The 288,358-nt window shown below is 37.9% G+C and overlaps 6 protein-coding genes and 2 long non-coding RNA genes across 14 annotated transcripts in view; 5 read left to right on the forward strand and 3 right to left on the reverse strand.

The window, feature by feature from the left end:
- Window positions 1-1,972: 1,972 nt before the first annotated feature.
- Window positions 1,973-32,971, reverse strand: LOC106073311 (uncharacterized). Of its 3 annotated transcripts, none has more exons than XM_056013437.1 (14): window positions 32,794-32,971; window positions 29,103-29,207; window positions 26,336-26,452; window positions 25,080-25,235; window positions 23,177-23,374; window positions 19,087-19,308; window positions 16,681-16,917; window positions 15,430-15,561; window positions 12,890-12,937; window positions 10,943-11,035; window positions 7,077-7,175; window positions 5,523-5,621; window positions 3,145-3,243; window positions 1,973-2,292 (listed from the first exon to the last, which is right to left on the reverse strand). In XM_056013437.1, exons 2-14 carry the CDS (start codon window positions 29,182-29,184, stop codon window positions 2,141-2,143), a joined length of 1,734 nt encoding a protein of 577 aa, XP_055869412.1. In that variant the 5' UTR covers window positions 29,185-29,207; window positions 32,794-32,971; the 3' UTR covers window positions 1,973-2,140. The 3 variants fall into 3 exon arrangements, with proteins under 3 accessions (XP_055869412.1, XP_055869413.1, XP_055869415.1); XM_056013438.1 differs by having other exon boundaries at window positions 32,895-32,964; XM_056013440.1 differs by lacking the exon at window positions 10,943-11,035.
- Window positions 32,972-35,156: 2,185 nt separating this feature from the next.
- Window positions 35,157-37,439, forward strand: LOC106057908 (sialidase-like). The gene is made up of 2 exons (XM_056013579.1): window positions 35,157-35,190; window positions 35,494-37,439. The coding sequence occupies exons 1-2, from the start codon at window positions 35,157-35,159 to the stop codon at window positions 37,437-37,439; spliced, it is 1,980 nt and encodes a 659-aa protein (XP_055869554.1).
- Window positions 37,440-42,319: 4,880 nt separating this feature from the next.
- Window positions 42,320-47,523, forward strand: LOC129923470 (uncharacterized). Its single transcript, XR_008775438.1, has 3 exons — window positions 42,320-45,515; window positions 45,993-46,102; window positions 46,945-47,523. It is a non-coding gene; the product is annotated as an uncharacterized LOC129923470 (long non-coding RNA).
- Window positions 47,524-47,663: 140 nt separating this feature from the next.
- Window positions 47,664-49,503, reverse strand: LOC129923471 (uncharacterized). The gene is made up of 3 exons (XR_008775439.1): window positions 49,453-49,503; window positions 48,096-48,163; window positions 47,664-47,807 (listed from the first exon to the last, which is right to left on the reverse strand). It is a non-coding gene; the product is annotated as an uncharacterized LOC129923471 (long non-coding RNA).
- Window positions 49,504-70,033: 20,530 nt separating this feature from the next.
- On the forward strand, window positions 70,034-160,958 carry LOC106080306 (atrial natriuretic peptide receptor 1-like). The gene is made up of 19 exons (XM_056013580.1): window positions 70,034-70,524; window positions 74,946-75,143; window positions 77,831-77,903; window positions 81,702-81,799; window positions 82,989-83,158; window positions 86,560-86,694; window positions 120,734-120,869; window positions 124,129-124,220; window positions 125,801-125,939; window positions 130,844-130,928; window positions 131,928-132,039; window positions 133,858-133,929; window positions 134,991-135,068; window positions 138,152-138,256; window positions 139,936-140,007; window positions 150,894-151,056; window positions 158,387-158,536; window positions 160,002-160,170; window positions 160,822-160,958. The coding sequence occupies exons 1-18, from the start codon at window positions 70,149-70,151 to the stop codon at window positions 160,103-160,105; spliced, it is 2,358 nt and encodes a 785-aa protein (XP_055869555.1). The 5' UTR covers window positions 70,034-70,148; the 3' UTR covers window positions 160,106-160,170; window positions 160,822-160,958.
- Window positions 90,011-115,319, reverse strand: LOC106072393 (innexin unc-9-like). 3 transcript variants are annotated; one of them, XM_056014382.1, is made up of 5 exons: window positions 110,474-111,420; window positions 106,384-106,576; window positions 100,192-100,336; window positions 92,059-92,150; window positions 90,011-91,744 (listed from the first exon to the last, which is right to left on the reverse strand). In XM_056014382.1, exons 1-5 carry the CDS (start codon window positions 110,494-110,496, stop codon window positions 90,698-90,700), a joined length of 1,500 nt encoding a protein of 499 aa, XP_055870357.1. In that variant the 5' UTR covers window positions 110,497-111,420; the 3' UTR covers window positions 90,011-90,697. The 3 variants fall into 3 exon arrangements, with proteins under 3 accessions (XP_055870357.1, XP_055870358.1, XP_055870359.1); XM_056014383.1 differs by lacking the exon at window positions 110,474-111,420 and adding an exon at window positions 115,163-115,319 and having other exon boundaries at window positions 90,012-91,744; XM_056014384.1 differs by having other exon boundaries at window positions 90,014-91,744; window positions 106,441-106,576; window positions 110,474-111,397.
- Window positions 160,842-191,927, forward strand: LOC106078276 (atrial natriuretic peptide receptor 1-like). Its single transcript, XM_013239122.2, has 7 exons — window positions 160,842-160,974; window positions 172,541-172,664; window positions 177,005-177,073; window positions 178,967-179,141; window positions 183,195-183,293; window positions 183,801-183,892; window positions 191,190-191,927. The coding sequence occupies exons 1-7, from the start codon at window positions 160,859-160,861 to the stop codon at window positions 191,253-191,255; spliced, it is 741 nt and encodes a 246-aa protein (XP_013094576.2). The 5' UTR covers window positions 160,842-160,858; the 3' UTR covers window positions 191,256-191,927.
- Window positions 191,928-213,902: 21,975 nt separating this feature from the next.
- The window catches only part of LOC106079144 (collagen alpha-1(I) chain-like), a 154,843-nt gene continuing 80,387 nt past the window's right edge, over window positions 213,903-288,358 (forward strand). For all 3 annotated transcript variants that reach the window (XM_056014457.1, XM_056014458.1, XM_056014459.1), the window contains exons 1-2: window positions 213,903-214,297; window positions 268,818-268,915. In XM_056014457.1, coding sequence (XP_055870432.1) covers window positions 214,287-214,297; window positions 268,818-268,915 — 109 coding nt within the window. In that variant the 5' untranslated portion in view covers window positions 213,903-214,286. The remainder of the gene's footprint in view (window positions 214,298-268,817; window positions 268,916-288,358) is intronic.

The following is a 288,358-nucleotide window of genomic DNA, read 5'->3' on the forward strand; positions in this document are numbered from 1 at the left end:
ATGGATTGTTTTTGTCCATTCTTCTATTGCTGTGTGTGTATGCGGAGAGTGGGGGGGGGGGTTGTAAAAAGGGGTCGCCGAGCCTAAAAGGTTGAGAAACGAACCGCTGATCTATGCTCTCCTAGCACAGAGAAGACTAAGTTGGCTCGGTCATGTCACTCGCATGCCAGAGAGAAGAATCCCTAAGGACATACTATACGCTGAGCTTGCATAGGGATTAGGGAGTCAGACACAAGGGCCGCCCAAGACTAACCCACAGAGATGTCTGAAAGCTAGACATGAAAACCACGGGCATCGACCAAAGTATGTGGCAGGAGATAGCCCAAGACCGGACAGCATGGAGACAGACTGTACGTGCTGGTAAGAACATCGCCGAATGCAAAGAAACGAAGCTGCGTCAGCCAAGAGAAAGAAAAAGAAATCTGCCCTGCTAGCTAGTCCTAACACAGATGCATACACATGCACGAACTGTGGCAAACTCTGCCGCTCAAGAATCGGCTTGATCAGTCACTCCAGATTCTGCCCCATCTCAAGACGTAACCAAAGCCAGTGACTCATCTGGGCGCATCCATTGTCTTCTGAGCCAGAAGGAGCCACATATATATAACAGAGCATAATAATAATGCTTTTAATATGTTTATACATTAACATTTGTTATGGCACGATTAATAGTTAGTTGTTTGTTTCGGGAACAGGGGAAGTTTTTACTTAGCGACGATGACGTAGGATTTTTAAAAAAGAAAAAAAAAACGAAATGGAAGTCGACAAAAGAAGACGCTCTTCATCATTGTAGAAATATGAAGCGTTTACGAACATAGCTGACATTCGATGGTTCCCTTCATTGGGATTAAAGGTATTTGTTGATCTACATCAGCGTCGGCTACCTATATTGATTGTTTCGGCCTTTCGCCGGTGTTACTGTATGAGTTTGAGGGCTACCTCCTGTTTATTGCATTGTTTTGTATCCGACACCGCGGAAGAGCCTTACACATTACAATTGAAAAAGTAAAGGTCATTCTTATGCAACAACTTTAAAATCACAAGTTCGGGATAGAACCACTTCAATGTTTCCCATTTTTTTTTTTTTTTTTTTATAGGAAACCTCAGCTTTTTAGCTTTTGACTTCAGTTGTCTAGCTTAGTACATCCTAGGAATCCTTGGGCTTTTGCCTCTTTTCTTTGCCTCTTTTTGGGGCGTTGCCTCTTTTTTGGGCTATAGGCCTCTTTATTGGGCTTTTTTTTTTTTTTTTTTTTTTAAAACACAAAAACATCATTCTAAATTAATAATTAACACAAGGAAAATTTCATTTAAAAAAAAAATAAATAAATAAATAAATAAAAAAAAAAGACATTTTTATCAAAGTCATATTCCAGGATTTTGAGTATGATCGCGGAGTAGGCTGCAGCAAAGATTCATAAAATGGTCACAGGAATGGATCCAGAAAATGATGACAGCAGAGTTCCAATTAAATGATGACAGCAAAGGTCCAGAAAAAGGTGACAGCAACGGTCCATAAAATGTTGACAGCAAATGTCCAGAAATTGGTGAAAAAAAAAAAACATTCACAAAAATTTTGAAGGTGTTCCTTAAAATGAGCATTGCCAAACTATATTTTTTTTTTTTTTTAAAGACTTATGAGTTATTAGCATTCATTTTAATTTATATTTATATTTATTTTTGCAACAATTTTTCCCTTAAGAATCTAAGACAAAGGACCTCCATCCTATATCCTTAGACATTCTCTTGGGTCTGCTAGAGTTACAAAAATGTACATATAATGAAGCAAATTGGTTTCTATTTAAGTACAGATCACAAAGTAAGTGTGTGTGTGAAGAGCTTAAAAAATTATTTCATTATGGCATATAACTCATTTTAAGATTAGATTTATTATTATTATTATTTATTGTAATAGTGTTTTTTTTTCCATTTCTGTTTTATTTTTCAACAATTTAGTAGTCCATTTGGTCCCATTTAAATACAACATTTTGATAATGAAACAACAGTCTGTAAATAAACAAAATTGCTTACATTCAATAATAAATATATCAATAGATATGTTTCAAAAGCGCTGTGGAATCGGTTGCATATTAATTTTTTCTCGGGAAGTTTCTATCGTTAAAAGTAAGTCTCTAAATCTCTATTAATCTCCTAAGTTTAAAACGCTGGCGATGGCCTGGATATTGGTCAGCAAGGTGTACAAAACAAGAATGACCACACTTAGAGTGACCATTGCAATGTAGACAAAGCTGTCGTCCATTTCAACGTCCTCAATGACAGCAGACGGGCTGAGTTCTGGAAATGAGAACAAACAAAAGTGAAAGTGTTATCTAATGATAATATTGAAATCACGTGACAAGGTTGATCCAATGAAATAGAAGCTAACATGGGCTTTAGTATTTGTACACACATGAGTGCAATGGTTTCACTGTGGATTCTTTCACGATCACTTTCTCACATACACAGACACTCACACATTGATTCTTTCACTGACACAGACATCTAATTATTAGCTGACACACACATCTAATTGTTAGCTGACACACATCTAATTGTTAGCTGACACACACGCACATCTAATTGTTAGCTGACACACATACACATCTAATTGTTAGCTGACACGCATATCTAATTGTTAGCGACACACGCATCTAATTATTAGCTGACACACGTATATAGTCGTTAGCTGACATACACACACACATCTAATTGTTAGCTGACACACACATCTAATTGTTAGCTGACACACACATCTAATCGTTAGCTGACATACACTTCTAATTGTTAGCTGACACACACATCTAATCGTTAGCTGACATACACATCTAATTGTTAGCTGACACACACATCTAATTGTTAACTGACACACACATCTAATTGTTAGCTAACACACATCTAATTGTTAGCTAACACATATCTAATTGTTAGCTGACACACACATCTAATTGTTAGCTGACACACACATCTAATCGTTAGCTGACACACACATCTAATTGTTAGCTGACACACACATCTAATTGTTAGCTGACACACACATCTAATCGTTAGCTGACACACACATCTAATTGTTAGCTGACACACACATCTAATCGTTAGCTGACACCCACACACATTCCCGCTCGCTATCTCTGAACTGACGACACTTACGTAAGTTACATCGAGTTCCTTCAAAAACTGATAGACAGCCCTCAGCACATTTCTGAGTGAATTGGTGACACCCACCTTTACCAGCACACCCACCACACGCTGTAAAGAAAGTCACACACGCAGATAAGTAAACACGATCTAATTAACCAGGCGGTTCGCCACCAGACTAGAAGCGATTTCTATCTACATCGAAATGACAGAGAATTTTCGTAAACAATTTTAATAGCTCTGTTCATGATTAGCCTTCACCTTCACCTATCCCTTAGTCTGTTGAACCGCTGGGGCACCACACAAGATCTGTCGACTGTCTTTCTCCATTCCTCTGTGTTCTTGGCCTTGGATACAATTTCATTCTTTGAAGTTGACTTCCCATCGCTTTCTATGTCTGCCTCTTCTTCTTTTTCCTGGTACTGTTCCCTGAAGGAAGGTCTTCGCTTGCCACGAGAAAGTTGTGAAGTGACCATACAGTTTTAGTCTACGTTTAATTGGACAGTGGTCTGTAGGTCATCGTAGGGTCCGGTTGCTGTACTAATCATGTTTCTAATCTCTTCCTTCGGAATGTGGTCGTTTTAAGTAGCCCCTGGGATCTTTCTGTATCTGTATCTTTCTGTATCTGTATCTTTCTGTATCTGTATCTTTCTGTATCTGTATCTTTCTGTATCTGTTTCTGTATCTGTTTCTGTATCTGTTCTGTATCAGTTTCTGTATCTGTTTCTGTATCTGTTTCTGTTTCTGTTTCTGTTTCTGTATCTGTTTCTGTTTCTGTATCTGTATCTGTATCTGTATCTTTCTGTATCTGTATCTGTATCTGTTTCTGTATCTGTTTCTGTATCTGTATCTTTCTGTATCAATTTCTGTATCAGTTTCTGTATCTGTTTCTGTATCTGTTTCTGTATCTGTTTCTGTATCTGTTTCTGTATCTGTTTCTGTATCTGTATCTTTCTGTATCTGTTTCTGTATCTGTTTCTGTTTCTGTATCTGTTTCTGTATCTGTATCTGTTTCTGTATCTGTATCTTTCTGTAGCTTCATCTTTCTGTATCTGTATCTTTCTGTAGCTGTATCTTTCTGTATCTGTATCTTTCTGTATCTGTATCTTTCTGTATCTGTATCTTTCTGTATCTGTATCTTTCTGTAGCTGTATCTTTCTGTATCTGTATCTTTCTGTAGTTGTATCTTTTAGTAGCTGTATCTTTCTGTATCTTAGTTTAATTACTAGGATACTAATGTCGAGATCTGCAGTCAGCGTCCAAGATTCGCATGCATATCTGGCTAGTAGTTCAGAGTTGGTTCCTTCATCTGAGACAATAGCTCCAAGGTGTATGAAACTATTGAGACTTTGACACTTGTCAACTTTTCGCGACCAATACTGATGTCCCTTTTAAAGTCCTGCTGACTATTGGTCATAATTTGTGTATTTTTGGCATTGATTTGCATACCATAAGATGCCGGTCATAATAGACCTATGTAATTGACTACAAGTGTTTTTAATTCTGTAACTGTCAGGTTTTCGAATCACTTTCCAACTTAGAATAATTTTCATTATGTATCAATTTATTTTCTGTTTGTTTTGTAAACGAGCTATGTAGAAAGATAAATTTGGGATAATTTATTAACTAATGGATTATGACCAGGTCTAAGTTTTAAATGTGATATTCTGTTGACTATATCTGTTACATTCAGCGGTTCTCAACCTTTTAAGCTAGGCGACCCCTTTTTAAAATCCCCCACTCGGCCGCGACCCCCCACCTCCCCCAAACACATCAAAAGAAGAACAGACAAAAACAATCCATATTTTCGATGGTCTTAGGCGCCCCCAGGCAAATCGTCAATCGACCCCCAAAGGGATCGCGACCCACAGGCTGAGAATCCCTGTATTACATTATTATAATATAAACTATACAGTGACAATAAGATGTGGGATTAACTTTAGTCGTTTTGCTGCTATAAAGAGGGAGAGAGAGGGAGAAAAAAGAGTGAAAAAGAGAGTGGGAAAAAAGAGAGAAAAAGAGAGTGAGAAATAAAAAAGAGAGAAAAAGAGAAAGAGAACAAAAAAGAGAGAAAGAGATAGAAAGAGAAAACGAAAGAGAAAGAAAAAGAGTGAGAGCGAAAAAAAGGGAGAGAAAGATGTTTTCATTTTACATATTTATGTTTAACCTTATTGGCCCACAAAGCATCATGGGATTTAACAAATGAATGGAAACATTCTTCCGTTGAAATGCCGTAGAAGACCAAACTTTATTTCTATAATTCCATGTTTAGAAGATTACATGGACAGCCGAAACTGAGCAAGTGAACAAAGTTGAGAGTGTATGTTCTGTGTGTGTGTAGGTGTGTCTGTGTGTGTGTGTGTGTGTCTGTGTTCGTGTGTGTAACTTACTTTCATTGCAGTACAACCCTGTGAAAGGGGCGATACACCCTTGAGGGCAAGGCTCAAGTCGCATTGAACAGTTTGGGGCTTCTTTACAGTTGCCACAATCTGTTAGCGAGGGAAAAAAAACAACTCTACAGCATGACCATGGTGTGTAACTTTGTATAAATAGGACCCTGCCATCCTGTGGTACTCTCTTCCTAGCGGCGCCACAGCCTATGAAACGCCCTCACCTGCTTTAACACAATCTTCTTCCACACACTAAACTCCCAAACCTTGCATTTGTTTCCCAGACGTCTGAGTACAAAATTAAAAGTGAAGCTCTCCTTTCAGACCTTGCGATCTGTAGGGCTAATGATTTAAAGGCCCTCTGTCTCTGTGGCCAACGGTTAACGAGGATGTCAAGCGGCCAGCACATCGACCAAAAGCTTTACTTTTCCCAATTAATTTCAGGTACCTGTTAGAGTTAGGTGGACTCAGGAGCGCCATTAAAATCCCGAAATTCAAAATCCCAGTCTTCAATAAGATTCGAACCCAGGACCACAGGTTGGGAATCCAAACGCTTAACCTCTCTGCCACCTTGTCCCCATTATTTGGTTGTAGACACTGTAAAGACACTTTGAAAAAAAAAAACATACCAGTGTAAGGATTCACTAAAGACACTTTCTCTCAGACTTGACTAGGATTCGAACCCGGGATCTCTCGGTTCGGAAGCCAAGCCAGCCTGTCCACATCAGGACAACTCCTCCATATTCTTTCAATATACCGTTCTGGTTTCCTCCGGGGAAAAAAAAGGTCCTTGAGGACCGACGTGTTTGTCGTGCAAGGGCTGTTGGGACTCTCTTTCAATCCCGTCAAGTGCAATGAACAAAGCTTTTTGGCACCCAAACGGCATTCTTGTTTGCTACCCTATTAGCCTAGTCGCCGCCTTTTATCGACCGTTTCCATCCGTTTCCTCATTCCGATGAGGTTTGGTAGCCTTGCCCGGGAGTAAGTATCCTCCTTTTTCCGGACTTTTAGTATACCTAGCTTTACATCTTTATGCCCTAACCCCACTCTGTTACAAATCTTCTTCTTCATTGTCAAACATCTTATGCTTGTAATTTCTTAATTGTACTTTTCCTTGGCTGGTTTAGACTGGTTGATGAATTATTGTTGGATGTACAGAAAACACACAATCCTAGCCAGGCAGGGGCATCATTTGGGGCCCCGGGTGGGGATGACCTCTTTGGAGACCCATCCATTTTGTCTAATATTTAATGTAAAAAAACACTCATTTGGGGGCCCTGGGGATTTTCATATTTCCCCCTTCTTTCCTTCACCCTAGCTACGCTACTGTTAAACCAGGGTTTTCATTAGAATGAATGTTTGCCTGGTCGTGCGGAATGCGCTTTGGACTGTCGTTCATATGGTCTCGATGGTCATCGATTTATACCCTTCCAGCTTCCATCCCACGTCATCCAGTGGGAGGTTTGGGTTAGGATGAAATTATCTTCAAATCTAAAGAAACATCCAAAATATGTAAAACATTTGACAAAAAATTTGCAGAATTTGGAAACCTACATTTTTCACAAGTTTCTCCGTAATATCTCTCCAGACAGCCAAATGTACATTTTCTGGTCATAGCGCTACACGAGCCGTCCCTGGCACAATTTCCACAGTCTGAGAAATGTTTAAAAAATATTAAATTACCTATTAAAGTGGGTTGTGGTGGCTGAGTGTTAAACCGCTTGGTTTCCTATCTCAGGGGTCTTGTGTTCTAATTCTGGTGAAGACTAGGATTTTTATATATTGGAATTTTTCGGGACTCACTGAGTCAAGTCAACTCTAAAGTTACATGACTTAAGGGAAAGTAATGTCGCTTGATCTCTAGTCTGGCAACATGAATTCCTCTTTAATCATCAGCAGAAGACACAGGTGACCTTTACATCATCTGCCATATAGATAACATGGTCTGGAAGGGGTGCTTTATGTATTTTTTAAGTATGTATTACACAATCTCCAAAAAAAAATAAAGCTGTAGTAACTAGTAATGGGCAAAAGTTAACTAAAAAGTTATAAACTTTTAGTTTAACAAAAAAAAAATTAGTTAAGGCCATTGTTTAACTATATAAAAAAAAGTTTAGTTAAAATCGTAGTTTAATTAATTTTTTTTAGTTACTAACTAAAAAGTTTAATTAAAATTTGTAAAACTTTTTAACATGTGGCAGGGTTGAAACGCACTCCCTGTTTTCTGGTCATGTGATATCAATAACTTTAATTATCAGAAAAATGATGCAGTTAACAATTATTTAGACAGTTTGACCATAAAGTAAATAGACTTGTGTCCAACTGATTTTAACAACCTGGTCAGCTAGACATACACATGACCACTTGTAGGCCTAGTGTACTGTACGTGTGTAGTTGATAATACTATAAGACTACCCTGCATTAAGCGTTATGCAATAGTGTTTGCTTCATGTGGAGAGGTCAGACAAGAAAATAACACTGGCGTGGCTAGTCAAGCATGTTCGTAGATATATCTTACACTAAAATAGTTACACACCCTACCAAAAAGTAAATAGACAGTGTGTCCGACTGATTTTAACAACCTGGCCAGATAGACGTACACGTGTAGGCCTATATAGTGTACTGAGTGTGCAGTCCATAATGACAAGATCACCCTGTTGTTTTTTTCCCTTGCGCGTTTAACGGTTTAATGCAATAGTGTTAGTTGTATTTTTAGTGGTCAGACAAGAAAATAGCACATCGGCATTGTTAGTCAAGCATGTATTTTACACTAAAAAATAGTTATACAGGTCAAATGTTTCTTAAAACTCCAACGATTTCGTTTCTATTTCTTTGGATACTAGATCTAATTTGAAATTCTAAATCTATGTTATTTAGTGAGATTTTAAACTTTACCAGTATTAGTAAGATTTTCCATTATATAATAAGTTAATATAATTTTTTTAAAAAAAGAGTACCATTATTTTCTAAAGGCAAAAATACAAGCACACATATTTATTTAGACATTTTATTTTTATTGTGCATTAACGTTTATGTAAGAAACATATTCCTTAATACTGATTTTATTATAGATAAATATTACTAGAATGTTGAAAGAATAAGATCGAACCGTAGGCAGGGCCGGTCTTAAGCCACTGCAACCTATGCGGTCGCAGTGGGCCCCGCGCTTTCATAGGCCCCGCGCTAATTTTATGTGTAATTATTAATTGCAAAATATATACGAAAAATTCCTGGAAATAACCTGCACTTATTAAAATTTCCTGAAAACTCATAAAAATCTCATGAAAAATAGACAAAATTACCATTTGTTTGTGTCATTCATTATGGGAAAGGCCATTCCTACGCGTGATAAAAAAAAAGACATTGTCAGCTTTCATGTAATAAAATGTAATAATCGGATGAATTTCCCTCTAACCGGAAGTTAAAATACTTTATTTACTTTTATTGTCACTGTCATATAAATATGCCCTAGGTTGCAAGATTGGTAAAGTAAAATTAACCTGATTGCAATTTTGTACTTAGAAAAGAATGAATAAAATGCAAAGCCGAATTTATTTTCTAATACAAAATCTTAATTTTCACTTATTATTCCTTATTCCCACTCAGACTAGGCCCCCGCGCAATTAGTTTCGCATAGGGCCCCGCAATCGCTAGGACCGGCCCTGACCGTATATCTATATAGGTCTAGCTCAAGCAGCTGATGTATCCAAAGGAACGGCTAGAGCCGAAACAGTTTGAGGTCAGCGGCGTCGCAGGCTCTTCCAGGCAAACTGCCCAAGGGTCGCCGGCTCCAGATATTTCCTCAGGGATGACTCATGAAGCTTTTCCAATGTTTGGGTATATCTGAAGGGCAGCAGAGGTTTGAATTCAGAGTTTTCCGTGTCCTAGGTGGGTAGTCAGCCAAGTAGCTGATGTGTCGTAAGGAGCGGCAAGTGACAATACGGATTGGGATCAGGGGCGTCACGGGGGTGACCCGTCAACTAAATACGTATCTTATCTTATCTTATAAAATACAGACGTTACTTCAAAAAAGATGATTACGTCCTACCCGTCATGCGTCTAGTCAAGCATGTTAACCAATGACTTAAATTCTGCCAAGTCACTGGTTTTCCTGGCTAGCTCATGCTACCCATTCCATGCTCTAATAGTACAAGGGAAGAAGGAGTATTTGTACAAATTTGTCCTGGCATATGGGACGAGGAATGTGCCTTTATCTTTGTGTCTTTCAGAGTATTTTATTAGATTTTGTTTTTTGTATTTGAAGATTATGGTTTAGTGTTTTATGAATAATTGCTGCTTTACTTTTGAGTCTTCTATCCTGAAGGCTTTCTAAATTTAGTGATGAAACCATTTCATCCATATGTTAACAAATGCTAAAGCCCATGTTAGCTTCTGTTTGATTGGATCAATCTTGTCACGTGATTTGAATCTCACATTACACAATACTTTCACATTTTTTTCCCCCAGAACTTAGCCCTTCTGCTGTCATTGAGGATGTTGAAATGGACGATAGCTTTGTCTACATCGCAATGGTCACTCTAAGTGTGGTCATTCTTGTTTTGTGCACCTTGCTGACCAATATCCAGGCCATCACCAGCGTTTTAAACTTAGGAGATTAGAGATTTAGAGACTTACTTTTAACGCTAGAAACTTCCCGAGAAAAATTAAAATGCAATCAAATTCACAGCGCTTTTAAAACGTATCAATTGTTATATTTAATATGAAAAATTAAAACTTTCTTTAATATCATTAACGGAATCTTTTTGGTAGCGTACATATTTTGCTGTAAACAGCAGACTAGCTTCCATCACATTTTTTCAATTGTAATGTTATCTTTTCTTATCTTATCTTATATAATACAGACTTTACTTTAAAAAAAAAAAGAAAATGATTACTTCCTACGCGTCATGCATTCAGTCATGCATATTAACCAATGACCTAAATTCTGCTAAGTCACTGGTTTTCCTGGCTAGCTCAGGCAACCCATTCCATGCTCTAATAGCACTAGGGAAGAAGGAGTATTTGTACAAATTTGTCCTAGCATATGGAAAGGGGAATGTGTCGTTAAATTTGTGTCTTTCTGGGTATTTTATTAAATTTTGTTTTTGTATTTGAAGATTATGGTTCAGTGTTTTATGCATAATTGCTACTTTACTTTTGAGCCTTCTGTCCTGAAGGCTTTCTAAATTTAGTGTATTTACTAAAGGTGTTACTCTAGTCAAGGGTGAATATTCGCTTGTTATGAATCTCACTGCTCTATTTTGTGCCTGCTCCAGTGTCTTAATGTTTTCTTGAGTTGAGGGGTCCCAAACAGAGGAATCATATTCTACTTTTGGCCTAACACCAAGGTCACTTACAGTTACACCAAGGTCACTTACAGTTACACCAAGGTCACTTACACTTACACCAAGGTCACTTACACGCATGACAATGACTTCCTGAGTAACCAGGTCGACACCCCTGCTCGCAGATACCTCGTATGTCGCATACACCATTAAGACATTGTCTACAGACTGGAAAAATACAAAACACAATTAATGAAAAAATTCAACACAGCACCTACCCCAATAATTCGTGTACATTTTTTTCCCTTAGATGCTCTAACGCTATTTGAAAAAAAATAGCACAATTGTAAAGACTGACACCAACGTCCATTGAATTGAAGGGTCCATTTTCTTAAGACTTAATGGTCAGAATATTCATAAACAGATCTTACAACTTATTTAAAAAAATCCACTTTCAATTATATTGTAACTAGCGCACCAGAGATTATCATTGTTCAGACGATTTGAATTACCTGCCCTTTGTTTTCATTGCCCTGTGCAGACGATCCTTCAGGACCTCGTGAATTCGTGCGGACGAAAACACGTGACATTTCAAGTACTTCTGTGTAGGTGAAGCAAAGGTTTGGGTTTTGGAAGAATATAGTGTAGAGTTTGTGTTACTTCATGGGATTGTTGTTTATTTCATTGGAATATTGTTTATTTCATTGTATTATTGGTTATTTCATTGGATTATTGGATATTTCATTGGATTATTTGTTATTTCATTGGATTATTTGTTTATTTCATTGGATTATTTGTTATTTCATTGGATTATTGGTTATTTTATTGGATCATTGTTTATTTCATTGGATTGTTTGTTATTTCATTAGATTATTGATTATTTCATTGGATTATTGGTTATTTCATTGGATTATTGGATATTTCATTGGATTATTGGATATTTCATCTAATTGTTGTTGTTTTTTCCATTGGATTATTGGATATATCATCTGATTATTGGTTAGTTCATCTGATTACTGGTTAGTTCATCTGATTACTGGTTAGTTCATCTGATTATTGGTTAGTTCATTGGATTATCATTTCCTCTGCTTGGACGTGCGTGGACAGTAAAGATGGCTCCACCATTGGCAGCGACCTGGACATGGGTGAGTCAGTACGAACAATACATTCTTAACGTTATACAAATGTTTAACTCTTTCTCTCCGTAATTTTTTTTTTTCCACGTTCCGACGGAATGATTCATTTTGCTCTTTAGTATTTCACTCCCCTGTTATTATTAAGCTTCAACAACAATGTTTTCGTTGGTTAACAGAAAATGTTTTAGTTGGTATATGGTTAAAGGGAATGCATGCATATATATATATATACATATATATACATATAATATTTATATATATATATATATATATATATATATATATATATATATATATATATATATATATATATATATATATATATATATATAACAACGTAAAGTTTATAAAATGAAACATGAATTCAATTTATTGAGGTCAAGTCAACGAGGGTATCGCTAATTAGGAGAAAAGGAGTTAACGTTTGACGCAAGGCTGGATTTAAAGGAGGGCGGATGACTCAAAGGGAACACCCCCCCCCCACACACACACACCACAAATGAGAGAAAAACCATATTTCGATTGGTAACTACAATTTTTTTTTTTTTTTTTTTTTTGTAGCATTTTTCTCTCGCATTTCTACCAACACTACTTTTAAATTTTACAGTTGACAGCACATCGTGGTTAATTAAAAGGTGTCCGATTATAGTGCGCTCGTATCTTTTCAAACCAAGGAGTATTAAATAAAATGTACAAGTACTCTCTTTCCGTTATAAGAAGTCATGCTTTTAGATATTAGTATTTTTTTGTATTAATATGTGGATTTTTTTATTAACCCTTTCGAAAGAGTGAAAGAGCCTCCGCAAAAAAAAAGGTCTACCCCTGGGCCTCCACGAGCTTCAATCCGGCCCTGTTATGACGAATACATCTCATAATAAATACCTACAGTTACAGAATTAAGGATTAATTAAAGATAAATCTCAAGGGCTAAGTTTAAATCACGAACCTTTCTGACAACGGTCCCCGTATTTGAATTTACCGCACAATGGAACACCTGGGGGAACAGAATTGAATCACAAGGTTTAGAAACTCATTCCTCAGTAGATAAACATAAATGTGACGTAAGTTGCAAGTGATGAAAGATATAATTCAATCAAAGGATTTAAATAGTTCTACTTTCTTATACTAAGAATGATTGTTACAAATCGAGTAGATGAGAAGAGCATTAAATGGAAGACAATTGAAAGCACAGACGCTGAAACTGCTTTCTTCCTAGCAGCTTGCAAGCTTGACATGGGCTTAAGAAAGAAAATAACAACTGTACGGGTACTTTATACACGGCTATAACAATAACAACTGTGTAGGGTACTTCATAAACGGCTATAATGATAACAACTGTACGGGTACTTCATAAACGGCTATAACCATAACAGCTGTACGGGTACTTTATAAACGGCTATAATGATAACAACTGTGCGGGCACTTTATAAACGGCTATAATGATAACAACTGTGCGGGTACTTTATAAACGGCTATAACCATAACAGCTGTACGGGTACTTTATAAACGGCTATAACGATTTGCCTTGGCTGCACAGTGTTTGACCGTTATATTTTTGAAAAATATAATTATACAAATAAATGTCACTTTCTTTCTTTTGTTTACACGGTCTCAGTGGGAGTTAAGGCCCTCGATTTTTTAGGTTTCTTTGTGCTCAGAGGTTTATTCCCTAGTGCTGTTAATGGGTTGTTAGTGTTGGAATGGGTTGCGTGAATCAGCCAAGAAAAACCAAACGAATTGGCAGGGTTAAAGTCATTGCTTAACATGCATGTCTAGAGTGACGCCTTCGATATAGAGATCACGGTGGCCACGCCTAGGCACACGCGTAGAACGTAATCATCTTTTATTTTAAAAGAAACGTCAATACTTTATAAGATAAGATAAGAGTTGAAAGATTACTTGCAATGCTTCGACCTCATTTACTAATGGTAAACACGTGCTTCCCTTTGTCATATCCAACGTATGACCTAAACAATGGTTATCACGTGACCATTCATTTTGGTGTATAGGTCAATTAATAATATAAATTCAAAAAACAGAAATGGAAAAGTGGTTTGAGTTCTGGGACAATTCCAAAAAAGCCCGTGGAGTCTGGGAGCGCATGAGGCGCCCTGACCGCACTTCCCCGTGGTGGAGGCTGTCCAGGCCTGAACAAGCTTTTATAGCACAGTGCAGGACAGGCCATTGTCCTGTTGGCTCATATTTCTCACGGCTATGGCCAAATTTCGATTCACGGTGCCCTCGCTGCGGGGAGAAAGAGGGAACCGTGCCTCATATTCTGTTTGACTGCCCCAGACTTGCTGATCTCCGTCTCGACAGGTCTGGGAAACCCAAAATTCTCGACCTGTATGGTGACATGTATGCACTACGCGAGACAGCAGGGTTTCTGTCCAGGGCTTTTGCAAGAGAGGATTTGAGCCTCTCAAGCCATCACTCAAATGGAGTTTGATGATGATGATGATGATAAATAAATAGAATGAGAAAGCATGTACCATATTCTTCATGATTTTTTTTTGCATATTTTTCATGATTTCTTTTTTCATAATTACACCAAGGGGGCGCGAAATTCCCCCCAGGAGTAGCCTACTTATGAGTAATTTATTTCTACGTTTGTGTTGTTATTATCTCTCTGGACGTGGCAAAATATGTAGGTTACAGATGGGGCTGCGTAGCCACTGGAAATACTGCATTCATTATTAATCTTCGGACTCGAAGACAAGTCTTATTATTATTATTATTATTATTATTTTCTAGCAATGCAACACACAGACACACACACACGCGCGCACAGACTTGGTTTCTTACATCGAAGCAACACAGCGCTTCACCTGGCTGAGGTTTAACCCTTTCAAACCCGATCCGCAAAACAAAAAATACAAACCCGAACGTTTAAATGAAGATAAGTCAACAATACAATGGGGGCATGGGGGCAGAGTAGTTAAAGCGCTTAGCTTCCGAAACTGGGGTTCTGGGTGAAAGTGGTGAAGACTGGAATTAGGAATTTCGGAATTTTTAAGGCACCCTTAAGTCCACCTAACTGATACCCGACTTTATTTGGGGAAAGTAAAAGCAGTTGGTTGTTGTGCTGGCCACACGACACCATGCTTGCGACCGTTGGCCTAAGAAACATCTTCCCTAAAGATCTGGAAGGGTTACTTTACTTTACAATATAGCATATATTAGTTTGAGAAATAAGTGATTCGTGCTACTGATATAATCTTTATGCATAAAATTCAAAGAAATGAGTGATTCATTAAACTAAAAGAGTGATTCATAATACAGTTATGTGCATTAAAGGTCTTTCTTATAAAGTGATTCATCATATAAATCCATTACATATGATTCAAACCATTGACTGGCTCATGATAGAAATCTAAATTCATACAAGTGAGTGAGTTAAAAATTTCAATACGTACACTTTAAAGAAGAGTGATTCATGACATCTATCTAATACATACGATTCAAAGAAGTGAGTGATTCACTTACGTGTTTCACACTGGGCACCAAAAAATCCTTTCACACACCTCTGGCAATTATGTTTGATCACACTGCACTGTCTTTGGCAGTTACGGGGGCAGTTTTCCTTACACAGCAACCCTGCCTTGCCTATAGGGCAATCTAATAATAATAATAAAAAAACTTATACAGTGGCGTAGCCAGGGTGGGGGGAGGAGAGGGGGAGAAAGTGAAAATCCCCCCAGGTCCCCACTTCATGGGGGGCAATAAATGAGTGTTTTTTTTACATTAAAAAATAAATATTACGCAAAATTCAGGGCCCCCAAAGAGGTCAAGCACCCCGGGCTCCCAAAACGATGGAAAATTCCTAGCTACGCCCCTGAAATTATAATCTTTTAGTAATTTTTTTTTATTGAGTTTCATGTTTGTAAAAAGATCTACAAATAAACTCTAGCAGACGGCTAGACATTAAACTTGTAATATCGGAGATTCCCATCCGGAAAACTAGAAATGTGTAGCTTTTTTTCTAATGAATCTATCATGAGACATGCAAATTAAACCGACACCATCCGCAATAGAAGACCTCAACACATTCCTTCACTTTTACCTCTCCCTTAGTCTGTTGGACCGTTGGGGCACCACGCAGGATTTGTCGACCGTCTTTCTCCATTCCTCTCTGTCTTTTTCCCTGGATAGAACCTCTTTTAATGGCAGGATCGTCCATTCTCTTAAGCTGTCCTCCCATCGCTTTCTCTGTCTGCCTCTTCTTCTTTTCCCGGTACTGTTCCCTGTAGTAAGGTCTTTGCGAGCCCCAAAGACCCAATATGGCTATAAAGCTTTAGTTTTTTTTGTTTTTTTTTTTTACTACAGCAAGCAGGTCATCGTGGGGTCCAATCGCTATAGTGGCCGTGTTTCTTTATCTATTCGTTTGTGATGTGGTCTTTAAATGTGGTCCTCCTGTAGCATCTAAACTCTCTCTTTAGCTCTGTTTACATCCACACACAATTTCGTGGCGGCTGTGATATACATCTGTAGTTAAAAGGATGGCTGCCTGGTCGTGCGGTTTGCGCGCTGGACTGTCGTTCGGATTTATCGACGGTCGAGGGTTCAAACCCTGCCCGCTCCCATCCCCCGTCGTCCTGCTGGAAGTTTGGACTAGGAAGTAAAATATCTTCAACTCTGAAGGAACATCCGAAACATGTAAAACATTTTATTTTTACAAAAGAGCTGGATAAAACTTATTTCTGTTAACTAAAACCCAGCAAGTCCAACACTGCTCACCTCCAAATATCTCCACCTCACATAAAATGAAACCGGAGCCATTTCCGTTAGGAGGCTGGTCAAGCTCAATGACCACGGAGCTCACGCTGACCAGAGCAGGGATGTAGACGTCCTGGGGCTCGCAGGTAAGCTGAACCCCCTGCACCACAGCTACTTCCTCTTCGTCTGCGTCGAAGGCGGAGATCATCAGCATCAGTGGCTCTGGCGGTGGGGTAACCTCAGAGACATTTACGTTGACTGAGGAAAAAAAAAGAGTAAATTTTCCCTTTTCAGACCTTGTGATCTATGGCGCAGATCATGTAATCTGGTTCTGTGGCCCACTGTTAACGAGGGTGTCACATGGCCAGCACAACGACCAACCGCCTTTACGTTTCCCTAGTAAAAAAAAATGTTCCCCTTTCAAAACCTTGTGGTCTATAGGGCAGATGATGTAAAGGTCATCTGTTTCTGTAGCCCACGTTTTACGAGGGTGTCATGTGGTCAGCACAACAGGTATATGATCTTTGCACTTTTAGCTCTGCAGAAATAAATTTTCGAGGATCTTTCGTTTTTTAGCACAAAATAATTTCAACAGGAGGAAAGCGTTAGACTTTCAATCTGGCTAAAACATTTAAAAACAAGAAAGGAGATTTGATACGCATATAATCTACCACGCATTGTAAAGTAAAGTTAAAATTTCTCATTTCTGACCTTGCGATCTATAAGGAAGATGATGTTAAGGTCAGCTGGGTTTTTTTTTTTTTTTTTTTTTTTGGGGGGGGGGGGGAGGGGGCCAACTGTTAACGATCTGAGTGGTATGTGGCCAGCACAACGACCAAACGTCTGTACTTTCCAAAACTAAGGTCTTTTACCCATTAGAGTTTGTTGAACTCATGGGCGCCTTAAAAATCGCGAAATTCAAAATTCAATTCTTCGCCGAGATTCGAACCCAGGACCCCCCAGGTTTGGAAGCCAATCGCTTAACCACTCAGCCACTGCTTCCAACCACGCATTGAGATTTTGTTAAAAATTGCAACGCATTTCTTTTTCATTGCTATTCAGTTGGCAAGAGGGACGTTCGTTCAGCTGAGCGTCCTTGACCAACAATGTTACATAATATTCGAATGTTCTACTTGTTTCGCCCCATACAGCATCGCCTCCAACATCCGTACTCTGCGCATGCGCCAATCCTTCTCAAAGCTGCATCAGCCAATAGGCGCGCGCGGGCACAGACATAGAATACACCCCTAGTTCTGAGTGTGATTGGAGACTTTGTTGGTTTTTTTTTTTTTTTTACGATACACCAACCAAACCAACAAAGTCTCCAATCACTCTCAGAACTAGGGGTGTATTCTATGTCTGTGCCAGCGCGCGCCTATTGGCTGATGCAGCTTTGAGAAGGATTGGCGCATGCGCAGAGTACGGATGTTGGAGGCGATGCTGTATGGGGCGAAACAAGTAGAACATTCGAATATTATGTAACAGTTAAGGGGGGGGGGGAAGGGTATAAAAATGTGTTACGATGTGTATCAATGGTGATTTAAAAAAAGGGGGGGGGGTCTGATGCAGGGTGAACTAGATGCTAAAACCGGCCCGAACATTTCTATACAACCCAGCCCACAAAATGTATATCATATGATGGACATGCCATTCTGGGTCTATCTGTCCTCAAAATTATTATATTTTTGAGTTTGATAATGTATCGATGACTGAACGCATGCATAAAGCGAACACTGTATCATTATAAGAAATATTGGCCTTATGTTGCTTTTTAATCACAAAGTATGTAGGCCCTAAAGGGATGGAGCCTGCTAGTAGCAACTGTCTGCGAATGTTGTTTCAGAAAATGTGTTAAGATTAAATAAGAATTTTAGTGTAGACTGTAGAGTCTGTAAAAGATTAAATAAAAACACTCTCAGAGGGCTTCTTTTACAAGGCACGGTTAGCCTGGTATAGAAAAGGGAAAATGGCAGGAGTCCCTGTGCACGCGGTCTCTGGCCGCGAGTCTGACACCCCGCCAGACAGAACAGTGTACACTGTTCTCATTCAGGCCGGTGAAAGGGAGCTCTTGTTCACTTTTGCTGGCCTGGAGTTCCAAGAGCCGAAGGCTCAATTCTAACTGACAGTTTCAAGAAGAAGAAGACCAAGAAATTATTTTTAAAAAATGTAACAATTTAATATATTCTATATGAGGCCCTTTTGCCCAAATGCCCATATAGCCAGTCTGCCCCTGGTCTGATGATTGTTATGTAACAAAATAAAAATAAAAGTTCCAATGACAATAACAAGTGCCCGTGGTGGTCCCTTTCGCGGCTCCAACCTATCTCTGAAACTTAACCCTTAAATTGCTGAGCTGAAATTACTATGTTCATGTCTAGAGGCTAAACTACCACACGCATCTTAAGGGTTAATTTCAGTTTTTTTTACCTTTGTCTCCGAAGGGAAGTACCGTGTCCTCACACGAACTGTGGAGACGCACCGTTCCAATAACCTTAGGTGCTGAGAACAAGATGGCTAGCATCGGCTCGGGATCGATCGCGGCTGTTTTGTAGCAGGAGCCCAGATCGCCGTCCACGCCCTTGGTTGAAGTCGTCTGCCTCGACCGGAAAGAGCTCCCGTGGACCTGCTCACCGATGGCGACATTTCTTCCTGGCGCAAACAGTAATGACAACGAGGCTAATAGGGCACACATTGTCGTTCAGCTTGGTGGGGAGGGTATAGGATAAAAATAAAGTTATAGAAAGATAAAGATAAAGAAAGATAAATAAGGATAAAGAAAGATAAAGATAAAGAAAGATAAAGATAAAGAAAGATAAAGAAAGACAAACGAGGATAAAGAAAGATAAAGATAAAGAAAGATAAAGATAATAAAGATAAAGAAAGACAAATGAGGATAAAGAAAGATAAAGATAAAGAAAGATAAAGATAAAGAAAGATAAAGATAAAGAAAGATAAAGATAAAGAAAGATAAAGATAAAGAAAGATAAAGATAAAGAAAGATAAAGAAAGACAAATGACGATAAAGAAAGATAAAGATAAAGAAAGATAAAGATAAAGAAAGATAAAGAAAGACAAATGAGGATAAAGAAAGATAAAGATAAAGAAAGATAAAGATAAAGAAAGATAAAGATAAAGAAAGATAAAGATAAAGAAATATAAAGATAAAGAAAGATAAAGATAAAGAAAGATAAAGATAAAGAAAGATAAAGAAAGACAAATGAGGATAAGGAAAGATAAAGATAAAGAAAGATAAAGATAAAGAAAGATAAAGATAAAGAAAGATAAAGATAAAGAAAGATAAAGATAAAGAAAGATAAAGATAAAGAAAGATAAAGATAAAGAAAGATAAAGATAAAGAAAGATAAAGATAAAGAAAGATAAAGATAAAGAAAGATAAAGATAAAGAAAGATAAAGAAAGATAAAGATAAAGAAAGATAAAGAAAGATAAAGATAAAGAAAGATAAAGATAAAGAAAGATAAAGATAAAGAAAGATAAAGATAAAGAAAGATAAAGATAAAGAAAGATAAAGATAAAGAAAGATAAAGAAAGACAAATGAGGATAAAGAAAGATAAAGATAAAGAAAGATAAAGATAAAGAAAGATAAAGAAAGATAAAGATAAAGAAAGATAAAGATAAAGAAAGATAAAGATAAAGAAAGATAAAGAAAGATAAAGATAAAGAAAGATAAAGATAAAGAAAGATAAAGATAAATTAATATTAAAGGCGTAGCTATGATGGGGGAGGGAGAGGGGAGAATTTCAAAATCCCCCTGGGCCCCAATTTAAGGGGGTTTCAAATGAGAGTCATTTTACTTTAAATATTACGCAAAATGCAGGGGCCTCCAAAAAGGTCAAGCCCCCCCGGGCCCCCAAATGATGGCAGATTCTTAGTAAAGCCACTGATTAAGATTAAGATAAGGATAAGAGAAAGTACGATAAGATTAAGATAAGATAAGATAATTTTTATTGGTCCAATCAAATGGAAATTCAGCTTGACTACAACTGACAACCACAGACTAACTACTGTAACAATAACAATACAGATGCAAATACCAAAAACATTCACACACGAAACATATATACACTGACAACCAGCGCTTTATGAATTAGACTTCTATGTACTTCTCGGTAATACTCTGACCGAAGTCGGATAAAGGAGTTTTTAAATCTTTCTGTTTTAATCCTAAAGGAAGGATCGTCTCCTTATTTTAGTCAATAGAGTCTGAAAGCTATAAACTCAAGAAAAAAATAATTCAGCTCTGAGTTGCTTTCATGTGTCTCAGCAGTGTGTTGAATAGATGTTTAGGCATCTCCGAATCCACATTACACTTCTCTCCAAATAACTTCATGACCTATATGTTTAAGTCCAAGATGGCCACCTTACTCCTCGGCAAGCGCTTCGGCCTGTCTTTGCTGTCCCGAATCCAGACAATGTCAGCCTTCATACCCTGCCATCCCCTAGACCAGAGGTTCTCAAACCTTTATAACCCGGTGACCCCTTTATATAGTTAAGATTTGGCCTGGAGCCCCTTAGTTTTAAAAAAAAAAGCAACAGAAATGAATATCATATAAATTACAAATGTATAAAAAAATTATTTTGTTTACTAAAGTATAACTTTTATTTAAAATAAAATCTAACAAAAAAAAAAATGACTTCGATAAGGTTGATGTGATTTTAGGAATGTATTGTTACGATTCTCTCTCTCCTAATTCAAGCGTTCTGTAACCACTGCTAAACACAACACAGCACATCAACACACCAACAACTAACAATGCTACATTGTATATCATCGTACAAAACTCTACTGTCTCTATCTCTTCCTGGACTCACACATAACACTTGAGGACTCCACCAGACCGACTTCATGGCAGACTAACAGTCACGGTCTACTCGCTGTCCTGTCTTGAACTGCACTGCCTTACATACACTGTGTCTCTGGTCCAAGCAGGCTTAGGATCAGATGACCATAACACGGCTCATATTTGCGTGTAATAGCAGTACTGTCCCTTGCTCATCGACAGGCGTTGACCTGAGTGATTTGCCTGAGTTGACGTGTGTCAGCTGAACCTACAGTTAACCCTATCGCGCCGACACTAGGGTTATAACAGTATTTATGTCTAGGTCTATGTCTGTAAGTAGCAACAGCAAATCCAAACGAGCTCAAATTTCTAGTCAGTTTCTTCATGTGCTGAGTTTCGTAATAACACTGAATCCCAATTTTTTAAAAAATGTTTAGCCTTGTTAGAAGTTAACAATTTTTTTTGAAATGTGTAGCCTGGTTAGAAGTTAACAATTTTTTTTAATGTGTAGCCTGGTTAGAAGTTAACAATTTTTCATAATGTGTAGCCTGGTTAGAAGTTAACATTTTTTTTAAAAATGTGTAGCCTGGTTAGAGGTTAACAATTTTTTTAAAATGTGTAGCCAGGTTAGAAGTTAACATTTTTTTCCCTACTCCAGAAAGTAGGATATGAAATTGGTGTCTATAATTTTGTGACCAGCCTTTTTGCTCAATCTTGTCCGAGCATTGGTTTCTGTTCTTCATTTATCAATGTCTACAAGCTGCTCTTGTATTGCCATGGATTCAACTGTTGTTTTAAAATCTGACATTTTTAACACACAAAGAGTTCAACAGCCAATCAGGAATATTGCACTGAAGAATGCCCCAATCAGGAATATCGAAATAAAGAATGTCGACATCAGGAATATCGAAGTGAAGAATGTCCCAGTCAGGAATATCGAAGTGAAGAATGTCCCAATCAGGAATATCGAAGTGAAGAATGTCCCATGTCCCAACCAGGAATATCGAAGTGAAGAATGTCACAATCAGCAATATCGAAGTGAAGAATGTCCCAATCAGGAATATCGAAGTGAAGAATGTCCCAATCAGGAATATCGAAGTGAAGAATGTCCCAATCAGGAATATCGAAGTTAAGAATGTCCCAATCAGGAATATCGAAGTGAAGAATGTCCCAATCATGAATATCGAAGTGAAGAATGTCCCATGTCCCAATCAGGAATATCGAAGTGAAGAATGTCCCATGTCCCACTCAGAAATATCGAAGTGAAGAATGTCCCAATCAGAAATATCGAAGTGAAGAATGCCCCAATCAGGAATATCGAAGTGAAGAATGTCCCAATCAGGAATATCGAAGTGAAGAATGTCCCAATCAGGAATATCGAAGTGAAGAATACCTTTGGGTTAGGTCGTCACAGAATAGTACGAAGTATAATTGACATATTTAAAGTAGTGAGTGGAGAGTTGATTATTGTTAAAACTACCCAATCTATTAAACTGGCTTTTAGCGAAGAAGTTATGATAATTGTGTGTACTTTTTTCTTCTTTCTGCGGACCCCTGCGATCGTCTCGTGAACACCTGCGTGTCTGCGGACCACAGTTTGAAAACCACTGTCCTAGATGATCGGACTAGGACCTAATTATCTGTAGGTCCAACTGAAAAACATATAACACGTTGAACAGTAAACCTTGGTTTACCATTCTGTTTGAGCTACTTACCAAGACTTATGTACACCTCGCAGACCTCCAAGAGATGCCACTGCAGGGTGACGCCGTCGAACTTCGTCACGTCCGGGCAGAAGAGGTCCACCTCCCTTGTGGACTGTGTCCAGAGCCTCAGCAATGAGCACTCCTCTTTGCCCCCCTCTTTCTCCTCAAACACTAGAGCCACTTTCGAGAAGGGATCTTGGATGTGGTCTGGTGGATTGTTGGATGGAATAGTTAGACAGTCATTTCACTGTAGATTAGTGTTTCCCAAACTGTGTGTCCGTGGGACCCTTGTGTTCCGTTAGGCCCTGACTAGGTGTTCCACGAACTACTGGAATAATTAACTATTATGGCACCCCGAGAATCGTCTCTAAGTAAATGACCTACTTAGACTTAGGTCCTCCCTCGCCGTTCGGTGGATTGGGCGGCAAGCTGTCTCCATAAAGATCTGTCATTGGCAATGTCTGAAAGTTTTATACTGTAATTTATAATATGGCTTATTTTTTTTATAGCTTAAACAAATAGCAAAAAAAATCCTAACCTAAAACATAAGCAAAGTTTCCTGTTTAATAGTCAGAATGTGCGAATTTTCCCGTTAAATTCTCAGAATGTGCGAAGTGTTTCGTTAAATTCTCAGAAAGTGCGAAGTGTTCCGTTAAATTCTCAGAATGTGCGAAGTGTTCCGTTAATGACGAGGTTGGGAAACACTGCAGTAGATTGGTATACAGTACTTAGACCTGGGATGGGGCGGGGCAGGGTCAGTCTTAGACATAGGCAAACTAGGCAGCCGCCTAGGGCCTCGTATTGGTGGGGGCCTCGTCAAGGACTCATAATTTTAGAGGACCTATTTGAAAGTAAGGAGGGCTAATAGTTACCAGATCTAAGTAACTAGACCAGTAACTCTTAGACGGTGGGAGGGGACGGTGACCAAGGTTCCAACAGTGGCGTAGCTAGGGTGGGGGGGGGGATGGGAGAATTTGAAAATCCCCCCGGGCCCCCACTTGAGAGGGGCCTTAAATTAATGTTTTAACATTAAAATTAAATATTACGCAAAATGCAGGGGCCCCTAAGAGGTCAATCTCCACGGGCCCACAAACGATGAAAAATTCTTAGCTACGCCCCTGGGTTCAAACTCGGGACTCGACAACCCAGAGCGCTTATGATCGCAATAATCCATAGTTACGATGACAACTTTACGAGAGGAAAATTACGGATGCAAAGTTACGAAAACAAAAATTAGCTGTGATTAGTTACGAGAGTATCCCAGCGGTAAGGAAAATTTGAAGTTTATTTAGCTTACAAGAACAGATACCGTTTTACTGAAAACTTTATTTTATCGGATCCATAATTTTCTAATTTAAAACTTGTTCTTATAAACATCTGTCCTGTTTACAAATGATTCTGTTTACCAGATGACCTTTGAACTATTTTCTTAATACTCACCACATGACCTTTGACAACTTTGTTGTATTTACATGCCCTGTTGAGGATTTGATCTTTTGACCGACTGTGCGGTGACCTATTTGTTCTATGCGCCACAATGTCCTTTGACCTATTCGCTCTATTCGCCTAATGACCTATGACCTATTCGCTCTATTCTCCTAATGACCTATGACCTATTCGCTCTATTCGCCTTATGACCTATGACCTATTCGTTCTATTTGCCTAATGATCTATTCACTTTATTCGCTTATGTCCTATGACCTATTCGTTCTGTTCGCCTAATGACCTATGACCTATTCGCTTTATTCGCCTAATGACCTAGGACCTATTCGCCTATTGACATATGACCTATTCGTTTTATCCGCCTAGTGACCTATGACCTATTCGCTCTATCCGCCTAATGACCTATGACCTATTCGCTCTATTCGCCTAATGACCTATGACCTAGCTGCTCTACTTCTCACCCACTTACTTGTCCCTTTCACTGCAAGTCTCATGAAGGTAAACGTCATAGGTCGGGCCATCCTGAAATGAGCGAAACTTTTTTTCTCCATGAAGGGAGAGCAGGTCTCAACATTCGAGTCGACCAGGTAGCTGGCGTTTGTCGTCGAGATCTTGGCTACATTCTCTGTAGATAAAACCAGAAACAGACAATTATGTCGAAACTGTTTCACTGTGCCAAAGGACTGAATACTACAGTTCTTAGATCTACAAACTAAAGCTATTCAGATTTTGTTTCGTGCATACAGATGCAATGAAATAATTTGACTTTTTAATTAACCCAGTTTTTTTTGGGGGGGAGGGGGGGGGGAGGGCGGAGTGTCTGTGAAAAAGATTGCAATGACGTCATCAAAACGTGATTCCACGTCAAAAATTTCAATGAATGAGAAAGAGTTACATGAAAAGGACTGGATATTTCTGTCGTACAGTAAGGAGCTTGACTGCGAATTTTAACACTTTGAGTTCAAAATCTTCAATAAAGAATGTTACCGTATTGGAGACATCAATTGAGGGGGGAGGGGGGAGGTAATGGTCTCCTACTTTTTCTGCGTTCTCATTTTTATGTCGAATTGTTCAGAAGTCTGGACTAATATCTGAAATCCGCAGCTGTTTTCAGATCAGGCAGCTCTCCGTGTAGTTTTTGTTCTACAGGGTTGTTCTGGGACCATTGCGAGGACATTCGTTACACAAGGCCTCAACCCTGACCTGCAACGTCACAACCTGTGGGCAGTGGAGACCAATAGATCGTTGCTACGTCGTACAGACCCCCCACCCCCTCTCTCTCTCTCTCTCCTCAAGCGAAAGGAATGTTGGCAGACAAAGCCAATAACAAATTAAAACCGAAATCTGTATTTTTAGCAAACGCGTAAACCTCACAGCATTTTAAAACATTCATTGGCACTAGAACAGCGGTTCTCAACCTTTCAAGCTCGTCGACCCCTTTTTACAATCCCCCCACTCTGCCGCGACTCCCCCCCCCCAACCGCACACACACACACAGCAATAGAGGAATAGACAAAAACAATAAACTTTTTCGATGGTCTTTGGCGACCCCTGGCAAATCGTCAATCGACCCCCCCCCCCGAAGGGGGTCGCGACCCACAGGTTGAGAACCCCTGCACTAGAACGTTGTGTGGTCAGGTCATGGTAAGCATTCCTCTTCATCTCCCAAGACATCTTGGACTAAGATCTAAATGTAGTCACACTGACCAGTCAGATGCTACTCACCGTACAGACAGTTCTCTCCGAAGTAGCCGTCATCACACGTCACATTAGGGAGGCAAGCGCCGGTGGGGTAGCACTGGTTATTTTTACAATGACACAAAAGGTTCGAATCCCTGTAAGCTATGCAAAGACAACTCCGTAGTAAGAGACATGCAATTAATAAGAACGTGGGTTGTATTTTTATTCAATATAGTCTATGTCTAAAACAGATAAGTTATATTAACGGCCATACTGAAGCTGATGCTTATTCTTAGACTGATTTATAGCAAAGGTTGTTACATTATATAGAAAATGTGTATTAGGTCACATTAAAGGTTGAGTCTCGGGGCTTATGTTTTTTGGTATATAGTTTCCTGTAACTATAGCGATTTATATCTAAGGGATGCATGTGTATGTTGTGCCCATCTAGAGTTGCTTCTTCTGTGATGTTTCTCTTTCGTGCACCATAATGGTTTGTGCGCTCTAGTTCCAAAGGACGCGCTTTGCTGATGTCATTTGCTGCTTTGCCTCTGTTGTGTTTGTGCTGATGGCGGATCTTCTGTTGGAGTTTTCTTTTGTATTTACTTCCCCAGTGTTGCGGACGCAGGCTTAGGACTCTGTTGGAGTCAAGTTTGATTGTATGGCTTGGTTCTTGCCTCCATGGCTTTAGGTTGTTGGCTGAATTGCGACACTGAGATTAAGGTGTGCTATACTATTTTGAATAAGCTGCTTGTTTGTACTTGACCTTGTAAAATACTATTTACCAAACCCGTATCCGTCATGTCATGTCACATTATTTATTCATTAAATTGTTGCAGTTACACTCTTGTTATTAACTGATATTCACGTATAGTCAGTATTTGTGTTGCATAATTATCTACGTATTAACTAATAAGCTGTCCGGGGTGTCCGGGCAAACGAGCCACGGCCAGCCAAGTTACAACCCCAGGCAGGAAGTTAATAAACACTGTTCAGGTGGGGAGCCGGGAAAGTACATCATGCCCTAATAGATAAACCCGAAAAAAAAAACCACCTGACAGTGTATATGGTCTTTTTTTTTGTGTGTTCCTATAGGTAATGGAAGTCTAGGAACTAGAAATTGTAACGGTTTCCTATACGTAACGTATAGTTGGGCTTTGGATAGAGTGCTAGTTAGATGCCCATGGTGCTTATTTTGGCCTTTCCTGCGTGATGGAATGGAAAGCTTAAACTATGCGCTATGCTCTTGTTGCCAAAGGGAGCAAAGCCATGAAAAAACATAATATAATTTAAAAACATGATTACTGCCCTTTGTCAGACTCTTCTTCCCAAATTTAGTTTGTTTGTTGTTGTTGTTTAATATTATTATACTTGTTTGTTTTTTTTCTTCTTTACCCTCTCTTTCCTCTTTCACTCTCTTGGGTATAGAGATATTATAAAATCTCTGTGGTGAAGCGTGTGGCTTCCGAAACTAGGGGTATCGGGTTCGAATCTCGATTGAATATTGGAATTTTGAATTTCGGGATTTATAGGACGTCCCGGAGTCCATCCCAACTTTGATATGTCCCTGACTTTATTTGGGGAAAGTAATGGCGGTTGGTCGTCTTGCTGGCCACATGACACCCTCGTTAACCGTTGGCCATAGAAACAGATAACCTTAAGATAACAATGTCTGAATGGGTACTTAACTAAAACGTATTTATTCTGGATGACTCGATTAGTTTTTGTCACACTCGACCTAAGAGTTTCTCAAGGGATAAGAGGTCACCTCATATACTTGAAGTGTACCAAGTTAGGCGACTGGAAATGCTTATGTATATCTTATCTTATCTTATAAAATACAGACGTTACTTCCGAAAGAGAGGATGATTACGTACTACTCGTGTACCTTTAATAACACGTAGATTTTATATTATAAACGTAACAACTATAATAAGCGATATATCCAAACGTTAGATTATAAATAATATATGCAGTAACTATAATGAGCGATATATCAAAACACCATTTAAAAAATATATTGAAACTATTGATGGTTTACATTAAATGAATGAAAGAAACATATTGTTTAATTATCTTCATATTTTACTATCTTTATTAGTATCGCCGTGTCTGATTACATCGCGTGTACCTTTAATAACACGTAGATTTTAAATCACAAACACAGCAACTGTAATAAGCGATATATCCAAATATCATTTTTAAAAATGTATGGAAACTATTGATGGTTTACATTAAATGAATAAAAGAAACATATTGTTTAATTATCTTCATATTTTACTATTTTAATTAGTAGCGCGGTGTCTGATTACATTGCTAAGTAAGCCAAATCGATTTGTTGACGCTGTCAGTATGACAAAAAAAACAAAACAACAGTTTTTAAAGTTGGTTCCTAAAGTTCAAAGCAGGATGTTTCATTGTCTTTATTCCAATTCCATTCTCATTTTTATGTCTTCCTCTGATTCCACCTGGACTGATTCGTATTCGATTCCTTTCCGTCTGATTCAATTTTCATTCCTTTATGGCTGTATCTGATTTATCCATATTCGAATCCTCACTGAAGGATTCGAATTCGTTTTTTTGTATCATTGTTGTTTTTCTTGTTTTTTTCTGATATCTTTTATTCTCGTCTGCTGGTTAAAATGAATGTGACCTCCCTATAGTTACTTCCTCCTTCTTCGTCGTCTTGGTTTGAGATCGGGGGGGGGGTGGGGGGGTAGGGGGGTTGTTTAGGGATCAGATTCAAAATAATTTAAATTTGGTCTCAGGAATTACTCTGCCGTTTTCATTTCTAACGATAAACAAAGCTTACCAAGGGAAGTAAGCAAGCAGCATAACAACAATACAAGCACTGAGTGACTTTCTTTGCTTATCCTGTTCTTGCTCTCTTTCATTTGAATGGTTTATTCATCATAACCTAGACCAAATCAAGAACTATTTATCAGTAATTGATATGCAGGTAAATTTAATACAAATAATATGCCACGAAACTAAATTCAAAATTAAAATTTAAACATTAACATGTGTAAGTCTATTACGCTTAACTGACTAGGCCATACTGTCGATACCACTACAATGCCTATTCCACTAAACCAAATAGCTGATACCACTACAAAGTCTATTCCACTAAACCAAACAGCTGATGTCACTACAAAGTCTATTCCACTAAACCAAACAGCTGATGTCACTACAAAGTCTATTCTACTAAACCAAACAGCTGATACCACTACAAAGTCTATTCCACTAAACCAAACAGCTGATACCACTACAAAGTCTATTCCACTAAACCAAACAGCTGATACCACTACAAAGTCTATTCCACTAAACCAAACAGCTGATACCACTACAAAGTCTATTCCACTAAACCAAACAGCTGACACCACTACAATATTCCACTTCGTCCATCATGATTTTCCTGCTTATTTAGGAATGAGAAACAGATTGAACTATAAATGAAACAAATGTTCTTTTATATATATATATATATATATATAACATATAAATATATATTTCTTCAGTTCTTGATAAATGTATAGGTCAGATAAAACTATGGCTTGGATCCCTCACCTATTTTGGGGCTCCAAAAATGTGTCTGTTTATCGCTTTCTATTGGAGCTCCTACCCATCCCCTGCTTTTGCCCCCTTAAACCATAATACAAAGAAGAATAAATACGATTATCTGCATGGCGTTGATCAATAAACAGAAGCTTTAGATGAACCATTGAGAGGTTTACGTTAGGCCAGTGATTCTCAAACTAGTGACGGCATCGAAAATTTACGCTCGCACCGCCACTCTAATAGCAATCAAGAGAGTCTGTGCAAGCGCTATTAACTCCTCCTGGCAGGCTGGAGCCCCGATACCAATGGTTTTATTGTATTTTGAGCTTAAGAGATCTATTATTCTATCATCTTCAAAAGTATTATTATTCCAAGTGAGACCAGATTTGATTTGATTTGATTTTGATTTTAGGCACATCGGCACAATTTAAGCCATGTCGTGCCTGCAGTCCCTTAAGGACTACTCTCTCTCTCTCTCTACATAACAAGGGCTAAATTCTATACAGTTAAATTATAGCGAAGGTCTAATAATAGTTAAATTAATAAAGAATGGGGCGGGCCGATAGTGGAGTGTGAGATACATTCAAGACAGTAGAGTAGGGACGCATGTAATCGGCCTGATCAGATTATCCTCGTGTTCGGCATGACGTCAAATAGCGGGCCTGTTTTTTTCACGCAAATGACGTCAACAGAAAATTACGTCAAAGTGGAGAAATTAGACCATTTATGACTAGCATTGGTGAAGACACTAAAAATGGATTTATAACCAATTTTGTCCTAGGATATTTTTTTTAAGTCTTCGAGCTCCCTTGTTCGTTTATTCCTGACGTATAGTTTAAATTTACACAGGTGACTCACTAGTCACTTTGCGGATATTTGTGACTACTGTAAGCTGCAGAGTTCGGAATGGGATTATTCTATAAGGGGTCAAGTTAAAGAAACAGGAAAACCAGTGACTTGGCAGAATTTAAGTCATTGGTTAATATGCATGACTAAATGCATGACGCGTAGGACGTAATCATCTTCTTTTTTGAAGTAACGTCTGTATTATATAAGATAAGATAAAATAAGTAGATCTCTCTCCTGTTTTTTGTTTGTTTGACATGTTTCAGATGTTAATTCAGAGTTGAAGATAATTACTTCCTAGTCCAAACCTCCCGCAGGACGACGGGGGATGGGAGCGGGCAGGATTTGAACCCCGGGACCATCGATAAATCGGAACAACAGTCCAGCGCACAAACCGCACGACCAGGCAGCCAGCCTGTTCCTTGACCATTGTCGTAAGAACTCTGGGACAGTTCGAGTATCCCAATACGTTCACTCTGTCTGGTTCTTACTCTTATCAGAACACCCAGGGCCGGTCTTAGGCCACTGCAGCCTATGCGGTCGCAGTGGGCCCCGCGCTTTCATAGGCCCCGCGCTAATTCAAGGTGTAATTATTAAAATGCAAAATATATACGAAAAACTCCTGGAAATCTCCTGAATTTATTAAAATCTCCTGAAAACTCTTTAAAATCTCCAGAAAAATAGACAAAATTGTCATTTGTGGGTGTCATTAATTGCGGAAAACGCGGAAAATGCGTGATAAAAGGAAAAAAGGCATTGTCAGCTTTCATTTAATAATCGGGCGAATTTATACCTTAATCGGAAGTTCCAATACTTTATTTACTTTTATAGTCACTAGCATATAAATATGCCATTGGTTACAAGGTTCGTAAAGTACAGATCGCAATTTTTAACCTAGTGAAGTCGATTTTTTTTTCTTATACAAAATCTTAATTTTCACTTATTATCCTTATTCCCACACAGACTAGGCCCCGCGCAATCAGTTTCGCATAGGGCCCCGCAATTGCTAGGACCGGCCCTGAGAACACCTATGGACCGTTGGACGACCCTAGATCTGGAATTAATTGATAAACATTGAAGTGAAATCAACCGAGGCGAGAGACAGATAAGTCGACCAAAATGTATATCATGATAGAAGAATAAATGTCACCAAGTGAAAGGCCGGTCCAGGCCATGTTTTCTATGGACGACCTTAGATCTAAAATCACTTGTTAAACATTCAAGTGAAACCAACTTTAACCAACCGAGGCGGGAGAAAGATAAGTCGTCCTGTTGTGACACGGTTACTATGTGTGGTCAACCGTGACACACGGTCAAGTGTTGGGTGTCGGAGAGTTAGGGGACTTGCGGGAAGTGACGAGTAGATTGAAAACAAGAAGGAAGCCATCTAGTGGAGTTGATTATCTGTAGATAATGTTAGCCTTGTAAATATGTTATGTTTGAATGCTTCACAATAAAAGGCAGTTTATACTTAAAAGAACTTGTTTCTTCACACGTCCAAAATGTAGACTAATTTACATAAACCGGAGGCTAATATCAAAAGCTCGAGGAGCCTTCCATCAGCTGAAGAACACCTGGGGATCTAAGGAAATAAGCACAACCACCAAAATCAGGCTCTTTAACACCATTGTTAAACCACTACTACTTTATGGAGCAAAGACCTGGAGAACCACCATTACCACCATGGAAAAAATCCAAGTATTCATCAATACCTGCCTGAGGAGGATACTTATGATCCGCTGGCCAGACAAGATCTCGAATGAGGAACTGTTGCAAAGAACAAAACAGCAGCCTATTGAAGTAGATATCTTTCAAAGACGCTGGAGATGGATAGGTCACACCCTTCGCAAGCCTGCATACAACAGAACAAGGCAAGCCCTAATCTGGAACCCCCAAGGAAAGAGAAAGAGGGGACGGCACAAAAATACATGGCGCCGTGATTTGGAAGCAGATGCCAAGCAGATGGGCAAGACGTGGGAACAGTTGGAGAGATTTGCCCAGAACCGAGATGCCTGGAGGAAGCTGGTTGGTGGCCTATGCCTCCAGAAGGGACCTCAGGCAGAGATATCAAAACGAAACATCTAACTGACCTAACTCACCTGTACACAGACGGAAAGGATGACTCAGACGATATGTAGTTCTCATCAGGGGCGACCATCATACTGTACAACATATGAACATAAGAAGCCAACATACCTACCTGGTAACAAATACAGATTTAAATCTACAACAATTGTAAAATGAAAGAGACTCTAGTGTAATAAAATAAATTGTTGCGAAATCTTGCACGGATGTTGCGACATCGTTCAGTGCACACACAAAAATGTTTTGTTCTGTATAAGTGCGCAATCTCACTAGCACAGACATGTATAAGAAATCAAATCTTGTTAATTAACTCTTTGTCTCCTAACTGACGATACCAACGTTGATTCCATCAGAATGTGGTAAATAATTACGGAGAGAAAGAGTTAAGGGTGAATTTTTCTAGTGAAATAGTTTCCTACTCCGACTATGCGGTCTATACGGCAGATAATGTAAAGGTCATCTGTTTCTGTGGTCCACGATTAACGAGGGCGTCACCTGGCCAGCCAGACTGACAGAGAAGATAAAAAAAAAAAAAGCTTTAACTTTCTGACCAACGACCAACCGCCTTTTCCCCTACGAATGTCAGGTACCCATTACAGCTGGGTGCCCTAAAGACCCAGCAATTGAAATCCCAGTCTTCACCAGGATTCGAACCCGGGACTTCCGGTTCGGAAGCCAAGCGCTATACCACTCAAAGATTTCTAATTCGGGATTTTAAGGAGTCGGCTAGCTGTAATGAGTATGCCTCACTAATAGGCAAAAAAACAACAACAAAAAGATGGATTGTTCCACTGTTTATCTGATAACATCGTGACCTTTTTGTTATATAATTGGTTGGGCATCTGAACCACTGCTGCGTAGACCACTGGTCAAAAAGGTTAACTTGACCTTTTTTTAACGCATTTTTAAAGTGATATTTGATAGAATCAGTGCCAAGATCAACGCCACGTCTATATTTTGTCTTAACGGCAAGATGGCTGCCTATCGTACGAATGCGCACTGAAGTGTCGTTTGGTGTTGTCTCAATGGCCCCGGGTTCAAACCCTTCCTGCTCCCATCCCACGTCGTCCTGCGGGAGGCTTGGACAAGGAAGTAGATTATCTTTAACTCTGAAGGAATGTCCTGTAAAACATTTTACAAACAGCAGCGATACGTCTTAGACAAGGGCTACAAAAAAATCATACAAAGCATTAGGATTTATTAAAAGAAATTTCTATAAATCAAATAAGAACATAAAACTAAAATGTTATTTAACCTTGGTTAGGCCAATAATAGAATATGATTCCTCTGTTTGGGACCCCTCAACTCAAGAAAACATTAAGAAACTGGAACAGACACAAAATAGAGCAGTGAGATTCATAACAAACGAATATTCACATTTGACTAGAGTAACACCTTTAGTAAAATCATTAAATTTAGAAAGCCTTCAGGACAGAAGACTCAAAAGTAAAGTAGCAATTATACATAAAACACTGAACCATAATCTTCAAATACAAAAACAAAATTTAATAAAATACTCAGAAAGACACAAAGATAAAGGCACATTCCTCGTCCCATATGCTAGGACAAATTTGTACAAATACTCCTTCTTCCCTAGTGCTATTAGAGCATGGAATGGGTTGCCTGAGCTGGCCAGGAAAACCAGTGACTTGTGACTTGTAAAATGCATGACGCGTAGGACGTAATCATCTTTTTTTTTGAAGTAACGTCTGTATTTTATAAGATAAGATAAGATAAGATGTTTTTTTTCCCAAAGCCATGCCCCCCCCCTAGTCCATGTTTTGACCTATGACCCCAGCGCTTCGTTGAATTGCGGGCAGTTTTATTGAATGACTTTTAAATGAAACTTGCCGTCTTGCTGCTCCTACCTGTGACGATTACTATTTTGTGTGCCTAGTTTGTGACGATTTTATATTTATGATTGAATTTACAATACAACGCGTATTTTTTCCTTTGTGTACATAGAATGGCAGAACGGCATGCCGGGGACATATAAAATGACCAAAATATACTGAACCTTCTAAACTTCTTTTTTTCTTTCTTGAAATAAACCCCTTCAAAACATTAATTCAATAATTCATAATACGGTATTAGTTGATATATAGAGTTTCCCACACCTACTGAAATAATAACTCCACAACGTAACAGACTAAGACTATGAAATAATAACTCCACAACGTAACAGACTAAGACTAAGTCTAAGACTGCTTTATTGATCCTTATGAAAATTGGTTGTGATTACAAGGACTCTTTTCTCATATAACGACAACACAGCACTTAAATATACTGAAACTACGGAACAACTTGATCTGTTCTGTCTTCTAGAACTTAAACTTTACTTCCACTAATAATTAACTTGAGAGATATAAAGTACGCAATGACTTATGACGACTTGAGGATCCACAACTACTGTAGGACCTGCAACTGTACAATCATAAACATAAAATCGTCACATATAGGTCACATGCCTCGTTACAACGTCGAGCGATTAAACCTTCTCCTCTAGTTATAAACGTTAAATTTAATGAATTGAAAACCTGCTTCCCTTTATTTAGGGTTCTTAAAATGTAAAAAGGGGGCGTGGACAAAGAGCATGGATACAGTCAGCATATGATGAAGGGAAAAAGTTCGGATCTCAGTTATAAAGAAGAAGGAAATATTTTATGTAAATATCAATAACACCTGTAATACCAACAACACCTGCAACAATTTAGACACATGCAACACCAATTACACCTGCAACACCTATAACAACTATAACACCTGCATCATCATAAAAACACAAAACACCCGCAACACATTTAACACCAAAAAAACATACAATACCTATACACATTTAGCACCTGCAATACATGTAACTCCGACAAATCTTACAATACCTGCAACACAAATAGCACCCGCAACACCTATAGCACATGCAACACCTATAGCACCTGCAACACATATAGCACCTGCAACACCTATAGCACATGCAACACCTATAGCACCTGCAACACCTATAGCACCTGCAACACCTATAGCACCTGCAACACCTATAGCACCTGCAACACCTATAGCACCTGCAACAACTATAGCACCTGCTACACGTATAGCACCTGCAACACATATAGCACCTGCAACACGTATAGCACCTACAACACATATAGCACCTAAAACACTTATAGCACCTGCAACACATATAGCACATGCAACACATAAAGCACCTGCAACACCTATAGCACCTACAACACCTATAGCACCTGCAACACATATAGCACCTGCAACACCCATAGCACCTGCAACACATATAGCACCTGCAACACCTATAGCACCTACAACACCTATAGCACCTGCAACACCCATAGCACCTGCAACACCTATAGAACCTGCAACACATATAGCACCTGCAGCACCTATAGCACCTGCAACACATATAGCAACTGCAACACCTATAGCACCTGCAACACATAAAGCACCTGCAACACCTATATCACCTGCAACACCTATAGCACCTGCAACACATATAGCACCTGCAACACATATAGCACCTGCAACACATATAGCACCTGCAACACATATAGCACTTGCAACACATATAGCACCTGCAACACATAAAGCACCTGCAACACCTATAGCACCTGCAACACGTATAGCACCTGCAACACATATAGCACCTGCAACACCTATGGCACCTGCAACACATATGGCACCTGCAACACATATAGCACCTGCAACACATATAGCACCTGCAACACATATAGCACCTGCAACACATATAGCACCTGCAACACGTATAGAACCTGCAACACATATAGCACCTGCAACACATATAGCACCTGCAACACATATAGCACCTGTAACACATATAGCACCTGCAACACATATAACACCTACAACACATATAGCATCTGCAACACATATAGCACCTACAAAACATATAGCACCTGCAACACATATAGCACCTACAAAACATACAACACCTACAAAACCTACAAAACATACAACACCTACAACACCTACAAAACATACAACACCTGTAATACCTACAAAACATACAACACCTACAACACCTACAAAACATACAACACCTACAACACCTCCAAAACATACAACACCTACAACACCTACAAAACATACAACACCTACAACACCTACAAAACATACAACACCTACAACACCTACAAAACATACAACACCTATAACACCTACAAAACATACAACACCTGTAATACCTACAAAACATACAACACCTACAACACCTCCAAAACATACAACACCTACAACACCTACAAAACATACAACACCTACAACACCTACAAAACATACAACACCTACAACACCTACAAAACATACAACACCTATAACACCTACAAAACATACAACACCTGTAATACCTACAAAACATACAACACCTACAACACCTCCAAAACATACAACACCTACAACACCTCCAAAACATACAACACCTACAACACCTACAAAACATACAACACCTACAACACCTACAAAACATACAACACCTACAACACCTACAAAACATACAACACCTACAACACCTACAAAACATACAACACCTACAAAACATACAACACCTACAACACCTACAAAACATACAACACCTACAACACCTACAAAACATACAACACCTGCAACACCTACAAAACAGAGATGTGGGAACTGAACCAACCTCCTAGTAACAGTGTGAAGAGGAGAGGAATGACAGCGAGCTTAGAGAGAGAGAGATACAGAAAGAGTGACAGAGTGGTGAGAGCCACAGAGAGATGAGAGCGAGAGACAGAGAGAGAAAAAACAGAGAGGTTAAGATAAGCTTGAACGCTGTGCGCTGCGAGTCCATCTCGACTGACCAGTGGAGACCGCGTTTGAAATAGAATCGAGTCTCGTCTTGTCATAGTTTCAGTGAACTTAACCCATGCAAAGAGTTTCAAAGGACTAGACTGTGGATTTAGTAGACTATGCTGTTACCCATTAATTCAGTGAATGTAATAAAGATTCTAGTAGTCTTAATGCACTAGATTGTCAATAGTTTCAGTAGACTTGGATTTTAGTTTATAGTTTTAACGTACTATGCTTGATCTATAACTTTGGTAAACTATAAAGTGTCCTATAAATTAAGTGTACTATGCTGTGACCTATAAACTTAAGTGTACTATGCTGCGACCTATAACTTTAGTGAATTAAGCTGTAACCTATAACTTTGGTAGATTATGCTGTGACCTATAACTTAAGTTGACTATGGTTGTGAAATATATCTTCAGTGTACTAAGCTTTGACCTATTATATCAATGAAACCTGAAAAAAAATATTTTAAATCTACCTTAGGGTGGTTAGATTGGAATGTACTATGTACTCACATTTAATGGATTATACTGAAGCCTTCAGCGGATTTTACTGAGACCTTAACAAACAGTGGACTATACTTAGTCTTCAAAAAAACTGTGGACTATACTAAGGCCTCAAGATACAGTGAACTATACTAAGGCCTCAAGATACAGTGAACTAAACAGAGGCCTCAGGGTTCTCAGGATGTCTACTATCCAGGTAATGTATTATGAAGATATGTAATAAAGTAAACAATTATGGCTGCATGGTCATGTGATATGTGCTGAGCACTATCGTTCTTTAAGATAAGATAAGATAAGATAAGATAATTTTTATTGGCCTAATTAAATGGAAATTCCGTTTGACTACAATTGACAAATTCAAACTACTGTAACAATAACATCTGTTGATGGTCTATTTTGTTGATGAGTATATATATGTTAATGGTGCATGCGAGTCCATATGACACAACAACAGAATGAATCAAGAATATACTTAATAACGCAGGCTGATAACTTCAACAATTTAATAAACAATAAAAAGGGCACAGTCCTCTGTCGTCGCTAGCCTAGCGTCGTCCTCTTAGGCGTCTTGTCCGTTATTCTTCTTGTTCCTAATCCTACTCTGTTCTTACTCGTCACATTACTTAGGAAAAACCCGATTCACATCAACTTCTACGCATCTTGTGTCATTACACAATATAGATGCAAATACGAACAACATTCACACACGAAACACATACACACTCACAACAAGCGCTTTGTGAATTTGACTTTTACATACTTCTTGAAGACGAGTCTAGATAGTCCCGAATCTAAGCCGCCATCGTTCAGTGGGAGATTTGGTCAAGAATGTAATAATGATCAAAACTTAAGGGACATACCAAATATATAAAACAAGCGAAGCGATATTTTATTATAGTAAAGATTATTATTGTTATAGATACTGCTTCTAATATATTCTAAACCTAACAGAACACTTAAACAATTTAGAATTTATCCGAGACTTTTGTTTACACATATCAAACTTTTTTTTTTTTTATTTCACAAGAACTTGTTTCCAATACATTAACAACATTCTAAAAACGTACATTTCACTTGATACTTTTATCATATAAGAATATTTCTTTTTTTATTCAAAGAGATAAAACCATTTTTTTATCACTAATTTTTGCAAAGTCGAAACATTTCCATAGTCGGTCATAATTGCTACGAAACAAACATTCCCAAAGTGGTCTATAAAGACAACCAGGAATCTACGAAGACTCCCTAGAGGTCTACGAAAGAAAAAAAATAAATTGGTGGTCTATAAAAATGTTTACTGGGGTCTATGATAATGGATTTCATTTAAGCAGGTTGTGACTTTAATTTTTACATACAATTAATGTAATTAATTCCTACACCTTTTACCCTTTTCTAATGCTTTAAATATTTATCCTGCTATTCAAATGAAAAATTTTATTTAATTTCACAACTTATTTAAATAGCTTAATTTAGTCTACAGGTAACTAATGTTTAACATAAAGAAATGAAGACTGTACAGCAATGAGTATTTAAAATTAGGATTCATTCCTTCCCATAGACATAAATAAATATAGACTGGCCGAAGGAAGTAACTTCATGTAACTTGAAAACATGTAAATCTATTGTATTCGGATTTCCGAATCATGAAAAATTGCATGATCTTCATTCTTAGAGATTAAACAAAACTACACTGCCTCCTTATTTACAATATAAATAGGTGTGTGGCTGAAATATATATATGAATACGTAACTTTTATACTGCTCATAAATGCTGTATAATAAAGTACACAAAATTGCAAGTCACAAATTTTCGTTTCATAAAACTCTTTAATCGGCTAGTCTATATTTATTTATGTCTATGTTCCTTCCTAAAAAGCTATGTTAAAAAAACGAACTCATATTTCATATTTTCAACTCAATCCAGCACCATCTTGTTTAAAGTAGGTTTCTTGTTATATGTGGTCTTTATACGCATTTTTTGTTTTTGTTTTATAAGATGCATGTCAATTAGAGGTCCGATGAGAAAGTTAGAGAAGCTTATAAGAAGATTTTTTTTTGTCTGCATCTAGTTGCAATTGGAGAATTACGCACCGTAACAATCATGCATCACAGTTCTGATGACTAGTATAAAATAAATCAACAATTTTACCACGCACATGTCCACCAAGTTTAAAACACAATTACCTAATTTATATTGCATTTTGTTCGAAATCTTTTAATTAATGCTTGGTTGTCTTTATCAAAATATATTATTATCTTCAAGTCGGTCGCGTTCCAATCGCGTCATACTTCCTTTATTGTTTATTTCCTGTTCCTTTTGTTATTGTTGTGCATTCATTCAAAGAATGTCTTATCCGACGTTTTTGATTGAAAAAAAGGACTTAGAGGGTGGTCTTGTCCACCCGAAGGGTACTCTCCTGTTGTAACTATCTGGCAATAACGCCATGAAATCTTCTATTGGGAGCCTTTTAGAGGCTCTCAAGTTGTCAGCTGCTGAAGTAACAGCATTATATAGGTTCGAAAACCCTTATACATGGTTTTTGGTACCAACAACTGTGAAAGTAAGAGACAGACTTGTTGGTAAGTCTTTCGGTAGTGAGACTTCCTTCAAGGTTGAGATCTTCCCAATAGAGGAAGAAAGGCTGAAAATTACCCTACATTGGGTATCGCCTTCAATTGCAAAAACCAAGATCGTTGAAATCATAGAAACATTTGCAGAGCAAGGATCCAAGGTGGAGGTGACGAAAATAGGTGCTTCGGACAAGTGGGTTTCCTTCATCAAAGCAAAAAAAGATGCACCCATCCCACACTACATCCAGCTACGGTATGAAGGGGACCCAAAAATTTATAAAGTTCTAGTCACCATACCAGGTCGTAGGCAACAATGCTTACATTGTGGACTGGACCAGCATTGGTCAAATCAGTGCCCCACCCGAAAGGCCGGCCCGGCTCGAACTGTGCCTCCCAAGGAGAAACCAGGCCCTCTGAGCTATTCACAGGCGGTCAAAGAAGGTAATCCCAAGGAGAAGGAAATCGAAAAATGGTTGCAGAAGGATGGCTTCACGATAGTAGAGAAGGGAAAAAAAGGAGTCTTCAAAGTGTCGCCAAAGAAGATATCTAAAGTGTCGGATGTCGCGGCTTCATCTATGATGGCGGATGCAGCTACTTCATCGGTTGTTGCCAGTACACCAGAGATAGCTGTTGATGCGGAGGTTGAAACCCCCCAGAGTGGCGAAGACTTCAAACTAAAAAAGCGGTTCCGCTCTAAAGAGCATGTTAGGTCCGCTCCTGTGTCTCCGACAAAATTGAAAAGGAAGAGATGCTTATCTGTCTCCTCGTGTGAGGATCTTTTCGCGAGCCCGCGTATTATAAGAGAAGTTGTAAGCCCTCCTAACAAGAGTCTTGATGTTAGTGCATTGGACATTCCTGAGACTCCACCCACATTGGTTATAGATGAGGGGGGAACACCCATAATTAACCACTAGAACTGGTTAAATTTACTTTTACACCCAGTCATGACAGACATTACAATCTTATCATTAAATATACGTAGTCTTAGAAACAAGCAAAAATACATTGTTCACCTATCCAGAAAATACAGGCCAGACTTCATTTTCATTCAAGAAACAAATATAGACACACATTATAAATCACGCAAATACACATCCGACATAGGGCTGAAAGAGGGCTGGTTTAGCCTAGGTAACGAGTGTAGAGGGGTAGCTATTTTTCTAGTCTCAGATAGGTTTAAAGTAGTGCATGCATTTAATGACACCAGGGGAAGAATAGTAATCATTAGAGTAGAATCAGGAAATCAAACATTTACACTTGCAAACATCTACGCACCAGCAAAGAGCGCGGAAAAACAGGATTTTTATGAAAATTTAATCGATATACTAAACAATAATTATAGAGAGGATACGCTTATCATAGGGGGGGATTTCAATTACATAACTTCTGCATTAGATAAACAGACTACTTTGGCAGTGGGCCCTCCCTCTCGTAAAACCTTTCCGAATCTTAATTTCTTAGAGGAGATAGAGAGGAATTTTAATTTAGTTGATGCTTACAGGACACTAGAACCTATGGGTCGTGACACCACCATGGTGCATAGGTCATACCCCGTCTCGACGCGCTTAGATCATAGACTATATATTACATGGACTGCCAACACTAAGGAAACTAAGCAAAAGTTCCATTCACCGAGGCGTCCTTGGTTGCGTGGTAAATTGACTTCCGGTAGAATTTGTTACTATATAAAGAAACTATTCCCGAAGATTTTTACCATCAAATCATAAATGGAAACTTAATTGTCATATACGATGTTACAGAGGTAAGTGTGCACAAATCAATTTGTGACTTAGATCTATGACTATAAAGCTTTGTAACTGATTTTCTTAGCCAATATAGATAATTAGCCAAGCCTGTATTTCGTGTATTCTTGTTTACGACATTAATTGTCTGCTAATTGGTGCTGCCAGTTTGGATTATTTGTTTTTCTTTTTTTTTTCATCACATTTGATAATTATTATCATTATTTTTACAATGTATATTTTAAATGTGATAAGCGATTTACTGAAAGAGTCAATACATTTCTGAGAGTGTCATTGATTAATTTTTTATATAATGGGTGATATAGGCCTAAGTTAAGTCTGTGAATGAGTCAGTCTAAATAAAATAACAACATAGTGAGTCAATAAGCCTACAATCTTACATCTTTACCAACTTTTGTTCAGATCTACAAATATTTTTTTTATTCAATTTGATTTTAATTTCAAGATAATGTGCATTTTTATCTATAGTAATGGAAAATCAACCATAAAAAAAAATCAACGATGTATGTATGACTAACTGAAAAATCTGCATAAAAATTTCGGCCTTCAAGTTTTTAGTGTTTTTTTTTTTAACTAACTAGAATCCCAAATAACATCCAATTCTTCTAAAAGCTATAAAAAGATCTGATATTGTTTCGAATATATTCGCCCAATAAAATTTTAGAATCATTAGGCTCTACTTCACTAGAAAGTGATTGTACACATAAACATGTAGACTTTCACCCAGATGTAGTGACCTATGGCTATAAACTTTATCTACAAATACGAACTTACACACAACACACTACTACACTACTATATATATATATATATATATATATATATATATATATATATATATATATATATATAATAGAACACTAAACACTATTTATGTAAATGCCCATTTTTAAGTTTGTAAAATAATAATTTGTTTTTATAAAAAATCTGGCTATGCCTATAGTACTCTTAACAAAATTATGACTAAAAATATTATGAACGTCGAGTCTCTAGATTCATCATCTTTGTGTGTCTGATAAACCCAGAGAATGAAGATATAGAATCTATATAGGCCCCCTATTATATAGAATCTAGCTCTAGTTGACTCTAGACTAGATCTAGGATAATTTCAAGTCTAGATGTTCAGCTTCATCTTACCTTGATCATGATGCAGATGATTAATTTTAATCTGACTTCCTGACTTGTTAACTTAAACTTCGTCTTACTTAGCCCTTAGGCGCCTTAGCCTTAGCTTCTTCATATAATCTATATGTGAATCATGAATGGAAGTGCTTGGCTCACAGTGTCACAGATCGTTCTTTAAACTATTTGAAGATCTACTTTATCTTTACTAACGACTCTAATCTATATCTAGTTTATATCTATATTTTATATGATAATAATAGACCTGCCTAGACTCTTATACTTATAATAAAGACAAAGTTATAAGATCTAGAATCTGTATCTAGATCTATTCCCTTTTGTGATTTATACACTGATTATACACTACAGATTTAATGTTTCTGATGAGCAATACTACTATCTACAGCCATGCCCATTAACATAGGCCCTACTCATGTACTAGATCTAGCTCTTTTGATCACAACTCATATCTTGCCTAGATATAAACAACTGTACTAGATTGGACTAGACATTCTAATCGGTTCTATTTTCGTTTTTCATTATTCTCACATATTCTAGTAGGCAATAGGTACCAAATTGTGCTATTTATTCACTGTAGATCTAAATCTTAACTTTTCTCTTAACTACCAAAGAAGTACACAAAGGATGTTGAATGGTACCCAAAGGGCTCTAATTGCTACCATTATCTTATCTTCTTATCTTATATAATACAGACGTTACTTCAAAAAAGAAGATGATTACGTCCTACGCGTCATGCATTTAGTCATGCATATTAACCAATGACTTAAATTCTGCCAAGTCACTGGTTTTCCTGGCTAGCTCAGGCAACCCATTCCATGCTCTAATAGCACTAGGGAAGAAGGAACATTTGTACAAATTTGTCCTAGCATATGGGACGAGGAATGTGCCTTTATCTTTGTGTCTTTCAGAGTATTTTATTAAATTTTGTTTTTGTATTTGAAGATTATGGTTCAGTGTTTTATGTATGATTGCTACTTTACTTTTGAGCCTTCTGTCCTGAAGGCTTTCTAAATTTAGTGATTTTACTAAAGGTGTTACTCTAGTCAAGTGTGAATATTCGTTTGTTATGAATCGCACTGCTCTATTTTGTGTCTGTTCTAGTTTCTTAATGTTTTCTTGAGTTGAGGGGTCCCAAACAGAGGATGCATATTCTATTATTGGCCTAACCAAGGTTAAATAACATTTTAGTTTTATGTTCTTATTTGATTTATAGAAATTTCTTTTAATAAATCCTAATGCTTTGTTTGATTTTTTTGTAGTTTCATCAATATGTGGATTCCATGACAGTTTTTCATTTATTATAACACCTAGGTATTTTGCGTTTTTAGTCTGTGTTACTGGTTTGCCATGAATAAGATAAGTGGAATTAATTTGTTTTAGTTTTTTTGTTACTCTTAACAACTGACATTTTTCTGGGTGGAAAGACATGCTCCAATTTGATTCCCATTTCTGTAATTCATCTAATTCTCTTTGTAAAATATCTGTGTCTTGTGTTGTTTTTATTGTTCTATATATTATGCAATCGTCTGCAAATAATCTGACTTTTGTTCCTGAAGTAATGCAATTTGGTAAATCATTTATGTAAATTAAAAATAGTAGTGGACCCAAGACTGTTCCTTGAGGTACACCTGAGTTTACTGTTATCGGTGTTGATTTAGAGCCATTTATTATTACAGTTTGTTCTCTCCCTATCAGAAAGTCTTTAATCCACTGATGCAGTGGACCATTAATGCCGAAATATTTTAATTTTTTAAGCAAACTATGATGGTGAACTTTGTCAAAAGCCTTAGAAAAATCTAGTAAGATAGCATTCAATGTGTGGAATCAAGTATTTACCCAGATACTGCCACAATATGCTCTTATTGTTTTCAAAGGAGTTTTCACACAGTGCCAGAAGCTGTATAAATACATTTAACAGTAAGTTTTTAAGTAATTAATCATTTATTTTTAAACGTTATGTAAGTCTATTTTAATTGTAAGAATCCATGTGCTATTTTATTTAAAGCTAACTTATAGGTGAATATTTACACAATATTGTTGTTATGTTGTAAATAAAACATATTATATTCCCTCCAGCCTGTGCAGGGTATTTCTAAAGTGATAATTTTCTCATGCAGGCCAATACCACTCTTTTGTTATCTAAGGTGTTTTCCTTCAAATTATACTTTCTTGCATAAGAATTAAATATATTATGCAACAATTCTCAATTAGAAGTACAGATTAACCAGTTATCTTGGTGGAAAAGGATGTCAGATGAGTTGAGAAAATGCTTAAAGAAAGTCTTTACATAATTCTTTGAACTAAGTCACTATAAATATTTTGGAGATTTTTAAAATTTAATTAGAATTTTATTATTGCTCACATTAAAAGCAATTGTTCTTTTCTTTTCCGCAGATGTATATTTCAAGAAGAAATGATGCTTTTTTATTTCTAAGAGTTTATCAATAGGATGAATGCCACAAAACTCACTTGTTATGCCAGAAACTCTTCCTACGAAACTTCCAGTAAGTAAAAAAAAAAGTAAAGTTTCCCTTTCAGACCTTGTGATCGATAGGGCAGATGATGTAAAGATCATCTGTTTCTGACCATTCTGTTGCCTACTGTTAACGAGGGTGTCATGTGGCCAGCACAGTGACCAACCGCCATTACTTTCCCCAACTAATGTCAGGTACCCATTAGAGCTGAGTGGACTCAGACTCAAATTAAAAATTCCAGTCTTCACCAGGATTTGAACCCCGGTCCCCGGTTCGGAAGCCAAGCGCTTTACCGCTAAGCCACCAGGCCTCCTTCCAGTAAGTAGGGCAGCTTAAAATTTAATACTTTTATCTTAGTGCAAAAAGAATAAAAGCTGTCTTCAAATTCTCCCTTTAAATTTGCAAAGATATGTTTATAATTTAATGTCAAAAAATTATGTTTCAAACACTCAGTACAATATTCAATGACTCTCTTTATTTGGGTTACCTCAGCATGCTTGTGCAGAAAATTTCCTGAATTTTTTAAAAAATCTGTTCCCTTCACTTTCAAGTGCATTTAATCATTCATTAAATTTTCATAATATTACTGAATATAATGTCAAAGATTAAATATTGTTATTATTATACTATTCCTTTTTTTTGTAATATTTTAGTTTCATAATATGTTCCCATAGCATTTTTTGTGTAAAACCTCTAATATACTTTACTATACTCCTAATATACTTTTTAAGGAACTGTTTTGTTAGATGTTTTCAGAATTGATTTTATCCGTAAAGGACTTGAACATATGGAAGTTTGGTACTATATGAAACTAAGATTGAATTGGTGACTTGTTATGAATTTAATGTATGTTGTTTCTATTCCATCAACAGTACTAGAATTTGTCCAGTGCCTGTGTTGAAGTAGAATGTGCTCCATAATACCTACTAGGAGCTTGCTGATAGCTGGAAGTTCATGAATACTATGTTGTCCTTGATTTGATGATTCTGAAAACTACCATTTCTGAAGACTTGAGCATTATTTCTATAAGAAAGTGAAGATAATATTGTTCTTACTAATATTATTGACTTATTAAAATAGAAAGCACATCATTACCAATATTCACTTGTCAATAAATGTTAGCATTATTCAATTTTTAGTTACATGTTCAAACTATTAAATTTTATTATTTAAATTATAGCAACTTTCTCTTTCAGTCCAGCTTAAGATACATTCCTGTAAAAAGTCTATAATAATAAGTTAATGTCAATGTAGTATTGTTCAGACACAAGTTTAATCATCTATACTTCACAAAAAAAAAGTGTTTGAATGGTTTTCATTTGTTTGTACATCAAATATGTATTAATATAATTATCATTTTTAGATGAAACATTAAATACTGAAGATGACCATTTCAATTTCTGATGTAGGCCTATTCTCATTTCATGAAATAAACAGAATATTATCTGAAATTTCATCCCTTCATGGTAACTGTAACTGGCTTCATAAAAAAATGGAGTGATGACTGGGTTGACTAAACATTTTTGTATAAATAATGCATCAATGAATGTAGCTAATTATACTGTTCTTTTCCTCATCTTGAAATGTGTGGACTGATAATTAGCTGTTGCATGATACTCTAAATGACAAATATCTTCTACTCATTACAATAGCATATTTCCATGCTGTTTGGCTAAGTGGAAGCAGATAAAATTTGTTCCTCTATTAGCTGTAAAATCTCGAAATTCATGAGCAGCTGAGAAAAAAAGAAAAGAAATTCAAACTAGTTTAGACATGTTATAAATATATATATTTGCTAATTAAAAAATGTAAGACTACTTTATGTTACAACAATGGACAGCATCTTTAAAGTTGATTTCAATGCAATCACAAGAAATAATTTTTTCTCTACAATTAGGCCTGCTTTAATGATTACATGTACTTAAGGAGATTTTTTACCTATTATTTCACAATTACAAGTAATTTAAAGTGATACATGTATTGATAACACAATGTTATTGGAGAAAGTAAAAAAAAATCTTACTTGTAGTAGATCCCTTCCAATTTGAAAGTTAGTGACAATCAAATTAGGTTTGTGGAAGTAGTATGCTCCTTAAGTAAAAAAAAAAACAACAACGAAAAATGCATTATAAAAAGTTTTCGCTTTAAATAAAATTTCTCTTGGGTGACTTGAGTAGAAAGTAATAGAAATATGAACTTCATTTAGCAATATGCTCACACTAAGCAGAAGTGGTTTTCACTAGTGAAAATTGTCTGTCCAAATAAGCTATTGAAACTACTGTTAGCTTCACATGATATGAACTGTAAAGTTTGACAGTTCTTCCTCTAAGACTTTTAGGTACCGGTATTATCTATCAAGAGCAGGGTAAAACAAGGATGGGTTTTGGCCATCAACACTATTCGGAATTGTTTCGTCTGTACTCTCATAGCGCCTTGGAAGATGGAGTAGGCCCTATATATCCACAGTAGATCGGATGGAAGGTTTCTTAAACTGGCTTGACCAAAACGAGGAAACTACATAACCTGATTAGGGAACTGATGTTTGACGACGATGCTGCTCTCACTACCTTTCGCAGTAATTATTACAAAGGCTAGTCAATACTTCGACAGCTGCAGGTCAATAGTTCAGTCTTACAATAACTCTCACCAAGACAGAAAAAAGGGCATAAAAAGTCAACATCATCAAACTCCATTTGAGTGAGGGCTTGAGAGGCTCAAATCTTCTCTTGCAAAAGCCCTGGACAGAAACCCTGCTGTATTGCGTAGTGCATACATGTCACCATACAGATCGAGAATTTTTTGTTCTGACCTGTTGAGACGGAGATCAGCAAGTCTGGGGCAGTCAAACAGAAAATGAGGCACGGGGGCACCAGGATTCGAAATTTGGCCATAGCCGTGAGAAACATGAGGCAACAGGACAGTGGCCTGTCCTGCACTGTTTTATAATAACTTGCCATAAAACATCACAGAATGTACTTTTTCTATTTTATCAACGACAGCATCTAAATGCCAAACATACTTTTCTTACATTTTTCAACTCGGAGAAAACTTTACATCTAGACTTATTACTTTTACTTTAGGCCTACACATAATATAGGACTTTTTTACAACTTATAAACGAAAGGTCATTTTAGCCTATTATAGTAAGAGCATATAGATCTAAATTTACCGGGTTATCCTTCTGAATAAGTCTTACTATTTGGTTTATATATATATATATATAGGCTATGCTCTCACAAGAACCTCAATTCAATAAATGTCGTAAACAAGAAAATACACGAAATACAGGCTTTGCTAATTAGTCTATATTGGCTAAGAAAATCAGCTATAAAGCTTTACAGTTATAGATCTAAGTCAGAAATTGATTTGTGCACACTTACCTCTGTAACATCTTCTTTAACAATTCAGTTTCCATTCATGATTTGCTGTAAAGTGGTGGTAAAAATCTTCGAGAATGGTTTCTTTATACGTAAAAAAAAAATCTACCGGAAGTCAATTTACCACGCAACCAAGGACGCCTCCGTGAACGGGACTTGTTTATTGAAAAATATAGGCTTAGTGCGTAGAGTTGGCAGTCCATGTAATATATAGTCTATGGCTTAGATAGAGTGTATGCTCCTAATCATTTCTATATAAGTCGGGTGTCACATCTGGAAGAAACACTAGAATACACAGACCACAAAGCGGTGTTAGTTACTTTGGACATTAAAAACAAAGAAATTAAAAGAAAGTCATCCCACTGGAAATTTAACAATTCTCTGTTGGAAATTCCCCTTTTCGTGGAGTTAGTTTCTACTAATCTAAATTCTTACTTACAAGATATACAAGATCCACATTTCGATTTAACACAGACATGGCCTCTCCTAAAAAGTTCTATCAAGCAGCAAAGCCAGTTAATATCTACATTAGCTCAGGGACGTAGGAGGCAAGAATATGAACAACTCAAATACACATTATTACACACGGATGATGAAATCGTTAAAACAGAAACTCTTTTAAAACTAGAGGAATTAAACAAGTATACTTATAGGGGTGCTGAGATTAGGTGTAAAAATTACTTAAGTAATGAAGGTCCTAGTAAACTATTCCTATCGTTTGAACAGAATGTACAATCAAGTAAAATAATAAGCAACATCATAGATAGTGAGGGGAATAAAGTAGATGATTATGAAGATATTAAGAATATTTTTACAAAACACTTCACTACTATATACAGTGAAGAGCCAGTATATACTGATGCTCAAGATAATTTTCTAAAATTTTGCAACTAGCTGGACAAGACAGATGAAGATCTTTTAGGGAGTGCATTTACGCTAGACGAACTCAGGACTGCCCTGGACTCGACTAAGAACAATAAATCACCCGGTCCAGATGGCTTAACATTTGAACTCTATAAAACCTTCTTCCCCCTGCTTGGTCCTCTCTTACTGCGACTATATAGCGACGCCATTAAACTGGGACATTTTCCTCCAAATTTTAATGAAGCATACATCACACTTTTACCTAAGAAATCTGAAAATAACACTTCACCTAGCGACTATAGGCCCATTTCACTTCTCAACACGGACTATAAACTTCTCACAAAAATGATTTTCCTAAGAATGAAACCACTCATAAACCAACTTATCGGACATGACCAGTACTGTTGTATCCCGGACAGAAACATTGACGGCATGACGCATTTTTTACGGGATTTTATCATGTACAGTAAGGATAAAAACCTCAATGTGTCTCTTTTATCTGTAGATCAAGAAAAAGCCTTTGACCGAGTAAGCCATAGCTTCCTGTTCAAGGTGCTTGAGAAATGTAAAATAAGTTCCCTGTTAATCAGATATATAAAGCTTGTCTATACCAATGCAACAAGTAGATTGATAATTAATCATTCTCTCAGTAGGAGTATCCTCATACAAAGGTCTGTCAGACAGGGCTGTCCCTTATCCCCCTTCTTGTATATCCTTTGCTTGGAACCCTTCTTGGAATCTGTAAGATCTGACCCATCCATTATTGGGATAAATATACCGGGTCGTTCCTTCTCAACCATCAAAGTCAAAGCCTATGCGGATGATACAACCTTTTTTCCATCTTCAGAGCAAGATATTGAGAATATACTAAAGAAATTTACACTTTTCGGAGAAGCTAGTGGTTCAAAAATAAATATAAATAAATCCTCTGTAATGGGACTAGGGAAATGGAAATTCAAAGACAATTGCGCTTTCAGAATTGTTGATAAAATCAAGATTTGTGGTATTGTCTATACCTGTAATCCTTTGTTCTATTGTAAAGACCAGTGGGAGAATATTTTTGTCAAAGCCTCAAACTTAATTAAACTTTATCAGCACACAGGTTCTACAATATTTGGTAGAGCTGTATTGATAAATAGTTTGGTCATTCCAAAGATTGTCTATTTAGCTAACATTACAGAGCCACCTCCTAAATTCATAAACAAGCTGAACAAGTTAATTAGAAGCTTTATATTTAAAAACACTATTAGGAGCATTAAGCACACTACACTCATTCAAAACAAAGAGGATGGGGGGATAAACTTGCAAGATGTTAAAACAAAAATACAGTCGCTAAGGCTAAAATTTGTAGGTCAAGTAGTTAGAAACCCAACAAACTTTCCCTTGACAATTTACTATTATGGTTTAAGATTAAGTAGTCTTCTTCCAATACACAATGATACTCCTCACTATTTTGGTACAGTCACTCATCCATTTTACAGATCTATTTCAAGAGTTTTACCTGGTAATGAACATTTAATACACAACAAAACCAAAGAATCATACACAACACTTAAAAAGCTGTTACAGGAAAGCCTAGTGAATAGGATTAAGTGGGGGAGAGTTCTTGGGGTGACAGAATTCAAGGACACATTCATAAACCTACACAGTAAACATATCCCACCAAAAGCTAGAGAGATTAGTTATAGACTTATCTTTGGGATGACCCCTATGGCTAGAAGACGGGCAAATAACCGTGAATGTATATTATGCCACCTTGAAAATGCTGATAACGAAAAACACATGTATTTGGAATGTCCATTATTCCTTCAAGTTAGAAGTACTGTAATGGACCTATTGGAAGCAAACTGTGGCAATTATGTAAATGTTAACTTGTCTATTATTTTAAACAAGCTGCCAAAACTAAAAAATAAAATGATACATAACTTTAACTTGATTATTGTTTCCGAATACAGGAATCTTGTTTGGGCTACCTGGCTCAAATGTCTACATAATAATAAGGTGTTTGATCCTAATCACTTGGAATTAACATTTAGAAAAATAATGGACTTTAGGGTAGAGAATTATCTAGTTTGATTTTCATATACCTGTATAATGCTCATGTAGTTTTTCAGAAATAGGGTGTTGGGGGTCAGGGATATCTGATATTGTGTTTATTGTTCTGGAGTAAAGTATACTTGTATCATTTTTCTGTCTTTAGGGGGTTCATTGGTTAGGTAGTATGTCTTTGATATTAAATAATATTTCTATGACTGTTATTATATTTTTAGGTTAATCACTTTTCAATTGTTTATGATTTAATACTTGTGAACTATGATAACTTACAAATAAAAACATATTAAAAAAAAAAAAAAAAAAAAAAAAAAAGCCCACAAAAGAGGCAAGATGGCCCATAAAAGAGGCATATAAAGCCCAAAAAAGAGGCAAAGAAAAGAGGCCTAAGGCCCAAGGATTCCTATGATGATAAAGCTAAAACTGAATAGCGCAAATTCTGAGGTTTCCTTTCAAAAAAAAAAAAAGGGAAGTAGGTGTATTTGGAAATGTAATGTTTACTGTTTAATATTTAAACAAAATGTTCCGCATATACAAAAACTATTGAATAGACATATAATTATATATAATGGTGTGACATATTTTATGAAGCAAAGTCGTGTCTAGGAAATCATCAATTTAATAAAGTAAACTAAACCATCACTGACTAGTAGAGCTATTGGAACTGCAATCTTGCTTAATTTTAAGATTGTTCTTCTCTATGCTAGTGTAATATGAGTCTCTGTGTATGTGTAGAACAGTTTTGAACATGCAAAATGCTATGTATAACAGCTGTGAAAAGTTTGAATACAATTAGGGATTTGAAAGATACTTAAATCGCGAGGTGAGTTCTAGAGGAAAAGGTCTCAGAAGACTTTGGAAACTTACAAAAATGGCACATGATTTTCTAGAAGAGAAAGTTGTGCTGCCAGCGGAAAAATAGGTCTTCTGTGTGAAGAGAAATGGATTTTTTAATTAAACACTTTCAGTTGATGGTACTAGACATCTCAACACATTGATTTTTAGTTTAGCAAATGATATCACTGATTCAAAATGAGGTTTACACTGTTTATCTTTCATTTAAAAAATTTGAAGAGGCGCATCTTAATTAGAAGGCAAAAGGTTGGTCACCCCTCCTATAACATGTAAAAAGGATATATTACATTTGCAAACCTAAAGATAATTTGAAACAGAAACATTACACTAAAAGAGGATCCAACAATCGCATTACCTCATTAAAATAAGACAATGCAGAGTAGGACCAAGGGGAAATTATTGTTGTTTTGTTTTTTTAAAAGTTGTTTTTTTTTATTAATCAGTAGATTACATTGCCAAAAACACACAAAACCTAACCGTAAGTTCCATGTTTTCACAACGATGGAGGTTAGCATTGTTCAGATATTGTTCAAAATTAATGATCATCAGGTTGTCTATAGGTCCAGGGGCGTAGCTAGGAATTTTTCATCGTTTGTGGGCCCCGGGGGCTTGACCTCCCTGGGGGCCCCTGCATTTCACATAATATTTAATTCTTAATGTAAAAAACACTCATTTGGGGGCCCCTCTCAAGTAGGTCCCTGGGGGGGGGGGAGATTTCCAGGTTCTCCACCCTCTTCCCCCCACCCCAGCTACGCCACTGTATGGGTCTCCTTTGAAGACACATGTTCGTACGCATCATATGCATCATACATATGCTCGCAGCCCAAAACGAAGGACGTCCTTGAACTTTGCATTCTTTTGAAAGTAAATTTCTTTAGCTTCTACGGAAGCCTAAAAACAGCGAGAAACAGAATGCCAAATGTCTTTTTGTTGGCACTTTTATTAGCTGAACAGATCAGCAAGAATTTCAGTAGTAAAATGTTTTCAGGTCCAACAATGTCTACTTCAAACTGGGCTCATCAGCGCAATGTTCCAGGCCATCACTCAGTCGTCATCACGTTGTGGATAGGCCTTGTGTTCTGCGCCATTGTATACAGGCTGAAAAGTCCAACAAAAAAAAAAAACTTTATTACTATGACCTCTTTTTCCAAATCAATAGTAGAGGAACCTCTACAAGTTGACAGACCGGCACCGGTTTCCAGGTGTTAACTTGTCATCGAACTAAGATTGAGGCCAAACAGCAATGCAGGGAGCTCATGAGGAATGTAGTGGACTAGATATAAGTAGATTATAAATACAAGCATGTCTGGTCTGGCGATATATTTTCCCCCCGGGACAACTAATCTTCACCAGTTGACACCGAGAGGTCCTGGAGTTCTGTTAGAATCACCACCGACTGAAAAGATGAAATATAGTATCTGTGAGTAATCAATTATTTCCCTTTTATTATCAGATTTATCTGCATGGGGTCAATGTAAAGTAAAGTAAAATTCCCCTTTCAGACCTTGTGGTCTATAGGGCAGATGATGTAATGGTCATCTGTAGCCTGCGGTTAACGAGTGTGTCATGCGGCCAGCGCAACGACCAACCGCTTTTACTTTTCCCCAAACTAATGTCAGACACTCAGAAGAGCCCAAAATATCCCAAAATTAAAAAATCCCTGTCTACACCAGGATTCGAACCCGGGAAAGCCAAGCGCTTTACATACGCTCAGCCACCGCGCCTCCCCCCCCCCCCCCTTTGGGAGTCAATGAGTTAACACTAAGCCCATACAAATACAAAATAAACCTGTGTGTGCAGAACTGTAGCAACCAAAATGATCAGCATTCACTATGTTTCTCTACAAGCTTATTGTAAACATTTAGGACGTCATAATAAACAGTTATTGATTCTTCTCTGCGTTGTGAAAAACTTAATATAAACTTGAGTACAAGGAAATAGTTTTAATTTGAAAATAGTACTAACAAAGTCTTCACTGATTTGAAGAAATCTTGAGGCAATCAGACGCACTGGCCAAACATGGAAGAACAAACAAAGAAATGAAAACCCTCTCTACCCAGAAGAAATGATGAAGATAATAATAAATGAGAATTTGACCTGGGCTTGCATCCCTATTACAAGATAAAGGACGCCTATTATAAGTATATCTCGACTTGACCAACGCATAGTTTTTTCGACTCAGAACCGGACACAACAGAATGAGACAACATATGTTCCGGAAGTTCAAAGTCGGGACGAGCGAAACCTGCCCTTGTGGAGCATGTCAAGGTCTTCTTCCACTATACATATGTATGTGTCATGCTAAATGTACCCAAGTCCTGGATAATACCATAATGACACGTACAATGACAAAATAAGATTCAGAATGCCACTTTACTGACATATAACATGTTTAATTACATTATTTTCACTATAATACAGAAAAATAGTTAGAGTCTACACTTAGACTATATATATCCAAAAAGTCCAACTGTCCTGGACTAGGAACAAAAACACACTGCCTTATCATGAGTTACATTGTTCAACAAAACATCTCACCAAATAAAAACAACCCAAAACAATAATAGTTTTGAAATCAACCACCTGAATTGCCCCCCTTCTCCTCTACAGTAAACAAGAGACACAGGCTGACCAGAACTCAGTCCTGACATTTCTCCCCCCTTTAATTTTTGTCTGTTTCTGGGTTCATCTAAAACAGACAAACTTCCAATAAAGAGATTTTCCAAATGTACATATATCAACATGCAAACAAAAGTAATCTTGGTACTAAAACATAGCCTACAGTTTGTAAAAAAAAAAACAATGTATCCACATGAAATGTCAATACTATACACAACCTGCTAGGCAATCATAATTATATGTATATATATATATACATATATATCAACATGTAAACAAAAAATAGTGTGCATATCCCCAATCCTAGCAAACAAATAACTTTGAAATGAATAACTATTAAATGTCAGTTATCTGTAATCAATGTCATGTTGGTCTATTCTGTTAGTCTAGATAGAAAGTCAGCAATTACATTTAGTTTGCCCTTTAGATGTTCTACATTAAAGTTAAATGATTGTAATAATAGAGCCCAACGACAAATTCTATTATTCCCATATGTTGCGCTCTTCAAAAAGGCCAGTGGTCTATGGTCACACTGAATTGTGAATTTAGCGCCATATAAATATCTGGACAAGCGTTGCACCCCCCAAACAATGGCAAGGCATTCTCTCTCTATTACAGAATACCGTTGTTCTCTGGGCAACAGTTTTCTGCTCAAGAACTTAACAGGATGGAATATTCCTTTTACTTCCTGCAAAAGGCAACATGATATGGCTATGTCCGACGCGTCTGTTTGCACAATAAATGGTCTATTAACGTCTGGTAATTTCAGTATAGGATCTCGTGTCATGCACATTTGAATTTTTCTTAATGCCCGGTCACATTCTGGAGTCCAATTGACCCTCGTCGGTGTCCCTTTTTTTAACAATCCAGTAATTGGAAATACTATTTCCGCGAACGCTGGAATAAATCTGCTATAAAAATTAGCAATACCTAGCAAACATCGAACCTCTTTTTTCGTTTTTGGTGCTTTTATATTTAATACCTTGTCTCTGTTATTGGGTTCTGGGTATATGTTTCCTTCACCTACAATATTACCCAAGAAAGTTATTTTAGGATACGCGATTTCGAGTTTGCTTGGCTTGATAGTAAACCCATATTCTTTTAGCCTGGACAACACTTTCTCTAGTGCTATTAAGTGTGATGACCAGTCATGCCCGAATACACAAATGTCATCAAAATAAAACACAACATTTTCCAGTCCTTTAAGAATGGTCCTAACAGTCCGATTAAAAAAACTAGGAGAATTAAGCAGACCAAACGGTAGATATTTAAATTGAAAGTGACCACTTGGTACCCTGAATGCAGTGTACTTCCTACTATTCTCTTCTATTGGTATTTGCCAGAAGCCTTTTGTTAGATCTATCTTTGTAAAAAATTTGGCACTATTAAGTTGTAAGAAAAGATCTTCTTGGTCTGGAATAGCCTCCGCGTCAAATTTGGTAACCGCGTTTAATTTCCGAAAATCTATGCAAGTACGTACTGTTGAATCTTTTTTCTTAACCAAAACGACAGGAAAGGCATAGGGCGATTGAGACTCTTCAATAATGTCCATTTCAATCATGTTCTCTATCTCCTTGTCTAAGACATCTCTCATATGAATAGGAACTGCGTATGGCCTCAGTGTAATAGGCTTTTCTGTTGTGAGCTCAATGTTGAATGATTTAACCTTCGCTTTACCCGGTATATCAGTAATTATATCTTTATACTTCTCAACTAGCGTCTGAATCTGTTCTCTTTGGGATTCGTTTAATTCAGTATTGATACTAATATGTTCCCTAGAATTTGTACTCTCAAGAGTAGGTAACTCAGTAACTTCATCCTCTTGGTTATCATCTTCCTGGTCGGTTACAAGGGACGCTATGCACGCATGTAATAATTCTTCCCCTTGACCCCCATACAATACATGAGACGCACTTCCCGAGAGTTGTAGATCACTATTTTCCTTACCCGTACATTCCGTGTTGTTTTTTTCATGATATTTTACTAATCTGTTAACATGAAGAATTTTTACTCGATTGCCTTTCTTTATTTTTACATTAAACTTGTTAATTCTTTTTTCTACTTTATAAGGCCCCTCCCAGTGCAAGGCTAATTTATTCTGTCTCTGTGGTTTCAGTAAAAGGACAGAATCACCTGTTTGAATATCTTTTTCTTTGCTATTTCTATCATAATACCTTTTATAATTTTCCTTACGTTTTGAGCTATTATTCTGAGCTATTTGACAAGCCACAGCCAGCCTACTTTTTAGGTCTAATAAATAGTCGAACACATTCTTTATTTCTGGTTCTACCTGTTGATTAGTAAAAAGATCTTTTAGAATTGACATAGGCCCCCTGACTTTCCTTCCATACAACATTTCATAAGGGGAAATGTTAGTAGACTCATTTGGTACCTCTCTGTACGCAAACAGAAGTGCATTTATAACTCTATCCCAATTCTTAGGTTCTGCTTCGGCCGTCTTTCTCAGCATGCACTTCAAAGTCCCGTTAAAGCGTTCTACGCCCCCATTTGACATGGCGTGAAATGGTGTTGATTTAACAATCTTTATTTTAAAAAACTGACATATTTCTTTGTATAATTCGGATCTGAATTGAGATCCATTATCAGAGAGTATCTGTTCCGGGAATCCTATTCTAGTAAAAATAGCACTTAGAGCTTCTATTACTACTGGTGTTGTTGTATTAGGTAGTGGTACAGCTTCCGGCCATCTTGTCGCCAAATCAACCAACGTTAAAATGAATCTATTCTTCCGATCTGTCATTTGGAGTGGTCCTATGATATCAATAGCAACTTTAGCAAATGGAGTGGAAATAATATTCATGCGCCCTAGTTCTACCTTTCCAGCTTTTCCTGGGTGTCTACCTCTTTGACAAAGGTCACAACATTTAATGTATGTTTTTATATCTTTATCTACCCCAGGCCAAAAGAAATGCGAATATACCCGATACCTGGTTCTATTTATAGACATATGTCCAGCTAAAGGTGTAGAGTGTGCTATTTCTAATATTAGTTCACGTCTATTCGTAGGGATTACAAGTTGTCGTTCTATTACCCCAGGGGTATCTTTTCTCTCAAATTCTTTGTAAAGTAGACCTTCTTCCACTATAAATGATACCAATCCCTTTTTCTTATCTTCGACCGTTCCTGCTTTCGCCTTTTCCCATAATCTAACTAACGAACTATCATTTCTTTGATCCTCTCTAAAATCACTGTCCAATTCCATCCACTTAATTAAACCAATCCTGTCATTATCTTCCGATTTGACCCTATTGTCTTCTGCTTTCGCCATTGCCCTAGTAACAGCATTCCCATATAAAAATGCTTTAGCCTGATCAACATTTCCAATAATAATATCTGCTATTGGGTCCTTGAACATGGCCGCTACAAAGACTCCTTTTAAAAATGGAGTATCAATGTCTATCCAAGCAAGTGGATATTGAAAAGTTTGTCCATCTATTAATTTTAAAGTGAAAAACCCATCTATCTTCTGACTTTCTTCTATCAAACTTTCTCGGACCCCAATTATGCTCGCCCCCGTATCTCGTAGGACAGATACCCTTCGATCTCCTAAAAATCCCTCAACTATTTTCAATCCACCAACTGATTTATCTTTATAATCCAAAACATTAAATGTATCAGTGTGACATGCAAACAATCCCACTTGTTGCCCCCTTTCTGGTAATACTCTTAGTCATTGCTGTGTTGGACCTCTATTCTCATTTATCTTTACCCGACACCATCGAGCAATGTGTCCGCCCTTTCCACATCTATAGCATATCACTTGTGTACCCTCTGTGTTTATATTATTCGGGCGACGACTGTTAGATTGACCAGTGGCACCAAAAGCTACATATGGGATATCGTTGCTAGTTACTTTGTTACTTCCCTTTACAATATGTGTGGAGCCTTTCGTGGCATCTCTAAATTGATCAATACAGTCTAAGACCTCTTGGGCTGAAGTAGGCTTTCGTAGCAAAATATCTTTCAGGGCCTCAGAAGATAGCACACTGTAAAGTCTGTCTCTCATTATAAGGTCAATTATACCGTCTACTGTCATTGGGGTTTGTGATGTTTTAAGCCAGTTGTCAAATGTCCTTTTCAAATGGACATAAAAATCTTTCATGTCGTCCGTCTTTGGGGAAAGTTCATGCCACAGTGTTCGGCAGGCTTCTTCTGTGAGTTGGGCTTGTTTTAGGAGCTCCCCCTTAACAAAATCATAGTCAGTGTTATGTATCAGTTTTGTTTGTATCATAAACAATTTTAGTTTTTCATTTAACTTGTGAGTGAGGACAAGTGGCCATCTTGTCTTGGGTATGTCGTTAGCAGTAGCAGTCGTTTCAAACAGTTCTAAGTAGAATAACAAGTCCTCGTTGTCTGTCATGCATTTTAGGTTTTTGTCTAACTGTTTACTCTGTTGGGGGTTGTCGTTAACTGTCATGTCTTTCTTATCCATTTCATGTTGTCTTGCTAGTTGTTTGTCCTCCATCTCTCTTATATGTCTTCTCTCCTCCGCTTCCCTTGTCAGTCTATCTATGTCAATTTTCTGTTGGGCCTCTATAAATTTCTTTAATGTTTTGCCCTTAAACCCCAACATCTGAGCCTGGGCTACTATCTCCTCAAATGGACGAGGTATAAACTCTGACATTTTCCTACAGCAGTGTCCTTTATTACAATATTACCTCACAAAATGATATACATACAAAAACAATTAAAGCTAAATTAAAATAATACTAATACCTCTGCTCCTACTTATGTTGTTCAACTGGTACTCCAACAGGTTAAAGACAATAGTCCAAGGTTATCCAATAATGTGATTTCTCTTAGTCTATTTCAGGTAGATAATCCAACAGGTAATCCCAACATGGCTTTATACCTACGCGCGGTACCGGTACTTGGAATGTATCACATAAGTTAAATTCATATAAGTATTATATCCAGCAGTAGCTTCTTCAGTATAATCCTAATAGAATGTACCACAAAAGTTAAATTCATATAAGTAGATAATCCAACAGGTAATCCCAACATGGCTTTACACCTACGCGCGGTACCGGTACTTGGAATGTATCACAAAAGTTAAATTCATATAAGTATTATATCCAGCAGTAGCTTCTTCAGTATAATCCAAATAGAATGTACCACAAAAGTTAAATTCATACAAGTATGAGATCCAGCAGCAGCTTCTTCAGTATAATCCAAGGAATGAGCGTATTGGTAATCCAATTATTAGGAACGAAATTGGCCATGCATATACACTTATGTTTAGACGTACGAGGGGGTGCTACTATTACTTGCTAATAGTGAACACATTCGGCATGTTAAATCATTATTATTAGATAGTAACAGCCTAAAATACAGACGACGAGTTTCCGCTCCTTATGGACTTGAACTCTTTCATTAGTACACACTTGGAGATATGCGTTGTCTGGGTGCAGCAGATACTTCAGGTTACTGTACTCAGAGATATATGCTGTCTGGATACAGCAGATACTTCAGGTTACTGTACTCAGAGATATATGCTGTCTGGATACAGCAGATACTTCACTGGAGATTGATGCAGCCATCGCATGTAGTTGTTTTGGACAGGCCCCCAAAATGTCAAGGTCTTCTTCCACTATACATATGTATGTGTCATGCTAAATGTACCCAAGTCCTGGATAATACCATAATGACACGTACAATGACAAAATAAGATTCAGAATGCCACTTTACTGACATATAACATGTTTAATTACATTATTTTCACTATAATACAGAAAAATAGTTAGAGTCTACACTTAGACTATATATATCCAAAAAGTCCAACTGTCCTGGACTAGGAACAAAAACACACTGCCTTATCATGAGTTACATTGTTCAACAAAACATCTCACCAAATAAAAACAACCCAAAACAATAATAGTTTTGAAATCAACCACCTGAATTGCCCCCCTTCTCCTCTACAGTAAACAAGAGACACAGGCTGACCAGAACTCAGTCCTGACAGAGCATCACCAGAGAATGCTGACCATGCCCTTCAAAGCTGCATACTATATCAAGAGTCTCGAACAAGACTCTGGCCCTAAAGCCGTCCAGTAGACGAAAAACTATACGGAGATTTGCCTGATCTGGAAACCACTGCGCGGTTCATCAGAGAATGCTGACCATGTCCTTCAAAGCTGCATACTATATCAAGAGTCTCGAACAAGACTCTGGCCCCAAAGCCGTCCAATAGACGAAAAACTATACGGAGATATGCCTGATCTGGAAACCACTGCGCGGTTCATCTCAGATACAGAATTACTGAGATCTAAACCCTCTGACATGTAAAATGAGAACGAAGAAGAAGAGGAAATCTTGATAAACTAATAAAGTAAAGCTCTTATTTATTAGACACTTGTCCAGTTGATTGTGTTAGGATTCCAGGAGCTACAGGATTGGAGAACGAGATACTGAGTTGAGACTTACCACTTTTATGTTTGTAGGTGATTGAACTAGCTGGCAATCTTTTACAGAAATACTTTTGATCATCTCGAAGCCAATAAACGTGTATAGTGCAGTGTACTTGTAATAGTAATTCATGTATCTATACACGTAAAAATGTACAGTAATATAAATATAGAAATGGCAATTACTTTTTTAGACATATATATAATAGAGGAATAAAGGGCTTTAATTCTTTTTACCTATACAATTGTACAATTTATTGCAACTTTTATGTTTCATTTTCTTTATTTCAAATTTTAAAACTTTCCTATTGTTTGAAACTCGGACAATTTATAGGTTACCTACCTTTAATACACTTCCGGCTACTCAGGCTAGAGTGCAGGGGTTCTCAATCTGTGGGTCGCGACCCCTTTGGGGATCGTTTGACGATTTGCCAGGGGTCGCTAAAGACCATCGAAAAAATGGATTGTTTTTTGTCCATTTTTCTATTGCTGTGTGTGTATACGGAAGGGGGGGGGTCGCGGCAGAGTGGGGGGTTGTAAAAAGGGGTCGCCGAGCCTAAAAGGTTGAGATTCGCTGGGCTAGAGTAACAAGGCTCCCGACGGTTTGTTAATTTGTTGTTTTTTTAGTCACTCTTACTGACTGTCCGGTACAATTTTTTAAATACTTTTTTTCTCCCACTTCCCATTCTCGGATCAAGTTGAAACTTTACACAATTATTTTTAGTACCTAACAATACACGAATCAATTGTAAAAATGAACCGATTACTTCACGAATTAGTGGTAATTAAGTATTTTAGTGTGGAAAAGGGGGAAATAAATGCGAAAAAGTTCGTGCGTTCAAAGGATGAATTTTCAGGTCATTAATAATTTTCACGCTCTCGTCCAGATTTTTCTGTACATGAGCGGCCATCTTGCGTGTTGCTAAAGCCACTTTATATGTATGCAACGATATGCGGATATGACTTTTGGGGCAACATTTTGAATCCTTTGCAACGAGTTAATAATTAATTGCGACAATGCTCTGTTGTTTTTTTTTTGTTTTTTGTTGTTTTTTTTTTGCTTATTCTAACAAATCTATTCCAATGAGTTATGTTATTTTGAATTTAGTTCATTCATAACATCTCCTCTTGTTGTTTGTCATAATTAAAGTTGGCAACAAAAAAGTCGTCATGAATATCTTGAAGGCGCGGTCGCTATGTGTTGAAGCGCTTGGTTTCCAAAACCGAGGCTCCATGGTTCGAATCCTGATGATGTTTAGTGTAATTTTGGGATCTTTAGGGTGGCTATGAGTCCAGCCAGCTCTAATGGGTACCTGACATTAATAAAGGCAAAGTAAAGGCAGTTGGTCATTGAGCTGTCCACATGACAACCTCGTTAACCGTGGCCCAAGGACACCGATGACCTTTACATCATTTGCCCTGTAAACCGCATGGTCCGAAAGGGAAACTTTACTTTTACTTACCTTTGGTCAAATAGAAAATGCCTTGTCGTGTGGTTAGCGCCTTGGACTGTCGTATGATTATCTTTTGATCGAGCCTTGCTAGCTGCCTTTCTCTGCCGTCTAGCACAAGATTCGGGCTGGGACTTTATAATCTTCAATCATGAGGGAATGTAGGAAGCTTATCACACACAAAATAATCCTCAACCACATTATACTCCTCCCGCAGAACTGTTCCTCCCCCCCCCCCTCCGCCTCTTTTAGACCCTCTAATTATGTTCTCCTTTTTTTAAATCATTATTCGCCTCCCCCCCCCCCAACCCTGACTTTGGCTTAATGGAGTAAAAAGGAAATATACAAATTACGTAGTTTTATCTAATTATTTCATAAAGGAAGAGGGGGGTGTCGATCTGTTTCTAATTAATGTGTACTTTTGAATTCGTTGTTCAGGCCGAATTATCTTTCCTTTGATGTCTTTTCCCGAAACATATCATTCACATTCATTCCAGTGTCAACCCAGATCTCATGTTTTTTCTACCCAAGAAATAATTGCTGTCAACTCTCAAGCAGACGAGTCTCTCATTACCTTTGAATTGTGCACAATGACGCGATCAACATGGTTTTTCTTTGTGTCTAGCCAGCAGAGAGCAGGAAGACTTGCGATTAAACGGCAGAGAGCAGGAAGACTTGCGATTAAACGGCAGCCACCTATGGCGTAGTGCAGCGATGCCCAACCTAATTCGAGGTGCGGTCTATTTTAAGTTCCGACACTCTTGTCGCGGGCCACATGACAGACAAGTTACAAAAGCGAATTGAAATCGACCTGAAACTTTTTTTTTAGAAACCTGTGGATCTAGTAATTACATTAATGAATGAGATATCTGAAATTTATCTTTTAAAAAAAAATAATTTGGAAAATGGCTTTATTTCTCTACTTAAAATGTGAGCAACTTGGAACTAGCTTTACCAGCGACTTATTTTCTTGTCTCTTTTAGCTAAATATTCCCAACCATCCTCTAATGCAGCGGTTCTCAGCTTTTAAGCTCGGCGACCCCTTTTTACAATCCCTCACTTTGCCTCGACCCCCCCCCCTTTCCACCCTTACACACACACAGCAATAGAAGAATAGACAAAACAATCCATATTTTCGATGGTCTTAGGCGACCCCTGGCAAATCGTCTATCGACCCCCAAAGGGGTCGCGACCCACAGGTTGAGAACCCCTGCTCTAATGTCTAAGCCTAGTTTAACTATTCTTCTTATTCGCGGCTCAAACCAAGAATGACGTCATATTTGTTTTATCATGCCGTTTATTTCTTGTTGATTCTCTTTACACATGAAATATTTTGGTTAAACATGACTTATTTTCATGTTCCATAAAAAAAAGAAGTAAAGATCCGTTCACTTTTCCTGGTAGATTCTAAATCCACTTGTAGTTTCTTCGGCTCTTTCATTTCATAAACGTACCAGTCCATCAGCGAGAAGGTGAGTGCCCTAACGTAGGTAAGATAGATTTTAGAACCTTTTCTTTTTGACAAAAAAGGCGGGGGGAGGTTCTACACTTTGTGCCGACGTATCGGTGGGCCGGATAAAACCACGTCACAGGCCTAATCCGGTCCGCGGGCCGTACTTTGGGCATCACTGGTGTAGTGAATAGTGGCGTTTTCTTTTTTTTTTTTCATCACCATCATAATCATCATCTGTCGTAAAGGGTGCTGTGGCATTTCGCGGAACCATATCCCTCCGTGTTTTTTTCCCGCTCTGCAGCTGTTCCTAGCAGGAGATCATTTACGTTGACCAACCAGCCCTTTTCTTTGGATGACCCTTTCTTCGGGCTTCCTCCACTGTACCTTGAAGAACAAGTTCTGATAACGAGTCATGTCTTACAGTGTGACCGAACCAGCTCAGCTTTTGCTTTTGGGCAAAGGCACACTAGGCAACAGCTAATGCACTAATTCCCAATGATCATGGCTGCCTGGTCGTGCGGTTTGCGCGCTGGACTGTCGTTCAGATTCATCGATGGTCCCGGGTTCAAACCCTACCCGCTCCCATCCCCCGTCGTCCTGCGGGAGGTTTGGACTAGGAAGTAATTATCTTCAACTCTGAAGGAACATCCGAAACATGTAAAACATTTTACAAACATTTTCATCAATTTAAAAATGTACCAGTTAGTCCATTGTTTCCCAAACTTTGTTCCTTAACGGAACACTTCGCATATTTTGAGTATTTACCGGAACACTTTGCTTATCTTTTTGAGAATATAACTCACGTGGTAGCCTAGAAGTTAATTATTCCATTAGTTCGTGGAACACATATTTAGGCTTCGCGGAACACTAGGACTCCCCGAAACACAGTTTGAGAAACACTGAGTTATGTCAATGTTTGTTATTCGTTCGCTATAGCTGCGAAGCCGTGTTTACATACATTTTAATAGTTCCATTCGTGAGTCTCGTTAGAGAAGACTGAAAGGTCACGCATGCGCAGAGCGAAGGCTCCACGCACACGCAGAACGAAATCTATCCAAGCCAATATTTAACTCTAGATCTATATTTAGCTCTAGATCTAATAGAGATTTCTATTAATCAAATAAGAACATAAAACTAAAATGTTATTTAACCTTGATAAGGCCAAAAATAGAATATGCATCCTCAGGATGGCTGCCTGGTCGTGCGGTTTGCACGCTGGACTGTCGTTCAGATTCATCGAGGGTCCCGGGTTCAAACCCTGCCCGCTCCCATCCCCCGTCGTCCTGCAGGAGGTTTGGACTAGGAAGTAATTATCTTCAACTCTGTCGGAACATCCGAAACATATTGAAAAATACTGAGAAAAAAAATACTGTTTGGGACCCCTTAACTGAAGAAAACATTAAGAAACTTGAACTGACACAAAATAGAGCAGTGAGATTCATAACAAACGAATATTCACATTTGACTAGAGTAACACCTTTAGTAAAATCACTAAATTTAGAAAGTCTTCAGGATAGAAGACTCAAAAGTAAAGTAGCAATTATGGGACGAGGAATGTTATTTAATCTTTGTGTCTTTCAGAGTATTTTATTAAATTTTGTTTTTGTATTTGAAGATTATGGTTCAGTGTTTTATGAATAATTGCTATCTTAATCTCTAAAGGAACATCCGAAACATGTAAAACATTTTACAAATAAACATTTTGATTAAGCCATGTTTATGTCGAACTATTGTACCATTAAGAAGAGATTTTGGAGAGATATAGATGTCACTCAGACTATGACTAAACAGGGGCATAGCTAGGAATTCGCCATCATTTGGGAGCCCCGGGGAGGCTTGACCATTTTGGGAGCCCTTGCATTTTTCCGAGTATTTTATTAAAGTTTGTTTTTGTATTTAAAGATTATGGTTCAGTGTTTTATGTATAATGGCTATCTTAAACTCTAAAGGAACATCCGAAACATGTAAAACATTTTACAAATAAACATTTTGATTAAGTCATGTTTATGTCCAACTATTGTACCATTAAGAAGAGATTTTGGCGAGATATAGATGTCATTCTAACTATGACTAAACAGGGGCATAGCTAGGAATTCGCCATCATTTGGGAGCCCCGGGGAGGCTTGACCATTTTGGGAGCCCTTGCATTTTTCGTAATATTTAATATTTAATGTAAAAAAGAAAATTGGAACACTCATTTGGGGGCCCCCTCTCAAAGGGGGCCAGTGAAGATTTTCATATTTTCCCCTCCTTCCCCCACCATAGCTACGCCACTGTGACCACAACAGTGTTTTTTTTCATTGCTATGTACTTTTTCAAATTTAGTTTTCCCAATAATCCCACAAAGTTCTAAAAAATCAATGGTTTGCTTAGCATGTTTACGTCTGCCATCACGTGGGCTATTTGCATAAGCCTCGTTCTGAGCTTGTAGATCTAGATCTAACTAGTTCTGTCTTGTTGTCTTATCAATCCAGACTTAAAGACTATCTTAAAAACTTCTGCCCCAGTGTATGTGTGTCTCCTACAGTAAGTATCAATCGCTCTGACAAGAGACTAAACGATTTGGTCATTTGTTCTTCGTCGGGGATCAACAAAGGGAAGGAAGTGCGCACCGAGTTCGTGACAATTTCTTGAGTTGTCTTTCCTATTTTCTTTCTCACGCTACAACTGTGGTAATCAGGAACGATGGTAATACAAGAGATATTACCCGGTAGCTTTTAGGCAGAAGTGAACGCTAGATGTCGCTAAGGAAAAAAGGAGCTGTTAAAGTTTTCCGAATAAAAACTCAAAACTCTGGGATTTGTTGATGTAAGCCAGCGGTTCTCAACCTTTTAAGCTCGGCGACCCCTTTTTACAAACCCCCACTCTGCCGCGACCCCCCTCCCCACACACACATACAGCAGTAGAAGAATAGACATTAACAATCCATATTTTCGATGGTCTTAGGCGACCCCTGGCAAATCGTCATTCGACCCCCAAGAGGGTCGCGAGTCACAGGTTGAGAACCCCTGAATTTTGTAAGCAGTAACATAGAAAAGTTGATTTTCTAAAATCAATTCATCCTTTATAAAATGGATTGTAATAAAGTTCCCCTGCCATACCTTGCGATCTATAGAGCAGACGATGTCAAGGTCATCTGTTTCTCTGGCTAACGGTTAACGAGCAGGGAGTCATGTGGCCAGCACAACGACCAACACTTTTACTTTCCCAACTAAAGTCAGGTACCCATTAGAGTTGGGTGGACTCAGGGGCGCCCTAAAAAATCCCAAATCCCAGTCTCCTTTAAGATTCGAACCCAGGACACCAGGTTCAGAAGCCAAGCGCTAAATCATGAAGTCACCGTATTATGGAGTTTGTGTGTGTGTGTGTGTGTGTTTCTTTAGAATTGTTTCATATTTGGCAGGCCTTGATATATGTAGCAATCTAAGAGCTAATTAATTCCATTGTATTTATTACAATTGAAATATATAAATAAACTAAATAAAGCTTTAAGAAATCAATATTGTTTATTATAAATTTTAAATTTATCAGCAAATTCTTAAAGGAACCTGGGCACAGATCTCGAATCCGGCTATCATGATATTTGTAATAGTAAGTGTAAGTGTTTTGAGTGGCTGGTAGTGCAGTGTGTGTGCCTGTGTATGAAATGACCAGTGGACCTTGAGTGTACATGGTTGAGTGAACAGCAGTGTGTCAGGGACTGTGTGTAAAAGGAATTCAGAGTATAGAGAACTAGTGGCTGGAGTAAAGAACATAAATAGAGACGAATAAAATCATTGTGTTTATTGAAGCTCATGGTGTTTTAGTGGGTCTATTACAATATTCCTTAAAATTTGACAGTTTATGTATATCTTAGGATGACGCATTGCTAGCTATCTAGCCACACTTGGAATACTTTACTTTGACCGTTGTCATTTTGCACAGGATAATAATGGACCTCATTCACCAATCGTAAACAAACAACATTTAGCCACGTGGGGCTCTATCTCTTCTATATTATTTACGAACTTATGTTTAATTCATGATGGTTGTCACGTGACATTTTTTTCGTTGTTTTATCAATAAGATCACGTGACTAAATGTTGTTTGTTTACGTTTGGTGAATGAGGTCCATTATAGCTTTTATATGACGCTACTTTCATGCTGATAGCATGCTCACAGTACTATGGTCCAATCTCGTTAGTGGACCAGTAGGGGAGGGGCTATTTGGGTGAAGGTTTTTCAGTGCTGCCTTTAGGTGGTCAGTAAACAAAACATAGATAGCCAAGCCAAGCCTCTCGAACGCGTATAAAAAAGTATAATAGTATAAAGTATAAAGTACACAAGTACAAGACAATTTTCATCATGAAAAGACTATGTGTTCAGGTATGACCACATGTAGGCCCTATTCGTTAAAGTGTTTCATATATTAATAGATGTTTAGGAACTATTTGCGCACTGTACTCTTACAATGTTGTAAAATGTTTGACATGTTTCGGATGTTCCTTCAGAGTTGAAGTTGAAGTTTACTTCCTAGTCCAAACCTCCCGCAGGACGACGGGGGATGGGAGCGGGCAGGGTTTGAACCCTGGACCGTCGATAAATCCGAACGACAGTCCAGCGCGCAAACCGCACGACCAGGCAGCCATCCAAAGTATGAATCAATAAGCATATCATCACAATTTATTTTATTTTTTTTTACAAATCTATCATTCGTTAGTTTATTTAGAGCTAAATAATCCCTCTATAAGATATATAAGGGAGTAATAAAATTTTTAAAATTATTTTTATTTATTTATTTATCTTGTTTTTTTATTTACATGCAGGTGAGACTGCTACATCGACAGAATTTCTTTCATTTAGGCCTCCTTCTGTCGTAGAACGACTATGGTCCATCTCGAACACTTTTCATGTGACTGTGGGGGCCCTATTTTACTGCCAATTCAAAAAGGGCCGCTTGAAGAATTAGCATAAGACTAATCTAATCTGTCTACACGAAACATGGCCTCGAGAACCCGACTGTCAGTGGCAATGACAGGAAGTGAGATCATTGCTGCTTTGACGTCACACTTACTGCTGACGTCATTCGTGTGGCATCTGTGCGCGTCAGTGACGTCGCCCACGTCCTCCTACCCGCTCCGGCTCCCCGCTGACGTCACCATCGTCTCGCTGGAGCCTTCAGATCTGTCCTGGAACTTCGCCCGCCCCAAGGTGCTTCCGGCCATGGACCTGGCTGTGGAGAGGCTCAATCTGGAACACCAAGGCGCCATCCGGTTTAAGCTGGTCAGCAGGGAGGGGAGCTGTGAGAAAGGAGGGGTGGGTGTGGCGGCCGCCAAGATAAGCTGTCAGTACAACATCAGCGTCTTTGTTGGACCAGGTAAAGAAAGTTATTTCCTCTTCGTAACATAATAATAATAATAATAATAATAATAATAGTAATAATAATTCCTGTGTGGAAACTGATAAAGGGACTACGATGAATTTTGTTTGTAAAATATTTTACATAATTCGGATGTTCCTTCAGAGTTGAAGATAGTTTACTTCCTAGTCCAAACCTCCCGCAGGACGACGGGGGATGGGAGCGGGCAGGGTTTGAACCGTCGATAAATCCGAACGACAGTCTAGCGCGCAAACCGCACGACCAGGCAGCCATTTCCCTTTAACGAAACTTGACCCTGGCTTAGCCATAATAATAGTAATAATAATAATAATAATTAATAATAATAATAAATAAATAAAAACAATAACAGAAACAGTAGCAGTAACAGTAACAATAACAATAATAATGTTACGATCTTCTCTGTCAGGCCTTCTGTAAACACTGCTAAACACAACATCTAACACAAGAACTTGACAACAAGAGCTTCAATAAACAATGTGGCGGTTTAATTACAAATACATCAACAACAGCCAATAAACACAATTGGCTACACTAACTGCAAATGCTTTGCTACACAACAGAACTGCCTTACTAAACACTACAAGTCTCTCTTGCTCGCACAGCTACATTCTCGAGGACTCAAAGGTACCGCACAGTCCTTGCTGTTTTGCTGTCCTGGACTCAACTGTCCTTTCTTTACATATTGTCTCTCGACCGTGAAGACTCTTGATCACATGACCACAACGCAGGTCATACTTGCAGTTAATAGCAGTACTGTCCCTTGTCTATCGACAGCCGTTGACCCGTTGACCTGTGTGATTGGCCTGAGTCGCGTGTATCATAAGGCCGCACACATTAACCCTTTCAGTCCGCCACTGGAGTTACTACAATAATAATTATTATTATTAAATCTATAGAGCGCTGTTAACAAACATGATGTAGGCTCAAGACGCTGTGATAACATTACAAACATAATCACGAGAGTTATAAAAACTGATCTAAAAATATTTTAAACAAATAGGTCTTAATGTTCTTCTTGAATGTAGTGTAGCATGTTGTCTGCTGAGATCAATAGGGAGGAGTTCCAAACCTTTGGTCAGTGCACTGAGCTTTTGAGGGAGAAACCTGGCATCACTAAAAGCGTTGAGTCCATTGAGCGCATATATTACATGCAAGGTCAGATTTAAGCATGTTAAGACTCCGCGTCAGACTTTTTGTGCAAACCCCTACACTTTTTCAAAAGGTTTAAATAAGAATGCCCTTTTTAATAACTAATATCTAAAAGTATGCCATATTTTAGAAGAAATAAATAGAGTACTTGAAAATAATCTATTTTACTACTTTAAAAAAAATTTAATGCATTTTTTAGTTAAAAAAAAGAGTAAGTTTTGTACATTTTTGAGTTAGCTGAGGGTAAGGCCCTACGTTAACTAATTGTTGTAGATCCCAAACTTCATCACGTTTGTAGATTCCAAACTTAGTCATGTTTGTAGATCCCAAACTTAGTCACGTTTGCAGATACCAAACTTAGTCACGTTTGTAGATCCCAAATTTAGTTACGTTTGTAGATCCCAAACTTAGTCACGTTTGTAGATCCCAAACTTAGTCACGTTTGTAGATCCCAAACTTAGTCACGTTTGTAGATCCCACACTTAGTCACGTTTGTAGATCCCAAAATTAGTCACGTTTGTAGATCCCAAACTTAGTCACGTCTGTAGATACCAAACTTAGTCACGTTTGTAGATCCCAAACTTAGTCACGTTTGTAGATCCCAAATTTCATTTCTCTATAACGAGCACGCTACACTCGGACACTTCTTGACAATCGTAAGAATTAAATTAGTATCGCTAAAAAGTGCTAAAAATTAAATTTAAAAAAAAACATCATAAAAGTTGCTGTAGCTTGACAATTTTAAGACTATAAAAATCTCTTTTGTTTGAGGCACCTTTCTTGTGTAACCCTAGGGAGTAGCCCAGCCTGCCATGCCCTAAATCCGGCCCTGATTACATGCCAACTTTAAAATGATGTGTTGAAGAATTACTGTCATTTAATATATAAAGTAGAATGTAAGGTGCCTGTGCCTACGTATCTCATAAAAATTAACACCGTTTGACCAATCTGGATGAAACTCGGCATGAACGTACATTGAAACATCACAGAGAACGTAATATACGTTAAATGCCCCCCCTCCCTATAACAGGAGGACTGTCAAATTTATTTTAAAAATTGTATATATCTATAGAAGAAGGAAAATATGTTATAGTACAAATCGGGTAAATCCGTTTTTTGTATTCTACTTTCCTTTTCGTGGGTTAATTAAAAAGTGGTAAGGCCATCACTTTTTGATACAAGTCACATCTCGACACGTTGGACAGAAATCAAATGCTCTAGATCAGCGATGCCCGAACTAAGGCTGCGGGTCATATCCGGCTGGTTAAATAGAAATTTTGAAAAATAGCTGACAGAAACGGTTTAAAGTTTATTCCCATTTGACACACAAATGGAGATATTTTTTAGGCTCCTATTAATGAATCATTGTTTATTAGGAAGGGTAGACGCCAGATGGAAAGGGTTAAATGAACTCCACACAGTACAGACGAAACTTAATTTCACTGTCTGACGATGCTGATAAATTGTTAGGATCAGATAACATGGAGTGAAAGAAAGCTGTATTTCCTTAACAAAAGACCTCTTCTCCATGAGAATAATTAATTTTTATGTCTTATAGCCAAGACTAGTTAGAGTGTGATGATAAGAACTCAGGGCGGCAAGGGTTAAGAAAATGTTTCGCCCTACTTATTTAGATTGAGAATTTTTTTTATGTACTTTTACGTACTTTTATATGTACTTTATCTTTATTATCTGTTCAGATTTTCAGCATTTTTTTTTGTTTGTTTTGTAGGCTAAGTTTGTGAAACAGACAGCGAAAATGTTATCTAGCACCTCATTACAATCCAAGCCATCAACCTATCAACAGACAATATGAGAATAATGATGTTAACAATGTAATACAGATATATAATAAAAAATATACATTTCTACAGCAGGGTTGTGAACTTTGGCCCTTAGGGTTGCCTCGGTGAGCTTTTAGTTCTTGTTTTTTTTTCTCGCCGGGGCGGAGATGAAAGAGAGGCCGGAAGTACCAGTCCAACAATTCATCCGTGTCACATAGGGGCCGTAATTGACCTATTGGCTGAAGTGGCGGCCCTTACACAGTACTGTGGTGATTACATAATAAAAAAAAAAAAATTCCCCTCCAACAGTTTTTCTTACAGAATAATTTATTTTAATATGAAGAGGGGAGGTGGTTTATACGCAGTATTCTACAACCAGCTCTTTAAGGTACCTAACATAGGTTAGGAAAAAAAAAGCGGTTGGTCGTTGTTCTGGCCACATGACACCCTAGTTAACTGTAGGCCAGGGGTGGGCAAATTACGGACGGCGGGCCACATGCGGCCCGCCGAAGTGTTTTATGCGGCCCGCCGACGCCTAAAGAAATCAGGTGTTCCCACACAATACACATATAAAAATGTAAATATATTTAAATAAATAATTGTAAATATCTATAAATCTAGAAATTATTGAAACTTTTGATTCTTATCACTTATCATGAAGAGGCTAAAGAAACAATGTCTTTAAACGTCATTCTAAAAAGTTTAAAGTAAACGAAGATTATTCTTTATACCTCAATTGGGAGTAAAAAAAGTATCATGCGGCCCGCCAGACCCAATTTTTTTTAATGCGGCCCTCCGTAGAAAAAGGTTGCCCACCCCTGCTATAGGCCACTGAAACAGATGATTTTTACATCACCTGCCCCTATAGATGGCAAGGTCTGAAAGGAGAACTTCATTTTAATATGAAATTAACATACAACTAGTATTTATTACTAGTCGGAAAATGATGATAAAGATTATCACGGATTGGCATGTTTAGTCAGACAGGAAGGGAAAAATATTGTCTCTTGAGACTTTAACTCTTTCTCTCCTGATTGACGTTAACATCGTTGATTTGACCCCATTAAATTAACTAAATTTTTGGTTCATAAACTTTAACAGGTGTTCTATAAAAATGGCTTGCATCTATCTCTACCAATTATAACATTAAAGAAAAACGTTATTGAGGTTTAACCCTAACTGGCAAGTGAAATACAAATGGGGAAAATTAATAACTCCTTCTGAGCGCAGAAAATAATTACGGAGAGATAGAGTTAAAGACTAGATTTACACTTGGGAAGTAACAATTTCTTTTCTTTGAAAGAACGTCTGTAATTTATAAGATACAATGAAATAACATTTGGGAACACATTACTACTCCTGTCTGCGTTACTTATATTATATTATAATCAATAGTTAATCACATTTTTCTGTATGTTAGTTTGGTTATGAACGCCTTGAATTTTTCTCATATTGACTTTGTAGCATGCAGCAGAGCGGTGGAGATCCTTGCCTACATGGTCAACGACTGGAATGTGCCTCTCATCACCCCAGTGGGCAACACCGAGAACATTGGAGACAAGAGCCTCTTCCCTCGCCTCACACGCATCAACCCCCTGATGCAGTCCTCCATCGTGGACATGGTGTTCTGGATGCTGGACCAGTACCGGTGGGAAAGTGCAGGTACTTACTTGCATACAACATGTACATACACATAGTGGGAAAGTGCAGGTACTTACATGCAAACAACATGTACATACACATAGTGGGAAAATGCAGGTACTTACATGCAAAACAACATGTACATACACATAGTGGGAAAGTGCAGGTACTTACATGCAAAACAACATGCACATACACATAGTGGGAAAGTGCACGTACTTACATTCAAAACAACATGTACATACACAGTGGGAAAGTGCAGGTACTTACATGCAAACAACATGTACATACACATAGTGGGAAAGTGCAGGTTTTTACATGCAAAACAACATGTACATACACACAGTGGGAAAGTGCAGGTACTTACATGCAAAACAACATGTACATACACATAGTGGGAAAGTGCAGGTACTTACATGCAAAACAACATGTGCATACACATAGTGGGAAAGTGCAGGTACTTACATGCAAAACAATATGTACATACACATAGTGGGAAAGTGCAGGTACTTACATGCAAGAGAGGATTTGAGCCTCTCAAGCCCTCACTCAAATGGAGTTTGATGATGATGATGATGATCTTTGATACATAACTGCGGTCACTGGTCGGGCATATGTAATCACCAGGCGCCGTTGCATTTTCACCCTTCTTTCTTGCGAATCCAGTCAAATATAAATACACACAATCGCAGACGCAATAACACATACAATCATGCACACACATTCACTTTACGACACAGAATAACACACATACCTACACGGACATTAACTTAGGTCTAAACTGCTAATGTAAGACTATGTAAAGATTCCATTTATATTAAGTTCATAAAAACACCCCTTGGCGCCGGTTGTTATTACAATAGTTAGTTTCTACATTCCTGACAGTTGCCTGGCCACATGGTATGCCTGGCCGTATAGTATACGCCAAGGACTGTCGTTGCTAAGGTCCCGGATTCGAACGAGACCAGTCGTCAAAGAAGGCCAGAACACTGACCTGCAACTTCACCATCTGTGAGGATGTTTAGACCAATAGCGTGTTGACAAGTCACAGGGCATGTACGACGTGGCAACGAGCTATTGATCTTCACAGCCCACAGGTTGTGACGTCGCAAGTCAGAGGTCACTGAGTCCTTCTATAATGATTAGTCTCAGTTCTAACCCTGCCCGTTTCCAACCTCTGTCTTCCTGTGTAGAGGTTTGGGCTAGGATGTAATTATCTTCTAAATCAGAATATCCGAAACAAGTCCAACAAACAAAGTAAACCAAACAACCTCAATGTACATATATGTTAAAACACAATCAACAAGATCTCGAGCGGTTTAAAGTTTAATAAACAATGTTCTTCACGTCACTTGAATACCAACGTACGGAAGTTCCAACACTACACACGCAAATATGACTCTTACCTCTCTCTCTCTCTCTCTCTCTCTCTCTCTCTCTGCCTTTCATCTTCCGTACAGACATCTATTCTCATACACTTATACCATAACAAGGGGGAATTATTAATAAGAGAAATTGAAGAGGGTGGTTGTCTGCCCTTTCCTACTAGTAGCAAACAGTGAATGCTCTCTCAACAAGAATAGACTGTCCGACGAATTGTGACATTTCCTATTGCTGTAACAATGTTACTCAGATATCAACAGCCGTCACGTTGCTACATCTATTTATTGCCCCTGAGCCGATCTGTGACATTAGTTCTAGCTTTGTGTGTGTATGTGTGTGTGTGTGTGTGTGTGCGTGTGTTGTGTGTGTTGTGTGCGTGTGTGTGTGTGTGTGTGCGTGCGTGTGAGTGTGTGCGTTATGGGTGGGGGGAGTGAAACTTGTTTTAGTTAACTCCTTCTGGAAAGATAACTTTTAGTTTTGAGTCCTTACAGCCAGTGTCTATATCCCTTCTAGATCAAATCTGGCAATTTTTATTTCGACACTGAAAAATCAAGACGTTTTTAATTATGATTCTTGATAAGGGGACAAAATTCTTCGTCTTTCCAAAGTTGCATATTTGCGATAAAGGAATTTTTTTTTTTATTGTTATCTGATAAAATGATGCTCAAACATCGACCCACGGGCCAAATCCGGTCATATGCAAACCCCCCCCCCCCTCTCCCCGACAGAAAAAGTTTGTAAAATAGCTCAAGTAAAATATTGAATATATTGATGTGGGAAGCGTGGTCGAGAGGCCATTTAGAAGGGGGCTCGAGGCTCGACACCCGACTCGGGCAGCACGGAAAACCAACTCCTAGATACCCCCTCCCTCCCCCCCCCAACCGGTCCACAAATGAGATTGGACCAAAAGCATGCTATAAGCATGAAAGTAGCGCTATATAAAAGTTATAATATAACTAAACAATCTCAAGGACACTAAGCTTCACTCTTGCCAGCTAAAAAAAGAAGGATTGTGCTATGATGTGAAAATATCTCAACCCGTAGCGGTTAATCTTCGTATCCAATCTCTCTTTTATTACTTCTAATTAGTGTCCCACACCCATTGCTGACAGGGTACATTGGCGTATCGAGACACAAGATGACCAGCTACTTAACATTGGGCAATTAGATGCTACAATTTGATTCAGGTCCCTGATCTGTGCACCCTTTATGGCACATTGATCCATTTAAAAAAAAAATTCTTTATAGGTGTCTAGGACTTTTCGAACCTAATACATGCATTCATTTCTTTTTTTTTATTATTATTATTATTTATTTATTTTCAGTCTTCTTTTACGACATTGAAGATACCATGGGAGACCTATTTGGAGTAACATTCACTAAAGCTTTTCAACAAAGGTACAAAAAAAAAAAAAGAACCCTAGAGTGAGTATTTTGACTTAATAACTAATGAATGTTAAATTTAAAAAAGGGAACTTTTTTTTTTCATTTTTAACTCGGCCCCATTCCCAGTAACAAAAAAAATAAAAAATAAATAAAATGTCCCTTTCACACCGCGATATCCGCTGAGAAACAATTCCAGTTAATTAAGCGAATGTGTAAATCGACTAGAGTTCATAATATTTAGATCAATATCTAGAAGGCGGTGCGCAAATTGTTCCTGGACATAAATTTATTAAACTCTTTAACGAATAGGGCCTACATGAGAAGTACCGGAAGATAAAGATTTTCTAGTTCTCAAGCTAAATTTAATTTTTTTAAAATTCTATACTTTGAAAAATTATAATCGTCAAACCAAAGTTTTCCCAGTGTTGCCAACGAGGTAGTAATTCTTTTTTCCCAAAAATATAAATCAGCTGTCTAATTTCAAGGAGAATCGTTGGAGCCGTATTCAAGAACAGTGTCCTCCCATGTTTTGCATATCCCGAATATAAAGCTTGAACAAAAATTAATATTGCAAAAACGAATTGGTATTGCTAAGACTTTCTATCAGGCCGTCTGCAAATACTGAACAACACGGTATGACAAACTATGACGCAATCCTTTAATAGATAATAAATCAACTGCCAATACTGTACAACGGACAGTCTAAATGCTTCATTGCGTATAACACAGAGTTGATATAGGCTTTGTATTAAAGCTAGTCCGGATCCCATGGTCATATCACGTGGAGAGTTTGACCTGTACTTCCTGTTTGCCCCCACCTCCGTTACGTGGATACAAATAAAAATGGGACATGAAAACAGTGGACATTGATACTGACCACTTGGAAGACATAGCCCTAGACCGCACTAGATGGAGAGAGGCGGTGACCAAGAAAGCTATAGACAGTGAAAAACATGGGCCTCAGCTTTGGAAGAAAAGCGTGCCATACGGAAAATGGCCGGCTCCTCTACCACCAAAGCGTGAGCCATCTTAACCTGCGATATATGTGGACGGGAATGTCTCTCCAAAATAGGACTACAGTGAAGTAAAGTGTTCTTCGAGATGAACCATAAACGCTCTACGACTGAAGGAGGCCTAAATATACCTGCACTTCCTGTTGGTCCGTCTCTATCTCTTGACCCAGTTGACCCCTAGCAACACGCTGGCGTGTATCACTTGTCAGCTGATCACACACACCCACACTGCTACCTCCTCCCATCACACCACCACAGCTATAACAGTATGACACTTGTCAGTAATTCTGCTTCTGTAATTATCTCAAGATATTTTTCTGGCCAAATGTGAATGCAATTAAAAGCTCCTTTTGATAAAACCTGGCAACAGAGTCAAACTACTTGGCTACCAAGCTGATGAGAACGAGTTCAAATCTTGATAATGTTTTCATGTCGAGCCAGTGTCCACACGTAACGAGTGGTCAAACATGAATACCTTTGTCAGTTGTGATGGCTCCATAACGTCCTCGTAAATTGGCCACTATAACGAACAAATCGAACTTTATATTAAGTTTTTAAGAGTCACTGACACAGTAATTTCCCTTTTTAACTGTTTATTTATTATCTTCTTTGAGACTGAGGACATGTATGTAGTTATAATTTAATGGGAACTTGCAGCAACAATAATAATACTATCTTTATTATCCTGGAGGGAATATGTGTTTAAAAAACAAAAAACGAAAACACTTCCCCTTTCAGACCTTGCGATCTATCGGGTAGATGATATTCAGATCATCTGTTTCTGTGACCCACGCTTGACGAGCAGGGTGTCATGTGGCCAGCACAACGCCCAACCACTTTTACTAAAGTCCCATTAGAGTTGGGTGGACTTAGGGTCTCTACCTAAAAATCCCGAAATTCAAAATCCCAGTCTTCACCGAGATTTGAATCCAGGACCCCAGGTTCGGAAGCCGAGAGCTTTTCCACTCAGCCACCGCGATCCCTCTTCAGAAAAGTGCTTTACATAAAATCAAATATATTAAAACGATTAACGGACGATAAATAGGAAAAGTACAATCATACAGAAAGTACAATCATACTGAAAGTACAATCATACAGAAAGTGCAATCATACAAAAAAATGTAATCATACAAAAAGTACAATCATACAGAAAGTGCAATCATGCAAAAAGTACAATTATACAGAAAGTGCAATAATACAAAAGTACAATCATACAGAAAGTATAATCATACTGAAAGTACAATCATACAGAAAGTGCAATCATACAAAAAGTACAATTATACAGAAAGTGCAATAATACAAAAGTACAATCATACAGAAAGTATAATCATACTGAAAGTACAATCATACAGAAAGTGCAATCATACAGAAAGTGCAATCATACAGAAAGTACTGTCATACAAATAAGTACAATCATACAGAAAGTACAATTATACAAAATAGTACAATCATACAGAAAGTATATCATACAGAATGTACAATCATACAGAAAGTACAGTCATACAGAAAGTACAACCATACAGAAAGTATAATCATACAAAAAATACAATCATACAACAAGTACAAATCATACAACAAGTACAAATCATACAGAAAGTGCAATCATACAAAAAGTACAATCATACAAAAAGTACAATCATACAAGTACAATCATACAACAAGTACAAATCATACAGAAAGTGCAATCATACAAAAAGTACAATGATACAGAAGGTATAATCAAACAGAAAGTACAATCATACATAAATCCCAAACATTACGTGTTGAATTTATGGATTGCGCTTCTCATCATCCCTTGACTTTCGTTGTAAGTGCGCTGTGACAGGTCGCGAAACCAAATCCCTCCCTCCGATCAGCAGCTGATCATAGCAGGACATCAAGAAAGAGGCCAGTCCACTATGTCACGTATTGGCTTTTATGTAATCATTACATTTCCCGTGGAAGAATGCGCTATGTGTCTATGTTTCTATATAATCGGCGTCTTCGCCGACTTGTGTCCTCTCTGCGATGTTTAAAGGTTAAAATCGTGTCCAAATTTTTCATGTCCAAAATATTTATAAGTATGATCGCAATGGACTCAATTTAAATCATTTTCATCAGTATTTACACACTTATTGTGTATTAATTGAAATGTCATAATTAGACGTATGAAAGCGACAACAAATAAGCTTCATATTACCTCTCCCCAGGGGCGGATTTAAGGGCAGGACTTTTGAGTAGGCCCCAACAGTTTTTCGAAACGTTGAATAAAGATACACTTATGAATAAAAATAGTTGTATCTAAAAGTATGCTATATTTAAGAAAAAAAAAGAAAATTTGTTTGTTGTTTTTATTTTTGTAAATTTAATCTCAATTTCCTCTTTGAAAATATTTAATAGGCATGTTTTAGTTTTAAAAAAGTGTTTATTTTTTAGTTTGTGGAGGGTAAGTCCCTTGGTAGGCACAATGTCGTAAATTGCGAGCATGCTACAAGCTTACATTTCTTAATCACGACATTTTTGCCTGCCGTAAATATATGAAAAAATACTATAAACAAAAATTAAAGTTTCCGACAGAAATTCGGATATATTCTTTTTATCTCTTGAGGAGGCCCGTTTCTCGTGGAATCCCCAGGGCTGTAGCCCCGCCTGACCTGCCTTAAATCCGGCCCTGCCACCCACCACTGCGCTTTTCTTCATTTCTCTTTGATACTGTACTGTAATTGGCAAAACAAAGCTGATTTAGACAGCCTCGAGGAAAAAAAAAATTGAAAACAGAAAAGAATCAATCAACGAATTAGTTTAATTATCCCCACAGGTCGAGCTATACTTGGACGGGATATCTACTGGCGGGAAAGTCAACCACCAGATCGGTCATCAGAACCAAGTTGATGGATGCGGCCACACGATCCAGAGGTTAGTGAACCAGTGAAGACACGTGATGGATTGGGTTCGAGTGTCAGAGAGGTTCAAGTCAGCGTGATAAGAGTGAACGTCCGTACACTTTATCGATTTGTTTACATGTGAACTTGTGTTTATTACATTACATCCATTAAATTACATCTTACATGTGTAATTAACATCTATCTCAGTTTTCAGTATTCCATTTCTCTCAGTCTTTAGTATTCCATTTATCTCAGACCTCAGTATTCCATTTATCTCAGTCTCCGGTATTCCATTTATCGCAGTCTTCAGTATTCCATTTATATCAGACTGCGGTATTCCATTTATCTCAGTCTTTAGTATTCCATTTATCTCAGACCTCAGTATTCCATTTATTTCAGTCTCCAGTATTCCATTTATCTCAGTCTTCAGTATTCCATTTATATCAGACTGCGGTATTCCATTTATCTCAGTCTTCAGTATTCCATTTATCTTAGTCGTTAGTATTCCATTTATCTCAGACCTCGTTATTCCATTTATCCCAGTCTTCAGTATTTCATTTATCTTAGTCTTTAGTATTCCATTTATCTCAGACCTCGGTATTCCATTTATCTCAGTCTTCAGTATTTCATTTATCTTAGTCTTTAGTATTCCATTTATCTCAGACCTCGGTATTCCATTTATCTCAGTCTTCAGTATTCCATTTATATCAGACTGCGGTATTCCATTTATCTGTCTTCAGTATTCTTTTTATCTCAATCTTCAATATTCCATCTATCTCAGTCTTCAGTATTCCATTTATCTCAGTCTTCAGTACTCCTTCTATCTAGCTATCCAAGACTATCCAAATCTACACTACAACGCGTCACTATTACAAACTCCATTGGCTTCATTACTATACCAGACGTTGCTATTTCACTTCACTATTCCATTTCTAAATGTCCATTCTCACTATTCCAGTTTTTACTATCGATTTTCACTGCCCCATCTTTTCCTTCACTGTTGTGGTGTTCACTGTTCCTCTAACAGACTACAAAGGGAGAGAACTAAAGTGTGTGTGAGCGAGTGACGTCTTGTGTGAATGACGTCTTATATTGATGAGGCCGCCCCCCCCCCCGGGTCTTCATATCATATAACGCTAGTGCAAGAGGGAGATAATATAATTTACAGCAAGGAAGTGACCACTTGAACAATGCATCCATTGATCTATTTATCTCTACAGTGTTTCTGATGTGCCTGACCGGGTCAGTGCTTCGGGACTTCTTTCTGGAGGCCCACAGCCTCGGCTTCAGCAGGTCTGGAGAGTTTGTCTTTATCAGCATGATCAGCTTAGCGACGGTTGCTACGGACGATGTCACGTGGCAACTGGGGAATGGGACCGTGGAACAAAAGGTGAGAGGTCACTTAGTGGATGGTTTGGGAAATAAATGTACTGCAGAAACTGTCGGATGGGCTACAGTTTAGCTATTCAGGCTACAGTTTAACATTTCGGGCTACCGTTTAACTATTCGGGCTACAGTTTAACTATTCAGGCCTAAGTTTAACTATTCGGGCTACATTTTTAACTATTTAGGCTACAGTTGAACTATTCGGGCTACAGTTTAACTGTTCGGGCTACTGTTGAGCTATCCAATTTACTGTTGAACTATCCAGGCTACATTTTAATTATTCGGGCTACAGTTTGACTATTTGGTATACAGTTTAACTATTCAGGCTATAATTTAACTATTGGGGCTAAATTGTAACTATTCGGGCTACAGTTTAACTATTCTGGCTACAGTTGAACTATTCTGGCTACAGTTGAACTATTCTGGCTAAAGTTGACCTATTTTGGCTACATTTTAACTATTTAGGCTACAGTTGAACTATTCTGGCTACAGTTGAACTATTCTGGCTACAGTTGACCTATTGTAGCTACAGTTGAACTATTTTGGCTAAATTTTAACTATTTAGGCTACAGTTGAACTATTCTGGCTACAGTTGAACTATTCTGGCTACAGTTGAACTATTCTGGCTACAGTTGAACTATTCTAGTTACAGTTGAACTATTTAGGCTACAGATGAACTATTCATGCTACAGTTGAACTATTCATGCTACAGTAAAACTATTCGGGCTACAGTATAACTATTCGGGCTACAGTTGAACTATTTGGTACATCAAATAGATATTGTTATTACATTGCAATTAGAGCACATGCAGTTTGGGCAATGAAAACCTTTGGTCTATGAAAAAAATCTACTCACAAATTCCCCTAGATTTGGGACTTGTACTATGTAGGTTTTATACTATATGCTGTCATTGCTTTCCACGTAAAATTTGGTCATATTTTTTGTCTGTGTCACAAAATGTTAGTTTCATTTGTTATTCTTAAATATAAATATAATCGCTTAAAATGGTATCAATATGATCTACTTAAAATTACAGACAAGATATACATATTATTATCCCATCTTTATAGGTCTTCTTGATTAATGGCACTGCCAAATGTGCAGCCCCCCGAGGGCTTCACCCTCAAAGAGGTGCCTCCAAAAATTAACAAATATTTGTTTTTAAATATGCATACCCAATATAAAAAGATAGGAAAATAATATTAAATTAAAATTACTCGTATGTGTCACTGCCTTAGCAGAGTATTTTCATTTTAAGTCTTCAAAAGAGGGCAGAGATTCCACAAAAATCCTGTTCAAGTCTTCGTCTTACTTAAGCCCGGCACTACATCTTTTTTTTTTTTTAGAAAAAAAAATTGCGAAACAACATGGGATCATATCTGAAAGATAGCAGAACTCTATGGCTTCATCTTATATCTACTACCCTAGATCTAAGTAGGCCTACTATGATTCAAGGTTTATTTATCGACGTTTCGAACTAATTTTTAGTCTACAAATGTTAGAGGACCATTGTTTCTTCCTTTTGTTACAATGTCGAAACGTTATTTCTAGTTTTGTGATCATGAATATCGTCTGTGATTCCATGATTGTCTGAAACGCTATATGAATGTATAAACTTATTTGTTGATTTAGATATAGATACAGAACGGTTTATAATTCTTTGCATATTTTTTTGGTCTTCATTTTTTTTTCTTTGGCGCCACCCTACTCACTTCGCCTGTGGCCTACTTATTTGCTACGCCTAGGGCCTTCGATTGTCCATTCTTTGCTATTGTCTTCCCCGTCGCTTTCTCTGTCTGCCTCTTCTTCTTTTTCCTGGTACTGTTCCCTGGAGGAAGGTCTTTGCGAGCCCCGAGGACCTTGTCCTGCCTATGAAGTTAAAAGGTACAAGCTGAATGACGAAACAGCTATACAGTGTGCTAGACTTTGATCCTGCCGTTTAATCCCTCGGAAATTAAAACATTGGCCTGAAGTATTTATCTAGAATAAAAATTAATTTTCCGTACAAACAAGTTACATATGATTATAAAGTTATCTTAAATTGGTTTTAAGCAACGTGAATATAACTGACCTGTATTTAGGTCAGACATAAACTTCCAGTCCAGAACGAGGTCTAGATGTCGATGGACGATGTCCGGCTCATCTACTTCTGTTCATCGATGGTTTATGAAGATGTCCAGTCACTAAACTAAAGACCGTCGGTCATCAATATTATTATTAAAATCCTGAGCTAATTACCATTCCTTGTTAATGCTAGGATCGAGATCTTTAAAGAAAAACAACTTCATAGAAACATTGATTTTTTATTTTCTGAAAAAAAACTATTTTTAGAGCCGAAATTGTTTTATTTTCAGTACTCTTAGGGAGTTCTTTATTTGGTAAAACAATGGTTTAAAGTTTTTAAACAATCATAGAATGTCCGGAGGCGGCCCTTGAGGGAGGTCAGGTTTAGTTCGCCACTTCTTTATCCAGCTGAATGAGGGTATCGCGTGACTAGTAAAATGACGTCAGCTCAGTTCCCCTCTAGGGAGGATTCAAGTTAAAAACTTGAGACACTGGACATGTACTATTTGAAATTGACGTCACACTCGGAGATGACCTGACTGGTCACTTGGCTGAGTTAACAGTGTGATGGTCAATGAGACACATGATCGCTGATCGCCACACAGTTCGGGTCAGGGGCATCTTCATTAAAAAAGCGAAAAATATAAACTAATCTTATATAATGGAAAGAACTGTACATTTATAGCCATATATATATATATATATATATATTTACTGTAAGATTTATTTCCTTTAATATCATGCTAACTTAACTAATCACCACTAATCCACTATATAATTAATGTTTTAATTGTCGATGACAACACAGGAATCAATTTAAAAAACGAACACCTAGTTAATTAAATAGTGTCAATTAATTTTGTTTGATATCGAGAAGGGGAAATAAATCTTAAAATATTGATAAATATTACTGTAACAATGGAGTTCTTCCCCTTTGATATTTTACATTTAATAAGTATTTTTAATTGCTATATTTCTCTTTTTCTAATTGTAACTACCATATCTCCTTATCACCCACTGCCTTTAAGTCAACGGTTCTCAACCTTTTATGCTCGGCGACCCCTTTTTACAATCCCCCACTCTGCCGCGACCGCCCCCCCCCCCACACACACACATACAGCTATAGAAGAGTAGACAATTTTCGATGGTGTTAGGCGACCCCTGGCAAATCGTCATTCGACCCCCAAGGGGGTCTGACCCACTGGTTGAGAACCCCTGCTTTAAGTTATGAGAAGGCCTATACCTTCTGAGATTCTATACCTTCTGAGATTCTATACCTTCTGAGATTCTATACCTTCTGAGATTCTATACCTTCTGAGATTCTATACCTTCGTCTCCAGGTGTTGAAAGACTCTATGGCGCACGCTCTCTTCATGCACATTGACATCACCGAGTTGATTCTACCCAATAATTTCTCCAACGAAATGATACGACGCTCACTAGTGGACTACGGCTATAATTATTCTAACGACAAGGTAAGTGGTGCCTACACAGTCATGCAAACATTCTGACCCAAATGGAAAACCGATTTCCGAACAGATTAGAACATTTAAGGATTTCCGAAACTGGAGATCTTAGGTTGTCCGTCTGTCTGTCTCTCAAGTTTACATCTAAAAAACTAACAGCGATATTATATCAGAAATCTGATTTCAACATTGTCTAACTAATGCTTGATTTAGATCTCTTGCAATCGAATTGAACTTATTGTAAGAATTAAATATGCATATTTTATGTAAATTGATACAAACCATTTTTAGGACAATTACATGTCTTTGTGAATACGAAATTTCTGTATTTACGTAACATGCAAATAAAACATTATACAACATATTATAGCGATTGTATCGTTTTAATATTTCTTTAATATCATTCAATGAATTCAAGTGTTTTATTAACTTAACAGTCTAAATATGACATGAAACAAATACATTGACACTGAATTAATAATCAGTTGTAATTATCAAATCAAACAGACTATCGTGTCCTGTCATCTAAAACAAAATAAAAATATCATGGGCGTCCCAAATGTAACAAAATCTCCCCCAGGGCGCAGGATACTCAACAACGCTTCATTGATTTGCATTTATGAAGTGCAGGGGAAGCAGCGTGTTGATATTGATGTAACTTTGTGAGTAAACATGCATCAAGGGAAGTAACTGTTATCAGGGGGGAGTGGCTGTAGCTAGAAACATTTTTGTTGAATTAAACACTGAAATTTCTATTTCGAGAAGCTTCAATGTTATCCACCTTTTTAAAGTGTGTATTCCCGATACTTCGCTCAAGACGTTCAAAATGCTTCCTCTTGTTTTACGCTACCTAATGAGAAATCTTTGAATCAATCGTCTGTTCAATAAACACACTATCTAGCTTTCGACATGAATAGGACAAAGAATTTGTGTGTGTTTTATATAACGGGATTTTTATGGGCGCTTCTAAGTCCACCCCAACTCTAACAGGTACCTGACTTTAGATGGGGAAGCAAAGGCGGTTAACCGTTATGATAGTCTCAAGTCTTTACGACGTGGTAATGAGCTATTGGTTTAAACTGCCCACAGTTTGTGACGCTGCAGGTCAGTGTTCAGCACTACTATGACAATTGGTCTCGGTACAACACCGCCAAGCGGTCAGTAATATCAAGAAATTGTATATAGTTCATGGTCATTTAGATTGTTGATTGGTATTGTTATGGAGTGTGTGTGTGTGTGTGTGTGTGTGTGCATGTGTGTTTCTATGGTTATGGTAGGAAGAGGTTAGTTATTGGTTGTGAATCATGCAATTAATGTTACATTGTCGTCACCTGGTCTTAGTTAGGGGAGACGACACCAGAACGTGAGACTGAAATGTTGTGTTTTTGTAGTGAGTTAGATTTCGTTAAGAAATATTATTACAAAAGTCTACTACATTTATGTGATTTTATATTAACGTGAGTTTGTCTATGTTATAAATAAAGTTATAATTAGTATTGCTCACAAGGAAGTTATTCAAGTTATTTGAAGTTTAATTAGTTAAGATTTTTACGCTTACGGTTTAGTTGTCTACCAGCAGTTTGGTGCTACAAGGCAAGGACCGCTAACAACAGATATGTACCTGCTTCAGTTCATGAATTATTAAATAATTCGCAATTAAACGAATGACTGAGTTTTTACTGTTCAGCTCAAAGAACGAGGATCTCCGAGTAGCAATCTGAGCTCCACCAGTGTCATCTCACATCCCCCCACCCCCACCTGAGTATTTACAAAGTACTATAATAGCAATGGCAATGTCTTCAAAACCGAAGATTAAGGATGTGTGCAGTGTTTCACATGACTACGCAAACTCAGTTGCGACCTACATATTTTTCCGCATCTCGTGCAGACAAAGCCGTTGTCCGCCGGCTGTCTATTTGCGTTTTCTTTCCGAATCCTGCGTCTGTCTTCAATAATGTCTTTTCTTTAAGTCTCAAATGTTTGTCCCGCAGCCTTTGTGAGAGTTCTTTATCTCTTTCAGAGGCCATCTGCTGCCGGCTACTTTCCTCTATGCCAATGAGGGCGAAATGGCGCTTGAGTTGATCTTTGAAGGGCTTACCAGAAATCTAAGACAACCTTAGAAGATTTTCTTATACTTCAAAGTTAATCAGTAATTGTTCATTATTTCTGGTAATTTAGATTGTCAATTATTTCCAATTACAGTTTTAAACAAGTTTAACACATTCCTAAAAAAATCAACACAAAATCAGCAGTTATCTATCGTTAGACTCTACACGTCTGTAGTTGTGCTTAATATTACTTTATTATTCAGCAATATTGTAGTTCTTGGAACGCGGGGTGGTCTAGTGGTTAAGCGCTCAGCTTCTGAACCTGTGATCCTGGGTTTGAATCTCGGTGAAGACTGGCAACATAACACCCTACTCGTTAACCGTTTGCCGTAGAAACAGATGACCTTAACATCAAGTGAGGGCCCCGGGGGATTTTCCAATTCTCCCCCCTCCCTCCCCCCTGGATGCGCCACTAGGAGAACCGCTGATCATTAACTTTTAAGATAAACTGACGTATAAACGCGACAAGAAGCTTTTCAAAATCGACACTAACAGTTGGGAAAATAGTGGCATTGGATGGATCCACATGGAGAGTAAGCATAAAGAAGGATTCCTGGATTGTAGAAGGCTTACACACCAGAAGTAGAAATAAGGGTGAACGTTCAATAGCGCCTAGTGACTACACATGCTCAACCTTTGAACGCAGTTGTGTGTCAAGGATTGGCCACTTGAGTCACATGGGAGGTAGCAAAGGGAAAGGATCGTCTCACAGGAAGTAAAATGCCACAGAGAGAATATCGTAGTTACATTTATATCTTATACACCTGGTTGCATGCGGCCTCAGAACGAGACAGTCAGAAGGTAGTCACAAATGCAAAATTTTTACAGGAATAATGGCTGCGCTAGGTTTTTCCCATTAATGAAAGATTAAATAATTAAATTTTTTTGTTAAACATTCATTTTCTTTTAATTTTTTTTTTTTTCTTTTTTTAAAAAGGAAACCTCAGAATTTGCGCTATTCAGTTTTAGCTTTATCATCATAGGAATCCTTGGGCTTTATGCCTCTTTTAAAGAAATTTGTAAAAGCGTAATTTAAATTTTGACAAAGCAATAATAAATTGTTGAAATAAGTATTTAAAAATACACATTTCTTGTTTTAAAAAAGGTGTTTATATGTTTACATCAAACTGTATGTAATTATATTAAGATATTAAGATAAGAACAATACAATATATATAGATATATAACGCATTGTTTTCTAGTTTAAAACAAAAATCAAATTTCTTTAAAGTTTTGTTTTAACGTGGATTTTTTTTTTTTTTGTTCATGGGGGTAAAATAATCAGGTATTCATCAATACCTCAAAAACATTCTTATGGTCAGTTGGCTAGACAAAACAACAAACTATGTTGAAGAACAACACAGCAGCCCATTGAAGTAGATATCCTTCAGGGACGCTAGCGGTGGATAGGCCACTGCCTTCGCAAAACTGCGTCCAACATCACAAGACGAGCCCTCAATGAACCCCCCCCCCTCCCCCTTTACATGATGACGGGTCGACCAAGAAATACAGGGCATTGTGATTTGTAGGCAGACGCTAAGCGTACGGGACAAGAGCTAGTGGGACTCGCCTGACCCGAGACACCTGAAGGAATTTGGTTGGTGGAACACAGGCAGAAATGAGATGATCTGTTTTCAACATACAGCGATGAAAACACCTTGAGACTGACAGTTGAACGTCTTTTCTAGTCCACTGTGTATAAATCATAGTTACACATTCACATACGTAAACGCATGCGCACATAATTTAGCACCTTGTAACACATTCGGTAAAGGCTAAATATAGCCTGTGTCAGGGGCGATACTCTTTACAATAACCTCTATAATGAGGATAGCTAACTCTGCTCTGACTTAGAAATAGACTATCCTTTCATTTCATATACATTTTTTCAAAGGTACGATAATTTACAGCTCCACATTTTTGTCCTCAACATCTTTAGTTATCTCTTCATTACTACCATCAGTCACATCATCGTCCGTGGCATTCGTTTTGGTAATATCTAGCTCAACCGAGCTTCCGTACTTTGTCACCTCGGTATTCAGAGTCATGTTTGAACTTACGGCAGATTTCTGCATCACGTGGTATCTATTCCACAAAGTCCTTACGATATCTGCGACCAATGCCCGGTCTGAATTCAGCTCCAGGAATCGCAGAATAAACACGCCATCGCTTCGCAGATATTTTTCAATGAAATCGCGCTGCAAATTTTTCTGGGCGAACTGAGTCTTTGTACCGGCAATCATGGTGGCGATTCCGATATCCAGCATCGGATACGAATCTACTGTTTTAATGTAAGATTTGATGAAGAATATCGTGGAGCAGGGAGGTTTGATCTTCACCGACCAGAGGACCAGGTTGACAACGGTGATGAAGAGGAGGAAGACTAGCCAGAACCACTCTAGGACGAAGACCTTGACCAGAAGCTGGTTCAAGGTCATGCTGCATTGGATCTGGAAGACGACCGGGGAACCGCTGGCGGACTCCGAGCTGCCTTCCACAACAAAGTCACAAAGGAGGACCCTTGGGAAGTTAAAGGGATCCTGCCAGTCTCCGCTGTTTATAACGCTGTTCAGCACCACGAGCCCGTACTTCCAGTAATTTAGGTCCAGAAACACCGTCAGCAAAAAAATGTTTCCAAAGACATTGACAATGTTCATGATCTTGTAGCACAGGTAAAGAGAAGACAGGTAACTCCCAGACTTTTTACCCAGACAGAATAAAACAGTCAGCACCTTGCTGGTGTGTTTACCGATCAGTCTGAAGCGGTAAGACTTGTGACCGGTGATCCAGTCCTCGAAGTACGCCACCGTCTCGTCCAGTTTCAGCTTCCTGTCTGCTGGCGTTGTTGCATTTTGGGATTGCAAGACAAGGTCACGAATTTTCTTGATGTCCGCGCTGGAAGAGCCACTGAGGTTGGTCCAGATGAATTGTGGGATTTTAAAAAGACAAGCCTGTCGAGTGTGAGAGAGAAATCGTAGTTATTATGCAGCGTATAACAAACCAACTATATGTTGAAATCTAGTCTGTATAATATTAGAATAAGAAGAAAGCTGGTATCTTGCCCAAACTTATATTAGATTTCATTCTATACGTTCGATTAATATACAAACCATACAAGTAAAAAATTATTGATTAATAAAAATAATTATATCACATTCAAAGAAATGTAAAGGTCTTTGTAGTTAATGAAAGTTGTCTATTTTTCAAATAATTAAATTATTTATGATTGATTTACATAAGGATATATTGATTGGTTGATACTAACCTGTACTATGAAGACCAAAGTCACCCATCGGTAGAAGGTAGTACCGAAACCTAAAATGGGTTGAGGCTGGGTCAAATCCAGAAAACCATCACCTATAAAAATAAATTAAAAAATTAGGGAACCAATTAAATGTGAAATTTTATGTTTTTGGATTTTAAGTTTCCTTCGTTAAATTCATCTTTGCTTGCCAATAAATATAGAAATATCTTTTAAAAGTCAGCCTCTTTCAGTAAATGTGTATTTAAAACCTTGGTAAAAACTTGACGCTTTAATATCTATCTCTTTCATCAGTCACATGACATGATGTGGCTAACATGTGAACTGTGAAGTTCAACACACACACACATTTACACACACACTCTCTCTCTCTCTCTCTCTCTCTTTCTCTCTCTCACTCACATTCTCACTGTTCCACTGCAATCCTTAAGAGTCACATCCGGAGAGAGAGAGATGGGTAGAGAGGGAGAGAGAGTGTGGGGGTAAAAGAGATATAAAGAGAAGAGAGAATGAGAGAAGAAAGGAGAGTGTGTGTGTGTGGATGGTTGCCTTGTGTTATGGAGTGTGTGTGTGTGTGTGTTTTATGGTGACAGTGGGAAGAGTTTAGCGATTGGTTGTAATATGATGCAAAAAATAGCTGGCATTGTCGTCACTTGGTCTTAGTTATGGGAGACGACTCCAGAACGTGAGACTGAAAGGTTGTTGTTGTTTGTTTGTTTTACATGTTTCGGATGTTCCTTCAGAGTTGAAGATAGTTTACTTCCTAGTCCAAACCTCCAGCAGGACGACGGGGGATGGGAGCGGGCAGGGTTTGAACCCTCGACCGTCGATAAATCCGAACGACAGTCCAGCGCGCAAACCGCACGACCAGGCAGTAAGTTAGTTTTTGTTACTAAATATTATAACTAAAGTCTTTTGTCTATTACTGTTATTTTATTTAATATTAATTTGATTTTTTTTTTGTATTATAAATAAAGTTATCTATAGCATGGTTCACAAGGAAGTTATTTTATCTTGTATCCACTTGATTTTGTCTATATTATAAATAAAGTTCTATTTAGTTTAATTCACGTTTAAGTTATTTGACATTTTATTAGTAAAGATGTATTTGCGCCTACGACAATTTAGTGGTCTGCCAGCAGTTTCGTGCTACAAGTCAACGACCGGTAACAACATCTTGACAAGTGGTATTAAGGCCAGCCTTAGGCATAGACATTGTAGGCTTTAGCATTGAGCCTTCTTTTGATGGACGCTTGGCACAACACTGATAAAACAATTCTTTTTGTGAAAAGAAATGCGAAACTGGTTACTACAGTGATTGGACCTCATGATGACCTGCAAACTATCGTAAAAAAAATGCAAAATTAAACACTATAACTATATTACAAGGTCTTCGAGGCTCGCAAAGACCTTCTTTCATGGAACGGTACCAGAAAAAAAAGAAGAAGAGGCAGTAACCCTGTCTCTAATCTCTTGGTTTGTGATGCGGTCTTTGAATTTGATACCTAGGATCATTCTGTAGCATCTTTATTCCATTGCTAGGATCCTCCTCTCTAGCTCTGCAGTCAGCGTCCAAGACTCGCAAGCGTATAAAAATGTGGCCATGACCAGGGAGCGAATCAGTCTGATTTTGGTGCAGAGGGCTAAGCCTTTGACTTTCCATATTATTTTAAGTTTTGAAAGGGCTGCTGTGCAATTCGTGACAGTAGTTCTGGTTTCATGATCAAGTTAGAATGAAATAAATGTAGCAGACTTTAGTCATAATCTAAAATGGTATGTTTTTATCAAAATCTAACTCTTTTCACTCTTGCAATCTGGAGTCGTCTCCTTATCTAAGACGCTGACGACTATGCTCTTTATCTTTCGTCATTCACAACCAATCACTAACCTTTTCCAACCGTCACCGTAGAAACACATATACACTCCATGACACCCCTCAGTCACGTGTCTACTTTTTTTTTGTTTCATTATCCATAATGCTATTTAATAAAACTACGAAAACGCCAGTAGATTACTTCTTTTTCGTTTTATACAGCTTTTATCAACTCACTCTGTCTGTCTGGTATAAATCTTGATTCAATAAAAGCAAATTTACCTATGAGTTATTTTTTTTCAAAGTGAAATTTCCCTTTCAGACCTTGCGATATATAGAGGAGTTAATGTAAAGCTTATCTGATTCCAATCAGCTGTAATTTATTAATTGGGGTTCATTTATAAATGGCAATGCAAATGTGTCATATGACATTGATTGGATGATTCTTTATCGTATATAAACTTTGTTTCTAAAAAGGTGTTGGATGTTTTTCATACTTGTTTTCATTCAGCTTAACAAATTTGACAGTTCAGATAACTGATCACTAATCCTATATCTGAATTGGACTGCGCAGTGATTTCCAGATCAGGCAGTTCTAAGTACACTTTGTCTTGTAAAGGGGGAGCACTCTAGTGCCATTGTTTTAATCCGGGCTCTTGATAAACTATGCAGTTTTTTTTAGGACGAGGTCAGCATTTCTGGAGACATTAGGTCATGGCCGCTAGTTCCGGGATTACATCTTCATCCTTGTTAATGAATAATTTTTTAGGAGGCTTGAAAAAGCGACCAATTTTATTTTACACATTGTCTGCATTCTCTTATTCAAGAAGAGGGGTAATTATAAATACTGGAGATTAACGCGGCAGACGTACATAATTAGTTTGACCTACTTATGTAAAAGTACAAATTTTTTAAGTAGCGTAGTTCAAGAATATTTGTAAATAATTATGGGAACATACAAGTCTGCTTTAATGCCATTATTAATTCTGGAATTCTTGATCCACAAGTTAATGAAATGTAAATTTTTTTTAAGCATGAAAAATTAGGTAAGATCTCTAATTAACGTTTCGATATTACCTAAGGGCTAAAGGGGGTGGGGGAGAGGTGGAGATGTATACAAATTTGTTACGATTTGTTACAAAGGGTAGGGGGGGATCTGAAGATTTTTTACGTAACAAAACAATAAAATATTCAAATGAAGTAACAAAACTGTTTTTTTTAGATCATTTTGTCATTTCCTATCTTATCTTATATAATACAAACGTTATTTCAACAAAAAAAAAAAGAAGATGATTACGTCCTACGTGTCATGCATTCAGTCATGCATATTAACCAATGACTTAAATTCTGCTAAGTCACTTACGGGCACGACATGGCCAAAATTGTGCCGATGTGCCTAAATTCAAAACTCAACTCTGCTAAGTCACTGGTTTTCCTGGCTAACTCAGGCAACCCATTCCATGGTCTAATAGCACTAAGAAAGAAGGAGCATTTTGTACAAATTTGTCCTAGCATATGGGACGAGGAATGTGCCTGTATCCTTGTGTCTTTCTGAGTATTTTTATTAAATTTTGTTTTTGTATTTGAAGATTATGGTTCAGTGTTTTATGTATAATTGCTACTTTACTTTTGAGTCTTCTGTCCTGAAGGCTTTCTAAATTTAGGGATTTTACTAAAGGTGTTACCTTAATCAAATGTGAATATTTGTTTGTTATGAATCTCATTGCTCTATTTTGTGTCTGTTCCAGTTCCTTAATGTTTTCTTAATTTGAGGTATTCCCAAACGGAGGATGCATATTTAATTATTGGCCTAACCAAGGTTAAATAACATTTTAGTTTTATGTTCTTATTAGATTTATAGAAATTTTCTTTTAAATAAACTCTAATGCTTTGTTTGATTTTTTGATAGTTTCATCAATGTGGGGATTCCATGACAGTTTTTCATTTATTATAACACCTAGGTATTTTGCGTTTTTAAGTCTGTGTTACTGGTTTACCATGAACAAGTGGAATTCATTTGTTTTAGTTTTTTGTTACTCTTTTAAAAAACTGACATTTTTCTGGACATGCTCCAATTTGATTCCCATTTCTCGTGTATATGTTTTGTTACATAAGGACAGCGCCTAGAGCCTGCATCATGTTTGTGAGCAGATACAGTGGTCCCCCTTGAGTCCCGCCGCGGGTCCGGCTTTCACTGGCCACAGCGTCATGAAAGTGTGCGTGTGTTTGTCATGGAGTATTAGCGTCACCCTTAGCTTTCGCCTCGGCGGACCTGCCCAGTGGTTGAATGGGTCAGCCTAGCGGGGGGGGGGGGGGGGGATAACGTGAGGTCAGGACTGCAGAACGACAGCTGAACGACGGCTAAGTCTGTTGACGCCGGTTTTGAGATAGAAACTTAGTAGTCGATTACGCGCTGTAGATTGATACTAAGGGGAGCTTAACGAGTGTTTTACTTTGAGATAGAGACTTAGTAGTCGATTACGCGCTGTAGATCGATACTAAGGGTCTTACTTTAATTAGATGTTTGTTGTTCAACAGCAATTAGAAAGTCATCACTCGCGGCTTTCCAAAAAAATCATTAATCGAAAAATTACCCCGCGTTTTTTTCTTTTTAATAAATACCGCTTGTTTTGCGATGGGTTATTCGGCTGCCGCCCGGTGTCTATGTACAGTATTAGGGGAAAATGCCGAGACCAATCATGAAAGAAGGCCTATACACTGACCTGCAACGTCACGACCTTTGGGCAGTTGAGACCAATGGCTCGTTGCAACGTCACAGGTCTGTACAACTTGGCAACAAACTATATTGGTCTAAACTGCCCACAGATTGGGACGTTGCAGGTCAGGGTTTAGGCCTTCTATTACGAATATTCTCGGAAAAACTGAATACGTCATCGATACGCCGGTAGAAGTCGAGTTTTTACCCATCATGCATTTAGATACCAGGATGAAAAACGTCATTTTTTGGGAACCTGATAATTAATAAATAACCTCTCTCATACCAGTGTTTCCCCCATTCCGGCATTTTTAGAATGAATTGTGTCCTTTAGACGCCAGTTTAAAGTATTCGGTCTCCTGGGAATGTGGAAATACAACGCTCACCACAAAAATGAGGAAATTCGGAAAGGAATCAGAATGTCGATCGAGCCCGACGCGAAATTAAACTGTGGCAATATCACGAGGTCTTTAGAGCTTATGAAGACCATCCTCCAGGGAAAAAAAACAAAATAATACTGTGGCAATATCACGAGGTCTTTAGAGCTTATAAAGACCATCCTCCAGGGAAAAAAAACAAAATAATACTGTGGCAATATCACGAGGTCCTTAGAGCTTATAAAGACCATCCTCCATGGAAAAAAAACAAAATAATACTGTGACAATATCACGAGGTCCTTAGAGCTTATAAAGACCATCCTCCAGGGAAAAAAAACAAAATAATACTGTGGCAATATCACGAGGTCCTTAGAGCTTATAAAGACCATCCTCCAGGGAAAAAAAACAAAATAATACTGTGGCAATATCACGAGGTCCTTAGAGCTTATAAAGACCATCCTCCAGGGAAAAAAACAAAATAAAACTGTGGCAATATCACGAGGTCCTTAGAGCTTATAAAGACCATTCTACAGGGGAAAAAAAGCAAAATTAAACTGTGGCAATATCACGAGGTGTTTAGAGCTTATAAAGACCATCCTACAGGAAAAATTACCAGGGAAAAAAAGGGCGAGGCAGAGAAAGTGATAGCTAGACACCCGGGTAGACGTATATGTCATTGAATAAAACATCAATGCAAAAGACAGAGAGGAATAGAGATAGACTGTCGACAGATCATGTGTGGTACCCCAACAGACTACGGGATAAATGAAAGTAAAGATGCAGGTGATTTTTCAATGTACAAAAATTGTTTTTCTCAAGACACGCCTCTGTTTCATCCAGTTTTTTTTTTCTTTTAAATTGACGAATACTGATTCCCGTGTAGCTACTCTGCGTCACGCAGACGTGAAGTTCGTCTGCCGCGCATGCGTGCCAGGGTCCGCCTGCTATTGTTAATACCTCTAGCTAGCCTGAGCTAGCCAGGAAAACCAGTGACTTGGCGGAGTTAAGGTCATTGGCTATTATACGTGACTAAATGCATGACGCGTAGGACGTAATCATCTTCTTTTTTGAAGTAACGTCTGTATTATATAATATAAGATAAGATATTACAGTATACTTCATATTACATCGCTGCTTCCAATGAAAGGAAAACTTCAAACCAAAATTGAAAGTTGCCTACATATTGATTTTTAAACATTTTTATAATCAACCTAGATTTAGCTGGAAAGAACAAATGTCAAGAAACACGTTAAACTACACTGAAAGTACAATACAAGCAATAAACCTGATTAAATTCTGTCTATAAGTACTTGACCAAACATAACCCAATGTCGGTCAAAGTATACCCGCTGGGTAAGTTTTAAAAACCCATACGAGTAAACAAGTAGGGAGATCTAGAGATAATTTTCTTTTTTTTTTTTTAATGGTCAGTTACATTGATTTTTGTTTAAGGTTGTGAGGTATAGATTGTATGAGGCTTTAACGTTTTTAATCTTGATGACACAAACTCTCTTCTGCCAGCCTCTCTTTGAACACTGTGTGTGCTTGCACCACGTGACCCATAAGGAAACGATAACTGTGTACATGTCATCAGCAGACGTCATCTAATGGATAGGTTTGTTAGGGAAGAGTACATTTAACGAGATCTAGCGTAATGAAACGATAACTGTGAACATGTCATTAACAAATATAGCAGACGTCCACATGTGGGTTTGTTTGTTAAAGAAATAGTGCATTTAAAGATCTAACAGTTTTAGAAAATAAGCGAAATGATAAATATTCAAATTAGTCAAACCATTCTTAGATCCAGAGCTATGGCGGCGATCGCCCAAGCTTCTAAATCCTCACTCGTTCCTATATATAGCAATGTTACCTTAGGCAATTGACATTAATAGACAAAACTCACTCTATCTGTCTGGCTGTCTGTCTGTCTGGTACAATTTTCGTACACGTTATTTCTCCCACTTCCCATTCTTGGATCAAGTTGAAACTTTGCACACTTTTTTGTAATACCTATCAAAACATGAATCAGTCAAAACATTCACCCGTTAGTCAATCACTTATTGGTAATTTATTAATTTGTTTGGCATTGAAAAAGGGGAAACAAATGCTACTCATTGAGAGATGTGGCTGCATATGTGAAGTATTTTCCCTTATAATGTTTTGAACACGCGTTCTCTTTCATTTCTTGTTCTCGGATCAAGTTCAAATGTCGCATAATTATTCAGGGTCAATGACAACTTTGTAAAGGCGGTTGTTCGTTGTGCTGGCCACATGGCATCCTCGTTAACCGTAGGCCACAGAAACGGAGGACCTTTCATCTGCCCTATAGACCAAAGGTCTGAAAGGGTAACTTTACTTTTTTACTGTTAATGACAACGCAGGAAACAATTTAAAAAATTAACCTATTAGATAACAAATTAGGGGTATTTCATAAATTTCGTTTTATATACAAAAGGGAGCTTATTCCTGCAGTGTTGAAATATATTTGGCAGTAAACTTTGCGGTTCTTCCCCTTTGTTGTTGTTGTTTTTTTTGGTTTTTTTTTAAGATTTTAAAAAATATGTTGCTTGTTTGGAACAATGGCGCCCAAAGTTGTTTTTTTTTTTTGTTTTTTTTGTTTTGCCGGTGGAGGGGGTGGCATAAACATTTCCCACCCTAGAGTTAAGAATCACACCAACCCTTATAAAAATAATCGTTAAGCTGAACCAATCAACTGTGTCTTCAGTATAACCTTTGGGCAGAGTTTGGAGAGGCCGGAAAGTACTGCCTCACGGGTCCCTTAGACCCTATTCAACAAATACACTAAAACAAAAAAAAAAAAAAAAGATTCTACTATTCAACGAATGCGCCAAGACAAAAAGATTCTATTTCAATAAAAAGCAGAAACAAAAAAGAGATTCTACTATTCAAGAAATAATATAAGACTAAAGAAATTCTGCTATTCAGCTACTAAGCTAAGAAAAAGGAGATTCTACTATTCAATAAATAAGCCAAGGTTTAAGAGATTCTACTATTCAATAAATAAGCCAAGGTTTAAGAGATTCTACTATTCAATAAATAAGCCAAGGTTTAAGAGATTCTACTATTCAATAAATAAGCCAAGGTTTAAGAGATTCTACTATTCAATAAATAAGCCAAGGTTTAAGAGATTCTACTATTCCATAAATAAGCCAAGGTTTAAGAGATTTTACTATACAATGACTGTGGTATGACAGAAGAGATCTTACCTCGAGTTTGATTTACTGCAGTCTCTGTCTCATACTTCGGGTACCTCAGGCTGTGTGTCCAGCAGTAACTGTTGATGTGGTCATGGTATGAGTCATAGTGATAGTCTTTAGGTGGCCAGCAGTTGATTGGACTCCCCACGTACTCCTGACCAGGAGAAACATAGTCAATATATTATTTCCAAGCCCCAGAAATTAATAGGCGTATGAATGTATCTATTTCTGCTTATTGTCAGTATATGTGTGGCTTTATGTAATAACTATTTTACCACAAACACAACCAAGAAATTATCAATTTATTTATGAAATGCTAACAACTGTATAATATCCTAAAACTCAATCAGACCCGTGCCGTGGCAACAATCTATTGGACTAAACTGCCCACAGGTTGTGACGTCGCTGGTCAGTGTTCAGGCCTTCTATAACAAATGGTCTTGGTCCGAGCCTTAAGCTGAATCTTCAGCTTCACCTATCCCCTAGTCCAGGGGTTGGCAACCTTTTGAGTCGGAAGAGCCAAAAATTATAATTTACAAGATTTTGAAGCTGTTAAAGAGCAACAAAGATTGTTTCTTGCCAACTATAAATAGTTCTCAAACAATGAATTTTTTTAATGAAAACAAAAGAAAGAATTCATTTATAAGTAGTGTTTTTTCACAACAAATAAGATAATCGAGCAAACAAATTCAGTGGGAGCATTTGCTTTGTATGGTTTTAGAAATTTTTGATACATTTGGATCATAATTTTTTTTTTTGTTTCAGACACGACTCTAAATTTTCATTTGTTAGTTGGCTTCTTACTTTACTTTTAATTATATTCATGCAAGAGAACGCTTGCTCGCAAGACTGAGTCGATCCAAAGATAGGTAGCACTTCGAATTCTAACTTCACCTCACTGTAGCAATTCGAGGCATTCCTTTGAAAGCTGTCCACTTTTGTTGCGTTACGTACACACATTTCTGGACCTTCAACTCTTCCAACTTGCTTTTCAGCTCTGTGCATTTCGTTACTATTTGTGTTGATATGGTGTACTCGGAAAACTAGAATGGTTTTGTCAACAAATTCACCTTTGATTTTTTGTTATAACTGTGCTGAAGTAATTCGTGTCAAAGGTTGCACTTATTTTATCGCGATACTGCTTTAGACATTCAAAATGAAGTAATTGACCGCTCTGAATATCTTCTGCAAAAAGAATTAATTTTTCTTCAAAACAAACCAATGCCTCTACCAAAACATAGGTTGGGTTTTCCTTTCCTTGCAGTGTTAGATTCGGCTCATTTAATTTTCGCTGTTTTTAGTTTTCGCTGTTAAATCAATCATAAAATTAAATTTTTGCAACTATTTGTCGTTCTCTAATTCGGTGTGATAAATGTCTTTTTCATTTAGAAATTTAGAAAAGTATTTATTTCATTCAAGCACAAAGCAAAACGTTTCATCACCTTGCATTATTCAATGAAACATAAGAATTTCTTGGTTTATCTTGCTCCGACGAATCGATATTGCCCTTTTACTTTTTCCTGTCATACTCCTGGCTGTATCAGTTGCTATTGAAATGATTTTATCTAATTTTCTTCAAGGTATTTTTGCATAGCATTCGCTCTATTGTCCCCTCTAGTTTGTCACCAGAGCGGTAGCAATCCTAGGAACGACAGATACCTGACAAAAAAAAAACTTGTGCCGTGTCTTTATGTCGCAAGACTCATCTATAGCAAGTGATACGGCAGAAGAGACTTGAATATCTTCCACCAGCAAATAAGTAATATTTGAAGACATTTTAACTATTCTATTTTGTACTGTTTCAGCAGATATTGGCAAATCTTTGTTTGTTTGTTTTTTTCAAGATTTCTGGTTTGTTTTTTTAAATCATGAAACAGTTCCTCAGATGCACTTAGGAAGCAGTCTTCGACATACCATCTGTAATTGGTTTGGCTTTTTGTGTAATTTCTAGTGGTACCGCAAAGCTTGCCAGAATAGCATTACTTATAAATTGCTTATAACTTTGAGAAGATAATTCGCTTCCAACTCATTTACTTGAAACAACAAACTATACGTCACAGTCAAAGCACGTGGTTAAGACGCCAATCCGTCTTGCGTCGAAAGCTAATTAAAACCTATATAGAAACATTCGATGACGGCCGAGATCTTCCAACTTACTGACAACAGTGACGACGCGTGTTATGGGGGAGGGGTCTGGTGAAAAGCGTGTAAAAGTGGCTGAGAGATAGAATCGGCGCCTAGTCTTCGTTAAAAGATTCAGAACTGCTTTAAAAAAAGGTTTCGATAAAATAAATAATATTTGCGTATGGAACTAAAGAGCCGCAGCTTCACATCCAAAGAGCCGCACGTGGCTCGCAAGCCGCAGGTTGCCGACCCCGGCCCTAGACTGTTGGACCGTTGGGGCACCACACAAGATTTGTCGACGTCTCTCTCCATTCCTCTGTCATTCACCTTAATTTTCTGAGTTTTCAGATATTCTGAATCTGTTTTGTTAGTCAGACACGTGAGAACCTTTACGAATTGTCCTAAAGGACTTAGGGCAACAAAAATTTAGGTCCTGAGTCCTGACTGAATGTTTTACAACATAGTCTTGTAAGGAGAAATTTTTTTTAAAATTAAGGTTTTTGTTTCTTCTGCTGTGTGACCTCGAGCTCAGTTTTCAAGGACGAATGGCTAAAATTAATTTGAACACTTAAAGGGACTAGACCAAGAAGGTGGTCAAGTCACAATTCGGTTATTTTGAGAAAAATGGCTAAAACACTATGTTTTATGTTCCTCGTGATATTTGGTTCTTGAGGGCTAGGAAGTAAAATGTAGTGTTTCCAGTCTTAAGAGGCAACTTTCCACTGTTCTAAGGAATCTGGGGCAACATTCTTCTGTCGTATCTAAGGAATCTGGGGCAACTTTCTACTGTACTATACAAGGAATCTGGGGCAACTTTCCACTGTTCTAAGGAATCTGGGGCAACTTTCCACTGTTCTAAGGAATCTGGGGCAACTTTCCACTGTTCTAAGGAATCTGGGGCAACTTTCCACTGTTCTAAGGAATCTGGGGCAACATTCTTCTGTCGTATCTAAGGAATCTGGGGCAACGTTCACTGTACTATACAAGGAATCTGGGCAACTTTCTTCTGTCCTATCTAAGGAATCTGGGGCAACTTTCCACTGTTCTAAGGAATCTGGGGCAACTTTCTTCTGTCCTATCTAAGGAATCTGGGCAACTTTCTTCTGTCCTATCTAAGGAATCTGGGGCAACTTTCTTCTGTCCTATCCAAGGAATCTGGGCAACTTTCTTCTGTCCTATCTAAGGAATCTGGGGCAATTTTCTTCTGTCCTATCTAAGGAATCTGGGCAACTTTCTTCTGTCCTATCTAAGGAATCTAGGGCAACTTTCTTCTGTCCTATCTAAGGAATCTGGGCAACTTTCTTCTGTCCTGTCTAAGGAATCAGGGGCAACTTTCTTCTGTCCTATCTAAGGAATCTGGGGCAACTTTCTTCTGTCCTATCTAAGGAATCTGGGGCAACTTTCCACTGTCCTATCTAAGGAATCTGGGGCAACTTTCTTCTGTCCTATCTAAGGAATCTGGGGCAACTTTCCACTGTACTATACAAGGAATCTGGGGCAACTGTCTACTGTCGTATCTAAGGAATCTGGGGCAACTTTCCACTGTCCTATCTAAGGAATCTGGGGCAACTTTCCACTGTCCTGTCTAAGGAATCTGGGACAATACTTCATAATATACTTGTCAATCGAAGAGGGGAGTCAAGTCTATTGGTGTTGACCTTTTCATTCATTGAAAGAGATTATACTTGACCTCCTTCTTTCTTTGAAAGAGATTGGACTTGACCTCCTTTTTAGATTGCCAGAAACAATATGGTCATGATCATTCTACATATGGGTCTATTATGAGCTAAACTATTGTAACCTGCTGCGTCATGATAGTATGTTATATGGCTAAAACCCAATGCAGTAGTTTGACAGGTAAATCGACATCTAACTTGTGTTCCTTTTTGTTACCACCATTCAGTGCAACAAGCTGGTCATGTCCATGCAGTTTCATGCCAAAGGTGGCTATAGATGGACAAAGACCCCCCACCTGTACCTTTTTGTCAATGGCACTATGTACTCATATCAACACTTCAACGCGTGTCTTGTCACAATGTGCACAGAGCATCCTGGTGACTAAATCTGTAACTAACTCTTCATTTTAAAGTTACGAACTTCTCGCACTCAACTAGTGTCTTCGATAAGTGGAACCATCATTGACCGAGTCTTGGTTTTAAGATACTTTAAGCATGATCTGCACTTGGCAAATCTACGAAAACAACAATAGATTGATTACAAAAGTAATGATATTTTAATGTTGATTCATAACATTAATTTATGTATCTTAACAGGTGCATAATTACCGTAATAATACGATAAAGAGCAATCGAAGGAAAATGATCTTTTATACTTGTATAGTTTTACATAGTTTACATATTTATTATTTAACAGATTACAATTAGATCTACAATGGGAGTAAGTCAAATTGTGTAAGAGTATGAAACATTTTAATTCTTTCTTTCAACACATTTGTACAAAATTGTTTGGGCTACTGTCGGCCGTGAGGCCGGAGGCGAAGTACTCCTTGGATGCTTCACCATTACACTTGCTATGTCTCGCTTATATCAACTGTACACGTTATTTCTCCGACACCCAATCTCCGATTTAGATGAAATTCTGCACAATTATTTCTTTTACCTGACAACACAAGAATCAATAATTTTTTAAAAATTATCTTGAGTCATAAGTTCGAACTCAGGTCGTTACCCTCCCCCCCCCCCCCGTTTTTTTTAAATAAATGCTTTAAAAAAAACGATTAATCTAAATTTCACCCAGATAACCCTTTCTTTCTCCCCCCCCCCCCCCCCATTTTTCAAACTGGTCTAGATAACTAGTAGGGTCATAGCATATTGAGAAAGCTAAAAGCATGAAATAACGCCAAACAAAGACAATTTGTAAAAATATTTCTAATCGCAGAGATTTATTGTTGTTGCTCTAGATCTATTACGAATTTAATTACATGACTGACACAAACTAATTGATACAATTACACTTCGTATAAGCTTTTTTGTTGTTTTTTTTATCGGCCTTTGAAAGGAGAAAAGAGACTTTTAGTTTTGTGTGGACTGTCTGTCCATCCGTCCCGATTAGATCTCGTAAACTAGAAAAGATACTAAAAATCCGACATCATAATATTTTAGATTTAAGCCATTCCAAGTTGTGATGCAACGGCTATTTTTTTCGTTTCTGAAAGTGAAAAATCTAGTTTTTAAACTCACTTATGCAAGCAGTTTTTTCATCAAAATACACCATTTTTACAACTATTCACTATTAATAGTAACAAACACGGAAGTCTATTTAGTAAGGGAGATGATTAGTTACCATATTTTAACACATTTATGCAAAAGATTTGAGATTTTTTGTATTGCTAAATTAAGTAAGTTTAGTCATACTAACTACTACATTTACTAAAAAATTGTTTACTTTTTTTTAAGAGAATAAATCTATTTAGTATGCATATAAGTGGAACATAATTTAAAACAACATAGCCATGAAACACTTAACTCAAGGATTTTTTTTTTTTTATGGAAGACATAAATTATATTCCGTAAGGCTTTAAATAAGAGATTAACCCAAAACATTTAGATCAATCGGATAACTACTATACGACATCAGTTAGGCCAGGTTTACATCTAACTTCACATTCACTTTCAACTATCTCTTGGTCTGCTGGACCGGTGGGGTACCACAATAGATCCTTCAACCTTACTTCTCCATTCTTCTCCTTCATTTGCTTTGATATAATTTCTTTCTGATATTTTTTTCTGAAAATATTAAAACCTGCCTTTTTACCTGTCTTGGTGGACCACTTCGAGGGCCTATTTTGAGTTTGTGTTTGCACACAAACTGTCTTTGTAATCTTGTTAATTATAGGAACCTTGTCTAGTTAAGATGTGAAATTATAGCTTTTAAACTAGGGGAACCTTGTCTAGCTGTGAATTTAAAAGCTTTTTAACTATGGGAACCTTGTCTAGTAAAGCTGTGAAATGTATTAATTTTTGTCCAGTTGGAACGCATGTTGAGTTTACACATGTGCTCAATTCTAACCTATGTCTTGCTTAAACGTGTCAAGTTGTAAGTTTGATCGTCACCAACCTGCAACCCAGTGCCAACCACAAAACATGTCAAGTTGTAAGTTTGATCGTTACCAACCTGCAACCCAGTGCCAACCACAAAACATGTCAAGATGGCCACCGTGACGAAGTAGTGCAGCCTGTCCACGAAATCGTCGTTTTTGATTGGTGGCTTCAGCACAACATTGGCAGCCCTGTTGATCAACGAGTCCATGCTGGGGAGGGGGGAGAAATATCAACGAAATAAATAAATGTCATATTAACATAGCTACAATGTTCAATAAATAAATTGATAGACACACAGAGAAACAGACAGAAAGACTGACATACAAAAAGCTTGACAGATAGATGAACAGACAGAAAAACTGACAGACAGATAGCCAGACAGATAGAAAGACAGACAGAATAATTGATAGAAAGAGATAGATAGATAGACAGATAGATAAATAGATATATAGACAGATAGATAGATAGACAGACAGACAGACAGACAGTTACATAGATAGATAGGTAGGTAGGTAGGTAGGTAGGTAGGTAGGTAGGTAGGTAGGTAGGTAGGTAGATAGATAGATAAATAGATAGATAGATAGATAGATAGATAGATAGATAGATAGATAGATAGATAGATAGATAGACAGACAGACAGTTACATAGATAGATAGATAGATAGATAGATAGATAGATAGATAGATAGATAGATAGATAGATAGATAAGATAGATAGATAGATAGATAGATAGATAGATAGATAGATAGATAGATAGATAGATAGATAGATAAACAGACAGAAAGATAGGCAGATATGATTGGATAATAAAGGATAAGATAGGATAAGATAAGATAAGAAAGGATAGCATAGGATAAGATAAGATAAGAAAGGATAGCATAGGATAGGAAAAATTTGGATCTGATTAGATTTAATTAGATTTTAATGTATGGGTTGGGAATTGGTGTTGTGTGGTTGATGAAAGAAGAGAGAGAGAGAGAGAGAGACATTGACATAATGGCATTATTCAGTTCACATCGACTACACAGCAGTTAGTTTCATTTTAACACTTCAGTACATCTACATAGCGTAAAATTACGCCAGTCCCAGGTAGAGAAATGCTTAACAGTGGTATACATAGTGTCGACCTGTCATAAATTATTAGCTGCGTCGCTATATTTATATTGATCTAAATCTGTAAATCTAAGATCTAACTAGGTCAACTGAGTTAAACATTTGAATAGGGAACACAAGAGTTGTAGGATTGTCCTATATGACTCAATAATCTTCAAAGTGACTAAGTTTTAAATGTCTATCCATTTATGATTTTGTGGACTTAAGTTGTAAGAGATTAGAGCGGTCGTGCCCAACTGTTTTTCAATAGAGGGTCGTACAGGTCTATTACATGTGTGTTACGGGCCGCAACCATTTTTTTCAATTGGAACACGATTGGAGAAATATGAACAATTGGAGAAATATGAACAATTGGAGAAATATGAAACCATTGGAGAAATATGAACAATTGGAGAAATATGAAACCATTGGAGAAATATGAACAATTGGAGAAATATGAACGATGGGAAAAATATGAAACCATTGGACAAATATGAACAATCGGGAAAATATGAACATTTGGAGAAATATGAACAATTGGAGAAATATGAACAATTGGAGAAATATGAACAATTGGAGAAATATGAACCATTGGAGAAATATGAACAATTGGAGGAATATGAACCATTGGAGAAATATGAACAATTGGAGAAATATGAAACCATTGGAGAAATATGAACAATCGGGAAAATATGAACCATTGGAGAAATATGAACCATTGGAGAAATATGAACCATTGGAGAAATATGAACCATTGGAGAAATATGAACAATTTGTAACGTATGAACCACTGGAGAAATATGAACAATTGGAGAAATATGAACCAATGGAGAAATATGAACCATTGGAGAAATGAACCATTGGAGAAATATGAACAATTGGAGAAATATGAACAATCGGGAAAATATGAACAATTGGAGAAATATGAACAATTGGAGAAATATGAACAATTGGATAAATATGAACCATTGGAGAAATATGAACAATTGGAGGAATATGAACCATTGGAGAAATATGAACAATTGGAGAAATATGAAACCATTGGAGAAATATGAACAATCGGGAAAATATGAACCATTGGAGAAATATGAACCATTTGAGAAATATGAACCATTGGAGAAATATGAACCATTGGAGAAATATGAACCATTGGAGAAATATGAACAATTTGTAACGTATGAACCACTGGAGAAATATGAACAATTGGAGAAATATGAACAATTTGTAACATATAAACAATTTTATTTGCTTTGTCCAAAAAAACACAAGTGCTACAAAGGCAGTCAATGTTGCAAATAATCAGCATCATGGTTGCTTTCAATGGCGTCGAGTCACGGACTGGATATAGCCCGCAGGCCTTAGCTTATGCGTCATTGGATTAAAGCAGTGATGCCCAAAATACGGCCCCTGGTCAGATCCGGCCCGCGACGTGCTTCCATCCGGCCCACCGAAACGTCGACACCACAAAATATAGAAAACCCCCTCCCCCCCAAAAAAAATGTTCAAAAATGTATCTTTACCTACATTAGGGCCCTTACTCTTTTCTAATGGATTACTACCGCGACACTAGTGTTGGAAATTAAAATGGCCCTTAGATTTAAATAGGTTGGGCATCACTGGATTAGAGGGTTAACAAAGTACGTCCTTGTAATTTAACATAGTTCTACGTAGATTGTTACTGGATTGTAATCATCTTTGCAAGTTTTTCAAACTCAGTACTAGAACCGGCTTCACTCGGAGCCAGTATTTCAATTAGGTCAAGCGATCTTAAAAAGTAATTCATCTCCGGACTGTTACACACTTCTTTCTTTTTGGACACTGACTAATGGTCAGAAAGTCCATGAAACAAGGTCGACATGACGCCATTGTTCCGCGCGGTCGATTCTGTAATTTGATGCGTCCTGTAAGACAAAAGAATTCTGTACTTTTCAAAACTCGTGTCACTGACCTAGATTGAAAGGTTTCTAAGCTTTCCTATCCTAGAGCTACATGAGTGGTTCTTTTATTAATTAGGTCAGAGGTCAAAGGTGGCAGAACTGAATATCTTAACAAGAATGTATCGCCAGATTTGAAATGGTGCTTTAAGCCCTATAACAGGCACAGCCCATTACGTTTCCCTGCTAAAGAAAGATACAGAATTCGATGACATTAAATTAAGGCTTTCATTATAACTATTTAAGGCTTCTCTCTCTCTGTCTCTCTCTCTCTCTCTCTCTCTCTCTCACTCTCTCTCTCACACACACATTCTGGCTCTTGAACCCAATCATTAAACCATAAATAAGTACGGCAATATTATATTTTAGACTATACTAATCATATTTATAAGACTTAATAACTACATGTAGTCTTTCTTCGATCTTAGTCTAACTAATGATTTCTAGATAAAAAGGTGCGCAAAGATGCTCAGTCTATTGACTTAGCCAATTCTTTAATGAGAACAAAGAAAACATTTGAGTCGAGTGCGGGAAATCCCACTGAAAGCGTGCTCAAAATAAAATGACGATTAAACTTTTTATAACGGTCCAACCAAAGTTTTAACTGTGTGTCCATATTTAATATTAGGTAGCCATTTCTTCCCTACCCCCCCCCCTCCCTACCACAAAGATATACATAAATTGTCAAATTTCTTGGGAAATCGTTAGAGCCCTTTTCGAAATGCCCATCCATCCAGTGTTCATCCTGAATCCATGAAGAGTTTGCCAGCTAATACGACACGAGGAATTGTAAACTTTAAGCCTTTAAATTACTTAAAACTTGGTAACATTTCAAAAATACACGCATGATCAAACTTTGAGTGTGTGTGTGTGTGAGTGTGCGTGTGTGTGAGTGTTTGTATGTGTGTTTGTGTTGTGTGTGTGTAAGGACGAAGTGAATCGTACTATACCAAGGCGCTAATGAAAATACGAACATGTTTTTGCTAATAGCGTTCAGCTGGGAAATGTCCTGTTTCGAAACCTTTCGGGAGGCTTATCCATTAGTAAACATACTGGGGAAAATAAAAAGGTCAAACTTACCTGGGTATTCCAGGCAACACCATTCTTGAGTTTTATTCGGTTTGAATTTCGGAATTTCGGAGTCTTTAAATTGTTACGATTTTGTTTTCAAATAATAATTACTTTTCAAGATGTTCGTTTAAACAACACACTATCCATTGTCCACGTGTGTCTCTGGATGTTCCTCACACTGCGTCACACTCCCCCTCACTTCCTCCCGCACACAGCGCCCTCACACACCGTCTCGATAACGTGTGTCAATATCTACAAAGCTGATAGATTCTTAAATAAGAGCAACCCGAAAATATGTTTACTTATGACCAGGCATTACAAAATCACAACCAGTTCTCTTAAATGACTTGTTAAAAATATTGATATATTAAACTGTTTCACTATAGACCGCTTGTTAGACAATATAAAACGTAGATCGAGACAGTTATAAATATTTATACAAGGCATCAATAGGGTCATAGTAGGACATGTATAAAACGTTTATAAGTACATATTCTATACATAAGCTTTCCACCCGCCAAAACTAAATTGCATCTAATCTTATAAACGATGGACATTCCTTCAGAAGAGAAGATAATAAAGTGCTATGCGTATCTAAGAGTTAATCTAGTGGTGCATGGGTTAAGACCAAATCAATACAATGTGTACTACAAGTCTTTGCTTTCGAGTACTAAGACTTAGCAAAGTTTTTTAAAAGCGATTTTAGAGTCTTGTTTATCCTATATTCAGGAAATTGATTTTAATCCATTGTTTTTATAGACAAACGATGAAATCCAAATAATTTAGAAATTAACACACAAACACATGAATTTAACAGAACTTGATGTGCTAAAACTATTTCCAAACTAGCCGACTTGGGCGTTCTCAACTCTAAGGAGTTTCTTAGACATTTATAATGGTGGCGTCATGAAAGCACCGTGTAGATATACAGCCCTATACTTTGGTCCGCAATATACATGTATATCAATAGATTGTTGATTATAACTGTTCTATGCGTTACATTGAGACGCGCCAGGGCCATGGCGTAGGGGATTATTACATTCATGCAGCTAAAGTTTTATGCAAATGTAAATGTATACAAATACTTTAAATTCTTCAGTGTTAAGACTAAGACTAAGACTGCTCTATTGATCTTTATGTCAATTTGTTGTGATTACGAGGAATCTTTTTCTCATATAAATACAACACAACAGAAACATTCACATAAATAGAGCAAACAGAACACGAAGAGTTCATTGAGAGACTTTACACAGGCATCCTGGACCATTTCATGTTTCCTGTTTGTTATTCTATGCCTGATACTGGGTGATAGATTCGCTTTGACTTGTAACATTAAACGTATTGAATTGGGGAAAAAAACTTTCAGGAAAAAAAAGGGGATGAACCCTAGCATAAAATTGAATGAGGAGTAATATTTTCTTAACTAAATTACCTTCCCCTGCTCGTGACTATTGTATTTTTTTTTTAGTTTCTAGATCTCGCATGCATAAATAATGCATTTAATTAAATTCACTAAAATACTATTTCTTTTTAATATAATGTTAGTAATAATGTACTTGAATTTATTTACCCAAATTTGTATCCGAAAATTATAATCAAATTTTGTTTATAAATGATATAGATCTAGGACCTATGTTTAGACTGGACGCATAAACCGCTTGGTTAATTCTAGAGACCGAAGCCGGAATCCCTACAGGCCAAGTTTTTTTTTTGTTTTTGTTTTTGCAGAGTACCTACTGACAACATGAAAAACTTCTTTCAGAATAGCCCCCCCCCCCCAAATTAAATAAAAAATTGGATCAGAGAGCCTTGTGCATGCAATCAATGCATACAAGACTCCTTTGACGTTAAAAAAAAAAATATAAACAATATTAAGGTCTTGAAATAAAAGATGGACTGTCGTTTGGATTTATCGATGGTCCGGGTTCAAATCCTGCCCGCTCCCATCCCCCGTCGTCCCGCGGGAGGTTTGGACTAGGAAGTAAACTATCTTCAACTCTGAAGGAACATCCGAAACATGTGAAACATTTGACAAACAAACAAAGTTTAAATCAAGTCAATGGACAATAGTTAGGTTTGAGGCCGTGCCGTAAGTACAAAGATGTCTAGGTCGAACATAAAATACTTAGCAAAAGCATATCTTATCTAATGGGAATAACTCCACATTTACATCAGTATATCTCAATACTGTAACATTTATTTCCATTTTTATTAATTAATTAATTAATTGCGACTAGTTATTTATTTGATGCAGTTTTTAATTGATTCGTGTTCTGTTCCGAAAACTGAATAATTGTGTAAAGTTTCAACTTGATCTGCGAATGGGAAGTGGGAGAAATAACGTGTTAAAAATCTGTTCCAGACAGAAATAAGCTTCGTAATAAAGTTCTGTTCCAGACAGAAATAAGCTTCGTAATAAAGTTCTGTTCCAGACAGAAATCAAGCTTCGTAATAAAGTTCTGTTCCAGACAGAAATAAGCTTCGTAATAAAGTTCTGTTCCAGACAGAAATAAGCTTCGTAATAAAGTTCTGTTCCAGACAGAAATAAGCTTCGTAATAAAGTTCTGTTCCAGACAGAAATAAAGCTTCGTAATAAAGTTCTGTTCCAGAGAGAAATAAAGCTTCGTAATAAAGTTCTGTTCCAGACAGAAATAAGCTTCGTAATAAAGTTCTGTTCCAGACAGAAATAAGCTTCGTAATAAAGTTCTGTTCCAGACAGAAATAAAGCTTCGTAATAAAGTTCTGTTCCAGAGAGAAATAAAGCTTCGTAATAAAGTTCTGTTCCAGACAGAAATAAAGCTTCGTAATAAAGTTCTGTTCCAGACAGAAATCAGCTTCGTAATAAAGTTCTGTTCCAGACAGAAAAAAGCTTCGTAATAAAGTTGGCTAATCAATGACCAACTAACGTAGGCTGTTTACTTTGACGTCAATTGTTACTTAGATTACTTAGGGTAATGAAGGTAATCTATGACCGACTAATGTAGGCTGTTTACTGCGACTATATCAATTGTTACTTAGATTACTTAGGGTAATGAAGGTAATCTATGACCGACTAATGTAGACTGTTTACTGCGACTATATCAATTGTTACTTAGATTACTTAGGGTAATGAAGGTAATCTATGACCGACTAATGTAGGCTGTTTACTGCGACTATATCAATTGTTACTTAGATTACTTAGGGTAATGAAGGTAATCTATGACCGACTAATGTAGACTGTTTACTGCGACTATATCAATTGTTACTTAGATTACTTAGGGTAATGAAGGTAATCTATGACCGACTAATGTAGGCTGTTTACTGCGACTATATCAATTGTTACTTAGATTACTTAGGGTAATGAAGGTAATCTATGACCGACTAATGTAGACTGTTTACTGCGACTATATCAATTGTTACTTAGATTACTTAGGGTAATGAAGGTAATCTATGACCGACTAATGTAGACTGTTTACTGCGACTATATCAATTGTTACTTAGATTACTTAGGGTAATGAAGGTAATCTATGACCGACTAATGTAGGCTGTTTACTGCGACTATATCAATTGTTACTTAGATTACTTAGGGTAATGAAGGTAATCTATGACCGACTAATGTAGACTGTTTACTGCGACTATATCAATTGTTACTTAGATTACTTAGAGTAATGAGGGTAATCTATGACCGACTAATGTAGGCTGTTTACTGCGACTATATCAATTGTTACTTAGATTACTTAGGGTAATGAAGGTAATCTATGACCGACTAATGTAGGCTGTTTACTGCGACAATATCAATTGTTACTTAGATTACTTAGGGTAATGAAGGTAATCTATGACCGACTAATGTAGGCTGTTTACTGCGACAATATCAATTGTTACTTAGATTACTTAGGGTAATGAAGGTAATCTATGACCGACTAATGTAGACTGTTTACTGCGACTATATCAATTGTTACTTAGATTACTTAGAGTAATGAGGGTAATATATGACCGACTAATGTAGGCTGTTTACTGCGACTATATCAATTGTTACTTAGATTACTTAGGGTAATGAAGGTAATCTATGACCGACTAATGTAGGCTGTTTACTGCGACAATATCAATTGTTACTTAGATTACTTAGGGTAATGAAGGTAATCTATGACCGACTAATGTAGGCTGTTTACTGCGACAATATCAATTGTTACTTAGATTACTTAGGGTAATGAAGGTAATCTATGACCGACTAATGTAGGCTGTTTACTGCGACAATATCAATTGTTACTTAGATTACTTAGGGTAATGAAGGTAGTCTATGACCGACTAATGTAGGCTGTTTACTGCGACAATATCAATTGTTACTTAGATTACTTAGGGTAATGAAGGTAATCTATGACCGACTAATGTAGGCTGTTTACTGCGACAATATCAATTGTTACTTAGATTACTTAGGGTAATGAAGGTAATCTATGACCAACTAATGTAGGCTGTTTACTGCGACAATATCAATTGTTATTTAGATTACTTTAAGTAATGAAGGTAATCTATGACAAAGTAGTTTAGGCTGATTACTGCGACGTCACTTGTTATTTAGATTACTTAAGTCGTGTTACTTGTTACTTAAGTAAGGTCATGTTTTACTGTGAATGACGCAAGAGCTATCTCGTACAGCACATCTTAAGAATTACTCTTTAACATAAAATGAGTGAGCTAAAGCTAATTTAATTAAAGATTTACCTGTTCACTTTTCGAATCTAGACATCTTTATGCAGTGGCTGCACAAGCCAAGCCATCGTGTGTCGCAGTTTCCACACAGCACAGTTAGTCTTTGTCGCCTCGACCTGCCACGCCCCCCCACCTTTTTTTTACGACATACTACACACTTTTAAAAAATATCATTGACATAAGTCAGTCTGGTATGATTTTTTTCTTGGCCCTCCACAGCGGACGTGCGTCACACATGAGTGCATAGTCAAGCCTGAAAGAAGCTCTCACCTGGGCAGAGTGACAACAGCATGGTGCAAGACGTCTTGTAAAAAAAAACAAGCGAAATAAATAAAACGAGCCGACCCGCGGCGTGGCATACGCCGCTATACAGTGCGAAGATTACTTGTTCTCCACCCCCCTCCCACACTCTTTTTTTTTTCTAAGCCGCGAAAGTTACGTGGGATAACTCTAGTCCGACTTGCAGAAATAAAAGAGTTATCTTTCCATGACTTTTTCATCGAAGTTTGGAGAGTCGCCGTGCGTGCCTGGTGTCCCGCATGGTTGGGCGACGTAAAGAAATATATATATTTATATATATATATATATATATATATATATATATATATATATATATATATATATATATATATATATATATATATATATATATATATATACTTATTTAAAAAAAAACAAAGTTTATATAAGGGAAAGAACTGCACATTGACAGTCATATATCTTAGTGTGTGTGTGTGTGTGTTGTTTTCTATGGTGACGGTGAGAAGAAGCTAGCGATTAGTTGGTGGCTATGTAGTGTGAATGATGCAAGTTAAGCGGCACTGTCGTCAGCGGTCCTAGGTAAAACAGACGACTCCAGATTGCCAGAGTGAAAAGACGTGTTTTTTGTAGTGAGTTAGATTTTGTTCAAAATACAATTTTACCTTATGACTAAAGTCTACTACATTTATTTCATTTCATCTCAAGCTAAAATTTGTTTCTATTGTACTAAATGTTCTATTTAGATTAGTTCACAAAGAAGTTACTGTAAGTTTTATAAGTTAAGATATAATACGCCTACAGCGGTTTAGTTGTCTACCAGGTAAACGACGGTCAACGACAATCTTCCAAAACTGTATCACTTCCTATGTAAATAAATTAATGACCACTAATTAATTAATTAATTGGTTATTTTTGTTAATCGATTCATATTTTTTATATGAAGCATTGAATAATTGTGCAAGGTTTCAACTTGATCCGAGAATTGGAAGCGGGAGAAATAACGTCTGTAAAATTTGTGACAGACAGACAGACGGAATGAGTGGATAAAAGCTTTGTAAAAAGAACGAATAACTCTATTTCACGACTGGATTCAGTGTCCACAAACAATCGGGAGTTATTTCCCTTTTTATCGTTGACCAATGAATAACCTTTTTCTCCCATTGATTAAAACAATCCGCTAAAAAAACGGTCGCAAGAGGATGGATGATTTAGCTGATGATTTAGTGCAGTGGTTCCCAAACTTTTTTTTCTCGTAGACCCCTTGCCATGTTTTCTGGTTTTCAGTAGACACCCTGCTTAAGTTATATTGAATTTTTGAAAATTCATCAATTTCAAATTACACATAATTTAAAACTACATTTTAAGTTGAACCATTTTTTTTAAATAAATCTTTTAACGGGCACACATTAAAACCCATTATATAACAGTTAATACGTATAGCATACAATCACTAAACACATTGGAAACTTGTTGTTTTTAAAGGCTTGCAAGCTCACCTTCCGTTGCTACGGAAATAATTTTTCATATAGGGATTTGCTGTTTCATGAAATAGTTCTTTAAAACATTAAATATTAATGTTTCTTAAGTATCACAGTAAAGTTTTCACTTGGAGCAGTTTTTCGTGGATTTCTTGAGCCATAATAATTTAAAAAAAACAACTCATTACCAGACAAGGTTGACTCAGCCAGCTGTATATAGAAATATGTTGATTGCAGAAATATGTCGTTTGCAAAGACTTACATAAGAAGAAAGAAATATTTGACTACATTCCAACAGAGCTCAAGAATTTAGTGACCTCTTCAATAAATCCATTTCCCTAACAACCAATGGGTCAGAGTTTGCATGGATGGTTATCAGAATCCACCACAAACGGAAGAGCTGGAATACTCATTTAATGGCCCAAAGGAGAAAAAATAATTTAAAAATTAAATTCATTATAACTAATGAGTTCTATGACAACCACAGAGAAGATATAAGAGCACTGGAGCTAACAGCTACCATGCTAGCGAATCAGCCAAGTTCACCAAACAGTTTTTTTTTTCATGGCCGATATAAAAAAAAGTCCTTCAAAGCTTGACAAACTTTGATTCCTCCTGAATAAAACAACTCATGATGCCTGAAATGACGTTCGGTAGTCACCTTGCCTGCTCGCATCTCCAGTCAGGAGGTTTGGGCTAGGATGTAATTATCCACATAATCTGAAGGAACATCCAAAAGATTTTGTACAAAACATAATTGTGTAACCTTGTAAAGCAAGAACACTGTTCTCCAATGTTGAAATAGAAGGCTGACACACTTGCCAAATGTGAGAAAACAAATACACACTTCAACATCGCACTCTATCCGGAAGAAATGAAGAAACTAATAGTCAATTGTACTAACGAGAAATGGACAAGCTCTCATTCGATGACACCTTTTATAAACTATTCCGATACGACCAACTATAATTTTTCACATCAGAACCGTTCACATCATAATAAGAAAACATAAGTTCCAGAAGCTCAAAATTGGGACCATTGACTTTTGCCCTTTTGGAGTGTCACCAGAGAATGCCGACCATGTCTTCAAAATTTCACTCTTCATCAAGAGGCCCAAAACAAGACACCGGCCACAGAACCCAAACATGAAATTCTTTTAATGATATAAGTTTGTGTAAGATTTTTAATTATCATCTTCTCAATGTCATGTCAAAGAGAGATTTTTGTGGGTGTTTTATGAACTTTATCTTTGAGTGTTTGAAAGCTTTGCAAACCTTTATCTTTTTATCAGGGAAGAATCATCTCAAATGATCCTCCAGCTTAATTGGTTTCATAGCATCATATACTAACAGGGTTTCCACGGCCTCCTGATTTTCAGGAAATCTCCTAAACAAGCTAAATTTACGAAAAAGTCCTAAAAATCTCCTGAAATTTTTAAAATGTCATGAAAAATGGACAATATTGTCATTTTTGGGGTGCCAATAAATAAAAACAGCATTGTGACCTTTCAATTAATAAAAAATTATTGCAAAGACGAAAGTATTTTCTTACTCAAATAAACTTAATTTTGACATTATGCTTATCCCTACCCAGACTAGGCCCCGCGCAATCCGTTCCGCATAGGGCCCCGCAATTGCTAGGGCCGGCCCTGCTGAAACAAATGTGATACATATATATATATATTAAACATATATGAATAGCAGCACCAGGGACCAAGTTTTTTTTTTAATGAGAGAAAGTGAATTAAATGCTACGGCTGTCTGTGTCGGCTCTATTGAAGTTGGTGAACGGATGCTGCGAGGTGGGGGAGGGGAGGGGCTAGCTAGGGCATGTGACTATTGACTACTTTGGTGGTAATTTGCATACGGGCGAAATGACTCTGGACCAGAAGAATTTTTTTTTTGGACATTCCGATGGTATAGAGGTTCGCTTAGTGCGTAATTCGCTCGGCGGGGTTGTCGTTTCCAGGGTCACTGGTTTGGGCCCCGGTCAGCGCAGTCCCTTATTTTCGTAGCAATTAATTCACATCTTTCTCTCTTAAAAACTTGGTCCCTGGTGGCTGCTATTCATTTATGTTTAATATATATATATTTAATATCTATATATATGTAACACTGTTGCGAAGTCAAAGTTATCGGTACAAATAGACCATGATCATTTCCGCTGTTCATTGTAAATAGACCCACCGCAGCTCATCAATTATAAAGTCATTGTCGCAAATGCAGGAGCCTAGGCGAGTAGTCAGATCAGTTTTTAATGTTTATAACAAAGAATCAATATCTGAGATTTCTGAACACACGTAAAGGCGAAATGGTTCAAAGTTCACCCCGGGGGTTCCAAAAGTTCACATAGTCATAAACCCACAAGACAAAAACGTAAGTTCCATGTGCTCACAACAATTAAGACTAAAATTGTTCAGACTTTGTTCAACCTTAATGATCATTGGGTTGTTTATTGTTCTCTGTTGTAGACACAGTTACGTACACATATGTTAGACATACAAAGCGAACGAAGTCCTTGTGTGCATAATTTTGCCAACGCAAAATCAAAACTTTTTAAATTTTGATTTTGTTAATCGAGTTTACATGCCAGGAATAAAAAGTTGTTGAATTCATCAACATTAAGTATTTTAAATTCACATACAAAAAACAGGTGAATGAATTAATGACTATAAGCAGACTTGGACATGTATCTCTTGCGATCCACGTAATCTAGTCCAACGAGTCTCTCCAGTCAGTGTATGACTTGAGGTGTGTCAAATTTATTTTTTTTAATTGAGGGTTACAAAACAACTGTACGTAGACCCAATTAAAATAATAAAAATATGTTGTTGTTTTTTCTTAGAGTCCGAAGATATTTAGGAAGTTATGTATTTCATGTAACTACCCTGTCCCAGCTTCGACCTACATATTTTGCCATATAAGAACAGACAACCGTTGCCCGGAAGAAGCTGATTTAGGTTCTTTTTTCGACATTCAAAATAGGATAATCTCAATACCCAAAAGGGAGGCGCGGTGGCTGAGTGGTAAAGCGATTGACTTCCGCACTGTGGGTCCAGGGTTCAAATCTCGGTGAAGACTTGGATTTTTAATTTCGAGATCTATGGGCGTTTCTGAGCTCACCCAGCTCTAATGGGTAAAAGTAAAGGCGGTTAGTCGTTGTGCTGGCCACGTGACACCATCGTAAACCGTGGGTTCCAGAAACAGTTGACATTTGCACCATATGCCCTAGAGAACGCCAGGTTTAAAAGGGGAACTTAAATACCCAAAGATACGAGTTATTTTTTTGGTGATGTTGTGTGGGGATACTATTTCACCTCGTCTTGATCTCGTGGTATTCTGCTTGACCTTTGTGCGTGTTTCTCGTGTTACCGTGTGTAAGGGAGTGCGGATGGCTTTGGTTGCATAGGGTGAATAGATTCTGATGAAATCACAAAAGGTCTGTCGCACTTGAGAAAGCTGAAGAGGGGAAGAACAAGGGAGAGTCGAGAGACAGAAAGACGTGTATTTATTGAGATTGAGTTATCTCCTCTAATTGTAAATTCATTCGTGATACTACACAAATCTACATTGAAGTTAAATCTGTGTTTATTTGTTGATTTGTTCTGTTTAACCCTCTACAGCCCACTAACTCATTTGTTATGTTTATCACTCTAAAGCCTACCAACTCGTTTGCTCTGTTTAACCCTCTACATCCTATTAACGTATTGGTTCTGTTTAACCCTTTACAACCTACTAACTCATTTGTTATGTTTATCTCAATAAAAAAAAAGCCCACTAACTCTTTTGTTCTGTTTAACCCTCTACAGCCCACTAACTCATTTGCTCTGTTTAACCCTCTACAGCCTACTATTACTCTGTCTCAGTATTACGACGCTGTTCGGATCTATGGCACTGTCCTGGCAGAAACCATTGACAAGGGAGGCAATCCTTTTGATGGATTGAGTATTACAAAGCAGATGTGGAACAGAACATTCGATGGTAAGAAAAGACAAAGTGAATGGTATCGATCTAGTTACAATTGTAGGAGCAACATTTTGATCTCTTAATCTCTCTCTCTCTCATTCTTATACTTTCTCTCTCTCTCTCTTTCCTTGTCTCTTTCTCTTACACATACACTTTTTTCTCTCTCTCTCTCTTTCCTTGTCTCTTTCTCTTACACATACACTTTTTTTCTCTTTGTCTCTCACACGCTAAGTTCTTTCCATCTCACTCTCTCCAATCTCTCCTTAGCTCTCTCTCTCTCTCTCTCTCTCTCTCTCGTGTCTGAGGTGTTTACTGCTTAACCTATGAAGAAGGATTTACTGACTCAGAGATTAGTTTTTTTTTAATCCTATTTATTATTTGATCACTTCATTTCCCATCATGAGAAATATTTAATTAACCATTAACCAAGAGTCAATACATTCGTTTCTCTTTCCTTCCAACATTTTAGTACATCAGAGATAATTATACAAATAAATGAAATCTAAACATTGAGTTTGTTTAATTACTTTCATATGTTTAGCTTTCTCTGCGCATGCTCCAACTATTTCTGTAGTTTCTAAGGAGTTACTAAAAATAACTCTTTAGCGTTTTAGTCTTTTCGTACAAAGCTTATATCAACTCTGTCTGTTTGTCTGTCTGTCTGTCTGGGTGGAATCTTTTACACGTTGTTTCTCCCACTTCCCATTTTTGGATCAAGTTGAAATTTTGCATAATTATTCATTGTCGATGACATTAAATGGATTAATCAAAAAATACAAAATAACTCAATTAGTGGTAATTAATTTAAACGTGTAAAAGAATCCGCCAAGACAAACAAAGAGAGTGATTTGATATAAGCTTTGTGGAGGGCGTTCTTTTTACCAAGTATTCTTCTGCCGCCACTCCAGACACGGATCTCTGATGACGCCCCTGTTGTGGTACTTTGTGGCGTACATGTTGGTCTGGTTCATCGAGCCTCTTTCTTTACCTCTTAGGTAGCACGAAGAAGAAATGCATTCAATTCCACGCTGGTGTATATGCATGTATGTAGATATGGCTCTCTATGTCTCAGAAGACAATGGATGCGCCCAGTTGAATCAATGGCTTTGGTTTCGTCTTGAAACAGGGCAGAATCTGGAGTGACTGATCAAGCCGATTCTGGAGCGGCAGAGTTTGCCACAGTTCGTGCATGTATATGCATCTGTCCTAGGGCTAGTTGACAGGACAGCTTTCTTCTTCTTTCTCTAGACTGACGCAGCTTCGTTTCTTTTGCGCTTGGCGAAGTTCGAACCAGCATGTACAGTCTGTCTCCATTGCTGTCCAGTCTTGGGCTATCTCCTCCCACATACTTTGTTCGATGCCCGTGGTTCTCATGTCTCGCTTACAGACATGTCTGTAGGTTGGTCTTGAACAGCCCTTGGGTCTGACTCCCTCTGCAAGCTCAGCGTATAGGATGTCTTTAGGGATTCTTCCACCTGGCATGCGAGTGACATGACCGAGCCAGCGTAGTCTTCTCTGTTGAAGGAGAGCATAAATGCTGTGCATATTGGCCCGTTTCTAAACTTCCTGGTTGGAGACACGATCCCTCCAGGAGATACACATTAAGCGTCGCAGGTAGCGTAAGTGGAAGCTATTTAAAACTGTGTTCTTGACGCATGTAAATTGCCCAACTCTCACTGCCATAAAGAAGTATGCCCAGAACGCAGGCATTGTAGACAATTTTTCCACACGCGCTTGGAGAGTTTTGCCATTGCTGCAGACGCCTTTCCTATTCTTTTTGTCAGCTCAGTGTCTAGGTTGAGGCAATTGTTGTTCCAAATATGTGAATTCCTGCACCACTGTAAGTGTGGGATTTCCAATATGTATCGCTGGTATTTCTGTGACATCTTGTGCCAGGATTTCAGTCTTGGAGAGGCTTATTGTAAGGGTTTCATATAATAAACACATGAAATCGTCTTCCGCTTCCGACTTGATGTTCTTATTTCAGCCTAGCTTCATCCTTCATTCACCACTTTGTATCCCACCATCTGCAATAGTCTGACTCATGACTACTCATGATTACATCAGAATCTTTTCAGCCGATACAAACACGCACACACACGCTTGAACTTTACGATACTACTACACGTACTAAGTACTAACCATATTTATACGGCTGAGTGGTGACATCCTCTATGAAGCTAGAGTACAGGGTAGGTAATCCAAAGTCCGACAACTTGACTGAGAACCTGTTGTCCACAAGACATGTCTCACTGGTCAAACGTCCGTGACACTTGACGGGGCTTTTGTGGAGAAAACACAGACCCTGAAAGTGTAAACACAAAACTGTTGTTTTTTTTCTTGGGTAAAGAACACAATACACAGCAGCCATTTCAAAACTTAATATAGGGATTCATCCATCTGGCATGCGAGTGACATGACCGAGCCAGCGTAGTCTTCTCTATGTAAGAAGAGCATAGATGCTGTGCATATTGACCCGTTTCAGAACGTCCTGGTTGGAGACATGATCCCTCCAGGAGATGTTTGTTTTACATGTTTCGGATGTTCCTTCAGAGTTGAAGATAATTACTTCCTAGTCCAAACCTCCCGCAGGACGACGGGGGATGGGAGCGGGCAGGGTTTGAACCCTGGACCATCGATAAATCTGAACGACAGTCCAGAGCGCAAACCGCACGACCAGGCACATTATGCGTTGTAGGCAGCGTAAGTGGAAGCTATTTAATCTGTGTTCTTGACGTGTCTCCCGTTTTGTTTTAGCCGCTTTGCAGCAGCACCAGAGTTTCCTCTCCGGGGCGCATTCCTGGGCCTTAGATAAGGGGTCATAGGTGGCCCAAGCGTCATGGTCCCTCTCTCGACCTTGCTGATGAGATCCAAAGGAACGCTTCGCATTACATTTGGCACCAATTCAGTTGCAGAAGCTGTCGGAGGGACTATATATATATATATATATATATCAAACAAATTTTTAAAAAGCTTATCAATACTTCGTATATTCTGTACACCGGATACCAAATACCAAATACAAAATACCAAATACAAAATACCAAATACAAAATACCAAATACAAAATACCGAATACAAAATACAATACCAAATACAAAATACCAAATACAAAATACCAAATACCAAATACAAAATACCAAATATTTATATTTTTTCCGCCATCGATAACATTCTGTAATAATTTATTGTTATAGTTTTGCAGTTATTGTATATCTGTAAGATAACACCAGTAATGAGCTGTATCCAAATTTGTTCATCACATTAACTGTAGGTCTATTAGGTCCAGTCACGGTCAATAAAGATGGTGACCGCTACTCTGACGTCACCATCACTGCCATCAATCCGAACACTGGACTGTTTCAGGTAACGCCACTGTTTGTTGATTGTTTGTTCCATTGTTTGTATTTTACATGTTTCCGGCGTTGTTTTCGAATTCGAGATGATTACATCCTAGGTCAAACCTCCAGAGGTCTGCGGGCGGGGTATGAACCCTTGACAATCAAGACGACAGTCCAGAGCGCGCACCACTTGACCAAGCAGCCACTTCATGATCTTTTTGTGTGCCACATGCGCATAGCGAATGTGGGTTGGGAAGAAATAGAACACTCAAAAAAAAAAAAAGTAACCATCATTGTTACAATTTAATTCTTGCAAGGCAATTCGAAATATGCAAACATCGAAAAGCTATTTCAAAATAAAAACATCATGAGATGTGGGCGTATATATACTGAAAATATATTTCCACAATTAAGTTATACGCGGAATCTCGCTCGGACCTGAGACCTCTGTCGCCTACCGATGGTAGACAAGGGCCAACAACTTAAGTCGGGTTGTGGCGAATGTCAGGTGGCAGTCCACATGTGGGGGTCTGCCAAGGCGTAGAAGCACGACCATGTCCAGACTTGGGATTTTGGCCACACCTACATCACACACTCCTCTGTGCTGAAGAGCCCCCACTGTGTGAGTACTGTGACTCTTACCTCACCGTAGAACACATCCTCCTTGATTGCCCCAGATATCAGGATACTAGAGGGAAATATTTTAGAGCAGACAACCTCGAAACACCGTTTGATTGCGTTGGTCCTGGGAAAGTACCAGGCTTTATGCGGGAGGTGGGGCAGAATTCTAAAATTTAAGTGAGTTAAATTGGGGCATAGTATTTATAAATATATATATATACATATTTTACAACAGATTTGTATTGGGTTATTAAAAGTTTTACTATTTGAGTTGTGAGTGGACCTTTTCTTCAATACCTCAATAAAAGACGTTTGGAGACAGTGACAGTACAGGACGTTTTGATACAACAACAGTACATGACGTTTTGATTTTTTGATACAACAACAGTACGGGACGTTTATAGACAGTGACATTACAGGACGTTTGGACACATTAACAGTACAGAACGTTTGGGTACAGTGACAGTACAGTGCGTTTTGAGACAGTGACTGTACATGACATTTTCAGACAATGACAGTACAGGACGTTTGGACACATTAACAGTGACAGTACATGACGTTTTGAGACAGTGACAGTACATGACGTTTTGAGACAGTGACAGTACATGACGTTTTGAGACAGTGACAGTGCATGACGTTTTGAGAAAGTGACAGTACATGACGTTTTGAGAAAGTGACAGTACATGACGTTTTGAGAAAGTGACAGTACATGACGTTTTGAGAAAGTGACAGTGCATGACGTTTTGAGAAAGTGACAGTACATGACGTTTTGAGAAAGTGACAGTACATGACGTTTTGAGAAAGTGACAGTACATGACGTTTTGAGAAAGTGACAGTACAGGACGTCTGGACACAGAGAAGAATGCCACGATTATCAGTTCAAAAAGACTATCGCCCTCCCTCTCCCGCCCCATTGTAATTAATATATAAACAATCCTACGCACTATATGTATGTCCCATGGCGTATGTTTTGTTGTATTGCAGAAATATGCCGTCTATGTCTCCCAAGAGAGAGCTCTGCACTTCTTCAACAGCACATCTTTCCCATGGCCGTTGAACAATGGAGTGACACCTGCCAACGAACCAAAGTGTGGCTTCAAGGGAGATCTGTGCTCTAATTCAGGTAACAGGCTTCATCGACGCCTCCGACCACGTGATCGACCCTCCCCCCCATGCAATAGTCTCCCCTCCCCCCCCCCCGACGACGTGATCCGTGACCTCCGTGTCGAAGGTGCCGTGTGATCGCCGCCCTCCCCACGCAACTACATAATTACTCCCTGACAACGTGATCGCCTACCAACCCGCGACAAGAAGCTCTTCAAAATCAACACAAACAGCTGGGAAAAAAGTGGCACTGGACAGATCCACATGGAGGAGAGAGAGCATAAAGGAAGGGTCTCGGATCGCAGATGTCATACACAACAGTAGTAGGAAGAAGGTGAAAGTACAACGGCGCCTGGTGATTACATATGCCCAACCTGTGACAGCAGCTATGTATCAAGGATTGGCCTCTTTATAGTTTGAGTTGCAAAAAAACAGACAATCTTCCGAGATGTAAAATGCCTCAGAGATACTCTGTAGTGGTGACATGTTTGAAGTAGGTTTAAATTTAACATTAGAAGTAAGCAATGTAACTACATGTACAGTATAGCGATGGAAGCAAAAAGTTGTATAACGTGGTCATTAAGATAAGATAAGATAATTTTTATTGATCCAAATCAAATGGATATTCAGTTTGACAACAATTGACCACCTCAGCGTAACTACTGTAACAATAACATTATAGATGCAAATACGAACAACATTCACACACAAAACGCATACAAACTCACAACCAGCGCTTTATGAATTAGACTTCTATGAACTTCTCGATGATGACAGATGATCTTGTAACACTCTGACCAACAGTGGGATGGAGGAATTTTTAAATTTTTCTGTTTTAGTCCTAATGGAAAGGAGACGACCACTTCGTTCAGATCTGATGTAAAAGTGGTTTAATGGGTGAAGGTCATCTGTGTATTACTGTGTAGTACAGAACAATGTGGTCATTACTGTGTAGTACAGAACAATGTGGCCATTACTGTGTAGTACAGAACAATGTGGTCATTACTGTGTAGTACAGAACAGTGTGGTCATTACTGTGTAGTACAGAACAGTGTGGTCATTACTGTGTAATACAGAACAATGTGGCCATTACTGTGTAGTACAGAACAATGTGGTCATTACTGTGTAGTACAGAACAGTGTGGTCATTACTGTGTAGTACAGAACAGTGTGGTCATTACTGTGTAATACAGAACAATGTGGTCATTACTGTGTAGTACAGAACAGTGTGGTCATTACTGTGTAGTACAGAACAGTGTGGTCATTACTGTGTAGTACAGAACAGTGTGGTCATTACTGTGTAGTACAGAACAATGTGGTCATTACTGTGTAGTACAGAACAGTGTGATCATTACTGTGTAGTACAGAACAGTGTGGTCATTACTGTGTAGTACAGAACAGTGTGGTCATTACTGTGTAGTACAGAACAGTGTGGTCATTACTGTGTAGTACAGAACAGTGTGGTCATTACTGTGTAGTACAGAACAGTGTGGTCATTACTGTGTAGTACAGAACAATGTGGTCATTACTGTGTAGTACAGAACAGTGTGGTCATTACTGTGTAGTACAGAACAGTGTGGTCATTACTGTGTAGTACAGAACAGTGTGGTCATTACTGTATAGTACAGAACAGTGTGGTCATTACTGTGTAGTACAGAACAGTGTGGTCATTACTGTGTAGTACAGAACAGTGTGGTCATTACTGTGTAGTACAGAACAGTGTGGTCATTACTGTGTAGTACAGAACAGTGTGGTCATTACTGTGTAGTACAGAACAGTGTGGTCATTACTGTGTAGTACAGAACAGTGTGGTCATTACTGTGTAGTACAGAACAGTGTGGTCATTACTGTGTAGTACAGAACAGTGTGGTCATTACTGTGTAGTACAGAACAGTGTGGTCATTACTGTGTAGTACAGAACAGTGTGGTCATTACTGTGTAGTACAGAACAGTGTGGTCATTACTGTGTAGTACAGAACAGTGTGGTCATTACTGTGTAGTACAGAACAGTGTGGTCATTACTGTGTAGTACAGAACAGTGTGGTCATTACTGTGTAGTACAGAACAGTGTGGTCATTACTGTGTAGTACAGAACAGTGTGGTCATTACTGTGTAGTACAGAACAGTGTGGTCATTACTGTGTAGTACAGAACAGTGTGGTCATTACTGTGTAGTACAGAACAGTGTGGTCATTACTGTGTAGTACAGAACAGTGTGGTCATTATTGTGTAGTACAGAACAGTGTGGTCATTACTGTGTAGTACAGAACAGTGTGGTCATTACTGTGTAGTACAGAACAGTGTGGTCATTACGGTGTAGTACAGAACAGTGTGGTCATTAATGTGTAGTACAGAACAGTGTGGTCATTACTGTGTAGTACAGAACAATGTGGTCATTACTGTGTAGTACAGAATCATATGGTCATTTGCGACGCATCACAGCATATTCCAAGCCACCCACACTTTCGAAAAAGTCAATTAAGGAATCGGATCGCTCGACACATGTTCAAGTTATCCCGTTGACAGTCATTCCTGACTGTCAGGCGTGAATCTGGAGATCTTCACTCACATCCTGTTTGAAGGTTCCGCAATGCCAATGATCTTTACTACGATGGGGTCATATCATGTACGTATCGCGCATCCCTCCTGTTCTGGACACGCTATATGCCTGAGTATATGCGGTCAAAGGCCTCACCATTTCGTCATATTCCTATTACGCCACAAACAGCCTTGGAGCTCTGGTAACGGCACCTCTGTGATCACATTACAGTAGCATGAGAATCGGAAAGTAGATCTGTCTACAAATATCTCCTTCTTCCATAGTGCCATTAGGGAATGGAATGGGTTGCCTGAGCCAGACTGGAAAACCAACGACTTAGCAGAGTTTAAGTCATTGATTAACATGCATGATTAGATTGACACATGACATGCGTTGAGCGTATTTATCTTCATTTTTTTAAAGTAACGTCTGTAAAATATAAGATAAGATAAGAAGAAAGTAGATCTGTCTAGAAAGTAGATCTGTCTAGAAAGTAGATCTGTCTAGAAAGTAGATCTGTCTAGAAAGTAGATCTGTCTAGAAAGTAGATCTGTCTAGAAAGTAGATCTGTCTAGAAAGTAGATCTGTCTAGAAAGTAGATCTGTCTAGAAAGTAGATCAATCTAAAAAAGCAAATCTGTCAATGATTTTCTTTTATTTAGTGCCAGAATTTAAAAAAAAAACCTTAATAGTTATAGACAGTTTTTATTGTAAGAGAACGCTAAAGTTCTAACAAAAAATTAATTGCAAACATAATTCGGCATTTTCCCTGAAAATAATAAAAGAGCTTAAAATGAAATGCAACCCGATACACACACACACACACAAACCTTCCCCACACAAAACATCCCCACACACAACATACACACAAACAGAAAAGTCCCCACGCGTCTTCTTTCTAGTCTTCTTTTAGTTTTTTTTTAAATGTCTTACAAACCAGTCAAACAATCGGAAATACAAAACTTGGAATAAGTAAACTATTTCCCGACTTCTGCTGCTTTTTTTTTCCTCTATAACAATATTCCCCGCTTTTTTCTTTATTCTTTCTGCTGAAGAGTTGTCATTGTCTACGACATTTGGTAGTTGTTGTTTTTTTCTTTAACTTGTTTACGACATTGAAGATGTGAAGACTTTTTTTTTAAAGTTTTTTTTTTTAAATAATTTTCTCTTTCTTCTTCTCATCTTTCTCTGTCATTGTCAGCAACATCGCTTTTTTCTTCTTTTTTTTTTTTTCTCTCTCAACTTGCTGTTTCTCTCTCAACTTGCTGTTTCTCTCTCAACTTGCTGTTTCTCTCTCAACTTGCTGTTTCTCTCTTAACTTGCTGTTTCTCTCTTAACTTGTTGTTTCTCTCTTAACTTGCTGTTTCTCTCTAACTTGCTGTTTCTCTCTCAACTTGCTGTTTCTCTCTAACTTGCTGTTTCTCTCTCAACTTGCTGTTTCTCTCTCAACTTGCTGTTTCTCTCTTAACTTGCTGTTTCTCTCTTAACTTGCTGTTTCTCACTCAAATTGCTGTTTCTCACTTAACTTGCTGTTTCTCTCTGAACTTGCTGTTTCTCTCTTAACTTGCTGTTTCTCTCTTAACTTGTTGTTTCTCTCTTAACTTGCTGTTTCTCTCTAACTTGCTGTTTCTCTCTCAACTTGCTGTTTCTCTCTCAACTTGCTGTTTCTCTCTTAACTTGCTGTTTCTCTCTCAACTTGCTGTTTCTCTCGTAACTTGCTGTTTCTCACTCAACTTGCTGTTTCTCACTTAACTTGCTGTTTCTCACTCAACTTGCTGTTTCTCACTTAACTTGCTGTTTCTCTCTCAACTTGCTGTTTCTCTCTTAACTTGCTGTTTCTCTCTCAACTTGCTGTTTCTGTCTTGCTGTTTCTGTTCTAACTTGATGTTTCTATCTCAACCTGCTGTTTCTCTATTAACTAGCTGTTTCTCTCCTAACTTGCTGTTTTTCTCTTAACTGGCTGTTTCTCTCTCAACCCTCAGTTTCTCTCTTAACTTGCGGTTTCTCTCTTCTAAGATTTGTCTGTTTCTTTAACACTTTTTCAAATGCTTTATTCCTAAAAATTACTTTATCTTTTGCAGTATGTTTCTACTTGTTTCTTTCTAGCTTCATATATCTTTTTTCTTTCACTTTTATTCTCTCTTTTTTTTACTCTTTTTTTCTCTTCTTCATTCTTTATTTCTTCCTTCTTTCTCTCATTAATGTTTTTCTCTCTTTCGCTCTTTTCTTCTTTGTCATTTTTCTTCTCTTTTCTTACCATCTCTACTCAACCGTTTCTCTCTTTCATTAGTTTTCTCTTTCTCTCCTTCTCTTTGTCTCTCTTTCTGTCTTTTTTTTCTCTTTTTGTTTGCTTTTTTTTAAAAACCCTAACTTTCTTTTTATTCCAGAAAAATCTCAGGTGATTGGCGGTCTGGCGGGCTTTTTTGGTGCAGCGGTTATTGTTGGCGGGATAGTCAGTCTGGTCATGTTCAGGTACCTAACCCTAACGTCCTTTCAGCAGACGTGAAAGTTTTTTGTAAGATTACTTTATCCAACTTTCCCGCGTTTTTTAAAAGACATTTTTTTTGCTTAAAAAAAAACCTCGGTGCCAGATTTAGGACTTATAAGGCCATGTACTTCCTCCCCCCCCCCCAAAGTACCCTTTCTCCTGCAATCTATAGGATGGGTGTTGTGACACGGTTACCGTGTGGTCAACCGTGACACACGGTCAAGTGTTGGGTATCGAGAGTTAGGGGACATGGGGGAAGTGACGAGTGCGTAAACAAGAAGAGAGAGAGAGAGAGAAAGTCAGCGAGTGGAATTGGGTGTCTGTACATAACGTTGCCGTGTATATAAGTTATGTTGAAATGTTACTCAATTAAAAGGCACTTTAAACGTAAACGGAATTGTTTCTTCACAATTGGCGATGCTAAGGTCATCCCCCCCCCCCCAAAAAAAAAAAAGTAAAGTACCCTTTCTCTAGCATACTATAGGGCGGGCGATGCTACGGTCATCTGTTTTTATGTCATGTGACGCAGTGTTATGCTTACTGACCTGTATGATTGATGCAAGTTGAGCGATTAGACTAATGCTTAAAGAAACAGGTTGACTGATAGTAACTGGTCAACTTGAACGATGCTAAATAATCAAATTAACTGAAGGTAACTGAAAAACTTGACTGAAGCTAACTGAGCAAGTTAACAGAAGCAAACTGAACAGGTTGACAGATGCTAAAAGACCAAGTTGACTGAAGCTAACATAAAAAGTTGACTGAAGCTAACATAAAAAGTTGTTTGAAGCTAACAGAAAAAGTTGACTGAAGCTAACAGAAAAAGTCGACTGAAGCTAACTGAAAAAGTTGACTGAAGCTAACAGAAAAAGTTGACTGAAGATAACTGAAAAAGTTGACTGATGCTAAATGACCAAGTTGACTGATGCTAACTTAAAAAGTTGACTGAAGCTAAAAAATTTAAAATGACTTTTGTTCTCCAGAAGATGGAAGAAGCAGAGTGAACGAGACCTCTGGTGGTGGAAAATTGACCCAGCAGACATCTTTCTAACTGACCGGAAGTTTTCTCACTCCGTGTTGTCCTTCTCGTCAAAGGTAAAAAAATCATGTAACTAATTGGTCCATCATTACGACAACCAGCCTGTCCTTTCAAAGAGATTTTCACACGTGGCGTAAAACTAGAAATAACTAGATGTTTTGGGTGTCCTGTGTACACAATAAATGAAGTGTTGTGTAAGCGAAGTTTTTGAAATGTATACGTTTTAGAATTTTGGAATCAATTTTTTTTTAAGCGATTTTTTTGTTTTTTGTTGTGAGCTCAAAAAAACATTACGACATGAGGGAAACATTAGAGTTTTACTGCATAGTTTAAAACTGGCCTAGAGACAGTGGCGTAACTAGGAATTTTCCATCATTTGGGGGCCCTGGGGCTTGACCTCTTTGGGGGACCCCTGCATTTTGAGTAATATTTAATATATAATCGAAAATTAAATTATTTGGGGGCCCCCCCTCAAGTGGAGGCCCAAGGGGATTTTCAAATTCTCACCCCTCGTCCCCCCCCCCATACTAGCTACGCCACTGCCTAGAGATAAATGGACGCTTTGATATAAAGATATCATTCTTTGTATCTAGTTGTCATCATTTAGACTCAATTTAGAGAGATTGACATTGTTTAGTTTATACCAAATAGGAGACGTCTGACATTTACTGTCATTAGGTTAGCTCATGTGTGAAATGATAAGACAGGCTTTGGTTGTACTGGAATTTAGTCAACAAGCGTATATGGCATAAAGACAGAAAATCGCTTTGGATTGGTCTGCTTTTTACTCAAATCACTTATGCATAAGTTATTAGCCTATTTTTAAATATTCTCATTGGTAAATAAATTAATTACAAAATCAATACAACAAAATCTAATTACCCAACACTACTAGCCAAGGAAAACTCAGATAATTTCTAGGAAAACTGAGATAATTTCAAAGAAAAAAAAAACTCAGATAATTGCCAGGAAAACAAAAACTAAACAAAGAAGCATTTTTTCAGTTTTGATCGCACGAATTCCTATTTTGAGCTTCGGTTCTGTTGTCTAGGAAACTAGAGATTATGGTTTCGAGAGTATAGTCTATGTACACATCAACCAGTAAATTTCCACTTAATGACGTCAATGCCGAATTCGGTAATCGGAATGAAACTTTATGAAACTAAAAAACTAACTCCCGTGGGACCTTATTCAATTGAATCTTTCATTTTGCATTTTTCTAACTCCTATATGTTAATCTCTTATGATTGAAATTAACAAACGTATGTCTCGAAAGACCAAAAAGAACGTGGCGACGCAGTACACAAGAGGAAGCCGAGAGGACAGGAAAGAGCTTGGAAGCCATTAAAAAACTAGCAAAAGATCGTGGAGAGTGGCGTGTTTCATGAGGTCCTATGTTTCGCGGGAAACGCAAAGGAAAGATAATGATGTGTGTATCAGGCTTCATATACCACACACACACACACACACAAAAGGTCCAGTTCAAGAGAACACAGCCTCTGTTTCTTCCTACTGCACAGTGGCCAGACTTTTTGGACGGACCTGACAGTATCGAGTCACTGGCCAGATGTGGCTCGCGGGTCGTTGTTTGAGCACCACTGTTTTTAAATATAGATATATATATCTAGTTGTTGTTTTTTTTTGTTTTGTTTTGGTTTTGTTTTTTGTTTTTTTTTACAATAGAGCATTTCTTTTTTACGCCCAATTTCTAAATTCTGGAGTATTCTACACTAATCTAGACCCTAGTAAGAAAAATGTTTTGGAAATTTTTTAAAAAAGGTAGTTGATCTACTTATCCCGCTTTTAATTTTTGACTTCATTCAATAGTAGAGGTCAGTTCTGTTATAATAAACTTAACTTTTTTCTAATTTTAGACCAATCTAAGAGGGTCAAGGTCAGAGAATGAAGACATAGCAACAAATGATGACCTCCTGGCAGTATTCAGAGTAAGTATAGATCACACAATCTATAGCTTAGGGCTCCCACTTGTTTGAGGGCCCCAAATAATGCTCTACGAATATGTTCAATAATTTTAATGGAAGATTGAACTATGAATTTCCTTATGCTGATTACAAGGTGCCCAATATTTTAAATAACCTAATGCTGTAACGCCTTAGGGGGTGACAAGTGGGGCTACCGCCCAAGGCCCGCGCCTGAGGGGGGCCCCGTGAACGAAGATTCCTTTTCACCTTTCAGTGGAAGCATTTTCCTGCATTTATAATTCTGTGATACCAATTACCATGCAAGCTCTGAACATAATATTTTTTTATTTCAAAACATCAGTTTCGGTAGAGACAGCATCTTATGACCTGTCGATTCTAACAAGCTATCATTGTTTAACAGTTCACTTTTGTCTTGAAATAACAAACATCTTTTTTTTATAGCGAAAAGCCAGAAAAATGGAGTTCCGGGACTGAATCCATCTGCGACCGTCCGAGCAACTTTTCGCTGTTAGTTTTTTTTGCAAGTGTTCCTGTTTTCCTCCGAATTAAATAGTTAGTTCCTGACTCCAGGATTAGCAGAAAGTATTATTATCTAGTTTGTTCATTTTTTCATGCCAAATGTTTCTGAATCATTAGTTACGTTGGTTATTAAAGGCTAAATCTTACATGCAGAACCATTACAATACAGTCCGTTATGTAGTCCAACGGCCAATAGCAAGTTACTATGATTTGGGACCAAAAAAAGGCCTACAGCGTTAGAGGCGGACGAGTACGTGAGCTTTAAGTGGAACGGTCTACCCTTCCTGCTCAGTGCCCGCATCTGGCACTCGTCCACGGCCCCGCGCTCTGCAAAGGCTGCCTCTGGCATAGTGCCTTATCAGGTCCGATCTTGTTTCTGATTAGAAGAATTTAGGTAAAAAAAAAGTTGAGGTTTGGACGCAGTAGAGCATGTGGGAATTCTCTTGTCCAGCAAGACGTATTTTGTCTTGTTGTATAAATGTTTTACATGTTTCGGATGTTCCTTCAGAGTTGAAGATAATTTTTACTCATGTTTCTATCTATAGGGTCAAGTTGTGAGACTCAGGCCACTACCAATACACCATATCAAGAAAACTGACCAGCTGTTGGCCGAGTTTAAAATGGTAAAAAAACTTTGGACACGATTTTAGTTTAATGAATTTATTTATAAATGAATTTACAGCATAGATGATATATATATATATATGTATGATTAGAACTACACTCTAGCTTACAAGACAATGGTTTATTTATGATTTTTAATCTAGCATTCTGATGAACCCGTAGTAAAGGTCATTTTAAAATTAATATAGCTCTTTTCAAAGTCATATTTCATAAAATAAATAACTGAAATCCTACCGAGGTCACTCGAAAAATTAATGTCCGAATTAAAAATAAGAAACTGGAACAGACACAAAATAGAGATTCATAACAAACGAATATTCACATTTGACTAGAGTAACACCTTTAGTAAAATCACTAAATTTAAAAAGCCTTCAGGATAGAAGACTCAAACTTAAAGTAGCAATTAAACATAAAACACTGAACCAGAATGAACCATAATCTTCAAATACAAAAACAAAATCTAATAAAATACTTTATTTATTAGTCTGGCATTTTTGGTCCAATAACTAGTCTATCTTGTTCTGGTCCAATAAATGGACTGTCGTGGAACAAATACTCCGAGAATTCCACCTTCCCCCGTGGCCTCAACTTGGCGCCTCATTGGAAACGTCAGTTAGTGGAAACGTCAATTAGTGGCAACGTCAGTTAGTAAAAACGTCAGTTAGTGGCAAAGTCAGTTAGTGAAAACGTCAGTTAGTGGCAAAGTCAGTTAGTGTCAACGTCAGTTAGTAGAAACGTCAGTTAGTGGAAACGTCAGTTAGTAGAAACGTCACGTCAGTTAGTAGAAACGTCAGTTAGTGGAAACGTCAGTTAGTGGAAACGTCATTTAGTGGAAACGTCATTTAGTGGAAACGTCAATTTGTGGAATCGTCAGTTAGTGGAAATGTCATTTAGTGGAAACTTCAGTTAGTGGAAACGTCATTTAGTGGAAACGTCAATTTGTGGAATCGTCAGTTAGTGGAAACGTCAGTAAGTGTAAGCAGATCAGAGAATAACGGGTAGAGAGCCTCCATTAGCTTGTCTTGCTTGATCTACATGTTACATATGGTTTAGCCGAATCATTCTGCAACTTTCAGACGAGACTTGGGGGAAATCCTTTCCAACAGTCAACAGCGTAATAGGAATGCTTTTGACTGATTCCCTGAGGACTTTTTCGAAGGTCCACTAACTGATATGTAATATTTAGTTCCACTAACTAGTCTATAATATTTAGGTCCACTAACTGGTCTATAATATTTAGGTCCACTAACTGGTTTATAATGTTCAGGTCCACTAACTGGTCTATAATATTTAGGTCCACTAACTGGTCTATAATATTTAGGTCCACTAACTGGTCTATAATATTTAGGTCCACTAACTGGTTTATAATGTTCAGGTCCACTAACTGGTCTACAATATTTAGGTCCACTAACTGGTCTATAATATTTAGGTCCACTAACTGGTCTACAATATTTAGGTCCACTAACTGGTCTATAATATTAAGGTCCACTAACTGGTCTATAATATTTAGGTCCTCTAACTGGTCTATAATATTTAGGTCCACTAACTGGTCTATAATATTTAGGTCCACTAACTGGTCTATAATATTCAGGTCCACTAACTGGTCTATAATATTTAGGTCCCCTAACTGGTCTATAATATTCAGGTCCACTAACTGGTCTATAATATTCTGGTCCACTAACTGGTCTATAATATTTAGGTCCCCTAACTGGTCTATAATATTTACGTCCACTAACTGGTCTATAATATTCTGGTCCACTAACTGGTCTATAATATTTAGGTCCACTAACTGGTCTATAATATTTAGGTCCACTAACTGGTCTATAATATTTAGGTCCACTAACTGGTTTATAATATTTAGGTCCACTAACTGGTCTACAATATTTAGGTCCACTAACTGGTCTATAATATTTAGGTCCACTAACTGGTTTATAATGTTCAGGTCCACTAACTGGTCTACAATATTTAGGTCCACTAACTGGTCTATAATATTTAGGTCCTCTAACTGGTCTATAATATTTAGGTCCACTAACTGGTCTATAATATTTAGGTCCACTAACTGGTCTATAATATTTAGGTCCACTAACTGGTCTATAATATTTAGGTCCACTAACTGGTCTATAATATTCAGGTCCACTAACTGGTCTATAATATTCTGGTCCACTAACTGGTCTATAATATTCAGGTCCACTAACTGGTATATAATATTTAGGTCCACTAACTGGTCTATAATATTCAGGTCCACTAACTGGTCTATAATATTTAGGTCCACTAACTGATCTATAATATTTAGGTCCACTAACTGGTCTATAATGTTTAGGTTCACTAACTGGTCTATAATATTTAGGTCCACTAACTGGTCTATAATGTTCAGGTCCACTAACTGGTCTATAATATTTAGGTCCCCTAACTGGTCTATAATATTCAGGTCCATTAACTGGTCTATAATATTCTGGTCCCCTAACTGGTCTATAATATTTAGGTCCACTAACTGGTCTATAATATTCAGGTCCACTAACTGGTCTATAATATTGAGGTCCACTAACTGGTCTATAATATTCAGGTCCACTAACTGGTCTATAATATTTAGGTCCACTAACTGGTCTATAATATTCAGGTCCACTAACTGGTCTATAATATTTAGGTCCACTAACTGATCTATAATATTTAGGTCCACTAACTGGTCTATAATATTTAGGTTCACTAACTGGTCTATAATATTTAGGTCCACTAACTGGTCTATAATGTTCAGGTCCACTAACTGGTCTATAATATTCAGGTCCACTAACTGGTCTATAATATTTAGGTCCACTAACTGGTCTATATTATTTAGGTCCACTAACTCTACTGTAATGTTCAGGTCCACTAACTGGTCTATAATATTCAGGTCCACTAACTGGTCTATAATATTTAGGTCCACTAACTGGTCTATAATATTCAGGTCCACTAACTGGTCTATAATATTCAGGTCCACTAACTGGTCTATCATGTTCAGGTGCGCTAACTGGTCTATAATGTTGAGGTCCACTAACTGGTCTGTAATGTTTAGTTCCACTAACTGGTCATCTTACACTCTTACCAGGTACGAGATTTAAGCCACGCCAACGTCTTAAAGATATTCGGCGCGTGCCTTGAGGAGACACTGCACGCGCTGGTCATCGAGCACTGCAGTAAAGGATCTTTACAGGTAAGTTCCAATCTTTTTCAAACGCTTTCACTTCTGTTGTTATAACTCAAAACTTTAGGAGAAAAAAGGAATACGTTAATAGAGAAGTAATGGACAGATAACTATATACATTAATGAATGGACTAATGGATATATTAATTGATAGTAAAATAGATGGAGATACCCTGATAGATTAATTCATCAATGACTGGTTAGATTTTTTGAATATTTTAAAGGATGGATCACTTTTGACTTTATATTATGGTCATAATTATGACATTACAAAAATAGTAGCCAGGTCATAGTTTTGGCGACCTGCCTAACACAACAGAAAGTCTAAAAGTAGTAGATAATCCATAGTCTGCACCGTCCACGAATATTTATCTATATCGCCATTATGAGGTTCTTGAACATTTCATGGCACCATTTAGCCAGTTTTTGTAAATATTTTTTTAAATTTTTTTTTTGAAATTTTTTTTTAAATTTTGTTTTTTTTTAATTTTGTTTTTTAAATATTTTTATTTTTTTGAAAAAATTTTTTTTTAAATATTTTTTTTTTGAAAGTTTTTTTTTAATATTTTTATTTTTTGAAAAAAATTTTTTTTTAATTTTTAAAATTTTTTTTGTGAAATTTTTTAATTTTATTTTTGTGAAATTTTTTTTTGAAATTTTTTACTTTTTCAATTTTTTATTTTTTTTTTTAAATGTTTTTTTTTAATTTTTTTTTTTTTTTTTTTATTTTTTTTTTGTTTAGAAATTTTTTATTTTTTGAAATTATTATTTTTTTTTATTTTTTTTTTTAAATGGTTTTTTTTTTTAAATTTTTATTTTTTTTTTTAATATTTTGTTTTGAAATTTTTTATTTTTTGAAATTATTTTTTTTTTTAATTTTTTTTTTATTTTTTTTTTTTTTTTGTAATTTTTTTTTTGAAAATTTTTTTTTTAATATTTTTATTTTTTGAAAAAAAAATTTTTTAATATTTTTGTTTTAATTTTTTTTCGTGAAATTTTTTATTGAAATTTTTTACTTTTTAAATTTTTTTTTTTTTTTTTTTTTTTTTGAAATGTTTTTTTTTTTTTAATATTTTTTTTTTTAAATATTTTTATTTTTGAAAAAAAAAAATTTTTAATAATTTTTTTTAATTTTCTTTTTTTTGAAATTTTTTATTTTTTTTTTTTGAAATTTTTTTTTTTTGAAATTTTTTTATTTTTTGAAATTATTTTTTTTTGAAATTTTTTTTTTTAATATCTTTATTTTTTATTTTTTTTTTTGAAATTTGTTTTTTTAATATTTTTATTTTTTGAAAAAAAAAATTTTTTAAATTTTTTTTTTTTAATATTTTTTTTTAAATATTTTTTTTTTAATTTTTTTTTTTTATTTTTTTTTTTTTTGAAATATTACAGCCGTCGATACCACTGTATATTTTATCTAATATAGAAAAGCCACTATTTAAAATTACACAACTTGAGAATCTTATCTCTAATGATAAAATTTATGAGATAAGAAAAACGTCTTCGCCATACTGGGCTGTTGTTATAGCAGTTTCTCTTTAAACTGCGGCAAGGCATTCTTCTAAGTGGGTATTATTGACAGCGTCCCTGTTTGTAAGATATGTGATGGATCTAACAAATGTTATGAATGATATGAAAGACCCCTACGTCTTAGCACTATGTTCTAGAAACTTCAACTCTTGTTTCAGGATCTGCTCAGCAATACCAACGTCTCGCTGGACGCACAGTTCAAATTTTCTTTGTGCACTGACATCATCAACGTAAGTATCATTCAAAGTATTCAGAAACATGTTCCCTTTATTCCCATCACATTGGATTATGTTCCCTTCACTTCCATTCGGACTGAGGACAGTCCAGCGCTGGACTAGGGCGATTTGCGCGTGACATCCGTCGGCTGACTACACACACACACTATTACCCTTATCCGCACTACTATTAAAGTTATAATACTTTGAAATATTGTAGCGGTAAAACTCGAGTTTACCTTGCAGGTAGCAACTGGGTTTGCGTAGTCAAATGAGAACCTGCACCTATCCTTAATCTTCGGAATCGAAGACATTGCCATTATTTATTGCCAGAAAATCAACATAAATAATTCTCTACACTAAAATCAATAATTTAATGCCAATTCCAATTAATTAGAATCAAGCTTTTTATTACTACGAAGGCTTTGAGCCTATTAGTCCAAACAAGATTCCTATATTCAGATAAAATAATCAAATTGAAATTACGAACCATTTTTATTAGTCAACTTTGGCAACTTGTTTAAAACATAGAGAGTTTAGATTCACATAGTTTCTAACGTAAGAAATAATGGACATTCTATATATATATGCTTCTCGTTATCAGCATTTTCAAGATGATATAATATATATGCATGGACATTTGCATGTTTTTTTTTACTATAGGGGTCATCCCAAAGATGAGTCTATAAGATATTTCTCTAGCTTTATATGTGACAGGTTTGATGTGTTTTCTGAATGTGTTCCAGTATTCTGTTACCCTCAAATCTCTCCCCCACTTAATCTTATTCACTAAGTTTCCTTGTAACTGCTTTTTGAGTGCTTCAAATCTCGAGACTCCGAGACTCACAGCTTTCACGCCATGAAGAGCGATTGAGAGCTAGTGCTTCCCAGTGGTGAATGTCTATATCGCATTCCTTGAAGGAGCTCTTGAGAGTGTCTTTACAGCGCTTTTTTGTATTGACCCCCCTGGGAGCGCTTTCCTGCATACAACTCCCCGTACAGAGGTCGTCTGGGGAGGCGATTGTCTGGCATGCGGACTACATGTCCCGTCCATCGAAGTAGGGACCTCTTTACTGTCTCATTGATACTGTTTATGTTGGACAGCTTTAAGATTTCTTTGTCTGGTATGTGGTCGGACCAACGCAACTTATGGATACTTCTTAGACAGCGTAGGTGGAAGGAGTTTAACTTTTTTTATGTGGCGGGAATATAAGGTCCAGGACTCTGATGCATATAAAGAACGCAAAGCCTACAAAAAGCTGAGAGAAGAAGCAGGCCTATCTGCAACTGACCAGACCTACCCATGCCACGTATGCGGCCGGATTTTTTTTTAAAGCGAGGATTGGACTTTATAACATCTTCGAGTTTAAAGGAAATGAGAAATGTGCTCATCTTCGATCACGAAGGAGGAGCTATATATGATTCTTTGATTTTGTTGTGTATTAAATGTTCATTACCAGGCTAAATTCTTGAGATCGATCTGTAAAATGGATATATGAGTGAACCAAAATAGTGAGGAGTGTCATTGTGTATTGGAAGATTACTAGTTAATCTTAAACCATAATAGTAGATTGTTGTAGAAAACGGATAATTGTTTGTTTTTTTTAAAGGAAACCTCAGAATTTGCGCTATTCAATTTTAGCTTTATCATCATAGGAATCCTTGGACCTTAGGCCTCTTTTCTTTGCTTCTTTTTTTGGGCTCTATGTGCCTCTTTTATGGGCCATCTCGCCTCTTTTTTTTTTTTAATGTTTTTATTTGTAAGTTCTCAAATTTCACAAGTATTAAATCATAAACAATTGAAAAGTGATCAACCTAAACATATAATAATAGTAATAGAAATATTATTTAATATCAAAGACATACTACCTAACCATCCTAACCATTGAACCCACTAAAGACAGAAAAATGAGACAAGTATCCTCTACTCCAGAACAATCAACACAATATCAGATATCCCTGACCCCCATCACCCTATTTCTGGAAAACTACCTGAGCATTGTACAGGTATATGAAAGTCAAATCCATTATTTTTCTAAATGTCAATTCTAAGTGATAAGGATCAAACACCTTATTATTATGCAGACATTTGAGCCAGCTAGCCCAAACAAGATTCCTGTATTCGGAAACAATAATCAAGTTAAAGTTATGTATCATTTTATTTTATAGTTTTGGTAGCTTGTTTAAAATAATTTTTTTTTTTTTTTTTTTTTGTCATTTGAAAGCCATTGTGTATTAAAAATTAGATCATAGTTTGTATAGAAGAGATAGAGAATCACGTTAAAACTATTCATAAACTGTCCAACCTTGACAATGGGTTGTCCATTGTCCTTTACTGTAGACGAACGAAGTTTTTGGGATTCTTTCGGAAGAATCTGTCATTACTTACTATGGACGACCAAAGATTCCTTAGAGCATATATGGTTATTTAGTACTGCTTTTTTTTTTTTTTTTTTTTTTTTTTTTTTTTAAAGGAAACCTCAGAATTTGCGCTATTCAGTTTAGCTTTATCATCATAGGAATCCTTGGGCTTTATGCCTCTTTTCTTTGCCTCTTTTTTGGGCTTTATATGCCTCTTTTATGGGCCATCTTGCCTCTTTTGTGGGCTTTTTTTTTTTTTTTTATTTTTTTTTTTTTTTTTTTATATAATATGTTTTTATTTGTAAGTTATCATAATTCACAAGTATTAAATCATAAACAATTGAAAAGTGATTAACCTAAAAATATAATAACAGTAATAGAAATATTATTTAATATCAAAGACATACTACCTAACCAATGAACCCCCTAAAGACAGAAAAATGATACAAGTATACTCTACTCCAGAACAATCAACACAATATCAGATATCCCTGACCCCCAACACCCTATTTCTGAAAAACTACATGAGCATTATACAGGTATATGAAAATCAAACTAGATAATTCTCTACCCTAAAGTCCATTATTTTTCTAAATGTTAATTCCAAGTGATTAGGATCAAACACCTTATTATTATGTAGACATTTGAGCCAGGTAGCCCAAACAAGATTCCTGTATTCGGAAACAATAATCAAGTTAAAGTTATGTATCATTTTATTTTTTAGTTTTGGCAGCTTGTTTAAAATAATAGACAAGTTAACATTTACATAATTGCCACAGTTTGCTTCCAATAGGTCCATTACAGTACTTCTAACTTGAAGGAATAATGGACATTCCAAATACATGTGTTTTTCGTTATCAGCATTTTCAAGGTGGCATAATATACATTCACGTTCATTTGCCCGTCTTCTAGCCATAGGGGTCATCCCAAAGATAAGTCTATAACTAATCTCTCTAGCTTTTGGTGGGATATGTTTACTGTGTAGGTTTATGAATGTGTCCTTGAATTCTGTCACCCCAAGAACTCTCCCCCACTTAATCCTATTCACTAGGCTTTCCTGTAACAGCTTTTTAAGTGTTGTGTATGATTCTTTGGTTTTGTTGTGTATTAAATGTTCATTACCAGGTAAAACTCTTGAAATAGATCTGTAAAATGGATGAGTGACTGTACCAAAATAGTGAGGAGTATCATTGTGTATTGGAAGAAGACTACTTAATCTTAAACCATAATAGTAAATTGTCAAGGGAAAGTTTGTTGGGTTTCTAACTACTTGACCTACAAATTTTAGCCTTAGCGACTGTATTTTTGTTTTAACATCTTGCAAGTTTATCCCCCCATCCTCTTTGTTTTGAATGAGTGTAGTGTGCTTAATGCTCCTAATAGTGTTTTTAAATATAAAGCTTCTAATTAACTTGTTCAGCTTGTTTATGAATTTAGGAGGTGGCTCTGTAATGTTAGCTAAATAGACAATCTTTGGAATGACCAAACTATTTATCAATACAGCTCTACCAAATATTGTAGAACCTGTGTGCTGATAACGTTTAATTAAGTTTGAGGCTTTGACAAAAATATTCTCCCACTGGTCTTTACAATAGAACAAAGGATTACAGGTATAGACAATACCACAAATCTTGATTTTATCAACAATTCTGAAAGCGCAATTGTCTTTGAATTTCCATTTCCCTAGTCCCATTACAGAGGATTTATTTATATTTATTTTTGAACCACTAGCTTCTCCGAAAAGTGTAAATTTCTTTAGTATATTCTCAATATCTTGCTCTGAAGATGGAAAAAAGGTTGTATCATCCGCATAGGCTTTGACTTTGATGGTTGAGAAGGAACGACCCGGTATATTTATCCCAATAATGGATGGGTCAGATCTTACAGATTCCAAGAAGGGTTCCAAGCAAAGGATATACAAGAAGGGGGATAAGGGACAGCCCTGTCTGACAGACCTTTGTATGAGGATACTCCTACTGAGAGAATGATTAATTATCAATCTACTTGTTGCATTGGTATAGACAAGCTTTATATATTTGATTAACAGGGAACTTATTTTACATTTCTCAAGCACCTTGAACAGGAAGCTATGGCTTACTCGGTCAAAGGCTTTTTCTTGATCTACAGATAAAAGAGACACATTGAGGTTTTTATCCTTACTGTACATGATAAAATCCCGTAAAAAATGCGTCATGCCGTCAATGTTTCTGTCCGGGATACAACAGTACTGGTCATGTCCGATAAGTTGGTTTATGAGTGGTTTCATTCTTAGGAAAATTATTTTTGTGAGAAGTTTATAGTCCGTGTTGAGAAGTGAAATGGGCCTATAGTCGCTAGGTGAAGTGTTATTTTCAGATTTCTTAGGTAAAAGTGTGATGTATGCTTCGTTAAAATTTGGAGGAAAATGTCCCAGTTTAATGGCGTCGCTATATAGTCGCAGTAAGAGAGGACCAAGCAGGGGGAAGAAGGTTTTATAGAGTTCAAATGTTAAGCCATCTGGACCGGGTGATTTATTGTTCTTAGTCGAGTCCAGGGCAGTCCTGAGTTCGTCTAGCGTAAATGCACTCCCTAAAAGATCTTCATCTGTCTTGTCCAGCTGGTTGCAAAATTTTAGAAAATTATCTTGAGCATCAGTATATACTGGCTCTTCACTGTATATAGTAGTGATTAAGCAGTGAAATATTTAACACCATGGAGTACAGCACAATAAAGTGTACTTTATTAAATATAAAAATATAGATTTCGTGAAATAATTCTGGTTTATATATGTAGCCATAATACAATGACAGAGAGAAAGAATATTGTGCACAATAAATTCACCTAAGAATACAACAGTGAGAGGTTGATTTTGCTGCTTTGTTATCTTCTCTTGTCAAACAAATTATTTGGGATCAGAATTTAGTTTTTCCTTATATATATTCTATGCATTTTGCAGATTTATTTTTAAAATGAAACCACGACATTAAGCTATAGATCTCAATGTAACAGATCGATAAACAAAATCTGTACAAAACAAGAGGATCGAACCCAATGCATGATATGATTCCAGAAAAGGTGAAACAAGATAGACCGGCTGCTAAGATTATTTGATTGGTCCAAAGAAATGGAAATTCAGTTTGACTGCAATTGTCCACCTCAGAATGGCCATCTCTTTAATGCTGTTGACCACTTGACCTACCTGGTCAGCACAGTGTCCAACGATGCTTCACTATCCCGAGTAATAGACAGCTGTCTAAAAAAAATACAGCCTAATCAAAGAGTAAGACACAAAGATAAGGGCCCATTTCTTATTCTATTAGCTAGAATGAATTCGTATAAGTTCAGAATGGAACGGGGTGCCTGAATCAGCCAAGAAAACCAATGACTTAGTAGAGTTTGTCTTTAATTAATATGCACGATCAGATTGACACGTGGATAAGTGTAGGATAATAATAATTAATTTATAAAGCGCCATTAACAAACAAAATGTAGGCTCAAGACGCTGTGATAACATTACATTAGGATGCCATTATTTTCTTATTTGAAGGAGCTACTATCAGATAAGATGACCCCCGCCCTCCTGAGCGCAGTCATCCTGACTTAATGTTTTACAAGATCAGCTACACAGAATCACAAATGTTGAGACAGTTCTATGATTACCATAGACATGAATCACTTGTGATCATACCTCAGTTATTATTTCAATATAAACAAATTGTTATTATATTAGATAATAATGCTTGTCTTCGAGTCCGAAGATTAATGAGGAATGCATTATTTCCCGTGGCTTCACAGCCTCAGCTGTGACATACATATTTTGCCACATCAAGCGCAGGCATAACCATTGTCCGCCGGTGGTCAAATAAGATTTTTTTTTCGCCGTCTGCGTCTTTCCTCAGCAGCGGATTATCTTTTGTTCTCTTAAGTGTATCCCGCGGCCTTTGTGAGTGACCTCCAGCTGTCTCATTCTTAGGCCGTATGCAACCAGGTGCTCTCTTCTATGTCAGCTAAAGCAAGTTGGCGCCTAAGCTGGTCTTTCATGCGTTTCCATGGGGCGCCTCTGTTACGTCGACCACCTTTTTTTTTTTACATATTTCATTGGTAAGGGTACAAATTAAATACTTACATTTCAGGATGTGACGATATGCAAACATAGCAGTGGAAATAATTTCATTAAGGTTGTCATAACATTGTAACATTTTTAAGTTCCTTTGTACTGGTTATTCATAACATGGCTATTTTTGTTTGTAATAGCATATAATGAATATTTTTTAAATGTAAAGTACTTAAATGTATATAGTGAGAATGTTAACAATACATAATTCAATAGAACAATCAAAAAGTGAAAGTAGAACATTAAATGATATTAAAACATTTTAAATCTTTTAGTCACACATATTTTTCCACTTTGTCTCCGTTGCTTAGGGTTTTTCCCCTTGTGCTTGGCTACGTTACCCCAGTTCTTTATATTAGTTTTAATGAAACGTGTGTATACATATATATACATACACGTACATAGGCATTTAAACATTTATATTGTTTCTTTTATTGTCTCCCTTTATATGACAATTTTTGATTTCCTCCCTTGAGATTCAGGAAAACTACTTCATGTCTGCTCGAGTCAGTATCTCGGGAGTTTCCGCTCTGCGACAATTTCTCTGTGGCTGTCTTTTAGTCACAGGGGTCAATTAGAGTCGTGCATACATTTATTTCCTTTAATTATTTTTTTTTCCTTTTTCCCTCTTTCCCTCTTTAGTATTTTAATCTGTCTGTAGACTGCACAAGCATGCACAATGTTGACAATGGTGGTGGAGAACTATTGTTGTAACATTCGTAAAGCGATAACATGTCTGTTAAAACTTAATACAAAAAAAAAATAAATTTAGATACAAAAGTTTCTTGACATATAAGGTTATGTTGATGCTCAAAATAAAAACAACAGAAGAAAACCAGTGTTAAAAAAAATCGCAACAGTTTACAAGACTATTTATTTAAAATAGTATAGGTGTTTGTATACTGCACAAGTATGCACGATACGGATAATGGTGGTGGAATTATTATTTTTTTTTGGCAACGTTCGTAAAGTATTTTTAGCTCACAAAATAAACTGCATTTATAATACGTTACACTCCCATACTGGACTTTTTTTTTTTTTTTTCTTAAAAGGAAACCTCAGAATTTGCGCTATTCAATTTTAGCTTTATCATCATAGGAATCCTTTGGGCCTTAGGCCTCTTTTCTTTGCCTCTTTTTTTGGGCTCTATGTGCCTCTTTTATGGGCCATCTTGCCTCTTTTGTGGGCTTTTTTTTTTTTTTTTTTTAATTTGTAAGTTCTCATAATTCACAACTATTAAATCATATACAATTGAAAAGTGATTAACCTAAAAATATAATAATAGTAATAGAAATATTATTTAATATCAAAGACATACTACCTAACCATCCTAACCATTGAACCCACTAAAGACAGAAAAATGATACAAGTATCCTCTACTCCAGAACAATCAACACAATATCAGATATCCCCCAACACCCCATTTCTGGAAAACTACCTGAGCATTGTACAGGTATATGAAAGTCAAACTAGATAATTCTCTACCCTAAAAGCCATTATTTTTCTAAATGTCAATTCTAAGTGATTAGGATCAAACATCTTATTATTATGTAGACATTTGAGCCAGCTAGCCCAAACAAGATTCCTGTATTCGGAAACAATAATGAAGTTAAAGTTATGTATTATTTTAACTCTTAGTTTTGGCAGCTTGTTTAAAACAATAGACAAGTTAACATTTTTTTTTTTTTTTTAAAGGAAACCTCAGAATTTGTGCTATTCAGTTTTAGCTTTATCATCATAGGAATCCTTGGGCCTTATGCCTCTTTTCTTTGCCTCTTTTTTGGGCTTTATATGCCTCTTTTATGGGCCATGAGAATATTATTTAATAGCAAAGACATACTACATAACTATTGAAACCATAAGAGACAGAAAAAGAGACAAGATTAGCATATAAACAGCTAATTGATAACCAACCAAAATTGAAGGCAAATGTACCCCAATACTAACATTTTGTTATATTAGAAAGTTGCGAAGTAGTCAACCCACAGCAGCTTAAATAAGGAATATAATTTTAGTTAATATAAAAATATCGATTTCGTGAAATAATTATGGTCTAAATATGTAGCCATAATTTAAACACTGATATAGATCAAGAAAATTGTACACAATAAATTCACCTATACAGGAAGGGGAGGTCGATTTTGCTACTTGGTTATCTTCTCTTGCAAAACAAATTATTTGGGATCGCAATTTAGTTCAGTCCGAAGATGAATGAGGAATGCAGTATTAAATGAAATAGGCATACCAAGAGTTGCAACGACGTGGAGGACAATATGAGGAAAGCGCAAACAGGGACGTCCTCGTATAACTTGGCGCCACACCCTTGTGGAGGACCTCAGAGCAGTGGGAGGAGGCTTCAGACATTGCGGCCCTATGCGCCGAAAGGCGCGGGAGGGCCTAAGTCTAAGTAAGTAGATGGCTCGTAAAGTTAATTATTTGACCGAGATTTTGTACGTAGTAAAGTATGAATAAAATGCAAAGACGAATTTATTTTCTAATACAAAATCTTCATTTTCCCTTATTATCCTTATCCCTACCCAGACTGGGCCCCGCGCAATCAGTTTCGCATAGGGCCCGCAATCTGTAGGACAGGCCCTGTAACTTTAATACAGAATGGGCCACAGTCGAGTCAGTCACTAATACGATGTTAATCCTTCAAGAGCCTAGCAATAACTGTCGTAAAAGTTTACAAAAATAATCTCTAAACCTATGCCTATGTCGTCATTATGTCGCGTTCAAATTCTGTCTACTACAGAGCGTGCCTAAACTAAACTAAGTGTCTAACAATACCTAAACATTTCGTGTTTTGGACCAACTAGGACCGCTCCTTTCTGTCTTACGAAGATTATAGCTATATTTATAAGATATTTTCAAACTATTTTTAATTTTGGGATCTTTGGGCGCCCTAGAGTCCACCCAGCTCTAATGGGTACCTAACATTAGTTTGGGAAAAGTGAATGCGGTTGGTCGTTGTGCTGGCCAAATGACACCCTTGTTAACCGTAGGCCACAGAAACAGGTGACGTTTACATTATCTGCCCTATAGACCACAAGGTCTGGAAGTGGAACTTGACTTCATGTCTGAGGGAGAGGTGATGTGTATCACGTGACATCGCAGTCCAGGCTTCTATACATGTTGATGGAATGTTATGCCCCTTTCAGTAACTCACATAATAGTGTCTATTACCCCCCTTTTAGGGATACTGTATAGAGTAGGAAGAGTTGTGCCCGTGCATTAGGGGACACTACTCTAGTAGCCGAGATGGCTGATTTAAGTTGTTATGATCTTAAATGTTCTTATGTCAAGTTTGTGTACATTCAACTATCTAGCATAACAATACAGAAGCTTTTCGTTTAGGTAGTTCTAAAGTTCTATCTACAACACATCATAACATTTGCTTACAGATCGATACAATTATTCTTTATCTATCCCTTAGTCTTTTGGACCGTTGGTGCACCATGCAAGACTCGTCGACCGTCTTGACTCTTGTCTTGTCTTTTGCCATAATTAGAACCTCTTTCAATGGCATTCTATTATGTTGTCCTCCAATCGCTTTCACTGCCTGCCTCTTCTTCTTAAATTTTTTTGAGATTTTTTTATTTTTAAATTTTTTTTGAGATTTTTTTTTTTTTTTTAATTTTTTATTTTTTGAGATTTTTTTTTTTGAAATTTTTTTTTTTTTATATTTTTTTTTTTTTTAAATATTTTTTTTTTTTTTAATTTTTTATTTTTTGAGATTTTTTTTTTAAATATTTTTTTTTTTTTAATTTTTTATTTTTTGAGATTTTTTTTTTTTGAAATTTTTTTTTTAAATATTTTTTTTTTTTTTATTTTTTATTTTTTGAGATTTTTTTTTTTGAAATTTTTTTTTTTTTAATATTTTTTTTTTTAAATATTTTTTTTTAAATATTTTTTTTTTTTAATTTTTATTTGAAATTTTTTTTTTTTTAATTTTTTAATTTTTTATTTTTTATTTTTTTTTTAAATTCCATTCCATTATGTTGTCCTCCAATCGCTTTCTCTGCCTGCCTCTTCTTCTTTTTCCTGGTACTGTTCCCTGAAGGAAGGGCTTTGCGAGCCCGAAGATCTTGTAATATGGCCATAGATTTTAATCTTCTGTTTTTTTACGATAGTTACCAGGTCATTGTGGGGTCCGATCGCAGCAGTAACCCTGTCTCTAATCTCTTGGTTTGGTCTTTGAATGTGATACCTAGGATGCTTCTGCAGCATCTCAATTCCATTGCTAGGATCCTCCTCTCTAGCTCTGCAGTCGGCGTCCAAGACTCGCAAGCATTTAAAAATGTGGCCAAGACAAGGGAGAGCATCAGTCTGATTTTGGTGCCAAGGGCTATGTCTTTGTCTTTCAATATCATTTTAAGTTTTGAGAGGGCTGCTGCACTGTGTTCTTTACTCAAGAAAAAACTCAGTTTTGTGTTTACACTTTCAGGGTCTGTGTTTTCTCCACAAAAGCCCCATCAAATGTCACGGACGTTTGACCAGTGAGACATGTCTTGTGGACAACAGATTCTCAGTCAAGTTGTCGGACTTTGGACTACCTACCCTGTACTCTAGCTTCATAGAGGATGTCACCACTCAGCCGTATAAATATGGTTAGTACTTAGTATGTGTAGTAGTATCGTAAAGTTCAAGCGTGTGTGTGCGTGTTTGTATCGGCTGAAAAGATTCTGATGTAATCATGAGTAGTCATGAGTCAGACTATTGCAGATGGTGGGGATACAAAGTGGTGAATGAAGGATGAAGCTAGGCTGAAATAAGAAAATCAAGTCGGAAGCGGAAGACGATTTCATGTGTTTATTATATAAAACCCTTACAATAAGCCTCTCCAAGACCGAAATCCTGGCACAAGATGTCACAGAAATACCAGCGATACTTATTGGAAATCACACACTTACAGTAGTTCAGGAATTCACATACTTGGGAACAACAATAGCCATCAACCTAGATTTAGACACAGAGCTGACAAAAAGAATAGGAAAGGTTTCTGCAGCAATGGCAAAACTCTCCAAGCGCGTGTGGAAAAATTGTCTACAATGCCTGCGTTCTGGGCATACTTCTTTATGGCAGTGAGAGTTGAGCAACTGACATGCGTCAAGAACACAGATTAAATAGCTTCCACCTACGCTGCCTGTGACGCTTAATGTGCATCTCCTGGAGGGATCGTGTTACCAACCAGGAAGTTTTGAAACGGGCCAACATACACAGCATCTATGCTCTTCTTACATAGAGAAGACTACGCTTGCTAGGTCATGTCACTCGCATGCCAGATGCAAGAATACCTAAAGACATCCTATACCCTGAGCTTGTAGAGGGAGTCAGACCCAAGGGCCGCCCAAGACTAACAGACAGAGATGTCTGTAAGCTAGACATTAGAACCACGGGCCTCGAATAAAGTATGTGGGAAGAAATAGCCCAAGACCGGACAGCATGGAGACAGACTGTACGTGCTGGTACGAACTTCGCCGAGTGCAAAAGAAACGAAGCTGCATCAGTCAGGAGAAAGAAAAAGAAAGCTGCCCTGTCAGCTAGCCCTAGGACAGATGAATATACATGCACGAACTGTGGCAAACTCTGCCGCTCCAGAATTGGCTTGATCAGTCACACCAGATTCTGCCCCGTCTCAAGGCGAATCCAATGTCATTGAATCACCTGGGGGCATCCATTGTCTTCCGAGACAAAAGGAGCCATATAGACTTTATATATGAAACGCAGTTTGGAAGTGAATAAAAGTATAGTTTTAAATCTACATCTTGTCCAGTCATCTGTATTTTCATTCATTACAAGTTAAAAAGTAAGACGTATAGATCTTTTATAAGAATGTTATTTTTATTTTGTTTTTAAAAAACTTTTAACTTTCTCTGTCTTTCTCTTCATCTCTCAATTTCTTTCTCTCTCTCCTTCTCTCATTCTCTCCCACATCTCTCTTTCTCTCTTTTCATCTCTCTCTCACTTTCTCTCTTTCTGTCTCTCTCTCTCTCCATCTTGTAGAGATGTAATGTCTTATCTGCGTCTGTATAACTTGTACTGTTCAACAAATGGGTTGCGTGTTTCTGTACGCGTCAAATTACTAGCGAGTTCTTGGTTCCAGACATGAAGGCGAATAATACGCACTTTAGGTGACTGATAGTGAACGCGTAATTGTGTCGACATTAATTGAAAGTGAGACTGTAGCTTAGCTAGATTAAACAGACAGTTGAGGCTAGGCTTTCACAGAGGTAACATAGTACATGATAGTGAATGAGACTTGACTGCTCCCGTTGTGAATTAAACAGTTATTACATCATACGCCTGTTGGTTGTTCACTCTATTTGTGGAGTGCCTAATTTTCTAGTGCCTAATTTTCATCCTTGCCAAAAAGTGCCTAATTATCCGGTGCCTAAATTTCCGGGTGCCTAAATATCCAGTGCCCAAATTTCCTAGATTCCATCTCTCTTCATGTCTGTCTCACTTTCTCTCGCTCTCTCCATCTCTGTCTCTCTCTTCATTTCTCTCTCCATCTATTTCTCTTTCTCCATCTCTCTCACTTTTTCTCTTTCTATTTGTCTCTCTCTCCATCTCTTTACATCTGCCTTTCACGTTTTCTCTCGCTCTCAATCTCTCACTCTCTCTCTCTCTCTCTCTCTCTCTCTCTGAAGCATTATTTTATATTTTGCACTCTATATGCACTGTTAAAATTCACATAGATAAAATACTAATGACAAAATCTCCTTTAGGTACATTTTGTGTGTTTTTATTCTACTTCAAACATTATTTATTAATTTCTATGTTCCAGTGATAATCGTATAATTAGGAAATAAGCATGCTCGTGTATTCAACAATTAAATATTCAATTATCGTATTGAGAAATGTCTAGAGCATTTGTGAGATGATTGCTGAACAGATGTATTAATTATTATATTTTCAATATGAAGCAGACACTATGCAAACTCAGCATTATTTTTAATTACAACTAAATTAGCAAGTAGTTTTTTATTTCATATTTCAAAGCATTAAACAAAATTGAAAATACAGTACATACAGCTAACATCGATCCTAGAGACAATCAACTGATTGCTTGTACTTCGACCTATTTTGTTACCAAATGTTTTATTTGAAATGTTTTTATAATTTTGTTCTTTTGATTACCGTAGTTAGCATTACAGTCCTAAACTGTCTAGTAATCGCCCTTGATACTACAAATTGTTTTGTATTGATACAGTGTTGATGTATAGTTACCCCATTCATTTGTACTGCAGTGGTTCCCACACTTTTTAGTCTCGTAGACACCTTGCCATGTTTTCTGTTTACGGTAGACCCCCTGCTTAACTTTTATAATGCATTTTAGCAAACTCACCAACTCCTTTGTAAAAGTAATTTAAAGCTACATTTTAAGCTAGAGAGATCTATCTTTTTTTATTGATAAAATTAAAATTAAAATTACAATATATATTACTGGAATCACCAAACACACTGGAAATGTTTTGTTACTTTTGGTTTGTTTTTTTTTTTCTTTCTGCAGGTTCATAATCAGTTGCTACGGTTATTATGTTTCATATAACATTGCTTTTATATGAAGTAGTCCTTCAAACATTAAATATTGTTGCGTTCTTCTCTAGCAGGCCTTCTGCAAACACTGCTAAACACAACACAGCACATCTAACACAAGAACTTGACAACAAGAGCTTCAATAAACAAGGTGGCGGTTTATTTACAATTGCATGACAAGCCAATACAACACAATTGGCCACATCAAATTCAAATGCTTTCTTGTACAATAGAACTGCCTACTAAACACTACAAGTCTTTCTCTGTCTACCTCTAGACTCGTACAGCTACATTTTCAAGGACTCACTTTTGTAGCACGCAGTCCTTACTGCTTGCTGTCCTGGACTCAGCTGCCTGTTGTTACACACTGTCGCTAGTCCGCGAAGGCTCTCGATCACTTGACCACAACATGGGTCATAATTGCGTGAACTAGCAGTAATGTCCCTTGTTCAACAGCCCTCGACCTGTGTGATTGGCCTGAATCATGTGTGTCAATAGGCCGCACACAAATTAACCCTTTCAGTCCGCCACTAGGGTTATAACAATATTAAATAATGTATTAGTTTGACTTCAGTATCATTGTAAAGAAAAGAAAAGCAAGACAAACGACACTAGCTCCAGCTGGAATAACCTGCCCAGTGTGCGGCCGAACATTCCGGGCTCACATAGGTCTCACCAGCCACATGAGGAGGCATAAAACCCCAGTGCAAAGCCCTCAGCCCCCCCTGGATGACAAACTGGTCATCATCGAACCACGATGGACGAACTACATATATATAAAAGTTTTCTCAAAGAGCAGCTTCTCGTGTATTTCTTGATCTTTCAAGTCTAGCTCAAATATTGGGTCCGCGGAACTGTTTTCACTAACAGAAGGGGCGACGGCAAATAAATGGTGCCTAAACCAGTAAACTTAGGGCAGGAGGGACTCATTAACCTTGTCTTGCAACCCACCTAGCAGAAAGAAAACTGAACTCAAAACTCTGCTGCCTTGCAACTATACCCAAACATGGGAAAGGTTTTGTCGGTCAACCCTGAGGAAAAACAGGGAGCCGGCGACCCTTAGGCAGAATGCAGCACTGTCAATGAACGTTGAATGGTATAATACTGAGTTCTTACTTCCTGAAGTACTCTAGACACGTGACGAGACAAACACTATACGACTGACTCAAGTCCGTTCAGCAGACAACATGAAGTTTATTTTACTAAAATAATAATAATATACTGCACTCCTTGTTAGTGCTACAAGTCAAGAAATAATAATCCTATCCGCATAACAGCGGTATCAAAAGTATCAATCACGTCCGCATCTCAGCGGGTAACAATAAGAACAATTACTACTAGTGACACTGGAGCTTCAACTATAGATATCCATCGAAATACGAACAATACCTTAATATCCAATAAGCACATTATGAAATCAACTCTCAAATATTATTAATCAACAATGACTAGTCCATCGACTTTCATGCTATATGTATATATATACACCAGTCCAGGAAGAAACGTCCAACCTTCCTGTACCGGGAGCAAGACCTTACTGACTTGACTTGACTGAACTCAAAGTCAACTTTTCATTCTACTTCCTGTTTTCTACATCAGGAATTCCACGTGTCTTTTAAACTCTTAACATGACGTGAACTTTAGATCATGCAATGTCAACTAAGACTGTGACAAGCACACAGCACTACACCCTGTCACAGCCTGCCCCGCCGCTGATCCCAAACTGTATATGTCGTTTGCAAACAATTACATAAGAAGCTTTTAATGTTACAACTCATTCCACCGATGTGTCATTGAAATGTATTGTTGTTTAGACTACTTCAACGGCTGGTAAAATCAATGTTTTATCTATAGTGTTTTCCATATTTGGCTATAAGTAAAGATATCGTAAGACGCTCATAAAACAACCATTTTCGCTATATCATGTTGAAGAGAGATTGTGTCGGTCTATTCTGAACTTTATCTTTGAGAGATCGAAAGTTTTTCAAAGCTGTATCTTTTTATCAGGGCGCATCGTCTCAAATGATCATGCAGTGTAATTAGTTTCATGTTGTCATAAAAAGTCATTTAGGCAACCTCTTGTTTTACAAAGAAAGAATGGATCCCACTTTTTATGTTTGTTAAACATTATTTACATGAAGACAAAATTAAGCTATTTAAATCAGTATTGAAATCTGTTTTTGTTTTGTTTCATTATCAGGATAAATATTTAAAGGATTAACTAAGGTACAAATCATATATTAGTGTATGAAATAATTGCATGAATGGATCTGAAAATTAAAGTCACGACCTGCTTAAATAAAATCTATCATCGTAGATCCCCGTGGACATCTCATAGACTCTCAATTTATTTGTTTCATTTTCGTAGACCCTTCGGAAGTCTTCGTAGACCCCTGGGGGTCTATATAGACCAATTTGGGAATCACTGATTTATGATAATCCACTATTAGATTAATGTACCTAGCCTAACTTTATATGTAGCATGTCTTTCCACCCAGAAAAATGTCAGTTATTAAAAGTAACAAAAAAAAACTAAAACAAATAAATTCCACTTATCTTATTCGTGGCTAACCATTAACACAGACTAAAAACGCTAAATACCTAGGTGTTATAATACAGTGGCGTACCTAAGGTGGGAGGGGGGGGACCCAAATGGGTGTCCGAAATTTATTTGTAAATACATAAATTAATATATTTGATTGACAAATAGTGTCAACGGGTGTCTTTTTTTTGTGTGAACATTTATGGATTATATTTATAACAAAGACTAAACCTAGATCTAGGTCTAACAGTACGTTGACTTGTTGACATTTTAAAAATATTTTTTCCCACAGAGATCAAAGTTTTTTTTAAAGTTAGTTTTACATTTTAAACTTTGTTGCCAAGAATAAAACTGCATGATATACAGCAAATTCCTGGTATCTTGTTACCTTTACAAATAATAGATCTAAATGGCGAGTATTTTATGGCTACACTAATTAACCTTGAAGCAAAATTTACAGAATCGAGTATAACAGATCCAAAAGTTATTCTTAATAATGCTAGAATAGTCCATTATTCGGGTTTGGATTTCGAGTTATTACCCCTCTATTTATCTTTCCTCGATCCAATGGAAAATCTCTATTTATTTCCATCTAATCCTTTTGCTTTCGCACAAAACATAAACAACAAACATTGACGTAATATCATATAATATTAGCGCATCCTTCCTTTTGAAGTTATTATCACATCCTTCCTTTTAAAGTTCTTAAGAGAGATATCTACTAGGAACTTTAGCAATTCGTCCGCTTCTGGTTGTCTTGACTGGCACAACAAGTTCTCTAGACGTTGATCTATAACTGTCTGTTTCGTTTGTTCCAACAGTTTGCAGTTCATTGTCTTCATCGGTATCATAGTACCCAGAGATGTCTTCATCGAAACTCTTATTCAAAAAGCGTTGATTTCTTCTGTATGTTTTTCCATCTTTAAGATGTAAGATCTGGGTGCTGAATGTTTTTGTATGACAACTGCTTTCTGCCATGTTTGACCTAGACGAACTCTCCGACAGAATAATCTTTAGGTAGTCTTGCTTTTGCATCGTATTTCACTTTGCTTTTCATCAGTCGTTCGTTGAGTAATGTCTCTGCATTTTGAGCTACCGATGGTTTCAATAGTTTGGGATCAGTTGGAATGATGTCCCTGAGTCTTCTACTCGTCAGCAGTTGTGATGGTGAATACGGCAGTCCACTTATCGGAGTATTTCTATACTCGAGCATAACGAGATATGGATCTTTCCCACTTTTGTATGCTTTGAATACTTTTGCTTTCGCACAAAACATAAACAACCAACAATTACGTAATATCATATACTATTAGCACAGAATCTTCTTCATGCAGTGTATGATGTTTCCGTGCTGTGATGGGGCAGGGGCGATTTAAACAAAACATACATAAAATTGTGACATAAAATAAAGTTTACGTAATTTACATGAAAATAAAACAATAGGAGTGAAATATTTGTAAAAAAAATAGCTGCAGATATATGTAACTAACTGTTAGGATTTTGTCTTCACTGAAGCTTTATGTTGTTCTGAGTTTATTTTGTTGCTATCGCAATGTCCCACTACGCAAATAAAAGGCCTTTGGGCTGTTTCTATACAATGTCATTATGGTGAACAGACAGCTGAATAATTTGGTCATGTCTCTCATAAACTTTCTCGCAAGTCATCGCCACAAGATAAACACATCCAGTAAGAGACTAAACTCATAGATTAGTGTCAGTCTTTCTTTACCATTTTACTTGACTATGTAGGCCTCTAGAAAATCTCTTGCACGGTGAGGCGGATTTCAAATTTTATTTTTGTAGTTGTTTTTTTTTTGTTTTATTTTGTTTTGATTGTTCGTTTGTTCCTTTTCCAGCTTGTCTGTGGAAAGCGCCTGAAATTCTACGCTCTGGGGACAGACGAGGTCAACCGGAAGCAGATATCTACAGTTTCGCTATCATCATGGCAGAGGTCATCACAAGAGACTGTCCCTATGGCAATGAGTTTCTCTATCTGTCGCTAGAAGGTTGGACATTTTTTTTCTTTTTCTTTTTGACTGGACATTTGAACAAGTTATAGGATGATCATTTGAACCAAAGCTTGACTGAACATTTTTTAACAGGACTTGGACTTGAACATTTGAACCAGGGCTTGACTGAACATTTGAACCAGGTCTTGGCTGAACATTTGAACCAGGCCTTGACTGAACATTTGAACCAGGGCTTGACTGAACATTTGAACCAGGGCTTGACTGAACATTTGAACCAGGTCTTGACTGAACATTTGAACCAGGCCTTGACTGAACATTTGAACCAGGGCTTGACTGAACATTTGAACCAGGGCTTGGCTGAACATTTGAACCAGGGCTTGACTGAACATTTGAACCAGGGCTTGACTGAACATTTGAACCAAGGCTTGACTGAACATTTGAACCAGGTCTTTGCTGCTAGCTTGAGATAGCCTCGAGACTAAAACTTAAACTAATTCAGATGTCTTATTATAGTTACAGTACAATAAGAACTTGCAAGCATTTCCGATTCCGAAAAATAGACAAAATCTTAAAATCCTTTCTGATAAGAACTCGCCATAAGTGTGGTTGTATTTTAAATTTAGATCAGCACATATCGAAACAGGGAAGGGGGCGCTGTGGTTGAGTTTTCAAGCGCTTGGCTTCCGAACCTGGGGTCCTGGGTTTGAATCTCGGTGAAGTCTGGGATTTCGAATTTCGGGATTTTTAGAGTGCCCCCGAGTCCACCCAGCTCTTATGGGTACCTGCCTTTTGGTGGGGAAAATAAAGGTGCTTGGTCATTGTGCTCGTTAACCGTTGACCAAATAAACGGATGACCTTAACATCATCTGCTTTATAGATCGGCAAAGTCTGACTTGCAAATCTAGACGAACCTATAATCCTATTTAAACGAACCTATAATCCTATCTAATAAGAACCTATAATCCTATCTAATAAGAACCTATAATCCTATCTAATAAGAACCTATAATCCTATCAAAACGAACATATAATCCTATCTAAACGAACCTATAATCCTATCTAAATGAACCTATAATCCTATCTAAACGAACTTATAATCCTATCTAAACGAACCTATAATCCTATCTAAACGAACCTATAATCCTATCTAAACGAACATATAATCCTATCTAAACGAACATATAATCCTATCTAAACGAACCTATAATCCTATCTAAACGAACCTATAATCCTATCTAAACGAACCTATAATCCTATCTAAACCTATAATCCTATCTAAACGAACCTATAATCCTATCTAAACGAACCTATAATCCTATCTAAACGAACCTATAATCCTATCTAAACGAACCTATAATCCTATCTAATAAGAACCTATAATCCTATCTAATAAGAACTCGCCATAAGTGTAGTTTCGCTTCCAAGTTCTGTTGACACTTAGTGTGATAACATGGTCTAATATTTTTTCATCCGAACAATCTTTCTTAAAATTTATTAATTAGAAATTTTGGAGAAGGTCCGACAAATGACCAACACTCCGTTCAGGCCAGTGGTGGACGTGCCTGTCAAGATGGTGGACATGAAAACTTTGATGGAGAAATGCTGATCTGAGAATCCCAAAGAAAGACCCAATGCCCAGACTGTGAAATCTTACATTAGGAGAATAGCATCGTAAGTATCTCACTAAATACATTGCTGTTTATTTTTCTAATTCTTCAATGTCTGTATTTAAGGCAGGGGTTCTCAACCTGTGGGTCGCGACCCTCTTGGGGGGTCGAATGACGATTTGCCAGGAGTCGCCTAAGACCATCGAAAATATTGATTGTTATTGTCTATTCTTCTATTGCTGTATGTGTGGCAGAGTGGGGGTTTGTAAAAAGGGGTCGCCGAGCTTAAAAGGTTGAGAACCGCTGAATTCTAAGGCCTCCTTTAGGAAGGACTATGAATTATCTCAAGGAAAAGAGAGGAATGCCTGGGCATTAGCTAGGTCGGAACAATGTCGCCAACACAGCAGTTCCCACCTATGACGCTGCTGATCTATCCAAAGGGAACAGCAAGCAGTCTGAAATCAGCAGCATCACACTTTCTGTCAGGTTGTGGCACTGTGTGCTGAAAGCTGCCTTAAGGATGACGGCACCTGATTTTTCCTTGGGGTTGATTCCCGAAACTTTTCCCTTGTTTGGGTAGACTTGCAAGGCATCAAAGTTTTCTTTCTCCTGGGTTGCTAGCCAGCCAAGGCTAACGAGGCCATCCTACCCGAAGCTCTAATGTATTCAATGTCAAGCTGATGAAGACCAGGAAAGATATTGTCTGTGTTTTCAGGTCACTGGGAGAAACTGGCAACTTCCTGGATAATTTGATGCGACGTATGGAGCTGTATGCCAACAATCTGGAGAAAATGGTAGAAGATAAAACAGTAGAGTTGAGAGAAGAGAAGAAGAAATCAGAAGAGTTGCTGTATCAGATACTACCGAGGTAAGTGTGAGCTGAGTTTAACATTGCTGAGATAACAAACGTATAGCCATTAGCTCCTCTGAGTCTGTCTCTTTCACTTCTTCAATCTCTTTGAATCTCTTTCTACTTCACTATCATACACATACTCTTACACTCTCCAATACACAACTTTCTCTCTCTTTCACTCTTTCTCTCTCTCTCTTTCACTCTTTCTCCCTCTCTCTTTCACTCTTTCTCTCTCTTTCACTCTTTCTCTCTCTTTTTCACTCTTTCTCTTGCTCTTTCACTCTTTCTCTCTCTCTTTCACTTTTTCTCTCTTGCTCTCTTTCTCTCTCTTTCACTCTTTCTCTCTCTCTCTTTCTCTTTCACGCTTTCTCTCTCTCTTTCACTCTTTCTCTCTCTTTCACTCTTTCTCTCTCTCTCTTTCACTCTTTCTCTCTCTTGCTCTCTTTCTCTCTCTCTTGCTCTCTTTCTCTCTCTCTTTTTCTCTCTCTTTCTCTCTCTCTCTCTTTCTTTCTCTCTCTCTCTCTGTTTCTCTCTCTCTCTTTCACTCTTTCTCTCTCTTGCTCTCTTTCTCTCCCTCTTTCTCTCTCTTTCTTTCTCTCTCTGTTTCTCTCTCTCTCTCTTTCACTCTTTCTCTCTCTTTCTTTCTCTCTTTCTCTCTCTTTCTTTCTCTCTCTCTCTCTCTCTCTCTTTCTCTCTCTCTCTCTTTTTCTACTTCTCTCTCTCTCTCTTTTTCTACTTCTCTCTCTCTCTTTCACTCTTTCTCTCTCTTGCTCTCTTTCTCTTCCTCTTTATCTCTCTTTCTTTCTTTCTCTCTCTCTATATATCTTTCTCTTTTTCTCTCACTCTCTCTCTCTCTATCCATTAGAGTTGCTTCCTCAACTTATGTAAGGTGCCCATTAGAGCAATAACGATGATCTAGATCAGTGTTTCCCAAACTTTCGATCTATGAGTACCCCTTCTAGAATTTTTTGTAACGTTGAGCACCCTTCGCGCCCCCCCCCCCGCCCCCCCCCCCGCCACCCATTCCAAAAAAAAGGATTTATTTTAATAATAATCAATTTTTATGCCTACATACACAAAATAATAATTACTCTGTCACAAGTTAGTATTCAATTAGTGAGTTGTTGTTTTGTTGTTTGTTTGTTATTGTTGTTGTTGTTTTTTTTTTTTTTTGCATTCTTTAAAGAAACATGAAATACATTCTAAACGAAATTGGAAACACCGTTTCTAGTACTTTTTACTTTGAAGAAGTAGGCATGTCGCCGGAAGTTGGACTATCCCTTAGCCATTTCCTGGACTTGAAGAAATTCGTCTTAGAATGTAAAATAGCACCTTATTTGAGTTTGTAAAAACTTACATAATAAAAATTAATAACCCTGATACCTATTTTTTAGCTTATAAACTAAATGGGTATTATTTTTTTATCAGCATAGTTAGCAATGTGCAACACCTACTCCCTTTCAAACTCTTCCCTACCCCTGGGGGTACGCGTACCCCACTTTGGGAAACACTGATCTAGATATTCCTAGATGTATTCTTAGCTCACAGAGCATAAGGGGAGGTAAAATTAAAAAGCTAGGGGTATTTCTTAATTGTGCTTCATTGTAATAGTATTTCCGGTAATTTAATTATAACACTGATTCTTATTGTGAATTTTCTACTTAAAAAATGAGCATGCTATTTACAATACGATTTAAGTTTTTGATGTTCGAATATGTAAAATGCCAGTTTAATCATGTTAAAATATTCAATTTTTTAAATTTGGATATGAGTTGATTAATTAGTTTATATTAATTTACAAACATCAAATTCCTTAATTGCATGTTTTGACGTCTATGCACAGTAGTCGTGGTCTCCCTTGCTAAATTTAAATAATATTTCTATTACTGTTATTATATTTTTAGGTTAATCACTTTTCAATTGTTTATGATTTAATACTTGTGAATTATGGTAACATACAAATAAAAACATATAAAAAAAAAAAAAAAAAAAAAAAAAAAAAGCCCACAAAAGAGGCAAGATGGCCCATAAAAGAGGCATATAAAGCCCAAAAAAGAGGCAAAGAAAAGAGGCCTAAGGCCCAAGGATTCCTATGATGATAAAGCTAAAACTGAATAGCGCAAATTCTGAGGTTTCCTTTAAAAAAAAAAAAAAAAAAAAAAATTTAAATTAAAAACAAATATCTACTACAACATTGTTCAGAAATTATTCAAACTTTACGATCATCAAGACATTAGTAATAAATTTTCAATGCATTAAGAACAAATCAGCAGACTTAGAAAACTTATTAGAATGTGAGAAACCTGACATAATTGCAGTGACAGAAACTTGGCTACATCCTGAAATTTATAATGCAGAAATGTTCAATAGCGATTATGAAATCTTTAGAAAAGATAGGACAGATAATCATGGAGGAGCTCTCTAGCAATAAAAAACACTCTTATAGCACAAGAAATCACCTTACCTAACTCAAAAAATATAGAATCAACATTTTGTAAAATAAAAACCACCTCAACATCTCTAATAATAGGCAGTATTTACAGACCACCAAATCCTAGTATAGAGTACATGCAAGAACTATGCAATCAGTTAACTACACTTAAAGAAAAAAATAAAAATGCAGTTTTTTTGGATTATGGGTGATTTCAACCTACCTGATATATATTGGAAAACACTAACCATAGATAAACACCAAAACCTTAAGGACATAATTTAGCTCTTCCTTGAAACTTTACACAACATAAGTTTAGATCAAATCATTAAAAAAAATAATTAGATTAAACAACACATTAGATCTCCTCTTAACCAACAGACCTGGATTAGTAGTAGATTATGACATAAACCCTGGTCTATCCGACCATGAGATCATAAAAATACACAGTCAGATAAAAGCATTAGCCAATATAAAACCCAAAAGAAACATCTTATCCTGGAATAAATGTAACCTAACACAACTACACGAAGCTGCATTGAACTTTCAACAAACATTCTAATCAGAAAAAGGCATTAACCAACCAGTTGATGACCTCTGAAATTTCATTAAAACATTATAGAAAATCATATACCAACTAAATACACATCAAACAAAATAAATAAATGTTGGTTTAATAATAGACTAAAGAAGCTTTGTAAACAGAAGGAAAACCTATATAGGAAATTTAAAGAAACTAAGGCAGAAAGAGCTTATAAAAAGTATATAAAAATTAAACACCTAACCCAAAAAGTAAGCAGACAACTGCAGAGTGAATACATAAACAATGTAATATCTAAAGATAACAACAAAAACATATGGTCATACATTAAGTCTAAGAAAATGGAAACAACAGGAGGAGCTCTTGAAAACGAGGAGACAACTTAACTGAAAAGGAGAAGATAACTTAACACATAATGATAATGAAACTAAAGCTAACTTCCTAAACAAATACTTTGCATCAGCATTCTCAGCCCCAGGAGACAAAGACATATTTCTTAATTTGAACCAAGTAGACAACATAGGAGATATAGAAGTACAAGAAAAGGGGATCTAAAAACTATTAGCAAACATTAAACCGAATAAAGCATCTTGACCTGATGGTATTCCAGCTAGATTACTCAAAGAACTAAGTAATGAGCTAGCCCCAGTGTTCAAAATACTTTTCAGGCATCTCTTAACCAGGTCAGAGTATCAAGGACTGGAAAGAAGCTAATGTTAACCCCCCCCCCCCCCCACCCTATTTAAAAATGAGCAAAATCAGACCCAGGAAACTACAGACCAGTATCACTTACCAGCATCACATGTAAAATCCTAGAACACATAATATGTAGCAAAACCATAAACCACTTAGACAAACATAATGTCCTCACACCATACCAACATGGCTTTAGGAAACATAGATCATGTGAAACACAACTAATAGGATTCATTGATGATATTCAAAAGGTTTAGATAATAGTGAACAAATAGATGCTATCTTATTAGATTTTTCTAAGGTTTTTGACAAAGTTCACCACCATAGTTTGCTTAAAAAATTAAAATATTTTGTCATTAATGGTCCATTGAATCAGTGGATTAAAGATTTTCTGATAGGGAGAGAACAAACTGTAATAATAAATGGCTCTAAATCAACACCGATAACAGTAAACTCAGGTGTACCTCAAGGAACAGTCTTGGGTCCACTACTGTTTTTAATTTACATAAATGATTTACCAAATTGCATTAGTTCAGGAACAAAAGTTAGATTATTTTCAGACAATTGTATAAAACATAAAAACATTAAAAACAACACAAGACACAGGTATTTTACTAAGAGAATTAGATGAATTACAGAAATGGGAATCAAATTGGAGCATGACTTTCCACTTAGAAAAATGTCAGTTATTAAGAGTAACAAAAACACTAAAACAAATTAATTCCACTTATCTTATTCATGGCAAACCAGTAACACAGACTAAAAACACAAAATACCTAGGTGTTTTAATAAATGAAAAACTGTCTTGGAATCCCCATATTGATGAAACTATCAAAAAATCAAACAAAGCATTAGGGTTTATTAAAAGAAATTTAATAAATCAAATAAGAACCATAAAACTAAGATGTTAGCCTACTTAACCTTGGCTAGGCCGATAATAGAATATGCATCCCATGGGCGTAGCCAGGATTTTTTTTCGGGGGGGGTTTTGGGGGGGTGAATTTTTTTCTCCCCCCCCCCCGACCCCCCCCCCTTCCCGAAAAGAAAAAATATATGTATTTATGTGTGTGTGTGTACATAATCTTTATTACATTCTGACCCTTCATTCTTTCGGAAGACGTTTATTGTGCCCTAGAATAGGTTCTTCCATGAGTTAGTGAAAAAATTGTAGATTCCCCGACATTACTAGCAAAGGGGGTCTGGGGGAGCGCTAGGAGCTCCCCCAGCGCGGGGCGAAGCCCCGCCGCCAAGCACTATTTCTGATATTGAAAACCAACAAAATGCATATTCTGAGGTATCTACAGTGCATTTTCCAACTATTAAAAAGTTCTATTTCAAAAACCTAATGTGCTATTCTTACTCACTTAGACCCTCCCTCGTCGTTCGGCGCATTTGCCATCAAGCTGTTTCCATAAAATTGTGGACTCCCGCCATTACTAGCAAGGGGGTCTGGGGGAGCGCCAGGAGCTCCCCAGCGCGGGGCAAAGCCCCGCCGCCAAGCAGTATTTCTGGTATTGAAAGCCAACAAAATTCCATATTCTGAGGTATCTACAGTCCATTTCATATTCTTATGGGTAATTCATTTTGTCAGAGAACATGTCCCGCAAACCTCATGCGTCGTTCTCTCACAATCTTACTAAGCGGTCGACTCCCAGTTCGGCATAGGATTTCCTGGATTTAGATCCGATCTCTATAACTGACTCCTAAAATCTGTCTTAGCCATCTTTGTTGAGCCACATTTAGTGTTTTTCAATTTCGGCAGATGACTATTCACTGCAGTTTATTAATGGAGCCCTGCCACTGGTAAAAATGTGTAACCTCTCTTGAATACGCTCTTGGAATTAAGGGACTGTAGTTTGCTTTAGATTTTATATCGAAAAGAAGTTTTATCGTCAAAATCTTCTGTTGGGGGTTTTCCACCTCAAAATGCTCTGTAGGGGGATCTTAGACTCAAAACCATCTGGAGGGGTTTTAAACTTTAAAAAAAAAGACATCTGTAGAAGAAACTCAAAACCCCCGATTGGCTTGGCTACGCTCAAATAATTTTAGTGTGTAATTTGCTTTTTTTTTATATTGAAGATGTATTTTTAGCACCAAATCCCTCTGGATAGGGGTTTAAACTCAAAACCCCTTTCGGCAACGCTCATAGCATTTTGAGTGCGTAATTTGCTTTTTTTCTTACACTGAAGATGGCGGGGGGTTTAAACTCAAAACCCCTTTGACTACGCTCATAGGTTTTAGAGTGAGTAATTTTCTTTTATTTATATTGAAGAGGTACTTTTTAGCTTCAAACTCCACTGGAGGGGAGTTTAAACTCAAAACCCCATAGACTACACTCATAACATTTTTAGTGTATAATTTGCTTTTTTTATTATTATTAAAGAGGTATTTTTTACCTTTAAACCCCACTGAAAACTCAAAACTGAGTCAAAACCCATTTAGCTACACTCATAACATTTTGATTGCGTAATTAGCTTTTTTATTAAAGAGGCGGTTTATCGTAAATTTTAGACGGGGTTTTAAAATCAAAATCTTCATTCTCTTGGAATTAGGGGATTTTCGTTTGCATTTTTTTTGTTATGTTTTATAGAAGAGGGGGAGTTAACTGCAAAAACCCCAGGTAGGGGGTTTAAAACTCAAAACCCCTGGTAGGGGGTTTTAAACTCAAAACACCTAGTAGGGGTTTTTAAACTCGAACAGCTCTGGTAGGGGTTTTAAACTCGAACCCCCCTGGTAGGGGTTTTTAAACTCGAACCCCCCTGGTAGGGGGTTTTAAACTCAAAACCCCTTTGGTTGTGCTAGGGCAAGTGATGGTTTAGTATTAAAATCTCACCTAAAATAAACAAAATCAAATCAAAAAATCAGTCACTAAATTCCGACTCCCCCCCCCCCCAAGGGGGGGATTTCATTTCGGGGGGGGTTTGAACCCCAAGAACCCCCCCCCTGGCTACGCCCATGACTGATTGCATCCTCTGTTTGGGACCCCTCAACTCAAGAAAACATGACGTAACTAGAACAGACACAAAATATAGCAGTGTGATCCATAACAAACGAATATTCAAATTAGACTAGAGTTACACTTCAAAGAAAAAAACAAAATCAAATAAAATACTCAGAAAGACACAAAGATAAAGGCACATTTCTCGTTCCATATGCCACGACAAATTTGTACAAGTGCTCTTTCTTCACTAGTGCTATTAGAATTAGAGTATGGGATGGGTTGCCTGAGCCAGCCAGGAAAACCAGTTACTTAGCAGAATTTAGGTCATTAATTAACATAATCATCTTCTTTTTTAAGTAACGTGTAAACGTCTGTATTAGATAATGTAAGATAAGATAGGTTGTCTGTTGTCCTCTGTTGTAGACATATGTTCGTACACGAGCGAAGTCCTTGATATTGGTTGTTAAGGTATATGGTTTGTGTACAGATTTATGGAAAAAAATATTTCTTTATTAAAGATGTAAATTGTTGTATTAAAACAGGTCTCAACTTTCACTTGTCCGAGTCCAGATATCATCTTGACACCGCTAACATGGCATTAATATTCTTTTAAACAAAGTTAATAGAATAATTTATCATTTTATTCTTAAACTCACATTTTCTAGAGCTGAAACGGAATACAATATTGATCCGTCATTTCTCCGTTGACTAGTTTTTTAAATAGATGTAAACATTTTACGTTGCTAGACACACAAGTTCCATAACTCTCAATGAAATTGTGCCAAATAATTAAAAATAATAATCTGGCCTGGTGAACACGAGAGAACAATTACATTTAAATGCAATAAGCTAATGAGAGCTAGTTTTAAGCTTCTGTAAGATATTGATATTTAAATCCTTTATTTTCTTAGCAATTGACGTCAAACAGAAATATATTATCATTTCCATTATGCATATTAGAGATAAATAATTTAAAATGTCTGATCTAATTAAAGAATATTTTTGCAGTAATGTCCAATCTACGGATTCGGCAATTTACTGCCCATGACGCAGTAAGTACTGTCCGGTCAATGTAGCAAAGGGGTGAGTCATTTACAAGCGGACCATTGGGATATAGTCGTTTATTACTGTTAAACCAAACATTAAATATGGTTTACGTAATTTACATATACAGACAGAGGCGTAGCTAGAGTGGGGAAAGAATGGGGGATAATTTGAAAATCCCCAAGGGCGTCTACTTGTAGGATCCCTAAAATGAGTGGTTTTTTACATTAAATATTAAATATTATGCAAAATGTAGGGGCCACCAAAGAGGTCACCCCCGGCCCCCAAATGATGGCAAATTCCTTGCTACGCCACTGTATATAGAATATTTGTTAACTGACTGACTGCTACTTGGTTAACTGGCTTACTGCTACATGACTACTTGGCTAACTGACTTATAGCTACATGACTACTTGGCTAACTGACTTACAGCTACATGACTACTTGGTTAACTGACTTACAGCTACATGACTACTTGGTTAACTGACTTACAGCTACATGACTACTTGGTTAACTGACTTACAGCTACATGCCTACTTGGTTAACTGACTTACAGCTACATGCCTACTTGGTTAACTGACTTACAGCTACATGCCTACTTGGTTAACTGACTTACAGCTACATGCCTACTTGGTTAACTGACAGCTAGCAATGGAATCGAGATGCTACAGAAAGATCCTATGTATCACATTTACAGACCGCATCACAAACGAAGTGATTAGAGAGACAGGGTTACTGCAGCCATTGGACCCCACGATGACCTGCTAACTAGTGTTTAAAAACTAGAACTCTATGGCCATATTGAAGGGTCCTTAAAGCTTGCAAAGGATTTCCTTCAGGGAACAGTACCAGGAAAAAGAAGAGACAGACAGAAAAAGCGATAGGAAGAATACATTGACGAATGGACTGGTCTGCCGCTGAAGGAGGTTCTGTCTATAGTAGATTAAGACGGTCGAAAATCTTAGCGTGGTGTTTCCATTTGGAATTGTGGAATCGGTGAAGGTTTTTGTGATTATATTCCGAATATTAATGATCAGTTCAGTGGTTCACATGGCCACGCATATCCGACTGAGACACGAAGTCCACTGACCAATGAAAAGCTTGGAAATATCGTTCTATTAATAGGCCAGAACTGTTGATGGGACATCATAATCTATAAGTGTGCGTCATATCAAGCTTCATGTCACAATGTTGGACTCCATTTTTTTCCCTTCATTTCTATGCACAACAAGTTCGACCCAAACAAACACTGATACGGTGGCGTAGCTAGGGTGGGGGGAGGAGGGGGATAATTTGAAAATACCCCGGGCCCCCAGTTGAGGGGTCCCCCGAATGAGTGTGTTTTACATTAAATATTATATATTACGCAAAATGCAGGGACCCCCAACTAGGTCAAGCCCCCCCCCCCTAAATGATGGCAATTTCCTAGCTACGCCCCTGCACTGATACTCATGTTTTAAAATGATAGTTTGACAATCAACAAATCTTCAAGTGAAAAGACTTTAATCTAAAGACAAATGAATGTCTTGTTGTCATCTATGATTTGTTAATGATCTCTATCCCCACCCCCCCGCCCAATTTTTCTGTTTTCGCATTTACTTTTAGGCAACACAATGTATAGCTAAGGCCCCCCCCCCCCAAAGAAATATTTAACACTTACGTTTAATATCTGGACTTGTAAAGGGCCATATATCTCTAATAGGTTAAGGCCTTTTTAAGTTTAAATACGGCTCTGCTCTCATCTTTCTCTTTCCACTAGCAATGTGTCACCGTAGTGCTAAACACATATGTTAGACATTGCAGTGCTAAACACCTATGTTAGACATGTAGTGCTAAACACCTATGTTAGACATACAAAGCTAAACACCTATGTTAGACATTGCAGTGCTAAACACATATGTTAGACATGCAGTACTAAACACCTATGTTAGACATTGCAGTGCTAAACACCTATGTTAGACATGCAGTGCTAAACACCTATGTTAGACATTGCAGTGCTAAACACCTATGTTAGACATTGCAGTGCTAAACACCTATGTTAGACATGTAGTGCTAAACACCTATGTTAGACATTGCAGTGCTAAACACCTATGTTAGACATTGCAGTGCTAAACAACTATGTTAGACATGCAGTACTAAACACCTATGTTAGACATTGCAGTGCTAAACACCTATGTTAGACATGTAGTGCTAAACACCTATGTTAGACATTGCAGTGCTAAACACCTATGTTAGACATGTAGTGCTAAACACCTATGTTAGACATTGCAGTGCTAAACACCTATGTTAGACATTGCAGTGCTAAACACCTATGTTAGACATGTAGTGCTAAACACCTATGTTAGACATTGCAGTGCTAAACACCTATGTTAGACATTGCAGTGCTAAACACCTATGTTAGACATGTAGTGCTAAACACCTATGTTAGACATTGCAGTGCTAAACACCTATGTTAGACATTGCAGTGCTAAACACCTATGTTAGACATGCAGTGCTAAACACCTATGTTAGACATTGCAGTGCTAAACACCTATGTTAGACATGCAGTGCTAAACACCTATGTTAGACATGCAGTGCTAAACACCTATGTTAGACATTGCAGTGCTAAACACCTATGTTAGACATTGCAGTGCTAAACACCTATGTTAGACATGTAGTGCTAAACACCTATGTTAGACATTGCAGTGCTAAATATCTATGCTAGACATGCAGTACTAAACACATATGTTAGACATGCAGTACTAAACACATATGTTAGACATTGCAGTGCTAAATATCTATGTTAGACATTGCACTGCTAAATATCTATGTTAGACATTGCAGTGCTAAACACCTATGTTAGACATTGCAGTGCTAAACACCTATGTTAGACATTTAGTGCTAAACACCTATGCTAGACATTGCAGTGCTAAACACCTATGTTAGACATTGCAGTGCTAAATATCTATGCTAGACATGCAGTACTAAACACATATGTTAGACATGCAGTACTAAACACATATGTTAGACATTGCAGTGCTAAATATCTATGTTAGACATTGCAGTGCTAAACACCTATGTTAGACATTGCAGTGCTAAACATATATGCTAGACATTGCAGTGCGAAACACATATCCTAGTCATGCACTGCTAAACACATATGTTAGACACTGTAGTGTTAAACGTATGCTAGACACCGTAGTGCTAAACACATATGTTAAACACTGAAGTGCTAAATACATATAGAAGACACCGTAATGCTTAACACCTATGTTAGACACCGTAGTGCTAAACACATATAATAGACACCGTAGTGCTAAACACCTATGTTAGACACCGTAGTGCTAAACACCTATGTTATAGACACCGTAGTGCTAAATACCTATGTTATAGACACCGTAGTGCTAAATACCTATGTTATAGACACCGTAGTGCTAAATACATATGTTATAGCCACCAAAGTGCTAAATACCTATGTTATAGCCACCGCAGTGCTAAATACCTATGTTATAGACACCGCAGTGCTAAATACCTATGTTATAGACACCAAAGTGCTAAATACCTATGTTATAGCCACCGCAGTGCTAAATACCTATGTTATAGACACCGCAGTGCTAAATACCTATGTTATAGACACCGTAGTGCTAAATACCTATGTTATAGCCACCGCAGTGCTAAATACCTATGTTATAGACACTGCAGTGCTAAATACCTATGTTATAGACACCGCAGTGCTAAATATCTATGTTATAGACACCATAGTGCTAAATACCTATATTATAGACACCGAAGTATTATAAAATAAAAGTAGCATGCCATAAGTGCTATCCAGTCTAATTACCAGACACTAATTGTACCATCACTTAACTTTCAAGCGTAATCGTAATAGCGTACATTAAACTCCCTATAAAAGTCTTTATAAAGGTATTCTAACGTATTTACTTAACAGGTCAGTGGCGGATCGACTCAAAGCCCACATGAGGGTGGAGCCAGAGTCGTATGAGAGCGTGACGATCTACTTTAGTGACATTGTTGGCTTCACCTCCATCTCTGCCAAGTCTTCGCCCATACAGGTCAGTGTAGCCGTGTCATTGTCACATTTTGTTTCAATGTGCAACATTATGTAGGTCAGTGGTTTTACCTGCCCTTGTTTGGAATTAGCGATTAGAGTATCGAACTCATTTTCACGAAACAATCAATGTTGAAGTATTGTCTTTTACTTCCTCTCTCTCTCTCTCTCTCTCTCTCTCTCTCTCTCTCTCTTTCTCTCTGGTAGTCGCGAAGTGGGCGACTGCTGTCAATCAAAACAAGAACGGAGCGGTACAAAAACTCGTTCGTACCTCACTTGGTCAGACTCTATCACCGCCACTCATTGATCAGGGAACATGAAATCCACCAAGATGCCTGTGTGTAGTCGCTGAATGAACTCTTTATCTTGTCTGTTGTATTTATATGTATTTTTCTGTTGTGTTGTCTTTATATGAGAAAAGAGTCCTTGTAATCACAACAAATTTCTGAAAGGATCAATAAAGCAGTGTTAGTCTTAGTCTTAGTCTTAGTCTTAGTCTTTAGTCTTTAGTCTTTCCCTTCGTCAGTGTTTCCCAAACTGTGTTACACGGAGCCCTAGTGTTCCACGAGTCGTGACTAGGTGTTCCACGAGTCGTGACTAGGTGTTCCACGAGTCGTGACTAGGTGTTCCGCGAGTCGTGACTAGGTGTTCCGCGAGTCCTGACTAGGTGTTCCGCGAGTCGTGACTAGGTGTTCCACGAGTCCTGACTAGGTGTTCCGCGAGTCCTGACTAGGTGTTCCGCGAGTCGTGACTAGGTGTTCCACGAGTCCTGACTAGGTGTTCCGCGAGTCCTGACTAGGTGTTCCGCGAGTCGTGACTAGGTGTTCCACGAGTCCTGACTAGGTGTTCCGCGAGTCCTGACTAGGTTTTCCGCGAGTCGTGACTAGGTGTTCCACGAGTCGTGACTAGGTGTTCCGCGAGTCGTGACTAGGTGTTCCGCGAGTCGTGACTAGGTGTTCCGCGAGTCGTGACTAGGTGTTCCGCGAGTCGTGACTACGTGTTCCGCGAGTCGTGACTAGGTGTTCCGCGAGTCGTGACTAGGTGTTCCGCGAGTCGTGACTAGGTGTTCCGCGAGTCGTGACTAGGTGTTCCGCGAGTCGTGACTAGGTGTTCCGCGAGTCGTGACTAGGTGTTCCGCGAGTCGTGACTAGGTGTTCCACGAACTACTGGATAATTAACTAGTAGGCCACCACGTGAATAAATCTCTAAGTAAATAACAAAAAAAGGGTATTTGTAACAAAATAAACTTAATAACATCACTATGAACTTTGAACTGATCTAGATTCTGACTAATTTTAAACAAAGATACCAAAAAGGATCAACCACTAAATGATTTCTGGTCAAGATTTTCTTAAGAGTGTCGTAATATTTCGTTATTTTAATTTAGTTTCCTGTAATCAGGATTTCATGTTGCAACAAAATCAAAATTAAGCCTATAAAAACAGGCTTGACGACACATAAGATATATTGTATTTGTGTGTGTGTGTGTGCGTGTGTGCAAATATTTGCGACACGATATGAATGTAGGGTTAAAGAAAGTGTGGTTTCAGTTATGCAGAACTATGTCCACCATATGGTCGGACATACTTATTTTATTGAAGAGACAGAACAGAAATCTTCTTTACACGCAACACAGGCAGGATACCACACATACTTCCGACTTTTACAAAAACCTAGAACTATACAAGGCTCTGTGGCAATGTCAGGCAGTGCCTGAGAAATCTCTCGGGACCAGGATACAAAACAAAAAGCACTTAGATGATGTAAAAGATCTGCTGAGTTTGACTGATTAAAACAACAGCTCAAACGAAAAGGTTGAAGCGTTTATGCATTTTTATGAAAGCGAAAATAAACCCAAAAGAGTAACAATTATATATATATATATATATATATTGTGTGCGTTTATTTTGCCATATCGAAACGGAAAACCTCACCTAAAACAGCTACTACTATTATTATATTTTTAGAATCACTTTTAAGTTGTTTATGATTTTATACTTATGAATTATGAGAACTTACAAATAAAAATCTATATAAAAAAAATCCCACAAAAGAGGCAAGAGGGCCCATAAAAGAGGCTTATAAAGCCCAAAAAAGAGGCAAAGAAAAGAGGCCCAAGGATTCCTATGATGATAAGGCTAAAATTGAATAGTGCAAATTTTGAGGTTTCCTAAAAAAAAAAAAAAAACAGCAGATGTCATTAAAACTAGTCCATGGTAAGACGAATCTCCTTCACTAATGTGTCAGTGACAGCACTGCTTAATAACATGACACGACACTGTTGTCCTAACAGATTGACTCATTAAAACGCCATTTGTTTATTAAGAAAATTAACTCCACGGTGTGACCCGATGTCGTCACGGTTGGGTAATTGAAAGAGGGATGATGTCACGTGACTGAGAGTGTTGACATTGTGTGTTCGCTTCATTGCACTTGTTTCAACTTGTCAACCTTCCCAGTGACATGTCTGCTTATAGATGATAGATCTTATCTTATCTTATATATTACAGACGTTACTTCAAAAAAGAAGATATTTACGTCCTACGCATTTCATGTGTCAATCTAGTCATGCATGTTAATGTCATGTTAATCAATGACTTAAGCTCTGCTAGGTCGTTGGTTTTCCAGGCTGATTCAGGCAAACCATTCCATTCCCTAATGGCACTAGGGAAGAAGCAGCACTTGTACGAATTCGATCTAGCGTATGGAATAAGAAATGTGCCTCTATTTGTGTCTTTCTGAGTATTTCATTAGGTTTTGTTTTTCTATTTGTAAGTTCTGGTTTAGTGTTTTTATGTATTATAGCTACTTTACTTTTTATTCTTCTGTTGTTTTGTAAATATTTTTTTTACATGTTTTGGATGTTCCTTTGGAGTTGAAGATGTTTTACTTCCTAGTACAAACATTCTGCAGGACGACGGGGGATGGGAGCGGACAGGGTTTGAACCCGGGACCATCGATAAGCCAGAACGACAGTCCAGCGCGCTAACCGCACACCAGGCAGCCACCCTGAAGTGTCTCTAAGTTTAGGGATTTTACTAATGGCGTTACTCAAATCAAATTAGAATATTCGTTTGTTATAAATCTCACTGCTCTATTTTATATTTGTTCTAGTTTCTTTATGTTTTCTTGAGTTGAGGGGTCCCAAACAGAGGATGCATATTCTAAAATTGGCCTAACTAAAGTTAAATTGCATTTTAATTTTATGTTTTTGTTTGATTTGTAAAAATTTCTTTAGATAACCCTAATTTTTTGCTTGATTTTTTAATAATTTTATCAACATGGGGATTGCGTGATGACTTTTCATTTATTATTGCACCTAGATATTTTGAGTTTTTAGCCTGTGAGACTTCATCAATGGTTTGTATTTCTATACAGGTGTAAACCTCCTCAATAAAATATATATCTTTACTTGTTCTAATACTTTATCTATAGGGGTTGAATATCTTAGAGTATTATATTTATTCACCTAGTCAATAGCTTACATTTATAAGCAGGTGATTGACCTACTCGATAACTTGTAATTATAAGCAGGTGATTGACATGTTCAATAACTTCTATTTATAAGCAGGTGATTGACATGTTCAATAACTTGTATTTATAAGCAGGTGATTGACATGTTCAATAACTTGTATTTATAAGCAGGTGATTGACATGTTCAATAACTTGTATTTATAAGCAGGTGATTGACCTACTCGATAACTTGTATTTATAAGCAGGTGATTGACATGTTCAATAACTTGTATTTATAAGCAGGTGATTGACATGCTCGATAACTTGTATTTATAAGCAGGTGATTGACATGTTCAATAACTTGTATTTATAAGCAGGTGATTGACATGTTCAATAACTTGTATTTATAAGCAGGTGATTGACATGTTCAATAACTTGTATTTATAAGCAGGTGATTGACATGTTCAATAACTTGTATTTATAAGCAGGTGATTGACATGTTCAATAACTTGTATTTATAAGCAGGTGATTGACCCACTCGATAACTTGTATTTATAAGCAGGTGATTGACATACTCGATAACTTGTATTTATAAGCAGGTGATTGACCCACTCGATAACTTGTATTTATAAGCAGGTGATTGACCTACTCGATAACTTGTATTTATAAGCAGGTGATTGACCCACTCGATAACTTGTATTTATAAGCAGGTGATTGACCCACTCGATAACTTGTATTTATAAGCAGGTGATTGACCCACTCGATAACTTGTATTTATAAGCAGGTGATTGACCCACTCGTTAACTTGTATTTATAAGCAGGTGATTGACCCACTCGATAACTTGTATTTATAAGCAGATGATTGACCTACTGCTTGTATTTTGTTTACAGGTAGTTGACCTACTTAACGACCTATATTCGTGCTTTGATGCCATCGTTGAGGAATTCGACGTCTATAAAGTAAGGGAAATAACTGCCTACATATTCGAAAGCACTATTTTGTTTATTGTACATTGAGCTTAAATCATTCTTTATTGTAAAATGTTTTTGTTTGTAAAATGTTTTACATGTTTCGGATGTTCCTTCAGAGTTGAAGATAATTACTTCCTAGTCCAAACCTCCGCAGGACGACGGGGGATGGGAGCGGGCAGGATTTGAACCCTGGACCATCGATAAATCTGAACGACAGTTCAGCGCGCAAACCGCACGACCAGGCTTGGTGCTTATAAAGTATCCATACAAAAAGTTGTTGGTTTGTATTTCTCATCCATTGCCTGAAAGAAAAATTTAAAATACAAATTTAATATTCAAATTATTCATTTCTTGCAAAAGTATTTTAAATTTATGAAAATGTGGATATTTTCTACAATGATTAACTATGTTACTGTTCAATAGTACAATACAGAAAATGTCGGCACGGATAGTGTGGGGTCCAATCTGTGTTGGCATAAGAATAATGAGTGAAAATTAAGATTTGCTAATTCCTCTGCATTTTATTCATTCTTTACTACGTACAAAATCATGATCAAATTTAAAAAAATATCGCTTTTGTTTTTTTTAAAGAGTCCCAGTGATAGTAAAAAAAAGTAATGGAGCTTCCGCTTTTGGTTAAAATTCGCCCTATTAGTGATTTTTTATTAAATGAAAGCTGACAATGACTTTCTATATCTCGTAGAATTGGCGTTTTCTTTATTGAATGACTTACCAAAACAACAATTTTGTCTTTTTTTTTCTTGATATTTTCATGAGTTTTCAGGAGATTTAGAAGTAGCCCGGGGTCTATGAAAGTGCAGGGCCCACTGCCGCCGCATAGGTCGCAGTGGGCTAAGTCCGACCCTGCTTGTTAAACAGTGTTGTCAACCGTAAGACGTACAGTCGGAGTGGGGGGGGGGGATTTTTTATTTTACACTTTTCTTTTCATCCAGGTATAGGGGTCTGTGGGGGTCGTACTTGAAGCTTTCATTTCTTTGCTGTATCTAACTATAACCATCCAAGTCTTTCGATCTGCAGTCAGAGACTTGTATGAAAATGATTGAACGAAAAGGTCAAAGGTCGTTTTCCCCAGAGGTCAGACTAACTGAAAGTTATGGTTTACCCCCTACGAGGCCACAAAGTCATTTTTCCGGAATATTAGAAAAAGGCAGCGCTGAATTTACCTGTTAGGAAATATAAGTTATAGTCCTCCCCCCCCCCCCCAAAATTGTTTGGAGCTCCCCCTCCCCCCTTTTTTTTTTAAATTGGTTCCAATGATATTTTAAATCATTTTGAACACAAAAGCAAAAAGAGAAATTGTCATGTTGATTACAAGGGGGCCCTATATCTCGAATAGTTTTAAGGAATTAGCAAGTCTGGAGAGATGTATCGAGGAATCTTATTTTCTTATCTTATAAGGAACTCACAATATGTCTAACCTATGTTCCTTAATCATGTATTTAGACTTCAAAGGTTCCTAAGCTGTTTTAGAAATGGGGTCGTATTGAGGACTTTTAAAGAACAGGTCCGGATTTACCTCAAAGGTATTGGATGCGTGGTAGCGGAGCGGTAAAGCGCCGGGGGTCTCGGGTTAGAAACCTGGTGAAGAGTGGGGTTTTTAATTTCGGAATTTTTGGGCGCCTCTTGAGTCCAACCAGCTCTAATGGGTACCTAACATTAGTTGGGGAAAAGTAAAAGCGGTTGGTCCTTGTGCTGGCCACATGACACCCTAGTTAATCGTAGGCCACAGAAACGGGTGACCTTTACATCATCTGCCCTATAGACCACAAGCTCTCAAATGGAACTTATTGGTTAAGGCACCTAAGAACTATTTAGCACTGACCTAAAACATCTGGACTTATAATTACTTGATTATCCTAGGTGGAGACCATCGGCGACGCCTACATGGTGGTGTCTGGCCTCCCCCAGCGCAACGGAAACCTCCACGCCGCCCACATTGCCCGGATGTCGTTGAAGCTCCTGGACGCCATACGACAGTTCAAGATTAGGCACATGCCTAGCGAGCGAATGAGATTGAGGGTAGGACTACACTCAGGTAGAGACTTTCTTCACTCTGACCAACATGCTGACCTACACACTGACCAACACGTTGACCAATATGCTGACCAAACACACTGACCAACACGCTGACCAACACGCTGACCAACACACTAACCAACACGCTGACCAACAAGCTTGTCAACATTTGAAGTACACATTATCTGTCACAATGTCCAAGCATCATGGGGTGCTCCATTGACCAGTTCTCTTTATACCGCTTTTTAAAGAGTTACATCCCTTGAGAAGATCATGTTCCTTCCCTTTTTTCGCTCAGTATTTAGCCCACACTTAATGGTCAAATAAATGTTTACTTCTATTTTTGGACTTTGAAATGTAATGTCCTTCCCTTCACATGTTTAATTGTTAGCTTCTTCAATCTATTTACCAAAGTTTGTTAAACCAAAAAACAAAAAGTGAACGACTTTCGATCTGTTTCACCCCTATCCTCATTGTGCCTAATAGCTTAGAAGATCTAGTTAAAATATACATCTTGAATGGTCTTTGTACTAAATCATTTTGCGATTGCGATTACCAAAAGGGTAAAGGTGTAGACGATGTATATTTTAAATTGTGTCTACAAACATCAAGACTTACCTAACTCTTAGGTAAGATTGTTCTATAGTGATTTTTTCATTAGCTTTGCCGAGGGGGAACAATTGTAGACTGTCATTTGTTTGGACCAGTAAAATTATCTTAAGATTGACCGTAACATCATCTGCCCTATAGATCGCATGGTCTGAAAGGGAACATTCTATCTTAAGAATGTAATAAAGTCTAGTAACTAGCATACACTAAGACCAAGATTGATTAAATAAGAAACAACTATCTTAATTATTAATTTTAACCAGGCTGTCGCTATTAGCACTCTCTTGTCAACTGTTCCACTCCTATAAAGTTATATTTGAACACACTTAATTAACATTTCTCGTCATCTAAATAATAGCGAAGCAAATTCAGTGGATATAAAAACAAGCAAATCCAGTGGATATAAAAACAAGCAAATCCAGTGAATATAAAAATAAGCACATCCAGTGGATATAAAAACAAGCAAATCCAGTGGATATAAAAACAAGCACATCCAATGGATATAAAAACAAGCACATTCTGTGAATATAAAAACAAGCACATCCAATGGTTATAAAAACAAACACATCCGGTGGATATAAAAACAAGCACATCCAGTGGTCAAAAAAACAAGCACATCCAGTGGATATAAAAACAAGCACATCCGGTGGATATAAAAACAAGCACATCCAGTGGTCAAAAAAACAAGCACATCCAGTGGATATAAAGCAAACACATCCGGTGGATATAAAAACAGGCACATCCAGTGGATATAAAAACAAGCACATCCAGTGGTCAAAAAAACAAGCACATCCAGTGGATATAAAAACAAGCACATCCAGTGGTCAAAAAAACAAGCACATCCAGTGGATATAAAAACAAACACATCCGGTGGATATAAAAACAAGCACATCCAGTGGTCAAAAAAACAAGCACATCCAGTGGATATAAAAACAAACACATCCCGTGGATATAAAAACAAGCACATCCAGTGGATATAAAAACAAGCGCATCCAGTGGATATAAAAACAAGCACATCCAGTGGATGTAAAAACAAGCACATCCAGTGGATGTAAAAACAAGCGCATCCAGTGGATATAAAAACAAGCACATCCAGTGGATATAAAAACAAGCACATCCAGTGGATATAAAAAACAAGCGCATCCAGTGGATATAAAAACAAGCACATCCAGTGGATATAAAAACAAGCACATCCAGTGGATGTAAAAACAAGCACATCCAGTGGATGTAAAAACAAGCACATCCAGTGGATTTAAAAACAAGCACATCCAGTGGATATAAAAACAAGCACATCCAGTGGATATAAAAACAAGCACATCCAGTGTATATAAAAACAAGCACATCCAGTGGATATAAAAACAAGCACATCCAGTGGATATAAAAACAAGCACATCCAGTGTATATAAATACAAGCACATCCAGTGGATGTAAAAACAAGCACATCCAGTGGATGTAAAAACAAGCACATCCAGTGTATATAAAAACAAGCACATCCAGTGGATATAAAAACAAGCAAATCTAGTGGATTTAAAAACAAGCGCATCCAGTGGATTTAAAAACAAGCACATCCAGTGGATTTAAAAACAAGCGCATCCAGTGGATATAAAACAAGTACATCTAAGGGATATAAAAACAAGCGCATCCAGTGGATATAAAACAAGCACATCCAGTGGATATAAAAACAAGCACATCCAGTGGATGTAAAAACAAGCACATCCAGTGTATATAAATACAAGCACATCCAGTGGATATAAAAACAAGCAAATCTAGTGGATATAAAAACAAGTACATCCAGTGGATATAAAACAAGCACATCCAGTGGATTTAAAAACAAGCGCATCCAGTGGATTTAAAAACAAGCGCATCCAGTGGATTTAAAAACAAGCACATCCAGGGGATATAAAAACAAGCACATCCAGTGGATATAAAACAAGCACATCCAGTGGATTTAAAAACAAGTACATCCAGTGGATATAAAAACAAGTACATCCAGTGGATGTAAAAACAAGCACATCCAGTGGATGTAAAAACAAGCACATCCAGTGGATGTAAAAACAAGCACATCCAGTGTATATAAAAACAAGCACATCCAGTGGATATAAAAACAAGCAAATCTAGTGGATTTAAAAACAAGCGCATCCAGTGGATTTAAAAACAAGCACATCCAGTGGATTTAAAAACAAGCGCATCCAGTGGATATAAAACAAGTACATCCAGGGGATATAAAAACAAGCGCATCCAGTGGATATAAAACAAGCACATCCAGTGGATATAAAAACAAGCACATCCAGTGGATGTAAAAACAAGCACATCCAGTGTATATAAAAACAAGCACATCCAGTGGATATAAAAACAAGCAAATCTAGTGGATATAAAAACAAGTACATCCAGTGGATATAAAACAAGCACATCCAGTGGATTTAAAAACAAGCGCATCCAGTGGATTTAAAAACAAGCGCATCCAATGGATTTAAAAACAAGCACATCCAGGGGATATAAAAACAAGCACATCCAGTGGATATAAAACAAGCACATCCAGTGGATTTAAAAACAAGTACATCCAGTGGATATAAAAACAAGTACATCCAGTGGATTTAAAAACAAGCACATCCAGTGGATATAAAAACAAGCACATCCAGTGGATTTAAAAACAAGCGCATCCAGTGGATATAAAAACAAGCACATCCAGTGGATATAAAAACAAGCAAATCTAGTGGATATAAAAACAAGCACATTTACCAATACAAGGACTACGAACAATTTTTTTTCGTTGTTTGGACACAGCTAATGTTAGATTCATTTTGATTACAAATAGTAACTATGTAAGGTTCGAACTCTCAAATAACAATTATTGAAACAAACAATTACGCAGTATTACAGTATCTTTCGTCATATCATACAATTAGGGCGGAGCTTGTTTAGAAAGAACTTGATCAGTCTCTTAACATTTCAAGTTTTGAAAACAAACAAAAAATTTAGCACATCATACAACGTCATAATCTGCTTACCACCACAATCCCCCGTCCTCATGTGGGAGGTTAGGACTAGGGTGCAACAATCTTCAAATTTAAAGAAGCCTCCGAAATGTGTAATGCAAAAACAATTAGGTTTAAAAAAAGGTTATTGAAATAACAAATTGATCACCAATAATCAAGATAGGAAGGAGCGGTGGCTGAGTGGTTAAGCGCCTGGTTTCCTAACCTGGGGTCCTGGAGTCCAATCTCGGTGAGGACTAGGATGTCGAATTTCGGGATTTTTAGGGCGTCCAGCCAACTCTAATGGGTACCTGACTTTAGTTGGGAAAGTAAAGTTGGTCGTTGTGCTGGCCACATGACACCTTGCTCGTTAACCGTTGGCCAAAGAAACATATGACCTTGAACATCATCTGCACTATAGACTTTATTTTAATAATCGAGACAGAACGTACGCCACCTTATCCCCGCCACACGTATCTATTTGACAGGTCCTGTGTGTGCCGGTGTTGTTGGACTAAAGATGCCGAGATATTGTTTGTTTGGAGACACAGTGAACACAGCCTCTCGCATGGAGTCACACGGTGAAGGTAGAATTTTCTTAGGCTGTTAGAAGAAACCAAAGATCTATACGAATGTTTAGTTTTTAGCTTTTACTAAGCTTATGTCAGCCCACTCTTTCTGTTTATCTGTCTGTCTTTCTGTCTGTCTGTCTGGTACAAATCTTATACACATTATATCTCCCACTTTCCTATTCTAATCAAGTTGAAACTTAGCACAGTTATTCACAGTCCACTTTAATTAATTTAAAAAATTAACCAATCAGTTTATAAATTAGTGATAATTAATTTTTTTTATATAGAAAAGGGAAATAGATCTTGCATTATTGAGAGATATGGCAGTAATTGTGCGGCTCTTTTCCATGTATATAAGCTTCTTTTTTTTTTATTGTTTTTAAAAATATTTTTCTTGTTCAGATTTTGATATCGGTATGCTGTTGGGAAGAGCGGTTGGCCACAAACTGAACAATGGGGGTGGTGGTGGGGGGTTTAAGGTCAAATCCTTAAATTTAGTCAGTTGTTTGTTTCTCTTGCCAGCAATGATGATCCACATGAGTCCTTCTGTGAAAACTTTATTAGATCTGTTTGGAACATTTGAAATGACGCCAAGGGGAGAAATCAATATTAAGGTTGGTATTAATTCTAGTCTCAAGTGTGAGTTATCCTCTCTTTAGAAATTGTTGGAAAGACATTATTCAATATGGAAATACTGTGAAGTGCTTTTAAAATTCAATTTTGATCTTTACATATCCTAAACGTTGTATCATATCACAGCTACATACACTATATACTCTGTAACTTTTTTTTTTACCCGGAGATCCCATTTTACATAGTCGAAACTTGGCCACAGCCCGCTTAGTCAGGGACACCCTCAAAGCTTCTCTGAAGGTGCTCAGCATAGACCCGGCTACCTCGGAGACAGAAGCATACTTTTTTTTACCCGGAGACCCCATTTTACATAGTCGAAACTTGGCCACGGCCCGCTTAGTCAGGGACACCCTCAAAGCTTCTCTGAAGGTGTTCAGCATAGACCCGGCTACCTCGGAGACAGAAGCACATGACAGAGATGTTAATCTAGAAAACGCTACACTTGATAACTATAGACGACACCAACACTATAACGCCAGATTCATCAGTCCATTTATTTACACACCCTCATAGTACGAGGTTACACACAACACTGTGATAGGAACTTTCTTACCAAGGGGAATAACTCTACATATTGATAACAAACACATACACATAAAACACAATGTCAACATTAATTACAATTTCTTTTTTTTTTCTTTCATTCATTCATTTCTTCCTCTCTTTCTCTCTTTCATTGTATTTTGAAGGCTAATTAAAACTGAGTATAAGGGCTACATAAGGAAACAAAAATAGATGATAGTACCTCTGACTACCTCGTAATATAGTTTTAGTATAAGTGGAAAACTTTGCAAGTGTCCTTATCTACTATATACAATTCAATTTTCTCAAACATCAAGGAGAATGTGTAGAGTGAGAATAAAGAAAAAAATAAAGTCAACTTTAAAAAGAAATGTAGCACTGTCTGGTATGTTGAAAGTTGCCTTAGCATTGCATACAATAAAACTTGTACAGCAAAATTTTAACAAATCAAAATAATAAATTTTATGTATGCATAATGTAATAGTGTAGGCTACGAACATCAATGACATACAATAAAATGACATGATGTTAGACCTGCACATGTAAATGAACAGATTGGAGCAGTAGATGTCATATGGTAAGAGGAGTATTCTGGAGAGAAATAATTTAATTGTAGTACGTCTTCTGACAGTGTGTGTTCATTAAAGAAATATAATCAAAATTTGAACAAAATGAAAACAAAAAACTGGTATCAGAGAAACGTAAGCAAAGTAGTGTGAAGCGAAAATAGAACCAAGAACAAGTATCATAACAATGAGAGCAAAATATCACGGTTCATCATCCCACACAATATACAAATAAATGTCAATAAGAAACACCCAGATTTCAGCCAATTTTCTTTATGTGCCCGTCTCAACTGATCAGCATTGATATTTGGTGTTTGGTAATGCAGACCTTAGTCACTCATCACAGCGATTCATGTACCTTCGTATCTGGTCAAACATTGGCTGTAAGTTGAAAACTATCTGACTGTCAAACTGTGCACATAGAATGGAGTCAAATGGGTTGTCGACATAGGGTTGATAAGACTAGGAATAGAACAAATATCCTGAGGATAGGAAAGGGGGGGGGGGGGAAACAATAGGTATGGAGCCCTACAGGCTAAGAATGTAGGGCTCAAAAGACGCCATGAATGGAGTCAATTGTTCTGAGGATGTTATGGTGGTAAATTGCCCCGCCAAAAGACTTGTACTGTCAGACTGTCACCTTGTTTCTTCACTAGTTCTGTATTCTCTGATGGTCACGTTGGTGTTAACAGTGGCAAGTGTAGATAGCATCTTTCTGTTGGTGTTGTCAGGGCCGGTCTTAGCGATTGCGGGGCCCTATGCGAAACTGATTGCGCGGGGCCTAGTCTGTGTGGAAATAAGGATAATAAGTGAAAATTAAGATTTTGTATAAGAAACAAAAATCGACTTTACTAAGTTAAAAATTGCGATCTGTACTTTACAAACATTGTAACCAATGGCATATTTATAAGCTAGTGACCAGGAGCGGACTGGCTATATGGGCATTAGGGCACATGCCAGGTGGGCCGGTACCCAAATGGGCCGGTAGGGCCACCGATTGAAGCCACTATGGCACATTTCAAATTGTTAAAGGTTTTATAATATTCTTATTATATTATTTTTTTTTTTTAAATAAAAGGCCCTCTGAGCGTCATGTTTAAACAAAAAGTCTTTCACAGACATTACAGTGTAATACTATTTTATCTAACACATTTTCCGAAAATAAAATGTAGAATGTAGACAGTGCTACTAGTAGGCTTCATAATTTTAGGGCCTACATAATTGCTGATTTATTGCTTATTAAGATATAGAGTTCACCGTATGCATGCATATCGATACATTATCAAACTTAAGGATTTTTAAGGACCGAGACACCTAGACATGGATGCCCATCACATGATAGAGAATTTGTGGGCCGAATTTTATAGAAATGCCCGGGCCGATTTTGACACCCAGTCCGCCCCTGCTAGTGACTATAAAAGTAAATAAAGTATTGGAACTTCCGATTAAGGTATAAATTCGCATGAGAGCTGACAATGCCTTTTGTCCTTTTATCACGCGTAGGATTGGCGTTTTCCGCAATTAATGACACCCACAACTGACTATTTTGTCTTTTTTTCTAGAGATTTTTAAGAGTTTTCAGGAGATTTTAATAAATTCAGGAAATTTCCAGAAGTTATTCGTATATATTTTGCAATTTAATAATTACACCCTGAATAAGTGCGGGGCCTATGAAAGCGCGGGGCCTAAGACCGGCCCTGGGTGTTGTAGGCATTCACCAGAAATACACATAGTCTCATACGCCCAGGTTTAAAAAAAAACGTTCTTCCCACACAAAGAAGATAAAATGTAGTGGGGTAAAGAAATGTTGACAATGCTCTGCAGTCTGATCAATGTAGTTGGGAAACAAGACCGGGGGGGGGGGGGGGAGAGGAAAATGCAGTGCTATTTTCAAACTTGATGTACATCATATGAATCAAGAGTGACTCGAAGGCGATACGAGAATGTAATGCCAGTTGTTAATGAAAACAATGTCTCTATACACAGCAAACTTGTGACTAGAGCAGATAGATTCACATTGTCTTCGACTAACACACAGATGTTTCCTTCTGGTCGCTAAGATCAAAAGGTCACTAAGTAAAATATTCTGCCTAATATTTCGACACAGGTGTATTCACTTTGTTTTTTCAGTGACAGGAACTGAAAGTAGCCTCCACACACACACAGTCAGCTACAGTATGATTATAATTCTCTCTGACCGTGACCTTGAAGAAATAGTGTCCAAACTATACTATCATCTCTACTACACATGTGTAACTTCAAAATTCGAGCACATTCTAGAAGCGGGTCAGCCTTGAATTTCTCTACCACTGTCAATTAAAAAAAGATTCATGGCTATACTTGATCGTGCACGGCCCTCATGACCTCGTTGTGAAATCTTTCTCTCTGTTGTCTCCAGTAAACGGACAAATTCCCTTTGCGTCCTCTACAACTTTGAGCGTCTCTGTCAGATTCTCCCAGCTGTCAGGACATTTAGACAAAAGATGTCTATATGACCCACAAGATAAGCATCTCAAAACATTTCCATCACGACCTAATGGGTTTAAACCTTTCTTTCTTGGTTGAGAGAACTGATCTCGAGCAATGTTTCTGACTTGACCTTCACCTCTAAAGTGACTTCCACCTTTATAGAGTCTACTTCCATGATGTTCCACTTTTGGCTTGCTGGTAGATTTCAACTGATCTTTGTCTCGTCTTTCACGTCTGCTGTACTTCAACTGTTGTTCACCTCGTCTTCCCAAACTTCTCAACGGTTCATGTTTCTTGAAGTTTTCACGTCTGCTGTGGTTCAACTGTTGTTCACCTCGTCTTCCCAAACTTCTCAACGGTTCATGTTTCTTGAAGTTTTCACGTCTGCTGTAGTTCAACTGTTGTTCACCTCGTCTTCCCAAACTTCTCAACGGTTCATGTTTCTTGAAGTTTTCACGTCTGCTGTGGTTCAACTGTTGTTCACCTCGTCTTCCCAAACTTCTCAACGGTTCATGTTTCTTGAAGTTTTCACGTCTGCTGTGGTTCAACTGTTGTTCACCTCGTCTTCCCAAACTTCTCAACGGTTCATGTCTCTTGAAGTTTTCACGTCTGCTGTGGTTCAACTGTTGTTCACCTCGTCTTCCCAAACTTCTCAACGGTTCATGTCTCTTGAAGTTTTCACGTCTGCTGTGGTTCAACTGTTGTTCACCTAGTCTTCCCAAACTGCTCAACGGTTCATGTTTCTTGAAGTTTTCACGTCTGCTGTGGTTCAACTGTTGTTCACCTCGTCTTCCCAAACTGCTCAACGGTTCATGTTTCTTGAAGTTTTCACGTCTGCTGTGGTTCAACTGTTGTTCACCTCGTCTTCCCAAACTGCTCAACGGTTCATGTTTCTTGAAGTTTTCACGTCTGCTGTGGTTCAACTGTTGTTCACCTCGTCTTCCAAAACTGTTCAATGGTTCATGTTTCTTGAAGTTTTCACGTCTGCTGTGGTTCAACTGTTGTTCACCTCGTCTTCCCAAACTGCTCAACGGTTCATGTTTCTTGAAGTTTTCACGTCTGCTGTGGTTCAACTGTTGTTCACCTCGTCTTCCCAAACTGCTCAACGGTTCATGTTTCTTGAAGTTTTCACGTCTGCTGTGGTTCAACTGTTGTTCACCTCGTCTTCCCAAACTGCTCAACGGTTCATGTTTCTTGAAGTTTTCACGTCTGCTGTGGTTCAACTGTTGTTCACCTCGTCTTCCAAAACTGTTCAATGGTTCATGTTTCTTGAAGTTTTCACGTCTGCTGTGGTTCAACTGTTGTTCACCTCGTCTTCCCAAACTGCTCAACGGTTCATGTTTCTTGAAGTTTTCACGTCTGCTGTGGTTCAACTGTTGTTCACCTCGTCTTCCCAAACTGCTCAACGGTTCATGTTTCTTGAAGTTTTCACGTCTGCTGTGGTTCAACTGTTGTTCACCTCGTCTTCCCAAACTGCTCAACGGTTCATGTTTCTTGAAGTTTTCACGTCTGCTGTGGTTCAACTGTTGTTCACCTCATCTTCCAAAACTGTTCAATGGTTCATGTTTCTTGAAGTTTTCACGTCTGCTGTGGTTCAACTGTTGTTCACCTCGTCTTCCCAAACTGCTCAACGGTTCATGTTTCTTGTAGCCAGCCGCCCATAAAGCCTCCTCATTCTCAGACAAATGCCTCGGCTCAAGTTTGATACAGGCATCGAACTTTTTCCCTTTACTAACCTCTCCTTTGAACTTTCTAAGAGATGCCTTCGCTTCTTCATACAGCGTCTCCTGACGAGCAAAGTTCAAAGTTCATACCTGTGAGAAGTAGCATCTTCTCAGTTTGCGTAATTCTTGCCTTTCTGAGCAGCTTGAAGGCTAGAATCTCAGGTAACATCTTCATTCGTCTCTGTTCTAATCTCCTATACTTTGTGTCAAACTCTGAGATAAAATCATGTATGGATTGATTTTCTCTTTGCCTGAAGTTTTCAAAATCATCAAATTTATCAATACTGTCTGCCAGGTCGTCTTTGGCCAAGTTCTTGTCAAGAAACTTTAACAGATTCTCGAAACCTTCCTGACACTTGAGCTCCGACAGCTCTAATTGCTCAAATACCTTCTCTCTATTCCTTGACTCACTGCCTTGTGGTAAAGAAATGGGCTACGGCTATCGCTCTTTTCTCTTTCTTTAGCTCCGTGATTTCATTCCATGCTCGCAGTTCTTTCTTATATAATTCATAAGACATCTCTTTCAAAAAGGAAGGAATCTCAATTCTTGTAGCCATTATCACTTTAACTAGGATCAACTAAGTAAATACGTTTACTTACACGCTCTGCTACCACTTGTTAAGCTAGAGACGCTACACTTAATAACTATAAACAACACCAACACTATAACGCCAGATTCATCAGTCTATTTATTTACACACCCTCATAGTACGAGGTTACACACAACACTGTGATATGAACTTTCTTACGAAGGGTAATAACTCTACATATCGATAACAAACACATACACATAAAACACAATGTCAACAAGAGCATCATGATGTTGCGCTGTGAAAACTGGCGCACAGGTTGCTGAGGAAAAGAGAACCACGCTGGCGGAAGAAAAACGCCAGAGAAGAAAAGCAAGGCCCACGACACTAGCTCCAGCTGGAATAACCTGCCCAGTGTGCAGCCGAACATTCCGGGCTCACATAGGTCTCACCAGCCACATGAAGAGACATAAAACCCCCCAGTGCAAAGCTCTCAGCCCCCTAAATGACAAAGTGGTCATCATCGAACCACGATGGACGAACTATATATATATAGAAAAAAAAAAAAACAGTTTGTTGAAGGAGCCTATATTGAAGTTATAACTTTTGTTTAAGAGTTTAAAAATTAAAAAGGTAAAAACCTGGATGAGGTTGATAAGATGTTATAAGAATATTTATGGTCCATTCTATATTTGTAAGTAGCTGCCTCAAAGTCTCCATACACAACAGTTTCTAATCAGTTTCTTGTGTTTGTGGTGAGATTCATAACGAGCTGAGTCCGAATTCTACCAAATAGGAAGACTGAACTACAGTCAATAATTGTTGTTCAATAACCCATGATTGTAAGTGTAATCTGTTTGTATAACCAGTACTTAGGATATCTTCTTTGTCCGATCATTGGTTTATGTTCATCATTTGTGAATATTTGAATGGACTTCATTCACCAATCGTAAACAAACAACATTTAGCCACGTGGTTCTCTCTCTCTCTTCTATACAAACTACGTAATGCACACAGACTGTCACGTGACAGTGTTTTTTTTTCATTGTTTTATCAATATTATCACGTGGCTAAATGTTGTTTGTTTACGATTGGTGAATGAGGTCCATTAGCTGCTCTTGCGTTGGTGTTGGTTCATCAGTGTTTAATCTTCGTCCACGCACAAAAGAGTTCAACACCCAATGGAGAATATCCAAGTAAAATATTGTCTTCAAATCTTCAGTTTAGGACGTCTAAAGTAGTATGTAATAGACATATTAAACAGCAGTGAGGGGCGAGTCGATTATTATATAATAAAATTACTTTATCGGATAAATAAAATACTGAAAACTTTCAATTTCACCATTTCACTGTAGTGGATATATAATAAAAGTTTAATCAAGATTTTGTATATATTGAAATAAGCTATAATATTTCATGCTTTACATGTAGCCCATTTATATATCAGAAAAGTTTTTTTTTCCTCAGGGTAAAGGACTTATGAAGACCTACTGGTTAACCAAAGAGAGACAACTCTGTGAAGTCGTAAACTGAAAGCTAGAAGAGTTTAAGCCCTTGCTTCAACTTGCCGAGACGTGACTGAAATATGAACATTTGCTCAAATTGCTGAGCGGTTGTGTTACAGTGTGTGTTCGGTGACAGCAGTCTGCTTCTTCTGAACATAGGATATAGTGTCAATGTATTCCAGACTGTGTCAAGCTGACTTTTTCACTGCAGGGCCGGCCTTAAGCCACTGCTATCTATGCGGCCGCGGTGGGCTCCGCACCTTCATTCGCCCGCGCTATATCTAGGTGTAAATTTTTAAATTAAATAACTTTGTCTTATTATTTAACAGGTTTTACGCGGCCATCCTGATTTTCCAGGAGCTCATGAAAATCTCCTGAAATAGCAAAATATACGAAAATGTCATGGAAATCTCCTGAAATTATTAAAATCTCCTGAACACTCATACTAATCTCCTGATAAATATACAAAATTTTCATTTTGTGGTGTCATTCAATATGGATAAAGACAATCCTACTCGCGATTTAAAAAAAAAACGGCATTGTCAGCTTTCATTTAATAAAAATGTAATATCAGCGCGAATTTAAACCAAAACAAGAATTTCCAATACTTTATTTACTTTAAGAGTCACTGACATATAAATAAAGATCTTAATCTTTTTCGATCTCTTAACAAAAAAAAAAAAAAAAAGCGATATTTTGCTAGTCGATAGTAAATAAAAAAGGCAGATCTGAATGTTTTATCGGCTTTTTTTGTTGGAAAACTACTATCTACTGTAGATGGTTCGTAAAGTTAAATTTTAACTTGATTTTGTACTTTTCGAGGATAAATAAAATGCAAAGGCGAATTCATTTTCTAATACAAAAATTTTCACTTATTAATTATCCTTATTCCTACCCGGACTGGGCCCCGCGCAATCCGTTTCGCATAGGGCCCCGCAACCTGTAGGGCCGGCCCTGGATATATGTTTTGTACTAATGTCGTCTATTTAAAGAGAGATTGGTGCAAGTTAAAATTAGGACCTTTATTTGTATTCGGGAGAAGCCCCGGACTCCAATATGTGTTGACCCTAATTATTTAGCTGTTTATGGGGACTATAATGGATCGGGATGTGGGTAGGCTCTGGGTGGGGCGAGGAATCACGTGACCCAGGGTGGTGACGCGGAGGCCAGATAAGAATACAGACTTGAAAGCGCTTGGAGTGCTTGAAAATCAAAGATGTTACACTGGAACCTGGTCCCTGCTAGTCGATGGCGCCGGGTCGGGGTCCGAGGTTGAGTCCTCCTCGGGGGTTATCTATGTTTCGCCATATTTTCTTCACCTTCTCTTAATAACCTTGGCACCGTAGTGCTGCTATTATTAGGTGTCATATATCATGTTTACTCATAATTTGTGTCAGTACTAAAAGCTGCAAATTCATTTATGTTCCAAATAGTGTATGCCAATTTAGTACATTTTTGTTTTACAAGCCACCCCCTACGAATTGTTTGACATAGGATTTTATGTAAATGAGATGAGTTCAAATGTTGCGTCATTTCCCACTGACAAATCAGACACTCTGTGGGCAGATGGTGTGTGATCTATCACAGAGTCAGAAATGAAGCAAAACCCTTCCCTCCACCCCCACCTCTTGAGTTTAATAACAATGTAAAACAAGCAAAATATAAAGGGAAGAACAGCATAGTTGCTGCCATATATCTCAATGTCTCCTTTTTCTATTTACAATTAAGTAATTCCCTCTTATTAATTAACTAATCGGGTTTTTTTTATTTTCCGATTGATTCATGTGAATAGTTGCTAAAACGTTGCAACTTTATACGTCAATGGAAGGAGAGAGAAATAACGTGTACAAAATTTGAAATTGTCTTTTGTTTTTCAATCTTTATTGCTCATGTTATATCAATACAACCAAATAACAATCAATACAACCAAATAACAAAGTGGTAGATGCGTTTGGCGACCAAATACCTATACAAATAATATACATATAGACCCGCTGGATAATTTTAATTGCCAAATGTCGTTGTAATTAAATTAAAAGTTTATCTTCTCTTTTGTGTCTTCTGGATGATTCGTGTTGTATGTATGGTGTTGTCTGTTGTGCATAGTGTACATTGTAATGACGTCATCGGTGTATTGTGAAATACTCTCTAATGCACAACTTCATCTGTGTATCCGTTTCGAAGAACGAGATTTTCTTCTTGTTTTTTTTTTTTTTTTGTAAATACACACTTCCTGTACATTAAAGATTGAAGTGCATTCACTTCCTTTCGCAAAGTGGACTGTAATAAACACATTAAACCAACATGAGCTTCAATAAACACAATGATTTTATTAGTGTCTATTTATGTTCTTTACTCCAGCCACTTGTTCTCTATCTTCTGACTTCCTTTTACACACAGTCCTGACACACTGCTGTTCACTCAAGCATGTACACTCCAGGTCCACTGGTCATTTCATACACAGGCACACACACTGCACTACCAGCCACGCAAAACACATACACTTGCTGTCACAACTCCCTCCTTGAAAGCGTTGAGATATCAATTGACTATACAAATGATTTCTGTCTCACTATAAACAAATTAGTTAACTGAATACATGTTTAACACAACACAATGTTCAATTGATAATATTATCAATAGTAACAATATAAATTATAAAATGTGTAGTAAACAAACCAAGAGTCTAGGTTTACAAATAGACATTAATTATATCGAAATTGCATAATAATAAAAAGATATACATGTATCTAATTATCTGCGTCAGGGTAACGTACTGGTGGCCGAACTTGCCTACCATATCGAGTTATTACAGGCGGCGGATTGGTAGTGTTAGTCTGTTCCTGTTGTACATTTGTATCGCTCACGTTCTCTGGCTGTGTGGTTTGACCATTAATGACTCTCTCTGGGGTGTCCATTTCAAAAATATCAGGCATGACCCTTGATTTTGTACACGTGTCTCTTAACATTCTTCTATTTCTTCGGTATGTTATCCCATTCGGTGTTTTTACCCAGTAGGATCTCGGGGTCTCCGCTTCTGAGATGACCACTGATGGTTCACATAAATCGCCAGGCTTCTTTTGCATCCACACTTTGCTCCCAGGCTGAATATGTGGTCGCTCGGTGCGCCTCGCTGTTTTGTTGTAATATTTTGCTTGATTACTTTTTCTTGTTTTCCAAGCATTTTCTGGGAGTTGAGGTCTGCGACAGGCCTCCGTTGTCGGAAGATTTGTCCTCAGACGGCGGCCCATGAGCAGCCGTGCAGGTGAAGGTCCATCAGGGCATGGAGCGTTTCAAAATTGCAAGAGGGCCATATATATGGGTCTTGACCCGACGTTCTAGCTTTATTTAGAAGCTGTTTCACTGTTTGTATGGCCCGTTCTGCCATACCATTAGATTGTGGAAATCTGGGGCTAGACGTAATGTGCTTAAATCCCCAGCTTTTAGAAAATTTCAGAAATTCTTCACAAGCAAATGAGGTCACCGAAATGTTGAAAAAAACAACTGTTTCTAGGCATGTGTATGTTTAGTAACAAAACTAATAAATTTAGGGGATGAAATTTTGCAAAAAAAAATTTTAAAAATACGGTTTAGCGAACGTGCCAAGATATTTTTTTTTTTTTTACCTGCCAATGTAGGAATGCCGCTGTTTTGTTTTTGTGCTGTCACATTGCTGTCTGTCTGTCGTTAGAGCTCACAGATTAAAATAGTAAATTTCCCCTTCAGACCTTGTGATCTATTGGGTCTTCTGTTTTATGGCCAACGGTTAACGAGCAGGATGGCATGTGGTCAGTACAATAACCAACCACCTTTACTTTTCCCAACTAAAGTCAGGTATCCATTAGAGTTGGGTGGACTCAGGGGCGTCATATATATTCTGAAATCATTCAGCTACCGCGCTCCCATTTATATATATTCATTGTTAAATATACAAATGGTTTTTAAGTACGTTCAACTCAGTTTGACGTAATAACGGACTTGCAAGGGCCATCTACGAGTTCATATCACATGTTTGTATAAAGTTTAAGAGCTTCCTTTATTGTTTTGTTTCTTTTACAGCATCCATCTCCACTCCTCCCGTACTATGGCGAGGATTGCGGCGGTGAGGGTTTGAAACCGAGATCTTATAAACGTTTGCATCCTGGAGACTGTTAACGAGAAGGCAGCCATCTTATTTCTAAGAACACTTCGAAGTTCCTTATTAGTGGTATATCAAATATGCAACCAGCATACATTATTTTAAAAGACGTATATACTTTTATATATGTATATTAAAAATCGTAATAACGACGAAGTCTAAGGGAAATAAGTCTGGTTGCTTTTACATTATCTGGTTGTTTCCCTTGTCTCATCTGATATCTAAACCAGATGACTCAGTGTGTGATAGTGTTAAATGTAATCGATTCTTATTCCATTTTTTTTCAAGTGTAATCGAATCACCTTGACAAACAAAGTAATAGAAATAAAAAAATACACAAACCACTAGATGTACGATTATTATGAGTTATATTAGTAACTAAAGTTTAACGCAACGTAAAGAGGCTAGTTTGGTTATTGCGGAAATTGCGGCCATAAAGTAATTCGGATATGTAACTATATTTAATATTGGATGCTGACTGCAGAGCTAGAGAGGAAGGATCCTAGCAATGGAATTGAGATGTTACAAAAAGATCCTAGGGATCACGTACAAAGACGGCATCTCAAATGAAGAGATTAGAAACAGGATTTATACAGCTTTTGGTCTTTGGAACCAGCTATGACCTGCTAACCACTGTCAGAAAAGCAAACTAGAACTCTATGGGCGTATCACAATATCACGGCTCGTAAAACTTTCCTCCAAGGAACAGTACCAGGAAGAAGAAGAAGAAAAAGCAGACAAAAAAAAAAGCAATAAAACTTAAAAGAATGGACAGGCCTGTCATTAAAAGAAATTCTACCCAAGGCAAAAGACAAACAGGAATGGCGATGTGCAGACCAAGGGGTAGATGAAGGTGAAGGTCGTGTTTAGGAAAGTGTTTATTAACTCTTTCTCTCCTAACCGACGATACAAAAGTAGATTCCATCAGAATGTGGTAAATAATTACGGGGAGAAAGAGTTAATGTTATGGCACGATTAGGAATTCATTGTTTGTTTCATAGAAAAGGAAAAGTTTTGACCTAGAGACAATCACGTGACTAGTATAAACAAGACTTGGATTTGAGGAAGAATATATATATATATATATATATATATCTTGAGACGGGGCAGAATCTGGTGTGGCTAATCAAGCCAATTCTAGAACGGCAGACTTTGCCACAAGAATAGCGAAATGTAAACAGACTACTTTTGACGGCTTTAGAGAGAAGCAGCTTTTTATGGGCGTAGAGATTCAACTTGACGACTTTCGATGGTTCCCTTCATTACTATTAAACTTCTTGTTCGACATTCGCTATCAGCGTCGACTAACTTCTAGTGTTGGCCTTTCGACTTGTGTTATTGGATTTCGTTATTTGAGAGTTACCTCCGTTTGACTTATCCGCATAAGACACAGCGCGGAAGCGCCTAACATTAGAAACAAGGGTTTACTGTTATTGAAAGCATTCTGCGTGTTTCTTTGTTCAACAAGTCTTAACCTCACTCATGAAAATTCTCATTTGAATCTGATCACAGGGGCGTAGCTAGGAATTTGCCATCATTTGGGGGCCCGGGGGTGGGCTTGACCTCTTTGGGGGCCCTTTCATTTTGCGTAATATATAATATTTAATATAAAAAAAAACACTCAAGTGAGGGCCTGGGGGGATTTCCAAATGTTCCCCCTCCCCCCTCCCATCCTAGCTACGCTTCTGATCAACAGCCAAGTATTTCATCAGCCGCAACGTCCCAGAAGCCGATTCGGACAGTGACGCCAGTTTAATGTTGTAGTTATTTTAATAATGCTGATTTAGCAATCACCAATTTAGTTGTTGTTGTTGTTGTTTTTTTAGGTTGATGATTACACACGCGTGTAATTACGTGATTACATCGGCAGGCGTTGGCTCAACGGGCAAAAATGCTGATGATTAATCTTTATTTTTTTCCACGCGTATGTATCAGTCCGAGACCTCGCTACAAGGCTCGCGCATTGATATTTGCACAATGTGTCTACTGTACAATTCCTTTTTTTGGCTTTCTTTCGAAGTTAACGCTTAGCACGTGTAATTTATCCTCGAGATGAGGACCAGGCGTCAGATATAGACTCCAGGTGGCATGACATTCAAACACTGCCTGTCATCTACCTGGGTGATGACGTCACGGCCCAGGCAATTAAGATTGAATCATTCCTCAGATACCCTTTTTTTTTTCTTGCGTTTATTTTCGGTTTATGCTTAATTGTTTCGTGCTTTGCAAATTAATAATTTTCAAGGTTATCGTGATCTAGATCTAGTCATATATAACTCCTCCCTCCTTCGTGGTCGAAGATGAGCGCATTTCTCATTTCCTACGGACTCGAAGACGGCTGTAAAGTCCAATCCTCGCTTTACAAAGCCGGCCGCATACGTGGCATGGGTGGGTTTATACGCAATCTAATTACACACACACAAAATAACTCAAGACACACAAACACACAAAATAACATTAGACCTCATTCACCAAAACGAATGGTCACGTGATAGTATTGATAAAACAACGCAAAAAAAAACTGTCACGTGGTAACCATTGTTGATTAAAATTAGATCGTAATTTGTATAGAAGAGATAGGCAAACACGTGACTCGATGTTGTTTGTTTACGATTGGTGAATGAGATCCATTATATATAAAACACTGAACCATAATCTTGAAACACAAAAACAAAATCTAATAAAATACTCAGAAAGACACAAAGATAAAGGCACATTCCTCGCCCCATATGCTAGGACAAATTTGTACAAGTACTCCTTCTTCCCTAGTGCTATTAGAGCATGGAATGGGTTGCCTGAGCCAGCCAGGAAAACCAGTGACTTGGCAGAATTTAAGTCATTGGTTAACATGCATGACTAGATGCATGACGCGTAGGACGTAATCATCTTCTTTTTTTTGAAGTAACGTCAATATAAGATAAGTTAAATACACACTCGCTACATGCACAAACACACACTTGCTACATTTACAAACACACTGACTACATGCACAGAGATACTTTAGGGACATACACATTTACTACATTCACAGATACCTACTTGCTACACACACACACACACACTTGTTCATACACTTTTTTTTTTGTTTCTTTGACATTAAGGACTTTAACACCTGCAAAATTTGTTTTGTTTTCAGAATTTGAGCCTGTTAACTTTTTTTTTTTTTTTAAAAAGACGAATTGGTTCAGAGACCAATGAACGAAACAAAACTTAACTTGAAAAAAAAAAAAACTACCTTCGTCTCTTAATGGATAAGGGCGGAGTGGTGGGGGCGTCAAATAGGGTGGGGGGTGGAGGGAGTAGGGCAGTTTCTTAACTATGAACTACTTTTATTTAAATTAATTATTTTAAGCCCAACATTTTTTATTTTTGTTTGCGGAAGCTGACAATTGGGACTAGCAGTAATTCGCCCTTGCGGAGTGTCACCAGAGAATGCCTAGCATGTCTTCCAAAGCTGCATACACTTGTCCAGCTTTTCCCAAACTGTATTTCGCGGAAACCTTAGTGTTCCCCCCAAGTTCGATTAGGTGTTCCACGCAGACGTACACGTGGATTAATCTCTAAGTAAATGCAGGGGGCGGGGGGGGGGGGAAGATTCTTGGTAACAAATAACATCTCTATGATCTTTGAACTGACCTAGATTCTGACTCGAATTTTAAACAAAGATACAATAGAAGATCCACCATAAATGATTTCTGGTCAAGTTTTTCTGAAGAGTTGCTGTGACGATCACACTTGCCGGGATTATGTTATCAAACTTGATAATTCAAAGAAGTGAAGAAAGAAACATCTCTCTGTATTTTCTTCAAAACTTCTTTAATAATACTTCTTCAACTTTCACATAAAATGACTTCTCAATTCAATAACAACTTAACTTGATACTTCGAAATAAAACTTAAAGATACATGAAACTTCACTTAGTATAACTTCAACTTCAACTCCAAGTAATATAACTTCAGATAATATTACTTCAACTAATAAAACTTTAATTAAATGGACCCGCTAACATCACAAAACTTAACTAAACCTTTACTAAGATAGGACTTAAGCGATAACTAAGCGAGGACCATCGCTCTACAAGAGCTACTACTATGCGAGGACCCCGTCTAACTGACTTTCGCCTAATTTATACTTTCTTTGATCGTACGTTCCAGAATCATGGAGCCTTCTCAGATAATTATTTTAGTAACTTTGACCTTCTAGAAGCTGACGTGTGCTATTTTTTTTCCTTTAACCTCTTTCTTTGATTGGATACCTAAAATTAACTTGTTTACGCTGGACACTTGCACTGGTTTGAACTCTCTTCTAGAAACTGGACGAAATAGGTCACAGACTCGACTCGTGACAGTTGCACACTATTTTAAAACAGTTAGTCAACAGAAGTCTCTAATGTTGCAACAAAATCTAATTATAGAAACTAGCTTGGCGCCAGATGTTAGAATTTAGCTTACCAGCTTCATGCATAATATCCAGAAGTTATGCTCTTCAAGGACACAGTACCCTCAAAGCATCTCAATCTTTATTATAAATAGATATCATATCTATATATTTAAGTTTTATCCATCCATTGCAATGGCGCTACAGCCCATGGAGGGCTCTGGCCTGCTTCAACACATCCCTCCATTCAGTCTCCACGCCCTAACCCCCAAACTGTTGCAGATCTGCCTCCACATCATCAATCCATCGCATTCGGGGTCTGCCTTTGGGTCGCCTGCCTTTTGGTTTTAGCCAGTATACAGTTTTATACTTGAAAAAAATAAATGCTTCATTTAGAATATGGTTTTAAATATTTATTTTTATTTATATATAAAAAAAAAACTCGAACTTAAAATATAATCAAGGTGTTCCCCTAAATTATCCGAATGTGCGAAGTGTTCCACTAAGGAAAAAGTTTGAGAACCACTGCTCTGGTCAATCCACAAGCTCCAACAAGATACTGGCCTTTAAAACACCCCTACAGAAGAAAAAAAAACACAATATGATGAGCTGCCTAATCTGGACACTAGATCTTAGTTCAACTCACATCTAGGTCTAGGCGACTCAGCTCTCCAGCAAGAAAAGAAAAAAATGTTCAATAAACAAATCTAAGGGATTCTGGGATGTATTCTTAAAATAGATTTTGTTTTCCCTTGTATAATAAACATGTAGACTGGTTGATTATTTTATATTTTTGTTATAAAAGTAAACAATATCGAAGTAGTAAGTGGTTCAATTACTTGTTAAATCAAAACTGAGAATTTGGAAGTCAGCTGTAGTTTAGAGACAGAGAGGGGAGAGAAGAAGGAGAAAGAAAGAGAGAAAAAGAGAGAGAGAAAAAAAAAAGAGAGAGATAGAGCTGTACGGGTTAGCAAGAAGTCAAAGTCAAACGAAAGGTTGGGGGGGGGGGGTAGGTGTCAAGAAAGAACTGTTTATATTTTTACATTAATAAGCCCAGCATTAAACTTGTATAACTTAATGGTTTATTTCTTTTTATTCACCTCATATTTACCTAATAAAATACTTAGAAAAACACAAGATAATGGCACATTTATTATTCCACATGCATTTGTGGGATTTATAAATGCACATACTGACCTAGTGTCATTAGAGCATGCAACGGGTTGCCTGAATCAGATAGAGAAAAAAAAAACTGGTTAACAAGTATAACTAGATTGACGCGTGAATACGCTAATGACGTAATTATCTTCTCAGTTGAACTAACGTCCGTAATTTATAAGATAAGATATAGGGATTCCCCGAAATGTTTACTTGCTTTGATTTCAATATAATGTGTGAATTATTTGACATTCATGTCTAAAGACAGCCTCCTATCATATCGCTTTGTTCAATTATCATTAATAAGTATACATTTCATTGGCGTCTGTTATAATTTAGCCCAATTAGTATGAATAAGACAATACTTAGTTTGTCTCCCCCCCCCCCCCGCCCCCCCCCCCCCCCTCGTAAACGATAGCAAATTGCAGATAACAGCCAGGGAGAAAATAGGGCGCCCCTGCTGCGCCCGGATGAGTTGCTGCTCCTCCCTGAGAATGTCAGGCAAGTGGGCGGCACTCATGTTGCTGCTAAGTGAGCTGTAGGTCACTCTGGACAAAGTGACCCCTGTCTGACCCCCCTCCGTTGGGCTTGTTGCCGCTACGTGCTCAAAATACCCGCAGGAAATGTCATATAATTACCTCCCACCTCCTCTTTCACGTACTCACACCCCCCCCCCTCTTACCCATCCCACCTCACGCTGTAGTTCCATCGTTAAGATTTTCCTCTCCCAGTGGTGTAGTCAAACCTGTAATTACCCTCGCACCTCAGACGGCATCGCCCCTGTTTTTTGGCCTCGACCTCAAGCCTAATGGTCTTAACATCCAACACCAGCTGGCGTGGAAGAGTGACGTTGCTAATCTAAAGGCGCTATATATCCCTTCAATTTGCTACAGCAATAAAACAATAGAATTTCAGATTTCAATAAATGAAGTACTTCAGGGTTATAACTAACTTTCTTATTTGTTACAATAATGGTTAAAAATCGCGATTTCGTAAGAGCTTATTTGTTATGTTGTTCCCCCCTCCTTTTTTATTAAACCCGATTTTGTAATGCAAAGAATTTTTCTTTTTCAGTAGCATATAGCTTTCACTCGAAATTTTAGTACAACAGTTAGTAGTTCTCATACCGTGACAGTAATTTTCCCCATCTTTAGTTTTATTGGTTCAAATTGACTTTTTTTGTTCCTGCTAGGAAATTATAGACATAGTTTTGATTATTTAGATGTAAATGAAGGAGGCGCGGTGGCTGAGTGGTAAAGCGCTTGGCTTCCGAACCAGGGGTCCCAGGCTCGAATCCTGGTGAAGATTGGGATATTTTTACTTTCGGGATCTTTATGGCGCCTCTGACATTAGTTGGGCAAAGTTGGTCGTTGTGCTGGCTACATGACACCCTCCTCGTTATGCATTGGCTTAAGAAACAGATGACCATTCTGCCCACAAATCGCAAGGTCTGAAAGGGAAACTTTACTTGATCTGTAAGAACTCATAAGGCGTACAGAAAGCACTCAAGCTTCTGACCATCACAAACTCTACAGACCCTGGTTAGATGTATTACAGTATTCAACTTAAAGATGTTTAATTGTGTAGATCTATGTGTGTTTGCGTGTTCTGGGTGCTTGAAACTGTGTGTGTGCACGCGTGCGGGACTGATGTGTGTTATAAGCGTGAGACTGCGCCCAACGTGACCTTGGATGTAATTATAGAGCGAAGGTCACAAGTGAGTTAGGTCAAAAACTTGTACTGTCTGCCTATCTGTGACATATAATTACACACGCACTGACACAGACTCGCAGGCCTGTTCACTCGGTCATACAAACATACAAGCATTCAACAAACAGTTTTTCAAGGACGCCTGAAACGTATCAGGAATGGTACTCAAAGAAATAGTGTTGGCCTCCTTTGGTCTAAGCACCATTGCGTCTTAGCACGACGGTGTTTTAGCACCACTGTGTCTCAGCACGACTGTGTCTTACCACCTTTGTGTCTTAGCACCACTGTGTCTCAGTACGACTGTGTCTTACCACCATTGTGTCTTAGCACCCTTGTGTCTCAGTACGTCTGTGTCTTACCACGATTGTGTCTTAACACCACTGTGTCTCAGTACGTCTGTGTCTTACCACCATTGTGTCTTAGCACCACTGTGTCTCAGTACGTCTGTGTCTTACCACCATTGTGTCTTAGCACCACTGTGTCTTAGAACGTCTGTGTCTTACCACCATTGTGTCTTAGCACCACTGTGTCTTAGCACGGCTTTGGTTCATCTCTTAGAATTCTCATTAAATTCCAATATGTGTCCTATCTTTGAGGCTATAATCTAGAGTTCTTCAAGTTGGTAAAGTGTAAGTTAATGTTTTATTACAGAGGCATTGTTACCGGTATTCAGTGTGAGAGACCGAATGGCTGGTATACAACTAAACCGTTATAGGCGTAATATATCGAAACTAATAAAACTTCAGATAACTTGCATAACTTCCTTGTGAGCAATACTAAATATAACTTTATTTATAACATAGACAAAATCAACTTGTAATAAAATGAGATAAATTTAGTAGACTTTAGTAGTAATATCTTTTTAACAAAATCTCACTACAATAACACAACCTTTCAGTCTTACGTTCTGGAGTCGTCTCCCCTAGCTAAGACCAAATGACGACAATGCCAGCTATGTTGCACCATTTACAACCTATCGCTAAACTCTTCCCACTGTCACCATGGAAACGCACAAACACAGACCCTCCTAAACAAGAGGCTGGTTCTCTTTCTATGTTACACTTGAGATTAGACTAGTTATACCTTAACTCTTTCTCTCCGTAATCATTTACCACATTCTGGTGGAATCAACGTTGGTATCGTTAGTTAGGAGAGAAAGAGTTAACTTACCTTACCTATCCCTTAGTCTGTTGGACCGATGGGGCAGCATGCAAGATTTGTCGACCATCTTTCTCCATTCCTCTCTGTCTTTTGCCTTAGATAGAACTTCTTTCAGTGGCAGGTCCGTCCATTCTTTCAAGTTCTCTTCCCATCGCTTTCTCTGTCTGTCTCTTCTTCTTTTTCCTGGTATTATTCCCTGAAGGAAGGTGTTTGCGAGCCCTGAAATTCTTGTAATATGGCCATAAACTTTTTAGCTTACGTTTTTTTACGATAGTTAGCAGGTCTTTGAAAAAAAAAAAGCTACATCGGCAACAATTTCTCCATCTTTAGCTATGCAATCTTCTCCAGGGGCGGACTGGCTATATGGGCATTCGGGCAAAAACCCGGTGGGCCGGTACCCAAATGGGCCGGGAAGGCCACCGAAATGGCCGCATGGATGTCATTATCACACGTATTGAATTGTTAAAGGTTTTATAGTATTCTCTTATAACATTGACCATCTGAGCGTCATGTTGAGAATAAAACCTTTTACAGACTGTACAGTGTAATACGTATTTAATCGAACACATTTTCCTAATTAATGTAATAGCTTATATCCGTAAACAAGAGGCGCGGTGGCTGAGTGGAAAGCCTTGGCTTACGAACTGAGGGGTCCCTGGAGATGATCCACCCAGCTATAATGGGTACCCTGACATTATTTGGGGAAAGTGAAGGTGGTTGGTTGTTGTGCTTGCCACAAGACACCCTTGTAAGCCGTGAGCCACAAGAGCAAATAACATCTACAGAAACAGGTGATCTGTACAATTTCTGCCCCCATAGATCGCAAGGTCTGAAATGGATAATTTATCAAACTTAACATTATGATTTTGAGTAGAGGTAGAATTGGATGATTTACAAATTATGGTCCGAATGGTATAGAAATGCCCGGGCCGATTTTGTCACCCAGTCCGCCCCTGGTCTTCTCATTCGTCTTGTCTCGGTATGTTACAAGTGAATCTACCCAAAGATTCATCAACGACCTTTATTAATTAATTTTAAAGGACTATTCAGATGTGGCGTCCACACGAAGGTGTTATTTAGCTGAGACGATGCATATATTAATTAGTACAGTAAATAGTATGCACGTATTAGATCTAAGTAATAGCCTACAACAGAAACTGTGCACATAGTACCGTGTGAATGTGAGTTCGAGAGTTTCATGCATGGCGGAAAAAACTATAAATAGCAACAGTTTTGGTATATCCCGTGTCCAAACTAAAGGACGTGTTGGTTGGCTAGTTGTTGTTTTTTTAAAGTTACATGAAAATTTTGGTACACTAATTCGCACAGCAGAATCCTTTTTTTTTTAAAATCTCTACCGTTTGTACCTTTTTTTTTAGTTGGCAAGTTCGAAATTCCATTCAGCGTCCTTGACATTGTTTAGTAAAGTTTAGTTTATCGTGGAAATATCCAATAGAGGAAGCTCTGCACATATATAGTAGGATCAATGAACATATTACACTATTACATAATAGAGGGGAAGTTGTGCATATATAACACGGTACAGTCAGTGTTTATTTGTTTGTAAAATGTTTTACATATTTCGGATGTTCCTTCAGAGTTGAAGATAATTACTTCCTAGTCCAAACCTCCCGCTGGACGACGGGGGATGGGAGCGGGTAGGGTTTGAACCCGGGACCATCGATGAATCTGAACGACAGTCCAGCGTGCAAACCGCACGACCAGGCAGCCATCCAGTGCACATGTAACACAGTACAGGCAGCGCACATGTAACACAGTACAGTCAGTGCACATGTAACACAGTACAGTCAGTGCACATGTAACACAGTACAGTCAGTGCACATATAACACAGTACAGTCAGTGCACATATAACACAGTACAGTCAGTGCACATATAACACAGTACAGTCAGCGCACATGTAACACAGTACAGTCAGTGCACATGTAACACAGTACAGTCAGTGCACATGTAACATAGTACAGTAAGTGCACATATAACACAGTACAGTCAGTGCACATGTAACACTATTTAGTAAACGCACATATAACACAGTACAGTCAGCGCACATGTAACACAGTACAGTCAGTGCACATATAACACTGTACAGTCAGTGCACATGTAACACAGTACAGTCAGTGCACATATAACACTGTACAGTCAGTGCACATGTAACACTGTACAGTCAGTGCATATGTAACACAGTACAGTCAGTACATATATAACACAGAACAGCCAGTGCACATATAACACAGTACAGTCAATGCACATTCCACACAGTACAGTCAGTGCACATGTAACATAGTACAGTAAGTGCACATATAACACAGTACAGTCAGTGCACATGTAACACTATTTAGTAAACGCATATATATAACACAGTACAGTCAGCGCACATGTAACACAGTACAGTCAGTGCACATATAACACTGTACAGTCAGTGCACATGTAACACAGTACAGTCAGTGCACATATAACACAGTACAGTCAGTGCACATATAACACTGTACAGTCAGTGCACATGTAACACTGTACAGTCAGTACATATATAACACAGTACAGCCAGTGCACATATAACACAGTACAGTCAGTGCACATTCCACACAGTACAGTCAGTGCACATGTAACATAGTACAGTCAGTGCACATTCCACACAGTACAGTCAGTGCACATGTAACATAGTACAGTCAGTGTGCATGTAACACAGTACAGTCAGTGCACATGTAACACAGTACAGTCAGTACACATGTAACACAGTACAGTCAGTACATATGTAACACAGTACAGTCAGTGGTGGATGTTCATATATATATAATATAGTGAAAAGATGTGTTCATATTATACTAGGGTAAGTCAAATATTATTCACATTGTGGCTACGTGTTTCTTTGTGTTGGTGCTAAAGTCGTGAAACTGTAGATGGCGCATGCGTGTTTTAATTATTGTTATGTCTGCACAGGCTACTTCCTGCAAGGTAAGTTCCAGTGTCGCTGTCATGTCTTTCTGAAGATAATTTATAAAACACACATATTTTTATTATAAACATTTTTTTTTTTTGGTCATGCGTGTTACTATACACCCTCTCCTTCCTTTTTGTTTTTCGCAAAAAAAGTTTTAATAATTATGACCATTTTCACGAACGCATTTTGCGAACTAATTAATGGCTGCCTGGTCGTGTAGCATGAGCTCAGGACATGTCCCCGTTTGTGCCGGGTTCGAGCCACTCTGGGCAAAATCCTCCGCCCCTCCCCCCCCCCCCGCACGCACGCACACACAACTTATAATGTCAATAATATAGCAATAATTACACGACAAACTTGGTCTAAATCCCAAATGTAATTGACCAAAATAAATCGTGTTCCTTAAATAAGAGTTAAAGTCATTGATTAACACGCATGACTAGATTGACACATGAAATGCGTAGGACGAAATTATCTTCTTTTTTTTCAAGTAACGTCTGTAATATATAAGATAAGATGAGATAAGATAAACGTTTACACACTAGCACTCACAAAACATAGATATATGTATCATTCTTTTTAAGGACATAATAAATTGATCATACATAACGTGATTGGAACACTCTGCGCCAAAAACCTCTATAATAAAACTGAGGCTGTGCACATACTGTAAATGCGCAAATCAGAATATTTTCAAATAAATATATTAAACAGAATTTCCAAAAAAACGATGATCCATGCATAAAGATAAAGACCAGAATTTTGTTTTACTCTTCTTCCCTTATTTCATAAAGGTAAAATTGAAAAGTGCAATACAACCAACACAGACAACGAAACAAAACGCGTTTCATGTAACATGTTGTTCTAGCTACTTCCAAACTCCACATAACATAAACAAAAAGGATAAGTTTACACCCCCCTCCCTCGCCCCGTTCTTAATGGTTGAGCACATTCCTGTATAGCCAGTAGCCCACTCTTTTAACCCTTAAAGTGCTGAGCTGATTTAAAATAAGTGCGTACAAAATGGAATTGCAATAAATAAACTACCACACGCGTTTTAAGGGTTAACTTATGATTTTCCTGTCATGTAGATCAGCGTTTCCCAGATTTTGTTCCGCGAGGCCCGAGGAGGAGTTCCACGAACTATTTGGGGAAATGAACAAGTAGATCTACATGCGAACTTGTTCCTAGGTAAATGCAGAGAAGAAAATACAAATTGATTTTTTTTGTCTTAAATAACAATGACACTGACCAGTGGCGTAGCTAGGGTGGGGGGAGGAGGGGGGAGAATTTGAAAATCCCCCCGGGCCCCCACTTGAGAGGGGCCCCAAATGAGTGTTTTTTACATTAAAAATTAAATATTACGCAAAATGCTGGGGCCCTCCAAGAGGTCAAGCCCCCCGGGCCCCCAAACGCTGGAAAATTCCTAGTTACGCCCCTGACACTGACTGTGATTCTTGTTGTTTGACACGTGGTAGCCATTTTCTTCTGGGACTGCACAATCTGGCCCCTGAATATTAAGATTGAAAGATTAATATCTTGAAAGAGAAAATACATGAAAGAAAATATATTTCAGTAATAACGTTTATAGAAAAACTTTCATTGAAAAATCAGGAGAAAAAAATACACTTTTCTTTCATACACTCTTTGAGAACTACTGATGTTAAAGTACCAGTCATTATACATTCTCTTTCTTTTTTTTTTTTTTTGAGAACTACTGCGTTGCAAGTATCTGTTAGAATAGGCCTGTTACTGACTTGGTCTACTGTTTTAGAAGCACCTGTCAGTACAGGTCTACTTACTGACTAGATCTACTGTTTTAGAAGCACCTGTCAGTACAGGCCTACTTACTGACTTGGTCTACTGTTTTAGAAGCACCTGTCAGTACAGGCCTACTTACTGACTAGATCTACTGTTTTGGAAGCACCTGTCAGTACAGGCCTACTTACTGACTAGATCTACTGTTTTGGAAGCACCTGTCAGTACAGGTCTACTTACTGACTAGATCTACTGTTTTAGAAGCACCTGTCAGTACAGGCCTACTTACTGACTAGATCTACTGTTTTGGAAGCACCTGTCAGTACAGGCCTACTTACTGACTAGATCTACTGTTTTGGAAGCACCTGTCAGTACAGGCCTACTTACTGACTAGTTCTACTGTTTTGGAAGCACCTGTCAGTACAGGCCTACTTACTGACTAGATCTACTGTTTTGGAAGCACCTGTCAGTACAGGTCTACTTACTGACTAAATCTACTGTTTTGGAAGCACCTGTCAGTACAGGCCTACTTACTGACTAGATCTACTGTTTTGGAAGCACCTGTCAGTACAGGCCTACTTACTGACTAGTTCTACTGTTTTGGAAGCACCTGTCAGTACAGGCCTACTTACTGACTAGATCTACTGTTTTGGAAGCACCTGTCAGTACAGGTCTACTTACTGACTAGATCTACTGTTTTGGAAGCACCTGTCAGTACAAGCGTATTTACTGACTAAATCTACTGTTTTGGAAGCACCTGTCAGTACAGGCCTACTTACTGACTAGATCTACTGTTTTGGAAGCACCTGTCAGTACAGGCCTACTTACTGACTAGATCTACTGTTTTGGAAGCACCTGTCAGTACAGGCCTACTTACTGACTAGATCTACTGTTTTGGAAGCACCTGTCAGTACAGGTCTACTTACTGACTAGATCTACTGTTTTGGAAGCACCTGTCAGTACAGGTCTACTTACTGACTAGATCTAATGCTTTGGAAGCACCTGTCAGTACAGGCCTACTTACTGACTAGATCTAATGCTTTGGAAGCACCTGTCAGTACAGGCCTACTTACTGACTAGATCTAATGCTTTGGAAGCACCTGTCAGTACAGGCCTACTTACTGACTAGATCTAATGCTTTGGAAGCACCTGTCAGTACAGACCTACTTACTGACTATATCTAATGCTGTGGAAGCACCTGTCAGTACAGGCCTACTTACTGACTAGATCTACTGTTTTGGAAGCACCTGTCAGTACAGGCCTACTTACTGACTAGATCTACTGTTTTGGAAGCACCTGTCAGTACAGGCCTACTTACTGACTAGATCTACTGTTTTGGAAGCACCTGTCAGTACAGGCCTACTTACTGACTAGATCTACTGTTTTGGAAGCACCTGTCAGTACAGGTCTACTTACTGACTAGTTCTACTGTTTTGGAAGCACCTGTCAGTACAAGCGTATTTACTGACTAGATCTACTGTTTTGGAAGCACCTGTCAGTACAGGCCTACTTACTGACTAGATCTACTGTTTTGGAAGCACCTGTCAGTACAGGCCTACTTAATGACTAGATCTACTGTTTTGGAAGCACCTGTCAGTAAAAGAAACAATTTAAATAGCAATGGTTGAGTCACGACTGTGGCGGTCTGATAAGGTGGCTTCGCCTAACTAACTTGGCACAGATGAGCTGGACATTGTCTCATCGTGTGTGTGTGTGTGTGTGCAAGTGTGTGTGTGTCTGTGTGTGTTCCATGGAATGCCATTCTAACATTTCAAACCTATTCTGCCACTACCTGTCAGCATAGATAAGGCATAGATGTATACTGACGTCACTCTGGCCTCACAGGTGAGACAGAAAACAACGATAGAGTCACTCGGGATGTTACCTGCATCAGTGCAATAACACTTACACAACACAATGACAGGGGCGTGGCATTATTTCTTTCAACGTGAGGGCGCCGATTTAATACCCACTAGACAAAATATAACCAAGCAAAATATTAAAAAATCCTATAAAAAAAAAAGAAAAATTAAAGTTTATCTAAAGGGGAACAACTCCGATCTTAAAACTTTAGCTTTTAATAATATACAAGCTATTTCCCTTATTAGATTTTGTTTGAACAAAATAGATCATTACCAATAAATAATTGACGAATTGAGTATTTTCGTTTATTGATTCTTGTCTTGTTAGGTACAATAAATAGTTGTTTAACTCTTTCTCTCCGTAATTATTTACCACATTCTGGTGGAATCAACGTTGTTATCGTCAGTTAGGAGAGAAAGAGTTAAAGTATCGAGTGGATCGAGGAATGCTTGAGGGAGAAATAGCGCTAACAATTATTCAAGGGGACTAAACCAAAAAAATTAACCTTATCTGTAAATACTGAAGGATTAATTTCCCTTGTTGGTATCAAACCAGACAGTAAATTACCAGTAATTAATTGTCTGATTGGTTAATATTTTTTAAAAAATTGATTCATGTCTTGTCTATGTCAATAAATAATTGTGCGACGTTTCAGCTTAATTCGAGAACGTGTGTGGACGAAATAACGTATACAATTTTTACCAGATAGACAGACAGACAGATAGACAGACAGACTTGATAAAAGCTTTGTAAAAATAACGTTCTACCAACACATCAGTCTCAAGTGCTCAGGAGCTGACCGAGACGGGTAAGTCTGGAGCTTGTAAAAGTGTCAGCAATGGTGCCCCACTATTCTTATTTCGCGAAATAAATTAACAGTACATCCAAAACAATATTGTCTTAGTTGGACCAGCAAGAGAGACGTCCCTGAAGAAAAAGAATGGCGGCCATCTTGAACTGTAAGTCTTTACCAAGATCTATAAGGATCACGCAAGATTGCCCATGATTTCACAAGATGTCTTAATGTAAGACCACACGAGATCAGATTACACTAAATAATTACACTTAAGATCACAAGAGAAAGATCACACTAAATTCCCCATAAGATTACACGAAATAAGCTTAACTAAACGACACATAAGATCACATGTAAGATAACACGAGATAAGATTACACTAAATAATTACACATAGGATCACAAGAGAATGATCACACTAAATTTTCCATAAGATCACACGTGATAAGATAAAACTAAATGATAAATAATGTCACACGAGATAAGATCACACTAAAGTACACATAATAATAATACCTACCTTCGTGTCAGAAGATTATTTAGGAATGCAGTATTTCTCGTGGATAATCATTCCCAGCTGCGACCTACATTCTTTGCCACATCCACCGCAGAACACAATATTACACTAAATTACACATAAGATCACACGACATAAGATTACACGACATAAGATCACACGATATAAGATCACACTAAATTACACATAAGATCACACGAGATAAGATCACACTCATCTCAAGTCTATTGATCAGCCAGCTTTGATCTGCACTCTCAATCAAATCATTTGAGCTGGGTGGACTCAGAGGCTCCCAAAAGATCCCGAAATGGCTGAGCGGTTAAGCGCTTGTCTTCCGAACCTGGGGTACTGGCCACGAATCTTGGTAAAGACAATTATTTCAAAATTCGGGATTTTCCGGGCGCCCACTGATTAACCCAACTCTAATGGGTACCTGACTTTAACTGGGGAAAGTAAAGGCGGTTGGTCGTTGTGCTGGCCACATGACACTCTACTCGTTAGTCATTGGCCAAAGAAACAGATGACCTTAACATAATCTTATCTTCTTATCTTATATAATACAGACGTTACTTCAAAAAAAGACCCTGGTTCGGAAGCCAAGTGCTTTATTGCTCAGCCGATGTACATCAGCTGAGGGTATAAAATGGGTAATATTTAATACACAGCGAACTAAGCTCAAATCTTATCTTCTTATCTTATATAATACAGACGTTACTTCAAAAAAGAAGATGATTACGTCCTACGCGTCATGCATTTAGTCATGCATATTAACCAATGACTTAAATTCTGCCAAGTCACTGGTTTTCCTGGCTAGCTCAGGCAACCCATTCCATGCTCTAATAGCACTAGGGAAGAAGGAGTATTTGTACAAATTTGTCCTAGCATATGGGACGAGGAATGTGCCTTCATCTTTGTGTCTTTCAGAGTATTTTATTAAATTTTGTTTTTGTATTTGAAGTTTATGGTTCAGTGTTTTATGTATGATTGCTACTTTACTTTTGAGTCTTCTGTCCTGAAAGCTTTCTAAATTTAGTGATTTTACTAAAGGTGTTACTCTAGTCAAATGTGAATATTCGTTTGTTATGAATCTCACTGCTCTATTTTGTGTCTGTTCCAGTTTCTTAATGTTTTCTTGAGTTGAATCTGCGCTATAGAAAGGGTCTGAAAGGGGAACTTTATGTATATATATATATTACCAAGACTCAAGGGGGAAATAACAAATGTTTTAAATGTCGCCCTACGAACGAAAACAAACATTTGATGTTCTAATTTATTTAAAATTGAAAGGGATTGCGATGTTGGTCCTTTTGTTTTTGTTAAAGTAACGTCTGTATTTTATAAGATAAGAAGAAAAGATTTCTAGATCTTTCCTTTTCAATTTTCTTTAGCAATTAGATTATTAGATGAACGCTACGAGTGGTTCTCAAAATGTTTTTTTTTTTCTCATTGTGCAGGATTCAATATATTAGCAGATATATGGTTTACTTTAAAATTTTATCTAATAAATTGCAGACGTTCCTGACAAATAATCTTATCTTATATAATACAGACGTTACGTCAAAAAACAAAGACGATTACGTCCTGCGCGTATCCCTGGGTCAATCTAGTCATGCATGTTAACCAATGAATTGAATTCTGCCAAGTCACTGGTTTTCCTGGCTAGCTCAGGCAACCCATTCCATGCTCTAATAGCACTAGGGAAGAAGGAGCATCTGTTTAAATTTTTCCGAGCATATGGGACGAGGAATGTGCCTTTATCTTTGTGTCTTTCTGAGTATTCTAAAAAGCCCTGTTTCTGCACCCGAACATTATGGTTCAATGTTTTATGTATAATTGCTACGTTATAGAGTATCGAGTCCTCTATACTGAAGGCTTTCTAAATTTAGTGATTTCACTAAAGGTGTTACTCTAATCAAGTGTGAATATTCGTTTGTTATAAATCTCACTGCTCTATTAAATGTCTGTTCTAGGCATATAGTCAAACATAAAGATGTATATCTATAATAGCTCTTTATGTATTCATGGATACGACCCTGCCCTAACACTCCCCCCCCCTCCTCTCTCCTATATAGTCCCAACCTAGTGTCTTTTTTTTTTTTTTTTATTTCCTCCTCCACCTCCCTATTTTGTTGTGAACTTTTTTTTTTACTTTGGCCCATATATTTTTTTTTTAACCTGACACCCCCAGACGTCGGCACATTTTGAACTGGTCGTCTTGCCCATAAACTGAGGGACACTCGAAATCCGTTCCTAACGGGGAGAGGACAAGTCGGCTAGTAAGGCACCCGCTTTTCTGTTATGACGAGGGCTGTACCGGTTTACAAAGTCGTCTGCTGTGGCCGCTTCGCCTAGCTTCGGTATCCTTCGAGCGAAGGAGCGAGAGAGAGAGAGAGAGAAGAGAGAGGAGGGGGAAAAAAAAAGAAAGAAAGATCCTTTCTCTCGTTCATCAAGCCATGGCCTCAAGTTAGGCAGCTAGACTGATAAATTGTTACTTGTGTTTTGATGAACCAAAGTTTAGATCTAGAATAAAACACAACGTTAAATTTATGAAAAGCCACTTCCCTGGATTTCTTTTTAAACTTTTGGATTACATTGTGACGGTGGGTGAGATTTAACAGTTCACCATGATAGTCAGGTAAGTTATTTTTTTACTCACAAATTAGACAGACTAGTTTCTTAGTTTCTGAAATCTAGATCTAGACCTAGTCTAGTCATGATCTTTATCCAGAAGATCTAACTAACTTTAAACTTAGATAAAAATAGAATCTAGATTAGATTCTAAATCTAGATTCTAGATCTGATCCAAGTCTCTTATACTTAGAGCTAGATCTAGTCTAGAATCTAAATTAGATGTCTGTCGATCTAGCTCTTTATAATAGCGTCAAAATAGCCGGCTTTGTGTTCGGGGGTGGGGGGTGAAGTTTTATTTTATAGGCCTAAGTTATTATTGATGAAAGAGTCTAAAGATGTTGTATTTACTGAGCATGAAAAACATACTGAACTTAGAACGAATCTAAACTTAATCTAGATATCTAGATCTAGACTAGATCAAGCGCCAATCTAACCGATCTAGTCTAGATCTAGACTCTATTCTGTCTCTCTCTTTCTCTCAACCGGCTCATTAAATAAGATCTAGACTAGATCTAGATCTAACTTCTAAGTTTACATCTAGATCTAGATTTAGACCTTGCCCCCTGTCGTAGTTCTAGATCTGTATATCTGTATGATCTAGAACTAGAATAATGTAGGTCTAGATCTAAGATATAGACTTCGGACTATCTCGTTTTTTTTATAAAATAAGAACTATCCAGACTCTATACCTGGTCTAGAGAGTCTAAATCTAGATCTATATATTGACTCCTGTCTGATGTATCTTTATGATCTAGATCTAGACTCCAATATGATGTTGACTTACAATTCAGATCTATATTCATTCTGACGTCTCATAAATCCTATTCTATATCTAAATTCACAACATTTATAGATCTAGAAACTATCCAGCATAAGATGAGAAAGAGATACAAATAATAGAACGCTAAATGTAGACAAAAAAATTAAGATTAGGTCCAAATCTAGATCTAAATCTAGACTAGACTGTGGGGGTCTATGAATTTAAATATATTTTTTAAAAAAAGGTTCCCCGTTTTATTTTTTATGTGACGGTCGTTTATTTTTAGATCATTATTTCATTCTCGACCCACGGCTCGGTTTTCAACGTCTGCTAGCTATGATTGCAAAGTTTAGACTCGTATTCACAAGTGCTATTTAAAAAAATGGAGGAAGGTGTTTGGGGGTAAGGGGTAGAGAGTAGCTTCACAGATACAGATTTTTGGGACAAATTGGAAAAAAGAGGGGGTGGGGGGCGGTGTCTTTATGAAGAGGAGGGCGGATTAAGCAAGCTCGGATTCACTTCATTAAACATTACCACCGTTCAACCGTGTTAAAATATGAGATATGAATAATTGCAATAATTACCTTCAATACATCATGGGCATTATCCTAATTGTTGTCAGGGATTCTAGAACTTGACGCCTCTGGGTATCCATTACATCAAAGGTAATATAGATCTAGATCTATAGAAAATTAGATTGAACTTGGGGTCATGTTTAAATTCGAAATAAGGGAAATTAGCATTATTGGTGTTGTTACCGGTCGTTGACTTGTAGCACCAAACTGCTGGTTGACAACTAAACCGTTGTAGGCGTAATATATCTTAAGTAATAAACTTGAAAAACTTGAATAACTTCCTTGTGAACAATACTAAATATAACTTAATAATAATAATAATCTTTATTTTATCCATAAGGAAATTTGTCTTACAATTTGCGCATTACACCAAACAAAACATTATAATTATAGAAAATCAGAATATAAATTCACACCAGACTCACCCATAATTTACATGCGAAAAGTTTATATCAGATAGTTTCTATTTAATGATTTAATTGCCAGGGGAATAAGTGAGTTTATATATATATATATATATATATATATATATATATTTATAATGTAGACAAAATCAACTCTTGATAAATGGAATAAATGTAGTAGACTTTATTAATAATATCTTTTAACAAAATCTATATCATTACAATAAACAATCTTTCAGTCTCGCGTTTTGGAGTCGTCTCCCCTGAGATCAAATGTTAACGTATGTGGCATCATTCACAACCAATCGCTAACTCAGTGCGTCACACCATAGAGACACACACACTCCATAACAATTGGCCTGTTCTTTAGGAATCAGATGCTAACAACTGATTGTTACTTGTGATATATAGTTCTATCGACTGCTTTTAGACGTAACTATCTCTAACTCTACAAGACTTGCTGGAGTATTTTCTTTGCGTTTCTGTTGTTCAATGAGAAATAAAAAATTATTTACATCCTAGCAAAAACCTCCAGCACAATGGCAGACGATGTCAGCGAGCAAGGGGCCATCTTAACGAAAGTCCGAAGTACATTCGACCAGGCGGCCCATCCATTTTAGACCTTTAAAAAAAAAGTTCATTGTATGTCATTTGGTTTGCATATTTCGTAAATACAAGATTCGGCTATGTATATACTACATTGCTAGAGTAGGAATTCTGAAATCCAAAAGTCAGCACGTGAGAAAGGAAAATAAAAATTACTTTACAAAAGTAAAAAAAGTAAAGTTTGCCCTTCCAGACTTATGGTCTATAGGGCAGATGATGTAAAGGTCATCTGATTCTATGGCCTACGGTTAACGAAGGTGTCATGTGGCCAGCACAACAACCAACCGCCTTTACTTTTCCCCAACTAACGCCAGGTACCCATTAGAGCTGGGTGGACTCAGAGGCGCCCGAAGGTCTTGAAATTCAAAATCCCAGTCTACATCAGGATTCGAACCCCGGACCCCGGTTCGGCAGCCAAGCGTATTACCTATAAGTAAAGCTTATATTGAGTGTAATTAAATGTATCCAATAGTTTGGATCAGTCATGTAATTACATTCGTAATAGATCTAGGCTAAAGTAATAAATCTGTGCGATTAGAAATATTTTTACCAATCGGTTTTCATGCTTTTAGCTTTCTAAATGTTCTATGATCCTATAACTTGTCTAGACCAGTTGGGAAAGGGGGTGGGAGGGGAGGATCTGTGTGAAGGATGTTACCGCCTTTAAATGTTTATAATTTTAAAATGCTGTACAGCTTGAATTCGAACTCGATGGCTAAAGCCAACACACTAACCACTGTCCCAGGGAAGTGCTTATGGAAATAGAAGGTTTCATAGCTATTGCTTGTTGGTTTCTAACGTTTAAGCGACGACCAAGTTCTCTTCACAGAGTATAAAGGGGACTAATTCGACTTATTCCACCACATCTGTCAAGTACAATTGTCTTTCCCTTGTTCGATACTTAACTCAAGACTCCATAGAAAGTACGGTATGATTGTGATCAGCTCATACACCACAGAAGGTACTTATCAACTCCATGGGTTCAGTACCCTCTCGTTTTCTCCGTCCCTGAAATAAGCTCTCACATTTTTTTCCATTTGGTGGTTGTGTTTTGTTTCACTGTGTGCGTGTGTCGAAGTTTCCTTCCTAATTGAAGATCGTTACATTCTAGCCCTAACCTCCCGCAAGACAGCAGTGGAAAGACTGTCGGGCAGGGTTTGAACCCGGGGCCATCGAGACGACAGTCCAGAGTGAATGCCACACGACCAGACAGACAGTATATAGACCTAGCCACGATGTAAAGCGTGACATCAAAGGTAGTAAAGGCGGTTAGTCGTTTTGCTGGCCATATGACACTCTCGTCTACCGTCGGCCATAGAAGCATGGTTGAAAAGACCATAATACATTGGAGCACAACGTACACATAAAAGGTGAAGATGTTTCTTAATAATAAATTGCATAATTATTAGAACAAAAAAAAAAGGGGATACTTAAGACGGAAGCTCAATTAGTCTTGTTACAAAAATAGATGACCTTCACATCATCTGCCCCAAGGAGCGCAAGGTCAGCAGAAAACTGAATTTAAGTGAGACTTCGTTATATGCAAAGTCTATGGGTTATCTGATGTAGATGATATGTCTTGAATTTTTTTGTTTGTTTGTTAAAAAACTTGACCTCAGTCTCGCTGTATGTGTCAAACTTTTGATGACAAAAACGAAGAAAAAAAAAATATTCACCTTTTCTACTGCGTAGTTTAATTTATTTTTTTTTATTGAGGTTACTGGCATGGAAATTTTTGTTTGACAATGTAGTTCTGCGCCATAAATGATATTACTGCGCTGTAATAATGTATCCCTCCGCCTCTCAAAGTGTTGCTGGCCCGGTCTTATACTTGAGGGGCATTCTGGTGGGAGTTGGGGGTTGGGGAGAAGGTGGCTTTTGTTATTCACCGTCTGCTCCAAGACAACACGTGTTGGGGGGAAGATTTTAATGAGCAGGCGTAGCGGTGGAGCCATTGGCGAGCTCCAGGTAACTGCTGCAGGTAGGTTTAAGTTGAGAAAGTGGGGGAGGGGGGGGGGAAGAGAAAAAGGATAAGAATTACCGGTGGAATCAAACAACAAAAAAAAACTTTATGGCGTTGTGAATATTATGGTTAATACAAGTACGAGATACCTTCAAATCTTCATAGAGTAACTTAATTCGTGCAAACTGTAATATAGACCTTGCCTGTTTGGCTTATTAGAAAGTGATGTCCCGGGGGAACGGCTGTGGAGTTTCCATGTAGGCCAGGGGCTCTCAAACCTGTGCGTCGCTACCCCCTTGGGGGGTCAATTGACGATTTGCCAGGGGTCGCCTAAGACCATCGAAAATATGGGTTGTTTTTGTCTATTCGTCTGTTGCTGTATGTGTGTGTGAGGGGGGGGGTCGCGGCAGAGTGGGGGATTGTGAAAAATGGGTCGCCGAGCATAAAAGGCTGAGAACCGCTGATGTAGGCGGTTGCGAGTTATGCAAAACTTAAGGCAGTGTTTCTTTGTTGGTTTCCCTTGTCTTTGTTTAATTGCCGCTTGTCTGCGCGGCGGCGAACACCTGTGCACTATGTCACTCACTATGTGTCATTGCTCTTGAGCTCTGCATGTGTTACCTTCGCGGTTATCTTCTCTTCGTCTGCTCCATACACTCAAGCTAATGTCCGTGTATTCCACTAGCAGGCGACACTATTTTAATAGCCCGTCAACGAAATGTACACATGGGTGCATTCACATTGGGCCGTTTCTGCAAGTCTTGCCATGTCAGTTACAGTTGGCGTTAAATCTTTAGCATTTATCATCTTCTTTATATTGGCAATATCGTATCACTTTTTCTCTTGTCTGCATTCGAAGCCATGCTTATTTAAAGCTTTGGGGTCCAGTTTATTCTATTACAGCGGTTCTCAACCTATTAAGCTCGGCGACCCCTTTTTACTATCCCCCACTATGCCGGGACCCACATACATACACAGCAATAGAAAAATACACAAAATACAATCCATATTTTCGATGGTCTTAGGCGACCCCTGACAAATCGTCAATTGATCCCTCAAGGGGTCGCGACCCACAGGTTAAGAACCCCTGTTCTATTATAGTGTTATGTAATGTATTTTCTAATTTGATCTCACCAAAAGAAATTTCTGAACATAATTTGTCATTTGACGCATTGATAAATGAATATTTATATGTTACGCATCTGTATTAGGTGGCATTTCACTATCGTATCATCTGTATGATATGCAGGCAGCCACCGCTTACGTCAGGGCAAGGTTATTTTTAAACTATACTTTCATTAATGTAATATGTTTCTGCTCAGTTTGCATATTCTAGAGTTTTTTTTTAATAACGTCATTTAGATGAACTTAATTTAATTTCGAAATTGGTAAACAAAAACAAATAAAACTTTCACTGACATATTTCTCTCACCGGAGGGGGGGGGACGGACACACAGCTTAGTTAATAAAGTATCTCTAGTCATATCTGCAGAATTCGGCATTCACGGGTATTAATTGTACTGGATTCCAGACACCGATGACTGATTTTGAGCCCTCGATCATCCCATCACAATCATGTCATCACGATTATGCCATCTCAATCATAAAGTCATCATACTTACATTACCCCAATCACACCGTTAGAATCATGCCATCACAATCACCATTACTTCTTCTTCTTCTTCCTCGTTCTCATTTTTATGTTGGAGCTTTCAGATGACTAGACCAATACATGAGATGAACTGCCGCAGTGGTTTCCAAATCAGGGCGCTCTCCATATAGCTTTATTTCTATTGGGGTGTTACAATCATACCGTTATAATCATGTCGTAATCATTCCTTCTCAATCATGACGTCAAATTCACTCCGTCACAATTACACCTGGTCATGTGGTATGCGCTCTGGACTGTCGTCTCGGTTGTCCAAGGTTCCAACCCCCTCCCCCCCTGTCCTGCTGGACATTTGGGCTGGGGTGTAATAATTGTCCATTCTGAAGGAACCCCCAAAACAATCATTGCAATATCACGCCCACGAAATTACCGCTTCTCAGTCGTTCATCCGACCGAGCGCAAGTCGAGTGCCGAACTAGACAATGAGGGTCAACACGCCACACCGTCTGGGAACGACAGTTATGGAAGTAACATTCCATTGCGAAGTCTGTAGGCCAGGGTTCCAAACGAATTGCAGAGAGCTCCCATGCTTCCTCAAATACTCTCGAACAAAAAAAGTAAACGAAAGTCACCAATTATCGATACAATAGTATAAGATGAAATAAGAAATATTATTGGACTCTATGACTATCTGAAGAATGTCCTGCGACCATGACAAAAATGGGAACATCTGTTCTATGTGACAGTCAGAAACAGTGGGCGCTTAACTCAAATAAAGGAAGACTATTGACATTTGTAAATATAGAGAATGAATTCGCATTTTTTACGAGTTTCGCCAAGCGCATGCTTCTATTTTTAGGAATGCCAGTTTTTATTTTCTAATTTGTAGGACCAAAAATAGCTTTTGAAAATGTGAATAATTTGCTTTGAAATACAGAATGGGATTGCAAACGTTTAAATAGACCAGTGTTTCCAAAAGTGGGGTACCCGAACCCCCCAGGATACGGGAAGACTTTGGATGGGGATACGCGTTGTACGTCATTAACTATGCTGATTTTTTAAAAATAATCATTTAATATGTTCTGTTAATAAATTAAAGTGTGGTTGGGGGGGGGGGGGGCGAGGTGTACTCGGCATTACAAAAATTATTAAAGGGGTACACATAGGTCAAAACTTTGAGAAACACTGAATTAGACGATACTATTGCTGTCTTCTCGTCTAAGGGAACGATAATTAAGAGTTCATAATTAGACGAGCTCTTCCGAGGAGCACTCCCTTTGTATCATGCGTTATATTTAGGTTACAGGACTCAAATTATTGAGCTCACATTTCATGTAAGCTATCATTCACATAAGCACTAAATGCTACGCGCTAAAATTGTAATACTCGATGTAAGCGTATTGTAGTGAATAAAATAGTCATTACAAAAACAAAAGTATTAAAAGGCCGAATGAAACTGAGGATGACGAGGAAGAAGAACAAAAAAAAAACTTTAATTAATAAAGGGGCAATAAAGCTCCACGTGAACAGTAAGTGCAAGTGTCTATTCTCAGCCAAGTGGCCACTTATGTTAACCCTTTCATGTCTGTAGTGTCTTACAGTAATAGTTGAAGTGTTTTTGTTGTTTTTTTACGGGGAGCGGGAAAGAGTTAATGCATCGTCTCGGTTTCTACTTGGACTTACTGCGTGTTTGCGAGTTTGTTTCTCAGGTCATGTCAAGTGACATGGGGAGTGGGCATTGCCAGTCTTCGGTCAGGGGCGGAGTCCCCTAAAAGATGTTTAAAATGGAATTTTTGTCTTTAAGCGTCACATTTTGATGATCTTCTTGGTTCTTGAAATTTCGGTGTTCATTTGATGATCTGGCGGCATACTGAGTACGAGAAGAGGGCATATGTAAAGTGTATGGACCCAGTCACTTAGTGATTACCAGCTAAATAGAAAAAATAAATAGGACGAAGAGGTGTACAGTTTAGGGTTAATTAAGATCAAGAATGTGTTCGATTCCTGGTTTTATTTTAAAATAAAATTATTTTATTAATCCGGACAACCGGAAACTCAGTTTAACTTAAATTGTTCACCTGGGCATTTTATTAGGCAATTAAATTGTAATAGATAACTGAAGTATACGTTATAGCTGACACTATTCTGCCTTACAATTTAACTCTTTGGTCAAGGTAATGTAGCACCACTCCCTCAGCTTTCAGTGGATATATATATATATATATATATATATATATATATATATATATATATATATATATATATATATATATATATATATATATATATATATATATGCAAAACAAAGAGAACTAGAACTGCATCATGAAAACAAAACATAAGAAAAAGACACATCGTATATATATATCAGCTACAAGCTATATGCTGTAAAATATACCAATTTATTTGTATTATGATCATCACAGTTTAATTTTGAATTAAAGTCTATGCCGAGTTTAGATTTGACACTGACATATATCATGTCAACAAAACATATCATTTGATATGCGGTCCAAGAGGATGGCTGGCCAAGATGCATTCAGTATCTGCTTGTCTGCTTCGACTAAAAATAAACATAGCCTATTAATGAAATGATACATCATCCATTATCATTCTATAAAGCAGTGGTTCTCAAACTGTTAAGGATGCAATGGATAAATTATTCAACTGTCCCCTGTAACCATGACGTCTCGGATGCCGCAGCAAGTAAGGACATCAAGGATTACCTTTTATGTAACATTTGTAGGAAACAACATTGGAAATATAAAAAGATTTACTTATAAAAATTTTTTTGATGGACCCCTTTTTTTAAAACTGGCATAAGATTTGAAACGTTATGAATACCAGCGTGTAAGAAAGTCTGCGTTTTTTTAAAATATGTAATTTGTAAGTTATAAAAAAAATTAGCAATATATATATATATGTATACTTTTTGGAGATGTCAGAGTATCTTTAGCATTAAAAACGCACTGTACATGTAATTTTAAATCTAGCATTTTTATCCCTACGTTGGCATCAAACCAAAATGTATTTTGATATTTTTACTAATGTTTTTTTTTTCTTATATTTGTTTTTGTAATTCATTTTTTTAAAAACCTAGATCTAATGGCAATCCTTAACATCTTTTTTTTTTTTTTATATACTGCGGCAGAAGAGTAGGCAGTGGGAGCTAGAAATAATAATAATCAGCATAAACAGTCGATTAATCACCATCACAGAGGTTTTATCGAGGGATTATAAGCATACAATTCCAGTCGATTAATCACCATCATAGGCGGTTTTATCGAGGGATTATAATCATACAATTCTAGTCGGTTAATCACCATCATAGGCGGTTTTATCGAGGGATTATAATCATACAGTTCCAGTCGGTTAATCACCATCATAGGCGGTTTTATCGAGTGATTATAATCATACAATTCCAGTTGATTAATCACCATCACAGAGGTTTTATCGAGGGATTATAAGCATACAATTCCAGTCGGTTAATCACCATCATAGGCGGTTTTATCGAGGGATTATAATCATACAGTTCCAGTCGGTTAATCACCATCATAGGCGGTTTTATCGAGGGATTATAATCATACAATTCCATTCGGTTAATCACCATCACAGGAGGTTTTATCGAGGGATTATAATCATACAATTCCAGTCGGTTAATCACCATCACAGAGGTTTTATCGAGGGATTATAATCATACAATTCCATTCGATTAATCACCATCATAGGCGGTTTTATCGAAGGATTATAATCATACAATTCCAGTCGGTTAATCACCATCATAGGCGGTTTTATTGAGGGATTATAATCATACAATTCCAGTCGATTAATCACCATTACAGGAGGTTTTATCGAGTATTTATAATCATACCATTCCAGTCGATTAATCACCATTACAGGAGGTTTTATCGAGTAATTATAATCATACGATTCCAGTCGATTAATCACCATTACAGGAGGTTTTATCGAGGGATTATAATCGTTCAATTCTAGTCGATTAATCACCATTACAGGAGGTTTTATCGAGTAATTATAATCATACCATTCCAGTCGATTAATCACCATCACAGGATGGCTAGTCGACGGACCACAATTTCGCTAGTCCTAGTTGAGGGATCACCAATAGACGAGGTCTCGTCGAGAGGGGTCACCATCACACGAGGTCTAGTCGAGGGGGTCACTATCACACGAGGTCTAGTCGAGGGGGTCACCATCACACGAGGTCTAGTCGAGGGGGGGTCACCATCACACGAGGTCTAGTCGAGAGGGGTCACCATCACACGAGGTCTAGTCGAGGGGGTCACCATCACACGAGGTCTAGTCGAGAGGGGTCACCATCACAAGAGGTCTAGTCGAAGGGGTCACCATCACACGAGGTCTAGTCGAGGGGGTCACCATCACACGAGGTCTAGTCGAGGGGGTCACCATCACACGAGGTCTAGTCGAGAGGGGTCACCATCACACGAGGTCTAGTCGAGAGGGGTCACCATCACACGAGGTCTAGTCGAGGGGGTCACCATCACACGAGGTCTAGTCGAGGGGGTCACCATCACACGAGGTCTAGTCGAGGGGGTCACCATCACACGAGGTCTAGTCGAGAGGGGTCACCATCACACGAGGTCTAGTCGAGAGGGGTCACCATCACACGAGGTCTAGTCGAGAGGGGTCACCATCACACGAGGTCTAGTCGAGGGGGTCACCATCACACGAGGTCTAGTCGAGGGGGTCACCATCACACTAGGTCTCGTCGAGAGGGGTCACCATCACACGAGGTCTAGTCGAGGGGGTCACCATCACACGAGGTCTAGTCGAGGGGGTCACCATCACACGAGGTCTAGTCGAGGGGGTCACCATCACACGAGGTCTAGTCGAGGGAGTTATTTTAAAACATTCAGTATTTACACTAGCATGACACTACTTACTTAAGCGTCTATAGAGTTTATCTTTTTTTTCAAACTGCTTGCCACTGTGTGGATTCTTTCACAATGTTCAGAGAAAACTTCCATTAAGGTTGTCTCTCTTTTTCCACGGTTTTATCTTCCCCTAGATAAATACCTGAGTCTGCAGGTAATTTTTTTTTTACAGATCTCTCCCTCTCCTCCCCAAAAGCTCTTCCAAAGTGAATCATGTACATTACTTTTTTTTTTAAGTCCTTATTTTGTTTTAGAATGTATTTATTTATAATGGTAGTCAAGTATGTATCCATTTTTTATAGTACTACCTCGCACACACACACACAAACTTTAATTGTAGGTATGATCTGTAGCCTTTGCAAATCTAAATATTGATGCATAATCATTTTGACTAGACGGCGGTGGGGAAATGGATGACCCCAAAGACGCGCGCGTTAGTGTGTTATGACCAAAGTGACCAGCGTCGTTCAGCGTTTCTAATGTTAGATTCTGTGCTCTGTTTTACCTTTCATACTGTTTGAACTCTAAACCACACATGCTACCCATAACCCATCGACGTCATTTAAAGAATTGCATACCTATACAAGTGCTGGTCACCTAGCTTCAATATAAAGGCGAATTCGGTATTTTATGACATAAATACCGATCTCACCTATCAATGAAATTACTTGTCGTGCATGCTAATTAGAGACATCAACTCAGTCATTGTTGTTTTTTTTTTGGCTGATCAAGGCAACCCGTTCCACGCTGTAATGGCACTTGGAAAGAAGAAGCACCTGTACGAATTTGTCCTAGCATATGGAAAAGGAATTAAGAATATCTTTCTCTCCTTAGTGTCTAATGCAGCGGTTCTCAACCTTTTAAGCTCGGCGACCCCTTTTTACTATCCCCCCACTTTGCGCCCCCCCCCCACACACACACACTAATGCAGCAATAGAAGAATAGACAAAATACAATCCATATTTACGATGGTCTTAGGCGACCCCTGACAAATCGTCAATCGACCCCTCAAGGGGTCGCGACCCACAGGTTGAGAACCCCTGGTCTAATGAAATATAAACTTCTAGTCGGGTGCTAATGTACAGAATATGGCTTTCCAAAACCAGCCATGGTAATTTTTATTTAATCAAGATTAATGAACTCTGAACTTAGTCACAGAGAATACCGACCATGTCCTTCAAAGCTGTATACTCTATACATTTAAAGACCGCATCACAAACGAACAGACAGGGTCACTACACGATGACCTGCCAACTATTGTAAAAAACAAAAAAAAACAAACGCAAAACTAAAGCCCTATGGCCATATTACAAGGTCTTCGTGGCTCGCAAAGGCCTTCCTTGAGGGAACAGTACCAGAAAAAAGAAGAAGAGGCAGACAGATAAAGCGACGGGAAGACAACATAAAAGAAGGGACGGGCCTGCCATGGAAAGTGGTTCTTCTACCCAAGGCAAAAGACAGAGTGGAGAAAGACGGTCGACAAATCTTGTGTGGTGCCCCCAACGGTCCAACAGACTAATGGATAGTTGAAGGTAAAGAGTCTATACAGAGGCCGGAACGAGACACTGACCCGACTGGCCACAATACATCCTTATAGAAGAATATACAGAGAGCTGCCTGATCTGTAAACCACTGCGCACACAGAACAGGACTTGTTACCTGAACCCTCCCAACTTACAATTTATAACGCAGCAGAAGGGAAAAGGTTAGCAAGACGTGTGGGTATACCAAGGCATTGTCATTTTTTTTTTTCTTTTTGGTTAAGAAAAGGAATGTAAATTATCTCAAGACATTTTTTAAAATGTATATCTCTTTAGCTAAGACGCTGTCCTTACATAATACCAGCAGAAAGATTGACGAACATTTTTACGCCCTCGTCCTTGGGCTCGGCATAACTTCTGCTTTCAGTTTTTTCTTTTCTTTCTTTCTTCGCAAGTCGTCGAGTTCTAGCTGAACTATGTCTTCTCTCCCCTTGCTGTAATGTATTGCCGTGTAGCAGAAGTCAACGAATGTTGTTTTATTTTGCTGTGTTTGCAATATAAGCCTCTGGTCCGTGTGTTTACATTATGCTAGTGTGCGCGTGCGTGCGTGCGTGTGTGTGTGTGTTATGGTACACGTCCAAAATGTATCTGGTCCTTGCCAGACATCGAGGCGTGAAAGCCAGGTCTTGTTCACCCTTCCCCCTACCCACCCCAAACCAACAGACACACCGCACAGCTTATAATCTGTATCTCCTGTATTATTGTGACATATGCTGTTTCTCACTTTGTTAAAAAAAAAAACAACCTCCAGGAATGTTTGTCGGGCTACATCGCGAGTCTAGTTTTGAGGGCAAGAAAGAATTGTGAAGGCTGTGTAGACGCGAGACATACATGCTATTGCAGAAGATTATATATACATACATATATAAATATAATTGAATGTAAGGTATATGTATGTATGTATGTGCCGCATAGAAATCAAAACCGTTTGACCAATCTTGATAAAACTTGGTATAAAAATTCCTTAGATCATGGCGGACACCGTAGTAGATGTTTAATTTCCATCCTACGACCGCAGGGCCCTGTCATAGACAAAAAGCTACCTAATTGCATCTCTATTGAAGAACGAAACTTTTGAACAAATCGGGTAAACCCGTTTTCACTGTATTTTATATTGGATTATGTCGGCTGAACGGGTAAATGCCTTTTGTTTTTCACCACTTTCATTTTCTTGGCAAAATCTAAAAAAATGTCAAGGGACATTCATAATGTTTGACATAGATCTAAATCAAACCCACTATATTAGTAATACCCAAGCTAAGGCCTGCAGGCCGCGAGTCATATCCATCTAGTAAATATAGCTTATCTTCTCATGATTCACGGTGCAAAGAAAATTATCTGGTCAACATATAAATCTACATACTTACATACATCTACACACATGCGTAATGATCTGCATTTATTCGTATTTGAGAACATCTTATACATGCCAATCTATAGGATTTTTCAACAGAATCATTAGAAGGATCCCGAGTATCACATTCAAATAATGGCAATGTCTTCGAGTCCGAAGATTAAGGACGAGTGCAGGTTTTCACATGACTACGCAAACCCAGTTGCGACCTGCATATTTTTCCGCATCTTATGCAGACAAAGCCCGTGTATCACAAACTGTGGAATTCGAAGCAGCATCACACTGGCAATATGGCCGCACGGCGCAAACTTAAACCGCATGCAGGGCCAGTCTTAGGCCACTGCCACCTATGCGGCCGCGCACTTTCATTGGCCCCGCGCGATGCGAATAGTATGTGTAAATTATTAAATCAAACCATTTTAAATTATTATTTAAGGGTTCCTTGAATTCTCCTGAAATTATAAAATATAAGAAAATGTCATGAAAATGTCCTGAGATTATTAAAATCTTCTGAAAACTGATGCAAATCTTAAAACAGACAAAATTGTCAATTTGATGTGTCATTCAATATGGAAAACGCCAGTCCTACTCGCGATTAAAAAAAGGCATTGTCAGCTTTCATTTAATAAAAATAAGCCGAATTTTAACCAAAACAAGAACTTCTAATACTTATTTACTTCAATAGCCACTAGCATACAGATATAGATCTAAATCTATCTCGACCTCTTATATTTAAAAAAAAACGACATTTTGCGAGTCGATAGTAAATCTAAAAGGCAGATCTGATGTTTACCAGTGTTTTGTTAGAAAACTACTATCTACTGTAGATGGTTTGTAAAGTTAATTTGACACTGATTTTGTACTTAGTAAAGTATAAATAAAATGCAAAGAAGAATTTATTTTCTAATACAAAAACGTAATTTTCACTTATTATCCTTCTCAAAACCCAAATTAGGCCCCGCGCAATCCGTTTCGCATAGGGCCCCGCAACCTGTAGGACCGGCCCTGACCGCATGGTCTTGAGGGCTCGCAACAACCTTCTTGAGCGGAACAGTTCTATGGAAAAGAAGAAGAGACGAAAAGAGAAAGCTATGGGAAGACAACATAAATGAATGGACGGGCCTAAGAGCTAGTATAAGCGAAAGACGGCGAGATAGAGAAAGACGGTCGACAGCTCATGTTTGGTGCCTCAATGATCTAAATCAGCGGTTCTCAACCTTTTATGCTCGGCGACCCCCTTTTTACAATCCCCCACTCTGCCTCGACCCCCCACCCACACACACATAGAGCAATAGAAGAATAGACAATAACAATCCATATTTTCGATTGTCTTAGGCGACCCCTGGCAAATCGTCAATCGGCCCCTAAGGGGGTCGCGATCCACAGGTTGAGAACCCCTGATCTAAATGATCTAACCGGCACCTTCGATATAGGTCACGGAGGTCACGATCCAACAGACTTAGGGAGAGGGGAAAATGACACACATGTTGTTAATGTATTATCGTTGGTCTGTAGCTTCAAACAGCTATTCCTAGTAAACCTTTACAAGGCGTATTAATTTAGCAATGGTGAACTTCAAGAAAACTCTAACAAATTTCTTTTTTTAAATGAACAAGACTTATTCGCAGTCTCACTGGCACCCTCACATATTCCGAACTTCCACACACACACACTGTGTGTTAACGTCCACACACTGCCTGTCCCCACCTCACATACCATTGCCTCAACTTCTACGAAAGTGTCTGCTTTCTTTTATTTGTACAATCTTTGTTTCGCTTATTATTTCCCATCATTTGAAAATTTCAAAGTATCTTGGCTCCTTGGTCGTTAATAACAAATTTTACGCAATTGTCATGGTCATATCAGAATCTGTTAGGTCATTGAAACCTGTTCACACACTCCTTAACTTCTCAGCTAAATGATTGTTTTTTTCTATTTAGTATATTTTACCCTTTTCAAAAATTTCGCTTCTAAAGTTGTAAATGATATGAAAGTGGTTTTAAAATTGGTTTCTGATACCATGCATAAACGGAGCCTGTGTTCCTCTTTTTTTTAAACAAACATGAGATTATCGTTATAAAATAGTATTCGCAAATTGAAAGCGTAAGTTAGATTGCATCTGCACCGAGGCGCCGAGGTTACTACAGCATTACGCAATGACAGCCGCATCGAGTGGTGTTTACGCCCCGTGGATATATTCCCGGGCTCTCAACGCCTCTAACACCGGGGGGCTTTATCATTTCATTTTACAACTACTACCACGCCATCAAACAACACTTACCCCCTACCTCCTCTCCCCCATCTAACTTACGCACGCACATCTACAGCATCGTACTCGTCTTTCGCAGCCCCCTCCCCCCTTTTCCACCGAAACAAATCATATTTTGCAATAAAACCGCGAGAGTGAAGTCCCCCTGTAAGAAGTCATCACTCGGTTGGTACCTCGATGGATGAAACACAGATGGTATTCACAGGGTAATCTTCGAGGCTTGCAATACTCGAGGCCAGTCTACGAGTGCGCTGAACTCTCGCGTTATCTCGAGTAATGCGTTTCATGCTTGTTTGTTGATTTAATAACATGGTTTTTTAAAAATGGGAATTACCGATAACGTCTATTGGATATTTCCTATCAGATGTGAAGTTTCTATTTATAGTACAAGACTGAGGCTGTTATGATATTTATCTTTCATGAGATTTTCCTTTTCCGATTCTTAAGACTGTTTCTTTGCTGGTCTTTGTAAACCATAGATGACGATACTGTTCTATCGACGCCCCATCGACCAGATCTTAGTGGTAAGAGAAAAAGTAAAGTTCCCCTTTCAGACCTTGTGGTCTATAGTCCAGATGATGTAAAGGCCATCTGTTTCTGTGGCCTACGGTTAACGAGGGTGTCATGTGGCCAGCATAACGACCAACCGCCTTTACTTTTCCCCAACTATTGTCAGGTACCCGTTAGAGCTGGGTGAACTCAGATGCGCCCGAAGATCCCGAAATTAAAAATCCCAGTCTTCACCGGGATTCGACCACGGACTCTGGTTCGGAAGTCAAGCGCTTTACCGCTCAGTTACCGCGCCTCCTTATCTTAATGGTAGTAATAGTCAGTAATACCGATTGAGGGCCAAACGTTCCATTCTAGACTTAAGGTTCAATTATTAATACTGTTATACAGCATGTTTTCAATTCTCCGGAACTGCCAGGATGGAGAGAAGCAAATTTCATTGTAGTCTCCCCTTAAGAATGTCAACATACAAAATCTCTTATGTTATATTAGGTCTGCAAGCAGTACCGCCCAGTGACAAGATACTGTTACCCATCAACGACCAAGTTAATCCGCCACTGTCCCAGTGTAAAATACTGTAGTCCATCAACGACCAAGTTGATCCGCCACTGTCCCAGTGTAAAATACTGTAGTCCATCAACGACCAAGTTGATCCGCCACTGTCCCAGTGTAAAATACTGTAGTCCATCAACGACCAAGTTAATCCGCCACTGTCCCAGTGTAAAATACTGTTACCCATCAACGACCAAGTTAATCCGCCACTGTCCCAGTGTAAAATACTGTTACCCATCAACGACCAAGTTAATCCGCCACTGTCCCAGTGTAAAATACTGTAACCCATCAACGACCAAGTTGATCCGCCACTGTCCCAGTGTAAGATATTGAAAACCATCAATTTTTTTTTTTTTAATGCCAAGTTCATTCTAGACGAAATAACCGAATGAAGCTTCAGCACCTTTTAAGGCAGAGGATAGCATTGCTTGACCAGAACAGGACAAACTAAAGCCCTTCGTCACATGAAAAGAACCCCCCCCCCCAAAAAAAACACAAAGTGGAAGTAACTCTCAGTTTAAAGTATTTAAAAAGAACTCAGGTGTCCAAAGTTTTATCACCTCGCCTTAGTCTCGACATCTCCATAAATAAATCTGATTTCTGTTTTTGTTAACTTCTGCTGAAAAACAATTTTTTTCTTTAACATTATTATCAGGCCGTTGCACTACACACTATAAATAGCTTTAAGGATATGCGTTTCTAACGTAACTGCTATCGTTTGATCAGCGTCTGCACTGGGATAAACAATACATCAGAAAATACGAATAGTTATTTCATTTGAGAGAGAGAGAGAGAGAGTATCAGTTGAAAACCAGAAATACAGGACAGGGCGATAGAGACCACAGAAATTACCGGGGTCCCGGGTTCGAATCCTGGTGAAAACTTGGATTTTTAATTTCGTGATCTTTGGGCGCCTGTTTGAGTCCCAGGTCTAATGGGTACCTGACATCAGTTGAGGAAGGTAAAGGCGGCTGGTCATTGTGCTGGCCATAGAATCTGATGATCTTTACATCATTTTCCCTATAGATTTATAGATTGCTAGGTTTGAAGGGAAACATTACGTTTTACATATACTGTACGTATATATATATATATATATATATATATATATATATATATATATATATATATATATATATATATATAATGTGCCATCTACACTATTCTAACAACTGAATACAATATGTAACCATGTAATAAAATGTAATCATAAAGAAATATTAAAAGCAAAATAAAACTTTCTTATTCCGTATGCAAGATCAAATCATTACAAGTACTTATCCATCCCATGTAATGTAATTGCACTGGCTTATTGGAACTTAAATGAATTGAGATCATTGCTATTTGTAAATGCAAGCATCATGATGGACTTTAAAGGCTTCTCTTGAAGATATTAGTTAAACACTTGACAAAGAAGCAATATTACTATTGACAGCAGCTCTTAAATGCATTGTTATAGAGTGAGATTAAAAAAAAAAACTCAAGAAAAAAAAATCCAGTTTTATCTGGAATTAATCTCGCGATCGACATGCATATACGATCTTATGAGCCTGCTAGGTCAAAATGGCTTATGTTTTGATTTTTATAGTAAACATGACTTTTTTTTTTTTTTTTGGGTCGGGTAAAATGGAATCCATAAATCAAAGTTCTAAGCTAAGTCATTTCAACTTTAAACCTAGTCCATGTCCTAGATAAGAGACCGCCAGGGGAGAGAAGCCAAGCCACTCGTGAATAGATTTTGTCACTGTTTGAAGAGTAATGGAAAAAATCTCGCGTGATGACACCGCGAGGGATAAGTCCAACAGCGAGTCACGTGACATCTCGCGCACGCAATGCACCCACGGGCCCGGATTCTGGTTTATTTAGGAGAAAGAAATAAAATTAATGAGATGTCTACAGGGTAGCTAGACCTTTTTTTTTCTTTCTGACACCTCTGACCTCTCTCACTTTTATCTCGGTCTCTCTCTTCTCTCTCTTTATTTATCTTTTCTCTCTTTATTCCCTCACTTTTCTTTTTCTCTCTTTTCATTATCTCCTCTCTTACTCCTCACTCTCTTCTCTCTCTCTGTTTTCTCTATCTCCTCTTTATCATTCTCTCTTATTTTCCCACATCACTCTCTCCCTCTCTTTCTCTCTCTCTCTCTCTCTCTCACTTTTCTCCATATCCTCTTTCTCATTCTCTCTCCTATTCTCCCACATCACTCTCTCCCACATCACCCTCTCCCTCTCTTTCTCTCTATCTCCTCTTTCTCATTCTCTCTCTTATTCTCCCACATCACTCTCTCCCTCTCTCTCTCTCTCTCTCTCTCTCTCTTTCTCTCTCTCTCTCTCATTCTCTCTCTCTTCGTGACTGAGTCAGACATGCCTGTCACAGTCCGTGGTCGTGTGGTATGCGCTCAGGACTGGGTTCGAACCCTGCCCGCTTACATTCCCCGTAGTCCTGTGGAAGTTTTAGGCTAGAATGTACTTCAATTCTGTAGGTGCGTCTGAAACCAGCAAAACGCGTAGGAGTAAACATGACTATAAACCAAAATCTTATTCTTACGATTGGACAATAAAAAATAGTAAAGAAATAAACCATACATTTTTAGCCAGTGATTTTCTTTTTGGAGACTAATACTGATAACCAGCGCAGCGTGTTCTTGATGTGAAATGTGTTTGATGGTGCGAGGTGTGTTTGTGCTGCTAATGGTGCGTATTAGTCTGTAATATTGTTAAATGTATCTGGTGTTGTTTTGTGTGTCAAATTTGTTATCTGGTGTTCAATATGTCAAATAAGTTTAGGAGAGTTTGAAATTGATTGAATACTTCCCAAGATGCGTTAAATGATCCCCCTTTTCAAGCCAAACGAATGATCATAATAATTACATTTCTTTGGTTACGGTTATAATTCTAACAGTTATTCTGATAAGGCGTTGTATTGGTGTCAGAAGATTAGGGAGATTTCGAAATTATATTCTACTATGAATACCAAGTGCACTTACTTGCTTGACCTAATTCTTTGGACTTCCAGTATAGCTTATGGCCGCAAGGGTACTTCAACATCAGACTGTGTTCAGGGCCATGCCTCTCGGGTCCTCGTCTGTCTTTGGTTCTGTTAACACCAACTGTGACATGTGTGGTTTAGCGATTCAGCTTCAGATTTGACACGCATGCGCCTTTCGTGGCTTACATTGTCATGTGTCGTCTGCTTGCAGAGAACGTTCTTAAGCTTTAACGGAAATCTTCCATACAATCCTGATGCAGTTCCAGCTTGCGATGGGCAGAACACGTCTGCAGAATGGAAGACCGCCGCATCCCTAAACGACTCCTGTGTGGCCAATTAAGGGAAGGAAAGCGCTCGCAAGGTGGTCAAAGAAAACGCTCCAGGGACACCCTCAAAGCTCCTCTGAAGGCGATCGGCAAAGACCCAGCCACCTGGGAGACAGAGACACATGACAGAGCATCATGGCGTCGCGCTGTGAAATCTGGCGTACAGGTTGCTGAGGAAAAGAGAACAACACTGGCAGAAGAAAAACGCCATAGAAGAAAAGTAAGGCCAATGACACTAGCTCCAGCCGGAATAACCTGCCCAGTGTGCAGCCGAACATTCCTAGCTCACATATGTCTCACCAGCCGCATGAGGAGGCACAAAAGCCCAGTGCAAAGCCCTCAGCCCCCTGGATGACAAAGTGGTCATCATCGAACCACGATGGACGAACTATATATATATACGGAAATCACAAGCTGCCAGGCGTTGTTCCCTATGCCAGTGGTAGGACGCCTTAGTTGCTCTTTGAAAGAGTGCAGGATGATTCGGTTGTTCTTTGAGTTCTAAGTCGATGACATACTTTCACATTGTCTCAAAATAATATGAATAATAATAAATACAATCATTAATTATTATTTTGGTTGTGCCAGAGTAACAGTATTAACTCATCGTGCACACAAAACAATATAAAACAATCTTTTTCTGTTTAGAGATTCACTTCAGCATTGTGTAACCAGCACAACGACTTTAGCCTGTAACTCCCCTGGCAGACGTAGGCAAAACGGACACCTTCTATTTTACATTCTGTTTTATTCATATCCATATATACCAAAGATATGACATGAAGTGTTCTTAAAGCATGTCTTGTCTGCTAACACGCAGCGTCCGTGACTATATGTAATAAACAAGAGAGTCATTTACGACATTGTTAAGTCATGCTATGTGTAACACCTTGTAAGAGACATAAGTACGCACGCACACACACACACCCTACGCATACTAGTCAACACATAAACGGACAACATATGTTTATGTTGTGCTATTATTTATGACCCAAAATGCCCAGACGCTTAGTGCCAGTCGAAATCTCAGCGCTATAAATAAATCTATGCAAATCAAGGTCGATACTTTGTTAACTGTCCATTTCAATGATTATGCTAAAAGCATCTCCATATGTCCAGTATGCATAGTTTCCCGATATCATTAGAGAAAGTCAGAAATTTCTTGAAATAAAAAAAAAAACAAAGCAAAAAAAAAACAAGAATTTCCTTTGATTATCATAAATTGTGGCATGTCCATAAAGTTTTAGTTTGCGTTTTTTTATACTGGTCAGCAGGTCATAAGTGGATCTTATGTCCTCTGTCTCTCTCTTTCTCTCTCTCTCTTTCTCTTTCTCTCTGGTTCTCGACAAACAAAATAAGAGAAGCGCTTTTCTTCATAAGATATCAGTTAAATATTGTTGATGAATAAACCTTGTAGAATGAGCAGAGTTTTAACCTTGAACAATTCAAGGACATGACAAGGACATAACTAGGACATAACGAGAACATAACATAAACATAAACAATGGCATGACAGATCCCCACTTGGAACGTGTCGCAAACCCAAAGAGATTCCTACCTTGTAAAGTTAAGTACCCCCCTTCAGACCATGCTATCTATAGGTCAGATCAGTGATGCCCAAAATACGGCCCGCGGGCCAGATCCGGCCCTCAACGTGGTTCCATACGGCCCGCCGACATGTCGGCACAAAGTATAGAAAATCCGTTAACCCCCGTTCCACTAAAAATGGTTGAAAATTGTCTCTTTACCTACGTTAGGGCCCTCAATTTTTCACCGATTGATTGGTACCATGACCTTTAACATTTATGCGTTTATGAAATGGGACTCTTAATGTAGAATCTACCAAATAATTGAAAGGACCTTTACTTTTTTGTTGAACATGACAATAAGCCAACATATTTGAGTTGTAAATAGAGTGTGGGTGTTTTAAAAAAAGAATAGCATATAAACAACATTATAAAACAAATTTGACGCCATTTGATTAAGAAGATTGTTAAACTACGTCTAGAGAATGGAAGATTAGTGTGAATATTCACCAAAAAGAGACCAGAAAATGAGTCGTTGGTAAAGCTAGCTACACCGTTGCTCATATTATTAGTAGAGAAATGAAGCCAGTTTTCTGACGCATGCAAAAAAAAAAAGATACTACTATCCCATCAATGAATGTAAGTAGGCCTACTAGATCCACGGGTTTCTAATCAAATAGTTTCAGGTCTATTTCATTTCGTTTTTGTACCTTTCCGTTTATGTGGCCCGCGACACCAATGTCTGAAATTAAAATGGCCCGCAGGTCGATTTATGTTGGGCATCATTGGGTCAGATGATGTATTTGTTTCTATGGCTAACTGTTGATGAGGGTGTCACGACGACCAACCACCTTTAATGTCGGGGTAAACAGTCAGGTAGATATTAGAGTTGAGTGGACTCAGGGGCGTCCAGAATCCATAAATTCAAACTCTTAGTCTTCAACGAGATTCGAACCCAGTTACGAAGCTAAGCTCCTAACCACTGAATCACCACGCCCCTCATACCTGGGCTGTTTGTAAAACTTAATACCGTCTTGCGTGAACGGAATAGTCTTTGTCCATGCGTCATTTTTTCTTTACAATACATTGTAAGATTTAAAACTTTATCACTGACCGAATAACTGAATCCGATAAAAATGATCTTTAGCTGAGAGGACGGGGGGCTCTAGCTTTATGACGAACGTATCCGGGTTTGATTTCCACTCACGTCCGCCCTCTTATTGTAATCTGCCCCAATCACATGGCTGGTGCCACAAAACCGCACTCTGCTCACCCCGGGGTTCTTCCTCTCTCTATATATATACACCGCTCACACTCAAACATACAAAGGAAATGTCTAGTCTTATAAATCAAACGGTTTCGCTATTTTTTATTTGTCTCTATAGCTCTCTCCTGCACACCCAGCGACGCACCTCATCGTCTGGTAATTTTGCCGCGTCAGCTAGATGAGCATACCTTGCCAGTGATTGCCTTGTATTCCAGTTCCAAATGACCCTCCGTCGGTCGGCTCGGGAGATGAGCGGCTCCAGCATCGCGAGATGTCACAGAAAACGGGAATTCCCGTCTCGGATAGACTTAAGTAGGTCGAGCAATAGTCTTCCGACATTTTTTTTTTAAACTTTCATTGTCTCGTGACGAATGTTGATAAGAGATTGTAATCGTTTCTGTTTAATTGTGTTTGTCGTTGTTGAGTTGTGATACACAACCCTTTTTCGGTCTGCGGGTCACATGAATTCTCGACACGTAGAGGACCGCATAACCTTAGCAAAACAATGGCGAGTCTGTGGAACTGAGCCTCTGTGGCTTCATAATGCAATGAAGGCAGAGGTTTTCAAGGGCCAGATGTGGCCCGCAGGCCGTAGTTTAAGCATCACAGATGTAGAGCGTTGATGCTGTTCATCTAAAATATTTTATCTATTTTAAAGAAACTGCAACTCGATGCTGCGGTTGTTGGGGGGCTATGATAGGGAAAGTCTTTAAGGTCTTTCTGTGACGCCTCTTTAGGATATTTCTGAGACGTCACTGCAGGTTGTTGTTTTTTTTTTTTTGTGGGGTGGGGGACGCTTCTGTAGGGTCTTTTTGTAACTTCTTTCGCCTCAGTAAGGTCTTTTGGTTATGCCTCTGTAGTTTTTTTTTTTTTTTTGTACGGTTAGGGTTTGGGTCTTGTTGTGACACCTCTGTAGAGTCTTTCTGTGACGCTTCTGAGGCATATTCACCCTTCATAAGTAAATGGAAGTGATAGTTTGAGAAGTTTTAAGACTGAAAGACAGATAATTGTTAAACACTCTGTTTTCTATTGTGTCTCCACCTTCACTTAATCCCTTAGTCTGGTGAACTGTTGGGGGGGGGGGCACCACACATGATCTGTCAACTGTCTTTCTCCATTTCTCTTTGTCCTTTTGCCTTGGACATATCTCTTTCCCGTCCGTTCTCTTATATTGCTTTCTCTGTCTTCGTTTTCCAGGTACTGTTCCCTGAAGGAAGTTTTTTTGCGAGCTCTGAAGACCTTGTGATATTGCCTTACAGTTTTAATTCAGCTTTTGCATTAAGTTAATAATACGCTCACTGGGGTTTAGTTAGAATATATGTTTTAAAGAGGATATAAACAACGCATCATAGCACTCGGAATAATAAACCTTAAGTTTTTTTTTTTTTTTTTTTAAATCTCTACACTCCTATTCAGACAAGAATCAAGCCCACAGTTTAAAAAATGACGTAATTTAGACTGTCTTTAGCTTGCTCCTAAGGTTTTTAAAAGTTGTTGTTTTTTTAATGAAAAATCTATTAACTAACTTATACTAAGTCATTAGTGGCAAGTTAATCTTCAGTTGAATTTCTTGTCACGACTTTCTATATTTTTTTTATACTAATCAACGTCAATCTAAAAGTGTAGTATCCGTTTCAGATCTTGCCATCTACAAAGAAGATGACGCAAAGATCATCTCTTTACGTGGCCGACAATTAACGAGGGTGTCATGTGACCAACTCAACAAATAACCGCCTTTACTTTTCTCCTACTAATAGCGGGTACCCGGTAGAGTTGGCTGGACTCATGAGATCCCGAAGTTCTAAATACTAGTCGTCATCGAACCCAAGACCGCCCGGTTTGGAAGCCAAGCGATTTAAAACTCAGCCACCAAAAGTCCGCCAACCTCAATAATAAAGTAGAAGCAAAGCATGACAACGAACCGTGAGTTTGGACACAAAGCAAACAAACAAACAAACAAACACACGTGTGTACCAACTTGGACAAATAGTTTTTAAGACGTTTGCAAAAGCTAGTCCAGAAGTAACAATATAATCTTCAGATTGCATGCAGGCCTCCAAGGTGTGGCGCTTGATAAGAAAATCGGGAGCTCCACCGTTCTAACCTGCACCCTGTTTCCTGCGTTGACTCCCTCGTTAGCTATCTCGTTATTTGACATTGACAAGACGCGAGCCACTTGTGCAGGGGCATTCTCTTTTGATTTGTGGCCGTCAAGTGTGTCAAGCTCCAGGTCACTGTAACCATTTAGTGCAGGCTCGGTCTTCGCTTGAGGGGAAGGGGGGGGGATATAAGGACGGGCCCTCTTGACTGTCCACAAATTATGAATGAGTACTAGTCTAGCAAACCCCCCCCCCCTCACGTCGACGTCAGTTTGTTTTCCACACTTGAACACAATTTGTTTTACTTTGTCCTACAGAGGAGATGTCGTGGAGAGATGTAGCAGACGATGTACTGCCAGGTGGGAAGCCTGTTAAATTAAGTTCACAAGCATTGCGGGGGGTGGTGGCCGAGAGTTAAAGTGCTTGGCTTTCGAACCGAGAGGTCTTGGGTTCGATGACGACTAGGGATTTTTAACTTCGGTTGTTGTTTTTTTTTTTAAAGACGCCCCTGAGTCCATCCAACTTAAATGAGTATGTGACATACGTCGGGGAAGTAAAGGTGGTTGGCCGTTGTACTGGCCACATGACACTCTTGTTAACCCTCGGCCACAAATAAAAAAAAAAGAGAAGTAGAAAGTTCTTTTGGTGATACGACGTTTTCGACAATGTCCTCCTCTCCCCCCCCCCCCCCCCAAGTTTCGTATCGGTCAGACTATAAATAGTCAACTATTATTTCAAAACAAAGTAGTTCTAAATATGTTTAGGCTGTTGTCTTTTAGTTTATAAGTCATGTAATAAGTCATTTCTTTGGTGTCATGTAATAAGTCATTTCTTCGGTGTCATGTAACGGTATCATGTAATGTCATTTCTTTGAAGTCATTTAATAAGTCATTTTTTGGTGTCGTGTAATAAATCAATTCTTTGAAGTCATGTAATAAGTCATGTCTTTGAAGTCATATCATGCATAAGTTGTTTTGTAATGTCACTAATCGTCATCTGCTTCACATTTCCCTAGTGACGTCATTTCATTGTATACATCTAGAACAAGTAACTTGACCACTGGCCAAGCTTTATGACATATGTTGGTGACTAAGGCTGATACCACTCCCCCTTCTGATGTGAGTAAACCAGGTCCGTGAAGCTGTGTGTGAGAGCTGTCCGGCCACTAGTGGAGAGCACTCGACGATCCCGGACATGACGAGTGGTGAGCAGATGTGTCCGGCGTTTCTGCGCGTGATGGCGAGCCTACCGTGGCCTGGCCTCGCACGAAAATGCAGACATGTGTGCCTTGTCCGAGGTTTGGTCGAGGGCGAATAGCTTTCGGGCGAGATGGGAAGTTAAGTTGTTTGGACTTGTACCGTCATAGGCGTGTACCGTAAACACTCTCCTCATTGCCTACAAGCAATACATTTTCAGGGCATATGTTGTTTTTTAATTTACTAGAGAAAAACACACACATACTCACACACCTAGGGATTGTCAAATTAATTTAGCAAAAAAAAATAAAAAATAACCTAGACTGAATTGGGATTAACTGACTTTCTTGAGTTTTCTGGGTTTTATTGAAGCAAATAAAGTTGGCGGAAGTTTAATTCACTAGAAATATATAGCTAGGTAGTGTTTAAATAGCTAGATAGATCTAAATAGTTTAATAGGTAAGTGATGTTTAATGTTTAAATAGCTAGAAAATGTTTAAATGTCTAGATAAATGTTTAAATAGTTACATAGCTAAATAATGCTTTAATAAATAGATGTTTGTGGAAATGGAGGATTAGAGAGCAGTATATAGACTAAAACAGTGACAGACAGACAGACTGACAGAGAGCACAGTAGCAGGCATGTCTTTTTCATTTCTTCATTTCATTCCATACATTAAATGTGCGACTCCACGCTCTCTACGCCTATGTCTCACAATAAGTAGCGTTCAGGCATTAATGTCTTCCGGCTTGGCAGGTTTGTACCCCCCCCCCTTCCCTCCCCATCTACCCCTCCTCCTTACATTTACTTCTCTGGCATTGTGAGGGTTCAAAGAGAAAAAAAAATTTGTGAAAGTGATTTGGAGAAACTGTTAGGTAAAGCAGATTTACCCCCCCCCACACACACACACACATTCACGCACATACACACTACACATACGCACACGCACTCACACTCGCCACTCCTCGACACCTGGAGCAACTTGAGCGAGCCCGTAGCCTCCATTCTACGCGAACATCCCTCCGAGCTTTCACAAGTTTGGGAGGGGGGGGGGACCATTCCCCGTTTTTTTACCCTAACATGGCGGCAAGTCTGTGGGTGGTTTGTTCACTTTTTTTTCTTAAATTATTATTTTCAATGTTAAATAGTTATAGGCCTCATTTGTGTGTCTGAAGTGGTCAAGCGATGGGCAGTTATACAGCCGAGGCTCTACTGCGCTATTTTTAGATCCACAATACAGCCAAAGATTTTGTATAGACAAAGACTGTTTATTGTTTGACACGGATGCACAGCTCTTCTGGTTCCGGAACTAAACTTTTAGCTAAATGTGTCGATAAATGTTTATCAAAATGTGTCGCGAAATGTTTAGCAAGATGTGTCTCTTAAACTAAATGGTGACAAAAGGTTTAACTAAAGGTTTAACTAAAAGTTTAACTAAATGTTTAACTAAAGGTTTAACTAAAGGTTTAACTAAAAGTTTAACTAAATGTTTAACTAAATGTTTAACTAAAGGTTTAACTAAAGGTTCAACTAAATGTTTAACTAAAGGTTTAACTAAAGGTTTAACTAAATGCTAAACTATTTATGTAGCTAACTATGTAGCTGAATCGTAGCTATCGATTTCTTTGACCGAAAAACATCTAAGCATTAAATTGTTGATCATTTCCTAAGGAGATTCGATCCGAACGTCTCTAGTTCATCTGTAATGCTCTATCTAGCCTGGCATATGTTTCTTAATGTCTTGGGTATAATATCGGTGTATTAACTCTTTCTCTCCGAACTGACGATACCAACGTTGATTCCATCAGAATGTGGTAAATAATTACGGAGAGAAAGAGTTGAATTGAGTTTGAACTTTGAACCGCAGGCATTGACCCCAGGAACGTGAGGAGAGGCAATACTTTATGTTTATGGTGTGTGTTTGGTGTGTATATGGTTGTGTTCATATGTGTTCGTGAATGGTATTAGTGTATGGTGTTCGCATGTGTAGTATTTTCTTGTAAAGTGGGAAACATTGCCTTGAAAACACACTATTCTGTCTGGATGGATCTTTGATCACTTACGCCATTCTCATTAGAGAAATTGTGTAAGTATGTGCATTCTGTACACCGTATTAAATCTATATCCCATACTATCGACACAACATCAAATAAAGAATCTTTGAGAAGTTGAGACCAATGACGTATTACTCAGCCCCTTCCTGTTCCGGTTGTATTAACCTCATCACTTGCAAAACTTTTCATTTCCGGTCTTCCGCATGCGCTCGCTACATACGCGCGCTAATTTTTATTTACCTTGAAGGCTCGTTCCTTCATTATACAGACCTATATATATTTTTTTTTTCTTCACTTTCTGAAGGTACCTCACTTTCTACCTGGCGCCAGTACGACTCACAGAGCTCAACCTTGACTCATGCCTGCGAGAAATCTGATGATTAAAAAAAAAAACTTAAGCTAATTTTGTAGCTTTTTTTTTTAATCTTCATTTCTTTGAAAACTTTTCTGTAGTTGCTCATGTATGTGTGTGATTTAAGTTGTTTACTTGAAAAGACATCACTTGTATTGATCGACACGGGTTCTGTCCCTTTTTTTCTGCTTTGAGACTCGATGTCATTTAGAATGGTCCTCATGTTGTTAGCCTCTTGAAGACACTAAGTATGCTACTGATTAATGCTTTAATACTTCCGTTGAAGATGTTTAAACCTGAAAAATAAATTGCATTGACGCTCTTTCATTTAGTTCGAATCTTTTAAATGTTGGCACATAACCACGTGACGTGATGTAACAATGATAACATTTTTTTTTTTTTTTTTTTTTTTAGGATACCTCAGCTTTTTAGCTTTTGACTTCAGTTGTCGAGCTGTTTACATCCTAGGAATCCTTGGGCCTTTGCCTCTTTTCTTTGCCTCTTTTTTTGGGCATTGCCTCTTTTTTGGGCTATTGGCCTCTTTATTGGGCTTTTTTTTTTTTTTTTAATTTTTATTATTATTTTTTTTTATAAAAAAAAAGAGGTGCATATTTTATTAGTAAGCGTACAAATAAAGAAGTTACATTTTAAAGTACAATAATTGCAAAACATAGCAATGCATATAGTTACATTTAGGTTGTCATAATATTTTAATGTTTTAAATTGCTTTGTATATGGCGTTATTTTTTTCCAATAGCATATCATGAATATTTTTTAAATTTAAGGTCTTAAAATATATGTGGTGAGAATGTCAACAATAGGTAATTAAATAGAAACAATCAAAGAGTGAAAGTAGAAACTTAAATGATATTAAAACATTTTAAACATCGTAGTCACATTTTTATTCCACTTTGTCTACATTGCTTATGGTTGTTTCCTTTTGTGCTTTGCTACATTACCCTAGTTCTTTATATTAACTTCTATCAAACTTGCGTACACATCTATGTGTGTACACACTTATGCGAACATAGGCATTTAAACTTTTATATTGTTTCTTTTGTTGTCTCCCTTTTAAAGACAATTTTTGATTTCCTCCCTTGAGATTTGGAAAACTACTTCCTCATCATCAAGGTGGAAATCCTGTCTGCTAGAGTCAGTATAACGGGAGTTTCTGTTCAGAAACAATTTCTCTGTGGCTGGTCACAGGGACCAATTAGAGTCGTTCTGAAAGTTATTTTATATGTATCTTTTTATCTCTATATATATGTATATATATATATATATACTTTTTTTTTTTTTAAATATTTTCCCCCTTCTTCTTTTTTTTTTCCCCCTTTTTAAATTTTTCCTCTTCCCCTCTTTAATATATTATTTCTCTGTAGACTGCACGAGCATGCGCAATATTGACAATGGTAGTGGAGAATTTTTTTTTTTTTTTACAACTTTTGACAATGAAACTAAATACTAATTTAGTAACAATTTGATCTAGAAGATTGTTGAGATATGAAGTTATGTTGATGTTCAAAATTAGAAAAACAGAAGAAAAATAATATATGTACACACTGTAAACGTCTGCAAGGTAGTAAGAAATAATATATTTGTATGTAGACTGCACAGGTATGCACAATACGGATAGTGGTGGTATTTTTTTAATATTCGTAAAGAAGTCACTATGGACATAATTGTTAAAAAGTACAAATTTATACAAAGAATTGTTTGTTTAGATATCATGTGGTCATGCCTGATTCTCAATACAGTAACAATGATAACATTTATGAACTCAAGTTTGGACGTAAGTCTACTAGTTTTATATACACCGTTGCAAGACATTGAAATTTAAATTTAGAATCAAAATAAAAATTCACGTTAAAAAAGTGGTCACAGGTCTTTAGAATGTCTATGTATTTAGATCTCTCTGTGACATCGTTGCCGTTTGCGTCACCACGTTCGTGAAAGCGTCGGCACAGCGCTGCACTGGAGGAACTGCGCATCAAGGCGTGCTACATTAGTGTCAAGCTTGTGCATTACATCATAAACAAACGAACTTCGCTAAATATACAATCAAGATCTAGTGTTTTTTTTGTGTCTACTTTGAATTGTTCCCCCTGACGGAACAACCATTCAGAATAATGAGGCTTAATGAAATTCTTATTAATTATTTGATTCTGACCTCCATGATACTCGTCCTTCGTGACCCTCCCCATGATACTTGGCAAGAGAAGAAAAGTTCAAGATTCTAGAGGTCTGAAACTTAGGTCAAGGTACTGGAAATCATTTTGCTGTAGAAAAGGATTGTAGCCTACTCGTTAGCTTTATATATGTCCATGTTTCGAGTCCAGGTCCTGCATTTTGTTTCCTAAATGACAGTGTTTCTTAAATTTGTAATAGTTACGCCGCCCCTTCCTCAAGGCCAACATATTTACTTTCGCGACCCGCATAACACTCTTATGGGCATGGATCATTGCTGTAGGCTCTTCGCTTCGCTTTTTATAGACATGGATTATTGCTGTAGGCTTTTCGCCAAGCTTTTTATAGAAAAGACATGGATTATTGCTGTAGGCTTTTCGCCATGCTTTTTATAGAAAAGACATGGATTATTGCTGTAGGCTTTTCGCCAAGCTTTTTATAGAAAAGACATGGATTATTGCTGTAGACTTTTCGCCATTCTTTTATAGGCATGGATTATTGCTGTAGACTCTTTGCCATTCTTTTTATAGGCATGGATTATTGCTGTAGACTCTTTGCCATTCTTTTTATAGGCATGGATTATTGCTGTAGGCTCTTTGCCATTCTTTTTATAGGCATGGATTATTGCTGTAGGCTCTTTGCCATTCTTTTCATAGGCATGAATTATTGCTGTAGGCTCTTTGCCATTCTTTTTATAGGCATGGATTATTGCTGTAGACTCTTTGCCATTCTTTTTATAGGCATGGATTATTGCTGTAGGCTCTTTGCCATTCTTTTTATAGGCATGAATTATTGCTGTAGGCTCTTTGCCATTCTTTTCATAGGCATGAATTATTGCTGTAGGCTCTTTGCCATTCTTTTCATAGGCATGAATTATTGCTGTAGGCTCTTTGCCATTCTTTTCATAGGCATGAATTATTGCTGTAGGCTCTTTGCCATTCTTTTCATAGGCATGAATTATTGCTGTAGGCTCTTTGCCATTCTTTTCATAGGCATGAATTATTGCTGTAGGCTCTTTGCCATTCTTTTCATAGGCATGAATTATTGCTGTAGGCTCTTTGCCATTCTTTTCATAGGCATGAATTATTGCTGTAGGCTCTTTGCCATTCTTTTCATAGGCATGAATTATTGCTGTAGGCTCTTTGCCATTCTTTTTATAGGCATGAATTATTGCTGTAGGCTCTTTGCCATTATTTTCATAGGCATGAATTATTGCTGTAGGCTCTTTGCCATTCTTTTTATAGGCATGAATTATTGCTGTAGGCTCTTTGCCATTCTTTTTATAGGCATGAATTATTGCTGTAGGCTCTTTGCCATTCTTTTTATAGGCATGAATTATTGCTGTAGGCTCTTTGCCATTCTTTTTATAGGCATGAATTATTGCTGTAGACTCTTTGCCATTCTTTTTATAGGCATGAATTATTGCTGTAGGCTCTTTGCCATTCTTTTTATAGGCATGAATTATTGCTGTAGGCTCTTTGCCATTCTTTTTATAGGCATGAATTATTGCTGTAGGCTCTTTGCCATTCTTTTTATAGGCATGAATTATTGCTGTAGGCTCTTTGCCATTCTTTTCATAGGCATGAATTATTGCTGTAGGCTCTTTGCCATTCTTTTCATAGGCATGAATTATTGCTGTAGGCTCTTTGCCATTCTTTTCATAGGCATGAATTATTGCTGTAGACTCTTTGCCATTCTTTTTATAGGCATGAATTATTGCTGTAGGCTCTTTGCCATTCTTTTCATAGGCATGAATTATTGCTGTAGGCTCTTTGCCATTCTTTTCATAGGCATGAATTATTGCTGTAGGCTCTTTGCCATTCTTTTCATAGGCATGAATTATTGCTGTAGACTCTTTGCCATTCTTTTCATAGGCATGAATTATTGCTGTAGACTTTTCGCTTCGCTTTTCGACCATTTAAATCTCCAGAAATTCATTCTCCGGGCGTCTACAACTCGCAGGTCAATCAAAGTTAAATGAAGACACGACAAGACGAGATAATCTTGAAGGCATTAGGGCATGAGTGTTTGCAATGGTCTTGGTCGTTGTATGGTCTTCCTCTTGTTAATCCTAAAATACTGTGCGGAACATGCTTTGGATCACATAAAGCCTCAACAGAACGATGGAACCTCGAGATGTCAAACTAGAATCGTTTTGGGGTAAGAAAGACGGGGAGAATTTAGAATTGGCTTGGCGAAGACGTATTTAATCTTATCGCAAACTCTTCTCACGAAAAGTATGAAAGAAAATGAAGTGACGTCGCTTAATTTAACTTTTTAGACACATTAGTAAAATGTGCTTTTTTTCTTACTTAATACACAATACACTGTATTTTTTCCTGGAAAAAATGAGATTCGCCCCCTCTCCTACTCTATTTTGAGAATCGCTGCACTACTGTTATACGGAAAGTGACTTAACAGAAGATCTTTGCCTTAGGCAACTAAGATGCATCATGGCACTGTGTACCGTGTGGGTTACCTCAGTTTACATCAGGACTGTTTGATTCCTTTGATGCAGACACTTCTAACCCATACAACATCCTAAACACCATCCCAAACCAAACTCACCAACCACTAGCCAGATCCACTCCTGTTAAACCTAAATCTACTAAAATTAATACAACAGCCTCACTAAACAAACCTACTAAAGAAGTAACACCAAAATACCTTAAAACCTTAGTAATAAATTTTCAAAGCATTAGGAACAAAACAGCAGACTTAGAAATTTTATTAGAATGTGAGAAACCAGACATAATTGCAGGCACAGAAACTTGGCTACATCCTGAAATTTATAATGCAGAAATTTTCAATAGTAATTATGAAATTTTTAGAAAAGATAGGGCTGATAATCATGGAGGAGTTCTTTTAGCAATAAAAAACACTCTTATAGCAGAAGAAATTACCTTACCTAACTCAAAAAATATAGAATCAACATTTTGTAAAATTAATACCACCTCAACATCCCAAATAATAGGCAGCATTTACAGACCACCAAATTCTAGTTTAGAATACATGCAGGAACTATGTAATCAGATTACGACACTTAAAGAGACAAATAAAAATGTAGTTTTTTGGATTATGGGTGATTTCAACCTACCTGATATAAATTGGAAAACACTAACCATAGATAAACACCAAAACCTTAAGGACATAAATGAGCTTTTCATAGAAACTTTACACAACCTAAGTTTAGATCAAATCATTAAAAAGCCAACTAGATTAAACAACACATTAGATCTCTTCTTAACCAACAGACCTGGATTAGTAGTTGATTATGATATTATCCCTGGTCTATCAGACCATGAGATCATAAAAATACACAGTCAGATAAAAGCAGTAGCCAATACAAAACCCAAAAGAAAAATCTTACTCTGGAATAAATGTAACCTAACACAACTACACCAAGCTGCATTAAACTTTCAACAAACATTCTTATTAGAAAAAGACATTAACCAACCAGTCGATGACCTCTGGAATTTTATTAAAAACCATCTTAAAAGCATTATAGAAAATCAAATACCAACTAAATACACATCAAACAAAATAAATAAATGCTGGTTTAATAATAGACTAAAGAAGCTTTGTAAACAGAAGGAAAACCTATATAGAAAATTTAAAGAAACTAATGCAGAAAGAGTTTACAAAAAGTATATAAAAATTAAACACTTAACCCAAAAAGTAAGCAGACAGCTGCAGAGTGAATACATAAACAATGTAATATCTAAAGACAACAACAAAAACCTATGGTCATACATTAAGTCTAAGAAAATGGAAACAACAGGCGTAGCGCCAATAAAAGATGAACATAACATAATACATAATGATAATGAAACTAAAGCAAACATTCTAAACAAATACTTTGCATCAGCATTCTCAGCCCCAGGAGACAAAGACATATTACTGAATTTGAACCAAGTAGACAACATAGAAGATATAGTAGTACAAGAAAATGGAATTCAAAAACTATTAGCCAACACCAAACCAAATAAAGCTTCTGGACCTGATTGTATTCCAGCTAGATTACTCAAAGAACTAAGTAATGAGCTAGCCCCAGTGTTCAAAATACTCTTTCAGGCTTCACTTAACCAGGGCAGAGTACCAAAGGACTGGAAAGAAGCTAATGTCACCCCCCTATTTAAAAAAGGAGAAAAATCTGACCCAGGAAACTACAGACCAGTATCACTTACCAGCATCACATGTAAAATCCTAGAACACATAATATGTAGCAACATCATAAACCACTTAGACAAGCATAATGTCCTCACACCATACCAACATGGCTTTAGGAAATATAGATCATGTGAAACACAACTAATAGGACTAATTGATGATTTTTCAAAAGGTTTAGATAATAGTGAACAAATAGATGCTATCTTACTAGATTTTTCTAAGGCTTTTGACAAAGTTCACCACCATAGTTTGCTTAAAAAATTAAAATATTTCGGCATTAATGGTCCACTGCATCAGTGGATTAAAGACTTTCTGATAGGGAGAGAACAAACTGTAATAATAAATGGCTCTAAATCAACACCGATAACAGTAAACTCAGGTGTACCTCAAGGAACAGTCTTGGGTCCTCTACTATTTTTAATTTACATAAATGATTTACCAAATTGCATTACTTCAGGAACAAAAGTCAGATTATTTGCAGACGATTGCATAATATATAGAACAATAAAAACAACACAAGACACAGATATTTTACAAAGAGAATTAGATGAATAACAGAAATGGGAATCAAATTGGAGCATGTCTTTCCACCCAGAAAAATGTCAGTTGTTAAGAGTAACAAAAAAACTAAAACAAATTAATTCCACTTATCTTATTCATGGCAAACCAGTAACACAGACTAAAAACGCAAAATACCTAGGTGTTATAATAAATGAAAAACTGTCATGGAATCCACATATTGATGAAACTACAAAAAAATCAAACAAAGCATTAGGATTTATTAAAAGAAATTTCTATAAATCAAATAAGAACATAAAACTAAAATGTTATTTAACCTTGGTTAGGCCAATAATAGAATATGCATCCTCTGTTTGGGACCCCTCAACTCAAGAAAACATTAAGAAACTAGAACAGACACAAAATAGAGCAGTGCGATTCATAACAAACGAATATTCACATTTGACTAGAGTAACACCTTTAGTAAAATCACTAAATTTAGAAAGCCTTCAGGACAGAAGGCTCAAAAGTAAAGTAGCAATCATTAATAAAACACTGAACCATAATCTTCAAATACAAAAACAAAATTTAATAAAATACTCTGAAAGACACAGAGATAAAGGCACATTCCTCGTCCCATATGCTAGGACAAATTTGTACAAATACTCCTTCTTCCCTAGTGCTATTAGAGCATGGAATGGGTTGCCTGAGCTAGCCAGGAAAACCAGTGACTTGGCAGAATTTAAGTCATTGGTTAATATGCATGACTAAATGCATGACGCGTAGGACGTAATCATCTTCTTTTTTGAAGTAACGTCTGTATTATATAAGATAAGATAAGATCTGGTGTCAGTGTTATTTTAATGCTTCAGGCGACGAATCTCATCGACACGTTGTTACAAACACACACACGCACTTATTAACACAAAGCTTTAGAAGCGTTGAAACTATCCCAGGCTGCTTTATTGCAGTGGTTCTCAGACTGATTTTTTTTTCACAAGCCCATATATTATTTATTTTTTTTGGGGGGAAATATTTATGAGTTAATTGGAGACACGTTTCTCACTGTTAATTAAACATTCTACTCACCACCTGCTCCCTGACTTGTTAATTGCTGGTTTATTTTCACATGAATATTTTTGTTCTGCCTGTAATTAGTGAATATTTCAATAATAATATACCCATCCCCAGACAGCTGATTACTTAAATATTTTCCTAAGCTACTTAAAATCCTTACAAAAACTAATATGCTGTCGAATTAAATATGAACAAGTAGATCTAGATCCTAGTTAATTATGAACAGATGCAGTGATTCATTGTTGAACTATATTACACGTGGAGTCGGTGATGTCCGGGTAATTCTCTTAGGCTGAGGGTCAGTAGGGGTATCAAAGAGTAGCCTTAGTCTCGGCGGGAAGACACTTTCTAGTAGGTTTTAGCTTCATGGGTGTTCGTCTCATGTTCGGCTGTTTCCGTCAGTTGCCAACTATTTTAATAGATTGAATGAACATTTTCTACACGTGAAAAATGAAATAATTTTGATATTTCGAAATGCTTCTCTCTGAAACAAATATTAAATAGTATACCTTTTTTTTCAGTCAAAGTGCATAATTGGCATCGTTACTAATTTCTCGTTTGTAGATAAAGATTCGAACCTTTCTACAGAAAATGGTCGCATCTTTGTGACAGGGCCGGCCTTAGATAATTAGAGGCTCTAGGCGAAGTGAATTTTACGGCCCCAAATGAAATAGAAGACAAAAAATCCAGTAAAAGGCGATAAAATAAAATGACGCAATTAGTTTGAAGCCTTGTCAGGCGAGTGCACTCGCAAACAATTGTCAAAGTCCTGCGCGAACACCGATTGGAGGCCCAAGGCGGCTGCCCAGTTTGCATATGGCTAAGGCTGGCCCTGTTTGTGTACCTAGTTGAATCTGCTGGTCATACATTCTCCTTCCACCGGGGGCATTGAATAAACGCATTCTACTGAATAAGAAAAAAAAATGAACTTAGTCGTCTACGAAATCATCTTATGAACACGAAGTTCTGCAAGACAAGAACTCGACAACTTCCTCGGTCATTGTGTTACCCACGCGTTTTCCTGAGCTACCCACATATTACACACTGTATCGGCACTTTATGGGACTCAACTGCGTGGAGAGGGGGGGGGGGTGGCTACTTGTTTGGACGACCATAGCAATTATACATAAAACACTGAACCATAATCTCCAAATACAAAAACAAAATTTAATAAAATACTCTGAAAGACACAAAGATAAAGGCACATTCCTCGTCCCATATGCTAGGACAAATTTGTACAAATACTCCTTCTTCCCTAGTGCTATTAGAGCATGGAATGGGTTGCCTGAGCTAGCCAGGAAAACCAGTGACTTGGCAGAGTTTAAGTCATTGGTTAATATGCATGACGCGTAGGACGTAATCATCTTCTTTTTTGAAGTAACGTCTGTATTATATAAGATAAGATAAGATCTACAGTCGCTTCTGAAGAAGGCCCAAACAATAAAGCTGTTATAGCTAAATACGCGAAGTTGTCCCTGATGTCATAGTGTGGATTAAACTCGGGATGTCATACAGGTCGTATAGGACAACTTCAAAGGGTCCCGTTCAGTTGCCCCTCGTATGTGACATGCCTCCTCGAACATGTTGCCCTGGAGGCAAATGAAATTGTGTCATTGCCCCTTGAGATCGTAACAAATTTTAGAGGGGGAACGACTTCAGTTTATCTGTACACCTGTATGAGCCTGGTCTGTACACTCATAAATAATCTCACAGGAAATGTATTAAATATTACCTTTTTGTAGACAGGTCGCTGTAAGGCTGTATTCCACATTTTAATAAATAATGCACTTGCAATTCTACTACAGTATTACTCAGGGTCACGTGGTGTATGTTAACTAAAAGTTGTATATTATTGCTGTAGTTAATTTGTTAAAATAGTGTAATAACTTAAGTGAGGCAACTCAACGAGACATAGGCGTTTATTTACATGACATCATTGTACACAAAACAACATCCATCTTAGGCACAATCTCTCCATATTGGCTCTCTACTTGGGTGGAAATCGTTCTCCTTTCTAATGTTGACATCCTTTTAGGTCTAGTCTATCACAGTGCGCACCTTCTAGCACTAGCCTGGATGGCGGTGCGCATGGCAGAGTTATAACAATAGTATAGTTCTGCATATTCAAATATTGACTTCATTTAACTCCGTGTCTTTTATGTTTCTTCTTTTTCATGAATCAACAGAGCGTATCTTCTCTTAAAACTCATTAACTGTTTGTCTGACACTTCTATAAAACGCACCAAGTGTGTCTGACACTTCTATAAAACGCATCAAGTTTCTGACTCTTCTGTTAAAACTCATTATGTATCTGACTCATCTGTTAAAACGCATCAAGTGTGTCTGACTATTCTGTTATAACGCTTCAAGTGTGTCTGACTTCTGTTAAAACACATCAAGTGTGTCTAACTCTTCTGTTAAAACACTTCAAGTGTGTCTGACTATTCTGTTACAAATCATCAAGTGTGTCGTCTGACTCTTCCGTTACAACGCATCAAGTGTGTCCGACTCTCTGTTAAAGCTCAATAAGTGTGACTGACATTTCTGTTAAAACTCATTAAGAGTCCGCCAGTCAGTCATTTTCATGTTCTTTCTCTCCACCCCTTCTTTCATTAATACTTTTTTTCCCATCACTACAAATGGAACATCGTATCCTTGACAAAGTTGAAAGGTCATTGCTAATGAAAGCGTAATTCCCAGAATGATCGCGAGCCTGACCTCGCTCCACATTTCAAGGTCAGCTCGTGCTTATCCCTTCCAGGTGTTCACCTGTCTGTTTCGGTGCATGATCAGAATATCTGCATCTCGCTCGATGCTAGATTGATATACATTCACCACATTCTAGATCAAAGCGTCTGTCGTCTGCTGACATGCTTCCCTTATTAGCATGACTCGTCATTCCTCGTGCAGGCTAAACATTAAAAAAAACACAATAGACTCGTGTTGACTACACTGAGCATGGCAGGTCAAAGGTTAAGCTATAATTACACGGCGCTAACCGTAGAATTCTTTGGACAACATTGTCGAATCAATGAACACGTGTTCATCTCATGCATAAATATACATACGTTATATACCAATATAATCCACAGTAGCCGTTGCATCAGAACTTCGTATGGTCTAAAATACTATGATGTCGGATTTTCACTATCTTTTCTAGTTTACGAGATCTTAACGGGACGGACGGACGGACAGACTGACCACACAAAACTAATAGTCTAATCATCTTCTTTTTGAAGTCACGTCTGTATTTTATAAGATAAGGGCGGCACGGATGCCACTACGGCACGTATCAAATTGTTAAAGGTTTTACAGTATTCTCTTATAATAGGGGGCCCTCTGGGCGACGTATTGTAAAAAATCTTATAGGCTACTCATTTAATCCAACACATTTTCCGTAATAATGAAATAGCCTACACCCGTAGGCAGTGCTACTAGATCTAGTAGGCGTTATCCTTATAGGGCCTACATACGTAGTGATTAAAAAGTAAAAGGCCTATATTCCTTATAAGGATATAGTGTCCACTGTATGCATGTGTACACAGCTATCGAAAAATTATCAAACTTGTAATTATTTTGAGAACAGGTAGACCTAGAATTGGTTGTCCAATATATAACATTCAAATTATGGGACGGATGGTATAGAAATGCCCGGGACGATTTCGATACCCAGTCCGCCCCTGATTATCAACCTGTTGAGTAAAGCTGTGCTGAGATATAGCCCCACACAGCTTATCCACAGTCCACACACACACCTTGTATGTGTGTGCATCAAAATCTTGAAATCCTTCTTTCATGAACTTTTAATTAAGAATATTTACAGCATTTGATTAGGCAAATTAAAATTATTTTTTTTTAAATAAAAGTATAAACAGAAAAGAACCGCACAATTGCTGACACATCACTCAATACTGCAAGATTTATCTTCATTTCCTATATAAAACGAAATAAATTAATTATTGCCAATTAATTAACTAATTTGTTAATTTTGTTTTGGTGGATTTTTGGATTGTCTTCGACAATGAATATTTAACCAACGTTTCCGCTTGATCCAAGAATGGAAGCGGTCTGTACGACGTGGCACCCAGCTATTGGTCTAAACTGCCCACAGGTTGTGACGTTGCAGGTCAGTGTTCAGGCCTTCTGTAGCGACTGGTCTCGGTTAAACCATTGAGTTTCAGTAGATCGATACAGGAACTAGATCTCTTAGGTGCGACTTAGACCTGTACTTGTTTCTTAGAAGTCCCAATGTTGACCTACATATTTTGCAACAACTAAAACTGTTGTTTTAGGTGACATTTTGCAGTACTTGTTTCTGATGATTATTGATTTTATTTCTTGTATGTATTTGTATCTTCATTTCATAGTCCCGTAATTAGGACGATATCTGCTTTGACATAGTGTCTAACGATTACAATAGAATACAGTGGTAATCGATTCCAAAAATATGTTTAGATAGCTACTTGATCGCGTGTTGTGCGTTGTCTCGATGGTCCCGGGTTCGAATCCTATCTGCCCCCAAACCCCGTCGTCCTGCTGGAAGTTTCGACTAGGATGAAATAATCTTCCAATCTGAACGAACATTGGAAACATGTCAAATCAAAATAATCGAAATTATATTAGCGCCTTTAGTTCTAGGGAAAACACGGTTGTGGTATTTTGATGGACTGTTTAATATCTTCGAGGTGGGCAAGGGTGCTACAAAGATGTAGGGGGGGGGAGTCAGTGGCGTAGCAATGAATTTGGGGGCCCGGGGAGCTTGACCTCTTCAGGGGTCCCTGCATTTTGAGATTTGACTTCATAACATGAGTGTGGTGACACGGTTTCGTGTGGTCAACCGTGACACACGGTCAAGTTTTGGGAATCGGAGAGTTAGGGGGACTTGCGGCAAGTGACGAGTGTGTAAACAAGAAGAGAGGAAGTCAGCGAGTAAAGTTGGGTATCTGTATATAACGTCTGCCGTGTATATATGTTATGTTGAAATGCTTCACAATAAAAAGGCACTTTAAAGGTAAAGGAACTTGTTTCTTCACAATGAGATAATAGCATAATATTTAATGTAAAAACAAATTTCAGACACTCATTTGGGGACCCCCTCAAGTGGGGGCCCTGGGGCATTTTCAAATTTTGACCCTTTTCTCCCCCCCCCCACCCTAGCTATGCTACTGTTTGGTGGGGGGGGGGGGGCAGTCTTTGATTATTAGGTGTGAGGGTATTTCAACTCCCAGTGGCGCTCATTTTGTGACAATGTTCCCCGGCCTGAGAGGTGTGAATGGCTTCCACGTGTGCTCAACAAGAGAACATACGTTAGCAATTAGTTGAACACGTGACGTGTCGGACAAGTGGCTACTTACCCCCCCCCCCCTCCCCCTCCCTCTGTACAGCCAGGTGAGCAAGGAGCACTCCTCAACACTTTTGTTGGACGTGGGTAGCCTAAAACTTCAAACGTTTTCATCTCCCAGCTCAAGTGCTCACTGTCGGAAATATAATTTTATTCAAATTTTGTTTCCCAGTTATTTGATGATTAAGCAGTAGTAATAACACACACACACACACACACACACACACACACACATTAAAAGGTACACATATTTTTTATCTTCAATATGACAAAAAATGTAGTTTTTAGTCACTAAGAAATCCGTAATAGTCCTTAATCTTCCAACACAAAGACAAATTATTATTTTATTATTATCATTAGTATTATTTGCATTTTAATTAGTTTAAAATTATAAATAGCAGGAAGTTATTTTCTTACTAAAATTAGAATTCACATTTAAAAATGAGCTAATGGAGTTCAGTATTGGCATCTATCTTGAACTACATCTTGCTTCATGAAGAGTACTAGACTGCTTTACTGGTCTACAAGCCATCGATTCTTTTACCATTAATTGTACAATGATGATAATAATAATAATAATAACGAAACTCGACCCTGACAGCGCCAGAGAATGAATGCTCATTCGTTCCTTTAACAATGTTTTCATCTAGCGCATCTTTCATGCTTACAGCATCATGGTCCAATCCCTTTTGTTGGCAAGTGGGGAGAGGGGATATCTGCAGGGGCGTAGCTAGGAATTTTCTATCGTTTGGGGGCCCTGAGGGGGGGGGCTTGACCTCTTTTGGGGGTCCCTGCGTTTTGCGTAATATTTAATTTTAAATGGTAAAAAACATTCATTAGGGAGCCCCCCCTCAAATGGGGGCCCGCGGGATTTTCAAATTCTCCCCTCCCCCCCCCTAGCTACGCCACTGGGTATCTGAGAGAAGGCTTCCGTTCTGACTTTAGGGTTAGGCGCTCAGTGAACACAACTATGCTCGTGTCGGGATTCAAACTCGAGCCCCCTTGTTAGGCAGTTTAGCCGTAGCGGTTTTGGCCTGTGAGCCGCGCACCCCAATACTAGTTAAGCGCTTTGCATTAATGGTCATCATAGATCAGGGATGTCAAAACTACGTTCCCCGGACTATATCTGGCACGTGACTTGGCACTGGCCACCCTTCCCCTTTTTCACTGTAACCACTGAAGCCTTTGATAATCGTTTCTATAGGCTTCAACAAATTTTTTTTTCCGTGATGTGGCTCGCGACACATATATCAGAAATATGTGGCCCCCAAATCGAAAAAAGTTGGGAACCCTTGTCGACACCATAGACTTTCGTACACACCATTAAGTTACGCGACACACCATTCAGATACGCGACACACTATTAAGACTTAGCACTCAAAATCTATTTATAAACACCATCAAGTTCCACAACAGCATAGATTCTAGATAGACATAGACGCCAATAAATTTTCATTACAACAGATGCTGATTAAAAAGAACAAGAAATTTATCAGTTAAAAACCTTCAATATTCTCAGTCTATTATAACAATTTGACTTTGAAGAAGTGTTTTGGGCAGTGGCATAGCTAGGAATTTGCCATCACTCGGGGGGCCCGGGGGGGTGACCTCTTTGGATGCTTCTGCATTTTGCATAATATTAATAGCGGTGGCCAGGGGGATTTTAAAATTTTCCCCTCCCTCCCCCCCCCCCCCCCCACCATTGCTACGCCTCTGGGATTTATTACGTGTACGACGTTGATATAACTAATGCAGGGGAATTATAATAATGAAACCACATTAAAGCATTGTCATATTTTGTTTTTCGCTCTGTGGGTTTATGGCGGAAGGAACAATATATAATAAATTAACAATTAAAATCGTTGTGTGACGCTTCAACCAGAGCCAAGAAAGAATCTCTGCTTTGCTGGTTGTCAGGGTGGTTGTTTATTCGGTCAGACTATATCAACGCCACTCGCTTATCAAGAAACATGAAAAGGACCAAGATGCCTGTGTGTAGTCGCTGAATGAACTCTTCTATGTTGTGTCTGTTCTATTTATGTGAATGTTTCTGTTGTGTTGTCTTTATATGAGAAAAGGAGTCCTTGTAATCACAACACATTTCCGTAAGGATCATTAAAGCCGTCTTAGTCTTATTAGTATAATAGTAGGTATTTCCTATACCATTCATTGTGTGATGGTCTAGCGCTTTAGTTTCGAACGATAGATTATTGTTAGACTTTGTCAGTTGTGTGACGCTTCAACCAGAGCCAAGAAAGAATCTCTGCTTTGCTGGTTGTCATGGTGGTTGTTTAATATGAGTATAATAGTGTGTGTTTCCTATACCATGTGACAGTCTAGCCGCTTTAGTTTCGAACGATAGATTCTTGTTAAGACTTTGTCAGTTGTGTGAACTAGTTTGATTACAGATCTACCGAGACCAAGTCCTCCCTTCCTCTCTGTGCTTCTGCGTTTGTTGAATGAAAAATTTACACGCTTGACCTTGTACAACAAATAAGAAAACAATTCCATCAGTTTCCTCACATCAGATGTTTCTCTTCTGACATAATCGTCTGCCTGTTCCGATAAATCTCGCACCAGCAACTTCAATGCACGTTTAACGACGTTTTTTGGCGGGAATACATCGTGGAAACAAAAATTGTCATTAAAACGTCATTACCGTCGTCTGCCAAGGAAAGTTCAAAGTTCACACAACGTTATAGACCTCGTTTCATCCTCGTTGGGTTTCCCCATGCTGGCTGCTCTAGACAAAATAAACTATAAATGTACTGTCATCTGTTTCAAAAATTGTCTTATGCTAGTTACCTGTCGATAAAAAAATAAAAACTTTGTTAGTACCGGCTTAGCTATAAGAGCAATATATTTTTTTTTAATTAAAAAAAAATTATATTGAGTGAAATTGCATCAATTAATTTCAATCAATCATGTAATTTTTTTTTTGTTTAACACAGATCTAGACTTACAAAAATAAACCTGTGGGATTGAACATATTTTTAGCGCTCCCGAAAGGGGAAAAGACGCTATTTTTTAGATTTTTTGTCTAAAAAATATATTTTTTTACAATTGTATTTTGAAGTTACGTAAGGTCTGTCATTCTAACTACTATATTTAGAAAAAAAACATTTTTAAAGAGAAAAAAATTATTTAGCACGCATATAAGTGGTTCTTAATTTTAAACAAGAATTAGTAAGAAGTTTTTAATATTATTGCATGAACTGCGGAGCCACAGACATGCCATGGAACTCTTAACTAAAGGAGTTTATTTTTTTTATTTTTTTTTACGGAAATGTTTTTTTTTTTTACTTGAGGCTTTGAATAAGAGATTGGCCCTTTACAAAACAATCAGATTATAAGACATCAGTTAGGCCAGGTTCACATCTAATTTTACATTCACTTACGTCTGCTGGACCGTTGGGGCACCACACAAGATTTGTCAACCTTATTTCTCCATTCTTCTCTGTCATTGGCCTTTGATAGAATTTCATTCTGATATTCTTTCTGAAAATATTGAAACCTGCCCTATTACCTGCCTGGGTAGACCACTTCGGGGGCCGATTTTGAGTTTGTGTTTCCACACAAACTGTTCTTTGTAACCTTGTTAATGAATAGTTTTTGTTTATCGCAACTTTCATGCTTATAGCATACAAAGTACGCTACGGTCCTATCACATTTGTAAACCAGTTGTCAACTTGCCATGAATATACACTGTGAATGTATAATGGTGATTTGATATATTCAAGCAGTGTATGCAAGTGTGTGTGTATAGGTTTTGTGTGTGAATGTTATTCGTATTTGCATCTATATTGTTATTGTTACAGTAGTTACGCTGAGGTGGTCAATTGTAGTCGAAACCAAAGACCATTTAATTGGACCAATAAAATTATCTGATGTCATATTGTCTTATCTTAAGTAAAACCTGGACACTGACCAAGACAACCGAAAATCTATTACATACCTGGAAACGGACAATTCTCAGGAAAATCTTTACCTTTACCTATCACTTAGTCTTTTGGACGTTGGGGCACCATGCAAGATTCGTCTACCGTCTTTCTCCATTCCTCCCTTTCTTTTGCCTTGTTTAAAACTTCTACCAATGGTACGCACGTCCATTCTTTTATGTTATCCTCCCATCGCTTTCTCTGTCTGCCTCTTCTTCTTTTCCTGGTACAGTTCCCTGAAGGAAGGTCTTTGCGAGCCCCGTGGATTTCGTAATATGGCCATATATTTTTAAGCTTGCGTTTCCTTACAATAGTTAGCAGGAAAATCTATGGTGCTATATATGATGGAGCGGGGTGGGGAACGCGCACTCTCCATGAGGTATATCAGTTGTTTGAAGACACACCGATAGTGACAAAAATAAAAAGAAAAAGAACAGGCTTTGCTGGACAGGTCACCTTGAAAGAATGTCATAGAGCAGTGGAGCGAAAATTGTATTCAGGCTAAAACCAAAAGGCAGGCGACCTTAAGGCAGACCCCGAATGCGATGGATTGATGATGTGGAGGCAGAGCTACAACAGATTGGGGTTAGGGCGTGGAGACGAAGGGCCCAGGAAGGGTCTGAATGGAGGGATGTGTTGAGACAGGCAATAGCCCCCCCTCCTCATGGGCTGTAGCGCCACTGGGATGGATATGATAAATTCTCTATAAGTCTTAAGTGTTTGACGTTGAGAGGGCAGCCTCCCCCCCCCTTTCCCCTTACACTCGCAGATTAAAGGGACCACTAACATTATACAAGAGTTTGGTACCATCATATTAAACAAGAGTTAACACCATCACTGGAGACTCGAGTGTGGTCTTCCATCCCAAAGGAGGTCAGGGAACTTGTTTTCCGCTGACATTTATTTCCTTTGACTCGAATGCCTCCCCGCCCCCCGCCCCGTTATGTCTTACTCTGAACAAGTCTACTGCGATTAGTGAAACAATTCACTTTTGTCAACTTGTCTAATCTTCTGCCGAAACATAATCTCGATGACAAAATGGCGGAGAGCACTACAGACGTGTCGCAGACGATAAGAAATAATAATAAAAAAAAAAAAGGTGGCCAGGAAAAACAACAAGTTTGAAGGCATGGGGCTTGCCTGTGGTCCATTTTGTTTCTTCTTATCTTTATTGCTCTCATTTCTTATGCGCTGGAAGGCTCAAAGTATCCACCCCTTTTTCAATGATGATTTTAATGTAATGCAATTATGACGACATTTTTTCCTCAATCTCTCTTATTTATTTTTTTTTTTTTTTTAAAGGAAACCTCAGAATTTGCGCTATTCAGTTTTAGCTTTATCATCATAGGAATCCTTGGGCTTTATGCCTCTTTTCTTTGCCTCTTTTTTGGGCTTTATATGCCTCTTTTATGGGCCATCTTGCCTCTTTTGTGGGCTTTTTTTTTTTTTTTTTTTTTTTTTTTTATAGATTTCATAGCGGCATTATTCAATTATAAGAATTTCTGCGTCCCATTGCTAAATAGAATACGTTTAAGTAAAATTTTTGGTTTATGATGTAAAGAATTATTCACACAATTTCATTGTAAAAAAAAAAAAAAAAAACCGACATAAAAATAATAAATCATCTAAAAGTGGAGACGTCTTAGATAACTGGTTTTAACTGGTTTACACCTTGGCACTACATTATAACTAAATAAACAAATTTAGAACAAATTGGATATAGAATAAGAGTGTTGGGGGAATAGTCGAGATTAATGGGAGCCGACCTGTAGTTTCAACACAACACACGATTGGGGATAGGCACACGTAATAGAAACGTTTTTTCCGAAGATTATTACACGTTTTGCATGCCTCAGCAGTTAAACATTATAAATGAGTTTAACATAAGTTTAACATAAGTTTAACACAAGTTTAACATAAGTTTGACATAAGTTTAACATGAGTTTAACATAAGTTTAACATGAGTTTAACATAAGTTTAACATAAGTTAAACATGAGTTTAACATAGGTTTAACATGAATTTAACATGAGTTTAACATAAGTTTAACATAAGTTTAACAGTGGCGATTGTGTGACTGAACGTATTATCTGGCTAGACATCCGTTATACTAAGGGGAAAAAATGCCATTTAGAAAGGCAAATTGAATAATAACATCGTGTCATAATATCAGCAATCCTACGCTCTTCTCACTCGACCACCCAATTAGCGAAATAGCCATTCTTTCTAAAAAAAATAAGCGCAACATATTTTGATGCAATTTTTAAGTTAAAATTTTCTGCTCTTAATAATTAAAAATGTTCCTAATTACTTTCTGCGCGTATCTGTGTGTAAATCTAGTCATATATGTATATAGTTCGTCCATCGTGGTTCGATGAAGACCACTTTTGTCATCCAGGGGTCTGAGGGCTTTGCACTGGGGTTTTATGCCTCCTCATGTGGCTGGTGAGACCTATGTGAGCCCGAAATGTTCGGTTGAGCAGGTTTTTCCAGCTGGAGCTAGCTGCTTTTTTTTCTCTGACGCTTTTCTTCTGCCAGCGCTGCTCTTGGCTGATTCTATGCTTTTATCGATTCATTATGTTATGGATTGAGCGTACCTCGAGTCTTTCGATATTTTTCTGTTATGTGGATGGGGTTTGAAAGGGCGGAAGGACAGTATTCCTTTTGCGCCATGGGCTTCCTTTTGGCGTAACTATTCAATACATGATTTGAAAAGATTTGCATATGTAATAAATAGTTTTATAACTTAACTTCCGGTGGCGGGTGAAAATAAAATGTTGTAAAAATATTCCTTGACCTAATTCCAGGCATTTTTTTTTTAAACTGTCGGTGCTAGTCTGGTGAAAGGTGATTTGGGGGGGGGGCGAGCCAACGAAATAATCTAAATAACAAAATATGTATTCGTGTAGCAGACAGACAAGTGTGCCACGTATGTTCCAGGAGCCGTGGAGCGTGTCCAGAGATCTCGTCTCTTGTTTCGTCTGCCGCTGACAGAGGAATGTGTGTCACTTGTTGAGATGTGTCTCTATGCACAGGATAGAACGATGGGAAGAGGATGTGGAGAAGAATTGCAAAAAAAAAAACAGTGAAAGAGAGAGAAGAGGTCACACCTTCCAAGACATGTTGCCTCATTGAAGAAGTGTTGTCACATTGAAGAAGTGTTGTCTCATTGAAGAAGTGTTGTCACATTGAAGAAGTGTTGCCTCATTGAAGAAGTGTTGCCTGATCGAAGAAGTGTTGTCTCATTGAAGGAATGTTGCCTCATTGAAGAAGTGTTGCCTCATTGAAGAAGTATTGTCTCATTGAAGAAGTGTTGTCTCATTGAAGAAGTGTTGCCTGATCGAAGAAGTGTTGTCTCATTGAAGAAGTGTTGTCTCATTGAAGGAATGTTGCCTCATTGAAGAAGTGTTGTCTCATTGAAGAAGTGTTGTCTCATTGAAGAAGTGTTGTCTCATTGAAGAAGTATTGCCACATCCAAGAAGTGTTGTCACATTGAAAAAGTGTTGCCTCATTGTAGAAGTGTTGCCTCATTGAAGAAGTGTTGTCTCATTGAAGAAGTATTGCCACATCCAAGAAGTGTTGTCACATTGAAAAAGTGTTGCCTCATTGAAGAAGTGTTGCCTCATTGAAGAAGTGTTGCCTCATTGAAGAAGTGTTGTCTCATTGAAGAAGTATTGCCTTGTCGAGGGACTGTGGTCCTGTTTTAAGACCGTCACACTAATTACTTCTCTGAGAGCTTATTTTAGTTCAGGTGCTAATTCTTAATCCGTTGCATGTTCAGTTCATGTCGCCCCCCCCCCTCGATCCTGTATGGAAGTCATTACCCTATTTTTATTTCTCTATTTTTCAACACTCCAGTATCATCAGGGCGCCCAACCGTGGTGTCTCAAAGCTTATTATAACAACGCAGTATGCTCCTGTTCTGTGGGGACTTAGGTTCTTGAAGAATTGGACTAACAAAATTTCTGTTATCGATTTGAACCCAGGACTCTTCGTGTAGTCTTTTGTCTTCTCCACCAACCTGGTGTTGATGATTTGCACATACAGATTATAAGAAGTCCAACGGGTTACAATGAATGGAGTTAGTCTTATAGTAGCATGCGGATACTATACGTCTGTGTGTGTGTTCGCATGTCGAATCGTGGATCATTTTGGTTAACGTAAACTCACACACATCACCGATTCGTCACACACACACACACACTATGCTAAGAGAAAGGGGGATAAGCACCAAAACAAAAGAAAGCGCTATGGGGAAAGAATTGAAAAAAAAAGTAGTGGGTTGGGGGGGGGGGCGTTAAACAAAAGTGAGATGGGCCAGAGGCGGCGGGGAGGGGGGGGGGGCGTTCTGTTTGTGTTTATGCGGAAGGAGCGTTCTGTTTGTGGGGAGGATTGTCCCAGTTTGTAACAAGCCTGTGCTTTGACTTAATATATAGGTCATGTTGACGGCCGTGTGGGAGGAGGTAGATAGGTCAGGGGCTCTCACACTTTGGGAAATGATAGCTCGTTTAGAAATATGGGTATTTCTTAATGACTGGTGGAGATATACATACCATGTCACCAAATGTAAGGTGTCTGCAATACTTTCATTTTGCTACACAAATCATTGCATTTCATGGCTGCCTGTGTGTGTGTGGTATGCGCTCTGGACTGTCGCCTCGAGTGTCTCGGTTCGAACCCTGCCAGTTACTACCCCCCCCCCACACACACACACTGCTATTCTGCAAAATGGGGGGGGGGGGGTTGCTAGGATGTAATAATCTTCAATCCTGAAGGAACACCCCGAAACATGTAAAACAAACAAAACAACAATGAAACACAAAAGATAGTTCTAGATCATTGATTAATCTTAGAGGGCAATTAATAAAAAAAAATATATAAAAAATACAGTTGGACTTTTATAGGAGTTGCCCCGCTTATGTTGTCAATCAGTTATGTCACTAAGACATTGATACTAATCCATTTATTGGAGACTGTTTGGTCGAGCAGCATGCGCCTCATACTATCGTCCCGATGGTCTTGAGTTGGGGAAAAAAAAAAGCTCAATGTCATCCTCCACCCTGGCGTCCGGGAATTTCCGGGAAAAGCCCACTGTCACACTCTGGCGTCCGAGAATTTCCGAAAAAAAACAAAAAAAAAAAACAATGTCATCCCCCTGGCGTTTCTGAATTTCCGAAAAAAGAAAAGCGCAAAATCTTTTAAAAAACAAAGTATGTTGCGTATTAATTGAATACATGTCTTGACTGTCTTTCAACGAGTTTTCCTAAAAGTAACTATGGAGCATATTTTACAGATTTGAACAAGTATTTTCGAGAGTGGATTTTTTTCCATTGCTTGTTGATATGTTTGCCATGGTTGCAAAAAACTTACTTCCGGAAAAGTGCCGGAGTGAGCTAGTTAAATGAATCAACGGACGAAATATTTTCACAAAGCTCGATATGTTTAACTCTCTCCACTTAACTCACTCCGCTTAACTCTCTCCGCCTGCCTGGCAGGATTCTCTTTCACGTTTTTTTTTTCTCTGCCACTTTCCATTCTCGGATCATGTTGAAACTTTACACCATTATTCATTGTCGATGGCAATACATGAATCAATATTTTTAAAAAACAACAACAAAAAAATTAGTTAATAAATTAGTGGTAATCAGTGGGAAGCGTGGTCGAGAGGCCAAGTAACCTTGATATATGAAAGACATAATTCATCTATTTAATCAAAGAAATTTGTTTTATATAGAAACGTAGAAATAAATCTTACAGTATTTAGAGAAATTGTAGTAATTTAGCGTCACTTTCCCTTATTTACATTATGTTTATGAACATTTTTTTAAATATATTTCCTTGCTTTTTTTTTTAACCTAAATGGTTGCCAGTGGCTGTCTGGTCAAGTAGTATGCTTCGGGCTGTTGTGGTGATTGTCCCAAGCTCATATCCTACACGCCGTCATCTCGTACTTTCCTGTTGGAGGTTTGAGATGGGGTGTAACAATCTTCATTTCTGGACGAACGTCCAAAATTGAAGAAAAAAAACGACTTTTTGCGAAACTCTGCGGTCGTGGGTCCCAGTGTATCTATGAGAACCTCTGTGCTCGTGGGTCCCAGTGTATCTGTGATCACCTCTACGGTCGTGGGTCGCAGTGTATCTGTGAGAACCTCTGCGGTCGTGGGTCCCAGTGTATCTGTGATCACCTCTACGGTCGTGGGTCGCAGTGTATCTGTGAGAAACTCTGCGGTCGTGGGTCCCAGTGTATCTGTGTCCAGATTCAGTACGTGACTGTTATCGTTTTTAGATCTTTCTGGAGAGTTGTTTTGGTGTCAGAGGCGGGACAATTGTTTTCGGAAAATTGCAAACGAACGGGAAGGAGAGAGGAAAAGACACAGCTGGAGTGGCACCTTCGACACGGAGGTCACGGCTGGAGTGACTAGATCTAGAGTGTAGCCTGAGGTCATAAGGTCATTGGTGTTGTTATATTTCTACGACCACACACTTAGCCGTATTGAATAACGTTGGCTAACTCCCCCCCCCCTTTTCCCCCCATCTCCAAGTAATTGTATCCTGTATCGCGTTCAGGACCTCTTTTTAGGGATAATTTCCGGCCTGACGTTTCACTTCTGTTTTTATATGCGCTAAAAATAGAAATAGGTTAGAATGATTTAAAAAAAAAAAAAAAAAAAAAAGTTTTTCCTTGTGGGTCAAATAACATTTCAGTGATTGAAAGACAGTATTTTAAATTTTATACTGACAACGAAAACGCACAGACAAATAGGAAAACCTTACTGCGTGGTGGCTGAATGGTAAAGCGCCGAGGGGGGTCTCGGATACGAAATTCGGTGAAGACTGGCATTTTGAATTTCGGGATCTACTGACGTCCCTGGGTCCAGCCAACTCTTAAGACGTTAAGGAGGTAAAACTGGTAAAACCCACATGATGCCACCTTTAAACGCTGGCCATAGACATGATCTGTCTTATGGTATCTTATATAATACAGACGTTACTTCAAAAAAGAAGATGATTACGTCCTACGCGTCATGCATTTAGTCATGCATATTAACCAATGACTTAAATTCTGCCAAGTCACTGGTTTTCCAGGCTAGCTCAGGCAACCCATTCCATGCTCTAATAGCACTAGGGAAGAAGGAGTATTTGTACAAATTTGTCCTAGCATATGGGACGAGGAATGGGCCTTTATCGTGTCTTTCAAAGTATTTTATTAAATTTTGTCTTCTAAATCAAAAGGTCTGGGGGAACTTAACTAGCGTTTATATATATATATATATATATATATATATATATATATAAGCGACCCAAACCCTTTTGTTACAGTACAGCGTTTTTCTTTCTCTCCTATAATGAAGAAATAAATGTTTATTTTACATATTACAAATTATTGGCAATGTTTTGGTATTTGTCATATGAATATTGTGTTTAAAACGTGGCCTACGGGTACTGCCTACGTGTTTACTGTGGAACACAAACTCATTATCTTGATTTGTTTTGTTGTTTTATTAGTTACTTTGTGTACAGTTGCGTTAAAATACTTCTTCTGTATGTATAGTTTATTCTTGTGATGGTCAACGCTTTTTCGTATTCACGTGCAAGATCAAAACTTTTGGTAATTATTGTGACTGACTTAATGACTAATTCCTGTAGACCCCCAGGGCCGCAACCACACCTCTCCACTTAACACGGTTCTGAGTAGCTTTCTTCATCTGTTTCCGCGCCATTCCAGTATCCTCATCTTCACCGATGACCGACTTCTTGGGTCTGCCCATTTTTCCTTTCGGATTCTAATAGAGTGCCTGATTTGCAACATTGGGACTTGGTTTTCTCAAGGCTGTGTCCTATCCAGCTCCACTTCCGCTTTTTTAATATCTTTGGCTGTGGGTGGTCGCTTGGTTCTTTCCCACAAGTTGATTGTAGGTATCTTTTCAGGCACCTAATTCCCCAATATCCGGTGTAGTCATCTGTTGTCGAAGGTAAAAAAGTACAGTTCTCCTTTCAGACCTTGTGGTCTTATTGGCCAGATGATGTAAATGTCATCTGTTTCTGTGGCCTACGGCTAACGAGGGTTTCATGTGGCTAGCACAACGACCAACCGCCAACTAATGTCAGGTGCCCATTAGAGCTGAGTGGACCCCAGTCTTCACCAGGATTCGAAACCCGGACCCCAGTTCGGAAGCAAAGCGCTTTACCGCTCAGCCACCGCGCCTCCGCTCTGGAGCATATGAAGAATAAAATGTATTTAATAAATATAAATATGTAAATTTCTTTTCCTGACTGGACGTGTAAAAAAAAAGTTATAAAATCTTTTATTATAATTTATCTTGTCAACTTCTGCACAAGACGGTTAATTTTAGAGGCCCTCGAAAATGGAAAAGCTGGTGTTAAATGTGTGTAGTCTATCTGTCCGTCTGTCTGTTCAAGAGTAGGTCTAATAATTGTGTATTTTACTTTCCAGGTGGCCCTGGTCAAGTCGGACCACTCTCAACTTTGGATTAGCACTTCTTTTTCTATTAGTTCCTTTGATATCGTCACAACGAGACAGCGGCTTCTCAGGTAAGTCAAAAGTGTCTATACTCACCGCTTTCACGTGCTGCCTAAGTTGCATTCTACAACTTTGTCTATCATACGTTTATAAATTTTTTTATTCAAGTCATCTAATACCTAAATTATTACGTAATTGTCTTTGTCATGTAATACATCGCACATTATATTTCACAATTACACTCATACATTCTATTTTCTATTCCAGTCATCTAAGGCACTATATATTTTATTACATAATTGGCTTTGTACAATATTCAACCCAATACAAGTTTATACGTACAAAGATAACTCTCTGTCTGTCTGTCTGTCTATCTGTCTGTCTGTCTGTCTCTCTCTCTCTCTTCTAACTCTGAAATCGCGGTCCTACGTTGTTTAACATGTAAACGACCCTTGACCAGGTAGTGGGTGTGGTCTAATTTGGCGCACTTAATACCAATGACGTGTAAAGAACAATTTACGGATATTTTTACAAAGCTTCCATCATCTCACTCAGTCTAGTACAACATTTGAACGCTTTCCCCCCCCCCCTACCATTTCCCATTCTCGGATCATGTTAAAACTTCGCACAATTATTCATTGAACCTGACAAGACATGAATCAAACAAATTAACCAATTACTTAATTAATTGTTGGTGATTAATTATTTTGTTTGATATGGAAATAAGGGAAATAAATGCTACTTAATGCTTATTACGTTTTGACACTTTTTTTTTCTCCCAGTTCCCATTCTCGGATCAAGTTGAAATTCAGCATGATTATTCATAGTCGATAACGATACACGAATCAATACGAAAATAAAAATTATCGATCATTTAGTACTTATTAAAAGATTTTTTTTATATAGCAGAAAGGAAGCTAAACCCTATAATTTTCAGATAAATGGCAGTAATTAGCGGTTATTTCCTTAAATAGGCTTTGTTTTATATAGTATTCTTTGTTTTATATTCATATTGCTTGCTATTTTAACCTGATCAGTATTCCGTTATGAGATGGTGCAGAAGAGCACATTTACATGACATCCATGAAAATACAACGACTGCAAATCACCATTTAACATATTGCAGAGTTATGCAAAATAAAATCATTTTACATTTTTTTTTAAATCTTCAGAAAACATTAGAAAAATATGGTACTATGGTTTTGCATAAAATAATTTCATTAAAAAAAATAACGTAAAGACAATAATTACTTTTATTTATTTTATTTGACTAGACGTAGTTTTCAATTATTAGCTCTACTTGTCTTCTAGAGCCACACGAGTATCGGTAACCATAGTTTGGTCACCCCTGTCACTAGATATTCCCACCAACACATTCCTAGACGGCTCTTCTGTTTCAACTCGACATTGACTATTGAAACATGAAGCTTTTCTTCACACCTATAATCTGAGTGTATTAAAAACCCAGACTTTGTTAGGTGACGCTAGACTTGTAAGAGGGGTATATAGTGCAGAAGTAGGTGGCTGAACGTGGATCGTTGGATCAAATATCTCTGCCTGTGCTTTTTTTTTTTTTTTTGTTTGTCTAGGGTTACGAGACATTCGACAAAAGGAGGACATGTCCTCATTTTTTGGAGTCCTACGTTCGTCAGGCATTTGCCTTAATTGCGAAAATGCCTGGCTTTAGTTCTATTGTTAACTTCAATTGCATTTTATCCATCAATCTTGAATTCACCAATCGTAATCAAACAACATTGAGTCACGTGTTTTTCTATCTCTTCTATACAAATTACGATCTAATTTTAATCAACAATGGTTATCACGTGACAGTTTGTTTTTTTCGTTGTTTTATCAATATTATCACGTGGCCGTTCCATTTGGTGAGTGAGGCCCATTTAATCTGGTTCAAGTAGGCATATTCGAACTCAATCGGATTTCAGAATGTAATTTCGACAACGTCTTTCGTATTTTCAGGGCAGTTCTAAAGAAACCTGTTACTCAGAGCTTCTGAAGATCAGTGATTTTTCTTTCGCATTGTTAGTCAAGCATTGTCTTATCTTTTTTTTTTATGTCCTCTATTGTTTTGTCCTCCTTTGGGCGTACATGTGTCCGGTACCTCTTTGTCGGACATTGTGCTGATTTCGTGTGTGTGAGTGAGTTTACTCAAATTCCGGCTATGCTCATCCTTCAGCCCGCGAGAACATCCGGTCAGCTTCAGAGCTTTTGAGCGCCTCGCCTCTGCACGTTCTATATTTGGGGCGCGTGTAAAGGTTAACAATCGTCTGATTCCCCTCCCTTTCCTGACCCGATGCCACGCCGAGGCGCCAGAAATGCAACTCCACGATTCTATATTTAATACTTTTAACCTTTTCAACCCAGAAATTTGTTCACTGGAAATCAGAGGCTCTCGCGAACTTCTGACACCGAGATTTGCAGAATACCTTCATTGTTAAATCTTACCCTTTAACACTAAGAGTGAAAAACACTTTTATTTAACACTGAGGGAGAAAAACACTTTTATTTAACACTAAGAGAGATAAACACTTTTATATTTAGTGATATTATTGGTTGAAAAGGGAAGGGCCCCGAGAAGCTCGTTCGTATCTGTTAAAAGATGCAGTTGTAGTGCACTGAATTAGTTTGGGAACCGCTGTTTTCAGATAAATAAAGCGTCAGTTGTAGAGGGGAAAAAAAAAGAGGCTCTGTTTCAGCTGATGGCTGTAGAATCAAACTTTGTCTTTGATGTTTCTTGAATGACATTCTCCACGTGTAAATACAAAAACAAGGTGAAACGTATCTGATAAGTCTAAATCAGGGGTTCTCAACCTGTGGGTCGCGACCCCCTTGGGGGGTCGATTGACGATTTGCCAGGGGTCGCCAAAGACCATTGAATAAATGGATTGGTATTGTCTATTCTTCTATTGCTGTGTGTGTGTGCGAAGGGGGGGGGGTCGCGGTTAAGTGGGGGATTGTAAAAAAGGGGTCGCCGAGCATAAAAGGTTGAGAACCGCTGGTCTAAATGATGTAGCTGGAATCGACGAATCGCAAAAAAACTGCTTTTACTTTGATGTCATATAAATATAAAAAAAATAAAAAACTTTCGAAGCTGTTCAGCTGACTGAATGAGATTTGTTTGCGCTAGTTGATAAATTATACAGGTGAAGACATTGGAACCAGGATTCGTGCTCTATCTCCTTCACCACATCACTCAGTCGATTTATTCTCTTCATCTATCTGTCTATCTATGTGTCTGTCTGTTTGCCTATCTATCTATCTATCTATATATCTGTCTGTCTGTTTGCCTATCTATCTATCTATCTATCTATCTATCTATCTATCTATCTATCTATCTATCTATCTATCTATCTATCTATCTATATGTCTGTCTGTCTGTCTGTCTATCTATCTATCTATCTATCTATCTATCTATCTTTCTATCTATCTATCTATCTATCTTTCTGTCTGCTTGCCTATCTATCTATATATCTTATCTTATCTGTCTGTCTGTCTGTCTGTCTGTCTGTCAGTCTGTCTGTCTGTCTGTCTACCTATTTACCAATCAATCTATCAATGAATTATCTAATCTACTTTTCTTTCTCTATATCATTATGTTGGCGTGTGTAAAATCGGTATGCTAAAAATATAAGAAATCAAAATTTGATCCGCCTTAAAGGTTTGCGTGTTCCGTGCATCGCCTACGCTCATAATTGTCACGTGATGTGAAGCCCAGGACTCTGCCAGCCTTAACAAATCTAATCAAATCGCTTTATTAGTTTAAATTCGTGTTTAAAACATGCAATCTGGTTTACCTTTGTTGAGCTTAAAATACATGTGCACGCAGAGTTAAGTACCTTCTTCCTGATCATCCCCCTTGAGTTTTAGAATTTTTGTTGTGTGATCTTTTTTCCTCCCTCCTCCCACACACATTCGTCTCTCCTCCCACACACATTCGTCTCTCCTCCCACACACATTCGTCTCTCCTCCCACACACATTCGTCTCTCCTCCCACACACATTCGTCTCTCCCCCACACACATTCGTCTCTTCCCCACACACATTCGTCTCTCCCCCACACACACTCGTACCCCCCCCCCACAAACATTCTTCTCTCCCCCACACACATTCGTCTCTCCCCACACACAAATTCGTCTCTCCCCACACACACATTCGTCTTCCCCCCCACACACATTCGTTTCTCCCTCCCCCCCCCACAACATTCTTCTCTCCCCCCACACACGTTCGTCTCTCCCCCACACACATTCGTTTCTCCCCCACACACATTCGTTTCTCCCCCACCCTCTATCTCCTCTTCCATGTCTTCATAACTCTATAATCCTTGTGCTTCTGTTGATCGAATTATTTATATATATAAAAATGTCAAAGATCTAGACCTACATCATGACGACAGCCACACATTTTTTTTTTACCCCTTCCACAGGACACCTCTAAAACGTGTAGAATGATAACATATACGATCCGACATATTTATTTATTTGGCCACGAAAGATGGCGTGAATGCGTTGATGCAAAGTCATCCAAGCTAGAACTGTTGAGTCTGGGCGTGAGACGCAGCATCGACACCACAGATCTAGAATTCAGAGGTCCCCGTGTTCTTTTCAAACTGTCCCAGACTTGCTGAATTCCGCGTGGACACGTCTGGGAAGTCACGTGATCTAAGGCATGTACGGTGATACGTGCAATGCGCACAACCGAAGGGTTTCTGTCCAGGACTTTTGGAAAAGAGGACTCAAGCCCCTCAATCCCACATCCACGTAAAGTCAGATGTTGATGATAATGTTGATGATAATGTTGATGATAATGTTGATAATGATAATGAGTGGCGTAGCTAAGGTAGGGGGAGAATTTGAAAATCCTCCGGGGACCCAACTTGAGTGTTCAAATTTGTTTTTTTATATTAAATATTACGCAAAATGCAGGGGCCCCAAAGAGGTCAAGCCCCCCCCCCCAGGCCCCCAAATGCTGGCAAATTCCTAGTCACTCCACTGATGATAATGACGATGACGTTGGTGATGATAATGGTAACGAAGATAATGAAGATGATGAGAGCCGACACCTAACATATCAGTCTCTGAGATGGCTCTAATTGTAAAACCAATGACTTAGAAGAGTTTAAATCTCTAATGAGCAAACACGTCTAACTCATGGTGGATACGTGTGTAGGAGGTAATCATCTTCTTGTTTTAAGAAACGTCTTAAATTAATAAGATAAGATAATGTTCTGGATAATGGATAATGTTCTGGAAATAGTTTCCTTTAAAAAAAAAAAACAAATTGTCTGATGTAATCTTATTATTTTCTGCCCATCAGTTAGAATTTCTTTACTTAATCTCCCCTTCCCCTTCCCCCCCCCCCTCACCCCCCCCAAGAAAATAAAAAGAACTCTTTTTCGTTTTTGACTTTTGAAGTCTGGACTTTTTTGTTTTTCATGCAGTCTCTTCCTTCTCGTCAGGTGTAAGCAACTCGCGGGATTAGTTAGCAGACGTGGAGGGAGGGACGAGAGCTACACTCGTATGTAGGAACATGGGGCCAAAAATGTAACAAACAGAAAGCAGACGATTGCGCTTCTGTAGCCATTGCGACAATCTCCATTCACGTTACAAATCAGCCCCCCCCCCCTTTTTTTTTTTTTAAAGCGTGTTTAAGGGAATGGGAATTCCCGAAGAAATTCGAAAGTTAAATTTGAAAAGCGCTGACTTGACAAATTCCTTTCAATGAAAACTAAATACAATAAAAATAAAACCCTTCGCTTCAAGGCTGAGAAAAACTCATTAGCATATTCAGATACTGCCAGGGTTAGCGTTACGACATTGATTTTTAGGGTTAGGATTACGACATTAGCTTGTAAGGCTTATTGTTACGACATTAGTTGTTGTTTTTTTAAGCCTTCTTATTTCGCCTTTAGTTTTTTTTTTAAGTCTTATTACCTAGTGTCAGTCTAAGAAGTTGCGGCAGACATCAAGAATATTATGTCCTAGTTTAAACCTTCTGCAGGCTGGATGGCAACGGACATGGCTCGAACCGGGGACCATCCTGACGACACTCCGGAGCACATACCACATAACCAGGCAGCCATCCTGGTATCCGTACTAGATCTGTTTTATTATCTGGAATTTTGTGAACCTTGGTTTGCATCCTCTGTCTGGGACACCTCAACGCAAGATGACATTAAGAAACTAGAACAGACACAAAATAGAACAGTGAGGTTCATTAGAAAGGAATATTCACATTTGATTAAAGTAACACCTTCAGTAAAATCTTAAAATATAGTGACATTCAGGATAGAAGGCTCAAAAGTAAATTATAAATTATGCATAAACATTGAACCATAACTTTTAAATACATAAACAAAACCTAATAAAATACTCAGAAAGACACAAAGATAAAGGCCCATTTCCTGTTCCATATGCTAGGACCAATTTGTACAAATACTTCATCTTCCCTAGTGCTATTAGAGCATGAAGTGGGCTGCTTGAATCAGACAGAAAAACCTATGACTTGGCAGTCACTTATTAAAATGCATGATTAGATTGACATAGGAACACGCGTAGGACGTAATCATCTTCTTTTTTTGAAGTAACGTCTGTATCTTATAAGATAAGAAGATAAAAGGAAAGACTGATGTTATAAATGGGATTCCGTTAATTGTAGATTTAATAGCAAGTGATTGGACTACGTGACTAAGTGACCTACTTTTCTTAAGATGCGTTACCGTGAATGTTTTCTGCTTTAGCCTTTTTTTTTTAATGCAAACAAATGTAGAAATCATTTTTTTTAAATTCCACTCTTATATCGACAGCGAAAAAATCCAGCGTCCTTCTGTAAATAAGAAAACATAGGTACTTGACTTCCGGCGTAGTGATCAGAAGTTGTTTTTTTTTTTACAGTAGCCAGTAGTGCTATTGTGTGAAACTGTGTGTGTGTGTGTGTGTGAAACTGTGTGTGTTTGTACCAGATGTGGAAGATAAATGGCCTTGACTTTGACCGCGATCATATTGTTCGCACATCTCGGTCGCACGCCACCCGCAGTGGCTAAACAACTTTCAATTTATCGAGCCACTTAAAAAAAAAATAAAAAAATAAAGTCCCTTTGTTCTTTCTCCGATGTCAGATTATTCTTGTTTCTGCTGAGCTTGCAAGTCGATCTTGTTTTATGTCGAACACTAGACCACGTGACCCACTATCCTCACTTTGTTTAGATAAATCTATTCTAAATTATGTAAATATATGTGTCTTCCAGTGGGGAAATAAATAAGTATTAAATATTTTTTAAAGAATCAGACGACAAACCAACCCCCCCCCTTTTTTTTTTTCAAACCAGGTGTATGTATGACTCCATTTTATACCAACTTAACGTCTCGCCCCCCACCCCCTCTCTCTCTCTCCCGATTCCTTGATTGTTGAAAGCGGAACAGCATGTGGTGAACACGTGATCTGGTGGTGTGACGTACTTCCTGTTTGAACAATGCAATAACATTGCAAGGTCTGCTGATATTGTCATGTCTCGAGACAAGATTCGTTCGAAATGTGTCTACCCCTGCACCCTTTCGCAACTTTCTTGTGCGCCCCCCTCTGCCAATGTTTACCCTACGCCTTTCCAAAGAGAACTTCTGGACATGTATTTGTGCAACTGTCTTGACGTTGACGGGCGGCGGGGGCGCTGGAGGAGGGCGCCAGCCTTTGACACAACGTAGAAAGATGTTTATGTGTGTATGTGTACGATTAACTTCCGCTAGTCTTGATAAAACATACACAGAACTCTTCTGAGTACATTGGAAGCTAACGGCTTGATGAGTTCACCCCAACGTCGGCTGGTTGTCAAAACAAAATTTGTTTCTATGCAAACAAAGAAAAGTTAATAAAATTCAGTTTATATTTACATAAAAAAAAAACTGTTGTATTTCAAAGATTATATCATACATACCTAGTGATACCTCATTGTTCACAAAATGAGGACAGTTTTACCTAGCTCTAATTAGGTCACGCGTCACCACGCTTAGATGCCAGAGAGAGGCTACAGCAGGGAAATTTAATTAACTTAAGTTAAATTTAAAAAACAACAACAGGGTATTGAGATGTCACGGTTCTTTATCCTAAGGAAAGATATACAAGGAGTAGTAGTGGCTTGGGAGGACAGAGAGAGAGAGAGAAAGAGAGAGCTAGAAGTCGCTAGTTTAAAAGTAAATAGTTACTCATTTTATTGATCATTGTTACTGTATCCTGTATCTGCTTTATATATCGCTTGTACATACATTTATTGTTTCAAGTTTGAGTTTAAAAGAATTAAACTCTATAAAAGCATATCAGCACTCTGTTACTTCATTGTTTATTAAAGTGTGTGAAATATAATTAAGGCACCTCCGAACCTGCATATGTCACAAGTTTATATCATCAAGTCAAACAAACATAATAAACACGTGACAGTGTACACATCTATATAACATATGTATGTAGATAACTTATTTAACAATTGATGATAATCCAGCATAGAGGCTTGCTGATTTACCTTTACCTATCCCCTAGTCTGTTGGATCATTGGGGCACCATGCACGATTCGTCGACCGTCCTTCTCCATTCTTCACTGTCTTGAAAACATAGGTGAATAGAAGAGTGTAGGTGATTGTCCATGTCTTACCTAGATTTTTATCATTCTTGTTTAAGTATCACCTATTGTACAGGTTGCCACCTAACGTACAGGTGCCCACCCATTGAACCGGTTGCAGCGTTCCTATGCACATATCTACATAATACGCGCAAGCTGTTTACATAATGCGACAACCCGTAAACAAAATGTGACAAGCTGTTTACATAATTTGACAACCAGTGAACATAATGTGACAACCTGTTTATATAATGCTACAACCTGCTTCTCACACAGTGAGGCCTGTTTAAATAATGCCGCAAACTGATTACATAATTTGACAACATGTTTAAAATAAGGTGGCAACCTGTTTACATAATGTCACAAATCTTTGTTTACAGAATAATGGCAGTTTCTGTGTTTCCATTATTTTTATTTTTATTATTTAACGAATTTTCTTTTCTATTTCTCCCCTCCCGGTCGCCCCTTTCACTTCCGACATGTTCCATCTTTCTTCCAGCGTTAAACTATTTGTTGATTGAAATCTTTATAACAGAAATACCTTCCCCCCGCCCCCCAATCAAGTTCACCTGTAGCTGAATTCACCTGCGATGAAGCGATATTCTGCGTGGTGATATCCACATCTTTATGATCTTTTAAAATAAACTCTTTGCTTCAAACAAGCTCATTTACAGTTCTTCCCGCCCCCCTCCTCCAGAGGCGAGGATGCTTCCATTCTCCCAATTAAGATAATGTCCCTATAAAAATGACATGAGAAATAAAAATAGAACTGCGATGGACTTATTGAAAGATTTAGTTATGACACCTGGACCTGGGGATGTAGCCTCTAGTGACACCTGTACCTGGGGATGTAGCCACTAGTGACACCTGGATCTGGGGATGTAGCCACTAGTGACACATGGACCTGGGGATGTAGCCACTAGTGACACCTGGATCTGGGGATGTAGCCACTAGTGACACCTGGACCTGGGGATGTAGCCACCAGTGACACCTGGATCTGGGGATGTAGCCACTAGTGACACCAGGACCTGGGGATGTAGCCACTATGACACCTGGACCTGGGGATGTAGCCACTAGTGTCACCTGGACCTGGGGATGTAGCCACTAGTGTCACCTGGATCTGGGGATGTAGCCACTAGTGTCACCTGGACCTGGGGATGTAGCCACTAGTGTCACCTGGACCTGGGGATGTAGCCACTAGTGTTACTCGGTCCTGGGGATGTAGCCACTAGTGTTACCTGGACCTGGGGATGTAGCCACTAGTGTCACCTGGACCTGGGGATGTAGCCACTAGTGTCACCTGGACCTGGGGATGTAGCCACTAGTGTCACCTGGACCTGGGGATGTAGCCACTAGTGTCACCTGGACCTGGGGATGTAGCCACTAGTGTCACCTGGACATGGGGATGTAGCCACTAGTGTCACCTGGACCTGGGGATGTAGCCACTAGTGTCTTAGTTATAGCGTCGTGGCTAAAAAGTGGCGAAACTTCGAGACCAAAGGTGTTATGGCTACAGGCGAGTTTATAGCTACATGTTTGTAAGCTAAAGGTGTCATAGCTGCACGTGTGTAAGCTAATAATGTCATAGCTATTTGAGTGTTAGTTAATGGTGTCATAGCTACAGGTTTGTTAGCTAATGGTGTCATGATATACAGATGTATTGGATAATGGTGTTATGATATACAGGTGTATTGGCTAATGGTGTCATAGCTACAGGTGTGTTAGTTAATGGTGTCATGATATACGGATGTATTGGCTAATGGTGTCATAGCTACAGGTGTGTTAGCTAATGGTGTCACAGCTACAGGTGTGTTAGCTAATGGTGTCATGATATACACGTGTATTGGCTAATGGTGTCATAGCTACAGGTGTGTTAGCTAATGGTGTCATGATATACAGGTGTATAGGCTAATGGGCGGAGCTAAGGTGATCAAAGATATGGATCTTTTGAATAAGAGAAGTGAAATCTGTTACAAAAACAAACATATACTTTTATTGGTACAATAACTTCACCCTGTTCGCCCCCCCCCCCCCATCCGTTATTTTCCGTAAGCCCCCCCCCCTTTCCCCCCCCACCCCCCAAAAAAAGGAACCAATTTCTATTCTAATAAATCTGACACAAACTATACTTCTTTTTTTTTTTTCTAACTCTTAAAACACACACACATCTAATTATTATACGTCATCTCACACACGCACACACACACATGCAAAACACACAAACAACACAAGCTCACCACCTGAAAACACACCCCAAAACCCACTGTGTTGAGATACAATGTAAGTCCCCGAGCGCCCCAGATGGCGGAAACCAAAAACAAACTGTTCTTTCAGGTCTGGTCTCTATACAGCCACACACGCGCCCCTGGCCTGCGCACCCCCCCCCCTCCCCTTTGTACACACCCCTGACTAATTTGACTTGGTTTGACTAATGCACGGTTGAGTAAAAGAAACAAAGCATAAACAAGACCAACTATGTCTACCTGTGAGTGACTCTGACGGCATATCTATGTGTTGAGGTAGGCGCTTCGCAAGGTAGGGAGGGAGGGAGTTAGAGAGATGTGTGAGAGGAGAGGGAACAAAGAGGGAGGAAGAAAGAAGAAATAAAAGAGAAAGAAGGCTGAGAGAGAGAAAGAGACAAAAAAGATAGTAAAGGTATTAAAGTCATTGGACTCTTTTTTAAAACTCCTAAATGAAACTCCTCTGTGCGCTCCACTCGTGACTCTAATGTAATTTAGGATCAAAAACAGACGAGCTTTGATGAGGGTCAGACTGTAATATGGGGAGATAATAAATGCTGAGTAGCGAGTCTGTTAGCGGCTATAAAATGCGTTTCATTAAACTGTCCAACATGTTTCCAGACTAAGATCTGGTAAACATAGACTCGCGTTACAGTATCCGTTAAATTTACTTCTAGATCTAGAATCTAGGTCTGTTGGGAAAAGAGACAGACCCTGTGATCTACACGCCATTTGTTCTTTTGACCGACAGTATATGACACCCTGCTCGTTAACCGTTGGCCAAAGAAACAGAAGACCTTAACAACATCTGCCCCCATAGATCGCAAGGTCTGAAAAGGGAAACTCTAGGCATGACGAAAGACGGAGGAATGGATATGGACTTAGGTCAGATCATGTGTTGTGCTGTAAGGACCAGGGGATAGGTGAAGGTCAACTCTACGTCTGCAAAAACAAGCCTCATTTTTTTTTAGTTGGCAGCTTTGGAATCGCTAAAAAAAATTTGTTGTGCTCCAAATCTGGCCGTGCTGTGTGTCAGACTGCGACAGTAAAGAATGTCGTAAAATACAAAAAAAATATTTTCCGACATTAAACTTCACAATTACCTCGCACTGTTCTAAACATTAACTAGTATTAATGGACCTCATTCACCAATCGTATACAAACAACATTTAGCCACGTGATTCTCTCTCTCTTCTATACAAATTACGCAATCCATAAAGGCTGTCACGTGATACGTTTCTTTCATTGTTTTATCAATTTTATCACGTGGCTAAATGTTGTTTGTTTACGATTGGTGAATGAGGTCCATTACCTCGCACTATTCTAAACATTAACTAATATTAATTGCATGTCGGTGACGTGTCTAAGCATGTACAGATTGTTACTGTTTTGATATTGTTTCGGTCTTTTGAATTTTGACTCTTTATTCTATTGTAGTTTCTTTTCTGTCAACTTTTATAAAGTGCCTGAGATAACATCGTGTCTGTCTACAGCTCTATGGAAATTAATGTATTTTTTTAAATTCTGGATTGTCCCCCCTTCCTCTTTTGTAATTATACCCCCATTGTTAAAAGACAAAAAAAAAAAAGACAACTTGGAACCCTACTAGTATTGGCCACACCTCGTCATGTCTGGAACAGAAGAACCAAAGGCATGAAAGTGGTAGCTTATACATATTAATATTTCTAAAGGGCAGAGAATTCTTTCACGAGGAGCTCATTGACGACCCTCTGTCTAATTGTCTTATGTCTTCGCTTGGGCAGTCACATTTTTTTATTTTTTTTTACTGGAGGGGACGTCCTAGGGAGAGAGAGAAAGAATGATTTAGATTTAAAGAAATAAAAAAATGTCATTCGGTGGTCTCGATTGTCTCGGGTTCGAATCCTGTCTCTCCTGTGGGATGTTTTGAAGGAACTTATGAAACATAAAAACAAACATTAACTAGTTAAAGACCACTCTGAAAACTCCGAGACCATCACTTTTTTTAGTTTAAATTTTAGTTATTATTCATAATTCCATTACCAAGTTTGAGACCACATTTTTGCACCACTTCCCATGGGACAAAAAACATAGGGCAACCACCATACATAGTCTGCATATGTATATGTATGTATGTATATATATATACCTTAAAATTATTAGACCACCAGATTTTGTCTTCCACTGCAAGCCAAGCTGAAACCGCAGGAATGTCCTCAAATTCTGGGTTAAACTCTCTCAGTGCGACGTCTAGTTATGTAGAGCAGTAGAAGTCAGTGGCAAACTGACTGCCACTTGTCACACTGTCATGACTCTCTCAGAATCTCAAGTCATTCTTAACTCCCGTGTGTGCTGTGTGTAGAAAAAAAAAGGGGGGGGCGGGGCTAACGGACTATTTTAACGTTGGAAGTATAAGAAATTGCTGACTGTGAGCATATGTGTAATTTGAGACAGCACACAGTCTCGCGACGTCTTGACACGTCTGGCTAGTGTGTGTTTTTTTTTACATGATTGTGTGTGTGTGCGGTAGTGTGCTTTGACACACATTTAAGGCACCTGCCCTTCTTATCTCAGCCAAACCTTCTCCAACTTTTATGCCATTTGCATTGACGGAACGATCCACACAGGATGGGGGACGATATTAAAGTAGCGGGGTGGAGGCGGTGGAGTTAAAGAGTGGAATGGGGGGGGGGAGGAGGCCGGTTTGAAAGGTACAATAGCTTCTTGTATACTGATAAACCAAAGATTATTTAAACTATTGAAAGTAAGACAAACGTCTTGTTCTGGACACACAATATCATCGTAGACTCAGCGTGTGTTACACCTGATTTCGGTCTTTGACGATCTTTAAGGGTCTCCAGATAAGCGTCATCCAGTATGTGTCTCCGGGTGTCTCCCAAATGGATGGCTGGCCTAATCGTGTGGTATGCGCTTCGGGCTGTCGCCTCGATGGTCCCGAGTCGGTGCCCCGCCTCCATCCCTTGCCGTCTTGCCGGAAGTTTGGAGTATGACGTCATCATCATGTCTGAAAGAACGTCCGAAACTTATGAAGCGAACAAAACAAAATGTGTCTCTAGGTGTGTGTCATCAGATGTGCATCTCCGAAATGTGTGTCTTCATATGTGTGTCATCAGATGTATAATCATATATGTGTGTCTTTAGATATGTGTCTCTAAATGTGTCTCCACCGTGATCACCCGTAGGTAGAGTCAATGTTGCAAAAATAATCCAGCCTAAATTTAAAGTATATTTATAGATAAAATGAACACCTGCTTTAAGTGAAACCATTGTACTGGCCACACAAACATGTTCATATTAACTTTTTTTTTTTCGCATTCTGAGATTAAAGGAACCCTCCACCTCTCCTATATCACCTAAAAAGTATTGAAGAGTTACCTCCTTTTTGTCAGCCAGTGAGTGCCACAAAACTCTCTTTTCCTGGTATCTGATACCCAGCAATTGTCAGTAGAATTATATTTCAAAGACTTCAGTTCTTCTATCCCTTCGGCGTTTAGTGTTCATTCTTCATAGCCATTTATTTTCACTGCGCCAATTAACGAAGAGTATTTTTTATTTGACTTGGTAGCTGATGTTACTCTTCCAGATTTTCCACAGTTTGCTCATGGCAGCGGATGCCAATCTTAAACGGGTTTTTATCTCTTTTAGTGATCCTCCCATCTCTTGTTATGGGGGAACCAGGTATCTAGAGTAGGTAGGTCTATTTATCAATAAAAAATATAACTATATAGGCGCATAGAACAAAAGGGAGACAATCCAACAGGGCCTATACGAAACTGATTGTGCGGGGCCCAGTCTGACTAGGGATAATCATTATATCAAAATTAAGATTTTGTATTATAAAATACATTCGTCTTTGCAATACATTTTTTTTATTAAATAAAACTGACAATTCCTTTTTTTCATTATTCATAGGATTGACACCCCCAAAAAGACAATTTTGTGTATTTTTCAGTAGATTTTCATGAGTTTTCAGGAGATTTTATTTAATAATTTCAGATTTCCAGGACATTTTCGTATATTGCAATTTCGGGACATTTCTTGGACGACCTGGAAAATCAGAAGGCCAAGGAAACCCTGTTATTATATATAAGATATAATGTTTTATAATTTGTGACACCTAGAATTTGCGCGGGGCCTATGAAAGTCCGGGGCCAACTGGAGCCGCTTAGGTTGCAGTGGCCTTAGACCACTGCTGGGTACCTTAAGCGAGTTCTTTAAAAAAAAAAAAAAAAATCTGGACAGTATTTGCCGACGATGTTTTTGTTATGAGTCACATCTTTTTAAAAGTCTGAAGAGCTTCTCGATCTCTGGCATCGCACCTTCTCCCAATGGAGACTCGTCATCGACGTTGCCATTTTGAAAAGAAAAAAAAAAAAAAAGATACACACACGAAAAAAAAAAAACTGTTTATAAAAACCTCTGGTCTAGACTGCACTTGTTTGAATGGCGGGCGCTCGATTGAATGTCGGACACGTTTGCCACGTGGTGGCATTCTGGAGATCACTCCGCCGATGACGTCATTTGTCAGCGGCGCATATCTTTCGCGCTACATGTTGTATTGTCACGTGACGCCAGCTTGTACATGTGGTTTCTCGCACACACACACACACACACACACACACACACACACTACTTTTCAGTCAACTTTTTTTTTTCCCATCTTACGATTAGTTTTTCAGTAAGAAGAGACAATAATTTCGAAACGTGGTGCTTATATACTTTATTATGATGACAATGACGTTTCATAAGAAACGAATATTCACATTTGACTAGAGTAACACCTTTAGTAAAATCACTAAATTTAGAAAGCCTTCGGGACAGAAGACTTAAAAGTTAAGTAGCAATCATACATAAAACACTGAACCATAATCTTCAAATACAAAAACAAAATTTAATAAAATACTCAAAAAAGACACAAAGATAAAGGCACACTCCTCGTTCCATATGCTAGGACAAATTTGTACAAAAGCCCCTGCTTCCCTATTAGAGCATGGAATGGGTTGCCTGAGCTATCCAGGAAAACCGGTGACTTGACGAAGTTTAGGTCATTGGTTAACATGCATGACTAAATGCATGACGCGTAGGACATAATCATTATCTTTTTTGAAGTAACGTCTGTATCATATAAGATAAGATGAGAATACTATAATGATAATGCCTTTTAGGGATTAGGGATGATTCTTATGAGGGAGGATACGAATGAGGGACGATGCCTATTACGATGATCGTTTTGGCGTTTGTGTGTCTATGGTGACAGTGAGAAGAAGTTAGGGATTGGTTGGTGGATATTCAGTGTGATGCAAGATTAGCTGCACTGTCGTAAGCTGATTTGGGTTCACCAGACGAGTCCAGAATGCCAGAGTGAACAGACATGTTTTTGTAGTGAGATTTTTTTTCAAATACCATTTTATGTTATGGCTAAAGTCTACTACATTTATTTCATTTCATCTCAAGATAAATTTGTATACGTTATAATAAAAGTAAGATTTAGTTTTATTCACAAAGAAGTCTTTAAGTTATTTCTTTTGAGTTAAAATATAATACGCCTACAGCGGTTTACTTGTATACCAGCAGTTTGGTGCTACAAGTCAACAACCGTTAAAAACATTGATGCCAATGAGGGACGATGCCTGTGAGGTATGAATCTGCCTTGTATGAGCAAACCTATACGTTGCCTTTTTTTTCGGTTTTATTCGGTACTTTTACAAACAACTTTCGATTTCAACTCGCCGCAGTTGCTGATAATTTGTCGCTGAAACAGGTTTGGCGTGTCGGTCTTACACCACGTTAATCTCTAAATATTCATCCTCCGTATTCAAATTTCCAATAGTTTTTTTTTTAATGCAAAAAAAAACTTTGAATGAAAATGAAAACTTGCAGGGGAAAGTGACGATCAATGCACAGCGTTAAGTGATTTGTTGTCTTGTAATTCAATAAACCGTGCTTGACCTCAATACATAGGCTACTTGTTACTTGACCTCAATAGTTACTCGTTACTTGACCTCAATATATGCTGGTCACGTGGCAGTAGTTTAAAAAATGCATGATGAGTATTTTCACACGCTCAGTTAATCACAATAATCTGCTCTTTGTTTAATCTTTGACTTTAAGATCCCATTCACGCAACAAAATACAAAGAGATAGAAAAAGAAGAGGTAACAGTATGTAGAAATGTGATGGTGATATAATTGAACCTTAAGAAGAAACGTAAGACAATAAAAAAAAAGGGGTAGATTAGCAGCGAAGTTGAGATAGGTTCAAATGATAATGAATGTGAATGACAATTTAAAGAAAACAAACTGTTGCCAACTTTATAACACAGATTCTTTCTGCTATAAACGAAATGGCTTAGAGACGAATATAAAATGTTTAAAAAAAAATTCAAAAATTATTTTAAGGTTTATTAGAATATTCGCGTTTCTATTCTTTCGTTTTCTTTAAGCTGGATAAACCAAACAGCTTTCGGGAGTGATGGATAATAAATCAGATTACGTTGCAATGTATCCTACCTAATTGCATCTTTTTGTGGCATTATAAGAAAGAAAGAAAAAACATGTTAGTGGTAATTATGTTTATGAATAATTTCAACTGTAAATTCTTTATTTGAAATGCTACAATATAATCAACGACAGCGATGGTAAGGGAAAAAAAAAGACAGGTAAATGTTATCGACGGCCATTGAAAGCATGCAATTGTCATGACACGTGACAAAATATTGATGCACTTCAGTAAAGGGTCAAGTTTTTAAAATTTTTTTTTTTTACAAGTTTGCTAATTAATTAAGGCTAAAGGGCTGAAAATGGGATTTGTTAGTTTTGGCACCTTATGGTGAAGTTGAGCTTTTGGAGATTTTTTTTTTCTTCTCCTCAGTAACGGAAACAGAACTTTAAAGTCAGTGCGTTCAAAAATGCTGTTGAGCGATTTTTTTATTGTATTTGATACTCTTTACATCTGTACAATATTCCGTTGTATGTGTATCAAATGTATATATATAAATGTACTACTAATAATAATAATCTTTATTATCCGTAAGAAATTTGTCTTACAATTTGTGCATTATAGCATTTGTGGACCAGTGGGAGGGGATATCTGGAAGAAGGTTTTCCGTGCTGCCTGTAGGCGCTCAGTAGCCAAGACAAGCCAAGTTCAAGCGTACTTAGCCTCTCGACCATGCTGCCCACATACTTCACCGACAGCATTTAGGACGTATATTTCATTAAATAAACAGTTTAATGGCTGTTTAAGTGGTGCGAGTTTGAATCCCGAGTCGGATAACTATCGTGCTTAGGCCTAAAGTTAGATAACTCTTGTACATTCAGATGAAACAAAGTTATGTACCTTGACTATCTAGATCCACTTGTTAAATACTAATGAACATCAGCAGGACTTAAATAGTTAGGGGTCGTAGTTCGTTTGACCGACTGTAACGCTAGGCAACACAGAGACGCACTTTACTTGTGATTCCTCGTGTTACTATTTTTAAAATGCGTGTTCTCCCCCCCCTCCCCACCAATTTTCACCTGCGCCATTTCGGTTCTGCCCTTGTAATGTACTTTTTTTTTTTTTTTTTTACCGTTAATTAAAAAAAACAACTTTTGAAATTTAAAAAAAAAAGGACAGCTGATGTGGAAGGGGTGTGGGGGTCGTTGGTGACCCCCCCCCCCCCCATGTTGAAGCAGTGGCGAGTGTTTCATGACAGTCTCATGAAGGGAAGGCCTCCTTTGGTAAATACTTCACAGTGGCATCCTGTGTAGACATGGAGCTACAGTGCAGCCTGTACAACAAGCTTTGGATCTGTAGATTTGGGCCAGACTAGATGATATGTTTAGCTTGGCAAAGCTAACATTTGGAAGAGCGGAAGGGGGAGAGAATCCGTGGCGGGGTTAACGGGCAGACGTGTTACAAATTATGTGCCCCCTGACTAAGAAATGTGGAAGAATGTCATTGTTCATGGTCACCAAGTCACTTACCGCTATTTTACTTTGAATTGAATTCTGGAATGATTGCAATGATAGATCGTTCATAACACTACTAACTAAGATTACACGGGTAGTTAAGATATAAGTACCCCTTTCGGACCCTGCAATCTATGAGGCAGTGGTGTAAACCTCATCTGTTTCATTGGCAGACGTTAACAAGGGTGTCGCGTGGCCAGCACAACGACCAACCTCCTTTACTTCCCCAACGTAATGCAGATGTTGAGAGTGGGGCTCGGGGGGCAGGGGTCCTAATTGAAATCTCAGTCTTCACCGGGATGGATTCGAACTCGAGACGGAAACCAGGCTCTCTACCACTCTGCCACCAGCCCCTCAGTACAAAGAAGGTTCTGCTGGGTATTTCTGGGGATATCATTTTCTTTGTGAAGCATCCAGACAATGATAGTTAAGGTTTTAACGAGCAATTCAAATGTGGGTATGTCAGGCGTTTATAATATGAATAAGTTGATCAGTTAAATAAGACAGTTCTAGTAAGCTGTCTGTAAGTTAGCTGGCTGTAAGTAAGCTGTCTTTAAGTAAGCTGGCATTAAGTAAGCTGTCTGTAAGTAAGCTGTCTAAGTAAGCTGTCTGTAAGTAAGCTGTCTGTAAGTAAGCTGTCTGTAAGTAAGCTGTCTTTAAGAAAGCGGTCTTTAAGTAAGCTGTCTGTAAGTGCTATTGT

The sequence above is a fragment of the Biomphalaria glabrata genome, chromosome 16 (assembly GCF_947242115.1).
Source record: "Biomphalaria glabrata chromosome 16, xgBioGlab47.1, whole genome shotgun sequence".
In the NCBI taxonomy this organism is placed as follows: Eukaryota; Metazoa; Mollusca; class Gastropoda; family Planorbidae; genus Biomphalaria; species Biomphalaria glabrata.

Bases quoted from the DNA above. Each gene is read 5' to 3' on its own strand.
- LOC106073311 (XM_056013437.1), bottom strand. From the start codon at position 29,184: ATGAAAGAGAGCAAGAACAGGATAAGCAAAGAAAGTCACTCAGTGCTT. The intron at 16,918-19,086 runs GTAAAAAAAACT...TTTTTTCCTCAG, and splicing joins ACTTCCCTTCGGAGACAAAG to TCAACGTAAATGTCTCTGAG. The intron at 11,036-12,889 runs GTTCGTGATTTA...GTATTTTTCCAG, and splicing joins CGGGGACCGTTGTCAGAAAG to TCTGTAGACAATGTCTTAAT.
- LOC106057908 (XM_056013579.1), top strand. From the start codon at position 35,157: ATGACTTATGACGACTTGAGGATCCACAACTACT. The intron at 35,191-35,493 runs GTAGGACCTGCA...GCAACAATTTAG, and splicing joins CTTGAGGATCCACAACTACT to ACACATGCAACACCAATTAC.
- LOC106080306 (XM_056013580.1), top strand. From the start codon at position 70,149: ATGGCCTCGAGAACCCGACTGTCAGTGGCAATGACAGGAAGTGAGATC. The intron at 86,695-120,733 runs GTAAGTGGTGCC...AACCCTCTACAG, and splicing joins ATAATTATTCTAACGACAAG to CCTACTATTACTCTGTCTCA. The intron at 120,870-124,128 runs GTAAGAAAAGAC...CATTAACTGTAG, and splicing joins GTGGAACAGAACATTCGATG to GTCTATTAGGTCCAGTCACG.
- LOC106072393 (XM_056014382.1), bottom strand. From the start codon at position 110,496: ATGGTGTTGCCTGGAATACCCAG. The intron at 100,337-106,383 runs GTTGGTGACGAT...TCTCCTGGTCAG, and splicing joins TGGTTGGCACTGGGTTGCAG to GAGTACGTGGGGAGTCCAAT. The intron at 92,151-100,191 runs GTAAGATCTCTT...TTATTTTTATAG, and splicing joins TGCAGTAAATCAAACTCGAG to GTGATGGTTTTCTGGATTTG.
- LOC106078276 (XM_013239122.2), top strand. From the start codon at position 160,859: ATGCGACGTATGGAGCTGTATGCCAACAATCTGGAGAAAATGGTAGAA. The intron at 160,975-172,540 runs GTAAGTGTGAGC...TTTACTTAACAG, and splicing joins CTGTATCAGATACTACCGAG to GTCAGTGGCGGATCGACTCA. The intron at 183,893-191,189 runs GTTGGTATTAAT...TTTTTTCCTCAG, and splicing joins GGGGAGAAATCAATATTAAG to GGTAAAGGACTTATGAAGAC.